This window comes from Scyliorhinus canicula, chromosome 12, assembly GCF_902713615.1.
Source record: "Scyliorhinus canicula chromosome 12, sScyCan1.1, whole genome shotgun sequence".
Lineage (NCBI taxonomy): Eukaryota > Metazoa > Chordata > Chondrichthyes > Carcharhiniformes > Scyliorhinidae > Scyliorhinus > Scyliorhinus canicula.
The window spans coordinates 10,042,349-10,308,577 of NC_052157.1; the positions used below are offsets into that span (position 1 = coordinate 10,042,349).

The 266,229-nt window shown below is 44.3% G+C and overlaps 2 protein-coding genes across 7 annotated transcripts; one reads left to right on the forward strand and one right to left on the reverse strand.

Moving 5' to 3' along the window:
* Nucleotides 1–6,548: 6,548 nt before the first annotated feature.
* On the forward strand, nucleotides 6,549–177,399 carry pias1b (protein inhibitor of activated STAT, 1b). Of its 6 annotated transcripts, none has more exons than XM_038814869.1 (15): nucleotides 6,590–6,628; nucleotides 95,625–95,654; nucleotides 107,392–107,842; nucleotides 128,410–128,494; nucleotides 130,209–130,256; nucleotides 132,426–132,516; nucleotides 132,601–132,735; nucleotides 140,831–140,936; nucleotides 146,895–146,968; nucleotides 150,623–150,783; nucleotides 163,554–163,684; nucleotides 167,824–167,986; nucleotides 169,436–169,575; nucleotides 173,176–173,213; nucleotides 174,321–177,399. In XM_038814869.1, exons 1-15 carry the CDS (start codon nucleotides 6,605–6,607, stop codon nucleotides 174,627–174,629), a joined length of 1,986 nt encoding a protein of 661 aa, XP_038670797.1. In that variant the 5' UTR covers nucleotides 6,590–6,604; the 3' UTR covers nucleotides 174,630–177,399. The 6 variants fall into 6 exon arrangements, with proteins under 6 accessions (XP_038670799.1, XP_038670797.1, XP_038670801.1 ...); XM_038814868.1 differs by lacking the exon at nucleotides 6,590–6,628 and adding an exon at nucleotides 93,219–93,257; XM_038814871.1 differs by lacking the exon at nucleotides 95,625–95,654 and having other exon boundaries at nucleotides 6,549–6,628.
* Nucleotides 177,400–235,899: 58,500 nt separating this feature from the next.
* On the reverse strand, nucleotides 235,900–248,881 carry LOC119975231 (calmodulin-like protein 4). Its single transcript, XM_038814889.1, has 5 exons — nucleotides 248,767–248,881; nucleotides 248,647–248,677; nucleotides 242,744–242,884; nucleotides 238,301–238,489; nucleotides 235,900–237,103 (listed from the first exon to the last, which is right to left on the reverse strand). Exons 1-5 carry the CDS (start codon nucleotides 248,767–248,769, stop codon nucleotides 236,973–236,975), a joined length of 495 nt encoding a protein of 164 aa, XP_038670817.1. The 5' UTR covers nucleotides 248,770–248,881; the 3' UTR covers nucleotides 235,900–236,972.
* Between the last annotated feature and the right edge of the window lie 17,348 nt (nucleotides 248,882–266,229).

Consider the following 266,229-nt stretch of genomic DNA (forward strand, 5'->3'; position numbering starts at 1 on the left):
GAACGTGCAGACTCCGCACAGACAGTGACCTGAGTCCTTCTTCCTCCGGTGTGGAGTATCTATTCGGTAAGTCACCTTACTCACTCTCCTAACTACCTGATTGGAGTAATTGAATATTGCTTTCAGAGGTTCGACCGGCAAAGACAACAATACCAATATGTCATCCCTAGCTTGGACTGTTCTGGACCTGGCATGTTTGTTTACCTGCATTTCCATTGTTGCTCCCGAAACCTTTAACGGCTCTTGGGCTACCTGGCAAGCTCCTGTGTGTCATTCCGGATATGTGGACCCGTGATCCAACATTGAGGATTCATCTTTTTGTTTTAGAAACTTCTCTTTCATAACATTAATGGACCCCGTACATCATGGCCAGAGACCAATTCAAATGGGCAAAACCCAGTAAATTCGTTCAGGGAGAAATCCTGGCGGCAAATAGTAAAAAGTCCAACCCCTTGTCCCAATCACTCGGACGTTCATGGCAATAGGCCCTAATCATGGTTTGAGAGTCTGATGATATCTCTCCAAAGTTCTCTGAGTTTATGAATGATAGGCGGTCGACTTTAGTTGCTTGATACCTAAACTACTAATTACGTCCTGGAAAATTTTAGACATAAAGTTAGAACCTTGGTCAGATTGTACGCCTTTTTTTTCTATAAATTTAGAGTACCCAATTCATTTTTTCCAATTAAGAGCAGTTTAGCGTGGCCAATCCACCTACTCTGCACATCTTTGGGTTGTGGGGGCGAAACCCACGCAAACACGGGGAGAATGTGCAAACTCCACACAGACAGTGTTCCAGAGTCGGAATCGAACCTGGGACCTTGGCGCCGTGAGACTACAGGGCTAACCCACTGCGCCACCGTGCTGCCCCAGATTGTACTCCTAAGAGTAGGCAATAGTGGGGGCAGAACCGTGTCAACTTTTCCACTGCTACCATAGCTGTAAATAAAGGTAAAGTCCCAGAAGACCATAGGCTGCTTTCCCCTTGGAGGGGAGAGTTGACCGATGGTGATTTAACATGAGGATCACCGCACCTCAGGCGAGGGGTAAGGTTGAGAAGGCGGGCCTTCATGAATAACCTCAGCTGGTATGGGAATTGAACCCGGGCCTTGTTCTGAATCACAAGCCAAGTGAACTAAACTGGCCTCCGAGCTGTACTTGTACTTGTCATTAGTTGTACTTGTTAGCTGTCCTTGGCATTAAAGCTATAGTTTCTGGAAATCGGGTGGTCATATCCATGACTGTAGGAATGTACTGATGCCCTGTCTTCGTTTTAGGTATTGGTCCTGCACAATCTGCCAATACCCAACTAAATGGTTCTTCAAATACGGGTATGGGTAGCAAAGGTGCTGATTTAATCCCATGCTGAGGTTTACCTATTACCTGACAGGTATGACAGGGTCCACAGAATTACACTGCATCCTTGTGCAGTCCTGGCCTGGCCAGGAAAAATGCCTGTTGACTGACGCCTGACTTTTGTGGATTCCCAAATGCCCTGCAATTGGTATCTCATGTGCTACCCACAGTATTTCCCTATGATATTTGGGCGGTTCCACTATCTAATGAACAATCATCCACTCCTCGTCCTGCAAGTCTGTGAGGATGTCTCCACTTCACCATCAGTACCCTGTTCTTAATGTAACAGCACTCTGGAACCCCGCAGCTGTCAACTTCTGTGAGAGCTGACTGTGCTAATCTATGTAGCTCTGCCTCTGCCTCCATGGACTCAATTAATTAACTCCTACCCAACACTTCTTCGGAATTATTCTCGTCCTCAAGGATCATTTTGAGTACTCTACCATCCAATGCTGGTGCTGGTGTGACTTTAATCTTGAGTTGTGGACTTTGTTTAGCCATTGCCTTATTCACCACATGTTACGGAAAAATATTTGGCAAATGTTCCTGTATCTGTTCTGTCTGCTTATCTTACCTCGGACTCTCTGAAAACATGGGTGAAGCAACAATCTTCACTCCTGCCAAACCATTCCCCAAAAGTAAGTCTACATTGTCTACTGGTAAACGTTATAACAACAACTAGACCTGATCATAAATCAAACTCCAATTGCACTTTATACAATGGAACTGGGATATAATCTCCACTTATCCCATTCACTAACACCTTAGCTTTCACTGAACTCTTTGGAGGGAAAGCCAAATCACTCTCCAATAAGAGGGTTTGAGTAGCATCTGTGTCCCTTAAAATAGTTATGGGATTGGCCACATTATTGGATAATAGACAAAACCCCACGCATATCTCTCATCTACCTCATTCGCCACACAGCATTGTTTAGCTGAGGTCTCCTAGTTCCAGCTAGAGCTACAGTCTGCCCTGTAGCATTCTCCACTTTTGTTCCCTTTTCAGACTCCTCCTTACGAACCCCAACAAGTCCCATGCGCTTTCCTCACAGCTTCCAACATGCTGAATGAAGGTGTCCCGCTTTATTGCAATGGTAACACCTAGGCATTCGAGTCACACCTCCACCCTCAGTACCATCCTTCCTGGTCTGAGCAGGAGATCTCCGAGCATTCCCAGCTATCCATTCCTTACCTTGGCTGCCTGCCTTCCTTTCACTCTCCCACTTTCTATCTTTATCAAAATTATGGGGGTGACGGAACAAAGGTTTAAATTTATACATCAGCTCATAATCATCAGCCATTATTGCTGCTTGTCTGGTGGTTATAACCCTTTGGTCTTCAACATGGGTTCATATCACAGAAGGTAGCAAATTCTTAAATTCTGCCAAGAGAATGATTTCTCTTAGAACCTCATAGGTAGTTTCAACTCCCAATGCTCGCATTCGCCTATTAAAATTGTTCTGCTTAACCCTTTCAATTTCAATATATGTCTCGTCTGGAACTAATTTGCCTCTGGGACTAATTCATATGCACCCAGAATAGTCTTCTACCTCGTTGTCATCCTTGGACATCCCCTCTGACATGGAAACATAAACTTCCTGTGCCCGCCCAGTCAGTTTACTTTGCATGGGTAATGTCTGTTTTTCCTCCATTTGGGTTGCTATTTTCTCAAATGCCATGAAGTATTCCTCTACATCCTTTCCCTCAAAATTTTGGTGGGGCCTGTACATATCTAAACATATCCCCATGAGGATATGGACTTGGAAGGGTCACTCCTCCCATTTGACTTTCCTTAACTTCTGTCTTTAACTCCAACCTTTTAAGTTGATATTCTGATATTCTCATGTTAATCTTTCCATTTCCACATCAAATTTCCTCATTCAAAAGCTCTTTCCTTATTGGTTTTCCCACATCTCTAACTCTCTTTCTAGCATGTCCATTTTTAAAAATTCACTCTTAGCTTGAACTGCAACCAAATTCTCTCCAGATCGGTTTCCCCTCCTGAAAGTGCTTCTGATGCTATACCATCTGTTTACTTGCTCATGTGCTCTCCTGTGTTTCTAGCAGACCCAAGCACTCAATTAATACATCAAGGGGGCATTCTCCCTCACTCGCTGCAGGTACCGGAGTTCCCGGTGCAGCAGAGAATCTTGTGTCGGGCAAAAAAAGGCGCCGATCCTGTTGCAATGCTCCTGTCCTGTGCCAGTGGACGGACGCAAATGGGTAATTTGAACCCGTTTGCATCCTATTAATGGGCTGGACGCCAGATTATCCACGCCTCTATGATGCTCTGGCCCTCTGGGCAGGATTCACGTGGGCGTGGATTGGTACAAGTCTTTGCCAGTGTTGTCCTAACGTGGTGGACCTTGAAGTGGGCCAAGGGGGTAAGTATTTTACCAGGTGCTACCAAAGTCCATCGGAGGGCCCCCATCCCCCCACAATTTAAGGAAACGGCCAGACGAGACATATATTGAATTTGAAAGGGATAAGCAGAACAATTTTAATAGGCAAATGCGAGCATTGGGAGTTGAAACTACCTATGAGGTTCTGAGAGAAATCATTCTCTTGGAAGAATTTAAGAATTTGCTACCTTCTGTGATATGAACCCATTGTTGAAGACCAAAGGGTTATAACCACTTGACAAGCAAATCCTGCCCACCCTAACCCCCACCCTCCATCAGACCCCTTCATCAAACCCCTCCATCAGAGACCCCATCAGACCCCCCTATTGGAACCCCGATCAGAGGCACCTATCAGTCCCCCCTGAACCAGAGACCCCCATCAGTCCCCCCCACCAGAGACCCGCACCAGACAGCCCCATTAAACCCCCATAGCAGATGACCCCCATATTAGAGACTTCCACCCCCATCAGTCACCCCTGCATGGAATGTATTTGATACTGTACTTGGATTTTGAAAGCATTTGATAAGTTGTTACATCAAGGTATATTGCAAATGAAAGCTCATGGTGTAGGGGGTAACATATTAGTCTGGACTGAAGATTGGTTGCTTGTCAGAAAACAGAGTATGTGTAAATGGGTCTTTTTCTGATTAGCAGCATGTGATGAGTGGAGTCAACTTTTTACAATTTACATCAATTACTTCGATGAGGGGAGCGAAAGAATGGTAACCACGGATGGAGTTTAAGACTAGGGAGGTTATGCTGCAATTGTATAAGGTGTTAGTGAGGCTACACCTGGAGTATTGTGTTCAGTTTTGGTCTTCTTACCTGAGAAAGGACGTACTGGCGCTGGAGGGTGTGGAGAGGAGATTCACTAGGTTAATCCCAGAGTTGAAGGGGTTGGATTACGAGGAGAGGTTGAGTAGATTGGGACTGTACTCGTTGGAATTTAGAAGGATGAGGGGGGATCATATAGAAACATATAAAATTATAAAGGGAATAGATAGGATAGATGTGGGCAGGTTGTTTCCACTGGCGGGTGAAAGCAGAACTAGGGGCATAGCCTCAAAATAAGGGGAAGTAGATTTAGAACTGAGTTTAGGAGGAACTTCTACACCCAAAGGGTTGTGAATCTACGGAATTCCTTGCCCAGGGAAGCAGTAGAGGCTCCTTCATTAAATGTTTTTAAGATAGAGATAGATAGTTTTTTTGAAGAATAAAGGGATATGGTGTTTGGGCCGGAAAGTGGAGCTGAGTCCACAAAAGATCAGCAATGATCTAATTGAATGGTGGAGCAGGCTCGAGGGGCCAGATGGCCTACTCCTGCTCCTAGTTCTTATGTTCTTATGTTTACCGATGACTCAAAGGTAGGTAGGAAAGTATGTTGTGAAGAAGACATACTGAATTTGCAGGTGGGTAAAGATAGGTTGAGTGAGTCAGTAACAATCCAGCAACTGGATCATAATGTGGGACAGTGCGAAGTTCACTTTGGCAGGAAGAATAAAAAGCAGAGCATTATTTAAATGTAGGACGGCTGTAGAAGGCTGAGATTCAGAGGGATTTAGGGTGTACTCTTGCAAGAGATGCAAAGCGTTACTGTGCAGGCACAGCATGTAATCATTGTAAATGCATTGGAGGAGGTTTTCTAGATTGATACCTGGAATGAGCTTATGTCTTATGAGGACAGGTTGGAAAGGCTGGGCTCATTTCCACTGGAGTCTAAAAGAGTGAGGGGTGACTTGATTGAAGATAATAAGATCTTGAACATCCTTGACAAGGTGGAGGTTGAAAGGATGTTTCCTCTTGTGGGTGAGTCCAGAAATAGGGGGCACTGTTTTAGAATTTGGGGACACCCATTTAGGACCTAGATGAGGAGAATATTTTTCCCCTCTGAGGGTTGGGTGGCATTGGAAGCGGTGGGGGTGGGGGGGTCACTGGATATGGAAGAGGAGGGGAGGCAGTGGTGTAATGGCACTGTCACTGGACTATTAACCAGAGACCCAGAGTAATGCTCTGGGGACCCAGGTTCAAACCCCGTCACTGCAGATGGTGAAATTTGAATTCAATAAAAACCAGGAATTAAGAGTCTAATGATGACCATGAAACTATTGCCGATTGTCGTTAAAACACACCTGGTTCACTAATTTCCTTTCGGGAAGGAAATCTGCCATCCTTACCTGGTCTGGCCTACATGTGATTCCAGACCCACAACAATGTGGTTGACTCTTAATTACTCCTCAAGGGTAATTAATATTGGGCAATAAATGCTGGCACAGCCGCTGGTACCCACATTGCATAAACGAATAATAAACAAAAGTGGAATGATTCTTGTTGGAGAAGGGGATCTCGGGGAAATAAATGCAAACAGATTAGCTATGATCTTGTCCAATGGGGGGGGGAAGCAGGCTCGAGGGGCCGAACGGTCTACTATTGTTGGCAACCTGGAGGGGGCGGGGCAGAGGAGGGGGCGGGGTTAAGGTGGGGGAGGTTTTGAGGAGGGGGTGGAGTTGAGATGGGGGTGGGGCTGCGGAGGGGGTGGGTCTTAGGAGGGGCCGAGTTGAGATGGGGGCAGGGTGGTGGAGGAGGGGGCGGGGCTTAGTAGGGGCCGAGTTTACACGGGGGGGCGGGGCGGTGGAGGAGGAGGAGCGGTGGTGGAGGAGGAGGAGGCGGGGCTTTGGAGGGGGTGGTGCTGAGGAGGGGGCGGTGCTGAGGAGGGGGCGGGGCCGCAGGGAGTAAAATAAGCGGGAAGATTCAAACGTCGGATGACGTTTTGGTGCCGCCTCCCGCCCCCCCTCGGCCGCACCACGTGACCGTCCGGGGCCGCGCCTGCGCGGAGAAGCGCGAGAAGATGGCGGACAGTGCGGAACTGAAGGTAATTTCGCAGACAGATTGCGGCTGGAGAGCGGGTCGCCCGCCCGCCGGCTGTGCCCCTCGCTGCGGGGAAAGAGAGAGCGCGAGAGAGAAAGAGTGTGTGAGGGAGAGGTAGACACACACACAAACACACACAGAGAGAGAGAGTGTGAGTGAGAGTGAGTGAGTGAGGAGGCGGGGGCCGCTGAGGGGAGGCGAGAGTTAGGCCGCGCTTCACCATCACCCAGAAACAAGGGAGAATGAACCCCAGGCACCGGCCGGCTCCCCGGGCGCAGCGGGGGAGAGGCGCCCAACTTGGCTTCCCAGCCCGCCCGACCGCCGGCTGTTGACAACTTGTGGTTCTCCCCCCCCCCCCCCCCCCCGCCGCCCGATATTTGAAGTTAAAACAACAAACAGCGGCCGGGGGCCGGAGCGTTTCCCGGGGGTGGGCGGTGATGGTCAGCCAGCTTCACCTTCTGCCACCCACCCCCATTTACCCCACACGTGTGACCCACAGCGACCCGCAGTTCTCGGGCTGGCGGCCGGTCTGCCTGAGGCTCAGCGGCGATTCCCCCTCCGCTATCCCAGAGGCTGTGACCCCGGGCGGCAGTCCAGCGCACCAGGATGATGGCGATTTGTGCGCTTTGCTTTTGTATCCCGCCTTTGTTTCTCTTTAACTTCCAGCCACTTTTATTGCATCTACCCCCCCCCCCCCCCCCCCCGCCATGTCTCAAAACCCACACACCCGTTAAGGTGGTTAAAAGTGCACCCTTCACTCTTGTTGTAGCTGCAGGTTTTAAATTTATTTTCAAAAGCTGCCCAATTCTCCTTTCTTACCCCCCCCCCCCCCCTCCCTTGTTTAGCGGCCAACGTATTGGGGTCTCTTACTGCGTTCCTGCCGGTGGCAGTCTTCCTGCTCTTGTTTTTTAAATTTATATTTATGAATAAACGACGTTGCTCCTCTGGAAAAGGCGCGTTTTAGTTTACTCTCCGGCTCGCATTTCGTTCGTGCTCCTTTTTCCACCGATCTTTGCTTCTCTGATCAGCAGTTTAGCTCCCGAGTGTTTTTAATGTGCTGCGAGCTGTTAAGACTGAGCAGCGTCAACGTGTCTAATGGGGATGTTCTGTATTGAGTAAAGCGGGTCCGGGTATTGGTGTGTTTTGTGTTGGAAGCATTAATGTGATCTGCCAAATTGCACTTTGGAGATTTAAGATCCTTCAGTGCCCTGTCAGTTTATAAATTGAGAGTGCGTTACATGACCCCGTTATTTATGTCGCTGGTCCTTGGGAAGAAAATGCGGCTTGATGTTAGATACAAACCGGAATCAATGCATTACATCAAATCACCATTTTGACGAGTTGCACCAAAATGCAATATGTGTATATCAGATATTCCATTAGTTGACTTCTCATTTATTTTTTGAGCCTCAGTAGATTGAATTTATTCTATAGCGAATGAATCGTGATAATGCTTGTGGGGTCAATTAATTTGGTATATGTGACTGTAGTTGCACGTTCTCCTCGTGTCTGCATGGGTTTCCTCCGAATCGCTCCGGTTTCCTTCTACAGTCCAAAGATGTGCAGGTTCAGTGGATTGGTCATGCCAAGTTGTTTCTTAGTACCCAAAGGTTAGGTGGAGTTACAGGGATAGGGCGGGGGAGTGGGCCCAAGTTATGGTAGTCTTTTGGAGGGTCGGTGCAGACTTGATGGGCCACATGGCCTCCTTCTGCACTAGAGGGATTCTGTGATTCTATGTACAAGTAAATGGGTCATGTCCTATTTTGGGCTATCTGTCTAGATTTTCAGTGAGGATGATGGAAAGTGAGCAAAGATTGGGGTCAAGAATCTCATTTGAGAGATTCTGATTGTATCTGCAGGGACAGGAGGCAAAAGAAGAATCATTGGGTTTTGTGGAGCAGTGGATTTATCCCTGGTGTGGGGTTGTAAATTCATATTGAAGCAACCACTGAAACTCACCTGTAAGCAACAAGTGCAAAGTTAATTTGGACAGTCTTTGCTATTATTGGACAGAGGATATATGCATTGCATAACATAAATGTAACTTGGTGCAAAAGTTGTTCTTCTGAAACTGGGCTTAATGAGGTAAAGAAGGGTGTGTGTTGGAGAAGGACCACAACTCTGTGTCTGATCCTTCTGTTTAACCTGGAACTGTTCGCAGATTAGCAAAAAATGGAAAACAAAACCATTTCATTCAATACTGATTTCTTCCTGTTGCTTGTCAAAAATGAAATAAATGCAAGTATTAAATAATTTGTATTTCTAGTCGTATGCCTACACATTAGCTTCTGTTTTTAAGTCAAAATTGTGCTCATCCTTGTAAACATGCAACATGGTTCTTTTGATTTTTTTATGCACTTAAAGAAATTGTCAACATTTTTATTCATTTTGTGACTTCTAATTCCTTCAGTAGCAAAAAAAAGAAAAAAAATCTAGAAATATAGATGGAAAAAGATAGGTTAACATTTTTGTGTAAATCTTTAATTGTACTTTTCATAGCAATGGACACTGCATTAAAGTAGTAGCATTACAAAAGGGAATGTCTGCTGACAAGATACAATCCTGTTGTGAAATGCTTGTTGTAGTTCAGCTCCTGAAGAGAATAAGATTTTGCAGCAGAGGTAAGTTTTTGGGATGTTCTCTTTGTGTATGATATCTGTACAGCAGAATTCGTAGGAACAGCAGATTTAGCTGCAGTAAAACAATCCATACATAAACTGCATTGTCCTGATATTGGTCTTCACTCTGAAAACTGTCACGGCTTCATTGTGGAAAAATGTTTTCTTGGGTGCGGATGTCTGGATTTACAAAAACCTCTTGAAATTATAGTTATTGAATATATCTACTAATGGTTTTTTTTGTTTGTCAGAATAATGTAATCTGTGCAAATTCAAATCAATAGGTCTATGTTTATTCTGAAGCTGGCAGTAGAGGCAGTGCAGAACCTACCTGTTGTACGGTGATTGAAAGAATACCCTGCTGTAACATCCTGTTGGGAGCCAGGCAGATTACTTGTTTCCACAAAATATCTGCCCAGTTACTTAACATAAAACATATATCCTCAAAGGCAGTTGACTAGGTCAACAGCAATTCTACTGCTTTTATAATATAATAGAATAATCGCTTATTGTCACAAGTAGGCTTCAATGAAGTTACTGTGAAAAGCCCCTAGTCGCCACATTCCGGTGTCTGTTCGGGGAAGCCGGTACGGGAATTGAACCCTGTGTTCTGCATTACAAGCCGGCGATTTAGCCCACTGTGCTAAACCAGACCCTTGTGGTTAACAGACGCCAAATTCTCTTAAAAGTGCCCCTTTGCCTCCCATTTACCGCAGTTAGTGACGCTTGACTACGCAAATAGTTCCCAGCTCTTTGCGGAGTTTCTGGCGGATTTTCAAATGTTTTAAATTATATTTATGTAGTTATACTTTAGGTAATTTTGATGGGAGCTGCTTGAAAAAGCAAGTAATAGTTAAAAATATTATGCATGTGCTCTTTTGCTTTTTTTTTCTTGCCACATTTGCTCAATTTAACTTTGATTTTTCTTAAAATAAATTTTGAAAACCCAATTCACTTTTTCCAATTAAAGGGCAATTTAGTGTGGCCAATCCACCTATCGTACATATCTTTGGGTTGTGGGGGTGAAACCCACGCAGACATGGGGAGAATGTACAAACTCCACATGGAGAGTGACCCAGGGCAGAGATTGAAACTGGGACCTCAGGGCCCTGAGGCAGCAGTGCTAACCACTGTGCCACCGTGCTGCCCATCTTTTGTTGCGACTGCATGGAGGGTTGGTAGCTAAAAATGCTTAGTTTTTCTCTGAAAAATGGTGTTGAGAAAATTGATATAAATAATATTCAGTTTTTCGAATGAGGTTCACAGTGTGGTTCTAGTCATAGTCATGTTGACAGCTAAGGATTTCGTAACAAACCACAAAAAGCTGGCAAGCACATGCCAGTCGCCATCTGTGGACCATAAGACCGGAGCAGAATTAGGCCATTCGGCCCAAACTGTCTGCTCTGCCATTCAATCATGGCGGATATGTTTCTCATCCCTTCTCCCCTTCTCATCTCCTGCCTTCTCCCCATAACCCCTGGAGAGAGTAGGTAGTTGACATTTTTATCCGTGCTGTTCAGCATTGGAAAAATAAGCACCAACATATTAATATTCAGAAAAATCAGGGGCCGAGAGTGAGGAAACATAATCATAGAGAAAGCACCACAGAATTTACAGCACAGAAACAGGCCATTTAGCCCATCTGACCATGTCTGTGTTTATGCTCCGAGATCTGCCTCCATCTTTATTCATTCTGTCCGCCTATCCTTCTAGTCCTTTCTCCATTTGTTTATCCAGCCTCCCGTTAATTGTATCTGTTCCTCAACAACTCTTTGTGGCAGCGTGTTCACAATTTCTTAATTATGAGTAAAGAAGTTACCCCTGAAACCCTCGTTGGATTAATTGGTGACCACCTCTTATTTTTGGCCTACTCGCATAAGTGGATACATGTTTCTATGACTACCCCGTTAAACCTCTTTTTTAATTTTTAAAATCTCCACTGCTCAAGGCTTCTCTTCTATAGAAAGGACCTCAAAAAATGTGTTGGCATGTGTGTAGGAAAGGGAGTTGTGGAAAAAATGACCAAAGAACATCATTGTACATAGAACATACATTGCAGTAGGAGGCCATTCAGCCCATCTCATCTGCACTGACCCACTTAAGCTCTTATTTCCACCCTATCCCAGTAACCTCATCTAATCTTTTTGGTCACTACGGGCAATTTATCATAGCCAATACACCTAACCTGCATGTCTTTGGACAGTGGGAGGAAACCGGAGCACCCGGAGGAAACCCATGCAGACCCAGGGAAAACTCCGCACAGACAGTGACCCAGGGAATTGAACCTGGGACCCTACGCTGTGAAGCCACAGTTCTATCCACTTGTGCTACCATGCTGCCCACAAGTGTACTGATGTACTAATTATTGGATTCCTAGAAGGAATCCAAAAGTAGTGGGTATTTAACACATCAAAGACACCTGAATAACTAAAGCTTTAGGAAAAGACAAACAGTTGGAAAAGTAGATAACTTGGAGTAAAAAAAACAGAAAATGTTAGAAAAACTCAGGTATGGCAGCATCTGTCTGAGTGAAACACAGTTAATTATTCAGGTTAACAAAAGTTGCCATAGTTCCCAAGGCAGCCCACGCTTTTGAGAGAGAGCTGACTGGTGGCGATTTAACCTGAGGGTCACCACACCTCAGGTGAGGTTGAGAAGGCAGGGCCTCAGCTGGTACGGGGTTTGAACCCCCAGTGTTGAAGTCGCTCCGCATCAGAAACTAGCTGCCAGCGAACTGAGCTAACTGACCCCCAAGTTAATAACCCTCCATCAAGTCACTGAAGTGAAATGGTAACTCTTGTTTCTTTCTCACTGATGCTGCCACACCTTCTGAGCATCCCAGCATTTTCTGTTTGAATTCAGATTTCCCGCATCCATTGTAGTTTACTCTTTTTTTGATAATTTAGGAATTGGGTTTCAAATTAAAGCTAAACATGTGGCAATCGAGTTGCTGGATAGCTTGTAATTTTCCACAAATGTGCAATGTCAAAAGTGACAGGATCAGAGCTTTCATGGTCTTAGTAACAAGAGGAGGACATTTAGCCCCTTGAACACATTGAGCCATTCGGTGAAATCATGGCTGACCTGCAACTTAACTCGATTTATCCGCTTTTCGTCCATATCTCTTAGATTGTTGTTACCCAAAGATATTATCAATGTCAGATTTCAAATTTACATATAATTTGCTCCCAATCTTAGTGTGATTTGGTTGGGGGAGAATGCTGCAAACAGCAGCCTCCTGCATCTTAATATAGGGAGATGGAAAATTATACATCTATACCAAATGTACAAAAAATATCCCAGCCTGTTTAAAAATGACAGGCTTTCCTTATTACAGAGAATTTACAGCTTTTAGTTGGGAGGAGTAAAACTGTGGTGCCTTACATTTAAGGATTGACTTTTTCTGTCTGTATCTGGTAGACAAAGCCAATAAATTGTTACTGAGATGTTCAAGCATTGTACCATAGGTACCCATTCTCAGGAATGCAGTTTACATGCTCAGACTGATGACCTCTGAAACAGTGTCTTATGGTTCAGTGACTGGCAGGAGCTTTCAGATGAAAAGTAGAGGTCTACTGAGTAAAGCAAACATTTGTTGTGGAAACTAACCACTGCTGCAAAAACTTTTTCATCACTTCAGCTTTAAAGATTCAGAAAAACACAACTTTTGGACTGAACGCTTTGCCTTCGAGTGGGCAGGATATTAATGCAAAGACAAATTAGTTCCGATTTCCAAATGCCAGTAGTCCTTCATTCCTTACCTAGTGGCTGTTCGTCACGCGAGTGTCTAACCGGAAAGCTATTTGAGTGTTGAAGTGTATCATAGCTGAACCTGATTGTGTTCTTTCACACTATTTTCTTCCCAGCTATGGTTCTAAGTATTGATTTGAAAGCACAGTGATTAGCACAGTTGCTTCACAGATCCAGGGTCCCAGGTTCGATTCCTGGCTTGGGTCACTGCGCATTCTCCCCGTGTCTGCGTGGATTTCCCCCAGGTGCTCCAGTTTCCTCCCACAGTCCAAAGAACTGCAGGTTAGGTGAATTGGGCATGATAAATTGCCCTTAGTTTACAAAATGGTTGGGTGGGGTTACAGGGATAGGGTGGAGTGCTCTTTCCAAGGGCCGGTGCAGACTCGAAGGGCCGATTTGCCTCTTTCTGAACTGTAAATTCTATGATTTCTATGAAATGGGATTCCTGCTTGACTATTCTCCATGCTGACGCCAGTTTTGCCCACAACTGCCTGAGTCAGATCAGCTAATCTCTCAGGCCCAGGACCTTCATGGCCTGGCTGGTCATGTTTGCCAATAATATTTCTTTCAAACGTCAGGGGAGTAGGGGAAAATAGCTTCTGTGGGACACAGTAGCTTTATCAGTTTTAATTGTGATGTGAATAACATAGTGGTCATGAGGCTCATTAAATACTGAATATTGAGCACACTATGCTATGTCAACATAGCACATGGCTTGCCAAGTTTTGATATTGTGTATTATGTTATTAGAACCATAAAGGGCAAAGGTTTGCTGACGTTAAATGTTTTAAAGTCTCACTCAACAATTTTTAAAACTAGATAATATTCAATATCCTTAAATTGGCATAGAAATGGTCCTGAAATGTTATCTATCCTACAGATGTAGAACATTTTGCTGCAAGACTGACTAATTCAAATTCTGCAACATTGACCCTAAACCAGTTTATAGTTTTAATGTGTGTGGAATGCTGCGTCATTCATGATGCATGCTGGCACTACATTTAAAGACACACTAAACACTTCCAGTTAAAAGAAAGAAAATGTGGGATGATTATTAAAGAAGAGAAGTGAAATTGAGAACAGTATTGGATGCCACTTTCAACACCAGAAAATGTGAAAGTAATTAATGTTAATGGCTTGCTAGTGCATGCACCCAGAAGCGTGGTAGCATTGTGGTTAGCACAGTTGCTTCACAGCTCCAGGGTCCCAAGGTTGATTCCCGGTTTGGGTCACTATCTGTGTGGAGTCTGCATGTTCTCCCTGTGTGTGCGTGGGTTTCCTCCAGGTGTTCCAGTTTCCTCCCACAGTCCAAAAATGTATGGGTTAGGTGGATTGGCCATTCTAAATTGCCCTTAGTGTCTAAAAATGTTAGGTGGGGGTCACAGGGATAAAGGGGATAGGGTGGAGGCGTTGGGCTTGAGTAGGGTGCTCTTTCCAAGGACCGGTGCAGACTCGATGGGCTGAATGGCCTCCTGCCCTTTAAATTCTATGAAACACAATGTAGTGTACCAAAATTGGGCTAAGACCGTGTAAAGCACTGATCAGGCTATACACAATACAATCTTCAAATTAGGTCAGCACACCACAAGCAGAAGATGAAAAAAAATGATACAGGAAATCGCAATAAGATTGATCCCAAGTGCCGAGGAGATGAGCTACAAATAAAGACTAGCGATGCTTAAGAAATCAGAAAGTAGGTCCATGCTTTTTTTCTCTTCTCGTCTATCATTGCAGGTTGAAAGAATTAGTTGCCTGCTAGTGAAGGTGGAGTTTCTTGTCCTCTTCAGCAGAAGTGAAATTGAGCAATGTAGGTAAGCGGTACAAGAAATCAGCTCACCACCACCTTCTCGCGGGCAATAAATGTGGGCTAGCCAGCGATGCCCACACCCATAAATGAATACAACATGAAAGTCTCTATTGAGGCAAAACTTATTAACTGAGAACCTGTAGCGAGAGCCGAAGGGGGATGTACAAGGGAAACAAAATTGGTATTTCACACAATACAAATCTAAAAGCAAGCTACAAAAATTATAAATCTGAGATGAAAAGTTATAATGTGTGAAGTTCACAGCATGTCAGCCAGCATCTGGAAACCAAACTAATGCAATGCCTGGGTGTAGGACACCTGAAGCTGTCTTGCATAATGTGAAGTTCCAGCATTATCTGTTTTTGAAGCATTTGAAATGGTCGGTGGCAATGCCGACTTGTTGTAGTTCATCAAAATTCCGTTGATGACCTGGAGTTGTTTGACTTTATGAAATGAAAAATGAGAATCGCTTATTGTCACAAGTAGGCTTCAAATGAACATTACTGTGAAAAGCCCCTTGCCCACATTCCGGCGCCTGTTCGGGGAGGCTGGTACGGGAATTGAACCGTGCTGCTGGCCTGCCTGGGTCGGCTTTAACAGCCAGCGATTTAGCCCTGTGCTAAACCAGCTCCTTTACATCACCTAAACCAAGCTTTGATATTTTGAGGATTTTTTATTGTACCAAAAAAAGTATTCGAATGGGTGGGTGGTTATGATACTGATCTATCTACTCTGGGTGTAGATGTTGCTGGAAGCTAACAATGTAGTCCTAGTAAGATAATCCCCATCAGTGGAGTAAGAAAATATTTTCGTCTTGAAGCTGCCTGTGGTTTTGAATTTCCCCTTGATCAATTCAGTTTTCCTCCAGGTGTATAGGTTTCTTCAATTGAAATCTGTGAGCTCCCCTTTTTATTTACAAGAATCTATACACTGCATTTGCTTAGGTGGGTTACATAACATACCCTGCTGTTCAGCTTGCAACTTTTTAACTTTTGAATCCCATGTTTACTGTAAATAGATTTTAGATTATTCAGTATTTTTCCACTTTGCTTGTATGCAAATTTATTTGAAGAACCATTTTTATTTCGAGTCTGCTTATTTTCTTCACCCTTTTGTGGAGTTATGGGTGCCAGTAAAGAATGTAATAATTAAATGCTTGTACTAATGCCCTTTTAGAACAGCTCCCACTTAAATTGTTTTGTGTTATGCTTGGGACACCAGGAGCGTGCAATCAACCTAATGTACATTTGATACAGAGTTATAATTACAATTTTAATTTCTTGGCTGGGAATCTTCCCTCCTGTCTGGATTAGGCCTGTATGGGCAGATTGCCTGCCTGTAGCCAGAAAATGCGCTGGCCACAATGGACCAATATTTATCTTTACCAGCTCTCTATCTTGGAGTCTGGGATGAACACCTACTGAGTTCATTGATTCTCTAGGTGCTTTGCTTAACTTACATTATATTTCTGCTAGAGAAGTTGGGGTTGCTATTAGTGACCGTGCTGTGATATAAATGGTCCACAAGCAAGCCTCACATGACAAGGTAAACATCACAAAACGCAGTTGTTTAATTTTGTCAGACTCCTAAATGTGGAAAATTCAATGTTCATTATATTAAGTAAGCTGTGCAGAGAACTTTAACTTTCAGTGTCTGTGATAAGTAATTTGAAAATATCGATCTTGATCCCTTTACAGGTATAAATGGATCTTGTAAACTCTATATTTTCAGATTCCAAAAATATTGTTCCAGTGGGCTAAAGTTTATCTTAACTTTAGTAGTTGCATTTGCACCTGGTAATGCATCCTGCCTTTCTGTTGCTTGGTAATACGAATCTTATACTATGGTGACTGTTCTCAATTTCAGTTTCCTTCATTGGTTTTACACACTGGATGCCTTAAATACCATTTTCTACTCTCAATATTCTGAATGGGAACTGAACTTGTCCGTAATCCTTTTTAAATAACTGTCTCTTTTTCAGCACACTTCCCACCCAACTTGGTGGAATCAACAAGCATACAAATTATATTTAACCATCTTGTATAGTCCAGTTTTATTAATTTCCTTACCTGTGGAAGTTCAATGTGCAATCCCAGGGAGCTCCCAGTAGCTTCTGGTTTGCTGTAATAATGGCAACTTGTAATTGCATTCCCACTTCTTAACACATTTCAGTTTGTACCAACTTTCAGTTTCACGGTTCAGATTTTGTTGCTGTCATGTGTGTGGTATTTGATCAGATTCCTTTTTAGAATGTGAAACTATGTTTGATCCATTACTGCCATTACTATATTTAAGTATGCTGTCAGTCACAAATGTGTACTTGCACTTTCGTTAAAAGTACAGGCACACTTGTCCTTTTTTTTCCCTCCTCTCTTCTGTAGGTGGCTTCTCTTGTGATTGTCTGATTCTGCAGGTAGTGGCCACCCGATGGTACTTTGCTATTCTTGATGTGTAGCTTGGTGAATGTTGCTGGGTTCTTTGACCATTAGACAAACAACTGAGCTCAATCCTGTCACTTTGCCTGTGCATGTGTGACTCGGCAGTATTCCAGCTGACTTTATTGTAACTAGAGGGGCCCACGTTGTTTGTAGTATGACAGTTTTTGCTGTCGCTGACATCAGCCCGCACCGTTAGGTATTGGTCCAAGGAATGTCTGGCCTATTGGTGATTTTACATTGACATTTTAATTTGGGTTAGATTGTTGCTGGGACTTGTAGCTCCTCCTAGCAGGAGATCTGTTCTCATGGTATGTCATGCTTGTCTGTCTTGTGCCATCCTCACAATTTCAGGCACCTCTATAATGCTCTTATGGTCTGCACCTGGAATTTTTAGTATTCAGATTGCTTTTGTGTCTCAGTTCATCATATTTACCCTGTTAAAAGAATTTCCATTAGTCTTATCAGAATTGTAAAATCAGCGTTTCATGGATGTGCTATTGTATCACCAGTGTCAGGAGGCAGTATTTAGCAGTGTTAATTGTGTGGTGCTGGTGCATGGATGGCCTATGCAATAAGCATTTGGTGGGAGGCTGTGGGAAGCTTATGCAAGTGAAAGCTTTTGGGTGGCCAGAAGTAGATTCCAAATGCTTACCCATTATGATCTTATCTGTGTGCCTTTTTATTCTCTCTTCTCCCTGTCTCTGTCTCGCGCGCGCGCGCCCCCCCCCCCGGGCATTGTTTCAACCTGATCCTGATTTCAGGGACTGTGTATGGAAAAGTTTACTGCTCATTCACAGCTCATTGACATGCATAATTAGGAAACAATTAACTTTTTGACCATCTTCATGAGCAACATTTTAATTAACAGTGTGGGTGCAACTTGCACTGATTGAAGAGCGCTGACATGACTTTAGCTGATCAAAAAAAAGCTAAAAATAAATCAACCCAAAAATTGTTCCTGAGCCTTAAATATTGATTTGATTTGTGGACATTAAAATGTTTCCGTTTTCAGTTTCTGGAGTTCAAGTTAGAAATGGATCCCTTTCGTCTGTGATTTGTTAAATTATGCACTTCAGCTAATTTTCACTGTTACAAAACCGAGCAGAGGTTTGTCAGTTGTGTTTTGGTGTTTCCCCTCTCCCCATTACCTGGTGACATCTGTAGCTTATGTTAATGGAGGCCATGATGTGGAGATGCCGGCGTTGGACTGGGGTGAGCACAGTAAGAAGTCTTACAACACCAGGTTAAAGTCCAACAGGTTTGTTTCAAACACGAGCTTTCGGAGCACGGCTCCTTCTTCACCTGAAGAAGGAGCCGTGCTCCGAAAGCTCGTGTTTGAAACAAACCTGTTGGACTTTAACCTGGTGTTGTAAGACTTCTTACTATGTTAATGGAAGCAGCTTTTAACATTCATTCAGACTGCAACTATTGCAATGGAACAATGGAGTACTTTAGTGTGCAGTGGAGAGAGTAAAGCCAGGTCTTTGCTTAAGCTGCAGACGTAACCAGCCACTGCTGCATTGATTAATGGCTTTGATCTTTTGAAGGTGAGGTGTATGTGAACAACAGCTTTTGTATTGAAGGTAATATGACTAAAATGGAATGTATTATCGGATTGGAATATGTATTTATTCCTATTAGAACCAGAGTTGTTTCTTTTTTTCAGAGACATAATTGGGCATCAGTCGTCATTTAGTGAAAGCAAAATGGAAGATTACTAGTTTAAATCTCTAGGTGCTTGAAATTGCTTTGAAGTGGTATCTTGATCAATCTTGAATCTCAGCTAGTCTAGTCCCAGCTAGTATTGTCTGAATGTTTGTTAGCCAATGATTATTATAAGTGTGTTTATGTGTGAATAAAAATACAAGCGCGAGTAATGTGCAACACGTATACTCTTGTGGTTTTGTTGGAATCCGGGAAATCGTGATTACCCAATTTATTGAAGAAGTAACGTGCTGTGGATAAAGGGGAACCGGTGCAAGTGCTCTGCTTAGATTTTCAGAAGACGTTTGATAAATCCTGCATCAAAGGTTATTTTGGGAAATAAAAGCTCATAGTGTAGGGGATAACATTGGCATGGGTAGAAACTTGACTAGTTAACAGGAAACAGGCCTAAATGGGTCATTTTGTGGTTGGCATGATAGGTAGGAAAGTAAGTTGTGAAGAGAACATACGGAGGCCACAAGGGACATGGAGTTAAGTGAGTCGACAAAGATCTGACCAATGCGGGGCAGCACGGTGGTGCATTGGTTGGGACCCTGCACATCTTTGGGTTGTGGGCAACATCTTTTTCTCTTCACATAACTGTAGAATTTACACAACTGTAGAAGTTTTTACAGTCAGTTTTTATGTTTCCTGCAAGCTTACTCACGTACTCTATTATCCCTTTCATCCCTTTGACCTCCTTTATTGAATTCTAAACTAACCCCAGGTCTGCTGGCTTCTCGCTGCACTTTTGGCACTGTTTTCATTTTTCTCTTGCACTCTCCTCTAGGTTCTGTTGACTGACGACCTGATGTCCTCCTCTTGCATTCTTCCCCAGGTGCTCTGCTTAAGCTCAATCATATATTTTAACCAAAAGATTAAAAACCAGCTGTGTAATAATTTTGCACTTTTTTTTTTGCAGTAGAATTTCAAACTATTTTGGCTGGTTATTTTCTCTTTCAGGGAGGTAGGTAACACCTAATGAGGCGGCAGTTGCTTTATTTTGTTTATACTTATATGTTTAGCGGCAAACATGTTCCATTTGCGCTCTCATCTGAGTCAGCAGGTCGTAGGTTCAAGTCCAGTTCTAGGACTTGAGTGCAAAAATCTAGGCTGACAATCCAATGCAGTACTGATGGATTTCATGACACTGTTGGAGGTGCTGCTTTGGGATGAAAAATGAAACTGAGGCATCATCCTTGCTCAGATGGACGTTAACAATCAAGTGCCACTATTTTGAAGAACCGGGGAGTTATTCCCTATGTCCTGGCCAATATTTGTTCCAGAATTAACGTCAAAAAAAGAGATTATTTGGTCATTATCACATTGTTGGTTATGGAATATTGCTCTGCAGTTGGCTACATTTGCTGGTTGTGAAAGGCACTACGTAACTCTACATTTAGAGGGAGACAGTGGTGCAGTTGCAATCATAGAATTTACAGTGCAGAAGGAGGCCATTCGACCCATTGAGTCTGCACCGGCCCTTGGAAAGATCACTCTACCTAAGACCACACCGTCACCCTATCCCGTAACCCAGTGACCCCACCTGACCTTTTTGGACACAAAGGGCAATTTAACATTCTCAATCCACCTAACCTGCACATCTTTGGACTGTGAGGAAACTGGAGCACCCGGAGGAAACCGACGCAGACACTGGGAGAAAGTACAGACTCCGCACAGACAGTGACGCAAGCCGGGAATCGAACCTGGGAGCCTGGGAGTGTGAAGCAACTGTGCTACTGTGCCGCCCTACAATACCACTGGGCTAGTAATCCAGAGGCCCCGGTTAGTGCTTGGGGGACATGGGTTCAAATAATGGTGGCTATGATAACTATCATTGCTTGTAAAAATCCATCTGGTTCCATTTAGGGAGAGAACTCTGACACCCATACCCAACCTGGCCTACTTGTGACTCTAGACTCACACCAATGTTGTTGACTTTGTTTTTTTTTATAAATTTAGAGTACCCAATTCATTTTTTCGAATTAAGGGACAATTTAGCATGGTCAATCCACCTAGCTTGCACATTTTTGGGTTGTGGGGGTGAAATCCACGCAAACACGGGGAGAACATGCAAACTCCACACGGACAGTGACCCAGAGCCGGGATCGAACCTGGGACCTCAGCGCCGTGAGGCTGCAGTGCTAACCCACTGCGCCACCGTGCTGCCCATGTTGTTGACTCTTAACTGTCCTCCGAAATGGCTTAGCAAGCCATTCAATTCAAGGGCAATTGGGGGTGGGCAATAAATGCTGGGCCAGCCAGCAATGCCCACATTCCATGACAGAAGAAACCAAGTGTTTTGTTAAACATTTGCATAAAAACCTACTTTCTTCAGGCTAAAACACTTCTGCTAGTTTCATAAATAATTTGAAAACCAATTGGAGAGTATTTGGGGGGAATATTTTGAACCTCAAATGCTTTTTGTCGCATGAGAGGCAGGTAACCACAGAACCTGTCCTCTACTCTGGTTATACTGAGAATTGAAGCACATTGCTCACATTTGTGCAGATACTGTGAATAAGGGAAACTATTTTTGGGAACTAAATAACAAAAAATTAAATTTTGTGTTATGTTCTGAGGGGGGAATGGCTGCATAACTCTTATAAACGGCTTTGCAAGTAATTTAGCTTGAGCTTTTCTTTCTTAAAACAATGAAATCTAAGCTGCCTTCCATGGAGTTTTCACTCAATTCGGTTTCTTTCATTAACCCTTGGGCGTCTTCAACCCAGCACCAACATCCCATCTGATCTATACAGTCTTTATTGTGTATCTTGGAAATTGACAAAGATGAAAAAAATGCAGAAAAGAACGACCCTGCTAATTTAGTATTAATAAAAAAGGACCGTTCTGTAAACTGAAAATTCAGTCTTGTCTATTAAGTTGCCCTCTGAACCCTAATTTGTTTTATGGCATAATGCTTAAAAGAATGTTTACTTGGGCTCAACGAGGTCTGATGCTGAATAATCATTAGATAGCTAGGCTGATTTCCTGTTTGTCATGTTACATACCTTGTCACGCTTCTGTCATGTTTAACTCTGGGTGCATTTCGTACACCTGTTTGGCGTACATGCAACTTTCATTCCAGATGGCTATCTTCATAGATGAATTACATCTTATACAGAATGGTATCACAATTGAATGTTGAAAGCGCTCATGGAAACACATACTTATCGATAAGACTGACATAAATTAGTGAAAACTAAACTAATGTTTAATCTTAATTATTACTAAAACTTAATCCCTTTGAAAAGGTTTTTTCCCGTCAGTGTTATTCATAGCCTTTCAACTTGAGCATTAACTCATGCTATGATGTCTATAGGGACCGATCTCTTTTAAAGAGAGATTCAAACTTGCAATTATTAACTGAAAGAATAACACAAGATTTCACATTAAAAATTTTTTACTGTACTAAATGCCGAAAAGAAACTTTGACTAACTCTATTTTCCCTTTGTGTCTAGGTTGTTCTTTAAATTACAGAAAGTGATGTTCCTTTTGTATGTTTTATCTCCCATCGCACTCCCCATGTAATTATTGTGTTTTTAGCACGCAGTCTACAGTTGCTTCCGAACGGTTCCAACATGCACTCTTGCTGAGTTATGATTTTGAGAGACTGTTGCCATGTGCCTTCCTTACTTTTCAGAGAGTTTCTTAAATCCACCATCAGCGGTAAAGCCTGTTCTGATTATCCCCCTTCCCACCCCCGGCCATACCAGAACAAATTTCCTGGAATCTGTGGAAGGCGGCAAGATGCGTCTCTTTGGTTACAAACTGTTTCCCTCCTGCATCTGACTGTGGTAGCTTGCAAATCAAGTAGCCTTTTCCTTTTTTGACTACGAGGAACCAACGTCCGCCTGTGATATTCATTGATTTCTAGGGGATCTCAAAAAATGTCTTCTGCCCTCTTCCCTAGTACAGCATGAAATACATTAACCTTGTAACTAGGTAGAAATACTAATTAGCTGATTGAGACCCAACTGTCTTTCATCTTAGAAGTAATGGACAAGTTTACAGCACAGCTGTTTGCAATGCAATTCTTTCAACACTTTTCTGGGACTTTGGTAAACCACTGCATTGTCTTTAAGTGTAAATATCTTGCACCTCCTTCCCAGTAAAACAATCTGAACCTTTGTTTGACCTCTCACAATTAAACTACCTCGGCTTGCTGTCAGGTAGACTCCAGAGCAGGTCATATAGCTCCCTTAAAGTTACTGTCCCAGAACATAACCATCTTATAAACCTCATAATTTGAACAATAATGGCTACCTGCTTGAACTGTAGTCTAGAAGTCATGATTCTTTTCCTAAATTTGGTTCCTTCATCTGCCTGATCTTTTATATAATTTTCCTAATTTGATTATCTTTGTACTGAGCTGTTGCTATTTTGCCACAGTCTAAGAACTAAAAATGTAGACAATGCAAAAGAATGGTAGAAGTGCAAGGGAGAGAAACAGTAGAAGATTAAAGTTCTAATGAAGTATGAAACCCAATTGTAAAATAAGGTGCAAAATGCAAATAACTAAAAGCATCATGTGACTACCTACCTTCCTAAACAGATATGTCCATTATAGCAGAATAAATCTGTATAAATTTACTATACAGACACTCTTGTCTTTATAACAATTTAGAAATCGTGTCAAGGCACCAGAGAGGGAGTTGACTAAAATGTTGCAAGAGAATGCAGTTAGGGGAGAGATTTGAGAAGCTGGGATCCTTCTCCTTTCATCAGAGAAGGTTAAGGGAAGATTTAATAGATGTTTTCAAAACCATGGTGAGTTTTGATAAAGTAAGGAGAAATTGTTCCCGCCGGCAATACATTTGGAAACCAGAGGACAGGTTTACGGTAATTGGCAAAAGAGCCAAAGGTAAGGTGAGAACTTTATGCAGTGAGTTATGATCTGCAGTGGGTGACCTGAAAGGGTAGTGGAAACAGATGCAGTAATAACTTTCAAAAGGGAATTGGATGTTTGCTTGAAGGAAAGAAAATTGCAGTGCTGTGAGGAAAGAATGGGGGTTTGGAACTAATTGGATAGCTCTCTCAGAGCCAGCATGAGTAAAATGGGTTGACTAGTAGCCTCCAATGTTGTAAAAGTCTATGACTCCATGATTATCTTCGTGCCGTGGGAGCCCCTGAATGTTTAGTCTGCCATTGTTTGTACTGCATCTGGTGGTTTAATAATACAAAATTCAAGATGAAGAGCAGCAAATCACAAGTGAACAACTAGGTATATAATTGGCAATTAGGAATGAAAACCTCTGACAATCATAGAACATAGAACAGCACAGAACAGGCCCTTCGGCCCTCAATGTTGTGCCGAGCCATGATCACCCTACTCAAACCCACGTATCCACCCTATACCCGTAACCCAACAACCTCCCCCTTAACCTTACTTTTATTAGGACACTACGGGCAATTTAGCATGGCCAATCCACCTAACCCGCACATCTTTGGACTGTGGGAGGAAACCGGAGCACCCGGAGGAAACCCACGCACACAGGGGGAGGACGTGCAGACTCCACACAGACAGTGACCCAGCCGGGAATCGAACCTGGGACCCTGGAGCTGTGAAGCATTTATGCTAACCACCATGCTACCCTGCCACCCTGCTGCCTTTCAGCTACCATCTTGGCCTACCAGTTGAAAAAGCTATTCCTGGAAATAAGGGTTAAAATAGCATTCCAACTTTACAAGAAAATGATTAAACTTGCCTACCACTAAATATTTTCCGCATTTGGGATGAGAAGCCCAGAGTTCCTGCACTTCTATGAACCATCTTCGTTGGGACAAAAGCTGCAGCTCTATGTACCTGTGATCATAGCTTCTGGAATTTATGATGGACAGAAAGACTGGCTGTTGGCAAGCACTAGCACACAGGTGGCACAGTGTAGAAAATAGAATAAATACAGAATTCCAGTGCTATACCCTGTATTGCACTAATAGCTCCCACAACTTCACCAAAAACATAGGAATTGAGAGGTGATAAGAGATCCATCTGGTGCGGCTTCTTTTAATCCTGGTAGTTACATGAAACAATGATTTTTTTGGGGATTTTTATTTATTTATTTATTTATTTTTTAATTTATTTTTAAATTTAGAGTACCCAATTCATTTTTTCCAATTAAGGGGCAATTTAGCGTGGCCAATCCACCTACCCTGCACATCTTTGGGTTGTGGGGGCGAAACCCATGCAAACACGGGGAGAATGTGCAAACTCCACACGGACAGTGACCCAGGGCCGGGATCGAACCTGGGACCTCGGCGCCGTGAGGCTGCAGTGCTAACCCCACATGAAACAATGATAATGGAGTTTTTGAGTCATAGCAGTCAATTTCTAGCAACTAGTTTAGATAGATCCAGACGTGGGGCAAGGAGAGCCTCCGTGGTGTTGAGCTTGATGAACCAAAGGTCCAAAGCTATCCCCCTCCCCAGAATGTTCAATTTACCATGTGCCAAGTCTCAAGATGCTGATGTATCCCAAAATATTACACTCTGAATAAAATCTGTATAATTTGTACGAAGCAACACACTCCAGGGAAATTCATAGATTGACCTACTTGTTCACTTAAATATATTGAAGTGCCTAATATGTAAATAGACAGGGCGGCACACAGCGCAGTGGTTAGCACTGGGACCAAGGCGTGAGGACCCAGGTTCGAATCCCGGGCCTGGGTCACTGTCCGTGTTGAGTATGCACATTCTCCCTGTGTTTGCGGGGGTTTCACCCCCACAACCCAAAGATATGCAGGGTAACTAGATTGGCCATGCTAAATTGCCCCTTAATTGGAAAAAATGAATTGGGTATTCTTAATTTATTTTTTTAAAAGTGCCTTTGTAAGGAGTTTACCTTTTAAAATAGTCCTGTTTTTGGGTTGAAGATGGCACGGACAAAAATAAAAGCTTAACTTGACAGCTCCTGAATTTCACCTTTTCTAAAATTCAACATTTTAAATGAATATTTGAACAAGCCTCTAGGGTTAAATAGTAAAACCCAAGAAGTCAAAAGGTTGGAAATTTGATTTCCGATTCCTGGCAAATTGGATAAGCTCAATAAGATGACAGGGGCTACCACACTGGGCCTCTGTGCCGTTAGGCCAGGAAGTGGGAAAACAAACATGGTTCCTACTATTAATCACTATTCTTTGCCGGAAGATGAGCATCTGGACAAAACCAGGCTTGGCTGTGTTGCACACGGTTTAATAGTCTAGTATTCTGGTCTATCCATTGTCCTGATTTGAGTTCATATCAAGAGGATTTGAATGTAACGGCTGGGCTAAACATCTTTTTGGATTTGGTAAAAAGGCATTTGCGTAGTACTATAATAAATGTGCCTGCATAACTAAGTTTGACTAGGTCATACTTTTAGTGGTGTCCAGTAGAATGTTTAGTTGTACATTTCTCATAGGATCCTGTGCGTAAGCCAAACACCTCGCTGCAATTGGCACTTGTTAAAAAATTTGAAGTGTCGAATCCTTTCTCCTCCCCCCCCCCCCCCCCCCCCCCCCCCCCCAACAATTAAGGGGCAATTTTAGTGTGGCCAATCCACCTACCCTGCACATTTTTGGGGGTGAGACCCACGCAGACACTGGGAGAATGTGCAAACTCCACATGGACAGTGACACGTGGCTGGGATCGAACCTGGGTCCTCAGTGCTGTGAGGCAGCAGTGCTAACCACTGTGCCACCGTGCTGCCCCAGTTTGGAGATTTAACCATTGGATCAGTTGCGCATTTGGGGGTAAAAAGTGCAAGAGGTGGCAGAATAAATCTTCCAAATCTGGTGGTAAGAAAGGCGGTCCAACAGCAGTGTCCTCTCCCGAGTCAACATTCCCGTCAACATTCTCAGCATCGAGGCGCTAATCAATCAAAATCAACTTCGTTCAGCAAAGTCAAGTCAGGCATATAAACCAGAATTTTGAAACTTGGTTGCAGCGGGGGACTCCCAGGTGGACAGCAGAAAGACTTTAGGTGTGTCCACAAAGCATCCATGAAGTGGTCAGACATCCCCACCAACTCGTGCGAGTCCCTGGCTTGTGACTGAACAAAATGACGAGTGTTCATTTGGGAAGGCAACGAACACATCAAGATATGGGAAGACGCAGATCGGAAGGTACGGCATCGAAGAGAGTGCACAAATATCCAAACAACTCCTCTACCTGACCCTTCTGAGTACCATCTGCCCTGCATGTGGTAGAGACTGCTGATCAGACATTGGGTTCTGAGCGAACTGGCAAACTATCATTGTCTATCCCGAGGGATGACCTCAGAAGGAGATGGCAGTTGTTGAATAGTCCACTACTCTCTGTATGGGAATTGGTAGCCCTGCCTTGTGTTCTAGGTATGGATTGCCATTATAAATGCAGCGGTGTTGTTTATAGCCGTTAACAATTAAAAACAAAACTGAAATTTGTTTTTAATCAGCTGACATGAATGAGACTTGAGGATTAAATTAACTCTTGATGATGCTGGCTTTTAAATTGGGCCAAGCCAATTACTTTGCATGCATGGCTCATTACACAGATTGAGGATAGTATTGCTTTATTTTCTTTCCCAGAGAAGGGGGTGGAAAGAAATTAGGATTCTCTAAAGAAGGGAGTCAACAGATGATGAGAGAAATACATATTGAATGATTAAAATAAAACAGAAAATGTTGGAAATGCAAAGGTTTAGCAGCATCTGGTAAGAGAGAAAGAGTTAACGTTCCACGCCAATAACCTTTTGTCAGTCATTAAACTGAAATGTCAACTGTTTCTCCTCTTCGTGGATACTGCCTGACATAAGAATTTCTAGCATTTTCTGTTTCCTTTTCAGATTTCCAGCATCTGCAGGATTTTGCTTTTGTTCAAGAATAATATGTGGATCTGAATGGAGTGGATCAGTGGTCTGAATTAAGGCTCTTTTACTCTTTGATGCACACACCGAAGAGGGAAAATTACACATTGAGCCAATATAACCAAAATATGTTCATTTTTGTTGCTCACACCTTTAGCTGGTTCTTCCCCTGCTGTTACACAGACATCTAAAATCGTACAAGGTGTCTCTTTTCTCGGTTGTCGTAGAAAGAATTCTCACAACTATTCTGTTTTGCTGAAATCTGTGAGAGAATACTTATGGTTTATCGAGTGAACTGACTGGCTGGTAGGTCATTTTTCCCTTTATGGATTTATTGAAACTTGAAGTACAGTGAGAGAACTCTTTTTAAAAAAAAAAAAATTTAAGGTAAACAACTGCTGTTCGGATTGTGCTTTTTATTTTATTAATTATGTTTGACTGGAAATTTGTGACTGGAAACTATTGAACTATATTATCCATTAGTTGAGTGCTTTGATTGGCTGAGATGCTGCATGTTAATGTGTGGTAAAAGCCTTCATTTTGGAAACGGCTATAGGTATCGCTTTGACTGTGACATCCCACGCTTCTTTGGATCTTATTTGCAGAAAGTATTCTAACTCTATGCAGTTGGCGGTGTGGGCAGGCAAAATTTAAATAGAATTTATTTTAGATGCCAATGAAAATAGTGTTTCTGGATGGTACTAAATGTATCGGGTTTATTAAACCATGAGGCACAGAAATATTTTAATCGATTTATTGTGCAATTCTAGTATAAAAATACTGAAAGATTACCTTGTTAATGTTATAATTAGGATCAGATTATTAGGATCTAATTATAACATTATTATTGTTATAAGAACCTGGGGTATCCTGTAATGATCATTAAATGGCTCCTGTGCTTAACATTAAGATCTCCCAGTCTGTGTTGAATGAGTTAGAAGCCTTCAAGCACTGTGGCCCAGGGAGACAAGTGACTGGCCCTGATCCTAATTATGTTTACAACTGTTAGAAAATATGCGTGTAGATGTTGGGTGAGCATAACTGGCTTGGCTGTACTATCTCTGGTTATATTGACCTGCGGAGTTTTATTTGTGTGATAATCTATACAGCATTACTATTTCAGTGAATTTGCATGCCATAAATATTCTAGTGACCGCACCAGGACATCAGTATGTGTAAGAGAGTAGCCGATTAGTTTCCTACCCATGGAAACTCTGCGGATTTGTCTCCCCGGCTCTAGAAGATTGTGCAAATGAGAATGTCCTCTATCTGAAAGCCTTGAAGATGGTTCAGCTCCATGTGTGTGGAATGAGTAGAGCATCTCAAGACACCCATTGCATCAGGATTTGTATCCAGCCTTTCTAGACTTGTCTTGCCATTTTACCAAGATGGGTCTGGAAGTGAGACTGAGGCTGACCAATGCACAACTATCTCACTATAATCCAATACATGTGCCAGTCACAAGAACGGAAGTCTGTTCGTCTTTGTAATAATCCTTGCATTTCCACTCACTAAGTTTTAACTGCTTGCATTTCCAGATGGTCTGTTCAGTTTTCATACGATTTATGCTGCCCTCCATAATTTTTTCCTTCAAAGTATTCTGAAATTGGAGTTGAAGTCCACATGTCCTCACAATATAGGTGGAAATTATTTGGGTTCATGATTTAAAGTTGCATTACAGCATATTTGCTCAAATGAGCGTTTTCAACTTGTAATTGTTCAATTGGATTTTTTTTTCCCTGCAAGAAAATAATTAAATAGGATTTTGAAACCGCTCAGTTTATTGTCACCAGTGAGTGCAGTTGAACAGCTTCTAAATTTGGAGAGTTGAAGGTTGGCCCATTAACTTTAGCTGTGGTATATTTGGATCATAGCCTTTCCTCACAATTGAATTTGACTTCTAGGTTTCAGCTTGATTGATTTAGATTTATTGTTACATGCACCGAGGTACAGTGTAAAGTATTGTTCTGCGTACAGTCCAGACTGATCGCTCCATACATGAAAACATAGAGCATATGATAAATACGATGAAAAGGGTACTTTGTGTGCTGGCAGAGATGAATTTTCCAGGGGGAAAAACATGCAAATTTGAAATACAGGATGTTAGTCAACATCTGTGAATGACCAATAAGCGATTTTCAATAGTTTCAGTTTGTGCAACTCTTTGGAACAGGAAAAAAACGATCCACAATTATAATCAAAAAGAGGGAAAGGCAAAATCCTCATCCAAAGACAGCTTTTCTATAGTTTCCAACATGGCCATTCTTCATCTATAAATCTACACTATTGTTAGGCTGTTGAACCATTGTGAATGTTACAGCTGAGCCCCTCATTAATGGCCTGGCAATACGTTGTCTCTGATGTGAGCATCATGTAGCGCCAGGATCCTTGGTTGACTTGCTTTCCTGTTGAGAGACTGCAACATTTCTGCTGCACTGACTGAGTTGTGCTTAAAAGCTGCAGCTTGTACCTGAATCTTTTATCTGAATTTCAATGGTTTACTGCATATGGTGCATTGAATCACACAAATTAGAACACCTGAGCTAGATGGCATTAGGATTTTTGGATGATTTAGATAAGTCAGTCTTTAAGGTCATGTTTTTTTCCAAATATGTTTAATTTTCATTTAATTTTTGATCCCTCACCTCAGTCAGTTTTTCGAAATTGTAGTGGTATTTTGGTTTTGAGATTGTTACTGGACTAGTAATCAAGAGGGCTGGATAACAATCTCGTGAACATGTGTTCAAAATCCACCATGGCTGTGAGAATTTAAATTCATTTTTTAATATCTGGAAATAAATGATTCATAGAAGATTCATAGATTTTACTGTGTAGAAGGAGGCCATTTGGTCCATCAAGTCTGCACCGGCTCTTGGAAAGAGCACCCAACCCAACCGCACACCTCCACCCTATCCCAGTAACCCCACCCAATACTAAGGGCAATTTATCATGGCCAATCCACCTAACCTGCACATCTTTGGACTGTGGGAGGAAACTGGAGCACCCGGAGGAAACCCACGCACACACTGGGAGAACGTGCAGACTCCACACAGACATTGACCCAAGCTGAGAATCGAACCTGGGACCCTGGAGCTGTGAAGCAATTGTGCTAACCACTATGCTACCGATTAGCTGCAATTGGTGGAGATGATCAATGCTGTTGAATTATCATTTAAAAGAGAAACCACTCAACGGTTCATAGAAGATGGCCCAGCAGCACATGCATAGTGCAGTTACTGTGAGCAATAAATGTTGGATTTTGCCAATGGTTTCACATCCTGAGAATGATACTAAAACATATTACACAGATATTCAATTTAGAATCCATTGTGACGGTCCTTGGATATGATATTGAACTTTATGCAAAATTAGACAATGCACTAACTCTCCAAGTTAAATGTTATGACAACCATATAGTCATGGTTTTATGGTCGGTGAAGTGTGGATAAGGAGAGATGAAACTGGATTGCATTTCAAAAAGGTTGCATTTATCTAACAATATGAAAGAGCGCGATCCTGGTAGCTATTCAAGCTGAGTTGGTGAATAGTTACAAGTTATTTTACCGAGGAAGAACACTTCTGCCACCTAACATAGCCAATGCCAGTGGATCTGTTCCCTACCAAGAGCCTGGTAGGTGAGTTCAGGAATGGAGGAAATGGTGTGGTAAGATTTTCTCTGCTTCCTGGTTTACGCTGTGTTGTATTCCCCTAGCTGGTCCCATCTGGTGCTCTGTCTTTAGTGGCATGGTTTGTTTTTCAGATGTCTGCACTATTATTACCTATGGCAGTAAATGGGAACAAAATAGAATTGTAGTTATTATGTGACGGCTCCACAAAATTATGGACCAATATTACGACATAGAAATACAGGATGTGGAAGCTTTAGAGAGGGTGCAGAAGAGATTTACCAGGATCTTGCCTGGTATGGAGGGCCTTAGCTACGAGAAGAGGTTGAATAAACTTGGTTTGATCTTGTTGGAACAAAGGAGATTGAGGGGCGACCTGATAGAGGTCTACAAAATTATGAGGGGCATAGACAGAGTGGATAGTCAGAGACTTTTTCCCAGGGTAGAGGGGCCAATTACTAGAGCGCATAGGTTTAAGGTGATGGGGGCAAGGTTTAGAGGAGATGTACGAGGCAAGTCTTTTTACACCGAGGGTACTGGGTGCCTGGAACTCGCTGCCGGAGGAGGTGGTGGAAGCAGGGATGATAGTGATGTTTATGGAGCATCTTGACAAATACATGAATAGGATGGGAATAGAGGGATGCGGACCCCGGAACTGTAGAAGATTTTAGTTTCGATGGGCGGCATGGTTGGTGCAGCCTTGGAGGGCTGAAGGGCCCGTTCCTGTGCTGCACTTTTATTTGTTCTTTGTACAGTATATTTAACTAATTATATCAGCTTGGTAAAATAGTGTACTGCATTGGAGTACCATTGGAGTGTGAAGAAGCGTTTTCATTTCCCTCACTCCATTGAGTTCCTGATCTGGCTTGTGCTGTCCAGAGAAGTGTTGATCAGAGGGAGGCTACTGCTTTTGTGTAGCAAGAAAGATATATTGATGGGGAAATCTCTTTTCAGCAGCAAAGAAATAGACTGGGAAGAGCAGGCATTTTTTGTAGGGGAGCCTTGAGGACCTGCTCTTCTCAAGAAGATTCAAATGATGAAGCCACTCAGTTTTTGGCATACCTCCATCATGCTGGGTTTTGACTCAGTGTTATTATAATTCCGCAGCTCTTGCTAGAGCCATTTTCCTGACTGGTTGGTGGTTGTAATTACAAAGCTGGAAAAAAAAAAATGACATCTCACTGTGGAGGCTGCAGGTCAATCCTCATCCAACAATCTGCACTTCTTGACAGTTATCTAATTCCACCATAGCAGCTGAGGTGATCCACAGCATTCTAAAACAATCAACAGCAAATATTCTTAATAAAATAATCTGCAACACTATTTTAAAAAAAAGCTCAATTTGCCCAATCTCCAGGATCCAGAATCTGTATCTTTGTCAAAGAACAATCATTCTTTTCATGGGTGATGCCCAATCTATGCATCATGTTTTGTTGAAATCTGTCAGGTAGATTTTGAGATGTATTGCTTACAGACAAACAGACTAAAAAATGGGAAGAAAACATTACTTCATGCACCTTCAGTGGCGAAGTCAGGTGTTCTAATAAGCCTACAGTTCAATTTTGTAAATTGGACTTTTTGTACAGAATGACACCTGCCACGTTAACTTGTATTAGCTTTGTGCTGTCAGAATTGAATGGGTAGGAATTGCTAGACGAAAAATACCACAGTACATATAATCTGTTGCTGTCTACCATTCTGCTAGTTGCATAGAACCCATAATCATTGTTAACAAATCGTGGCAATCACAATCCATTTGTTTATAACAGACCCAGACATGAGACGAGGAAAGCCCCAGTGGTGTAAAGCTGTGGAAATCCAAAATCACCTGTTCCTTCCAAGCATGCCAAACCTGCTACATGTCATGCTTCAATTTAAATGCTGTTTCCCAAAATCTTTTCCGAAAGGAATCTTGCCAGATTTGCATTTGAAAGAATCAACGTTGCCATCTCCCTCTGCATCTATTCCATAGATTTTCCAGTGGAGATGTTTTGTAATATGGATTAAAGTTTATCCACTAAAATGAGTTATTTTAAATCAACAAATTGTAAAGTAGAAATGATTCTACTGGATTTGCAGTGGTGAGCACATACATGACGACTTGTACCTTACTGCTTCAATTATCTCCTTGGATACAAATGACGTGCTTTCCTTTCTTTTCAATTCAGTTTCTGTTTGTTTATCATTATTGGTGCATGGAAATTTACAACATCTTTTATTAAGTGTTGAAATGTTCCAAGACAAACAACTTGCGACTCATATGCTTCAGAGCTTTGTTTAAATGGAAGGATGATATGATTGACATCCAGGTGGGAAACCTAATTCAGATATTTGGTTTTTAGGCTTCTGAATTGACATTTTGATTGTGCTATGAAGAGTATTTGGAATAAAGGTTAGGTTTTTTAAGGTGTAATAACCTGAGACGACAAACGCATTGCTATGAGCATTATAAGAACGTCACAGTGCAGATGAAGCTACATGGTCGATTTGTGTAACGTTTGTGGAATGGTTGAACAGCACCCAGACAATTAACTTTGTGCATGTTTCAGTGGCAAGTTACAGAAATATAAGCAACATTTTAAAAGAAAATGAACATACATAGCTCCACTTTAATTTTGATCATGAATAGAGCTGTGGCAGATGGTGGCAAAGTTGCCAGACTAGTAATCCAGCGCCCCGGGTTTAAATCCCATCATGGCACCATTGAATTTAAATTCAATAAAACACCTGGAATTTGAAGTCTAATGATGACCATGAAACCATTATTGATTGTTGTTAAAATTGAGGGCAGCACGGTGGCGCAGCGGGTTAGCCCTGCTGCCTCACTGTGCCGAGGTCCCAGGTTCGATCCGGCTCTGGGTCACTGTCCGTGTTGAGTTTTCACATTCTCCCTGTGTCTGCGTGGGTTTCGCTCTCTCAACCCAAAGATGTGCAGGATTGACCACACTAAATTGCCCCTTAATTGGTAAAAATGAATTGGGTACTTTAAATTTATTTTAAAAAGGGAGAGCTGTCTCTCCGACCAATCAAGCAACAGCCTGACATAGTGATACTCGGGGAATCATATCTTACAGATAATGGGCGCAATTCACCCAGAAAATCGCCCAAGTTCGGTTTCGGGTGGGTTTGGCAGGGTGTTTCTCAGTGGTGGTGTTTTTTGGTCATCGGGTGTTTCTCCCTGTCGAGGCCACACATAGAAAGATTTCCTGCACCGGGGAGCTGAATTTGCCGGCAGAACTGGCTCCTCATTGATCGGGAGGCTATTTTGAATGACTGCCCCAATTTATCCCTTCTCTCCTTCCCCCCCCCCCCCCCCCCCCCCCCCCGAATTCTCCCTCCATGTACACGAACAGGTGCCAGAGTGTGGCAACTAGGGGATTTTCACAGTAACTTCATTACACTGGTAATTTAAATCTCCTTGTGACAATAAAGATTATTATTATTATAAAGATGAACTCCAGAGATTATTTAGATTTATTGTCACATGTACCAAGGTGCAGTGAAAAGTATTGTTCTGTGTACAGTCCTGGCAGATCGTTCCATACATGAAAAAAAAGGACCTACCAATGATAAATACATAATGTAAATACATAGACATGGGGTAAATACATAGACATGGGGTGAAGCTTACGGAGTACAGTGCTACAACAGTAGAAAAGATGCGGAGAGAGATCAGTCCAGTCACGAAGAGTCTGATAACAGTGAGTGAGGCGCTGTTTTTGAATTAGTGTGTATTCTCAGACTTCTGTATCTTCTGCCCAGTGGAAGAGAGAATAACCCAGGTGGGAGTGTCTTTGATTATGCTGCCCGTTTTCCCAAGGCAGTGGTGTAGACAATCAATGGATTAGAGGCGGGTGAGATTAAGTGAGAGTGCTTGTCCTTGACATCAACATAGTAATGATTATGTATGGCATCAAGGAGCCCCAGCAAAATTGAAGTCGATGGGAATCTGGGACTACTCTCCACTGGTTGGAATCATACCTGGCACAAAGGAAGATGGTTGTGGCCTTCCTTCCATCATAAGGTCATCAGTGGGGATGATCGCTGATGGCTGCGCAATGGTTCAGCACCATTCGTGACTGTTCGGTTACTGAAGCAGTCCATACCAAAATGCAGCAAGACCTGTACAATGTTCAGGCCTCGACTGACGAGTGGTAAGTAACATTGGCACAGGGGCAGCACGGGGGTGCAGTGGCTAGTGTTGCTGCCTCATGCGCCGAGGACTCAGGTTTGATCCTGGCCCTGGGTCACTTTCCCTGTGGAGTTTGCACATTCTCCCTCTGTGTGGGTTTCGCCCCCACAACCCAAAGATGTGCAGGGTAGATAGATTGGCCATGCTAAATTGCCCCTTAATTGGAAAAAATAATTGGGTACTCTAAATTTTTTTAAAAAGTAACATTGGCACCACACAAGTGCCAGGCAGTGACCATATCCAACAAAAGAGTATCTAATTATCACCTCATGACATTCCAGGACAGTACCATTGTTGAATCTCCCAGTGTCAACATCCTGGGGGTTACCATTAACCAGAAACTGAAGTGGACTAACCATAAAAATAACTAGCTACAAGAGCAGGTCAGATGCTAGGAATCCTGTGACAAGTAATTCACCTCCTGACTACCCAAAGCCTGTCCATTATCTACAAGACACAAGTTGGATACACTCCACTTATCTGGATGAATGCAGCTTTAACAACACTCAAAGCCCAGCATTATCGACAACAAAGCATCCTGCTTGATCGCTACCCCTTCCAGAAACATCATTCCCTCGATTGTCCAACAATAGTATCTGTGTGCACCATCTGTATGATGCACTGCAGGAACTCACCATAACTTGTTCAACAGCACTTTGCAAACCCATGGTTGCTGCCATCTAGAAGGACAAGAGCAACAGATTCCTGGGAACATCACCACCTGGAGATTCCCCTCCAAGTTACTCACTATCTTATTGTGGAAATATATCACCGTTCCTTCTCTATTGCTGGGTCAAAATCCTGGGGCTCCCTCCCTTAAGGTGTGCCTAAACCTCAAGGACTGTAGCGGTTCAAGAAGGCAGCTCACCACCACTGTCTTAAGGACAACTGGGGATGGGCAATAAATGCTGGCCTAGCCAGCATTTTTAAAAGGGTTTTTGTGACCCTTTGTGTGACCCTTTGTGTGACTCTGCCTTTTTGCACCGGGTGATTTTTACAAAACTTTAGCAGGATGTAGAATGAGAATCTTGCGAAGATCCTAGTACATTGAAATTACATCAACAGTCAGCTGGGATTGGGCTGATATGTAGAATTGATTTTAAGGAGTCACAGTATGGGTGTGGTACAGAGCTGTAAACGACCCTAATTTGTTCACACTGTGCGGTTGTACAGATATTAACATTGTTTACTGTATTGTCCTTTTCATGTTGACATCGCATTCAGTATATGTTATTGTATACGTAGTTGATTCTGGTTGCCCGAGGATTTTAAGGGGCTGGAATTGTACGTGTCCGTACATGCTGATTCCAGGAATGGCTATTGTGTAAGTGTATGTACTGTTCTTGCTGTTTTGATGCATGGTAATTTTCACTTGTGGCACTGATGGTCTGGCAGTTAACCCTGATGAAGTGAGGTAATGCATGCTCCAGTGGTGTGCTAGTATTGGAGTCTGCTTTATTAGCTGGATACTTTGCATTGTTATCTGCCAAGTTTATTCAATCCCTGGTTTTTGTAAACTGATCTTAATGAGGGCAGCCATAAGGGGAGGGTGGGTGGCGGAGTAGAAGAGAGAAACAGCAAAAGTGTTATTATTGACCCAGAGTGATGTATACTTTTCAGCAGATCCATTGATTAGCCGGTTCTGGCATTGGGCCTTACACAAGTCTTGTTACATCAGATTTCAGGAGTCCCTGACTAGTGATCAAAAGTCATAACCCTGGTTGATATTTCCCATTCCCTTCCCTTCCTTGACTTAGACTGGTAGCAGCCACCTGGTTGCTGTATTAGAATCACAGAATCACTGCAGTCCAGAAACAGGCTATTATTATTATTTGAGATCAGTTAACTCCACACAGAGTGGGATTGAACTTTCTGCTTTGTATGTCTCAGTTACACATCACTTGGTGCAGTTACCCACTAGTCCCCCAAAATGTTATTGTGTGGGAACTTGCTGATCTGTTGACCTGTCATGCCACAGTTAAACAATATGCTGGAGAGTCCCAGTGTTGCCCTCCACCCGGGTTGATTTTTTTTTTTCCTACTGGAACCAATTCAACAGCAATTTCAACTTTAAGGTGTAGATAATTCCAAAGATATTTCCAACTCTTTGCCAGGAAATGTACTTGGAACAAATTTTCCATACATTCTACAAGAAGTAGCCCTTTCTAAATGTTTCTACCACAGCTCATTTTATTCATTCAGAAATTCAATCTGAACAGAAATGGAAAACTGCTGACTATCATTTTTACACATGTGAATGTAGCTGAAATTCACACTTGACTATTTGTGCGATGAACATAAACAAGTGGATAATTGAAATGTTTTTGCTTGGATCAGAGATTTTGCACAATGGAGGGAATGAGAATCGGTTTGCTTTAGAGTACAAAAGAGTACTGGGCTGTGAATAGTTAATTCAATTTAGCTAGGGTGGTGATGTCTGGCTTTGGGATAGGAAGGAAACAAAAAATTGGAGGCGACTGATCCTAAGTGCTATTTGGTAACTCCTGTTAGAAGAGTTACTTGTTGGGGGCGGCATGTGGAGCAGCGGGTAGCACTGGGACTGCGGCGCTGAGGACCTGGGTTTGAATCCCGGCTCTGGGTCACTGTCTGTGTGGAGTTGCACATTCTCCCCATGTCTGTGTGGGTTTCACCCCAGCAACCCAAAGATGTGCTGGTTAGATGGATTGGCCATGCTAAATTGCACCTTAATTTGAAAAGAAAAATAATTGGCTACTCTAAATTTATTTTAAAAATAAGAGTTACTTGTTGAGTTAACCGTGCTTTCCACTATTGAGCAAAATCCATTGGTTACAGCTCACTATCAGTCAGTACACTTAAAAATCTTTCACATTGTCCCGGGAAGTCACCTATTTCACTGTAAAATCACCAGTGTCCCAGATGACCATTGGCTGCTTCCTCCTCTGAGGAGGACAGCTGACTAGTGGTGATTTAACCTGAGGATCACCACACCTCCGGCAAGGGGCAAGGTTGAGAGGACGGGGTCTTCATGAATAACCATCGTTGGTACGGAAATTGAACCCGCACTGTTGGCCTCACTGCATTACGAGTCAGCTGTCTAGACAGCTGTCTGAGCTAAACTGGGCCCCCTACTTCGCTATTTCATAACACCTTTTGTTACTAACAGAATTGGCTTGATATTGGCATCCAAGTAGGGTGGCACGGGAGCACAGTGGTTACCATTGTTGCTTCACAGCGCCAGGTCCCAGGTTTGATTCCTGGGTCGGGTCCCTGTCTGTGCGGAGTCTGCACGTTCTCCCAGTGTCTGCATGTCTTTCCTCCAGGTGCTCCGGTTTCCTCCCACAAGTCCCGAAAGACGTGCGATTTGGTAATTTGGACATCCTAAATTCTCCCTCTGTGTACCCGAACAGGCGCTGGAATGTGGCAACTAGGGGATTTTCACAGTAGCTTCATTGTAGTGTTAATGTAAGCCTACTTGTGACAATAATAAAGATTATTATTATCTATATAATTGTTCATGTAGAATTGCCTTTTTGGCACTTTTGACTGAAGACACTTGAAAAAACTTGCCTCTTTTGCCTACATGAGCTGGGCTTCACCGTGGCAGAGGTTGGGGATATCCTTAAAGTTTCCTCATTGTCCACCAACATACCTGACTGGATGTGATGGTATGTTGGGTACTCTGAGGAGGAGGTGGCTCCATGAATATCCCCATCCTACTTCTTGAATTGCTGTCAGTCACTCTTAAAATGTTTGCTTCTAGCCTCAGTTATTTTTTGTCATTTCTTTATTTTCACCCTTTTCTTTGCTGTTATATAAGGCTCCTTCATAATCCATCTCTTCCATAGGAACGTGGGAATTGGGAGCAGAAATAGGCAATGCAACCCTTCAAGCCTGTGCCGCCATTCAATCAGATCATGGTCGATCGATTCCTGGTCTGAAGTCCACCTCCCTGCCTGTTCCCCATATCCCTTTAACCAGTTTTAAAATCCAAAATATATCTATCTCCTTCTTGAAATCATTTAATGATTCAGACGCCACTACACTTATGGGGCAGCAAGTCCATCCTCTGCGAGAAGTAGTTCGTCCCCATCTGAGTTTTAAATCTACTGCCTCTTAACCTGTATGTGTGACCCCTTGATCCAGATTGCCCCACAAGTTGGGGGGGGGGAGGGAAAGAGAGAGAGAGAAGCGACACGGTACCACTGTGGTTAGCACTGTTGCTTCACAGCGCTAGGGACCCGGGTTCGATTCCCAACTTGGGTCATTGTCTGTGTGGATTCTGCACATTCTCTCCATGTCTGCGTGAGTTTCCTCTGGTCGCTCCGGTTTCTTCCCACAAGTAGTGATTTGGACATTCTGAATTCTCCCTCCATGTATCCGAACAGATGCCGGAGTGTGGCCACTAGGGTTTTTTCACAATAACTTCATTGCATTGCTAATGTAAGCCTACTTGTGACACTAATAAAGATTATTGTTACATTTGGTCCACTTTTACTTTAGCAATCCCTACGTTTACTTTATCAACCCCTCTTTGTATTTTATATACCTTGATCAGATCCCCTCTCATTCTTCTGAACTCCAGCGAGTAGAAGTCCAAACTGTTTAATCTCTCCTCGTACGTCAACCCTTTCATCCCCAGACTCCATCTGATGAACCTCCTCTGAATTGCCTCGTAATGCCACCATGTCCACTATCAGCTTTGTTGCATAGCTTATTACACCACCCCCAATAGTTCATTAGAGTCTTGGCTTTTGCATTGGGGTTCTGTTGCATATTGTAGAGATTTCTTATCATGTATAAGTACAAATATTTGGTATGATGGAAGCGGTGAGGATAGGATGTAATCTGAAGCAGGTAGTATTGTTCTCTACGTATTGGAAGGTGTAAGGAGAAACCTAGAACTTTATTTGAACAATTTTATATTTCTTGATCTATATAAATAATAATAAATGTAGTGTACATTTGCTATAAATCTGATTTCACTCCGTTGTCATGGAGATGGCATCTGTAAAACAGGGCATGCACTCTGGGTTTTATGGTAGCTTAAAATAGACCTTTGAATAACTAGTGACAGTACCGTAGGCTGGGAAATTGCTGGTTCCCAGCTTCTCATGAATATCAGAACTGTATTACATTTTTGCACTGCTCTCTTTGCCCATTAGTAAATTGTCAATTGATTTTTAAACTAATTAATATTTGACGGTTAATTTTGCCATATTTTTATAAGTGCTTTCAGTCAGTAAAAAATAATTTTGAAACCGACCTAGCAAATGTTTGTATTCGTCCTGGTACATAACGAGTGTTCAGTCTCTTGCTGAAGAGACCTGCTTCCTTCTGAATTTCCAGCTTTGTGTTATTTTAAAGTATAGCAGAGGAAGGTTGTTCTGATGGTTGAGGCAGTGCCTCTGTTTCTAAGCATGGAAATTGCTTGTGTGTGGATGTCAAATGAGGACAGCATTGGGCTTACCTATGAAATAGGTCTTGAATAGTCTGGAAAAACCCACCCACTAGGTTTGCACATGAAGAATGATCTCTTGGGAAGGTACTGGAGGTTGGTTGATGTATTTTAAAATAAATAAATAACCAGCATGTACTGCTGCCTTCGAGAGAGGAAGGAACCTTCTGAGGGGAGCAGGCACTGCTCAAAAATATTGAATCAGAAGTTTATCTGGAGATTCGTTTTCCTCGGACGGTTGTCATTTTGGATAAGCACAGCAGGCATCTGAAGTCAGCTCCCAAACAGGAATACACGCTAAAAGATAACTCAGAATGAAGTAAATGAATCTCATTGCTAGCAAGTCTCAATAATTACAACATTGCACCTGGGGCAGCAGGGTAGCATAGTGGTTAGCACAATGAGCCCCAAGGTCCCAGGTTCGATTCCGGCTTGGGTCACTGTCTGTGCCGAGTCTCTACATTCTCCCCGTTTCTGCGTGGGTTTCCTCCCGGTGCTCTGGTTTCCTCCCACAGTCCAAAGATGTGTAGGGGTAGGTGGATTGGCTATGCTAAGTTGCCCTTAGTGTCCAAATAAGGTAAGGTGGGGTTACGGGGATAGGGTATAGGGTGGAGGTGTGGGGTTAGGTAGGGTGCTCTTTCCAAGGGCCAGTGTACTCGATGGGCCGAATGGCCTCCTTCTGCACTATAAATTCTGTGTAATGCATGACATGCTGCAGCTGAGGTGGAGCAGGTCACAGCGTCACTTCAAAACTCCAAGTCCTAGCCAAGACCATTCTGAGATCAGTTTGAGGCTAGCTTATCTAATAAATTCTGAGGTCAATTAAAGACCATGAAAAATGAATAGAAGCTAAACTTGTTAAAGAATACTTTATTCAAAAAATGACAGGTTAGCACATGGTTAGCTAATCTCAACTTTTATTTGGATATAATTTTATGTAAATAACTTTTTCAGCAGAGTTGGAAGGAAAAATGTGGCACTTTGGACATGACAAAGCTGCATGGAGTATTGTATCACTATTAAATATGATTGGACCTGCACAGGTTGTCATTTCAGCTGTAAATTCTGAATATTCATAACAGTTCTATTTTGTAACCAATTGCTTGTTTCACAATTTTAATTCATATGAAAGATTTTTAAAAAAAAATCTTGTTTATTATTTTCCCTATTTTTTTTTGTAGGCTTGCAACAAAATTCTATCCCTAGTTGTGATTTTTTAAGAAGTCATTTGGATGCAGTCCAGGAAAATAAAATAGTTTCTTTTTCCTTTTACCAGCATGAATAAATCCGTTGCCATTAGTCTGCAGCAGTGGGCACAGATAAACAAATGTAATCTGCCCCCTTCAGAGAAAATTGTAAGGAACATGGGGATTCTCGTAGACTGAATAACTTGGCTAATGTGAGCCACATTCCTGAAGAGATTAAACCTTTGTTGCAAAAGTTTTTCTTTTGGAGGCACTTCAAAAATTTCTTCTCTGTTTACCACCTCTTTCGCCATCCTTATTTCATTGCTGACCCCCTCCCACCCCCAAGAAACCTCTAAGTGAAGTTTTGGTCCTACCTAACAGACTTTTGCGAATCATAATTCGTAATTCAGAGAAGACGTCAGTTTAACATGGCTTTGTTTCATGAAGTCTCGTGCTTTCATCGTGTTCTCAGGTTAGGTATAGCAGAGTCGGATGTATTTACTCATTTCCAATGGAGGAATTTATAACTAGTGAGGGAAAGAAGAAACATGGATCAAAACTGCAGTTTTCTTCTTTATTAATTTGTGTTGTGGGCATTGCTAGCTAGGCTAGCATTTATTCCCACCCCTAATTTCCCTGGAAAGGTGCTTGTGTGCCGCTTCTTAAAACACTGTAGTCCATGTGTTGGTACACCTACTGCTTTTAAGGAGGGAGTTCCAGGATTTTTACCCAGTATAAACCTTGTATTTAAGCTATTGTAGACTGTTGTAGTTATCGCTAGTTAAAAGATTTGTGTTTGGGAAAAACTGAATCAATGAAGTATACTCTAGAAATCCAAGGAAGATAACCAGCGCCATTCTTGACACCTCCATTAGTTATGTACAATTATAAATTAGTTTTTAATGTGTAGAAACAAAACTCAATCAAACCAACTTGTGTTGTTTTGCTGCAGCTCAAAACTCTTGCTGTGCCTTGGCCCTCCCTCCTTTCCTTCCTCAAGGCTTTTTAGGTTTCCTAGTCAGTTTTTCTTGAATAAATGATACTTTCCAGCTTTGTGTAATGTCTTGAATTAGAGGCTAAGGCCCTTCACCAGCTTTCCTGGAGCATTCATTTGGAATTAAAAGAAGTTTATAGTTTGGAAAGCAGGACTGTACTACTTTGAATTTTTTTTTGTGATTACAGAGCTTCAAACTAATATAATAATTTGTTCCAGACTGCATTCTCCCAGTAATGCCAGTTATGGGAATTGGGGACCTGGTACAAGTCTGAGATCTTGACGGTAACATATCCACAGTAACCCAAGACATTGATTTAAGTGATGTGGAGAGAACTTAACTAATATGATTTCTAAAATACTTGTCACTTCAGAGGTTTCAGTGGTGAGTTACTTGTGAATCTGTCAAAAAACAAAACAAACGTATAATGGCAGATTGTAAGTTACGCAACTGTTACTAGGATTTTAGCTGGGCATTTTTTGTGTGCTGACAGCGCAGAACTGTAAAGTACTCTCCTGAATAAATAATGGTATTGGCTCAACTTGTTCTTTCATCTGTAAAGCCTTCTACAGCAAATGTCAGTTTGAATGCAAACATTGCTCCTTTGCTGACTCAATTGGTGAAGACTCTGTGAATGTGCTATAAAGACAACGATCTTCAATTTGGTTCCTGGTCTGTGCCATTAACTGATCTCTGCTGGGAAAGCTCTGACAGAGCTTCAATTGACTTCTAATCAATTGAAGGAAATTGGGAAGGAAAAAAAATCAACTACCTATTTGGCGGGAATATGTCGATCCTGGGCAAGGATAGGTTTAGATTTGGGCATGGATGTGATCTCATTGTCGAATAGCTTGCGAATGTTCATTGCCTTGGATTGCTCATGAAGGTTAGCCTCTGGGATGGGGTATCGAGGCGTAGCTGGCATCTATGAATCAGCGCTTCGACAAGTCAATATCTTTATGGAAAGGATGTAAAATTCAAGTAAATGAAGCTGGTGAGGAAAATTATTGACTTCAGTGCAAAATCATGGTAGTAGTGCTAAATCGTGAGCTGATCATTTGAACCCGCCGGCAGGGCCATGTGAGAATTCTGCTCTATGATTGGAGGAGCAGCAAAAGCTGGATGGAAGAAATTTCCATTGATTGAAGTCGAGGTGCAGTTATGCTGGCCACGAGTCCAACCCATGCAACATCCTCTGGAACCTGAGGCCCAGGGCAGAAGAGAAGAAGCGGAAAAAGTATAAAGAGAAGAGTGGAGGCAGTCGGAGACCCAGTGACTAGGCTAGGAGCAGGGCCAGGGAACTGCCTGTACTGAAAATGTCATTGGGGGTAGCAAGAAATGGAGTGAAGGTCCGTCCCATTTTAATTTCCTTATATTCCTGTGGGGATAATAGTGATTGGGGAAGTAATATTATTTTATTATTGTAAATTGCGAATTATATTTGGGTGCTGAACAGAGACTTTTCAGACAGCAGGCAACCGTAGCTCATGGATGATGACAAGTTCAGCACTGGTGGGGCCATTTTACACCGCTGGTTTGTGGAATAGATGGATCCTAAGGTCAACCTAGATTCTTATAGTTGCTTTCCAATGTGCCTGATGTTTGACTCATGGTTGCCAGACATTTTGATGTATTTTCTAAGTTGTTCCCTGTGAGCTGGGTCAAGGAATGGCAGTTCTTTTAGGTGGCAGTCGACACCCTTGATATGTTTGATCCACTTCTATGCTGATATTGTCATCAGTTTTTTTTTCTCGATCATAACGTCTTGCCCGATTTCACCTCCGACCCTCAAATGTAAAAAGGATAATCAAAAGATAGTCTCCCAAAGATCAAAAAGATATCCCTTGATCAAATTATGCGAGGCAGTAGTTCATTTTCTCAAAGAGCCCTCAAAAAATATTTCGACCGTGGTGTCTATGCACAAGCTAACTGCTAAAAACAACTCCTTTTTGTGGGGAGATGCATTTATACCATTCATAATTCAGTCCCAAGACATTGAAAACTGCCCTTAATCTGGATATTGGAATCTTTAACAGCAGCTTTGCGGTCTCATTTCAAGGCTTGAAACAATCTAAAGTATATTCTACTAACTAGACGCTCTAAGTACGTGTGTAATATCTGATTATTTAGCTTTCATTTGTGGGAGTTGCACCCAATTCTAGGTGCGCTTTTCTTGAAAATAGAAAACAGTTTTCAAAACGTCTCGCTGTCTTGTCTGAAGACGAACCTCATCATTTACTGTTTGAAAGAGATGAGTTAGTTGAATGTAAAAAGTACACCTGATAAAGGAGAATTAAATGAAGGATTGGATACAGGATTGATGTGCAGCAAGCTCTCTTAGTCTTCCATATTAGTGAGTCGCTTTGTGCAACTTAGAAAAATCTACAAGAGCCCTAATTAGTATGTTGAATTATACACCTTTGGTTTAGAGTATATGAAGATTTCTCTTGGTAAAAAAGAGCTGAGATTTTCCAGCATTTTCTGTCTAAGATCTCTCTTGGTTTTTGCTTTCTTTAAATTTCGAGGAATATAGGAGCAAGAGCAGGCCATTCAGCCCTTCAAGCCTGTTCTGCCATTTGATAAGAGCATGGCTGAACTGCATGTGTAATTAGAATTTGTTTTTTGTGGCATTCAGTGTGACTGGAGGCAAAATGTCAAATGGCAGTTATTTAAGACCCACGTAACTAACAGTTAATCTGGACCACATTTCTCAGTAACTATTTATGTAATGGAAAATGGCTCAGTTCCATGTAATCTTCCTCTTATGCTTGTGGTATGCTGGTGCTGTGCTAAGTGATGGGGGAGAATGTTAAAATTAAGGGGTTGGAGTTTTTAAAGTAGTTTTCATTCTGTTTAGTTCCTGTTTTAAAAATGTATTATTGTATCTTTGCAGCTTTCCCTGGTTGATGACAAAGATGAAACCAGGAGCGCTGCTTTGGAACTGTTGCTTTTTTAAAAAAGTGTAAGAAAAGCCTCGGGGTATCAAATTTCCTATGGGAGACGTGCTCGCCCACCACTGGGTAATCCCCACTGTGATTGCAAATGATGTGTGAGATTCTGTAGGCATAAATTTGTTTCGTACCCATCGGTGTGTCATGCTGGCCTTAAGTTCATTTACTTCAGTGGTTGATTATGTTCAACTGGGGCCAGTTGTTTTGTTTTACTTCTTAAAAATATGATGGTTCTTAAACTGAGAGGTTCGGTCGTTTATTTTTAAATCCTAAATTCCCTGTTTTCTGATTGGTTGAGCATTTTATGTTGGAATTATTTTTTACGCTGGGCCTTTCTCCACCTCCAAAAATGTGAACAGTTCTGCAATTTCACTGCAAGATTCGTTCAGTAGGGCATGGAGCCAGCATCTTTATTTTAATCTTGGGCAATATCCAAATTCTTTAAATGGCGGGAGTGGAGAAGGCTGTTGGGTAGTCAGGCTGGTGTTGTAGCCTTACTGAAGCCTCTACATTTTGATAACTGTACGTACTTCAGGGCAATATTTTTAAACCAGTGGCATTTGCCAGTCTGTGTGACATTCTGCATCTACCCAAATTCAAAGGAGGTAATTTATGCAGTTTGGTTAACCCAAGAGGCTATTCATCTCTTGGCTCATTACCTGTAAAATAACAAATTAAAGATTTTCCTTCAGCCTTTTTCATCACCAGAGTTGATTTGCATAATTTTTACTTATGGACTCGATGCGAGCTCAGTAATATAGAACAATACTTGAAATGCAAGAATGAAACTCATTTTATGAAAAAAAATAAATGCTCCACTGTATTGGAGGTGAATTAAGCGTGGGCGATTAGAGAGAATAGAAGGATTAGGATTACCCAAAAGGTCAAAGTTAAGGTATTTGTATGTGGACAATGACATTGAGCCAATTATAGATTTGTGTGCTTGACTCATAGGGTCCACCCAAGTTCTGATCACATACTAAAGAGATTAGTTTGTGGTGGCTTATCTTCATGGTATGTGGGGTGTTGGAAACGGTTTCTGTGTTGTAAATTGCTATGTCATTGTAGTTTATGGCAACGCCTTGCCTTTGCAATAGATTTTCTAATTTGCTCGTTGAAATTTCTTTTAAATTCTTTTGTAGCTTATCTTGTGATATTTATTTGCTCAGAAAACTGAAATTAAAAGAGTTGACTGGAGAAAAGGTAGACATTTGGGCGGAATTCTTCGAAGTCCCTGCAGGTTCGATGACGGTCGTGTGGGGGGGGGGGGGGGGGGGGGGGGGGGGGGGGGGGGGGGGGGGGGGGGATGGAGAGAAAGAGAATATGGCAGGAGGTTCAAACATCTGTTTTTCGACGGTTTGAATGGACAGCGGGATGTTCTGCTGGTGCTATAGTGTGAAACTAATTTGCAGGTGAAGGTTGAACTCCCCACGGCGTGATGCTGGCAGGAAAACACGCTGACACGAGGCATGTTTGGAACGGAACAGTGTGGCGTGCAGATGTCAGGACACAGCGGAACAATGCCTGGGGTTGTCTCCAGAGTTCGGGGTGGAGGCTTGACCCACTTGGACCCTGGAACACCACAAGTGGGTCAGGGGGAGCATCTGCAGGTGAACTTTCCAGGTTCGGAGGGGTTCCACTGGGTCAGTGGTGCTGGGCACCTCTTAAATATGGTGCCTGAACTAGACAACGGACTATGTGCTGACGACAGGCCTGCCATGCCACAGAATATGGCGCAAAATACCTGGATAACTGATTAGGTTGGCGCCGGAAGATTTGGCGTGTCTTCTGGCCTCCGCAGCAGGAAATTCCTCCCCCCCCCCCCCCCCCCCCCCCCCCCCCCCCCCCCCCCCCCGCCGCCGCCGCCTCAGGGCTTGGCCCCAAATTGGGAGGATACTGCCCATCATCTTCGAAAGATTTAAAGAAAGGTATTCCATATAAATTTTCCTCCTTTGTGTTTGTAATGGGATGCCTTTTCTCTCCTTTGCTCTGGAGCGTGACCCTAAAGTGTGGTTGGCTACGCTGAGAATGAAATCCTGACCTGTGAAATTGAGTCTAATCTTCAGTTATAAGACATAGGAGCAGAATTAGGCCATATGGCCCATCGAGTCTGCTCCGCCGTTCAATGATGGCTGATATTTTTCTCATCCCCATTCTCCTGCCTTCTCCCCATAACCCCTGATCCCCTTATTAATCAAGAACCTATCTATCTCTGCCTTAAAGACACTCAGTGAATTGGCCTCCACAGCCTCCTGCGGCAAAGAGTTCCACAGATTCACCACCCTCTGGCTGAAAAAAATCCTCCTCATCTCTGTTTTAAAGGATCGTCCCTTTAATCTGAGATGGTGTCTCTGGTTCTGGTTTTTCCTATAAGTGGAAGCATCTTCTCCACGTCTACTCTATCGTGTACGTTTCAATAAGATCCCCTCTCATCCTTCTAAACTCCAACGAGTACAGACCCAGAGTTCTCAAACGTTCCTCATACGACAAGTTCTTCATTCCAGGGATCATTCTTGTGAACCTCCTCTGGACCCTTTCCAAGGCCAGCACAACCTTCCTTGGATATGGGGCCCAAAACTGCTCACAATATTCCAAATGGGGTCTGACCAGAGCCTTGTACAGCCTCAGAAGTACATCCCTGGTCTTGTATTCTACCCCTCTTGACATGAATGTAACATTGCATTTGCCTTCTTAACTGCCGACTGAACCTGCACATTAACCTTAAGAGAATCGTGCTTCTGTGCTTCTGCTTTCCGAAGCATTTCCCCATTTAGAAAATAGTTTATGCCTAGATTCCTCCTTCCAAAGTGCATAACTCATACTTTTCCACATTGTATTTCATATGCCACTTCATTGCCCACTCTCCTAGCTTGTCCAAGTCCTTCTGCAGCCCCCTTGCTTCCTCAATACTATCTGTCCCTCTACAGAACTTTGTATAATCTGCAAACTTTGCAACAGTGCCTTCAGTTCCTTCTTCCAGATCATTCATGTATATTGTGAAAAGTTGTGGCCCCAGCACAGACCCCTGAGGCACACCACTAGTCACCGGCTGCCATCCTGAAAAAGACCCCTTTATCCCCACTCTCTGCCTTCTGCCAGTCAGCCAATCCTCTATCCATGCCAGGACCTTACCCTTAACACTATGGGCTTTTAACTTATTTTACAGTCTCCTATGCGGCACCATGCCAAAGGCCTTCTGGAAATCTAAATAAATCTCGTCCACTGATTCTCCTTTGTCTAACTTGCTTGTTACCTCCTCAAAGAACTCTAACAGATTTGTCAGGCACGACCTCCCTTTGACAAAGCCGTGCTGACTCAGTCCTATTTTACCACGCACTTCCAAGTGCTTCGCGATCTCATCTTTAATAATATTAGACTCTAAAATCTTACCAATGACCGAAGTCAGGCTAACCGGCCTATAATTTCCCATCTTCTGCCTTCACCCTTCTTAAACAGTGGTGTTACATTCGCCACCTTCCAGCCCTCTGGGACCCTTCCTGCCTCCAGTGATTCCTGAAACATCATCACTAATGCCTCCACAATTTCCTCAGCTATCTCTTTTAGGACCCTGGGGTGTAGTCCATCTGGTCCAGGTGACTTATCCACCTTCAGACCTTTGGGTTTCCCCAGAACCTTCTCCTTAGTAATGGTCATTGCACTCACCTCTGCCCCTCTGGCATTTCACTGGTGTCTTCCACTGTGAAGACCGATGCAAAGTAACTATTCAGTTCGTCTGCCTTTCTTTGTTTCCTATTATTATTTCTCCAGCCACGTTTTCTAGTGGTCCAATGTCTATTTTTTGCCCCTCTCTTACCTTTTTATATATTGAAAAAAATCTATCTTCCTTTATATTACTAGCTAGCTAGCTTGCACTCGTACTTCATCTTCTCTCCTTTTTTCTTCTCTCCTTTTTTCTCCTCTCTCTCTCTCTCTCTCTCTCTCTCTCTCTCTCTCTCTCTCTCTCTCTCTCTCTCTCTCTCTCTCTCTCTCTCTCTCTCTCTCTCTCTCTCCCTCTCTCTCTTCTCCCTCTCTCCCCCCCCCCCCCCCCCCCCCCATTGCTTTTTTAGTTGTTCTCTGCTCGCTTTTCAAGCAGGCCAGCAGCACGGTTCGATTCCCGTACCAGCCTCCCCGGACAGGCACCGGAATGTGGCGACTAGGAGCTTTTCACAGTAGCTTCATTGAAGCCTACTTGTGACAATAAGCGATTTTCATTTCATACTGTTACATCTGATTGCAGCTTCTCCTTCTGAAAGTGCAGGGTAACTTCTGAAACTGCAGGGTAAATTCTATTCACTGGCATTGGAACCGGTTCTGGGGTAGGTGGGACCAGTACAAACGGACTGCACCTGGGCAGGACTGGAACAATGTCTTTGGGGGTGCGGGGGGGGGGGGGGGGTTGTTTGCAAGAACTAATGTGGCAGGGGGATGCGATCCAATGTAGGAAGTCAGAAACGGGGCCAGAAACACATATTGTGTTCACTGCTCCCTAAGGGTTCCTTCACCTTAAGTTCCCTAATCAGGTCTGCCTCATTACACATCACCAAATCCAGAATTGCCTGTTCCAAAAAAGCTGCTCCAAAAAAACATCTCTTAGACATTCTACAAATTCTATTTCTTGGGATCCAAAACCTTATTTTCCCAGTCCATCTGCTTATTGAAGTTCCCCATGATTGTTGTAATATTGCCTTTTTTACATGCCTTTTCTACCTCCTGATTTATTTTCTGCCCACATCCTGACTACTGCTAGGGAGCCTGTACATAGCTCCCATCAGGGTCTTTTTACCATTTGCGATTCCTCAACTCTACCCACAGAGATTCTATGCCTTCTGATCCTATATTGTTCCTTGCTATCGACTTAACTTCATTCCTTACTAACAATGCAACCCTGCCCCCGTTGCCCATCTGCCTGTCCTTTCGGTAGGACGTATATCAGGGGTGGGCAAACTGCGGCCCGCCAAAGGTCTTTATGCGGCCCACCAGGTCATAAAAATTTTTTTTTTTTTTTTAAATTGTTTAAAAATTTTTTTTAAGGTGGGTGGGGGGGGAGGTGCTGTTGGGTTACTTACTGGTATAGGGTGGATACGCTGACTTGAGTAGGGTGATCATTGCTCGGCACAACATCGAGGGCCAAAGGGCCTGTTCTGTGTTGTACTGTTCTATGTTCTATATGAGGCGCCCAGAATCATAACCGGGTGAAGTAATTATTTTACTTAATATACTATGCGGCCCTTTAAAATTGTGAATTTCTGAATGTGGCCCTTGCACGGAAAAGTTTGCCCACCCCTGACGTATATCCTTGGATATTTAGATCCCAGCCCTGATCCCCTTGTAGCCACGCCTCTGTGATGCCCACAACATCGTACCGATCAATTTCAATGTGTGCAACAAGCTCATTTACCTTACACTTTCTCCCTTACTGCTTTTTGTTTCTGGCCCCGTTTCTGACTTCCTACATTGGATCGCATCCCCCTGCCACATTAGTTCTGGCAAACAACCCCCCCCCCCCCCGCACCCCCAAAGACATTGTTCCAGTCCTGCCCAGGTGCAGTCCGTTTGTACTGGTCCCACCTACCCCAGAACCGGTTCCAATGCCCCATGAATTAGAATCCCTCCCTCTTGCACCATCTCTTGAGCCATGCAATCCTATCTATCCTGACAATCCTACTCTGACTAGCTCGTGACGCTGGTAGCAATCCTGAGATTACTATCTTTGAGGTCCTTCTTTTTAGTTCAACTCCTAACTCCTTAAATTCAGCTTGTAGGACCTCATCCCATTTTTTTTTACCTATATTGTTGGTGCCTATGTGCACCATGACAGCTGGCTGCGCACCCACCCCAAAATGTTCTGCAGCCGCTCCGAGGCATCCTTGACCCTTGCGCCAGGGAGGCAACATGCCATCCAGGAGTCCCGATTGCGTCCGCAGAGCCGCCTGTCTATTCCCCTTACGATTGAGTCCCCTATCACTATAGCCCTGTCATTCTTCTTCCTGCCCTGCTGCGCAGCAGAGGCAGCCATGGTGCCATGAACCTGTCTGCTGCTGCCTTGCCCTGGTGAGCCATCTTCCTCAACAATATCCAAAGCTGCATATCTGTTTTGCAGGGGGATGACCACAGGGGACGCCTGCACTGCCTTCCTACTCTTGTTGTGTCTTTTGGTCAGCCATTTTCTATCTCCCTCAGTAACTTTCACCTGTGGTGTGACCAACTCGCTAAACGTGCTATCCACGACGTCCTCGGCATGCTCCAAAGTGAGCCCATCCGGAGTTCCAGAGCCGTCAGGCGGTCTAACAGGAGCTGCAACTGGACACATTTCTTGCACGTGAAGGAGCCAGGGGCAGTGGATGTGTCCCGGAGCTCCCACATAGCACAGTTATGACACTTGCTGGTGTCACAGTGCATTATATAAGGTTCAGAAAGTAATATTACAGCTTGTACATTTTTCTAAATTAATGGAATGTAGCTGCTCCCACTTTGTTCTGTTTGAATATTTCATTTGGTTTTACACATTTAATTTATATAAATTAATTTATCACCATATGAATCTGTCCTTGTTTAAAATAATTTTGTTGCACATAATTTTGGCAAAATCTGAGGTGGAGCAGTTAGCAAATTATGTTACAATAATCAAATGTTGAACTGATTTGGTGTGGAATGATCTCAATTTTCCATCTGTTAAGTGTCCTGTATTCAGGTGACTGAGATTTTGATCTTTAAGTTTGTGTATTCAAAAGAAACTTTCCTCTTGAGCAGCTAATAGAATTTTGAGTACAATGCACAGTTATAAAGCAATAAGCACAAACAAAATGTTTCCTGCTGGTATGTTGCCTAACTTATTGAAATTTACTTTGTTCCAATAAAACTCATGCAAACATCTTGCATCTGTGCTCACTTTTCCCTCTGTCTCCTTTTTTTCCATTGCCCTGCTGATTTTGCACATTTCATTTCCTCTCCTGTTTGCTGTGCAAGTGACAGATTGGCGTTGTGCATGGGCATGGCTCAGGGATGCTCCAGGAAAAAAGCTATGTAACATTTTAAAGCCATTTCACTTCAACTGAGCTGATTGGCATGTCCTGCCTCCATATGTTAACTATTTGTTGCTGGAGATCATAGAATTTACAGTGCAGAAGGAGGCCATTCGGCCCATCAAATCTGCACCGACCCCTGGAAAGAGCATCCTACTTGAGCCCATGCCTCCACCCCCCTATTCCAGTAACCCCACCTAAACGTTTTGGACACTTAAGGGCAATTTAGCACGGCCAATCCACCTAACTCGCACATCTTTGGACTGTGGGAGGAAACCGGAGCACCCGGAGGAAACACACGCAGACACAAGGAGAAGTGCAAATTCCACACTGTCCCCCGAGGCCAGAATTGAACCTGGGTCCCTGGAGCTGTGAGGCGGCAGTGTTAATCACTATGTCACCGTGGTCAGCACACCAATTCAGAAACGGCAGTGTTCTTCAAACTTCTTTTCCGGGGAACCATTTTTAACAACTGGCCGACCTTTCAACCCACGCCGGCTGACCTGCGCGACCCACCATTTTCTCTTGCCTTGTTTGCTGCTGACAGAAATGGAGGAAATGGTTTTGCGTCCCTTTGGCCCTCGTACATGCTCCTCCAATGGAACCTGTTGGATGAAGGTGAAGCCTTCTGGTGTCGGAAAGTATGGAGTCTCCATCTGTCCAAAGTTCTGAAAATTGTACCGTAAAAAAAATTATCAAATAACCCCCCCCCCCCCCCCCCCCCCCCCCCGAACTTGTTGAAGGAAATAAAAAATAAAATGAATAAAATAAAGGAATAAAAACCACTACAGAACTTGTAAAATAAAAAGCTGCAACTGTTTTTTTGAAAAATAGCAGGCGTACTGCGCATGCGCGTCCCACGATCGGCTCTCATGAGCAATGCGGCTGAATATTTTTTCCCCCACATGTTCGTGGCTGCTTGCAGCCGGCGTTATGAAAAGCCGGCTGCTGCACGGCGATTTGCGCGATAGGGAGCGCCGCGGACAACGGCTCCGCAACCATCCCGACACCCACCCGCGGGTCGTGCCCCCGACTTTGAAGAATACTGAGATAAGTGATACAAGTTGGGAAAAACGGCAGAATATGATTTTACTTTGTTTTCATGAAATGGAAAGCTTGATTGAATTCAAGGAGCATGAACATAAGAACTAGGAGCAGGAGTAGGCCATCTGGCCCCTTGAGCCTGCTCCGCCATTTAATGAGATCATGGCTGATCTTTTGTGGACTCAGCTCCACTTTCCAGCCCGAACACCATAACCCTTAATCCCTTTATTCTTCAAAAAACTATCTATCTTTATCTTAAAAACATTTAATGAAGGAGCCTCTACTGCTTCACTGGGCAAGGAATTCCATAGATTCACAACCCTTTGGGTGAAGAAGTTTCTCCTAAACTCAGTCCTAAATCTACTTCCCCTTATTTTGAGGCTATGTCCCCTAGTTCTGCTTTCACCCGCCAGTGGAAACAACCTGCCCGCATCTATCCTATCTATTCCCTTCATAATTTTAAATGTTTCTATAAGATCCCCCCTCATCCTTCTAAATTCCAACGAGTACAGTCCCAGTCTACTCAACCTCTCCTCATAATCCAACCCCTTCAGCTCTGGGATTAACCTAGTGAATCTCCTCTGCACACCCTCCAGTGCCAGTATGTCCTTTCTCAAGTAAGGAGACCAAAACTGAACACAATACTCCAGGTGTGGCCTCACTAACACCTTATACAATTGCAGCATAACCTCCCTAGTCTTAAACTCCATCCCTCTAGCAATGAAGGACAAAATTCCATTTGCCTTCTTAATCACCTGTTGCACCTATAAACCAACTTTCTGTGACTCATGCACTAGCACACCCAGGTCTCTCTGCACAGCGGCATGCTTTAATATTTTATCGTTTAAATAATAATCCTGTTTGCTGTTATTCCTACCAAAATGGATAACCTCACATTTGTCAACATTGTATTCCATCTGCCAGACCCTAGCCCATTCACCAGACCCTAGCCCATTCACTTAACCTATCCAAATTCCTCTGCAGACTTCCAGTATCCTCTGCACTTTTCGCTTTACCACTCAACTGAGATTGAGAAGTGCAGGAGGAGGTCTGGTTAAAGACTTGCATTAAGCAAGATGCACTCTGGTAGTAGTGACTTTTGAAATCTCTCCTTAGTATTGAAAAGTTGCAAATCATTGTCGCTAAAACATTCTCTAGCCTGTGTTATCATTTACAGTGCAGAAGGAGGCCATTTGGCCCATCAAGTCTGCACTGGCCCTTGAAAGAGCACCCTACCTAATCCCATACCTCTGCCCCATCCCCGTCACCCCACATAACCTTTTTTGGACACTAGGGACAATTTTAGTTTAGTCAATCCACCTAACCTGCACATCTTTGGACTGGGAGGAAACCCACGCAGACACGGGGAGAACGTGCAGACTCTGCACAGTTAGTCACCCAAGCCGGGAATCGAACCTGCGACCCTGGAACTGTGAAGCAACTGTGATAACCACTGTGCCCATAAATAGGTATTTTTATTTTGTCATTCGAGTAAAGTATGGTGTTTTGTGACACCTGTAGTTGTAAAAATATCTCGTTTTCTGCTGCTGCACTTGACAGCACAGAATTTTTCTCTCTAAGTGAATGGGAGGAAAATTATGGTGACAAGCATACAAGATGAAGACTCTAGTCCCTGGAGCCAAAACACAATTATCCCAATTCAGTTGACTTCCTTTTCGGTGATGCTCTGTATTGTGAAAACAATTTATGAATGTAGACAGACAAGTTTGCATATTGGGGTACATAGGGTGGTAAATTGCCAATGAATTTATCGGAATATTTGAAGAGGAAGCTGACAAATATTTCATGATTGACCTATTTTTGAATTAGAGGTTGTTAATATAGCTTTGTATAAATATTAATTCAGTGGAAACTATCTAATTTACTTTGGCCCAATTTCTGGAGATTATACTTTGACTTCATGGGCAATTTTCCAATCATCTCCTTCCCAGACTCTTGCAGATTATTTAAATATATCTATATCAGTTTTAACCTGAAGGAAACATTCCCAATATGTATTTTTTTTATTGCGTTTTATGAATATAACTGCAACCTGTGTGGTATCTGGTGTGTTCTGCTGCAATCGAAAGGCATCTATGATCTGTGGTATGTTATCTCCTTCATGACCTGCCTAAAGAAAAAGGGTTTGGTTCATAGGAGGTGGGTTTTCTTGTAGAAACCACCATTCATCTGGGAGTACATAAGCTTGGAAAGAAGCATGAATCAAAAATGCCTCTTTTTAATTTTAGAAACGAGCCCAAAACAAGCTATTTCCTTTGTTTTTCTTTTATCTTATAGCTTGGTCTTATCCCATTTAAGTGCAGTTATAATTGTATAAACTGCTTCTGAGAGATTGGCAGCCTTCTACCACAGGTGCAATACATGTGCAAACTGGAGGCAAATAGGACTGCAGTTGAGACAGATTTTTAATTGGTAATGTGTTAAGGGCTATGGAGAATGGGAAGGACAGTGCTGTTAAGGCCAGGCTGAAAACAGCCATGATCATATTAAATGGTGGAGTGGGCTCGAGAGGCTAAATTGTCTATTCTTGCTCCTTGTTCATGTGTTCTTTTTTGTAAACTTTTAAAAAATAAATTTAGAGTACCCAATTAATTTTTTCCAATTAAGGGGCAATTTAGTGTGGCCAATCCCCTACCCTGCACACCTTTGGGTTGTGAAGGCGGAACCCACGCAAATATGGGGAGAATGTGCAAACTCCACACGGACAGTGACGCAGAGCCGGGATCGAACCTGGGACCTCGGCACCGTGAGGCAGCAGGGCTAACCCACTGCGCCACCGTGCTTCCCATTGTTCATGTGTTCTAAGAAAGAACTACTCTGGCCGATGTCACTTTGCAGCTCTTGGTCTGTCGCACTGTAGGTAACAGCACCCAAGCACAAATATGGTGGTCATGATCAATAAGGTGAATACTGATTAATGTGAAGATTAAGAGAAGGCAGGCGAATGGGGATGAGAAACATAGCCATGATCGAATGGTGATCCTGGCCCCAGGTCGCTGTCCGTGTGAAGCTTGCTCATTCTCCCCGTCTCTGCGTGGGTCTCAACCCAAAGATGTGCAGAGTAGGTGGATTGGCCACGCTAAATTGCCCCTTAATTGGGGAAAAAAAGGATTTGGATACTTTAAATTTTTTAAAAAATGATCAAATGGCGGAGCAGACCCGATGGGCCAAATGGCCTAATTCTGCTCCCAACATCACGGTAGCATGGTGGTTAGCATCAATGCTTCACAGCTCCAGGGTCCCAGGTTCGATTCCCGGCTGGGTCACTGTCTGTGTGGAGTCTGCACGTCCTCCCCGTGTGTGCGTGGGTTTCCTCCGGGTGCTCCGGTTTCCTCCCACAGTCCAAAGATGTGCGGGTTAGGTGGATTGGCCATGCTAAATTGCCCGTAGTGTAAGGTTAATGGGGGGATTGTTGGGTTGCGGGTTACGTGGGTTTAAGTGGGGTGATCATGGCTCGGCACAACATTGAGGGCCGAAGGGCCTGTTCTGTGCTGTACTGTTCTATGTTCTATCTTAACTTGTAACTTATGTACACTATGTCACATGGTCTGGGCACGAGGAGATTCCTCCATTTTGTAGATGCTAGCAATGCTGGTGTGAGCTCCAGGGCCTCTGGTGAATAACCCATTAAGAAGTTGAAATCGGGAACAAAGCAGTATAAAGACATTTTTCTTGATGGGTTTATTATTTGTGCCGGTGCTGCATAACATACATTAGCTTTGCATAGTGCTGGCAAATGAAAGATTAAAACCCTCAAAACTTCAAAGATGCTTGATGATTAAGCATGGCAAGTTCGAGAACAAACTCTCTTACTTTTCTTTCAACGGATGTAGTGAGTACTTGTATTAGCTGAAGCCCTTAGCAGAAATGTAGCATTGCGGGTGGTACGGTGGCGCAGTGGTTAGCACTGCTCCCTCACATCGCCAAGGACACGGGTTCAATCCTGGCCCTGGGACACTGTCCATGTGGAGTTTACATGGTCCTCTCCATGTTTGCATGGATCTCACCCCCACAACCCAAAGATGTGCAGGGTAGTGGATTGGCCACGCTAAATTGCCTCTTAATTGGGGGGGGGGGAAAAATGTAATATTGAACGACAAAGCAAGTGCAACCTCAGCTGACACATTAAAGGTATGTGATAATGTTGGGTCGAAAAAGCCGGCCGACGTGGTTCGCGAAAAACGGCAGGTTGGTAAAAATGGGTCCCGGGCAAAAACCTTTCAAAAACGCTGTGCTAGTGCCAAGTGGTGTGACATCAGATCTTTGCCCCTTTCTACTGCCAAAGTCCACTGCTTTCACTTTCAGGTTAACTGGAAATATCTACATTAGAATATTTACCATATCAGTTGATGAACCAGGTGCGAAATAACGTGTATATATGTAGGTGTTGGAGATGGCTAAAAAAACATTCACAAAGATAGTACCATAACTTATACCTATGAAGAAAGATTGAACAGGTGGCACTTTTTTCTCCAAAAAAGTGAAGGTTGCTAAGAGGATTTTGAGATTATGGAAGGGTTAGATAGAGTAGATGCAGAGAAGGCATTTTCACTTGTGCATTAGTACAAAACTAGGGGACATAAATGTAAGATAGCTGCTGATAAATCTAATGGGGAATTCAGGAGCAGCTTCTTTACTTGTCCAAGTGCGTCTGTAGTTAGAATATGGAACAAGGAATTGTAGAAGTGAATAGCAATAGGTATGTATAGAGAAGATAAAAGGAATTGAAGGTTATGCTTGTAGGGTCAGGTGAAAAGGGGTGGGAAGAGCTGTGTGGCATATGCATGCCACTGTAAACTCAACAGAGAATCATAGAATCCCTACAACGCAGAGGGAAGTCATTTAGCCCATCAAATCTGCACCGGCCCCCTGAAAAAGCACTTTACCCAAGTTCACTCCCTTGCCCTATCCCTGTAGCCCCATCTAATCTGCATATCCCTGGTCACGGCAATTTTGCATGGCTAATCCACCTAACATGCACATCTTTGGACTGTGGAGGAAACTGGAGCACCTAGAGGAAACCCACGCAGACACTAGGACAGGGGTGGGCAAACTACGGCCAAAGGTATTTCTGCGGCCCACCAAGTCATTAAAAAAAAAAAAAAAATTTTTTTTTTTTTTAAATTTTTTTTTTTTTTTTTTTAATTTTTTTTTTAAAGGTTAATGGGTGGGGGGGGCTGTTGGGTTACTTACTGGTATAGGGTGGATACGTTGACTTGAGTAGGGTGATCATTGCTTGGCACAACGTCGAGGGCCGAAGGGCCTGTTCTGTGCTGTACTGTTCTATGTTCTATATGAGGCGCCCAGAATCATAACCGGGTGAAGTAATTGTTTTACTTAATATACTATGCGGCCCTTTGTGAATTGTGAATTTCTGAATGTGGCCCTTGCACGGAAAAGTTTGCCCACCCCTGCACTAGGAGAAGGTGCAAACTCCACACAGTCACTCAAGGTTGGAATCGAAAGCGGGTCCCTGGTGCTGTAGCCATAAGACATAGGAGTGGAAGTAAGGCCATTCGGCCCATCGAGTCCACTCCGCCATTCAATCATGGCTGGTGGGCATTTCAACTCCACCTACCAGCATTCTCCCCGTAGCCCTTAATTCCTCGCGACATCAAGAATTTATCTATAAGACCATAAGGCAGTTGTGCTAACCACTGTGCCACCGTGCCACCCCTGTGTATAAATGCTTTGTATAAATACTGTTGTCCATTGTTTGAATTGACTCTTGGGCATGCTGTGTTCATTGCCTTTGTCTTTTTCCATTTTATTTCACGTGTGCACCACCTGTTAGATGGAGTGTAGAAAGGTGCACTCATGTTTCCTACCATGCCAAGCTCTGGACACTGGGCCCGAGTGTGCCTCTTCTGAATTAGTGTGCAGTTGATGAAGCAATATGTTACCACATGCCTGCTATTAGCTGCACCACATCAATATAAAAATGCCAAATATTGTTTGGCATTGGCATTTGAGACCTTCACTTATTGTTCACCTCATGAAACATTTTTTGAAAATTAGTTGAAATCAAGAGAACATGTTTTGCATATGATTTTTTACAGTGAAAAAATAAAAACATTCTGTAACATTGTTTTATTTTCTGACGGCAATCTTCCTAGCTCCAGATGCATTTTCTCACCTTGATTCAAATTTTAAAAATTTGTCTTACTAGAGCATTTTATTTTAAATTCTCGTCCCATGTGTATTACTGACGAATGCTAATATTTATTGCTCATCCTTCGGAAAAATGAAGGGTATTTGAGCTATCAAGAAGCTCCATTTATTTCCCATACTACTCCCTCAATTGCACAATTCAATTGTTTATTATTCCAGGACTTTTTGGCTGTATTATTTTATCCAGGAGTCTTTTGTGAAGAACAAATTCTTGATTTCATCATGAATTTGCCTTTTGCTTGTTTGAACCTCTGTCTCCTTGTCCACCAACTCTAAATTTGCTTCAAGGCAATATTCTCAATTTAATATTTCCATTTACTTGTATGTCTACAGCCACCTCCACTGCCTCCTTTTGTAAGCTGGAAAATCCAGTTTTCTCCACTCTTTCCTCAGGATTCAGACCTATAACAATAAGAGCTCATGCCCTTTCGCTGCACTGCCATTACCATCTGAATGTCTTCCTGTGTATTGTAGTCTGCCCAGAACATTATACAGCTTGATCAGCATTTCCTCTTTTTTTTTTGACCACGCAGTTCCAACAGTTAATTAGCTTTGTTGATCCCGTTTGAAATGTTTAATATTGAGTCGAGCAAGATTCCATGGCTACTTCAAGTTTTGTCTTTAGTCATTTCAGCACAGTTCATGGAGTGCGTTTGTTGCTTTTGTTTCCCTGTGTGGGCGTTATGCATGATTTGTTGAGTGCTGATGAGTTGGTATAGCTACTGAAAGCTGAACTGTATTTGAATTTTTACCAGAGTACACTGTACAGATGACTAATAAGCACAGTTGACTAGATAGAAGTAAGGTTAATATAAAAATGCAGTAGAAAGGAGATGGAGCGCAGGGTAAAAACCTAGGTTTCTAAAATTTCTATATTAATTATAATATTGCATATTTTTTATGCAAGACTGCTACATTATCTACTAGCCCATGACCTGCTTGTGGCATTTGTAGGACTCCAATGAAAATGGGAAGCCATTTCCGGAAGCTGGGACCACCGGAAAGCCAGGACCACACTCCGGGGGAGTAAGGGAAGGGGAAACAGAAACGGCTGTGTATAGAGCCGAATGCTGCCAGAGCAAAGCAAAGTGAGAAGGGAGAGTCTGGGTTAAACACTAGGGAAAGCAACGGAAATTACAGCTGTCTGATAAAGTTCTTCCTGTTTCTTTTTAATAAAGGCTTTAAAACATGCATTTTAAGGCAATCATTTTAATCTGCCCACAGTAAAGATTCTAAGTCTTCCTTTGTAGCTGTAACAAAACATGTGTAAAAGTGAAGTCCTCTACAGTGGGAATACAGTTTGCCATGTTTCCTCCAGATGATGTAGCATTTGGGTTTGGGACCTTGTTGCAAGCAAATTTTGGTACCATTGTAGATTTATTTCTGTTTTGCTTGAGGGCATGTCATTGTAACAAGCATTCAGTGGGTGGGGTGTGGAATTAATGAAAGTTTACTGACCAGTAATTAGGGTTTGTTGTGTTGCACTCCCAGTGAAGAAGGGTTTTAATCACTGACAGTTAGGATCAAAAATGAAGAGTTGACCTTTTGGCTGAAGATTGTCTCATGGAATGTGCAAAATGATGCAATTACGAAAAGGTAAAATAGAAAAGAACGTTGGCCAAAAAAGTGTTAAATATTTTACACGTAGCACAAGATTGGTGTGAAGTAAGAAATTCTGGCTCTACTTTATGAAGGATTGCACAACTGCTGGATTCAAAATGCACATGCCTTAAGTTGAAGCAATTGATTAACTGTCTATTGCAGTACTGCTTTTCAGAATCTTAGAATAACTACAGTGCAGTGCCATTTGGCTCATCGAGTTTGCACTGACCCTCTGAAAGAGCACACTACCTAGGCCCACTCCCCCACCCTATCCTCGTTACCCGATAGCCCCACCTAACCTTTTGGACACTAAGGGGCAATTTGGTATGGCCAATCCGCCTAATCTGCACATCTTTGGACTGTGGGAGGAAACCTGAGTACCCGGAGGAAACCCACGAAGACACGGGGAGAAAGTGCAAACTTCACACAGACACTCGAGGCTGGAATCAAACCTGGGTCCCTGGTACTATGAGGCAGCAGTGCTAACCACTGTGCCACCCATGTTTCAGCCAGTTTAACATCTGTTGACCCAAATTGAGGTGATGAGAAATTGGTTCTTAACTAAGTGAATTTTCATGCCTGAATTATGTGGACATTCTTTCAGCAGGTGCACAACCATTAGATCACACTAAATTCCTGACATCTGTTTTATTTTTTAAGGGTTGATAATTTCACCCACCAATATATCTTATAAAATATGACTGATTTTAGTGATTTTTGTGTTGTGGAAGATTGCACTTTTGACTAATTCAGTCATAGCCCCAAATTGCTTTGTGTTATAGTGGTAATGTCACTGGACTGGTAATGCAGAGGCCCAGGCTAATGCCCTGGGGACACTAGTTCAAATCCCACCATGGTAACTAGTGGAATTTAAATTCACTTAATTGAAAAAAATCTTATCGATTATTGTAAAAATCCATCTGGTTCACTTATGAAGGAAATCTGCCATCCTTGCCTCGTCTGGCCTGCCTGTGAATTTAGGCCCACAGACTGTTAACTGCTCTCTGAAATGGCCTAATCAGCTCAAGGGTAATCGGGGATAGGCAAGAAATGCTGACCTTGCAGTGATGCCCACGTCCCATGATCTGAAAGGATAAAAAAAGTTATCAACTTTCTTCAATACTCATTGCTAATTTTCTTCCCTTTTGTCCTGAAGATGTTGACTCTTTGCTAGAGAGTACATTCTCAATCTCTGCTTTCTCTCCTTTATCTTGTGCAAGTTGGTATTGTTTACGTGAAGGTAGGGGAGTGTGTCAGAAAATGTTCCGGAGTGCTCCTCCTGATTTACTCTGAAATAACTTGTAAAGGCATGGACCAGACAGAAGCCAGCAAAACAAAAATTAAATAATGCTAATGTTTAACATTAATCAAAATTTATTCACCTCCCAGTGTATGTCTTTTCAATGCAAATGTTTCTTAACCATAAAAGACTTTGAATGAAAAGGTATGGTTCCCGTGTCCTGTAAGGTCCTCTTAAATAGCGCTGCACGTGCACACACGTGCGTAGTTGTTTCTGCTAAGTGGTGGATATTCTATCTCCAATTGCTACTTGGTTATTCTTACTGGGAGCTGTGCACTGATTTCATGTTCACACCTTCAATTTTTTAAAATATTTATGTAGAATGGAAAATTGGGAAATTGCTATTCGTATCTTGTTGAAGCATAGTCATCTAAATACGTTCCGAAGTTACTTTTTAAGGATATTGTGATCCTGATTTTCGAAAGAATAATTAGATGTGTAAATCTTAAATTTGAACCCCTCTTGTAGTCCAATATTATGAGGCTGCTAAATGTATTATTCAATGAGGTGTCCTATAGATAGCCCATGTGTAAATTTATACACTGCAATCTGTTTTCATGTTGGTTGTTGACTACTGTCTTGGAATTGAACCAAAATGCATAACATGGCAGTTTGACAGTATTGGTAAATCTCATCAGGGATTAACCTTGTGAATGTAAATGAGGCCCAAGAGATTAATCTAACATCATTAATATAGTTGTTTGCTTCCAGAGATGAATTCTTTATTATTGCATTTTGAAAATTGAGTTGTTTTCCAATATTTAACACTTTATCAGTTACATTCAAGCATACCCTTTTTAGGAATAAAATATTTATAATGAAGTAATAAGCATGAAGATATTTTGTTGAAACGGAGATTTTTTTACTGTTTAACTGAAAGATTGCAATGGACAGTGCCTTATTAACTGGATGTGCTGTACTCCTCAGCATCATTTACCAGTTTTATTTTACTTGCGCTTCCAAACAAAAGGAAAAACCTTTCTGCGGTTTGTTTAGTGTAGCTCTGTGAATGAGCCAATTTTAAATACATTCATGCATGTGTTTTCTCGGGGATTTGACCATAGTACAGGGGACAGGCAGTTGTGGGGGATGGTACCAAGTAATCTTCGAAATGTGTCTCCTGTAATTTAACTTTTTTGTTTTGGTCCTCTTGTCCTTTTTTCTTTTTCTAATATAAATTTAGAGTACCCAATTTTTTTCCAATTAAGGGGCAATTTAGCATGACCAATCCACCTACCCTGCACATCTTTTTGGGTTGTGGGGGGTGCGACCCATGCAGACTCTGGTCCTGTAGTTTAACTCGTTATGATCATGCTGGTTTTCCTTATTTCTAATTTGATGTCTCCCTCTGAAAGGGAACTTGGGTGATAGGCAACTTAGGCTAGGCCCTTCTTCATCTCCCTTGGCCGCAAGATTTAAATCGAACACATATGCTAACCATGACCCCATGAATAAGATTGAATACTGTAAGACGTAGGAGCAGAAATAGGTCACTCGGTCCATTGAATTTGGCCCGCAATTCAATGAGATCGTGACTGATATGATTTTCCTCTGCTGCATTTTCCTGCCGTATCCCCATAACTCTTTATTCTGATTAATAATCCGGGGCAGCAAGGTGGCACAGTGGTTAGCACTGCTGCCTCATGGCACCGAGGACCCAGATTCGATTCCGGCCCTGGGTCATTGTCTGTGTGGTGTTTGCACATTCTCCCCGTGTCTGCAGGGGTCTCATCCCCACAAATCCAAAGATATGCAACGTAGGTAGATTGGCCACACTAAATTGCCCCTTAATTGGAGGGGGGAAAATGAATTGGGTACTCAAAAATTTTTTTTAATTCTACAGGAACATAGGAATTAGGAGCAGAAATAGACAATTCAGCCCTTCGAGCCTGTTCCGCCATTCAATTAGATCATGGCTGATCGCTTCCTGGTCTCAAATCCACCTTGCTACCTGTTCCCCATATCTTTTTAACCTTCAGAAATATATCTATCTCCTCCTTGAAACCATTTAATGACTCCGATTCCACCGCACTGTGGGGCAGCGAGTTCCACAGACTCATTACCCTCTGCGAGAAGTAGCTCCTCCTCATCTCCGTATTGGATCTATCGCCTCTCAATCTATATCTGTGACCTCGTGTTCAAGATTACCCACAAGGGGGACCATTTCATCCACGTTTGCTTTCTCAATCCCTTTCAGTATTTTGTATATTTCGATCAGATCTCCTCTCATCCGGCTAAACCCCAGCGAGTATAAGCCCAAATGGTTTAATCTCTCCTCGCAAATCAATCCTTTCAACCTTGGATTCAACCTGGTGAATCTCCTCTAAACTGCCTCCAATGCCACCGCATCCTTCCTCAAATAAAGAGACCAGAACTGGGCACAATACTCCTGTATTAAATAGTAATGGAACTGCCAGTGATGTCAAATAGCAAAAACAAAACAGTCATATACAATCTTAATTGACGTAGAGGGAGGCTTTCACAGTCAATGTTGTGTGCAGTCTGCACGCACCTCACTTCATGTATCCTTGTTTTACCGCTTTATCACTTTAGTTATACTGTTTAAAAAAAGACTATGCAAGTGGAAACCCGCAAAATATGGTTATGCTCCGCATCAGAAATAGTCAACAAAATGTCTCGCGCAGAACCCTGATGGGCTGTATGTGGCCCAGAGGCTGCAGTTTGCCCACCACTGATGTAGACATTGATTCTGTCCTTGCCAGCTGCACTCTGATGTCTGATCCAAATAACTAGCAGCATTTGACTTTCCGGTCCTGACCATCTCTACTGATTTGTTTCGCATCGCTAGCTTTCGGAGCACTGCTCCTTCCTCGGGTGAATTCTCCGAAAGCTAGTGATTTGAAACAAACCTGTTGGACTTTTAAGTTGGTGCTGTAAGACTTCTTACTGTGCTCACCCCCAGTTCAACAGTCTGGCATCTCCACATCATCTCTACTGAGTTAGGTCAACACAAGGTGATGTGCAGAGAGGTCCATGACAGTATCAGTAGGGGTGACCACCGCACAGTCCTTGTGGAGACAAAGTCCCGTCTTCACATTGAGGATACCCTCCATCCTGTTGTGCGGCACTGTTAGACTGTGCTAAATGGGATAGATTTGAACAGATCTAGCAACTCGACTGGGCATCCATGAGGTGCTGTGGGCCATCAGCGTCAGCAGAATTGTATTCAACAACAATCTGCAACCTCATGGCCTGGTATATTCCCCACTCTACCATTACCACTAAGCCAGGGGATCAATCCTGGTTCAATGAAGAGTGCAGGAGAGTGCAAGAATAACAGGAATGCGGAATATTTGGCTAATGGTAAAATTCTTGGTAGTGTGGATGAGCAGAGGGATCTCGGTGTCCATGTACATAGATCCCTGAAAGTTGCCACCCAGGTTGATAGGGTTGTGAAGAAGGCCTATGGTGTGTTGGCCTTTATTGGTAGAGGGATTGAGTTCCGGAGCCATGAGGTCATGATGCAGCTGTACCAAACTCTGGTACGGCCGCATTTGGAGTATTGCGTACAGTTCTGGTCGCCTCATTATAGGAAGGACGTGGAAGCTTTGGAACGGGTGCAGAGGAGATTTACCAGGATGTTGCCTGGTATGGAGGGAAAATCTTATGAGGAAAGGCTGATGGACTTGAGGTTGTTTTCGTTAGAGAGAAGAAGGTTAAGAGGTGACTTAATAGAGGCATACAAAATGATCAGAGGGTTAGATAGGGTGGACAGCGAGAGCCTTCTCCCGCGGATGGAGGTGGCTAGCACGAGGGGACATAGCCTTAAATTGAGGGGTAATAGATATAGGACAGAGGTCAGAGGTGGGTTTTTTACGCAAAGAGTGGTGAGGCCGTGGAATGCCCTACCTGCAACAGTAGTGAACTCGCCAACATTGAGGGCATTTAAAAATTTATTGGATAAGCATATGGATGATAAGGGCATAGTGTAGGTTAGATGGCCTTTAGTTTTTTTTTCCATGTCGGTGCAACATCGAGGGCCGAAGGGCCTGTACTGCGCTGTATCGTTCTATGTTCTATGTTCTATGTTCTATGAGAGCATGCCAGGAGCAACATCAGGCATACCAAAAAATGTGGTGTCGGCCTGGTGAAACTGCAACACAAAATTACTTGTGTACCAAGCAGCAAAGCAGAGCTAAACGATTCCACAACGAACGCATCAGATCTAAGCTCTTGTCCTGCACATCCAGCCGTGAATGTGCTGGACAATTAAACAACTCGGTGGAGGAGCAGGCTCCACAAATATCCCCATCCCAATGATGGAGGAGCCCAGCACATATGTGCAAAAGACAAGGCTGAGGCATTTGTGACAATCTTCATGCGCTATCAAGAAACTGGAGACACTGGATACGGCAAAGGCTATGGGTCCTGACAATATCCCGGCAATAGTACTGAAGACTTGTGCTCCAGAACTTGCCGCACCCCTAGCCAAGCTGTTCCAGTACAGCTACAACACTGGCATCTACCCGGCAATGTGGAAAATTGCCCAGGTATGTTCTGTACACAGGAAACAGGACTAATCTAACCCAGGCAATTACCACCCTATCAGTCTACTCTCTATCATCAGCGAAGTGATGGAAGAAGTCATCAACAGTGCTATCAGGCGGTCCTTGCTCAGCAATAACCTGCTCACGACAGCTCAGTTTGGGTTCCGCCAGGGTCACTCAGCTCCTGATCTCATTGTAGCCTTGGGTCAAACATACACAAAAGAGCTGAATGCCAGAGGTGAGACAAGAGGGACTGCCCTTGACATCAATACAGCATTTGACCAAGTATGGCATCAAGGAGCCCGAGCCGAACTGGAGTCAATGGGAATCCGGAGGAAAACTTTCCGCTGGTTGAAGTCGTACTGGCACAAAGGAAGGTGGTTGTGGTGATTTGGAGGTCAAACATCTCGGCTCCAGGTTATCACTGCAGGAGGTCCTCGAGGTAGTGTCCAAGGCCCAACCATCTTCGGCTGCTTCATCAGTGACCTTCCTTCCATCATAAGGTCAGTGGTGGGGATGTTTGCGGATGACTGCACAATGTTCAGCATCATTTGTAAGTTCTCCGATAATGAAGCAGTCCATGTCCAAATGCAGCAAGACATGCACAATATCCAAGTTACATTCGTGCCAGGCAATGACCATCTCCTACAAGAGAAGATCTAACCACCGCCCATGACATTCAATGGCTCACAATCAATATCCCGGGGGTTACCATTGATCAGAAACTGAACTGGACTAGCCATATTAATACTGTGGCTACCAGGGCAGGTCAAAGACTAGGAATCCTATGGCGAGTAACTCCCCTCCTGACGCCCTAAAGCCTATCCAGTTTCTACAAGGCACAAATTAGGAGTATAATGGAATACTCTCCACTTGCCTGGATGAGTGCAGCTCCAACAACAATCAAGAAGCTCAACACCATCCAGGACAAAGCAGCCCTGCTTGATTGCTCCCCCTTCCGCAAACATTCCCCCTTCCGCAAACATTCCCCCTTCCACCATGGACAAACAGTGGCAGCAATGTGTATAATCTAAAAGATGCACTGCAGTAACTCACCAAGGTTCCTTAGACAACACCTTCCAAACCTATGACCACTACCATCTTGAAAGACAAGAGCAGATACCTGGGAACCGCACCACCTGAAAGTTTGCCTCCAAGTCACTCACCACCCTGTCTTAGAAATATATTACCGCTCGTTCACTGTTGCTGAGGCAACATCCTGGAACTTCCTCCCTAACAGCACAGTGGGTGTACCTACACCACAAGGACTGCAGCGGTTCAAGAAGACAATTCACCACCACCTTCTGAAGGGCAACTAGGGATGGGCAATGCTGGTCTAACCAGCAACGACCATGTCCCGTAAATGAATTTTCCAACACTAGTACCTGGATAGCTAGAGGGGCAGAACCATTGGTAATTTGTTTCTCTCAGCCCTGCATAATCCCCATCACTGATTCCTTATTATTTATTTCTGCTGTTTCTTTGCTTGTTTTAGAAATAAATAGCCTTTTCTTGTATTAAAAACAGTGCTGCACAGAACAGTTCTAATTTTGGCCTGATGATGCCATAGTAAAATTGTATTGATCTAAAAGAATTCTCTTTCTCTCTCTCTCCTCCCCCCCCCCCCCCCCAAATCTCTGTGAAACTGGCGACCTTTCTCTTTGATGATGTTTGGTAATTGGCTGTGATGATGAAAAGATGGCGAGAGTAAGTTAGACTGGTGGGTGCTGCATAACGTTACTTTTGTTCTCCATGATGTTGCAATAACCTTAGTGAGTTTCTGCACTGGATTTGGAGACTTTATATAGAATGCACTGCCTGGAAATGTGATGGCAGGTTCAATTGAGGTATTCGAGAAGACATTAGATGCAATGTGCAAGGGTATTTATAAAGGCAGGAAAATGGCATTGAAGTCATGATGCTCATTTGGAGAACTGGTGCAGACACACAGAGTTGAATAGCCTCCTTTTGTGTCATCATAACTCTGTGATTATACTCAGCCAGAGTCTCGTGGAAGATGTGGATGTTGAGTTCAATGGCAATCAAGTGAATTGCTTTCTCCTGGGTGATACCGAGTAACCACCTCTTACTGCTAACAATTTGTACTGGGAATTGAATCTGGAATTCTCTGATCTCTATGGCTGACCTGCATGCACAACTGAGACATCCTCTCTTTATTGTTGTTAATCCATTGTCAGCCTTTCTTGGTACCCTTGTCCAATGTTTTTCAAATGTTTTTGCTCGGGGCCCACTTTTGCCGACCGTCGCGACCCAAGCCGCCCGAACTTCGTAACTCACTGTTTTCACTTGCCTTTAATGTGACAGGTCAGCCTGCTTGGTCCTCACGATCTCACATGCTTTGTTATTAAATGTAATTTCTGATAATGACTTCAACAGATGATTTAAGATCTCACTGCCTCCGTTGAGAAAAAACACAAGAGGTTTGTCCTCGGACTCGGCTGGCAAACTCGTCTTCAAATGTTTTGAGGGTTTTAAACATTCATTTGCCAGTACTTCCCCACATGAAGTTGAAATCCTGATTTGCAGTGCCACACTTAATACACCCATATCTCAAGCAAGCAGGGTTATGCTGTTTTGTGCCTGTTTTCAGCTTGTTCTTCTTGGGTTGTTCACCAGAGGCCCTGAAATTCACACCAGCACTGCTGGCAGCTGCAAAATGGTGTAATCTCTCTTACGCCCAGAACAAGTGATGTCAGCGTATGGGGCGTGTGACCTGCTCTCTGCCGCTGCTCCAGGCAGAGAGACTCTAACGATTTAACAAAAAAAATCTCCTCAGTCAGCGCACTGACGTCAAGAGGAGGCCCATTAGGCTCCGGGCCTGCATGCTGCTGAGGGGGCATGCATGTGTGGAACTGCTGGCATTCTGAAAGCTGGTCGTGCCGTTGGGCACTACTTCCCGCGATCGGAAAATGCGCAACACATGACCCTGCGATTCGGAACGCTGCAACGCATGGCCCCGCAGCCCTCCTGACACCCTCCCACGACCCGCTCGCGGGATGCGACCCTGCGTTTGAAAATGACTACACTTGCCCATTACCCATGGATGAAATGGAGGTAAGCAGCAGCTGGATGAGGTTAGATAGCAGTTGCATACTGATGAAGTGGAGTAGGAAGCATGGGAATGATCTGATCTTTGAGGATAAAGATGCATAGGGAATGCCAAATAATATTGGGCTGTGGCAGATGGTTCAAAAGATGGCTATTGAAAGTTGAGAATGTAACAGGGGAACAGACGAGTGATTTGAAACCCATCCAATGCATGGCAACCTTGCATCCAGGACATGAGAACATTTATCTTGAGCACTGTAGTGTGTAGTGCCATTTCATTTCTCTCTGAGAAAAGAGGAAGTATTTGTTCATGGAACATGTTGAAATGGTCAGAAGCTTTTGTGCCTTTCCACTGGAAGTGGCTATTTCACTTCCTTTTTTTGTTCTCTTGGATTCAGGACTCAAACTGAATTATTTAAATCTGAGAGGCACAGCATTGCTGTTGTGTTAGATCCAAGTAGTACAGTTGCTGCCAGTTTCAAATGCCTTGATGCTTGACTTGTTTCTTCGAGAGGCAGATGACTTGACCAGCACTTTAGTTTTGTGCAGAAACAGCTAGTGCTGGCTAGCAGGCCAATACTAACCAGTATGCTTTTGCAGAAGCACTGCATGTGTCTACATGTGTCTATATACACACATCTGTATCGACAGACGACAACAGATTTTTAGAAAATGGTCATTGACTTGGCCTATTTTGCTGTCAATTGGCACTAAAAGGGTTTAAGTCAACAGATTTTTTTCAGAATACAAATGCCCACATTTAAAATAAATCCTCCTGCATACAGCATACCTTTTGCTTTGTTCCGATTTATCGAGCTTCTACCTGTTGCAGTAATTGCAAGAATAGTCAGGAAGGTAATGCAGAGGGGGATTGGTAAATGCACAGTGCTTTCAAAATGTGGCTTCTGTCTTGGCATTGAAATTTGCCAAGACAGATGGGATGAAGTATTCTTATCGGCTGTAGAATGAATGTAGGCAGACTCATTTTTGATCAGTTGGTTGGCCTTTAGCACAAAGCTAATGTCAAAATTGGCACAAAAACGATTCCCAACTAATTCCATTGTCTTGGCAGCTTCTCTGATCAATTCCCAGTGAAAAAAGCTATAATATTAATGCACGTCTATTTTCATACTCTAAATTATGTATGAAAAATCCTTTTTAAAAACGATCCCGCCTTTCATATGTAACATAAAAATTGCAGATGGTCTCTTTCTAGTTGGTTGAAATTAGCATAATTGTTTCTGGTGAATGTGATCTTAAATCCTGAGAATTGCCTCATTTTCAGGAGGCAAGGTGACAAACATGCAGAACAAAATGAGCAGTGTACAATCTTTTAATACAAAAGAAGGCTTGTTCTCAACATCTAAAGTGGCTTGTGAAAAGCCTGTAGAGCAATGAACAAATATTTCATTCTGAATACATTTACTAAATCATAAAGGCAGTTGCTGGCCTTAGTCTTGCAGAGCAAACTATGAGCTCAGGGTGTAAAATGGAAACTGTATTGGGCGGGTGGGGGATAGGGACGAGCCCTTGAAATCATTTTTTAAAATTAAGTCAATGTTGTTTAGGTATCCTGACTATAGTTTTCTTTTCAAATGAAGTTACATTCAAACAAATCATATATTTTGCATTTCGCTCTCCTCCTCCCCCCCCCCCCCCCCCTTGTAAACTTGGGTTGGCCGGGGGGGGGATTTGGAAATTGGTGATCAAGTAGTGCACTCGTTTTCATTGAAAGCTGCAGTGTATTGTCCTAAGGAAAGTTTGGTTGCCTGTACCTCATTGATGTGCCCATAAAAGAGTGATAAAATGTGACTTCGATCATAGTCAAGCTTAACGCGACCCATTCGTATATATTCATCAAAGGTGACTGGATAGGCCAGTTGTCTCTTGACTTGGCGTCAGAAACTCTGGTGGCAGGCTGGTGTCTGTGCTGGACAAAGTTAATGGGGGGGGGGGGGCGGGGGGGTTTGAAGCATTTTATAACCGGCATTTGTCTAATAGCGTGTGCCGATTGCTAAAGGTGGTGCTTTCTCCTGAGTGGTCGGATCCCGAGGTAATTGTCGCGTTAAATGCCGAGAAGCCATTTAATAGGGTAGAATGGGGGTATCTTTTTGTGGTCTTGGCGAAGTTTGGGTTGGGGTCCAAGCTTGCGTCTTGGATACAACTGTTGTACAAAGCCCAACAGCTCGAGTCTGCACCAATAACATGAGCTCGAGGTATTTCCAATTAAATAGGGGAATGAGGCAGGGGTGCTCTTTGTGTGCTCTCTCTCTCTCTCTCTCTCTCTCTCTTCTCCCCACCCCCATTTGCGTTGGTGATAGAACCTTGAGGGCTTTAGATAAGTGGAGGGAGTGAGGGGAGGGGTGGAGGTTAGGGTGTCTCTGTATGTTGATCTCTTAGTTTATGTGACCGACCCGATCCACACCATGGACGATATAATGGAGCTGCTGAGGCGCTTTGGATCTTTTTTGGGGTACAAGGTGAACTTGGAAAAAAGTGTGTTTTTCAGTTAACCCCAGGGGGCAGGGAGTTAATCTGGGGGTGTCACCTTTTCATATGGCTGGCTCCAGCTTTAGGTATCGGGAATGGGGTTCAAATAGTCCAGGATGGGCTCACTCCACAAACTGAAATGAGTTTGGTAGGCTGGGATAGAACTGATCTGCAAAGGTGGGATCATCTTTCATGGGGCAGCACGGTAGCATTGTGGTTAGCACAATTGTTTCACTGCTCCAGGGTCCCAGGTTCGACTCCGGCTTGGATCACTGTCTGTGTGGAGTCTGCACATCCTCCCCGTGTGTGCGTGAGTTTCCTCTGGGTGCTCCGGTTTCCTCCCACAGTCCAAAGATGTGCAGGTTAGGTAGATTGGCCATGACAAATTTCCCTTGGTGTCCAAAATTGTCCTTGGTGTTGGGTGGGGTTATGGGGATAGGGTGGAGGTGTTGACCTTGGGTAGGGTGCTCTTTCCAAGAGCCGGTGCAGACTCGATGGGCCGAATGGCCTCCTTCTGCACTGTAAATTCTATGATAATCTACCATAATCTTCCCTGTCCCTGGCAGGCAGGGTTCAGTCAATCGAGTTGAATATTTTGCCAAGATTTCTGTTTTTCGATCCACTGTTTGCCGGTCTTTCTCCCTAACCCTTTTTTTTTTTGAAGAGTCAAAAAGTTGATTACATCTTTTATATGGGCAGGCAAGACCACGGGAATTTGAAGGGATAGAACGTGATAGAACTGGGCAGCGAATGTGGCAAAGGTGTTGGATTGGTGTAGTGATCCGGGAGCTATGTGGGCGCAAATGGAATCAAAGTCATGTAAAGTTTCTGGCTTTCGCCTCAGATTGCCCGGTGGTGGATGGAGGTCTGCTTCCCTGCCCACTGCCTCACTGTGGCTGGGAGATCTGATGGAATTCCTGTACCTCGAAAGTCAAGTACACAGTGAGGGTTTAAAAGGTGACTATAGGCATCAACAATGGGTATCCGACCTATTTGGTTGTTTTAGTCCCCATGCTGCATCATTGGATCATACTGATCTTTGATGTGGCAGAAATGATCTCATGTCGTGGAGGTTGGACACTGAAGCTGGGATCTTTCCTTGCAACAGTTGGGTAGAAGTAGCAATGAACTGTTGCCACTTGTCTTCAAGATATTTGAATATTTTTCTATGAGAAATGCAATACATTAATGTGTATTAGTTTTTAGCTTCATTTATAAGAAAAGAGTGGAATTGTACACTAGATAATGCTACTTAATATGCCTGGAGTTAAATATAAAATCTAATCAAAAATGATGTTGGAACAGTTTGTTCTCTGCCATGTATGGGGGCCATAAATGTATTTTTAGTTATTATATAGCTTAACAGGATGCAGCTGTAGCCTTCCTCAGGACAGATGGCTTTTAAGTTTGACCATTGTGGTACTGGGAATGCAAAAGAGAAATTGTGTTGGAGCACCATGAAGAAAAGTCGCAGATGTAGCTCAAAGTGTGCAACAGCAAACCTGGATGCTTAATTCTGGATTTGAATTTCATACATGGAGCTTTCGGAGGATTTTTGTGAAATACTTCCATGAGCAGAGGCAGCAGCATATATTAAGCTTTGTCACCACTGTTGAGTGGACATTTGCATTGATACAGATTGAATTAAAATTGAAACTGTGCTCAGTCAGAATGTTACAGCGGCCTCTGTGCCGAAGTGCCTGGTGTGTATAGGAGGCTCCTAGGGATGCTGCTGCCGCCGTCCTTTATTGTAGGGAAAATGGATACTCCTGGATGTCTGTGTTGTGAGAGAGATTGTGGTAAACAAATCCCCTCTGGCGATGTCATGTTCAGCCATTCTGCCCAAGAGATCTGCATGTTAAATCCTGACAAAAAGCACTGATAATTTTATACTTGAATCAGGAAGAGAATGGTACTTGGCTCAAGTATGCGTTTTGATATAGACTTCAACTGTATGGTGATTGTTCCCTGAGGTAGTGCTATAATCAGGTCATGGAGGCCCCGGAACACATGTAACTATAGCAACTTCATATTTTAGCCACTCAATCAAAAGTCAATACTGTGATAAGACTTGTAATGTGTGCGAGCAATATTTATGCCTTGATGGGATAGGGGAATGAATAGAACAGGACCTTAACTACAACATAATCTTTGATACTACGTGTGAAGCAGTAACATTTGACAAATCTAAAAGCATATTTGAATAACTTCTTTCCTTTGCTTTTGTCTAGTCACTATTTAAGGAATAGATATTATCAAATTGAGACATTTTTAAAAAAATGTTACCCAAGTGCGGGATCTGTTGTGTGCAGCTGAGTTAGTCGCAAAGATGTTGCTGGGATCTTAATGACATTGTGGACCTTTATTTGCATGGATTAATGAGACTATCTCATTTGAGTCTGCCACCTTTGTAAAGTCAGCACAAATGGAATGGAGAGGTTTTTGGAGGGAATTTTAGCTGCATGGTTGCCCAGTTTCGGCTGTGGGTGAGTTACGATTGTGTCCATTGTGGCTGCAGTTGCATTGTGCAATAATTGTACATTTCACTGGTGGATTGATGAAAGATGGAAGCTTGGTGAGGACTTTATTTGTAACCAAAATTGGGTAAAAACATTAAACTTAATCATTTAGAGGCTGGTTTAGCACAGGCTAATCGCTGGCTTTGAAAGCAGACCAAGGCAGGCCAGCAGCACGGTTCAGTTCCCGTACCAGCCTCCCCGAACAGGCACTGGAATGTGACCACTAGGGGCTTTTCACAATAACTTCATTTGAAGCCTACTTGCGACAATAAGCAATTTTCATTTCATTTCTCTCGCGCATTTATTCTGGCCCTGGATTGTGTGTTTTACATGTATCTTCCTCTGCCTTCCAAAGAGGAGAAATTTCTTCACCCAGAGATTGGTGAGCCTGTAGAATTCGCTACCACGGAAAGCAGTTGAGGCCAAAACGTTTTGTTTTGAAGAAGCAGTTAGACATAGCACTTGGGGCTAAAGGGATCAGGGTAGAGAGAGTTCTAAGTTGTTGTGAAAGCACAGTGCAAGTCTTCATGGCAGCTATGTTCTGTTAAAAAAGTTGGTCTCCAAAGGTGTGTGGTTTTCCTTACCCGATGCAGCCTCAGGCCAAGGTGACATTTTGTGGATTATAATTTTCTCTTCGTGATCTGTTGCACAACATAAGGCTTGTTATATTAAATGGCTATTAATAAAGGGAAGATTAAGATAATCCCTTTTCAATAACTTGTACAATCTGCAGGCGTATAAATTTAGGATTCTCCCAATATGTCGTCTTTACAAATTTTACTTTGGTGCCTTACAGTGCTGTTTTAGGGATAAATTAAATATGTTTAGTGCCATCAAGTGAGCAGTAATTTCACTTTGCAGATAGTCACTTTGTAAGCAATTGAATCATGTCACTTCATTCTGCACAAACAATATGACTAAATGAAATCTTGTTTTAAAATAACAATTATACTTGTGCGGTAACTTAATTCAGATTTTTCTTTTTCACTTGGACATGTGTGAAGGCTAAATTTATGTCCAACCTGCTTTGAGACCTATGCCGGTGCGATTGTGAATTACCTGCTTACTCCAAAACGTAGATTTTACATTCTAATACCAGGTATTTCTTTCAAACATAGAAAATAGGACAAGTCAGCCACTTGGCCCTTGGGGCTTGCTCCACCATTCAGTATGACCATGGCTGATCATCTAACTCCGTAACCTGCTCCCAGTTTCCTCCCATCCCTTAACCGTTGATCCCTTTCCATCTTTCTTCAATCCACCAGTGACACTTCCAGTATCTGGTAGGATGGCTGCTCCCCTGATATTCTACTTTGGCAGCTAACTACATGTGGTGCCCCTCCACAGAATTTCAGTTGAGTTTGGATATTGGGGTTAAACTCTTGACCAACTTGCAGTGTTAGTTTCATTATAATGGTTTTAACAGAATAACTGCCATAATTATTTTTGCTGGAAATAATAAATCACCGTTTACCATTACCGAAAAGACTGGGTGATTTTCTAGTAGCAATTGTTTCACTTTGCTATCATAGAATCATAAAATCATAGAATATACAGTGCAGAAGGAGGCCATTCAGCCCATCGAGTCTGCACCGACTCTTGGAAAGAGCACCCTACCCAAGCCCACACCTCTACCCCATCCCGTAACCCCACCTAACACTAAGGGCAATTTTGGACACTTAAGGGGAATTTAGCATGGCTAATCCACCTAACCTGCACATCTTTGGACTGTGGGAGGAAACCGGAGCACCAGGAGGAAACTCGCGCGCGTGCGCACACTGGGAGAACGTGCAGACGCCCGCACAGACGGTGACCCAAGCCGGGAATCGAACCTGGGACCCTGGAGCTGTGAAGCAATTGTGCTAACCACAATGCTATCGTGCTGCCCATCCTTTTGCAATTGAATCAAATGAACAGAAAGTTGTGAAAAACCCCACCCCAGTACAATAAATGGCAAAACCCTTAGGAGCATTGACAAACTGATCTGGGTGTTCAGGTCCATAGTTCCATGAAAGTGGCAATGCAGGTGGATAAGGTGGTCAAGAAGGCATACGGCATCCCTGCTTTCGGGGCATTGAGTACAAGAGTTGACAGGTCATGTTACAGTTGTATAAATGTGGCCTTTAGTTAGGCCACATTTGGAATATTGCGTGCAGTTCTAGTCACCACACTACCAGAAGGACATTGGATGCTTTGGAGAGTGTGCAAAGAAGGTTTACCAGGATGTTACCTGGCCTGGAGGGTGTTGGCTATGAGGAGAGTTTGAATAAACTTGGATTGTTTTCGTCAGAAAGACAGAGGCTGAGGGGAGACCTGATTGAGGTGTACAAAATTGAGAGGTATCGACAGGGTGAGTAGTCACAAGCATTTTCCCAGGGGGGAAGACTCAATTACAAGGGGGTGCAGGTTCAAGGTGAGAGGGAGGAATGTTTATTTTTTTTTTTTTTATAAATTTAGATTACCCAATTATTTTTTCCAATTAAGGGGCAATTTAGCATGGTCAATCCACCTAGCCTGCACATTTTTGGGTTGTGGGGGCGAAACCCACGCAGACACGGGGAGAATGTGCAAACTCCACACGGACAGTGACCCAGAGCCGGGATCGAACCTGGGACCTCAGCGCCGTGAGGCGGTTGTGCTAACCACTAGGCCACCGTGCTGCCCCTGGGAGGAATGTTTAGGGGAGATGTGTGGGGAAGGTTTTTCACGCAGAGGGTGGTGGGTGCCTGAAACGCGTTGCCAGCGGAGGTGGTGGAGGCAGGCACAATAGCAACATTTAAGATATTGATAGACACATTGAATTGACAAGTAATGGAGGGATACAGATTGTTGGGCAATAAGTAGTAGGTCTAAATAAGGAATCTGGTGCAGGCTTTGTGGGCCGAAGGGCCTGTTCCTGTGATGTAATATTCTTTGTAGCCAGCATGGATCCCTAGACAAGAGCCGGTGAACAATATGTTGCCAATCAAATCTCTGGATTTTAGTTTTGGAGCCTTGCCATAAAACATGAACATTGCATAAATTATATGTATATTGCAAAGCACATCTTGCAGTATGCTATAAGGCATCAACACGTTTGATAAGTTGATATGTAAACTGTGTGCGCAAAGCTTGACGGACACTTCAGAATGTGGTGCTCTTAAATGGATGTTGCATTGGATTATTTAGCTCTTCAGTACATTGTTTGCTGGATATGCTGGATAAAGAAGATAAGGCAGTGTAAAGTAAGTACGGTCGTAATAGTCCCAGGTGGCCAGAGGGGGAGAGCTGACTGACTATTTGACCTGAGGATCTCGCACCTTTATATTTAGATTTGATTTGGATTTATTGTCACGTGTACTGAGGCACAGTGAAAAGTATTACTCTGCGTACAGTCCAGGCAGATCGCTCCATACATGAAAACCTAGAACATGCGGCAAATACATAAACATAGACATTGGGGGCTGCATATAGAATATAGTGCTACAACTGTAGAGAAGATGTGTAGAAAGGTCAGTTCAGTCCGTAAGAGGGCCATTCAGGGTCTGGTAACAACGGGGAAGAGGGGCAAGGTTGAGGTGGTGGGGCCTTCATGAATAACCTCAGCTGGTACGGGAATTGAACTTGCTGCATCACAAACCAGCTGTCCAGCAGGACACTAGGGAAGTGTATCCTTGGCTACTCGACATAGGCAGGCAGTGGCATAGTGGTATTGTCGCTGAACTAGTAAACCAAAGACCAGGGTAAATATCCTGGGGATCCGGCATTTGGATCCCACTATGGCAAATGGTGTAATTTGAATTCCGTATGAATCTGGAATTAAAAAGTCTATTCATGACCATGAAACCATTGTTAACTATTGTAAAAATCTATCTGGTTCACTAATGTCCTTTAGGGAAAGAAATCTGCTGCCCACGTGAGTCCAGACCAAGAGCAATGTGGTTTACTCTTAACTGCCCGTTGAAATGGCCTGGCAAGTCACTCTGTTCAAGGGCACTTAGGATTGGACAATAAATGCTGGTCCAGACAGCATGCCCACATCCCATGAGCTAATTTTTAAAAAGTAATTCAGTGATTTGATTGATCCAGATAATGTGTTAATAGTGAACCCAATGGGCTCACATTGTTTATTAATGTCCTTTCGGGAAGGAAGCGCGTCCAGCTCTTACTTAGTCTGATCTGTACGAAATTCCAGTCCTACACCAATGTGGTTGACTCTTAATTGCACTCTGAAATGGCATGGCGAACACTCAGTCATATCGAATGGTTCAGGGCAACCAGGGGAATGAGCAATAATAAGGCTTTGCCAGTAGTATCCACATTCACAGAAAATAACTTATAATGTTGCTCTCTGAATTTATTTAACACAATTTGTAAAGATGTCATCTTTCACGGATATGGCTAGGCCTGAATTTATTGCCAATTCCTAACCGCCGCTGAGAAGATGGTGGAGAGCTGAAACCTTGAACAACTGCAGCCCCCGTGATGCATCCACAGTGCTGTTGGGGCGTTCCAGGAATTTAGCCCAGTGACGTTGGAGGAATGGCAATATAGTTCCAAGTCAGAGTGGTGCAGAGCTTGGAGGTGAACTTGTGGTGGTGTTTCCATGCATGTGCTGTTTGGGTTCAATTGCATTCGCCCCTCCAGCTTGCTCTGCCATTCAGTAAGATTGTGCTGATCCGATTTTGGCCTCAATGTCTCCCGTCTCCTTTTCTCTCCTCCCCCCCCCCCCCCCCCCCCCCAGAAAAAAAACTTCCTAATATTCAGTGACCCAGCTTTACCACTCACTAGTAGAGAGTTGCACAGCTCGTGACCCTCTGAAAGAAAAACGATTTCTCTTCATCTCCGTCTTAAATGATTTAGGGGCTGGTTTAGCACAGCGGGCTAAATAGCTGGCTTGCTATGCCAGCAGTGCGGTTCAATTCCTGTACTGGCCTCACCGAACAGGTGCCGGAATGTGGCAACTAGGGGCTTTTCACAGTAACTTCATTGAAGTCTACTTGTGACAATAAGTTTATTATTATTATTATTATTACATGGGGCTCCCTTATTTATAAATTGTGTTCCTAGTTCTGTGGGTCTCACAAGGGGAAATATCCTTTCAATACCCACTCTGTCAAGTTCCCACGGGATCCTTTCTGTTTCAATAAGATCACCTTTCAATCTTCTAAACTGCAGTGGATACAGATCCAAATTGTCCAACCTTTCCTCTTAAGGGGCTGGTTTAGCTCACCAGGCTAAATCACTGGCTTTTAAAGCAGACCAAGCAGGCCAGCAGCACGGTTCGATTCCCGTACCAGCCTCCCCGGACAGGCGCCGGAATGTGGCGACTAGGGGCTTTTCACAGTAACTTCATTGAAGTCTACTCGTGACAATAAGCGATTTTCATTTCATTTTAAGATAACCTCCTCATCCCAGGAAGAAGTGGAGTGAATTTTCTCTGAACTGCTAATGAAATTATATTATATTCTTAAATAAGGAGATGAAAGCTCTACGCAGTACTCTAGATGTGGTCTCACTAATGCTTTGTACAACTGACCAAAGCATCCCTAATTTATATTTAATTTGCCTTGCAATAAACAGCATTCCATTTGCCTTCCTAATCACTTGCTGTATTTGCATGCTAACTCTTTGATTCATGTGATTTTTACAACTAAAGTAACAATGACAATTGAATCAGTCATTCACGACTGTTTCCTTAAAAGATAATGAACCATAAAGCTATTTTACTGGACATCTGGGAGATGCTGTGGTTTCTGAGATTCAAAAAATTAGTTGTGAAATACACCAATGGGGATGATGAAATGTTAAAATAATTTGTGCTGTATTCTAAATGCTACCCTCTTGTTACCATGTTCATAAGGCTGTTGTAACATCATTGTTTTTTTGTGTGCAAGTCCATGTTCCATCTTGCCTGGGCTTTGTACTGAGAGCAACCAATTGCCAGCTAAAAGGAAGCATCAATATTTTTCATGCCGTTACTTTTCTTTGCTTGCTGAGGGCAGCACAGTGGCCCAGTGGTTAGCACTGATGCCTCAACGCCGAGGACCAGGGTTTGATCCCGTCCCTGGGTCACTGTCCGTGTGGAGTTTGCACATTCTCCCCGTGTCTGTGTGGGTTTCACCCCCACAACCCGAAAGATGCGCAGATTAGTTGGATTGGCCACGCTAAATTACCCCTTAATTGGAAAAAAAATAATAATTGGGGACTCTAAATTTAAGAAAAAGAGCACTTTTCTTTGCTTGCTATTCATGTTGTTGCAGCTTGTCATTACCCCATTTGCTAGCTCATGTAAGCATTAGGTGCATTTTATTTTATTTTGGGAAATTTATAGTAGGGTGGCACAGTGGTTAGCACTGCTGCATCACAGCTCCAGGATCCCGGGTTCAATTCCAGCCTTGGGTGACTGTGTGGAGTTTGTACTTTCTCCCTGCATCTGCGCAGGTTTCCTCTGGGTGCTCCGGTTTCCTCCCACAGTCCAGAGATGTGCAAGTTAGGTGGATTGCCCATGCTAAATTGCCCCTTATTGTCAAAAAAGATAAGGTCGGGTTATAGAGTAGAGATGTGGGCTTAAGTAGGGTGCTCTTTCCAAGAGCCAATGCAGACACGATGGGCCAAAAGGCCTCCTTCTGCACTGTAAATTCTATGATAACTGGTACCTAGTAAATTCCCAAAGCTTGACTCGGGCGTTCTTGTGAGAAACAGGCATGAGTGAATCAGAAAATACACTAGTTACATTCTCCACATTCTCCTATTTCTTCTGGGACCAAGTATGATTCAATCATGACAGTTTCGGATGTTTCAGCAAAGGCAGCATTTGGAAAAGAGTAAGGATGGTCCTTTCATGGATACAGTGAAGATAGTATGGGAAGGAAAAATAACATGTTGATGGCTGCATTCTAATAGGAGTGAAACCATGGGAATGCAGTTAAGCTAGATAGAATAGGTGATGAAGGGAATCATATTATCATTTACATCACATACTGTAGAGGTTGAGTGCAATAAGGTGGGGTTGCTACATCACAGTTGCAAAAAAATTTCATTCACTATATCAGTGTTTTTCAAACATTTTTGCCCGGGAACCATTTTTACTAGCCAGCCACCTTCGCGGCCCACACTGGCAGACTTACGCAGGCCACCATTTTCACTTGGCTTTAATGTGACATGTGAGCCTGCTTGGTCCTCAGATCTCACTTAGAACATAAGAACATAAGAACTAGGAGCAGGAGTAGGCCATCTGGTCCCTCGAGCCTGCTCCGCCATTCAATTCGATCATGGCTGATCTTTTGTGGACTCAGCTCCACTTTCCGGCCCGAACACCATAACCCTTAATCCCTTTATTCTTCAAAAAACTATCTATCTTTACCTTAAAAAACATGTAATGAAGGAGCCTCAACTGCTTCACTGGGCAAGGAATTCCATAGATTCACAACCCTTTGGGTGAAGAAGTTCCTCCTAAACTCAGTCCTAAATCTACTTCCCCTTATTTTGAGGCTATGTCCCCTAGTTCTGCTTTCACCCGCCAGTGGAAACAACCTGCCCGCATCTATCCTATCTATTCCCTTCATAATTTTAAATGTTTCTATAAGATCCCCCCCTCATCCTTCTAAATTCCAACGAGTACAGTCCCAGTCTACTCAACCTCTCCTCATAATCCAACCCCTTCAGCTCTGGGATTAACCTAGTGAATCTCCTCTGCACACCCTCCAGCGCCAGTACGTCCTTTCTCAAGTAAGGAGACCAAAACTGAACACAATACTCCAGGTGTGGCCGCACTAACACCTTATACAATTGCAACATAACCTCCCTAGTCTTAAACTCCATCCCTCCAGCAAGGAAGGACAAAATTCCATTTGCCTTCTTAATCACCTGTTGCACTTGTAAACCAACCTTCTGTGACTCATGCACTAGCACACCCAAGTCTCTCTGAACAGCGGCATGCTTTAATATTTTATCGTTTAAATAATAATCCCGTTTGCTGTTATTCCTACCAAAATGGATAACCTCACATTTGTCAACATTGTATTCCATCTGCCAGACCCTAGCCCATTCACTTAACCTATCCAAATCCCTCTGCAGACTTCCAGTATCCTCTGCACTTTTCGCTTTACCACTCATCTTAGTGTCATCCGCAAACTTGGACACATTGCCCTTGGTCCCCAACTCCAATTCATCTATGTAAATTGTGAACAATTGTGGGCCCAACACGGATCCCTGAGGGATACCACTAGCTACTGATTGCCAACCAGAGAAACACACATTTATCCCAACTCTTTGCTTTCTATTAATTAACCAATCCTCTATCCATGCTACTACTTTACCCTTAACGCCATGCATCTTTATCTTACGCAGCAACCTTTTGTGTGGCACCTTGTCAAAGGCTTTCTAGAAATCCAGATATACCACATCCATTGGCTCCCCGTTATCTACTGCACTGGTAATGTCCTCAAAAAATTCCACTAAATTAGTTAGGCATGACCTGCCCTTTACGAACCCATGCTGCGTCTGCCCAATGGGACAATTTCTATCCAGATGCCTCGCAATTTCTTCCTTGATGATAGATTCCAGCATCTTCCCTACTACCGAAGTTAAGCTCACTGGCCTATAATTTCCTGCTTTCTGCCTACCTCCTTTTTTAAACAGTGGCGTCACGTTTGCTAATTTCCAATCCACCGGGACCACCCCAGAGTCTAGTGAATTTCGGTAAATTATCACTAGTGCATCTGCAATTTCCCTAGCCATCTCTTTTAGCACTCTGGGATGCATTCCATCAGGGCCAGGAGACTTGTCTACCTTTAGCCCCATTAGCTTGCCCATCACTCCCTCCTTAGTGATAACAATCCTCTCAAGGTCCTCACCTGTCATAGCCTCATTTCTATCAGTCGCTGGCATGTTATTTGTGTCTTCCACTGTGAAGACCGACCCAAAAAACCTGTTCAGTTCCTTAGCCATTTCCTCATTTCCCATTATTAAAACTCCCTTCTCATCCTCTAAAGGACCAATATTTACCTTAGCCACTCTTTTTTGTCTTTTATATTTGTAAAAACTTTTACTGTCTGTTTTTATATTCTGAGCAAGTTTACTCTCATACTCTATCTACTCCTCTTTATAGCTTTTTTAGTAGCTTTCTGTTGCCCCCTAAAGATTTCCCAGTCCTCTAATCTCCCAGCAATCTTTGCCACTTTATATGCTTTTTCCTTCAATTTGATACTCTCCCTTATTTCCTTAGATATCCACGGTCGATTTTCCCTGTTTCTTCCGTCCTTCCTTTTTGTTGGTATAAACCTTTGCTGAGCACTGTGAAAAATCGCTTGGAAGGTTCTCCTTTGTTTAAACACAAAACACTAGTATTTGATTTTACTTTCTCACCCTCCATCTGTATTTTAAATTCCACCATATTGTGATCGCTCCTTCCGAGAGGATCCCTAACTGAGATCATGAATCAATCCTGTCTCATTACACAGGACAAGATCTAGGACCGCTTGTTCCCTCGTAGGTTCCATTACATACTGTTCTAGGAAACTATCGTGGATACATTCTATAAACTCCTCCTCAAGGTTGCCTTGACCGACCTGGTTAAACCAATCGACATGTAGATTAAAATCCCCCATGATAACTGCTGTACCAATTCTACATGCATCAGATATTTCTTTGTTTACTGCCTGCCCCACCATATCGTTACTATTTGGTGGCCGATAGACTACTCCTATCAGTGACTTTTTCGCCTTACTATTCCTGATTTCCACCCAAATGGATTCAACCTTATCCTCCATAGCACCGATGTCATCCCTTACTATTGCCCGGATGTCACCCTTAAATAACACAGCAACACCACCTCCCTTACCATCCGCTCTGTCCTTCCGAATAGTTTGATACCCTCGGATATTTAACTCCCAATCGTGACCATCCTTTAACCATGTTTCAGTAATGGCCACTAAATCATAGTCATTTACGATGATTTGTGCCATCAACTCATTTACTTTATTCCGAATACTACGAGCATTCAGGTAAAGTACCCTTATGTTGGTTTTTTTTACCTCTGTTTTGAATCTTAACATCTCCAGTTTTATTCCTTTTGTTATTACTGGGCCTATTCACTGAGCTCCCCTCAGTCACTGTACCTTGTACTGTCGCCCTTTTAGATTTTTTGACTATGTCTTCTCTGCCTTGCACTTTTTCCCCTCACTTCCTTTTTGCTTCTGTCCCTGTTTTACTACCTTCCAACTTCCTGCATCGGTTCCCATCCCCCTTGCTTTGTTATTCAATGTAACATTTCTTATAATGACTTCAACAGCTGATCTAAAATCTCACTGCATCCGTTGAAAGTGGTTGTCTTCAAACCCATCATGCTTTGAAGTTTTGAGGGTTTTAAACTTTCATTTATCAGTGCTTCCTTGCAGATAACACACATGAACTTTGAATCCTGATTTGCAGTGGCACAATTAATAAACCCACACCTCGGGTAATCATCTTTATGCTGCTTTGTTCCTATTTTCATTTGCTTCATGGGTTGTTCACCAGGGGCCCTGGAGTTCACACCAGCACTGCTGGCAGCTGCAAAATGGAGGAAGCTCTCTCGTGCCCAGAACACACAATGTCAGTGTACGGAGCGCGTGACCTGCTGCTCTCTGCCGCTGCTCCAGACAAGAAGACTGCAACGATTAAAAAAAAACAAACTCCTGGGTCAGCATGCTGACATCAGGAGGAGGCGTTCTGCCCAGCTGGACTCTGGGCCTGTGCACTGCTGAGGGGGCACGCAGGTGCGGAACAGCTGGCATTTTGAAAGCCAATCCACGGCTGGCATTTTTAAAAGCTGGTCGTGCTGTTAGCCCCTACTTCCTACGATCGGGAACGCAGTGACGTATGGCCCCGTGATCGGGAACACCGTGACGCATGGCACCGCAACCCTCCTGATACCCACCCGTGGGTTGCGGGCCTGGGTTTGAAAATATCTGCATTACATGGGACCATTTTATCATTTGGATTGGGAGAGTTGGTAGTTAACAATACATTCAAAGGCCTTAGATGAGGAATAGGATATTCAAAGATGTGACGTTTGGGACATGGATGGATTTTTTTGGAGCAAAGATTTGACACTGATTTTGAAGTAGAGCTTAAAAAAAAAGAAAGCATGTTTACGTTTGGTCTGGGAATTGTTGCAGTTACCTCTTCCTATACTGCAGTATGGATAGTGCCTTTAACATAGTCAGATGCTCCAAGACAAGTCCCGGCAATGTTACAAAGCAAAATTTTACACTCAGCCACATAACAATACTAGACTAGATAGTCAGAAGTAGGTGTTAAGGTACAAAGAGAGGCGAAGAGTTGGCAGAAGGTTTAGGAGGGGATTCCAGAGCTTTCCAGCTGAAGACACCAATCTTATAGTGGGAACTATATTTTCCCATCATATGCAGTTTTAAGTGCACATATAGATTTCATAGAATTTACAGTGCAGAAGGAGGCCATTCGGCCCATCGAGTCTGCATATACTTGAAACCCATTGGAATTGGTCGATCACCCAGAGTACTGTGGGTAGGTTGAAGATCACTTAAAGTAAATTGTGATTTGTGTCTTTGTCTCTTGCATGTCATCTGTTGGGTCTCAACCCTCAACCAGTGGAGATATGTAGGACATAGGAACAGGTGTAGGCCTGTTGAGCTTGCTCCACCATTCAAACAGATCATGGCTGATCATCTACCTCTTGGACCATTTTCCCACTGCCTCCTTATCATTTGATGTCACGAGTATCCAAAAATCTTTTCGCTTTCTACCTTGAACATACTCAAGGATTGAGCTTCCACAGTCCTCTGAGTAGCGTTACAACAAGTCACCACCCTTTGACTGAAGAAATTCCCTCTCATCTCAGTCTTCCGAGTGATCCCTGGTTCTACAGTCACCAGCTGGGGAATCGTCCTATTCTGGAGGAATTCTGCAAGTTTCAATGAGAACACCGCTCATTCTTTGAAACTGTTAAGAATATAGGTCCAGATTCCTCAATCTCTTTCATAAAGCGATTCCGTCATCCTAGGGATTAGTCTGGTGAACCTTGTTGCGCTCCCTCTGGCAAATATGTCCTTCTTTAGCTAAAGAGACCAAGACTCTACACTATTCCAGATGCAGTCTCACAAATGCTCTATATAGTTGCAGCAAGATATCTTTACTCCACTTTTCAAATCTCCTTCCGATGAATGCCAACATACCATTTGCCTTCCTAATTGCTTGCTGCACTTGAATGCTACCTTTTAGTGACTCCTGAGCAAGGACACTGGTCCCTTTGACATTAACACTTCCCAACCTCTCTCTATTTAAGAAATACTCTGCCTTTCTGGTTTTTCTTTTACTGAAGTGGATAACATAAGAACATCTGCCATGTTCTTGCTCACTCAGCCTGTCCAAATCCCCTTGAAACCTCCTTGCAACTTCCTGCCAACTCACATCTCCGTCTAGTTTTGTCATCAGATTTGTAAATAATACATTTGGCCCCACATCCAAATCATTTAGATAGATTGTGAACAGTTCTGGTGTAAGTACTGATCATTGTGGTACCCCATTATTAATGGGAGATTCATCAAATGTACACGCACGTTTGGTCATTCATATTCCTCAAGGTGAAAAACTAGATCTCCTGTGCATGCAAGTTCCCAATTATGTTGATTACAGGTTTGACTGACTGTCTCCAAAAATAGCAGCTCTGTGCCTTCCAAGCTCTGCCAAAAAACATCTTGAAATTTTAAGCAATATTTGGAGTTGCAAAAAGAGTGAATTTTCTGGAAAAAGTTTTGTTACAAGCAAATGTTTACTTGTAATGCAATAGTCAGTAAAAATGAATCGAGTTGACTGAAATTACCTCTTGCAGTGAATTTCAGTTGACACCCAGTCACAACAGGGATGTTGCCATAAGGCTTTTGACAGACAAATTACAGTTTCATCCATTGGTAAATATGTTCTGTTCCTCTGTGTAAGCTAAGAATTTTGCTGCCCATCATTCAAATGGGATTGGTTCTATTAAAATAATTTCTCTGTGGATTTAAATGTCCTATTAGAGTTGAATGACGCTGACAGCCTTCTCTAGAGATCCTTCCTTGTTAGCTCTAGCTAAAGTGTAGATAGATTAGAGCATTTTCCCATCTCTCAATTTTACCAAGTCAAGTTACGGGGAATTATTTCATGCAACGACAGGAAGCTTCAATTTTTGTAACCCCTCTTGTTTCTCACCATCTTCACAGGGCAGGTTTCAAGTAACATGCAGAGTATTAGTGCAATGCTGCCCCCACAAGGGTGACCTTCTGACCCCCAAGGCAAGAATGCTACCCACTGAGCCCTAGTTGATGCTTTTTTTTTCCTGCCTGCAAACGCAAGTGTTATCATGAACCTTTAATGTTTGAAGGGATAGAAGAAGGAATGAGCATGTTTAAAAGATGTGCATTTTCCCATTTCAGCTCAACTTTCCCCTCATGATTGAAACTTGAATGCTAAGAACCTGCCATTTATTCCTGAACCATCACATCAAAAGCTATATTAGATTCTCCAAACTGCAAGGCATTTTTCAAATTTCCTGTTTGGTGTTTCAAATGACTGTTGGATTCAGTCAAATTAGTATGCTGTGTGTAAGCTCACGATTGTCGAACATTGACAAATTCAAAATCATGGTGGGGAGGCTCTTCTGCTGTACCCTTTAAAGCCATTGTTGCTGTAAACTAAGGAGTTGCCAGATTTTTACAAAAGAATAAAGCACAGTGTGACGCAGAAGTATGATGTTTTCAATAGGAAATACAGGAGGGATTTGTGTCTGGTATCAGTGGTCCTTGTGAATCCCTCGTTGATTGAAAATAGTTGAGCACTGAATTGAAATTGATATCACCGTTGTTAAAATTCTCATTGTGTCGAACTAGTGTGAAATAACGACAAGGGGAACAATTTAAGCGCATCCTTTTGGGCAGAATGAGTGTGTGCTCGCTCTCTTATCAAATGCTTTTGTATTATCCAGTTGTTTTCCTCCTTTCCCATGATTCATGCATCAGCTTTCCTCTTTACTTTTAAGGTCAGGTGTTAGGCTAAAGTGGAAAAATAAACATCGGATGTTGGTAGAACTGAACAGGATTGGTTTACCTGCCTTTCACTTCCTTAATCCAATATATTCATGGATCTGCATTTTGGGGAGGCATAGCAATACCATTTGCCATCTGGGTCTGAAGTGATTGAACTGCCGAGTGCAGATGATGGTGGGACATTCCCACGTTTTCCGTCAGTTCCTCAAGGTGTGATAAATGGAGCATTTGGGGAATATTGGCTTCTAAGTATTCGGGCAATTTAAGGGTTAAACGCCTGGGTTAATATTGTGTTTGACTGCAGTGGTCATGTTTTTAAAAAGTATTTTGTTTTTGAAAAGGCGTGGTGGACCTTCGAGGAAACAGCAGCGGAATGTGGCTTGACTGGGGCGTTAATGTGATTTTGCAGCCTGCAGAGATCATTTGTTTTTCAGCTTGGGAGATGAAGTCATTGATGGGTGGAGCTCAGGGATGCAGAGACGCAGTTAAGTTTTGAGAAACTTTGGGAGAGCGAAGAGGTGAATTCTGATGCGCCTGAAACTGAGTCCACAATTCTCTCACAGTAGGATAGTTAAAAAAGAGTAATAATCTGTAAAATGAATGAAATGAACATCGCTTATTGTCACAAGGAGGCTTCAAACAAAGTTACTGTGAAAAGAATCTAGTCGCCACATTCCGGCGCCTGTTCGGGGAGGCTGGTAGGGGAATTGAACTGTGCTGCTGGCTCGCCTTGGTCTGCTTTCAAAGCCAGCGATTTAGCCCTGTGCTAAATCAGCCCCCGTCTAAAACAGAGCAGTCTTGTTTGGGGACAGGGAAGAAGCTGAAACATGCCAAATGAACCAACTTTTTGAAGACATTTCAGCCAGAGTCTGAAGGGATTTGAAAAGCAGCCAAATCTGTTCTAAAAAGCAAGTATTACACTCTGCCGTGCTGATTTTTAAATGTCTTTATTTTTCCAATAAAGTGGCAATTTATCATGGTCAATCCACCTACCCTGCACATCTTTGGGTTGTGGGGTGCGGTCCATGCAAACATGTGGAGAATGTGCAAATTTCATGCGGTCAGTGACCCGGGGTCAGGATCGAACCCGGGTCCCTGCTAACTGCTGCGTCACTGCCATGCTGATTTTAAGATGGACTGAGGGCTGTATATTTATTTTCTTCTTGTTTAATGGTGAATTGAGTAGTAATGTTTATGGGGTAATTTTAAGCTATTCCTTTTGGGTGTTAAGTTAAACAGCTTAATGTTTGTATTCCTAATAAAGTTTTTAGTTTTAAAAATGCCAAATCCCTATTTCTTTATGCCATCACTCCTGGAGCGAATCATTCTTTTTGCACAGTCTTAGAAATAAATGAAAATATTGGGGTTTCAGCCCAGTATCCTAGCCACAGTTGAGTTCTGGTCTGGGATCATATTAGTGTCTATTAGTCAGGAATCTTGCTTCTCCGCATGTTTGCATTGGGGGAGTTGAGATGTTTGTGTTTGACTTCACTTTGTGGTTAATATGCGGTGGAAATTCCGTCATGAGCCGATTTTCTGAACTAGATGTTGGGATAATTGCATTTGTGAAAAATAGAAATGTCAGAACTGGCTTTATAAGACTTAAAACTACAGAATATTTGTGACAGATCATGGATAATCTAGTTTGCCCTCGTACGTTTCTAGCAAGTGGTAGTGTGAAAGTCAGAACGTATGGTAGTTGTTTCCTACTGTCAAATGTTTCCTTCGTTAGCCCTCCTATAAAACCTGTTCTTCATTATGCTTGAGAATACCATGACTGCAGTAAGAAAATGCAAATTATCTTACACATTTTCAGTTGCTGGTCAAAGGAAATGCCGTTCAGATGGAAGGTTTCTCATTTGTTCCTAAGCCCTTAATCAGAGTGATCATTTATTTAAAATATTCCTGTTATTCCCTTTTTCCTCACCTGAACTTGTGCTGACTGCTCATTTGCTAAATGCATTTCCTCTAATAAATAGACTGAAAAGGTCCCACATTCGAGCTGTTTCATGCCAAGTTAGCTGATCTTGGTCAGGCTGATAGGAGTGCTATGATTAGCTTATACCACTGGGAAATCAGGCAGCATTCCCACTCCTGGAAAGTGATGTATGTGGATGATGGACAAGGAGAGTATGTATTTAACTGTGATGGTACCACAGGTCAAATAACCCGGACGTTCAAACAATCTCATGCCTGAAGAGTGCTTTGAAAAAGCTGTAAGGAAGAAGGAACTTGTACCCTCTTGTGAATCAACATTTTCAAATTAGGAGGGCAAATTGGGAGGAACGAGTACTTGTCATATCCCTGATATAATTGTGTGAATTACCTAATTAATGGCTTATGGTTGTCTAATAAATGAAGCTATCAGCTGTGTAAGTAGCATGTTCTATTTATAATCCAGTTTCTAAAGTGTATTTTTCATAATCCTGATGTGTTATGTACTCTGGGATAACACAGGCTGCAACTGGTTGCAGCTTTAACCAAAAGATACTCCAGACCTTGAAGTTAGTTCAATCTGACTTATTGGACCAGTAGCACAGTTAGCACAGTTCTGAGTAACCCAAGTGTGGTTATTCTGTCTGATTGAACCAGATTGGCTCTTAGCCACGTGCTGGAGGGGCGATACTGTACGTACACCCTGATTTACTCTGTAGATGTGCATCAGTGGAAGGAGGTGGAGTGTGAGTGCCTCGTGCATTTTATAGTGAGATACCACCCCAGGACACAGATGTCCTGTTCTCTGGGCTCATTAGCTACCTGTCTGTGCCTGTCTGTATATCATGACAAACCCAAATAAATTTATCGCAACTGCTTTGATTAAATTTTCTCTGGCATTCTCATGATTTATTATAAATTTAATAAGCTGGCATAGCAGTGGCAGAAAGGGACATATCTTGTCGTTGCTAAGCAGGTATCTGAAAGGGCAGTTCATAATTGTTTAACAATATATGGCCTAAGATTTCAAAATATGCTGAAACCCACACCTAACTAATGAACAGAAAATGCTGTAAATACTTAGTAAGTCGGGCAGCATTTGTGGAGAGAGGAATATTTTGAGACTGTGACCCTTGATCAGTACCGGAAAACGTTACAGATGCGGGACGGAGAATTAAAATGGCAAATGACTGGATGGTCCGGGTCGTGCTTCCCACCTGTTCCAAATGCAAGCAGCAGACTCTCATTGTGAGGAAGTTACCATGCTACACATGAGCCATTATGATGTCATGGTTCCAACACCGGCCACTTCTTTAAAGAACAGTGCAGTAGGGCTCAGTCAGGAATGCACTTCCTATCCAATGACTCATGGAAGGCACAGTGACAGAGAAGGTACATTTTCTGTGTATGTCTATGCCTGAAAGACATTTTCAGCTGCCTTTACCTTTAGCCCTTGCACTGATCCTTTAGGAATCTGGGTAGTCTGCTTGTGAGGTTTCAACAATTTCTCTGTCATCCAGGAAGCCTGGTTGGGGACAAGTTTTTTTTTCTGAAGTGAAAAAGTCAGTGGACTTTGATGGGCGATCCTTGCAATGCAAGTGAGCCACGCTATTTACAGGTTTTAAGTATAGCTTTTTAAAATATATATTGGTTGGAGTTGGCATACCAACCTAAATGTGCTTGAAGAATGCAGTTTCCAGTATGTCTGTGAATATGTGGTTGGTGACATCTTTTCTACTTCTTTACCTTTATTGTCACAAGTAGGCTTACATTAACACCGCAATGAAGGCTTTTCACAGTCACTTCATTGTAGTGTTAATGTAAGTCTCCTTGTGACAAAGATTATTATTATCTTCCTGCCCTTCAGGAGCCCAAGTTTGACTGCTGTGATCCAAACAGGATTTAGTTTAATTAAACCCTTTAAGGATTTTGCAATATCATTTTTAAACTGACTATTGAACTCGAGGGTACTTTAAAACGTTTGAAATTTACGTTGCTGTAACAAGCCAGACTCCTGCTGGATGGTGCATGTATTTGGCTATGGGGTGAAGTTAGAATTGTTGTCCGATGTGTTGCCATTATTATTGGTTTAGGAGAGGACAAAAATTAGAGTTGATGGATAATATTTGCTGATCTTGCTTCCCTCTGAGAAAGATTGAACTCGATCAGACTGCAGAAGAGCTAGAGAAAATGCTAGTGCATACTCACACCTGAAACTTTCTTGGCTTGAAATTATTTTTTAATTATGACCAGTATGATTCTGACAGTTCTCCTCATCACTGAGTTTATTAACTCGCAAAATACTTTTGAATTCATGTCCTTTTAATCTATCAGTTTAGCCATTGTGCACAGTCAAACCACTTTGTTTTTTTCTCCCCTGGTTTACTACCGACTTCCCTGAATTGTAACTGAGGCTCATCCAGTTCCACAGGTGTCCACAGCTTTGAAGGAGGCATTCAACTGAGACAGTTAACTTTGATGATGTGAATCAACTGTGGACAATGTGGTCACTGAGACAAATTTTGTCCTCTATCTTCAACACTTTGCACATTCCACCAGCAGTCAATGGATTGCACTTGCCTGAGCTGCTCCCCCTGCCAGCCCCAAACTAAGATCTACAACACAGGCCACCTACTGTACCTGCATTTTTTGGCCTCAATATTGATTTTACACACGAACGGTAATTTATTGTGCAGCTGCAACACTGAAAACACAGCATTACCATTCAACTACCCTCAGCAATTCTGTCGGCGGAACTCTGGTTACAGTCCTTGGAGCTCAATATAACTGGCGTGCCAGCCATCCTTTAGACATGATCAATCCAAATTGCTGTTCAGGATTGAAAGCTGCTCATCTTATCTTTTTCGGCATATTTAAAATTTCTTGATTTATATATCCATTTAACTTAATTTAGCAAGTAAAATGGCACAAGGCCAGTTTGTCCCAAACAAATAGATTTGTCCAGTGTAATACTGATTTCCTGCTTTGTAGATTTTAGATTGCTGGATCTCCTGCAACATGGAAAGTTAGACTTTTTTAGGGTTGGGGGTGGCACAGTGGTTAGCACTGCTGCCTCACAACGCCAAGGACCTGGGTTCAATTCCAACCTTGGGTGACTGTGTGAAATTTACACATTCTCCCTGTGTCTGTGTGACTGTCCTCCAGGCGCTCTGGTTTCCCCCCTCAGCTCAAAGATGTGCTGGTTAGGTGGATTGTCCTTTAGGGTCCAAAGGGTAGGTGGTGTTACAGGGATAGGGGAGTGGGCCTAGGTAGCATGCTCTTTCAGAGGGTCGGTGTAGATTGTGATAGTGTCTGGTAAAGGTGAAGTCAGAACTGTAGCTTTTTAAAATGTGCATTACCGGCAGGGCAGCTCTGAGGTTAGACAGGAAATGTGCACCAGTAGAAGTACTGTTGCTGATGACATTATCCTTTTCAGTTGGCTATCATATGTATTGTATTGCTTGTTTTGATTTGAAAACTTGATTGGAACGAAACTGGCTCCTGTGAATTTTACAAAGATAATGTACAATTATTTTGTGGAGTAATTTGCGGTTTTTTTCATCCTAATAATCACTAAAATATATGAAAGAGAGCATTATAAAGGGTAATACTATTTTCTGTTTGAGAAATGTCAAAGTTTTGCAGAGATATATATTTTGAAACAGCGAAGATGTGCAAAAAGAATTGCCATTTTTGCAATAGCAGTGTAAATACACCTGGTTAAGTGTGTAATTTGATTTCTTCACATTTATTTTTCAGTGCGAGTATGCAACATTGCCTACCATACAAGTAATGTACACTTTATATCAACTCTAATACTATTATCTTTTCAAGGTAGTTTGTTTTGGAGAGTTCCTTGCTACATTCATGCTCTGACCTAAATTTGTTGGTACAACTAACAGTGGAAAGGAATAGATTGTAAATGCTAATTGGCTTTCGAGCAGATGCTCGGAAACCATTTTACTGATTTTTCGAGCTAATAAAACATCTGCTTTATTTTTAATTATTTCATTTCCTGCTGAAGATGATTATTGCTGAGTTAGGTGTGTATGAGTACCAAGTGGTCAATTATCTCATGTGACTGTAGAGAGTAAATGTTGGCATATTAAGTGTGGAAAAGTGCACAGCTGAGCCAGGTCTTGTCCTTGCAATCATTCATGCCATCCCAGCAGAGGCCAAAGAATAGGACCAGAACGCGCAACTGATTAGTCTCCACAAAATCCAGCGTTACTAAGGATAGTTCTGATGACTGTAATGTTGAATTTATTGTGATTGGGTAACACAGCAAAGAACAATGATTGAAACCGGGCTCTGAACTATGCTGCCTTTATCAACAAAGCCATTGCAGAAACCTAGGATCTCTTGTTTCAGGTGTTAGACATGGTGCCTTCAATTCTGTAAATGCAGTGTTGGTGATGGTTTGAACTAAAATACCACCCAGATCCCTCCTATATTGTTCTTTCTTTGACAGAAATCTGTATTGCCTCAAAAATTCTGGTCAACATTCTGAGAGGATCTCAACAATTTCAGTCCTTGGGGTATTTTTTTAGCATGTTTATTTTGCAATATTTGCCTTCAAATGTTTTCCCCCATTTCAAAATACCCATTCCTCTTCTGGGTAGTCAAAAGATTTTTCCCAGGGTGCAAGAGGCAATTACCAGGGGGCTTGGGTTTAAGGTGCGAGGGGCAAGGTTTAAAGGAGATGTACGAGGCATGTTTTTTTACAGAGTGGTGGAAGCCTGGAACTTGCTGCTGGGGGAGGTAGTGGAAGCCGATACGATAGTGACTTTTAAGGGATGTCTTGACAATTGCATGAACAGGATGGAAATGGAGGGATATGGTCCCCGGAAGGGTTGGGGGGGGGGGGGGGGGGAAAGAGGGGTGTTTAGTTCAGATGGGCAGCATAATTGGTGCAGGCTTGGAGGGCTGAAGGGCCTGTTCCTGTGCTGTAATTTTCTTTGTTCTTTGTACATGTTGACCTGCCAAGACAATGTTAACAGGCTATTCTATGCATGGTCCTGTCTGAGCTCTTTATCAGGTGCATACACTTTCAGGCAGATATTGGATCACTGTGCTCCTTTGCTGGTCCCTCAAAAAGGCAGGTTAGTGGCTACTGAATTGGTTTAAATAATGAACAACATAATTCAGAAAGCTAACTTGGACTGTTCTGTGATTAAACTAGGTGGAATAATTTGACCTTTATTGCATACCTCATAAAATCAAAGGCTCTAATGTGTATTGCAAATCATTGTGTTTGCACAGCTACAGCACCCTATCTGGAATAACGGGGCAAAAGGTGCTTCCACCATCCACTTGTAAAGGAATTTTTCCTGTTGTGGACAGATAACCAGTAAATGATTCCAAAAATTGAGGTGGACACCTAGACAATCTGTTTAATATCAGATATATTCTGATCATTTACTTATGCTAGGTGATTTTCTCTTAAAAACCCTTCATGCTGCTTCACTTAACTGTGCCAGCAGTGAAAAATATCTGAGTAGGAGTTAATTGGATATTAATAATAGCCCTGTTATCTACCCTCGGAAAACCCTGTGTCTCCGAAATATTCTAATTTTGTGCAATGATGAGAACTGCTTACTGGGGTAATGGAATTAATATGTAGAATTAGTGTTAGTAAATGTGTATTACACAGTTCACCAAAGTTGTTAATATGCTTCAAATGCTTACAGATGCAAAACTTTGAGTTCTATATCTGATGTAATGTACAGAATTTTAAAAATATATATATTTGGGGCAGGGTGGTAGCAATGTGTTATACACGAGCATTGAATGTCCTGTCTTCTCATGTCTCAATTTTAGATGTCTCCTTATTTTCAAATCCATTTGTGTCTTGACCCACCCTGTCTCTTTCTTACTCTCGCCCGACAGCCCTCCAATGTCTCCATTCCTCACTGGCCCCGAGGCAATCCGATTCAAATCCCTCCACCATGGCAACCATTTATTTTTGTTGTCAAGCGCTTTTGAGATGTTTTATTACCTTAAAGGCACTTTTTAAATATAAGTTGTAGTTGTATGGTCCACATGCTCTGCTTCATAATGCGAATGAAAAATGAAACATTGAGAAGGGAAGAAAGAAAAGGTTCTCCCAGGAATAGGAAGGTGTTTAGGAAATGGAAACCGATCGTGTCCTTATTTAGTAACTCTTGAACTTCCATAACTTTGTTGCATTGTGTTGTCAACTAAATTGTGTTTTGCAAAATTACTGTTTACCAGTTAATTACTAGGAATTTTGTTGCTTTCATGTTGAGCTGGCTCAACGGCTCAACCTTCTAGGGAGTATTGAACGGAGCATTTTCGGACATTTTCAGACATTTTGATACTGAATGAGGCTGGATAATTTTTCAGCTTCTGCTTTAGTTGTGTCGGCATCACAGACTGGTAGCCACATTTCGCCAATTACACCAGACATGACTGACTGATGTAGCCCTGGTGATGAAAATTTTTAAATGGAAATAATTCAGAAATGGATCTTGAAGATTTCAAATGATGATGCTGTGACTGATTCCCTTGGCAGCTTGTTCCACTGTGGGATTATCCTTGGGAAGAAAGATTGTTGGCTTGGAAACAAAATAGTGTTTGTCGTTTGTGTGGATGGCTATCTTGTGCCCTGTCATTGCCAGAGGGCACCAGGCACTTGTTTCTGTCAATTCCCACCAGTCCATTCCATAGTCTATAGGACACGGACAGTCTATTTTTCTCCTTCCTTTGCTGTAGTGATTCCCATTTCAAATCTTTGATCAAGGATGTGACACTGGTGTTTGCTGATTTCTGCAGCATGTCTTTGAATCACTTCAATCTTATTTATATCTCTTGTCATATAAGGATACACAACTTGTATGCTCCAGGATTGGATGAGTACATGTTTGGTAAGCTTTATTACAAATAATATTACAAAAATAAAGATTTATCCTTAGTCCTGGAATCCCATTGTTCACCATTTGTAAACTGGAATGAAACACTGTTTGCTAATTAATGTTGCTTTGTTGGGAATTTATAATGAGTAAATCCTGATGCCCATTTATATACCTGTCAGTTTCTCTTCCCTCACACCTTGTATATGGGAATTGTTGGAACTCTTATTTTACCTTCTAATATGAATCAGTAGTTTGGTGGGTGGGATGTGTCAAAAATGTTATTGTTCATTATTCACTGGTATATACTTGAATATGAACTGAATAAAAACTTAGAAACAAAATATCAAACAATACATAAAAAAGTCAAGCACATGGCAAAAGCATTAAGCACAAAATAAATCACTATACACAACAAGCAGATAGATGATACAAGAATTTGGGAACAAAGATCGAGGTTCTATTTTTCAGGGAATTCTTATCTCTGGTTTAACCCCTCATTTTACACTCATTGGCTTCTAAGTTTCAGCTGAGACCTGTTTTGTTCAAATAAATGTCTGTTACTTAGAGGATAACTTGTTAATCAAACATTGGACATTACTTAAGATTCATTGGTGCCTATCAAAACTAGCTTAGCGTCTGCGTGTGCAGTCTTAGGAAAAGTACTGGATATGTTTTCTCACACCTGACATGTTTCATAGCTTGGCAGAGACCTAGCTAAAATTGATTAGTTGATTAGACAGCGAACAATCCATTCTCAGTACTGAATACAATGGTTAATTCATTATATGAGAAAATGACTGGGTTCCCACAGTCAAGACACTTCTAATATTTTAGCTATATGCATTCAACTAGCCCCAAGTGAATAAAACTATACTCTTATGGGTTTTGGTGAGTGCCAATCGAATGTACTGTTTTCCTGAGATTCTACATCTTACTCTGTCAGTGGCTATTTGAGTTTTATCTGTTTACTCTCCTCTCCTATTCACTTGAATTGGTTAGAACTTCTATTTTTAGGAGAGCTTTAGGCTTTAAAAGCAAACAAACCACAGTGTAGTGGAAAAACTAAATGTCACACTGCATGATTCCCTTTTGGCACATTAACTGAAAAGATTTGGTGGGTTTTACATTTTACACGAGGCTTTGAAAAATGAGTTGTATAAATATGGTTTTTGAGCTCTATTACAATGATCTGCACACAAAAAACTAGCTTCAGTGTGATGGATTTCTCACAGAAATGAATTTGATGGAGAGAAAGAAGCATTTGTATATTTCTAGCTTTAATAAAATGCAATTGCAGGATAACATTGACACATAAGAACTAGGAGCAGGAGTAGGCCATCTGGCCCCTCGAGCCTGCTCCGCCATTCAATGAGATCATGGCTGATCTTTTGTGGACTCAGCTCCACTTTCCAGCCCGAACACCATAACCCTTAATCCCTTTATTCTTCAAAAAACTATCTTTATCTTAAAAACATTTAATGAAGGAGCCTCTACTGCTTCACTGGGCAAGGAATTCCATAGATTCACAACCCTTTGGGTGAAGAAGTTCCTCCTAAACTCAGTCCTAAATCTACTTCCCCTTATTTTGAGGCTACGCCCCCTAGTTCTGCTTTCACCGACCAGTGGAAACAACCTGCCCGCATCTATCCTATCTATTCCCTTCATAATTTTATATGTTTCTATAAGATCCCCCCTCATCCTTCTAAATTCCAACGAGTACAGTCCCAGTCTACTCGACCTCTCCTCGTAATCCAACCCCTTCAGCTCTGGGATTAACCTAGTGAATCTCCTCTCCACACCCTCCAGCGCCAGTACGTCCTTTCTCAGGTAAGGAGACCAAAACTGAACACAATACTCTAGGTATGGCCTCACTAACACCTTATACAATTGCAGCATAACCTCCCTCGTCTTAAACTCCATCCCTTTAGCAATGAAGGAGACAATTCCATTTGCCTTAATCACCTGTTGCACCTGTAAACCAACTTTTTGCGACTCATGCACTAGCACATCCAGGTCTCTCTGCACAGCAGCATGTTTTAATATTATATCATTTATATAATAATCCCTTTTGCTGTTATTCCTACCAAAATGGATAACCTCACATTTGTCAACATTGTATTCCACCTGCCAGACCCTAGCCTATTCACTTAACCTATCCAAATCCCTCTGCAGACTTCAGGTATCCTCTGCACTATTTGCTTTACCACGCATCTTAGTGTCATCTGCAAACTTGGACACATTACACTTGGTCCCCAACTCCAAGTCATCTATGTAAATTGTGAACCATTGTGGGTCCAGCACTAATCCCTGAGGGACACCACTAGCTACTGATTGCCAACCAGAGAACCACCCATTAATCCCCACTCTTTGCTTTCTATTAATTAACCAATCCTCTATCCATGCTACGACTTTACCCTTAATGCCATGCATCTTTATCTTATGCAGCAATCTTTTGTGTGGCACCTTGTCAAAGGCTTTCTAGAAATCCAGATATACCACATCCATTGGCTCCCCATTATCTACCGCACTGGTAATGTCCTCAAAAAATTCCACAAAATTAGTTGGGCACGACCTGCCCTTTATGAACCCATGCTGCGTCTGCCCAATGGGACAATTTCCATCCAGATGCCTCGCTATTTCTTCCTTGATGATAGATTCCAGCATCTTCCCTACTACCGAAGTTAAGCTCACTGGCCTATAATTACCCGCTTTCTGTCTACCTCCTTTTTTAAACAGTGGTGTCACGTTTGCTAATTTCCAATCTGCCGGGACTACCCCAGAGTCTATTGAATTTTGGTAAATTATCGCTAGTGCATTTGCAATTTCTCTAGCCATCTCTTTTAGCACTCTGGGATGCCTTCCATCAGGGCCAGGAGACATGTCTACCTTTAGCCCCATTAGCTTTCCCATCACTACCTCCTTAGTGGTTGCAATCATCTCAAGGTCCTCACCTGTCATAGACCCAAAAAACCTGTTCAGTTCCTCAGCCATTTCCTCATCCCCCATTATTAAATATCACTTCTCATCCTCTAAAGGACCAATATTTACCTTAGCCACTCTTTTTTGTTCTATATATTTGTCAAAACTTTTAGTATCTGTTTTTATATTCTGAGCAAGTTCACACTCATAATCTATCTTGCTCTTCTTTATATCTTTTTTAGTAGCTTTCTGTTGCCCCCTAAAGATTTCCCAGTCCTCTAGTCTCCCACTAACCTTTGCCACTTTGTATGCTTTTTCCTTCAATTTGATACTCTCCCTTATTTCTTTAGATATCCATGGTCGATTTTCCCTCTTTCTACCGCCCTTCCTTTTTGTTGGTATAAACCTTTGCTGAGCACTGTGAAAAATCGCTTGGAAGGTTCTCCACTGTTCCTCAACTGTTTCACCATAAAGTCTTTGCTCCCAGTCTACCTTAGCTAGCTCTTTTCTCATCCCATTGTAATCTCCTTTGTTTAAGCACAAAACAGTAGTGTTTGATTTTACATTCTCACCCTTCATCTGTATTTTAAATTACACCACATTGTGATTGCTCCTTCCGAGAGGATCCCTAACTATGAGATCATTAATCAATCCTGTCTCATTACACAGGACCAGATCTAGGACCGTTTGTTCCCTCGTAATTTCCATTACATACTGTTCTAGGAAACTATCGCAGATACATTCTATAAACTCCTCCTCAAGGCTGCCTTGACCGACCTGGTTAAACCAATCGACATGTAGATTAAAATCCCCCATGATAACTGCTGTACCATTTCTACATGCATCAGTTATTTCTTTTTTTTATTGCCTACCCCACCATAATGTTACAATTTGGTGGCCTGTAGACTACTCCTATCAGTGACTTTTTCGCCTTACTGTTCCTGATTTCCACCCAAATGGATTCAACCGTATCCTCCATAGCACTGATGTCATTCCTCACTACTGCCCGGATGTGATCCTTAAATAACAGAGCTACACCACCTCGCTTACCATCTACTCTGTCCTTCCGAATAGTTTGACACACTGAGCTGTCCATCTCTGGACCGTAGGACAGATTGATGGGTTTCAGGCCTTCTCTACTGCTTGACAGTAAAGGTTTTAGATTGAATGAGATTGGGAACTCTCCATCCAGTTCCTGGTTGTCTTGTGGCCCGTAATTTGTACTAATTTGAAACGGTCGTAGGATTGCTGATGTGAGCTGCGCAGGTTGGAGGATATCACATTGGTGCAATAAGAAAAGGCTTTTCTGAGTTCTGGTTGAAGCACATTGCTCAACTAAGTAAAATACTATATTCTCTGCTCCTGGTTGTGCTGTTCCTGACTTGGGGATGCTTGAACTGGGGTACACAATGGGGAAGGTAATAAATTCCCCAATACCCTCCAACCTGAGCGCAAAAATGTTAAACTGCAGTATCTTTCAGTATTGTGTACTTCCATCACTGCATGTGAACCCAGCTATTCTTGGAAGCTGCCAAAGATTATTCAACAAAACCTAGTACCATTTTACATATGTCTTGATCAATCTGTAAGTATGCTGATTCTGGGGAATGCTCAGTGCTGCTTTATTTCGTTCCAGTACTGAAACAATTCATTCCTTTTAACTACCCTGAGACATCAGAATAAGCATACTGCTTTGTTTTTATATTTTGAATTCTGTAAATGTAGAAATCTTCCCACACCTATGTCTCTCTCAGGCCCAATCAGTTTTGTAAATGGTGAAGTATTACTGCCAACTTTTATTTCCTGTTCTGATCACGTTTTCAGTGGTTGCAAAGATATGCAAGTGCAATGTTCTCCTCTTCCCATTGTGTACTTAAAACAAAGCAAGTTCTTTTATTTAAAATAAAGAAGGCACTTTTTCATCTATCTTTTCTCTTGAGATGTTTTTTGGAATATGAAGAGGGACTATTTAAACAGATTTCATTATCGTTGAAGACAGAGTTGGGCTGGAAATGTCTGTTTCTCACCCTCCTGTTGGTAAAAGAGACCAATAGTGTAAAGTTTCCACCTCCCTCTGAGGGTCTCCGTTTAAACTGGTTGTTCACTCTAATGTTAGAATGCAGTTTTACACTGTTAATGACTCTGGAATAGAATTTAAAATTATAATTGAGAAATGCAGGGTTCCAGCTGTGACCATACACACAAACAAAATGGCAATAATGCATTTAAGGAGAAGCTAGACCAGTGTTCTTCAAACTTTCTTTCTGGGGACCCATTTTTACCAACTGGCCAACCTTCGCGACCCACGCCGGCCGACCAGCGCGACCAACGCCGACTGACCGGCGCGGCCCACCATTTTCTCTTGCCTTGTTTGCTGCTGACAAAAATGGAGGAAATGGTTTTGGGTTCCTTTGGCCCTTATACACGCTCCTCCAATGGAACCTGTAGGATGAAGGTGAAGCCTTCCGGTGTCGGAAAGTATGGGGTCTCCACCTGCATTTTTTTCCTGTAAAATTTTAAACAAATAAAACCCCCTCTGAACTTGTAAAAAATAATAAAAATAAAATGAATAAAATAAATGAAAAAATAAAAATTAAAAGAAGAAAATAAATGAATAAACCCTCCCGAACTTGTAAAACAAAAGGCTCCGACCGGTTAAAAAAAAACCGGCCGCACTGCGCATGCATGCCCGATCATCGGCGCACATGAGCATAGTTTTACGCATGCGCTCCGATGATCTGGCACGCATGTGCAGTGCGGGTGCATTTTTAAAACATGTTCACGGCCATTTTGAAGGCCGCTTGCAGCCGGTGTTATTAACAGCCCGCTGCAGCGGCTGTTGCGCGCAGATTTGCGTGATCAGGAGCGCCGTGACGGACGGCTCAGCGACCCACCTGCGGGTCACGCCCCCGAGTTTGACCATGCCTGAGCTGGACAACACGAGGGTGAACGGAATAGAAAGATGTTGATGGGGTTAAAGCAGGGTCGGAGGAATGGAGTGTTGTGGAGCATTAAAACCACCATGGACCAGTTTGGCTTAATGGCAACTTCAGGACATTGTGAAACGCTTCACAACCAACCGTGTACATTTGAAGGGCAGTTAATAACAATTGTCATGTAGGAAATGGGAGACGCAGCAAAGTCGACAAACAGCAATGTGATAATGACGTTCCTAAATAAAAAACAGAGTAAGGGATAACTATTGGCTAAAACATTGATGAGAACCTCCTTGCTTTTTTCTTTGAAATATGCCAAGGGAATCTTTACATCCATCTGAGAGAGAGTGCAGACAGAGCGTGGTCTTTTGTAATATGAAAGGGGGCACCTCCAACCGTGCAACGCCCTCTGTGCAATGGAATGATCAGACTAGGTTTTAGTCCTTAAATTGAAGTGGTACTTGAACCTAGAACTTTCTGACCCCGCGATGAACCACAGCTGACACCTTTGGAGGAACGGATGACTGAATTCTGCAACAAAAATTTGTGTTTAGAAGTAATTGACTATACTTGGGAAGCTTGTCTGGGAGGGGAGGATAAATACTTACTTTTCCACTCTTCTCAGTACAGTTAAGCAAATGACTTTTGTATTGTCCATTTATATCTGGAGGAAACTGAAAACCTGGCCATGAACCAGAGTTGTGGCTTTGGCGTTCCTTTTTCAGTTAACTGCCAGGATCTTGATGCAGAAGCTGTGTTATAATTTATATGGAAAATGTAGGTGTTAACTCAATTGCTAACTGAAAAGGTAATAGTATCTTTAGACCTTTTGACCTTCAGTAAATCATTGAAACCGGAACGAGTGCCTCTCTTGTGCCATGGCTGAGATGGGCTGCGCTCCCTCATGGCCTTTCTGTCTCTAAGCTGTAACTGTGTTCAAATTTGCTGCATGCTGTGTCACTATCTTTCTGCAGAGACTGACGTAGACAGAAATGTTTAAAAATAATCATTGTTTTGTTGCATCAGTGGTGTCACAGCAAGACACATCATGTTGTCGCAACATCAGTTTCCCTAGTAACACACACCGGCATTCTGGCCCGCAACTAGGGATTGCAGATTTTCCAAAATCAAACATTATTCATTATAACTTTGAGTCTTGACAGGTTTACCTTGGGATTTATGAATGTTTGCACAAGTTGGTGCAGCAGAAATGCAAACTTGGTGAATGCCTGCCTCACCCAAAATCCATCTAGACTGTCAGTTGGTGCAAAATCTTGACAATTAGGAACGACGATAAATTGTTTATGGATTTCAAGAAAGCAACAACAGTGGATAATCTGGCCAAAAATGGTGCCATGTTTTTAACATGCATGTATACATTATCATGGGATTTAGTTAGCTCATTTGACTAGATGGCTAGCATATGGTGCAGAATGAGACCAACAGTGTGGGTTCAATCCCCGTTTCGGCTGTGGTAGTTCATGGAAGCCTGCCGTGCCTCCTTGTCACACGTTTCCAGAATAGTGTCCCACAAGCTGTATGTAACTAATTGGCCAATGGTCCTTTGTGATCTATGACCAATTATTGTACATTATAGTTTTACAGTAATGAGGAAATCCATATTTTTATGCATATCTTTAATCTGAATACTGTAAAGTGCTAAACATCATTCAGAAAATTGAATTTGTTTTGACAACCAAAATCAATGCACACAATCCATAATGGAGTTTGTAGCTGGTTATTAGCAACACAGGAGACAAATGGCAGTGTTGAGTAAAATTTTGTTTTGCGTTTTCCGTAACTGATTGTCGCAAGCCACGTACAATTCTGTTAGCATGAAAGTTTTTCCCCATGATCTGTGATGGTTGCAGATCTGCTGAACATATAGATGCTGCTGACTTATTATTTATCTTAAGTAGTTCACCATTGTACTGTGCCTTCCTGTTGCATGTCACTTTGCCTGTGAAAATAAATACCAGAATTAGTGTTGTGACAGCCCTAACAGTTCCATTTGGTATTTCATATCTTCAATTATATGGCCGCTTGTGCACGATATGTTTAGATACGGCACACCTGGAAACCTGCAAGGGCACACTTTGTTACAGTAACAAAGCACAGTTTTAAAAAAAAAGTTTTCAGAAAGGGAATAGTTTGCAAAAGTAGTAAATACTTGAATCTTACTCTACTGTATAACCTATTATTTTCCAGATCTTAGGAGAAAAATATGGTGAATTGCACATCCAAAACTGTATCCTATAGCAGGCTAATCTGGTAGACTTGTAAAATTTGGTCATGTAGTTGAGCAATTTCTACATTGTCATCCAATTATAAATAAGCAAGATCCCAATATTAGTATTTGAATTGGAGCAAAGAGACTATCAGATTGTGTTAATGCAAGCCAAATGAAGTGATGGGTTGTTCTGGAAAAGCGAGTTCAGATTAGTCAACAACCTTCATTACATCTGTAAGTGTCTTATGAAGTGAATTTGATATACTAAAATCAAGAAAGAGTAAACTTTTTTGAATTCAATTAAAAGCAAATTACCTAAGTGAGGTTGTTTGCTGTTTCCAGGTTAGGTCTGTTTTAGTATTTTGAAAGCTGGTAAATTCATCACCACTTGCTTGGACAGGGTCCCAATTTGAACAGGTTGTGATTTATAATGGAATGCATGAGGCGTAACATTTTTGTGGTACAAAGCCCATGGATTTAAAAACGTTGCAATAATCCATCATAAGACACCATTTTCCGATTAATGATTTTCTTTCTCTCCTTTTCTCCCCATCCCTTCTTTAAAGCAAATGGTTATGAGCCTTAGAGTGTCGGAGCTCCAAGTGTTATTGGGCTATGCTGGACGGAACAAACACGGTCGTAAACACGAACTCCTGACAAAGGCACTGCATTTGTTGAAAGCTGGCTGCAGCCCAGCTGTTCAGATGAAAATTAAGGAACTATATAGGCGGAGATTCCCACAGAAGATTGTGACCCCTGCTGACCTGACCCTTTCTTCTGTCCATACAACTTCAACTTCCATGACTACGCCACTGTCGCCAGCTGCTATCCCACAGCTCTCCTATGATGGGCACGCAACCACATCTCCACTTCTTGCTGTTTCTCTGTTGGGACCTAAACATGAACTAGACCTGCCACACCTAACATCGTCGCTCCATCCTGTCCACCCGGATGTAAAACTGCAGAAACTGCCCTTTTATGACATTCTTGATGAACTGATCAAACCAACTAGTCTCGGTAAGAAACAAACACCCAAGATAGTCTTGTTCTGTTGCCATTGATGTAGCACTTGAGCTGAAAAAAGAAACCCAATTTAGTAAACCAATTTTATCTTATTTGAAAGTATTTTTAAAATTGACTTAAATTGCGGTTATATCTATTATGACTTATTTTACGAACAGTTGAAATGAACTTTCTTAATCATGAATGTTCAATTATTTTAAGATATGAGTGACGGGTCATCAGCCTTTCCTGTTTTTACTTGGTCACCACAATGCAACATAAACTGTATTAAATGAAATGACATTTAATTCTACATCTACACTTGTATGTTCACCTAAGAACAGTGACCAATTTTGAGACCTATTTTATTAATTTCTCTCATGCTAATTATATTTTTGAATTGAATTCATCTTGCTGCTTGAGGAAGAAGTGTGACCTGCTTTTGGAACATGGGAGATCAGTCTGCAACTACTTTTTTCTTTGGACTCTCTTTGCATTGTATTTTGAAGAGTGCACTGACCTTGTAGAAAGAATGGAACAGTGTTTTGCGGGACAGTATCTGAAGCTATGGCTTTTGTCCATATTTTTTTGGGTGGGTAGATAAAGGAGAAGGATTTGCAATACATCAGGCAATCAGACACAGTAAGCTTATCGCGATCATTTTACGCCCTCATCCCTGCACCCCTCTCAATCCAAGCTCATCAGTTTGTCCTTCAGCTCAAAGGGATTCAACAGTTGCAAACATCCGAAATTTCAGGAACTAATGTTAGTTTATTATTTATTCCCAGATCTCATCTGACCTTCAGTTGGCGAGTTGACGTCTCCATATTTTATGAATAGCTTTTCAATGCCATTGCAGCTGTGCAATATTTCCCTTTCACAATTTGGTGCATTATGCAAGTTGCTAATGCAGTACTTTGTCAAACTTGGAAAATTAGTGGTGTTTACATAAACCTGCTTCTGGGTAGGTGTGCGGTAGTGTTTTTTTATAAAGCTATATTAAGTGGCTTATCCAATCCAAACTGATTAACTTATTGGCCTCTGGCTATCCTAACATTTAGTAGCCACACAAAGTCCTTTACTCTACCAGGTTCCATATCTAGTTTTCACTCCTATTTCTGACGATCGAGCATCTACCTGAAAGCATGTGTTGAACACCCTATGGTCATCAAGAACTTTTGTTTATGATTTGCACTCGGCTGGTTTTAATTTGCTACTTAAAGCATATTTTTCCTGTTCGTTTCCTGGGTATGTCCAAAATAGAAAATACTCGATTAGTGCCTGTCAGAAGTATTGATAGTATGCATTGAAATATATTTACCTGTTCAAAGCCAGCGCACCACAATGGGTTTATATTCAATTCTATTAGTTTGTACCTCAAAGACGAAGTGAGGGTCCTGCTAATTACTTAAGTTAATATTTATGCTCTTAACCAGTGCTCAGCTGGTTTGCATAGTTCATGCTTTTTTAACTGTATTCCACCTGATGAAAATGAGTGCTTTGGGGGCACTGTTACCTTAATGAATCTGTCGACAGAATTACATAGAATTACACAGAATTACATAGAATCAGAATTACGACAGAATTCCCGTACCAGCCTCCCCGGACAGGCGCAGGAATGAGGCGACTAGGGGCTTTTTACAGTAACTTCATTTGAAGCCTACTTGTGACAATAAGCGATTTTCATTTCATTTTTCATTTCACATAAGAGTATACAGCACAGAAACTGGCCATCTGGCCCAATCAGTCCATGCTGACATTCATTCTCAACTCGAGCCTTATCCCATCATTCTTCATCTGTCAATCAGCGTAACCCTCTATTCCCTTTTCCGTCATGCTTATTCCAGCTTAAAATGCATCCTTACTATTCACCTCCACTATTCACTTTCTAGGTAAATAAGTTTCTTCCAAATTCCCTATTTTAATTTCTTGGTTTCTCACCAGATTGATGACCTCTAGTTAGGTTTGGCTTTTCTCAAATGGGTGTTGTATATACTTTTATCGAAACCTTTATAATTTTAAATATCTGTTAAATTAGTTCGCAGCGCAGCTTCTCATAAGAGAGAGACTCAGCCAGTTCATCCTTTTCTGAGGGGTATTTTTTAAATATAAATTTAGAGTACCCAATTAATTTTTTCCAATTAAGGGACAATTTAGCATGTTCGATCCACATCTTTTGGGCTGTGGGGGCGAAACCCACGCAAACACGGGGAGAATGTGCAAACTCCACATGGACAGTGACCCAGATCCGGGATCGAACCTGGGACCTCGATGTCGTGACTGTGGGACTGTGCTGCCCTTGATGGGTATTATTTTGCATTTCTGATATCCTTGTAAATTTATTTTCTCACCTTCTGTAGTGCCTATATAATTTTTGGTAATGTGTTCATTAGAACACTCAAATGTAGTTTAACCAAGGCTTAATGCATTTAAAAAAATATATCTTTACTTTTCATTGTATCTTTCTATAAACTCTAGTACTTACATGCTTTCATTATGGCTGTATTGCAACTTTTAGTGATTTGCATATATGTACCTTTCCACCTAGCAATGATGGAAAATATGTACTCATTGAACATATGCTCTTTGCCACAAATCCATTTTGAATATCTCTCTAATCTAGTTTCCACCTATCCCTTTCGCGCTTTACCCCATTGAGATATTTTCCATTATTACTGGCGAAACATGCTATCAAAGGTTTTTGTCTCATTCGTCAGGGCAGACACATGTCCAATTTCAAAGTGAACAACAATTTATACTGCACGAGAAAGGATTGGTTGGCAAGTGGACTCTGGTTGAGTCGTTGTCCTGGAGAATGTACCAGGAAACTATTGACCCCGCATATTTGTTTAATTCAAAAAAGGGACAATGCTGGACATGTTCAGAAAGGTGCATCTTCGACAAACGGGCAGCACTTGCTGGACAATCCTGAGTGTGCTGTGTATTACACTAGCCAATTTAAAATGATTAATTGGGCTCTGTGTGGCTCACTTGCATATTCATATGCACGTATGTGTCCTCTAGGCAAACGGATCATGCCCAGGCATTGTGCCTTTGAATTAAACAAAAGAGTGGGAGATAATAATTCCCTGGTGCATTTTCAAGTCATTGAACGTGTACTCTTTCCCACAAATCCATTTTAAATACCTCTCTAATCTAGTTTCTGGCCCTTTCATGTTTCCTTTACTGTTTCAACCCTTCCTCTGATTGTTTGCAGGGAAAACTGCAACAAATTTCATGTTCTTTCCACCTTGTTGGTCACTATGTCACTTGCTCAGGCTATGTTGGACTGTTCACCCTCTCAATGTCCTATTTCAACCCAAACTGTACTTGCGACCCCATTTTGGCTGTATCATAAAACGGGTACTTCCATTGATGTACCATGTATGCCTGTATATGTTCCTACTAGAGCCCTCGACTAATCCCTTTTCAAACTCAACTATAGCAACTAGCCATTAACTAACAGAGCTACGCAGCAAGATTTCACGTTTTTAAACAAAAATAAGCATTATTGTACACAAATTTTTTTTTTTAAAAGCAGGGCACTACCACCTGGGTTTATAACATAGCTCTCCATAGCTTATGAAAAGCTATGCTATAAACCCAGTACTACTTTCTATTTCCCACAAGAGTTTCTGTATCTTAAGGTCCATTCACTTTTCCTGGGACCTAGAGGTATATCACTGGTGCCCAAAATGTATTTATCTTCTCCCTAATATTTCAGCTATTTGTCAGGATACAAGATTTCATGGGGATCCTTCCATCAGCTTTTGGCTAAGCAACCCCCCCAGGGATAACACAGTGGTTAGCACTATTGCATCACAGTGCCAGGGTCCCAGGTTCGATTCCTGGCTTGGGTCACTGTCTGTACAAAGTCTGCATGTTCTCCCCGGGTCAGTGTGGGTTCCCTCCAGGTGCTGCTGTTTCCTCCCACAAATCCCGAAAGATGGGGGAACTGCAGCAACTGTTCATTCCTGTCTGGCACAAAAACAAAATGGGTAAGAGGGTCAATTCATGCCTTACAAAGGAAATTAGAAACAGTATCTGATCCAAGGAAAAGCATACAGATTGGCCAAGAAGAATAATAGGTCTGATGATTGGGAGCACTTTAGAATTCAGCAAAGAAGGAAGTAGGGATTGATTAAGAAGGGGAAAATACAGTATGAAATTAAGCTTGCAGGGAACATAAAGACTGACACTAAGATTTTCTCGAGATAGGTGAAGAGAAGATTGGTAAAGAGAAACGTAGGCCCCCCACTGACAAACAGGGGAATGCATAATAAGGGACAAAGTAATGGCTGAGCAATTGAATACGGTTCTGTCTTCACAAAAGAGGGCACAAATCAGATACCAGAAATGTAGGAGAATGGAAGATTTAATGAGAGGGGAAAAACTGCAGGAGATCAATATTAGTAGAGAAATGGTGCTGGGAAAATTGTTGGGATTGAATGTGGATAAATCCCCAGGGCTTGATAATCTGCAGCCCAGAGTGTTTAATGAGGTGGCGCTGGAAATAATGGATGCATTGGTGGTCATCGTCCGGGATTCTATAGACTCTGGAACAGTCCCTGCAGATTAGAGGGTAGCTCACGTCACTCCGATAGTCAAAATGGGAGGTAGAGAGAAAGCGGGAAATTATAGACCAGTAAGCCTAACATCGGTAGTGGGGAAATCCATTATCAAGGACTTTATAGCGGAACATTGAGAAAGCAGTGGCAGGATCAGTCAGAGTCAGCATGGATTTATGAAGGGAAAATCATGATTGACAAATCTGTTGGCATTCTTTGAAGAAGTAACCAGTACAGTTGACAAGGGGGAGCCAGCCGATGTGGTATACTTGGACTTTCAGAAAGCGTTTGACAAAGTCCCACATAAGAGATTATTGTGCAAAATTAAAGCGTATGGTATTGGGGGAAGTGTATTTAGGTAGATAGAAAACTGGTTGGCAGAGAGGAAACAAAGAGTAGGAAATAATGGGCCCTTTTCAAATTGGCAGGCAGTAACTAGTGGGGTGCCACAGGAATTGGTGCTGGGACCCCAGCTATTCACAATATATATTAATGATTTGGATGAGGGAACAAAATGTAACATCACAAAGTTTGCAGATGATACCAAATTGGGTGGGAGGGTGAACTGTGACGAGGATGCAGGGATCCTACAGAATGATCTGGACTGGTTGGGCGAGTGGGCAAATCAATGACAGAAGCAGTATAATTTGGATAAGTGTGACGTTATCCACTTTGGAAGCAAAAAAAGGAAGGCGGATTACTACCTGAATGGTTGTAAATTGGGAGAGGGGAGTGTGCAACGGGACCTGGGTGTCACTGAAGGTAAGCATGCAGGTACAGCAGGCGGTAAAGAAGGCTAATGATATGTTGGCCTTGATTGCGAGAGGTTTCGAGTACAGGAGTAGTGACGTGTTGCTGTAATTATACAGGGCCTTGGTGAGGCCACACTTGGAGTATTGTGTGCAGTTTTGTTCTCCTTTTCTGAGGAAGGATGTTCTTGTTCTCGAGGGAGTGCAGTGAAGGGTTTCCAGACTGATTCCAGGGATTGCGTGACTGTCATATGAGGAGAGATTGACTAGGTTGGGATTGTTCTCGCTGGAGTTCAGAAGAATGAGGGGGGATCTCATAGAGACTTAATTCTAACAGGACTAGACCGGGTAGATGCAGGGAAGATGTTCCCGATGGTGGGTGTGTCCAGAACCAGGGATCACAGTCTGAGGATTCAGGGTAAACCATTTTGGATAGAGATGAGGAGAAATTTCTTCACCCAAAAAGTGATGAGCCAGTGAAATTCATTACCACAGGAAGTAGTTGATGCTAAAATGAGCCGGCTAGATATCGCACTTGGGTTGAATGGGATCAAAGGCTATGGGGAGAAAACAGGATTAGGCTATTGAGTTGGATGATCAGCCATGAAGGTGATGAATGGAGGAGCAGGCTCGAAGGACAAAAGGTCTCCTCCTGCTCCTATCTTCTATGTATCTATGTATGTGCTGTTAGAGTTGGACACTCTGAATTCTCCCTCAGTGTACCCGATCAGGCGCCAGAGTGTGTCGACTAGGGGATTTTACAGTAACTTCATTGCAGTGTTAATGTAAAAAAAAAAATCAGTCGATTGTCGCTTTAAAAAATCCAGCTGGTTCACTAGTGTCCTTTAGGGAAGGGAATCTGCTGACCTTACCTGGTCTGGTCTACATGTGATTCCGGATCCTCAACACTTTGGTTGACCCTTAAATGCCCTCCTGACCTAGCAACTTACTCAGTCATATAAAAACTGCGATAAAATCAAGAATAAGGAACGAAACCGGAGGAACCACCGAGCATCGGCCTAGGCACTGATAACAACAACAAACCCAGCCTTTGACCCTGCAAAGTCCTCCATATCATCTAGGGGATTGTGCCAAAATTGTGTGAACTTTCTCGCAAACTAGCCCAGCAACAGCCTGACATAGTCATACTTACGGAATCATACCTTCCAGATAACATCCCAGACACACCCATCACCATTCCTGGGTATGTCCTGTCCCACTGTCAGGACAGACCCTGAAGAGGTAGAGGCACAGTGGTAAATGGTCGGGATAGAGTTTCCTTGGGAGTCCTCAAAATTTACTTTGGACCTCATGAAGCCTCATGGCTTAGGGTCAAACATGGGTAAGGAAACCTCCTGCTGATTACCATGTACCATCTGCTGTCAGCTGATGAATTAGTACTCCTCCATGTTGAACACCACTTGGAGGAAGAAGCAGGGAGGGTGGCAGGGCACAAAGGCAGGACAAATCCAACTGGGCCAATTACCACCCTATCAGTCTACTCTTAATCTTCAGTGAACGACGGAAGGGGTCATCAGCAGCGCAATCAAGTGGCAGTTACCTAGCAATGACCTCACTGGCGCTCAGTTTGGGTTCCAGCAGGGTCATGCCGCTCCTGACCTTTGTTCAAGCGTAAACAAAAGATCTGAACTCAAGAGATGGACTGCCTTTGACATCAAGGCACCATTTGATCGAGTGTGGCATAAAGGAGCCTTAGAAAATATGGAGTCAATGGGGATCAGGGGGGACACTGTGCACTGTTTGGAGTCATACCTAGTACAAAGGAAGATGGTTGTATTGTTTGGAGATCAATCATCTCAGTGCTGAGACATTACTGCAGCATTTACTCAGGCTACTGTCCGAGGCCCAACCATCATCTGCTTCATCAATGTCCTTCTTGCTAACATAAGGTCAGATGTGGGGATGTTTGCTGATGGTTGCACAATGTTCAGCACCATTCACAATGACTTGGACACTGCAGCAAGATCTGAACATAGAACATACAGTGCAGAAGGAGGCCATGCAGCGCATCGAGTCTGCCCCAAGCCACTATTGCCCACTAATCTGGGCTTGGGCCACACAAGTGCCAGGCAATGACAATCTCCAATAAGAGAATCAAACCATTGCCCTATGACATGCAATGGTGTTGCCATCGCTGAATCCTCCCGCATGGGGTTACCATTGACCAGAACTGAACTGGACTCGCCATATAAAAACAGTGGCTACAAGAGCAGATGAGAGGCTAGGAATCCTGTGGCGAGTAACTCTCCTCCTGACGCGCCCCCCCCCCCCCCCCCCCCAAAAGCCTGTCCACCATCTACAAGACACAAGTCAGGAGTGTGATGGAATACTCTCCACTTGCCTGGATGAGTGCAGCTCCAACAACACTCCAGAAGCTTGAGACCATCCAGGACAAATCGGTGTGCTTGACTGGCACCCCTTACACACAAACATTCAATTTACTCCTTCCACCACTGACTCACAGTAGCAGCAGTGTATACCATTTACCAGATTTACTGCAGGAACTCACCAAGGTTCCTTAGGCAGCACATTCCAAACCCATGACCACTACGATCTAGAAGGACAAGGGCAGCAGTCATATGGGAACAGCACCACCTGGAGCTTCCCCGCCAAGTCACTCACATCCTCACTTGGAAATACATTGCGGCTCCTTCACTGTTGCTGGGTCGAAATCCTGGATCTCCCTCCCTAATAGTACAGGAGAGTACCGACACCACATGGACTGCAGAGGGTCCAGAAGGCAGCTCACCACCACCTTCTCGGGGGCAATTTGAGATTGGCAACAAATGCTGACCTAGCCAGCGAAGCCCACATCCCGTAAAAATTGAATTTTAAAAATATATAATTAAGTCATCCGTTTAAGACTAAAGTGAAGAGAAATTTTTTCGGAGGGTTTTGAATCTTTGGAATACACTACCCTAAGGATACTAGACAACGGTCGATACATTTTTGAATGCTAAGTGAATAAAGTGAGAGTGAAGGTACATGGAGTTAATGTAGCAGTTCTACATTGATATTATTAAACTGTGGAGTGAGCAAGCCTGACTGGCCAAATGGCCTGTTCCTGCTACTGTTGTGTTTTATGAAAAAAGCTGCTATTTAAAAAAAAAATAAAAAAATTTTTTAAAAAAAATCTGTAGCCTTGTGGAATGCCAAAATGTGAAAAGTCGGTGTAAACTGGGAAGTTGGAAAGTCAGTGGATCTAATCAATAGATCATTCAACTATCACAACTAGGGCCACTGAGATATTGTCCTCGCCAACTGCTGGTCACTCCCATTCAGTTATTGTGTAAAGTTCCAATAAGCTTCAATATGTTCCGAGCTTTCATGGGTTGAAATTTATCATGGGCCATTAATGCCTTGTACATTTCACTCTACCCTCCACCTTGTATGCTACTCAGTTATTGGCTATTCTGTCTTTTTAATTGCCCAACAATACACCATTGCAAAATCATGCTGTGTCCCTCTGTGCATTTATCAGGATACCTGGATGATTATTGTACATTATTTTTCACATATGTGCAATTAATGGAGTCATGATCATCACTCATGTTTAATTCGCTGTAAATTTAGAAAATATGCAACCAAATGTTGGCATTTTTTGATACATTTTCCCCACTTCTATACTTCATTTCTGCTTCCTGCCCAGCCACAAATCCTCTTCCCAAACCAGCTTGCTGAGAATTCAAGTTCATGGTTTTTCACATTGATTCTGCCTTGTTTTCTGCATTTCACGATCAGCAGTGTTGTTTAACATTGCTACCTCTGGCTATGGAGGAGTGCATGTTAATCAAGTTGCTTCATTTAGTCATTTGTTACTTTCCACTGTAATTTAGGAATTCTGCTCCCTTGTCTTGAGGGTGCTATCTATGTTGAACTGTAATGTTGATGGTACTTTAAAATGGACTAGAAACTAGGGTGGTTGATGTGTTTATATTTTTTTGACCTACATAAACATTTGCATCAGACCAAACCAATTGGAACGTTCTGACTGCAGTTAGAAAATCTTGTATCAAACTAATTGTCCTGTAGTGCAGCACTTGTAATCTGGGCCGTGCCAATTGTGTACTTTGTATTTTCTTTGGACAGCAGGCACTTGCATTTTGAGTTGAAAGTGTTTTTCCCATTACAGGTAGTTTGTATGTTTTTGAAATTTTTATTTTTATAATCTATCGAGGCACTTGCCTCCGTTCCTGAGTGTAGCTAAACGCCTCCTTGTTGTGTTTTATTAATTTGTAGTCGCATTTTGAGAGAGTACGGAAGTCACAATTGTACAGATAGTCACAAGTGAACTTCAAGGACTTTGGTCCCTGGGAACATGGCACTCCTGATAGCGATGGGGCTTAAGAGTTAAGATACTAAAGACCTGAGTTATTTATAGTGGATGGGTAGATTACAAAGTGTGTTGCTATCAGTAGTAACTTGAAACCCTGTCTCCATGTTTCTGCATGGAATCCTGCCAGCATGTTTACTGGAAAAGATACCACTTGAAGAAGTCACTTTAATACTTGCAGGAAGACCTTCCTCCCCTCCCTTGCTAATCTTTTCCAAAGATGCTGACATAATGGGGATAGGGTAAGTGGACACTGGCTGGTGTGTGTGTGAGAGAGAATGAGGAGCCAGAGGGCTGCTGGTCTCTATGGAGATGTAATGCAATTTCAGTGTCTTCAGAAAAGCTGGGGGGGAAGGGAGAGGGAGGAGATGTAAAGAGTTAAATGGGGGAAATCAAATTGTTCATTCACATTTGATGTTTTATACTGATGCTAAATCTGTTCACAGAACCTGTTATTTAATCCTCCTCATTTATGACCTACAGATGGTTTCCCAGCAGAAATGTATTTTGATACATGTAACTTGTCTAAGATGGACGGTAATAAGTTTGTCTCCACTATGGTTTTAAAGATTTACTAGTGTCTTGGAAACGGTTTAGTTACAGTGTGCTCCACCCTGTAACGGAAACACTTGGTACTTTGCCCTAAATTTCTTTTGAAAAAGACCACAAACTCAATTTAGGTGCTCTTGCTTTCGTAAGAAATTTTATAAATGAGATACAATGTTGAAGTTGTGCTAATTTTTCTTAAGAAATTCCCCTCTTGGGTGGCACGGTGGCCGGGTGGTTAGCACTGCTGCCTACGGCGCTGAGGACACAGGTTCGATCCCAGCCCCAGGTCACTGTCTGTGTGGAGTTTGCACATTCTCTCCATGTCTGCGTGGATTTCACCCCCACAACCCAAAGATGTGCAGGTTAGGTGGATTGGCCACGTTAAATTGCCCCTTAATTGGAATCAAATAATTGGATACTCTAAGTTTAAAAAAAAAGAAAATCCCCTCTTGCTAGCTATCTGCTCATCAATGTGGAGAGTACAAATGATTTTACTTGAATTCTCAAACGTGCTGACAATATATTTATAGAGTGATTGTATAGTTTGATTGATGCTTGTATGAGGAGTGCATTGATAGATCCACAATTCTTGGCATGACTGTTTGTTTGACTTGGGACCAATATGGATCAGGGGTTGAGATAACTGGTGTGGTCTTGGTTTCTTCAGATGAGGAGAGACAAAGTCCAGCATGTTCGTTGACACTGTTACCGGGTTATTTTAAGTATCATGGGTGGGAGTGATTTCTCCTCGGACAGTTGCTTAGATTAAGTTGAGGTTATGTCAAAGGTTAAAAAGTATGGAATTAAGTCAGATGGAATTATTTTTACACCAAGGATAAACAGAATTGTAAAATACATTACCAGGAACTCCTTTGAAATGATGAAAAAATTGTTTCACAATTTAATATATTTCTGCAGAGAACTAAGATTGAAGATAGATCATTGAGGTGGATGAAAAACCTGATGGTCTTTTCCTGTGTCTCTGTTTTTTAAAAATAAATTTAGAGTACCCAATTCATTTTTTCCAATTAGGGGACAATTTAGCATGGCCAATCCATCTACCCTTCACATACATAGACCTACATAGAACACAGTGCAGAGGAAGGCCATTCGGCCCATCGAGTCTGCACTGACCCATTTAAGCCCTCACTTCCACCCTATCCCTGTAACCCAATAACCCCTCCTAACTTTTTTGGTCACTAAGGGCAATTTATCATAGCCCATCCACCTAACCTGCACGCCTTTGGACTGTGGGAGGAAACCGGAGGACCTGGAGGAAACCCACTCGGACATGGGGAGAACGTGCAGACTCCGCAGTGACCCAGCGGGGAATTGAACCTGGGACCCTGGCGCTGTGAAGCCACAGTGCTATCCACTTGTGCTACCGTGCTGCCCGACATCTTTTGAGTTGTGGGGACAAAGCCCATGCAAACATGTGGAGAATATGCAAACTCTACATGGACAGTGATCCAGGGCCGGGATCGAATCTGGGACCTCGGCGCCGTGAGGCAGCAATGCTAACCACTACACCGACGTGCTGCCCTCTGTCTCTATTTTAACCACAAAAAAATACACCTGGCACAGAAATTGCTGTAAAGGCATAATTTTCTTGAGTAGAAAGGGACAGTATTGGAAATTAGTTTTGATTGTCTTTACTTTCTATCTTGAGTATGTTGTTTTATATCCCTGAATCATAATGCCAAATGTGTGATGGTGGGGATGGCATTAACTTTATATTAGCTTTATTGACTGAATATGTATTTGGGCAATCTAACATCGATGGTTAATAGATCATAGAATTTATAGTAGAAGGCCATTTGGCCCATCAAGTCTGCACCAGCCCTTGGAAAGAGCACCTGACGTAAGCCCAGGCCTCCACCCTATCCCCACAACCCAGCAACTCCATCTAACCTTTTTGGACACCAAGGGCAATTTATCATGGCCAACCCACCTAACCTGCACATCTTTGGACTGTGGGAGGAAACCAGAGCACCCGGAGGAAACTCGCGCAGATATGGGGAGAATGCAAAATCCACACACACAGTTGCCCGAGGCCAGAATGGAACCTGGAATAGAATGTAAAACTTTAAATAAAAAAATAAAAAATTCCAATTAAGGGGTAATTTGGCGTGGCCAATCACCTACCCTGCACACTTTTGGGTTGTGGGGGTGAGACCCACGCAGACACGGAGAGAATGTGCAAACTTCACACAGACAGTGACCCGGGGCCGGGATGGAATCCAGGTCCTCGGCGCTGTGAGGCAGCAGTGCTAACCACCTTGCTGCCCTTAATAGAATGTAAAGCACGCAGTTTCTCTGTTGGGGGGGGGGAATACATCTGCCAGGTATGATTTTCTATGAAGCACCGTGACACGATTTTTTAACATTTTGCCACTGGTGCCCCTTTGGGCAGCAACGTGAGTCGAAGTTCACATTTACGGTCACCCTTCAGCAATGTCTAAAAATTTAAATATGGATATTGGGTGAGGGCAGGATCATGCCAAACTGTGATACTTCCTTAGTCAAGTAACCTAATGTTCACTGTCTTGGATTCGATCATGAAGAATGTCTGTTTGTCCAAGATGCAAGAGAGCTGTTTCTGGAATGCCATCCAGGAAAGTGATGGTGCCTTTACATTCTTCCTGTGTTAGCGTGGTCTCGCCCCCACAACCCAAAATGATGTGCAGGGCAGATGAATTGGCCATGCTAAAATTGTCCCTTAATTGGGAAACACAGAACTGGGTACTCTAAATTTATTTTTAAAAAGTAAGCCTGGGCTTACGTCAGGTGCTCTTTCCAAGGGCTGGTGCAGACTTGATGGGCCAAATGGCCTTCTACTAAAAAAGAGGAGTGGCACAAATTATCTATGGCAATTATAAAGCAGAGGCTTCTTAAGCAATGGAAATGTAGGAGAATTGAGTATGCAATAGCTTTTTCTTGACTGTGCTATGGTGGTAGATTGAGTTTTACTGGCGGTGGTAAACAGTCTTTCTGTACCCTTGAACTCTCCAATTTTCCATGGGATTTTGCACTGGAACTTGCTGCAAATTGGAGAGTTAAAGAGTGCAACCCCTCCACAGAGCATCGAGGAGTTGCGTGAACAACTGTGCATCTCCTAAACCAGCTAGGCTGTATAATCATTAATGAGTAATGCAATATTTGAACCAGTAAGTGTCAATATTAAATTTAATGTCGATACAGGTATAGAAAGCAAAATAAAGCGAGGGAAAGAAAGACTGGATTCGGGGAAAAAAAGGAAGAAACACAAAAAAAATTTTGAAAACTATTTTAGCTCTTTTAAATCTTCAATAATTTAAATCTGAAGGGACAAGAATCCAAACTTTCCAAATGTAATTTTCAGTACCAGACAGGTTGTTTGTCAGTAATTTAAGATTTCCCATGCTGCTAAAGGGTGATTACACTGGCATGGACAAGCTCTAACTAATTCTGGAGCGTTTAGCTCCTATCTCTCGTGTAAGTAGAGGCTTGCTGTTAGAGCAGCGAGTCAGATGACTAGATACAGTTTACAGTGGAGTGTTTTAAGGAGCAGGGTGTATTGAACAACTAATTCTGAATTTGTGTATTAACTGTGCACATTCAGTCACTGTAGGTTGCTCTCCAAATTCCCCACAAATAACACTTTATTTCTACCACAAAGTCCAGCCCAATATCGGTATTTAGTTCTGCAAGATTTAATCAATTGCATTTTCACAGAACTCTGAAAATACCATTTTTTTTGTTATCACTACCTACAAGAGTATCAAGTGCTCAACGAAGAAAGTAGATTAAATTAAGAAAAAAAAGGTGAACGTGGGTATCTCCGTTTGACTTGTGGTTAATCACCTGTGTGAGGTTCCTGCTTGGGAATGGAATGCTTTCCCGATTTTGACATTAAAAACCAGTATCAAGTTAATTTTAGAATGAACTGAATTAGCTGTGAAGAGGAGTCCTGGGATTTGAAACATTAATTCTGTTTCTTGCTCCACAGATGTTTCCAGACCTGCTGAGCTTTTCCAGCATTTTCAGTTTTTATTTCAGATTACCAGTACCCACAATATTTTACTTTTATTTTAGTTTTAGAATAGCTATGTGTAGAGCGAAACATCCCAAGAATCATAATGCAAAAGGAGGCTGTTTGGCCCATCTAGTCTGCGCTGACCCTTGGAAAGAGCACCCTACTTAGGCTCACACCTGCACTCTATTCCATAACCCAGTAACCCCACCTAACCTTTTGGACACTTGGGGCAATTTAGCGTGACCAATCCACCTACCTGCACATCTTTGAACTGTGGGGGGGGAAACCGGAGCAGCCGGAGGAAACCCACGAAGACATGGGGGAGAAAGTGCAAACTCCACACAGTTACCAGAGGCCGGAATTGAAACCAGGACCCTCCTTGAAGAACAACTATTGTTCCATCACTGCATTTTTCCACTTCTGATGCCAGGCATCCAGTAGCTGCTCTGAAACTGTCTGTTGTTGAGGTGCATGGACCATTGGCTACGAGCAACTGGGTGAACGACCCAATATTTCTTGTAGCATTCTTACAAGAATTAAAGAACTGTCTCAAACATGATGGGGAAAGTGTGTTATACAGTATGGGCCACTCTTTCCAAAATATGTAAAAGTACATTGTTTTTATTCCTAATTTCTATCCATTAATGTTCCATCTGGGACTTTTCCTAATATGTTTTATAGTATAGATCCCTCTGGGAACCCTAAGCTGTATAATGTTCTTTGTGTAATGCCATTCATGTAAAACATTAAAGTTGCTTCTCAAGATGCTTATTTTCTTTAGCAAAGCACTAGAAGTCTGGGTTACACAGTAAAGACATAAACAAGCTTAGAAATTAAAGTGCTAGTTGAGTTTACTTGTCTTTGTATATTGCAATAAATTTCAAGACTTGCAGGAGGGTTTCCTGACACACTATGTTGACAGGCCAACAAGAGGCGAGGCCACATTGGATTTGGTTTTGGGTAATGAACCAGGCCAGGTGTTAGATCTGGAGGTAGGTGAGCACTTTGGAAACAGTGACCACAATTCGGTGACCTTTACGTTAGTGATGGAAAGGGATAAGTATACCCCGCAGGGCAAGAGTTATAGCTGGGGGAAGGGCAATTATGATGCCATTAGACATGACTTAGGATGTGTAGGTTGGAGATGTAGGCTGCAAGGGTTGGGCTCACTGGATATGTGGAGCTTGTTCAAGGAACAGCTATTGCATGTTCTTGATAAGTACGTACCAGTCAGGCAGGGAGGAAGGGGTCGAACGAGGGAACCGTGGTTTACCAAAGAAGTGGAATCTCTTGTTAAGAGGAAGAAGGAGGCTTATGTGAAGATGAGGCGTGAAGTTTCAGTTGGGGCGCTTGATAGTTACAAGGAAGCGAGGAAGGATCTAAAGAGAGAGCTGAGACGAGCAAGGAGGGGACATGAGAAGTCTTTGGCAGGTAGGATCAAGGAAAACCCAAAAGCTTTCTATAGGTATGTCAGGAATAAAAGAATGACTAGGGTAAGAGTAGGGCCAGTCAAGGACAGTGGTGGGAAGTTGTGTGTGGAGGCTGAGGAGATAAGCGAGATACTAAATGAATACTTTTCGTCAGTATTCACTCAAGAAAAAGATAATATTGTGGAGGAGAATGCTGAGATCCAGGCTATTAGAATAGATGGCATTGAGGTGCGTAGGGAAGAAGTGTTGGCAATTCTGGACAAGGTGAAAATAGATAAGTCCCCGGGGCCGGATGGGATTTATCCTAGGATTCTCTGGGAAGCCAGGGAAGAGATTGCTGAGCCTTTGGCTTTGATTTTTAGGTCATCATTGGCTACAGGAATAGTGCCAGAGGACTGGAGGATAGCAAATGTGGTCCCTTTGTTCAAGAAGGGGAGTAGAGATAACCCCGGTAACTATAGGCCGGTGAGCCTAACGTCTGTGGTGGGTAAGGTCTTCGGGAGGATTATAAAAGATACGATTTATAATCATCTAGATAGGAATAATATGATTAGGGATAGTCAGCATGGTTTTGTGAAGGGTAGGTCATGCCTCACAAACCTTATCGAGTTCTTTGAGAAGGTGACTGAACAGGTAGACGAGGGTAGAGCAGTTGATGTGGTGTATATGGATTTCAGTAAAGCGTTTGATAAGGTTCCCCACGGTCGGCTATTGCAGAAAATACGGAGGCTGGGGATTGAGGGTGATTTAGAGATGTGGATCAGAAATTGGCTAGTTGAAAGAAGACAGAGAGTGGTAGTTGATGGGAAATGTTCAGAATGGAGTTCAGTTACGAGTGGCGTACCACAAGGATCTGTTCTGGGGCCGTTGCTGTTTGTCATTTTTATAAATGACTTAGAGGAGGGCGCAGAAGGATGGGTGAGTAAATTTGCAGATGACACTAAAGTCGGTGGAGTTGTAGACAGTGCGGAAGGATGTTGCAGGTTACAGAGGGACATAGATAAGCTGCAGAGCTGGGCTGAGAGGTGGCAAATGGAGTTTAATGTGGAGAAGTGTGAGGTGATTCACTTTGGAAAGAATAACAGGAATGCAGAATATTTGGCTAATGGTAAAATTCTTGGTAGTGTGGATGAGCAGAGGGATCTCGGTGTCCATGTACATAGATCCCTGAAAGTTGCCACCCAGGTTGATAGGGTTGTGAAGAAGGCCTATGGTGTGTTGGCCTTTATTGGTAGAGGGATTGAGTTCCGGAGCCATGAGGTCATGTTGCAGTTGTACAAAACTCTGGTACGGCCGCATTTGGAGTATTGCGTACAGTTCTGGTCGCCTCATTATAGGAAGGACGTGGAAGCTTTGGAACGGGTGCAGAGGAGATTTACCAGGATGTTGCCTGGTATGGAGGGAAAATCTTATGAGGAAAGGCTGATGGACTTGAGGTTGTTTTCGTTAGAGAGAAGAAGGTTAAGAGGTGACTTAATAGAGGCATACAAAATGATCAGAGGGTTAGATAGGGTGGACAGCGAGAGCCTACTCCCGCGGATGGAGGTGGCTAGCACGAGGGGACATAGCCTTAAATTGAGGGGTAATAGATATAGGACAGAGGTCAGAGGTGGGTTTTTTACGCAAAGAGTGGTGAGGCCGTGGAATGCCCTACCTGCAACAGTAGTGAACACGCCAACATTGAGGGCATTTAAAATTTTATTGGATAAGCATATGGATGATAAGGGCATAGTGTAGGTTAGATGGCCTTTAGATTTTTTCCATGTCGGTGCAACATCGAGGGCCGAAGGGCCTGTACTGCGCTGTATAGTTCTATGTTCTATGTTCTATGTTCTAAGTACAGAAATGCAAAAAATGCTGGAAATATACAGCCAGCATTACAAAGATAATGCAAATTACTTTTTGGGACCCTTCAACAGAAGTCTCAGAAAATTATTTTGTTTTCATTCCCTTTCATTGATTTTTCACCTTACTCATACTGTTATATCCAAAAGGTAATGCATTCATTCTATTGTATATTTGCTAAAAGCATGTTACAACTTAATGAACACAAACTCAGTTTGCAACTTGAGTAGGAAGTGCTAGGAGATATTGATTTTAGTATAGTTGACCAGTATAGTTTTGAATTGCAGAGCACAATTCAGCACCATATGCCTGCAATGCTGCTAATTCAGGAGATGTCTACACTAATTCCATTTCTCTGCCATTTCCCCATGCTATTAATTTCCAAATACTTATCCAATTTAAATGATGTGTTTTTTTTCTGCAATATCCTCTTGTGGGAAAGGATCCCATGCTCTAAATGCATTCTCTGCAAATGCCCTCCAAGTTGCCCCTTCATTCTTTCACTGGGCATCTTGGTTTTACCAGTTTACCTTTTACAATTTATTCTTTCAAAACCTTGCAGGATTGAGAAGGCCTTCTGGCTGGTTATCCCTAGTGTCCTCATGTGATTTTCCTTGACTTAAATAATGTTTGCTGGACTGTGACATAGCCTTTAACCTGCCAAACAAATTAATTGAGCACTGGAAGAAATAAGTAAATGCCGGCAGAATTATTAAGCTTGACTGTTTACTTGAGAAACTAGAAGATAATAAATAGTCATAGCTACTACACTAAATTAAAATGTAATTTTTGCTTAGCAGTTTTTTATGCCCCACACCTGAAGCAGTCTGGCCTATCCATCTCTCAAAGGCAGGCTGATAAAGTACTTTCAAAAAGCCATTGGGGCTGAACAAATTTAAGTAACTTAAATTGAAATGTTGTATTTGAATCGAATGGTCTCGTTCTTCCATCAGTGTGTCGGAGCTAAATCTGCTACGATCTGTAACATTTGTATTAAATAAATTGGAACCTAGTTTTCTGTGAGGGGAGCTGCTTTTAATCCGTATGTGCCATGCCAGACAATACTGTGCCAAAGATAGTCTTCAACTTCCTAGAGGACAACAAAACCTTGGCATTAAATTGCCGAAATCGTGACAGTCTCAGGTTACCCAGATGGCTGATGAGGAATGATCACTTCTGGATTTGGGCAATAAATAAAATGATCTTGACCCTTAACTTGTGCCATGCCCGTATTCGTACTTAAAGCTGACAAAACAAACCCTATGGCATCTTGTTGCTCGTCATTGATTTTTTAAAAAATAATCTTTATTGTCACAAGTAGGCTTGCATTAACACTGCCATAAGTTGCTGTGAAAAGCCCCTGGTCGCCACATTCCAGCGCCTGTTCGGGTAAACGGAGGGAGAATTCAGAATGTCCAAATTACCTAACAGCACGTCTTTCGGGACTTGTGGGAGGAAACCAGACGGAGCACCCAGAGGAAACCCACACAGACACAGTGAGAACGTGAAGTCTCTGCACAGGCAGTGACCCAAGCTGGGAATCGAACCTGGGACCCTGGCGCTGTGAAGCAACAGTGCTAACCACTGTGCTACCGTGCTTGCCCATTTCTCCTTCCCCTTTGGAAGCACCCTACAAAAACATTATTTGCAAGACACTAAGTTAATTGAAGGATTCTGGTGATATCAACAGTAATAATTGTATAAAAACCCTGGGTAGTGCATGGTACAACAGTACAGTGGTTAGCACAGTTGCTTCACAGCTCCAGGGTTCCAGGTTCTATTCCCGGATTGGGTCACTTTGTGTGGAGTCTGCACGTTCTCCTCGTGTCTGCGTGGATTTCCTTCAGCTGCTCCGGTTTCCTCCCACTGTCCAAAGATGTGCGGGTTAGGCGGATTGGCCATGCTAAATTGCCCTTGGTGTCCAAAAAAGGTTGGGTGGGGTTACTGGATTACTGGGATAGGGTGAAGGTGTGGCCTCTTTCTGCACTGTAAATTCTATGAATTCTATGATTTCAGCATTGAAATTGTTGTACTATGCTAGTTAATAATACATTCCATGTGCTTCAATTTTGTAAGGATCATTTTGGGTTTTTGCCCTCTTTTGTGCTTCTTGTGACTATCTATGTAACTGGCAAGTCCACCGCTCATTTATGTGATGTTGCAGTCCCTGATCCTTTAATGGAAACTGCTATTCTAAAAACATTATAGGAATATGATCTGACATTAATTATGGTTTGGTACTGGAATTTCAACAACAAGAAGTGCTTGAAAAAATGTTCCCACTTTTTTATTAGAAATGTGGAACATCCAGTAGTATATAAAATGCTGTAATTCTAAAGTCAGATTATTAGCCGAGAGACCTTGAATTGTGCAATACATGGATATAGCATAAATTCTACCACTCATGGGTTTGGACGCAAGTTGAATCGGTCATTTATTTTTCTTTTCTTTTTTTTTGTTCTTTTAATAAAAGTAATAAAAAAAAGTATCCATTTTTTTTCCAATTAAGGGGCAATTTAGCATGGCCAATCCACCTAACCTGCACATCTTTGGCTTGTGGAGGTGAAACCCATGCAGAAACGGGGAGAATGTGCAAGCTTGACACGGGACAGTGACCCAGGGCCGGGATCGAACTGGGTCCTCAGCGCCGTAGGCAGCAATGCTAACCACTGCGCCACCGTGCTGCCCTTGTTGAAGCATTCATTGAAGAGAATACCAAAAGAAATATGCAGTACAGTATTGCATTTTTGCTATAGTATTATGGCGCCAATGTTTTAAACCCGTTTATCACATGGGAGGTGCAGAGGGGAAGCAGATGAAGATGAATTGTCTAATCTAAGAGGAAAGGTAATTGCAAATGCAAATAATAATGAACATGTAGCCAATAAATTGATGTGCCATTTGTTATTACTCATTATTCTACTGGTTAGATATTATTCCACTGAGATTAGAGCAGTTCATTGAACTAACTAATTTCATCATATGTTTAATTTGTTTCAATCACACTCCCAAACTATATCCAGATTTAAGAAGTGTAAGTTGTAAACTCAAGATTTATTTTTCTCCCTAAAGCTTCAGATAATGGTCAGCGGTTTCAGGAGACTTGCTTCGCATTCGCATTGACACCTCAGCAAGTTCAACAGATTAGCAACTCGATGTAAGTAGTTGGCTATCTTTCTGCTTTGCGTAGATTGGTTTTAACTGATTTATGTGGCTCAAGCAAGGATGTTATAGTTTTATGTATGCAGTTCAAAACTCAAATATCTGATTTGCCCAATAACTGCTCAGTACTGATAATTCCTTACATAAACAGAAAATACGGGACAATCTCAGCAGGTTTTACAGCATCTCTGGAGACAGAAGGGGGCTAACGTTTCGTCCGGATGATGCTTTGTCAGACAGTCATCAAAACATCAGCCACCTTCTCTCTCCATAGAGAGAGAACTCCATAGATGCTGTCAGGCCTGCTTAGATTGTCTAATATTTTCTGTTTCAGATTCCAGCACCTGCAGTAATTTGCTTTATACTAATCTCTTGTTCTGGGTCTACGTTTGGCCTCTGTACTCTAGGAAAGAGGAGAGAAATCATTATTACTCGAAATTCAATTGACAAAAGATTTAAGTAAAATACTTAGTAATTTGATTTAAATTGTTTCAATGCATTTGCATTAGTTGACCTATTTGAGAATTAGAATATAATTGATGAAATGTTATGCCATGGTACAATCCGCTGATAAAAACCACCACAACAGCACTTCCCAACATGCACGACCGCAATGAACACCTAAAAACAAAATGCCATTGCGCCAATTAATCTGCTCTGTGATTTTTGTCAGCCATGGCACCTCCTTTTAATCCCAATTTCCTGTCATCCTCCTGTATCCCTTAATACCAATTTATATCTCCCCTTTGAATGCCTGTTGATTTTTGCATCCATAAGTCTCTAGGACAGTGACTCCATGTTTTTGCAGCCTTTTGCGTGAATATAGTTTTTTCTGGATTTGCTTTGAACCAGTTTACCTTGGTTTCTATTCTTGTGCTTCTTTGTTCTAGACAGGATGATTCACTCTCTGTCTTGTTATTTTAAACACTCCAATGTTTCAAGCTTATAATCTCCAGGCAATTTAACCACAGTTTATCCACACGCTGCTCTACACTTTATCCAGGTATTAACCCGGTGAATCATCACTGGTCTTTCTCCAAGACCTTTATGTTCTTCAATGATGGGTTATCTAGAGCAGTTGAGCCTGGACCATCACCGTATAACAGCAGTAGTACATCCTTACTTTATATTTAAGATAAAGGGCAAAGCTGTCTCTACATATTACAAAAATGCTGGTCAGTTGAGCATGATTTCAAGATGTAATTTCATCTTGGGGTTTACAGTATTTTCTGAACTGCTCCGGTGTTGCCTTGAATTCTGCTTTCCCACTCCCAGGCATTTCCAACTCTCTGTAACACTGCCAGCCAGCTGTCCCTTATCGCAAATTTTGAGCACCAGTAAGTAATTATTAGCTATTCATATCATCAATTTTCCACCTCCTCGGCTGATGATTATAGTTTCAGGGATCCAAGGAAAGCTGTTGATTGAAATTTTCTGATACTGAATTAGAGATGAATGCTGTTCTTCAATTTGTATGTTACTACTCATTTCAATCCCAGTATAAATTTAATAAAAGAGATGGGAGTTATTTCTGGTTGTATTGCCATCGTTTTAATAGCTCTGTAAAAATTGGTTTGGATTACAATTTTTGGACCATTGAGAAGCAAATTGTATGAATTACTCTATTTCACCCATGCAGGATATTTTTAACTGTACGGTACAATTTCCTCTACAAATATAAATGTGAAAAATGTTTCCATTTTATTTAGGGACATATCTGGGACCAAATGTGACTTCACAGTTCAGGTTCAGTTAAGGTAAATTCATATGGTTTTGGTTTGTCTTCATTTGCTGTTCTGTTCACTGCTCCTCCACCCTCTTCCTTTCTCTCTCTGAGGCAATTTTTGTTTAGGGAGGTGCACAGTATCAACAACGTGCAGAAATATGATTTTATTAGGTGAAGCTGGTGCGTTAATTCTGCAATAACCTTACTTTTTGAGAAAAGTGTAAGATAGCGATGCCTGAAAAATATCTTTTTGAACCTGGTTTTTATTCTTTGATTTTTAAGTAAGAAAGAAATTAGTATTCTAAAACATTTGATTGCATGAATGTCGGCACCCATTGCTACGGTCAGTTAGTGTTAGCAGTGTGCAAGAAATTACCTGCGTAGTTTTGTTCGTGACTTAGGCTGAAGTGGTATGGGGCTCGATCCTTTGCATATGTGACTTGTGAACTAGTTCAATCAGCCCAGTGCAGAAATGCTCTGCTGCTTCTAAAAGAAACTGAATGCAAGCTGGGATCTCTTGCCAGTGGGAAGCCCATTTATTAGCAGTTGCTTTGGTAGTGCTGTGGGAAGATTTAATGATGGTCACGTTGCTATCCCCAGACTTGTAATACATTACGTGGAAGGTATCCTCTTGTAAGTCACACCTTTTTGAAACTCTGTTTCTCCTTGAAATCTTTTCATCTGTGTATACCGCACTTCTATTGTAAATGTGGTGAGACCGTAGGCTCCTGGACAACCTAATAATTAAAAACACTACCCGATGTCACATTAGAACCATACAAACTGTATGGTTCCCGTTCCAATTCCCAGTCTGTACTGAGTTTGTCATAGTGATTCTCAACTGGGAAGCTACAGTTGCGATAGCTTCTGGGTTACGAAGGGAATTAACACACCTGATTCTGATCCAGTCTTTATAATAAGAGATATCAGGTTACGAAACACTATGTCCAGTTGCGACCTTGGTGTGAATGACCTGTTGTCACTAGGTTTACACATCAAGAATGAATTCTTGTGCTGCTTGTACCTCATAATTCAAGCCACAGCCTTTGGAAGATGGTGAGGAAGTGCAAAGAGAATAACAGTGAGAATAGAAACATTTTCTACATATCTTTATTGCATCAGCCTAGTCCTGGAATATGGATTGTATTACAGTATGTTACATATGTTTTCAAAGCTATTTGGTACACTTCGCTCACACGCTGGTATAAAAGTTGCAAAGTTTATCGCTCTTTGCTGTAGAATGAGTGAGTGACATGTATTAGAAACTTTAATGGATTAAGAGAGCTAATCATATTAAGAAGCTGTACATATTGAGGTGCTGAGTGTTGGGACTCGACCTCCTACTCAAACAATCATAGAATTCTCAGTATAGTCAGACAAGTATTTGTAACAATTGGAGGTCAACTTTTTAAAAATGTGTTCATGTGATGTGGGCATCGTTGGTTAGGCCAGCGTTTATTGCCCATCCCTAGTTGCTTGCCCTTCAAAAGGTGGTGGTGAGTTGCCTTCTTGAACTGCTGCAGTCCTTGAGGTATAGGTACACCCACTGCTGTTAAGGAGTTCCAGGATGTTGCCCCAGAGACAAGTGAAGGAACAGCGATATATTTCCAAGTCTGGGTGGTGAGTGACTTGAAGGGGAACTTCCAGGTGGTGGGGTTCGCAGGTATCTGCTGCTTTTGTCCTTCTAAATGGTGGTGGTCTTGGGTTTGGAAGGTGTTGCCTCGGCACCTTGGTGAATTACTGCAGTGCATCTTGTAGATGGTACACACGGCTGCCACTGTTCGTCGGTGATGGTGGTTTGAATGTTTGTGGAAGGAGGGGCAATCCAGCGGGCTACTTTGTCCTGGATGGTGTCGAGCTTCTTGAGTTGTTGAAGCTGCACTCATCTAGGCAAGTGGAGAGTATTCCATTACACTCCTGATTTGTGCCTTATAGATGGTGGACAGGCTTTTGGGGGGGGGGGGGTCGGGTCGGGTCAAGAGGTGAGTTACTCGCCGTAGGATCCTAGCTTTTGACCTGCCCTGTTAGCTCCAGACTTACTGGAGATCGTTTGAGGTTTGTGCTGGATCGTTTGAAGTTTGTGCTGGATCCGTCCGACGTATGGAGCGGGTCATTGTAATGGGTCATTTGACGTTTGGAGTGGGGCTTTGTAATGGGTCATTTGATGATTGTAATGGATCATTTTTTTTTCATTTTCAAGGTTTTGTTTATCAGAAACGAGTTGTCCACAGGAAGATCATTTCCCCCCAAATCTGTGTGTGAAAGTAAATGGAAAAACTTGTAACCTTCCAGTAAGTACTAAAGTAATTGATCTTCCAGAATTTTTTTAGTTCATTCTTTAAGGAAAATTAAGTAACTTTTTGATTTTATCCTAGGGCTATCTACCACCAACCAAAAATGGTGTTGAACCAAAGCGACCTAGCCGACCAATCAATATTACCTCACTAGTCAGATTGTCCACGACGGTGCCAAACACTATTGTGGTTTCATGGTCGGCAGAAATCGGAAGAGTAAGCTTTTCTTCATCTTCAAGTAATGAATTGAAACAGCACAACACATTACCGCTCAGGCATCTGGTTTTTGAAATTTAGTTCTGTTTAACTAAAATGAACCTGGTGCTCAGTCTTTTTCCAACATGCCCATTTGTATTAAAACTTACAGCTTACATTATTGTTCAAAGATTTCCAGAAGGCATCCGATAAAGTGCCACATCAAGTTTATTATGTAAAATGAAAGCTCATGTTGTGGGAATAACGTATTGCGTGATTAAGATTGATCGGCTAACAGGAAGCAGAGAGTAGGTGTAAATGGGTATTTGTTTAGGTTGGCAAGTGGTTTGCCGCAGGGGTCGTGCTGTGACCTCAGCTGTTTACATTTCATATAATGTTTCGGATAAAGTGTTGGATGGAGTGGTTGCCAACTTTGCTGATAGATAGTAAAGTAAGTTGTGAAGAGGATATGAGACTTCAAAAAGGTATAGGTAAGTGATGGGCAAGGATGTGGCAAATTGATGAAAATGTGAGAAGAATAACAAAAGAAACATCATGGTGACAGATTGCAGAGCAGTGCAGTGGGATCTGGGTGTCTTAGTGCATGTATCACAAAAGGTTAGTATGCAGATACAGCAAGCAATTAGGAATGCTAATAGAATGTTATTTATTGCAAGGGGAATTGAATACGAAAGTAGGGAAGTTATGCTTCAGTTATTTGGAGCACTAGTGAGACCACATCTGGAGTACTGTGCATCGTGTTGGTCACGTTGGGCAGCACGGTAGCACAATGGTTAGCACTGTCGCTTCACCGCTCCAGAGTCCCAGGTTCGATTCCCGGCTTGGGTCACTGTCTGTGCGGAGTCTGCATGTTCTCCCCATGTCTGCGTGGGTTTCCACCGGGTGCTCTGGTTTTCCTCCCACAGTCCAAAGACGTGCAGGTTAGATGGATTGGCCATGCTAAATTGCCCTTAATGCTCAAAGGGGTTGGTGGGGTTGCTAGGTTATGGTATGTGGTGGAGGTGTGGGCTTGAGTGGGGTGCCCTTTCCAAGGACCGATGCAGACTTGATGGGCGAATGGCCTCCTGCACTGTAAATTCTGTGCCTATGTCTATTTAAGGTAAGATGTAAATGCTTTGGACCCATTTCAGAGAAGGTTTACCAGACTAAGATCTGGAATGGGTGGGTTGCCTTTTGAGGAAATGTTGGAAAGGTTCCATTTGCTGCAGTTTAGAAGAATAAAACGTGACTTGCCTGAAGCATACAAGATCCTGAGGGGTCTTGACAGGGTGGTTGTGGAGAGAACATTTCCTCTTGTGGGAGAATCTAGAACTGGAGTCACTGTTTAAAAATAAGCGGGTGCCCAGTTAGAATGCAGATGAGGAGCAATCTTTACTCTGAGGGTCGTGAGTCTTTGGAACTTTGAGAAGCTGGTGGAAGCGGAATCTTTGAACATTTTTAAGGCAGAGGTGGATAAATTCTTGATAAGCAAGGTGGTGGTAGGTTATCGGGGGTAGGTGGGATGGAGATTTGAGGTTGCTATCAGATCAACCATGGTATTATTACATGGCAGATTCTTGTTCCTTGTCTGTATGTATGTATGTAAAATATCAACAAAGCTCAATGAATAAATTTTCCGTACTATTTCCACCGGATAATACCAAAAACATGTAGTAATGGAATTTAACAATTTTACTTGCATTTTGATCTTTATAACTAGTGGTTGTTTATTTGCCACTTCTTATGGCAGGAATTTGAGATGTTAATGGAGAGCACCACAAAATAAGTGTTACTGGCTGAAGTATGACTTATGTTCCTACACACTAGTGAAAAATACTGTCCAAAATGTTTATCTAAGTTTCAGGGCACCAGGTATCCTTGCTGTAGAGAGAAAACTGGCCCAAAATGCAGGAAAAACATGACCCAATAGGCACACAGGTGCTATTTCATAATATTGGTTTGTTCAAGGGGAAGCAGGATGTGAAAGCTCTCCAAAGATTGTGAGCTCCCCATTAGCCCATTTTGTAATTACATTGTCCAGTATGGAAATAAACCAGGAAAACCGTGGATGGGGCTCCAACTTCGATTGCCAGTATGTGCTGAGTATGCTTCTTTCAGCCAGAGCAGCAGTTGGGCATTAGGTTTGACCTGGGGCCAAGGAACAAAAGAATCCATCTGAGATATCATTCCTAATTGCTATCCAGTGTCGTATTAAAAATGTGGGAGCAACAAGTGAATATCAGAACTGTATCAAGGTGCAAGCATGGAGTATTTAATTGAGGCACCAGAGGAACCTTGCTTGAGCCAGGACCTACGGAAAGGTGGGAGAGGAATGTTCCTTCAGTAAAAGGATAATTATTGCTTGTTGATTACAGTTATCTGCAGGGGGATATAGATGGTTTCGAGTGGGCAAGGGTCTGGCAGATGAAGTACAATGTTGGTAAATGTGAGGTCATTCTTTTTGGTAGATATAACAGCAAAATGGACTATTATCTAAATGGTAAAAAATTGCAGCATGTTGTTGTGCAGAGGGACCTGGGTGTCCTTGTACATGAATAACAAAAAGTTGGTTTGCAGGTGTGGCAGGTAATTAAGAAGGCAAATAGAATTTTGTCCTTCATTGCTAGAGGGATGGAGTTTTTAAAAACTGGAAGATTATGTTGCATCTGTATAGGGTGCTGGTGAGGCCACACCTGGAATGCTGTGTACCTTTTTGGTCTCCTTACTTGAGAAAGGATGTACTGGCATTGGAGGGGGTGCACTAGGATGATTCCGGAATTGAGGATTGGCTTATGAGGAGAGACTGAGTAGACTGGCATAATACTCATTGGAATTTAGAAGAATGAGGGAGGATCTTCTAAAAACATAAAATTATGAAGGGAATAGATAAGATAGAAGCAGGGAGGTTGTTTCCACTGGTGGGTGAAACGAGAACTAGGGGGAATAGCTCAAATTAAGGGGAGTAGAATTGGAACGGAGTTGAGGAGGAACTTCTGCACCCAAAGGGTTGTGAATCTGTGGAATTCCCTGCCCAGTGAAGCAGTTGGGGATACCTCATTGAATGTTTTTAAGGCAACGATAGATTTTTGAACAGTAAAGGAATTAAAGGTTACAGTGCGCGAGCGGGTAAGTGGAGCTGAGTTCACAAAAAGACCAGCCATGGTCTTATCGAATGGCGGAGCAGGCTTCGAGGGGCCAAATGGCCTACTCCTGCTCCATGTTCTTATGTATATAAACATCTGTGATAGTAAACATGGTACCCTAAAGATGGAGTTTGAACTCCTTGCAAAAATTGCAAGTTGAACCCAATCTAACTGGTGACGTGGAAATGCTAAGTGGAGGTCAGGCGTTATTCCTGAAGTAACGACTAACCAAGTTTTTGGTGCTGTTCCTTATCCCTGAGAGCCATGTGGCAAATGACTGCAGCCCTAGGTCTCGTGCATTTGTTGTTAAAGGGAAAGGTGCACAAACTTTTTTAAAAAGAGTATAGGTGGAAATGAAGTGGAGGGAAAATAATTACAATGTGAGCAAAACGTTCTGTAGCACAAAATGAATACAATTACTGAATGGAATCCCAAAGGAAAGTCTTTTGGCAAATGCCATTCTATGCTCTGTATTCACCTCCCTGGGTTGACATATTTCTTGAAATCCTGTGCTTATTCTGTTGAGGCCTCTAGCCTGATATGTGTCTGAAGCTAGGCATGAAGTATGCCCTGAACACTGTGTGCCTTGGAAATGGAAAATATAGCATTTCAGTTTCAAATTGAAGGGACGTGGTTGCAGAGAACTTTGGTGATAATGTGGTGTAGCACATTTACTCAGCAGTGAAAGCCATGAGCGGATTGATTTGTTTAATCTTTTTGTTCATGGTTTGATGTAAGAACGCAAGTCTGATACTTTGCAACTCAGCGCCGGCTTGTTATTCTCGGATAGTAGCATTGTTGACAGATATGGTGGTAAGAGTTTATGGCATGGCTTCAACTGGTTTGAATTTGTGACAGAAAATGAACTTTGATTGCTTAACTGTAGCTTTTATCATAACTATGTGCGGCAAATTTCAGTCAAGTAAGATCAAAAGTTGTCTTTGATCATCCCTGCTATGGTGTTTTGACTAAGCCTTGTACTGCAGGTATTAGTATGTTTTGCTAAATGCAATATAAACTAGTTCTTGGAGAAAACTGATGTAATCTGAGAATCGACAATTTGGACACTGCTTGTGCATGTGAGATTCAGATAAAATAATTTCAAAGTTGATTGGTTAAGTAATGGGACAACAAACTGCCCTTAATCAATTGCGCCATATCTCACTTGGTATATGTTTAGGATCTTCGGGAAGGCAAAAGTCCTCATCCCCTTTATTACATATTAGATTCAAAACATTTTTTTGTTAAATACCTAATCAGTAAGTGCATATTTTGGTCATGGGCCTGTAGTTTCCTGCCTTGTCTCTACAGCCTTTCTTAAATAGTGGGACCACATTCAACAACGAAGTACTGCATTTCTGTTTGAATAAGTTCATGTGATTTGATGTAAACGTTTGAGGCACCGTACAGCAATTATGCCGATAATACAATTATCTGGCCTGAGATATGTATATCCCGTTTGCATCTAACTGTACTTTGCCATTGAAACAATTTGGTCATGCAGAATTCTTTGTATTTGCAAGCAAATGCCCTTTATGGAGTGTAGACACAATTTATTTTGGAAGTATGCTTATTTCTACTTCAAATCTTGGATTTACAAGCTGCAATCCATACATGCTACGAGACCTTGGAGGGGTGTGGGGGGGTGGAGTGGAGAGGGGATATGCAATATAATTTCCTGTCGCTCTGAAGCTCGGCATACGTCTCCAGAATTTCTTGCATTCTGTAATTACTGCCAGATCTGCATCCCCAACATTTTGCCTTTTGGTAGTTTAGAAGTCTGGGTAATGGGCCTATCAGTATGTCACTATTTGAAAGGCACCCCCCCCCCCCAAACCACCACCACACACTGGGAAAGTATGGGGCCACTGCTGCAGTTCAGAAATGTCTTAACCAAAAGCTAATCAGTACATTTGAACTGCATTTAATATCATTTGAAGTAGGCTTGTAATGATGTTTCAAGTTGGTTTTGACTATTCAGAGCTAAAGAGAGAGCGAGATATGTTGGATTATGTACTGTATTAAAGGGAGTGGAACAGAGTAGTAGGTTAGTGATTAGTGGGAGCGAGGAGAGATTGGACAAAGATATAGAAAAAACTTAAGAACGGGTGTGACAGATGGACTGATGGGGAGGAGAGTTTTGCATTGGGACAAAAAAATGTTTGGGATATATATTAAAAAAGGTTAATATGGAGGAGAAAGGTTACAGTCTGAAGATGTTGGCAATGTTGTTGAGTCCTGGGCCTGTAATGTGGCTAATCGGAAGATGATATGCTGCTCCTTCCTTTTTGCGTTGGGCTTCACTGGAGCATTGCAGCAGGCTAAGGACAGACATGTGGACGCGAGAGCAAGCTGCTGGGTTGAAATGGCAGCGACCGGAACATTAGTCATGCTTACGGGCCCGACGAAGGTGTTCCGCAAAGCTGGATGCCTAGTCTGCGTTTCGTCTCCCCAATGTAGAGGAGAATCGAGAGCATTAGAAGCAGTGAATACAGTAGACCAAATTGAAGAGGTGCAAGTGAAATGTTGCTTCACTTGAAAGACAAAATTGCAAAAAGAGGTCTTGGATTGGGGGAGAGCAGACGTTAGTAAAATAACGGCAGAATCTGGCCAGGTAGATTGGAACAAGTTACTGGTGAGGAGATCTACAGAGAACGGGGGGTGGGGGGGGGTGGTGTGTGTTCAAAGAGGAAATGGGGATGGTACAGCCCCAACATGTTCCTTCCAGGTAAGAAGAAGGAGTAACAAGCTCGAGATCCCTGTTTGACCAGAGATACTCAGGACACAATGAGAAGGAAGAGAGAGGCTTTTAATAAGTACAAGGGAGCAAATCAAGTTAGCGGAGTAAAGAAAGTGGAGGTTGGAGCTTAAGAAATCAATTAGGAGAGCAAAGAGGGGCTATGAGAAATCTCTAACTGATAGGGAAAAAACCCCCAAGATATTATATAAGTATATTAACTGGGTGGAGCCAGAGGGCATTGGTATCGTGTAAATTAATATTTCGCATCTGTCCTTCACCCAAGAGACTGAGGAGGCAGATATGGAACTCTAGGAGAGAGACTGAGGTTATTGAGCAAATTTTCAGAGGGGAGGGACAAAGTATTGGGGTGTGTTGGCAGGCTTAAAAGTGGAGAAATCTTGTCCCAGGTTGCTGTGGGAGACGAGAGACGAGTTGCGGGGCCTTGATCCAAATTATTAATTCTTCTCTGGCCACGGGAGAGGTGCCAGAGGACTGGGAATCACTACAGGCCAGTGAGTCTCAACGTCAATGAAATGGGGGGAAACTAATGGAGAAAATCTCGAAAGAGAGAATCTATCTCCACTTGGAGAGGCACCGTTCGATCCGGAATAGTCAGCCTGGCTTGTCAGAGGGAGTCATACCTAACAAATTTGATTGACTTTTATGAGCACGTGAATAAGTGTGTAGATGAGGGTAGTGCGGTTGATGTAGTTTACAGGATTTCAGCAAAGCCTTTGACAAGGTTCCACATGGGAGACTTTGAAAGAAGCAAATGCACAGGGGATACAGGGGAACCTGATAGGGTGGATTCAAAGCTGGCTGAGCTGTCGGAAATGGGGTGATGACAGACTGCTGCTTTAGTGACTGGAAGCCAGTGTCCAGTGCGCACACAGGGATCTGTGCTGCGCATCCTATTGTCATTTATATAAATGACTTAGATGAATATGTGGGAGGTACAGTAAGTTTGCGGGTGACACTAACGATTGGCCGGCTTGTTAACAGCGAGGCTGAGAGTCTTGGGTTACAGGAAGATATAGATGGGTTGGTCAAATAGGCAAAAATTGGCAAATAGTATTTAATCCTGAAAAGTTTGACGTGTTACACTTTGGAAGGGGCAATTTGACAAGGAAATATTCAATCAATGGCACCACACTGGGAGTCCTGAGGAACAAGAGACCATGGCGTGTTTGTAAAATCTATCTCTGAAGGCAGAAGGGCAGGTTAATCAGGTGGTAGGGTGGTGTAAAAAGCATATGGTACATCAATCGTGGCATAGATTACAAAAGCAAGAAGTCATGTTAATAATAATCTTATTGTTGGAGTTATATTAGAACATTAAGGCCACAGCGGGAGTACTGTGCGCAGTTCTGGGTCGCCACATTATAGGAAGGATATCGCACTGGAGCGGGTGCAGAGGCGTTTCACAAGGATGTTGCCTGGGATGGAACATTTTTAGTTATGAAGAGAGCTGGATAGGCTTCGGTTTGTTTCTGCTGGAGCAGAGAAGACCGAGGAGCTACCTGATCGAGTGTACAAGATTGAGGGGCATGGGCAGAGTGAAGGCGGAAACAGCTGTTCCCCTTCGTTGAAGTCGGTTACGAGTGGACAAAAGTTAAAGGTGAGGGTGGGAGGTTCAGGAGAGATTTGAGGAAAAGCTTTTCTTACCCAGAGGGTGGTGACGGTCTGGAACGCACTGCCTTGGGAGGGTGGTAGAGGCGGGGTTGCCTCACATCCTTTAAAAAGTACCTGGATGAGCAATTGGTACGTCTTAACATTTGAGGCAATGGGCCAAGTGCTGGCAAATGGGATTAGGATTGGCAGGTCAGGTGCCTTTCATGCTGCAGTGCAGACGCAATGGGCCTTTTCTGCACTTTATTTTTCTGTGATTCTGTGATATTGTCAGCTGGATACAGTAGGAATCAAAATTGCAACCGCGTCTCTATGATGTAACACTACATGGGACAATGACATTTCCATCATTGGATATAGATAACTAAAACCATTGGGTATATTTAATCTGTGAAGCCAGCTTGTCGTCTTTTCATGACAGTTTTAAAATGTTAATGTACAGAAAAAAAAGGTAAATTCCAAATTTGTTGTTTAATGGGAAGATATGATTATTTAGATTTGATGAGACCAAATGGTTTAACTGCAATGTTTGGAGATGATGTGTTTGAACATTGATGCAGTTAACTGGTTATCATAGTTGACGTGCATGCACATTTTTTTTCAGAACTATTCCATGGCAGTTTACCTTGTAAAACAGCTGTCTTCTGCAGTGTTGCTTCAAAGACTGCGGGCAAAAGGAATAAGGAACCCGGACCATTCCAGAGCATTAAGTATGTACAATTTGTGGGCAGGTAGATGTTTGCATAGGCAAATTTGGCAATTTCTTTGTGTGTTAGAAACCCACAATGCAGTTCATGACATTCTTTCCTTTCTGTTCAGTATTGGTTTCAACCACTATATTAAATAATTTTTTCTGAATAATTAAAAATGCTGAATTGGTCAATCGCGTTTATTATTGTCACACGTTTTGGACTCTAGGGGAATTGAAGAATATTGGGATCAGGCGAGAAAGTGGAATTGAGGGCAAAGATCAACCACAATCTCATTTACTGGTGGAGCAAGCTTGAGGGTCACCTGACCTACACTTTGTCCTATTTCTTAGGTTCTCATCAAAGTATAAATTTGTTTCTCCCAGGTCACTTTGCCCTGTATCTCTAATTATTTGTACCCTCGTCTTCCCTACTGGGTACACAGAATGATAGAATTTACAGTGCAGAAGGAGGCCATTCAGCCCATCGGGTCTGCATGGCCCTTGGAAAGAGCGCCCCTCGTAAGCCCACACCTCCACCCTATCCCAGTAACGCCACCAAGCGTTTTTTTGACACTAAGGGCAATTTAGCATGACCAATCCACCTGATCTGCACATCTTTGGACTGCGGGAGGAAATCGGAGCACCCGGAGGAAACCCACGCAGGCACGGGGAGAACGTGCAGACTCCGCACAGACAGTGACCCAAGCTGGGAATCAAACCAGGAACCCTGGAGCTGTGAAGCAACACTGCTAACCACTGTGCTACCGTGCTGCCCTTTTCATTCCAGTTCTGAAAGTCTGATGGTGGGAAAGGGGGATGGGTCTCTGGGTGACAGCAACCCTGCAGAACCTTCCCCATGTGTCTTTAATTTTTCTCGTGAGGTTAAATTGTGAGGCAATTTGACTAACGAGTGACTGTCATAGCCAAGTCTGATTCTGTTAGCGTTGTTTGCCTAAAGACTCCATTCCTAGCTTGGCTAATTTACAAGTGACCATTGGTAGAATCCTGGTTTGGGTCCCTCCCCCCCCCCCCCCCCCCCCCCCCCCCCCCCCCCCCCCCGGCACCAAGCTACTCAGACTGATTATAAAACCTCGGGACCCATTACAGCCGAATTTGGTGTCTGATTGAGGACTGACCAGCGATCCAAACGCTATTCCTTCACTGGCTATTTGGTGCTTTATCGTACTATCTACATTATGTCATGGGGAACGATTTCTGGAAACTAACCTCATAGAACCTGTTGTTTACAGTTGAACAGAAGTCAATTATTTGAATTGACACAATTCTCTCACACCCATAAGCAAATGAGTTGGGTGTGAGCCAAAAGAGATGGGGATTAATGGAACGCTACCTTTTTTTTTTATTGTTTTCAATTTTTACTTTTTCCAAGTTTTTCTTCCTTTCTTCAGCGTGAGGTGTGATTCCACAGGTGCCTGGTTATGCAGCACCCTGTCCTTGCTGAGCCAAAGAGGAAATGTAGTGTTCGAGTTGAGGTTAGGTACAGAATCTGAGACCGTTACGCTCTGTATTCTGTCCTAACTTGCTGACCCATTGGAAGATTTCCCTGGATGTTTTTGTCTCCTTGTTGGGGTACTCCAGGAATTCAAGCTGTAAATTGCTGGTTACGTTTTCTAGAATTAGGCCAATTTGAAGACCTCACTCATTGAACATTTTCCAAATTGAGAAGCTTTTTGAAATGTTTGTGTTAGGGTATACCAAAATTGTATTTGCTCTTACGCATATGATTATTCTGCTGACTCTACCCTATTGATGTCGCAGTCGAATCCAACTATTGCTATTTTGGCCAATTGCCCAATCACCAATTGATTGATCAGGCGAATTGATTTCTGTTTACAATACAGCTCTGCTATTGAAGAGCTCAACAACTTGCTGGATTGGGCTGAAATTGAGGAACTAAAAGTAGGAGTAAGTACAACATTTAAGAGTGCCACCATAGTGGGAGCACATTGATGGGGGAGGTTGAGCATCTAGTTAATCACTGTTAAGCTGTTAAAACTATAAATCACTGCTGCTCAATGGAAATGAAGGTTCCAGCTCAAAAAAGATCAGATAGAAAACCTGCAATTAATAAACCGATATTTAGCAGTTTTATTTGCGTTGCTGTTTCCCCGTGACCACGAAGCGGATTCCACTGCTCTGTTTTACTTTGATCTAGATGCACCCGAAATCAAGTTACACAGAGCTGTTGCATCGTTGATTAATTTGCTTAAAACTTGTTCATCCCACTTTACTACTTTTTAGTGCATGAGTTGATTCACTCATTGCAATCATCTCTGTAGTTTGAATTTACAACAAACTCCACATGTCGACGCTCAACTTGCCTTAAAAAGTCAAACTCTTGTCACGTACTTGGTTTTTACAAAACCATCCAAAACCAAGGGCAGCACGGTAGCATGGTGGTTAGCATAAATGCTTCACAGCTCCAGGGTCCCAGGTTCGATTCCCGGCTGGGTCACTGTCTGTGTGGAGTCTGCACGTTCTCCCCGTGTGTGCGTGGGTTTCCTCCGGGTGCTCCGGTTTCCTCCCACAGTCCAAAGATGTGCGGGCAAGGTGGATTAGCCATGCTAAATTGCCCGTAGTGTCCTAAAAAGTAAGGTTCAGGGGGGGTTGTTGGGTTACGAGTATAGGGTGGATACGTGGGTTTGAGTAGGGTGATCATTGCTCGGCCAACATCGAGGGCCGAAGGGCTGTTCTGTGCTGTACTGTTCTATGTTCTATCACCTTTCTTAATATGATTTTAACAATTCTGGATGCAAGAAGTGTTAACTCAATACACCCTACCTCTGCTTCTCCTGCGTGGTAGGCCAGTCAGAGACGTAGCAATTTGTGAAATCAAAGAGTACATAGTGTGCTGCTTCCCGTTTTAAAAGTTTCCTCCTGAAGGTGCTGGGCCACAGTTGCACAAATGCAATCTATCAAATGAATCTGGTACCTTGCCCAAAGGGGCAGATTTTAACATTTGAGCCTCAACAGTGAGTTAAATAAATAAATAAATCTTTATTATTCGCCCAAGTAGGCTTACATTAACACTGCAATGAAGTTACTGTGAAAATCCCCTAGTCTCCACACTCCGGTGCCTGTTTGGGCACACTGAGGGAAAATTCAGAATGTCCAATTTACCTAACAGCACATCTTTCAGGACTTGTGGGAGGAAACCGGTGGACCCGGAGGAAACCCACGCAGACACAGGGAGAATGTGCAGGCTCTGCACAGACAGTGACCCAAGCTGGGAATCGAACCCGGCACCGTGGCGCTATGAAGCAACAGTGCTAACCACTGTGCTACAGTGCCACCCTAGAGAATTGCTCCTAGAGCTTCAGGACAGAATGGTGATGCGAGTTTGGTAAATTGAAACCTCAACCTAGATTTCTTGTTATAATAAAATCAGAAAATGCTGGAAACAGTCAGCACGATTGGCAGCATCGGTGGAGAGTGTTAAAGCTTCAGATTTATCCGTCTGTCAACTGCATCACACCTGAGCTTGAGCCTGTTTTCCTCCAGTATCCATACATGCAGTTTCCAGCAGGGGTTAGTTCTCCTCTCTTCCTGAATCCTCTTTTGTATTGGGGCCAAATCTGGTTGTGGTGTACCAACTGCTGTCCTAGCTGAATCCAAAAACCTCAATAGAAAATTCATCCAAACACTCGAGCTATCTCATATGCATGGATCATTGATTTCTTTTTCCCATTCGATGTTTGGGGGAAAGAGTTAATTAAAAATGTAGCTTTCAGCTTCAAACATGGAATTAAGTCCTTTTGACCTGTGCTTTGTTTTGCTGCTGCTTTTCTCATGTTCATTCTGCGTCTCTTTTCTCTCATTCTATCTCTGAACTCTTCCGCCTCCCCTCCCCCTCTCAAGTGTGCTGTCCTAATATTTGTAAATTGTGTTAAGCCGTATGCTGTTGCTGCCAGCTGGCCATTGCTGGTATGTGGTCTGCAGAAACCTAAGAGTAAACATATCGGCCTTAGCAAATACTATTAAGTTACTTTACGTTTCTAGCTTTGGTGCCACTAGTGGGAGTCTTAGCATAGTACAACGGCAGCATAATGTACTTTGCCTGACATCAAATGAAACCTGCTCATTGAATGTAGTCGAGCAGTCTCTGTCTCTGGCTGTATTTCTAATCTTCCCATTTATTATAGTAAGTAAAAGCTGTGTTAAACCCATAATTTGTCTCCCATTTGGTTGCTATAAATGGTGATTTTTGCTTGATCCACCTTTTCGGACGACCTACACTTTTGAGTTGACCCGAGAGTGGGAGGTGCCATACTGTTGCCTTTATCTGGGGGCTGCCGCCCAATTGTCTGTGCACAATAATTTTGTAGCGGGGGAGGGTAGTGGGTAATGGTGCTGTAGCAGCTAGTCACTGCAAATCATGCCCAGCTAATGAAGTGTTTCTTCCCTTAGGCAGATTAGGATAAAGGTGAACTACTGATCTGTCTGCTTTCCTTCCCTGCCTCCATCCACCCTGCAGCCCTGCCGTCTCCCACCAGAGGGGAGGATCGGAATGTTGTTCAACTGCAATATGTTTGTCAAAAATTCATCATGCTTTTGGCAGCTAGGTCTGGAATGCGGAGTGCTGCTGGGTGTGAAAGCAATGAGACAATGGCTGTTCCTCATTAGCAGCCCTTTTACTTGGAGTGCTTTAATTTCCAGTCTCTTTTTTTTCTTTAAGAAGTGTAGTTGACTTTGTACGGGGCAAACTCTATTAATGTCTAGAAGGAGAAAAGAGGGTGGGCCAAGGGAACTGTTTGTTGCAGTAATCTGCAGCTGTAACCTACAATGTTTAGTTAGCAGGAGAATTGCCTGTCACTTGGGTTGCTTATGGACAGAAGCTTCCTATTTCCCGTATGCCCTACAGGCCTTATCCTATGTAGGCAGATCATGTGCAGCAGTTTTGTGCTGTCTTGACTAGCAGGAAAAGACAACATGGGGAATATTGGCTAGATTCAGACATATTGTTCACTCAGACTGTAGGAAAACAAAGTCCCACGTTCTCCCCCCCCCTCCCCCCCTCGGCCTCTACACAACGGTATAAATCTGACCCTATTTCCCATCCTCTCCAGCTTTGACAAAGAATCATCCAGACTCGAAACGTTAGCTCCCTTCTCTCTCCACAGATGCTGTCAGACCTGCTGAGATTGTCCAGTATTTTCTGCTTTTATTGCAGCAAAGTCACTGGTGTATCTGTCAAAACAGGCAAACCCCATTTACAGCTATACAATGGATCCTTCTGATTAGTTTAGAGGAATCAGGCTTTATCTGAATAGTGAGCTCCATGCATTAGGACACTAAACCATGCAGGCCAGCAGGTTCCAGATTTGATTCCTGGTTTCTGCTGAAGGGAATATAAACGAACATTCATACTTCTAATTTGAAATTTATTCACAGGGTGTGGCTGTCACTGGCAAGGCCAGCAATTATTGCCCATCCCTAATTGACCTTGACAACTGAGTGTCAAACAACAGCACAGGAGACTAGGTTTCCTCCCCTGAAGGACGTTAGCGAACCAGATGGGCTTTTACATCTTTTTATACCGGCCTTTTGTTCTAGATTTATTTATTTAACTGAATTTAAATTCTGCAGCTGCTGAAGAGGGATTTGAACTCGTGTCCAGTAGCATAACTACAATGTTACAATGTTACAACTACTGTGCAATAGCTCCTGCTAGAAAGTACACGTGTGGATGCCTCATGAGGGCAGAATGGAATTTGCTGGGATTGCCAGAGAGTTGCAAAAACCTACCTGCATTTCACTATCTCAACTTGCACACAAAGAATAACATTTGCGGGAAGTATAAAGGGTTATCAATTCTTGTCCAACTGTACCCCATCGAGAATCACTGTTTCTGCAGAGTGGGAAATCTGTAGATCAATGCAATGGCCGTTTTGTGTTAAAATACAACATAACCAGTTGTCTGAAGTAATTTTAAAAATATATTTGCTTCCTTGCCTAGTCAAAGAGAAGTTAACGGCTGATCCTGATAGCGAAATCGCCACCACCAGCTTGCGGGTGTCTCTGTTATGTCCTGTGAGTACAGCCATATCTGAATTATTGATGATTAAATTGCCTTGTCTTCCTCCTCGGAATCACTGTGCTTATTAACTGTCTGGGGCTGAAGAAATTATTTTTCCCAATCTGATTTATTGATAGTTGGCTGTGGGAAAACCTGTGAATTATAGATTTGATAATGTCACTGCTTAAAGTACAGCATATATTCTGATTTTGAGCTTGATGTTTTGAAAAGCTGTTGTGGATTTGCTGATGTAGAGGTACTAAACGTATGCAAATGTGTAATACAGAAAATTCACATTCCGGGTTGGAATGATGCTGTTATTCTACTATTAATTTCTTCTGTGAAATAAAAAATCCTCAATGTACTTAACATGCAAAGGTTAAAAAGTTCCACTCCATTAGTTGTGAAAAGAGTTTCTGACTTTGGTAACAATGTATTAATGCATAGCAATTTGTATTGGTGCAATTCTTTCTCTTCGTCTTGCCCCGTTACCTCAAATGAATTTCCCCCGTGCCCTTACATGACACCACCAGATATTGCTTTCTATAACTTTTCACTGCATCAGCAGCTCCCCATGTCCAGTCTTCACAGAAATAAAGTTACCAAGTTGTTCAAAATGAAAATTTGTTTCTTTCCCTCCCTGCTATTTTTACCCTCTCCAAAGCAGCTGGCTTACAAGACAATGCAATTCCCTGAATGCTAGGGGTGCAAATAGCTGCTCTTCCTGTGTGAGCCTGAATGGTGTATGCTAGTGGGTTTTCGAATTTCTGGAGGATATCACAGAGCTTGTACTATTCTGACCTTCCGTGCACACTTACCAGAAGGTATCGGTGGATTCTGATTGGCAACAGGAAGCCTCAGCTCAGTTTTCATTTCCTCAGCTCAGGAGCTGTGAGGCTAATAGTTGCGGTCCACCCAAGAAGTACAAACATTGCACAGACTGTGGGACTTCCTGGTCTGTCTAGCTTGGCACTTGTGTTACATTGTGTGGCACCATTACCCACCAGGAAGCCCAAAGTAAATAAAATTCAAGATGGCAGAGGATGCGCTAGGAAATTATGGAAAATGTAACACCCAAGCAACAGCTGTCATTGCCCCCATTTTTGTGCATACTCTACGTGTTGATGCCTGATGTTCCATTATAAACATCTGGACCCTATTCTATTTGCTCCAAGTAAGACAGTTTAGCATTAATGTGGAGGTCCATTCACTACTACACCTGACTATCTACATTACCCCTCAGGTTTATTCATCCATTGCCATGGGTTACCTTTTGTTTCAAGGAACATTGAGGTGCCCCCCTTCTCGCTCTTCCCCACCATGTGGCTGTGTTCAGAGGTTGTTGTAACAACCATAGATGGATTAGGTTTGTGTTTACAAAATGATTATAACCATGAGCAAATAGAAAAACATGTCAGCACCTGATAAATAGGCAATGTTGGGTGGGGTTTCCTTTGGGACATCATGCATCAGCATTGGAATTTACTGGGCAGCACCGTGGCGCAATGGGTTAGCACTGTGGCCTCACGGCGCCGAGGTCCCAGGTTTGATCCTGACTCTGGGTCACTGTGTATGGAGTTTGCACATTCTCCCCATGTTTGCTTGGGTTTCGCCCCACAACCCAAAAGATGTGCAGGCTAGGTAGATTGGCCATCCTAAATTGCCCCTTAATTGGAAAAAATGAATTGGGTACTCAGTTTAAAAAAAGTAGAATTTTTGTTTAAAAAAGCATTGGGATTTACAAATAACCGCCGCCTGTTACCTTCGATATATGATGACTTCTGTTGTGGTTTTCTTCTAATAGTGGTAGAGAAACAAAGGTAGTTTAAGGGATTTATATTTGTACTGGTAAACATCAGAAATAAGGTATAGTTTCAAGTTGGTTTAATTTAATGTTTCTGTGCCTGGAGAAAGGTGATGTATGTATGGGGGTTGGTTTTGTTTCAACGGTGTTTCTATTGTGCTTAGAGTGAGCTACGGTGTGAAAAATAAACAAAAGGAACATTCTCCCCGTGTCTGAGTGGGTTTCACCCCCACAACCCAAAGATGTGCAGGTTATGTGGGTTGGCCACTATTTTGAGGTCCACCAGCAAAACAGAAGAGAGGAAAGAACTGAGGGACAAAGCCAAAAAAAGGGCCGCTCCTGTTAGGGGCACTGCCCGAACATAACAAAAATCAACGGAAACTTAAAAACATCAGATAAGAGTGCAATTAAAGGGGTCATCGGTGGATTGGCCAAGCTAAATTGCCCCTTAATTGGCAAAAAAAAAATTGGGTCCTCTAAATTTATTTATTTTTAAAAAATAAACAAAAGGCCTAAGTATTTTGGTGTTGCTTAGCAACTAGGGTCTTGTAAGGTAGGGAAGCTTTAGGCTTTAGTTTTAGCTCAATTTGTGGGCAGTTGACACTTTGAGGCGTGCCGTGCCCCCCCTCCCCCCCCCCCCCCCCAAGAAACTGGACAGGACAAGGGAATTGCAATGATGCAAGCTTCCTAAGGAACAAGATATAATTCAAGATAACTGCGGAATTGGGATAGAAAGAAGCATTTAAGATACCTGAAGTTAATAAACCAGACAATGGTACAATGGCATTGTTCAGAAGAATTCAAGAGAAAGCAAAGTGTTTCGAGTTAAACAGACGATTGCGGTAGCTATTTAAAGTGGGACAGCAGACTTCAGAAGTAGATTAACATTTCATGTCATTGTAATGCAGTCTGGGAATCGAAAATTGAAGCATGTACGAGCAGTTTGCACAGCAGTCAAAACTAAGAAATCCTAAAGAGGTGGTGAAAAATTCTGGTCTGTGTTCGCTGATAATTGTAGAGCGGAGGCCTTTTCGTGTAATTTGGAAAACCTGGTCTGGACTTCAAAATGCAAACTGCTAAGAGAAAGCATGCTAATGAGAGAAGATTTTAAGTGTGTTCTTGAAAGTGGAGTTTGGAAACTCTCATGCTAATCATCGAGGGTGGGGGGGGGATAGTTTCTGAGGAGAAATTCAGACTTTAACTTGGTTTCAGAGTGGGCAGTATATTTGACCACAGTCGTCTTGTGTGCTTAAAAGGGACTGCGTTTCAATGAGACCATTGTAGCTTAAGATGTACTTTATAATTCATGTCAATTCTGTTTAGCACAGGGCTAAATCGCTGGCTTTGAAAGCAGACCAAGCAGGCCAGCAGCACGGTTCGATTCCCGTAACAGCCTCCCTGAAGAGGCGCCGGAATGTGGCGACTAGGGGCTTTTCACAGTAACTTCATTTGAAGCCTACTCGTGACAAGCGATTTTCATTTCATGGTGTATTGTAGTATCATCCAATTTCTTCACATTTCAAAGGTTTTTCCTTGTTGAAACTAATTTGCGATCCTGTGACTCTGTTTCTTCACGTTTTATGAAAAAAAAGTAAGTCTTTTGAGCCAGGGTTCCGTCCTGGGATTTTCTCATCCAGTTATAACATCTACTGAGATCCTAACAATAACTTAAAAGGACTCTTAATCTTTTAAACTAGCTGTCTCTTACTCCTTTCAGAAGCAGAAACAAAATAGCTAATATGTCCAATTCACAGCACGTCTTATGTGAGTGAAGTTGCAGTTCAGCATTTGTTTATTGAAAAGTGATGAATGTATTTATTTTCCAAATAATTTGACCAAGATTCCATGTGTTTTTTGTTTCCAGCTGGGCAAAATGCGGTTGACAATCCCGTGTCGTGCAGTAACCTGCTCACATCTCCAGTGTTTTGATGCAACGCTTTACATTCAGATGAATGAGAAAAAACCAACGTGGGTTTGTCCAGTCTGTGATAAGAAAGGTCCTTATGAGCACCTAATTATTGATGGGTAAGCAAACTATGTTAGAACTTCAATCTAAGGAAATACCAAGCTTTTCCTCTCGTTATTGTCACTTGGTTTGAAAGATATTTTGGATTGCAAAGTGAAATTATTGAGCTACTCTTGTTTTTGAACGTCGCCTCAAGTGAGAAGTGGTTTGTTGCCAGGTTGGATGTCCAAATTGAGGACTGTAGGGAGACACGGTATCCTTCGCTTGCATTTTAAAGAAAAGCTGTTAAATTTATTACTAGAATCGCGTAGGTATTTGTATTACCCAAACCAAAGCGATTTGTTCAGGCGCACCGACCAGTTAAATGGTGAAGTTTGAACATATTTTGCATTAAGTTGTTTCTCGAGCAGCAGAGTTCATCTTGTGTGCAACACCCAAAATCAAGAAGAACGTTGTTTTGCAGGCTGATTTGCAGCTTTAGCTTTCCTCTGGTGTTTCTACCCATTCTGTTACCTGTCCTGGTGGTTAATGTAATTAAATTAAACTGTATATATTCTCACATGACCTGAAACTGAAAATCAGTGCCTTTTTCCCCTCTAGCAAACAGCTTGCCTTTACAATAATAAAAACAAGAAATGCGGAGAAAAATCTTGACAGCATCTGTGGAGAGATATAGTTTAAAATTTCAAGTCCAATGACTTTTTTCCTCTGAACTGGAGAGGTAGAAATGTTGTGGAGCTTTAAGTTGTTTGGAAATGGGGAGAATGGATCAGGTGGAACAAAAGGTGGGTCAGGGATAAACTAGAGGGAGATTAAATATCAAAAACCGTACAGACGGCAAAGCTACTGGTAATGGTGGTAGTAAAGAAACTAAGCATAGGTGCAGAATAGGTGTTAATAGCAGGATAAATGTCAGCGCTCTGGCTGAAAGCAAAAACATGAAAATCAGATGCAAAATGACACTTGATGGAATGGGGAAATTAAAGATGGGGAAAGAGTTAATGTTCTGAAGTGGTTGAACTCGAAGTGGTGAGCCCAGAAAGTTGGAAAGTGCCTAATTGGAACATGAGGTGCCGCTGGATCTGCCAATTAAATACTTTACAGCCTTCTGGACTCAACATTGAGTTTAACAGCTTCAGACCATGAACTTTGTCCTCATTTTTGAAATTTATTGCCCCCAAGTATCAGGCTTGCATCATGTCTTTGCTTTCAGACAGAGCTGATCTTTAATCTGCTATTAACTTCTACCCTGGACTTATGCTTTGTTTCTTTACTGCTAAAACTGCTACTCCCTTCGCCTTTTGTTCCAAGGCATCTTTGGTATTTAATCATCCCCACCCTCTACTGAAGCCTTTTGCACTGGTTTAGCACAGGGCTAAAGAGCTGGCTTTTAAAACCGACCAAGGCAGGCCAGCAGCACGGTTCAATTCCCGTACCAGCCTTCCCGAACAGGCGCCGGAATGTGGCGACTAGGGGCTTTTCACAGTAACTTCATTTGAAGCCTACTCGTGACAATAAGCGATTTTCATTTCATTTTCATTTGCTCTTCGACCCATCGCGTCTATATCCAAGGATCAGTTTTTAAACGCTTTCAGGCTCAATGTCTTCTGGCTTAAATCCCAGGTAGCAGGTTGGTTTGTCCAGTGAGGAATTGTTTTACAAAATACTTGCCCACTGCACTTCCGACTGGAGGTGGGGGCGGGAAAATAATAATTTTTATGTTGGCTTTTAATTAGGAGCAGTTTCTCCCAAGCTTGTCAGTGGATTTTATTTTACTCAGCAGCATGTTTGAATTGTCAGTGCTCTGCTTTATCCAGTCATCTGGCTGTGGGGAAAGTCAAAAAATGGCATCTGCTTTTTCATACCTGCTATTGAGTGTCTGTGTAAGACTACCTGGTGGTAGCTCTTTTTAAGAAAAATATTATTTTCATTCATTTAATTTTGCCTTTCAGCTGTGCAAAAGTGACCACTTGGCTGACATTAAGAGATTCAGTGCCCCTAATGGGGAACTCTAGCCCAGCGTGAGTCCGCTCCTTCGGGAGAACTGAAAGTTGTAGAAAGGAGCAAAGACTATTTTAAGACTAACTACCTGTGGAAATATGCAAGCTGAAAAGCCAAAAAGAGTCAACAGTTCACATCAAAAGTAAAAGACAATGATGCACCATATTAGTGAATTACCATGTCAGTGAATTGGAAACATTCTTGTTTAAACTGAACCATTGGTTTCCCATGCCCTGCCAGACCTCTGGGAGAGAGGAATAAAGTGTCTCCCGGATCATCCCAGTTCAGCAAAGTACTGTTCCTGACTGGGAAGTGTAGAGTCACATAGCGCTTTTGGGGATATTCACTGGCATAAGAGTATTGGCTGACTCGCAGAAGGCAGAGTGGGGATAAAGAGACCTTTTTCAGGATGGTAGACGGTGACTAGTGGTGTTCCTCAGGGGTCATTGTTGGGACCACAACTGTTCACTTATATACATAAACGATCCGGAAAAAGTGCATTGTTGCTAGGTTTGGAGAAAATACAAAGATATGTAGAGGGACGGGTAGTGTTGAGGAAGTGGGAGGCTACAGAAGGACTTGGACAGGCTAGGAAAGTGGGCAAAGAATTGGCAGATGGAATACAATGTGGAAAAGTGTGAGGTTATGCAGTTTAGTAGGAAGAATAGAGGCACCAAACTATTTTCTGAATGGGGAAAGGCTTCAGAACTTTGAAGCACAAGGGAATTAGGAGTCCTAGTTCAGGATTTTCTTAAGGTTAACATGCAGGTTCAGTCAGCCGTTAGGAAGTCAAATGCAATGTTAGCATTCATTTTGAGAGAGCTAGCATGTAAGAGCAGGGATGTACTGCTAAGGCAGTATAAGGCTCTGGTCAGACCCCATTTGGAATAGTGTGAGCAGTTTTGGGCCCCGTATCCAAGGAACTACAGAATGCTGAGAGGCCTAGATAGAGTGAACGTGGAGAAGATCTTTCCACAAGTAGGAAACACTAGGACCCAAGGGCATAGCCTCAGACTGAAGGGACGATCCTTTAAAACTGAGATGCGAGGAATTTCTTCAGCCGGCGGATAATGAATCTGTGGAACTCCATTGCTGCAGAAGGCTGTGGAGGCCAAGTGGCTGAGTGTCTTTTATATAATCTTTATTGTCACAAGTAGGCTTACATTAACACTGCAATGAAGCTACTGTGAAAATCCCCTAGTTGCCACACTCCGGCATCTGTTTAGGTGCACTGATGGAGAATTCAGAATGTCCAATTCAGCTAACCACGTCTTTCGGGACTTATGGGAGGAAACCGGAGCACCCGGAGGAAACCCAGTCAGACGAGGGGAGAACGTGCAGACTCCGCATAGACAGTGACCCAAGCCGGGAGTCGACCCTGGGACCGTGGTGCCGTGAGGCAACTGTGCTAACCACTGTGCTACCGTGCTGACCAGAGATCGATAGATTCTTGATAAATAAAAGATCGAGTTACGGGGAGACGCCTGACGTCAGTAGTGAGGGAAATTCTAGAATGCATTATCAAATTTTGTAGCGGAGCACTTAGAAAACAGTGGCAGGATCGGACCCAGTCAGCATGGATTTAAGAAGGGGAAATCGTGCTTGACAAATGTAGAATTCTTCGAGAATGCAACTAGTAGAATTGATGAAGGGGAGCCAGTGGATGTGGTGTATTTGAACTTTCAGAAGGCTTTTGACAAAGTCTCACATAAAAGATTAGCGTGTAAAATTGAAGAGCGTGGGATGGGGGTAGTGTATTGAGATGGATAGAAAATTGGTTGGCAGACAGGAAACAAAGGAAGTAGCGGGTCTTTTTCAAATTGGAAGGCAGTGACTAGAGGGGTACCTTGGGGATCGGTGCTGGGACCCCAGCTTTTAACATATATTCATGATTTAGATGAGGGAACAAAATGTCATATCTCCAGATTTGCAGATGGCACCACGTTGGGTGGAAGCGTGAGCTGTGAGGATGATGCAGAGATGCTTCAGTGGGGTTTGGACAAGTTGAGTGAGTGGGTAAATGAATGGCAGATGCAGTCTAATTTGGATAATTGCGATGTTATCCACTTTGGTAACAAAAATAAGAAGGCAAACTATTATCCGAATGGCCATAAATTAAGAGAGCGGGACGTGCAATGAGACCTGGGGTCCTTGTACAATAGTCACTGAAGGTGCATGTAGGTGCAGCAGATGGTAAAGGCAAATGGTCTTCATAGCGAGAAGATTCAAGTACAGGATCAGGGATGGCTTGCTGCAGTTATACAGGGCCTCCTTGAGGCCACACCTGGAATATTGTGTGCAGTTTTGGTGACCTGATCTGAGGAAGGATTTTCAAGCTATAGAGTGCAGCAAATGTTTACCAGACTGATTTCTTGGCTGGCAGGACTGAAGTACGAGGGGAGATTGAATCGGTTACGATTGTATTCGCTGGAGTTCAGAATCATGGAATCATAAAATTTACAGTGTAGAAGGGGACCATTCGGCCCATCGAGTCTGAACTGGCCCTGACAAAGAGCACCCTACTCAAGCCCACATCTCTAACCCTATCCCCGTAACACAGTAGCACCCACTTAACCCTTTTTTTTGGACACTTAAGGGCAATTTAGCATGGCCAATCCAGCTAACCCGCACATCTTTGGACTGTGGGAGGAAACCGGAGCGTCCGGAGGAAACCCACGCAGACACGGGGAGAACGTGCAGACTATGCACGGACAGTGAACCAAGCCGGGAATCGAACCTGGGACCCTGGAGCTGTGAAGCAACTATGCTAACCACTATGCTACTGTGCTGCCTCAAGAAGAATGAGGGGGTATCTCATTACCTATAAAATTCTAACAGGGCTATACAGGGTAGATGCATTCCCGATGGTGGGTGTGTCCAGAACCAGGGGTCACAGTCTGAGGATACAGGGTTGACCATTTTAGGACAGAAAAAAGGAGAAATTTCTTCACCCAGAGAGAGAGTAGTGAGCCTGTGGAATTCGTTACCACAGGAAGTAGCTGAGTCCAAAACATTGTATGGTTTCAGGAAGCAGTTAGATATCGCACAAAGGGCGAAGGGGATCAATGGATATGGGGGAAACGGGATGAGGCTATTGAGTTGGATAATCAGCCATGATCATAATGAAGGGCGGAGCGGGCTTGAAGGGCCGGATGGCTGCCTCCTCCTATTTTTTTCTCTGTTTCTAGAAGGCAAGAGAATGGGGATGAGAAACATTTCTGCCATGATCAAATGGCAGAGCTGACCCGATGGGCCAAATGGCCCAATTCTGCTCCTATATCTGTGGCCTTAGGAAACAGGGATATGTACAGCAGATGATTTCTAATACTCCACTCTAGTAAAGTTATGATATAGTGAAACGTGCACACATTTTACAGATTTCAAGCAAGTGTTCAAAGGAGAGGGGTCATGAGTGCAGACTCAGTCCCAGACATTCCTCTCCCACATGCCTTCCCACTTTTGTAACAGGTTTCGATAGCACCAGAACCAGATGTACGATGAAGAATGATCACTTTATTAGAAAGGGAGTGGATGAAAGGGATGCAGACCTGAGACTGAGTACATTCTGGTCAAACCCAATTTTTTGCAAAAAAAAAGACTTACTGCTAATTGGTGTAAAAAGCTAAAATATTGGTTTCCAGTTTGATAATATGATTTGCATTATCTAAATTAACCGCCTTCAGCAAAAAGTACTATAGATTCTGAAAGATCAGTTGAATCCGTGCATTGTTTTTTCTTGTGTTGTGTATATTTTGGATGACCCTTGTCTGCTTTCAAATTGACAATTTTTTGCACAGCATAAACATAATGCAACAAAACACAATCAGAATGACGTAACTTGAAGCCATAATTTGGTGGTCGATATAAAATTCTGATACCTTTCAGCTCTGCATCTAAGCAGTTTCCCAAGTTGGATTTATAAACATTGCCTGTTTGAGGTTGCCTTCAGGTTATTATGTCCTCCACATGATGGATATAGAAATGGGCTCAGCAAGCCAGATGATGGCCTCCTGTTCTGTAAACATGCTCGGGTTTTTGTTTTGAATGAAGTAAGCCATTGCCATCTTGGCTTGTTGTCACTTTGACATTTTTTGTCTTGAAGGCCTACGAGGGGATTTTGGGTTAATTTTATATTATTGTGCTTTTAAATTGAATTCACCCCACTAGGGCATAATTCCTATTTGGATTTGAGTTTGATCCATTAGCTATGTGAACAAAATAGCCATCAGAGGTGTGTTTTTATTTTTTTTATTGCATTTTTCCAGGATGTGGGTGTCACTGGCTAGGCCAGCATTTGTTGTCCATCCCTAATAGCCCTCGAGACGGTGGTGGTGAGCTGCCTTCTTGAACTGCTGCAGTCCATGTCACATAGGTATATCTACTGTGCTGTTAGGAAGGGAGTTCCAGGATTTTGACCCAGCAACAGTGAAGAAACGGCGATAGATTTCCAAATCAGGATGCTGAGTGACTTGGAATGGAACTTCCAGGTGGTACTGTTCCCTTGTCCTTCGAGATGGTAGTGGTCATGGATTTGAAAGATGCTGCCGAAGGAGTCTTGTGAGTTCGTGCAGTGCATCTTGTAGATGGTACACAGTTCCGCTACTGTGCTATGGTGGTGGAAGGAATGAATGTTTATATAAGTGGTACAAAGGGCAGCACGGTGGCACAGTGGTTAGCATTGCTGCCTACGGCGCTGAGGACCTGGGTTCGAATCCCGGCTCTAGGTCACTGTCCGTGTGGAGTTGGCACGTTCTCCCCGTGTCTGCGTGGGTTCACCCCCACAACCCAAAGATGTGCAGGGTAGGCGGATCGGCCACCCTTAATTGGAAAAAATAATTGGGTACTCTAAATTTATTTTATTAAAAAAACATTTTTTTTAAATGTAAGGGGTACCAAACAAGCGGGGTGCTTGGTCCTGGATGGTGTTGAGCTTCTTGAATGTTGTTGGAGCTGCATTCATCCAGGCAAGTGGGGAGTATGCCATGACACTCTGTCTTGGAGGTGGTCAACAGGCTTTGGGGAGTCCGGAGGTGAGTTACTCACTGCAGGATTCCTAGCCTCTGACCTGCTCTTGTAGCCACAGTATCTATATGGCTAGTTCAGTTTGTGGTCAATGGTAAACCCCCTTGCTTTGATAGTGGGGATTCACTTGAGGGGGGATCTCATAGAAACTTATAAAATTCTAACAGGATTAAACAAAGTAGATTCAAAAATAATGTTCCTGATGGTGGGGGAGTCCAGAACTAGGGGTCATAGTTAGAGGATAAGGAGTAAACTTTTAAAGAATAATAATAATAATAGGCTGAGCTTCACCAAGAGAATGGTGGATATGTGGAATTCGCAACCACAGAAAGTAGTCAAGGCCAAAACATTGTGTAATTTCAAGAAGGAATTCGATATAGCTCTTGGGCTAAAGGGATATGGGGGGAAAGGCTGGATCAGGGTATTGAACTTGATGATCAGCCATGATCATAATGAATAGCAGAGCAGGCTCGAAGGGTCGAATAGCCTCCTCTTCTATTTTCTATGTATTCAGCAATAGTAATGCCATTGAATGTCAAGGGGTGATTGTTTGATTCTCTCATTGGTGATGGTCATTGCCTGGCACCTGTGTGGCGGGCATGTTACTTGCCACACAAGCCTGGATATTGCCCAGGTCTTGCTGCATTTGCACGTAGATTGTTTCAGTGTCTGAGGAGTCAGGAATGGAGCTGAACATGAATGGAGCAATCATCAGTGAACATCCCCATATCTAACCTTGTGATGGAAGGAAGGTCATTAATGAAGCAGCTGAAGATAGTTAGGCCTTTGACGCTACCCTGAGGAACACCTGCAGTGATGTCCCAGGACTGAGATGATTGATGTCCTACCACCACAACCATCTCCCTTTGTGCAAGGTATGACTCCAACCAGTGGACAGTTTTCCCTTGATTCCAGTTTTGCTAGGGCTCTTTGATGTCATACTCTATCACATGCTGCCTTGATGTCAAGGACAGTCACTCTCTCCTCACTTTGGAGTTCAGCTCTTTTGCCCATGTTTGAACCAAGGCTGGAATGAGATCAGGAGCTGAGTGACCCTGGCAGAACCCAAACAAGTGTCAGTGCACAGTATCACTTGGAGGCATCAACATGGCATATTTTAAGACATGATTTGATGTAATTTTATAATGGCCTCCATGTTTTGCACAAAGCAAGAATCTTGAGTGACCAGAAAATGCTTTACCATTACTAAGATGGTAGTTTTGAATGTCAACTTGAGCCAATTCTCAGGACAGAGCTCTTGAGAGAATTAGGGAGCATTGCTGAAAAGAGAGTCAAAGCTTTTAATTTGCATACATCAGGACAAGAACAAGAATGCCAAATTTTAAACCATCACAGCAATTTTCACTAAAGGAAAAAAGGATGCTGATTGGTTGACAAGTCGATACTGGTTAGCTGATGCATTGCCATGGAGAAAGCAACAGGGAACTAATGGCGCCCCAGTCAATCAAAGTCCACTCATTAACCGATCAGAATCCTTTAGTCCTGCGGTGTAAATTGTTGCAACTTTCTGAAATTTGGCATTCCTGCAATTATTTCGATGTGTGCAAGACAAAACCTTCAGAAATGTGACTCTCTCTTCAGCAATGTTCAAGTTCTGTGCTTCCAACCAAATGTTTGGAAAAGGAGTCTTAACCTTGCATTTGAAAATCAGAGCTAGCCAGTTCAAGAAATACTGACTTGTAAAAGTGTAGCTACGTTTGTATCAGGGCTGTTAAATTCTGCAAGAGATTGTAAATCTCTGGCAATGGATTAAATTTTGCAAGTTGTTCAGTTATCTATTGCACATGAAATAACCAAATTTCCTGCTTTGCCATTGGCTTGTCAATTGAATGCTTTCAGAAGATGGGTGGTCTGGTCATGTGACTGGACCAGTAACCCAGAGGCATGTGTTTGAATCCTACCATGGCAGGTGGTGGAATTTGAATTCTATTAATTAGAGAAGAAAACATGGAGCAGCACATGTGACAAAGTGCAGTGTCATGCAAAGCACGCAGGTTTTTGACACACATAGACGAGCCTAAACTATTCTGCCTTTTGGCCCTGTTCTGGCACACGGTTAGATTATTGGGTGATGTGATCAAAAGCTTTCAAGATATTAAGGGAATGGGGCAGGAGAAACTTTTTCTACCAGTTGGAGAGTCCTACAAGTAGGGGGCACAGTCAAAATATTAGAGCCAGACCTTTCAGGGGTGAAACTAGGAACTACTACTTCACACAAAGGATGGTAGAATTTTGGAAGAATATTCTGCGCTTAATTTAAAATTCTGTGATGTATTTTTGTTACCCTAAGGTATTAAGTGATATGGGGCAACAGTACGCAAATAGAATTAGGTTACTGAATAGCCATAACTCATTGAATTGCAGAACAGGCTCGAGAGACAGAATGTCCTACTCCTGTTCATAAATAGATCATGGATGATCTGCCCTCAGCTCCATTTACTTGTCTTTGTTTCATGCCCCTTGATATTTTTGCTGAACAAAAGTTAATTGTTCTCCATATTAAGAATTTCAGTTGACCCAGCATCCTCAGCCATTACGGAGAGTTGAGTTCCATATTCCCACCACCCCTTGTGTGGAGAAAGAAAATCTACACTGTACCCTTTCTAAAGCTAATATTCTTAGAGCTCAGGTTCATGCCATCATAAAAATGTATTTTGAGTGGTAGCGATATTCTTCAGATTATAGAGGACCCATAATCTGCTGTGGGAGCGACTAGTGATACAGAATTCAAGGATACCGAGCGCGGAGTTGAAAACAAAGATCAAAGAAAAGTACAGCGCAGGAACAGGCCCTTCGGCCCTCCATGCATACGCCGACCATGCTGCCCGTCTAAACTAAAATCTTCTACACTTCCTGCGTCCGTATCCCTCTATTCCCATCGTGTTCATGTATTTGTCAAGGTGCCCCTTGCAGCGAGTTCCAGGCACCCAGTGCCTCGCATATCTCCTCTTAACCTTGCCCCTTGCACCTTAAACCTATGCCCCCTAGTAATTGACCCCTCTACCGTGGGGAAAAAGTCTCTGACTATCCACTCTGTCTATGCCCCTCAAGTTTGTGGACTTCTATCAGGTCACCCCATAACCTCCTTTTACATCTCTCTCATTCAGACAGGCGTCATGTACCCAAATGACAGAATCCCACTACTTCTTAAATGATTTTGCCTCTACTATCCTACCTGGAAGACCCATGTATGAAATCAGTCCTGAGTTTTCTTAAATGATTGGCAGCAGCTGGACAATACTCACGACTGATGTTAAAAAGGAGCAAACAATTCACACCTTCTGATTTGATGCGAGATCCTGACAGCAAATGGCTGGAGGCCTGGGAAATCTGGGTCATTTCTTTTGATGTAAAAGGTATCTGAAGGGTAGGCATCTTTGCTTCAGCAGTACGTGTCCCCAGCTCCAGCACCAATTAAAATAATCTTTAATGCCGCACTCGCGGCAGCGTGATGTCAGATTGAGGTGATTTCCTCATCCTGCTCGAGGTAAAGTACCTTCCGTGAAATATAAATGGAAGACCATCAATCTCAAAGAATTGGGAGAAAGTGAGAGGGCTAGGTATACATGCCCAATAGTTAAGAGAAATTGCACCAGATGGTATGACCCAGCCAAGTCGGAGAGATACAGAGAAACCCATTACTAAGTTGGAGACTTCAAGTCAAATAACGGAGTAATCCACGTCAATGGAGCTTCCACTTCATTGTGGGTTGAGCGTATATGCCATGCAGGGTCCCGCCCGCCTGTCTTTGAACATGAAGAAATCAGCTTTTGCCAACTTGCTGCCAAGGATATTGCTGGAGTTCAGCAAACTACAACTGCATCCTACCAGCGCAGGCCACTGGAATGCTTTGTGCTGTGATCCAGCCCATCAGCTAACGATGCCTGGGATTCTTTCACACCCAGCTTCAAGTATCTCAACAAACCAATGCCCACATTCTTAGCTATGCGGCACATTCATGACCTATGCATGAGCAAGATTCACATGCTGATGGGATTCACATTTGCGGGTACCTACCCCATAAGACGAAGGGCCCTGTGGTGTGTTCGCACTGACACTCTTTATTAAATAAAAAAAATTTGAGATCACAAAAAAATATGCAATTTAATTTGAACCTGCAGTAAAATAGAATTGGATTACATTTTTAAAATGTTAATTGAAGGGATTGGCTATTTCAATGGCAGTTATAAATCAGCACACTTAACACAGTTGATAAGCAGCAGTAAAGAATTTTCTTCCTCCATTCCTTCCACCTCTACATTATGCTGTCCCCCAAAGCAAGGGCATCTGCATTAATTTCAAAGATCAGTTCAGTTGGGTATTGTCAGCAAAAATAAATTCACCAAATTATCATAACTTTGCTTTTGTAAAGGCAGGTTTAAACCCTGCTTAACTGCTTGTGACAATGGAAGGTATTTTACAGCAAGTTAGTACTCACACTGAAATGTGAGGAAATTAATTAGGTGAGGTGTCAATGCCCTCTTATTTTAACACCTGTTGGACTGTTCATTTGCCTCATTGTGTTTTCCATTTTCCCACTTTGAGCATCTTTTGTTGGCAGCTTGGATCAATGGAGTTGGCACTTAAATTATTGTACAGCTCTCAGCCCTTTTGGGAGCAGGAGACAAAACAGTCAGTCTCTGAATATTTTGAGATAAGAAAAGCTGGGATGCTGAACATTCTGAAATGAAAACAAAAATGCTACAGATGCAGCAGAGTCAGCATCTGGCGGAAGGTGGGCTAACATTTTGGGTGTAGAATCTGCTGTGAACACTGACCTGTGAGCTTCCAGCATTTTCTGTTTCCATTGCTTGTCTGTACTCAGTTGTGTTATGATGGGGCTGTTTTTCAACCTGTGGTTCCTGCTGCATTGCAGTTAAAAGTTTTGTTCTGGCCCATCACACCTGGACCCTGAAATGACAGTAGCCTGTTACAATGATCCAAGATGAATATCATTGGGATGCTCAATAGTGCAGAGCATGATGTGTGGCTTGATCCTTGTATAAAATATGTGCTTTCAATCAGAAAATAGGTCATTATTGCCCCCCTCCCTTGTACGTGGTGACCTGACCGAAATAAACTAACTTGTTAGAAATTAGGAATTTAATCTGAGATCTGTCTGGTTTCTGTAGCTTATTGATGTGCCAAGTGAAATATTTGCACTTCTCTGCCATTGGGGATTCTATATGTTTAAAATTTGAGGAGCTATGAGCTCAAGTACAGAAAGAACTTTATAAATTACAGTTGGCTGTAGTATGGATAATAAATGAACATGATGCTTGATGAAATTAAGCAAGTTTAAATAACTGAGATTTTTAAAGTAATTTAATTTTAATTGTGTAATTAACAGTAACAAGTAATTAAAAGTAACAAGTAATTGTCCAAGTCAGTATTAAATCATTAGTACATCTTGACTTACTGTTTGCAATTGAAAGGCTGTATTGTGTCTTGTATAGATTTCCATTTATTGAATCTTTAAAATACTTGTATGATCAAACCCTGGCTACACCATATGAATGCCTGGAGATTGAAGATATGAGAAGCGGAAAAGGCCCAAGTGGTCCTCTGAAATGGTCTCCATTCCGGCTTGGGCGTCTTGTTTGGAATATTTTTATTTTTGCATCTTGATAAATTCTTAGACTTTCAAAGTAATGTTTACACAGAAGTGACTTTTGCTCAGTTATCTTGTTCTGAAATATTTATTGGCAAATGTTTAATAACATTACTACCAATGATATTACCTGGTAATTAATTTATAGACTCTTGCTAATTGTTTTGAAAACAGATTATTTATGGAAATCCTCAATTGCTGTACGGACTGTGATGAAATTCAGTTTAAGGAAGATGGAGCCTGGTCACCGATGCGAATGAAGAAGGAGGTCCAGGAAGTAAATTCCACTTATAATGGAGTTGAAGGTACTCACTTTTGTAACACAGATATGGAGATTGAGCAGAAAGCTCACTTGATGAAAGCTCCCATGTGGCACAGTGGTCCAAATGGCTTCCTATATCAAAGTACCAGTGATTAGTTAAATCTGGATAATGGTGTGGTCGTGGAAATTCTTTTCACCTTTTGGCTCTAGTCCACAGTGCACTGATGAGATAACAGTTTGTTGACTTCACCAGAGTGCACTGATGAGATAAAAGGTTATTGACTACAGGACCGACGTGAAATGTGGCATAAGAGTGGCACAGTATTTCGCACTGCTGCCTCACAGCTCCAGGGCCCCAGGTTTCAATTCCAGCCTTGGGTGACTGTGTGGGGTATGCCCGTTCTCCCCGTGTCTGCGTGGGTTTCCTCCGGTGCTCCAGTTTCCTCCCACAGTCCAAATATGCAGGTTAGGTGGATTGGCCATGCTAAATTGCCCCTTAGTTTCCAAAAGGTTAGGTGGGGTTACGGGGGTAGGGTGCTCTTTCCAAAGGCCAGTGTGGACCTGATGGGCCGAATGGCCTCCTTCTGCACTGTAAACTCTGAAAGGGAATGCTATTACAAACCAGGCTTGCACTTGTTTCTATCCAGGAAGTGAATGAACACTAATTAAAATGCTGGTCCAGTAGTTTCCCACCCTCCTTAAGCAAGTAAGAAAATGATTGGATCCAAGACCTACAAATCCAGCATTGTGTGTTGTCGTATTCTTGACACTGACCCATGAGGCAGAAGCACGTGAACAAAACTGAAACACTGACAGGAACAGTAGACTTCTTCCAGTAAGATGGTCTAAAACCCTCTGGTGTGTGTGTGTGTGTGTGTGTGTGTGTGTGTGTTGGGGTTGGGGGGGGGGGGGGAAGAGGCGAAGGGGAGAAGCAACAAGGAATCACTACGATCAATTGAAACAAATTAATCTTGTTTGTGTTTTAACAGGCTGCTGTATTGCTTTTGCGGCTTAGTGCTTTTTTGTTCTAAATGTCTTCTGCAATCCGGTTTGGTGGTAGTTAGCATTATGCCAAGAAAATAGTTTTGACCACAAATTGTTACCTCCTGCTAAAATTGGATGGTAAAACAACACAATTTATATCTCGAAAATAAACTGTTACGATAGCCGTTATACCCAGTGTTCGATTTGCTTTTGCAGCTGTCTGAATCTCAAACTTTTTGAGGTGTAAGATTAGCAAAATCAGTGCACTATTCAAAAATGTGTGGAATCATGAAGTGGAAATGTAGTGAAGTTTCAGACAACAGGATTTTCGTTTAATTGAATGTACTAGGTAAAGGAGTAAGGAACTTTATATATGTCACCTCTGTGTTGAAAATAACCCAAAAACGTGTTCTTGGAAATAGTGATTGGTAACATTGTGATGAGGATTTAAAAGCCTATAGATTTGTTTATTTATTCATGATATATGGGTTTTGTCAATATTTATTATTCATTCCTAATTGGCCTTGAGAAGGTGGTGGTAAGCCATGGCCTTCAACTGTTGCAGACCATGTGGTGAAGATGGCCTAGCCATACAAAAACTGTGGCTAGAAGAGCAGGTCAGCGGGTAGGAATACTGAAGGGCTTTTCACAGTAACTTTATTGCAGTGTTAATGTAAGCCCACTTGTAACACTAATAAAGATTATTATGTTTAACTCATCACCAAAGTTTGTCTACAATCTGCAAGGCGCAACTCAGGAGTGTGATGGAATACTCTCCACTTGCATGGATGAGTGCAGCTCCAACAGTACTGAAGAAGTTTCACTATCCGCTGGGTCAAAATCCTAGAATCCCTTCCTAACAGCACAGTGGGTGTACCTACACCACATGGACCGCAGCAGTTCAAGAAGGCAACTCACCACCACCTCAAAGGCAATTTGAGATGGGCAATGAATGCGTGTCCAGCTGGTTATGGCCACATCCCTTGAATGAAAAAAAAAAGATAAACTCAGTTGGCTGGTTAGATGTGCCTTGGTTATATTTGTTACTGAGGTCAATGCCAGATAGTCTAACTGGCTTTATTCTTCAATCTTTTCATGCAACTGAGTGCTTTGTTAGGCCACTTCAGGAGAGTTAAGAGTCAGTCACATTGCTGTCAGTCTGCAGTTGCAATAGGCGCAGTTAGGTGGGTTATTAATGACAATCGGATAGTTACATGGTTACCATTAATGTAGTATCTTATTCCAGATTTATTTAATTAACTAAGTTTAAAATTTCCCAGATGCCATGGTGGGATTTGAACTCCTGTTTTTGGGTCAAGTGCAGACCTTCAGATTATTATTCTAGTACCAACCATTCTGTTACTTTACCTGATTTGGGGGGAGATGAGTTGCTTAGTTTTGGAAGAGATTGAATTATAATAGGGCTATGACATTAAGCCTCTTTCAATATAAGGGAAGGGTCTCTTATCTGAATTTTAGGGGATGATGTCAGGAACAAAATGCACCTTCCAAGATTGTAAAGATGTAGCACAGTCTTAATTAACCATTGCAGGTTCATTTAATAAAATACATCTTGTACTTCTAACAGACACAACTTGCTACACATAAACCAGCTGCAAATAAGTTTAAAGCAAATTACTGCGGATGCTGGAATCTGCAACAAAAGCAGAAAATACTGGACAATGGCAGCAGATCTGACAGCATCTGTGGAGAGAGAAGGGAGCTAATACATAGAACATACAGTGCAGAAGGAGGCCATTCAGCCCATCGAGTCTGTACCGACCCACTTTAACACTCACTTCCACCCTATCCCAATAACCCCTCCTAACCTTTTTGGACATTAAGGGCAATTTATCATGGCCAATCCACCTCACCTGATCGTCTTTGGACTGTGGGAGGAAACCAGAACACCCGGAGGAAAACCACACAGACACTGGGAGGACGTGCAGACTCCGCACAGACAGTGACCCAGTGGGCAATTGAACCTGGGACCCTGGCGTTGTGAAGCCACAATGCTAGCCACTTGTACTACCGTGCTGCCCTTAATGTTTCGAGTCTGGATGACTGTCAAAGCTTTGAGTGATCAAGCTCCCTTCTTTCTCCACAGATGCTGTGAGACTTGCTGCGATTGTCCAGTATTTTCTGTTTTTGTTGAGTACTAAATAAGTTAAATATCCAGCTTTATAATTGAATGTGATGAAGCACAAGCGGTATGAAACTAGAACAGATACAGCCAAACTGATCATTTTACACCCCCCCCCCCCCCCCAACCGATCTACTTGCATGCATTCGCGCTCTCACACGCACTCTCGTACACAGTACTTGCCTAATATTTAATGCATAGATCAAGGTCTTGAAAATTTGGCCTTCAGCTGAGAGCCATGTGGGCAGCACGGTAGCATTGTGGTTAGCACAATTGCTTCACAGCTCCAGGGTCCCAGGTTCGATTCCGGCTTGGGTCACTGTGCGGAGTCTGCACATCCTCCCCGTGTGTGCGTGGGTTTCCTCCGGGTGCTCCGGTTTCCTCCCACAGTCCAAAGATACGCAGGTTAGGTGGATTGGCCGTGACAAATTGCCCTTAGTGTCCAAAATTGCCCTTAGTGTTGGGTGGGGTTACTGGGTTATGGGGATAGGGTGGAGGTGTTGACCTTGGGTTGGGTACTCTATCCAGGAGCCGGTGCAGACTCGATGGGCTGAATGGCCTCCTTCTGCACTGTGAATTCTATGATAAATCTGGCTTAGCAATGGTGCCAGTACTGCAGAATGACCTTTTAGGCCCCTTTTTAAAACTCCCCAGTGCCAGACAAGTTGCATTGTTTCTGAACTCTCAATGGAAGTGAAATGTTAAAATAGGTTTGCCTCCGAATCTACAGTGCAGAAGGAGGCCATTCGGCCCATCGAGTCTGCACCGGTCCTTGGAAAGGCACCCTATCAAAGCCCACACCTCTACCCTAACCCCACAACCCAGTAATCCCACCTAACCTTTTGGGCATTGAGGGGCTGTTTTGTGTCAAGTTAAGATTAAATAATCCATCTTTTTTTTCGCAAATGCGTTTCACTTTTTTCAAAGGAAAGATTAACAGTTGCTGAAGGAGACGGAAAAAAAGAAACTCACAGAGATGAAAATGCCCCAGTTTCCGACATGCGTCTTTGTTTCTCTCTCAAAAATACCAACAATTGGTTTGCTTTGTTCACTAGGCGCTTGTAAAAGCTTGTCCGAGCACAGACATTCATCCCAAGATAATAGAAAAGTGGAAGTGATTGATCTGACGCTGGACAGTTCATCGGAAGAGGAAGAAGAGGAGCCACCTGCAAAGCGGTACCCTTCGATCTCTTCTCCATCACCGTCCATCAATAAGGGGTAAGCTTTGGATTGTGATCAGTCTGGTGAAGCTGTTTCTGTTTGCAATGGCCTTGAATGACGCACAAAAAAATCTATGATTTGATGGACTTTAAGCAATCTCCATTCATGGTCATTTGAAAACTGACAACATGCAGAACAAAATATATCTGCTTCTCCTTTCAGAACCATGATTTTTGGTGTATCCAGCAATCAGTATCTCCCTGCACTCTGGGATTCGCTTCCTATCTTTCTCTACCTTCTGAAGTCTTCACTCAATTTAAACTCTTGACTATAAAAAAGCAGAATACTGTACGGTGATGCTGGAATCTCAAACAAAAACAGAAAAATGATCTCATGCGGACTGGAAACGTTAACTATTTTTCTCTCCATGGATGCTGCTAGATCTGCTGATTTTATCCAGTACTTTTATGTTTTTTTAAACTTTTGTTTTCCTGTTTGACTAGTTTCTAATTGTAGAGCACTGTGGGACAATTCGTATGTGAAAGGCAGTATATACATGTCAGTTTGTGGTGTTTTATTTCAGCATTTGAAGACCAAGATTGCAAAATGATTGTTTGGATGCAATGATTGTTGACAGTAATGGTCACTTGTTTTCAACCTCCAAGACTGTTATATTCTGTAAAACACTCTTGCATTTATTTTCTTAATACCTTCCCTTGAATTTTCTCTGAGCTCTTGAGTGTGCTTATTCGTGTTAAGTAAAGCTGCATGTCTCCTGCCCAAATGGCTGCCCTTCATGGTAAATCTAGGCAGCGATTGCAAGACTAAAGCTTCTGGAAATACAATTTGTTTTTCATTTAACTGTAATGCAAGTCTCTTCTAATATGTGTATGTTGAAACTGCAATCTAAAATCAGAATATTTAAATTATCCAAATAACCAGCTGGCTTTTTAGCTATCTATTTTAAACTTTGCTATGTAAACTTAAAAAGGATCAACGCCTGTTCCCATGGGATGATTCTAATCACTTACATTGGCTACAAAACTGAATTTGGGCAATGAATCTGTAGGACCCGTGAAGTTGTACTTAAGTGTCCACTTCCAAGGCAGGAGCACACACTTAACAATCAGCTTGTTTCCTTGCTCACAACTTCCTGATCTTTCTGTCATTCCTCGGTTACCCTCCCACCTTTTTCTCTGCTCCTGAAAACACTGGCATACTCATAAGCTTCCACAAGCACCTGGCACCGTTTGTCCTTCGCCCAAGTGACCATGCTTTGTTTTACTGGATGCTTGAGTGTTCCGCTACATTCGACAGGATCAAGTCTGATCAGGTCCCAATCCAGCATCCACTAAGGACAGATTATTGGCAAGTGAGCAGGAATATCATCCTCAGTGGCACCAGTTAATTCATAAGTGATCAGAAATCAAACTTGCTTCTTTTTGATTTGTTACGATTTGTTAAAAATGAATTAGCTTGAACATCTAAAGTCTTTCCTGTATACAGGGTTTTAAACCTCCACCATCAAACGTCGCCGGTAACAAGAACTCCAAGCATACCGACCCTGGATACAAATTTTATCTCGGCTCCTTTTCAAGACTACCGTCATTCGTACCACTTGCCAACTCTGCCGTATGAACTGCAGGGTAAGCTACTTAATAGTGGTGTCTTCAACTGAGGCTTTGATGCTGAGAAATGAATTATTGACGCATTGGAGGTGTTGTAAGATAAGAGCAAAACAATACCAATTAACCAAAGTATCTGTAGAGCAATACAATTGTGAATCCAGAAAGTGCTTCAGTTGTGTTAACTTGTTTTTGTCACTCTAAATCCCCTCAATCTCGTGGAGTAAAATAAAAAAGTGGTCAACAAAAAACATGATTAGTTTGCGATTTGATTATCAAAAGCTGGTGTGATTCTTCGAAATGCATTGTTTGATCTTTAACACAGGTATCAGATATGTGGTATTCTCCAAATTTCTCCCTGCTCTTAAGCACGGACACTGGCTGCGGTCAGTATGAGCTCCCAGCAGTTGGCTTCCTCACTCAAGTTACCACTCTTCATGCGAGTCTAACTATTAGATTAATGGGCTAGCTCTTTGACTGTGCAGATCATCGCTGCAGGGTCCTGTTTGTGTTGCTGCACGGTTTCTGTTTTTGTTCTCATTGATTCCTGTTCTGGTCTCAATTCAGTCCCTGACCTATTTACCCAAAGGCATTGGTGGGAAGCTTTGTAATCTAACTTTACTGTTTCCCAAGCCTGGCAGTACCGAGGTTAGCCATATCGTACCCTAAATGCCACCTCCAACCAAAAGCTGAATCAAGAGACCAGGGATTCAAACCTGGGACCTTGCAGGTGTTGTGGGCTAATATAATCTCGTTTCCAACCCTCTATGTCAAGTTAGCCAGCAGGCGGGTTAGCCCTGCTGCCTCACGGCGCCGAGGTCCCAGGTTCGATCCCGACTCTAGGTCACCGTCCGTGTGGAGTTTTGCACATTCTCCCCGTGTTTGCATGGGTTTCACCCTCACAGCCCAAAGATCTGCAGGTTGGGTAGATTGGCCACACTAAATTGCCCCTTAATTGGAAAACTCTAAATTTATTTTTAAAAAGTTAGCCAGCAGGCATACAGAAAGAATTGCTTATTGTCACGAGTAGGCTTCAATGAAGTTACTGTGAAAAGCCCCGAGTCGCCACATTCCGGCGCCTGTTCGGGAAGGCTGTTACGGGAATTGAACCGTGCTGCTGGCCTGCCTTGGTCTGCTTTCAAAGCCAGCGATTTAGCCCAGTGTGCTAAACAGCCCCGCAGTATAAGCTGTTTGGTACTGTATTGGTCATTTAGAAAGCAGAGAAATTCTGTTTGTGTAAATGGTGTCATATTTTCCAATATGACCAATATTTCCAACGAGGGAACAAGCGGTCCTAGATCTTGTCCTGTGTAATGAGACAGGATTGATTGATGATCTCATAGTTAGGGATCCTCTCGGAAGGAGCGATCACAATATGGTGGAATTTAAAATACAGATGGAGGGTGAGAAAGTAAAATCAAGTACTAGTGTTTTGTGTTTAAACAAAGGAGATTACAAGTGGATGAGAAAAGAACTAGCTAAGGTAGACTGGGAGCTAAGACTTTATGGTGGAACAGTTGAGGAACAGTGGAGAACCTTCCAAGCGATTTTTCACAGTGCTCAGCAAAGGTTTATACCAACAAAAATGAAGGACGGTAGAAAGAGGGAAAATCGACCGTGGATATCTAAGGAAATAAGGGAGAGTATCAAATTGAAGGAAAAAGCATACAAAGTGGCAAAGATTGCTGGGAGATTAGAGGACTGGGAAATCTTTAGGGGGCAACAGAAAGCTACTAAAAAAGCTATAAAGAAGAGTAAGATAGAGTATGAGAGTAAACTTGCTCAGAATATAAACAGACAGTAAAAGTTTTTACATATATATAAAACAAAAAAGAGTGGCTAAGGTAAATATTGGTCCTTTAGAGGATGAGAAGGGAGTTTTAATAATGGGAAATGAGGAAATGGCTGAGGAACTGAACAGGTTTTTTGGGTCGGTCTTCACAGTGGAAGACACAAATAACATGCCAGCGACTGATAGAAATGAGGCTATGACAGGTGAGGACCTTGAGAGGATTGTTATCACTAAGGAGATAGTGATGGGCCAGCTAATGGGGCTAAAGGTAGACAAGTCTCCTGGCCCTGATGGAATGCATCCCAGAGTGCTAAAAGAGATGGCTAGGGAAATTGCAGATACACTAGTGATAATTTACTGAAATGCACTAGACTCTGGGGTGGTCCCAGTGGATTGGAAATTAGCAAACGTGACGCCACTGTTTAAAAAAAGGAGGTAGGCAGAAAGCAGGAAATTATAGGCCAGTGAGCTTAACTTCGATAGTAGGGAAGATGCTGGAATCTATCATCAAGGAAGAAATAGCGAGGCATCTGGATCAAAATTGTCCCATTGGGCAGATGCAGCATGGGTTCATAAAGGGCAGGTCATGCCTAACTAATTTAGTGGAATTTTTTGAGGACATTACCAGTGCAGTAGATAACGGGGAGCCGATGGATGTGGTATATCTGGATTTCCAGAAAGCTTTTGTCAAGGTGCCACACAAAAGGTTGCTGCATAAGATAAAGATGCATGGCATTAAGGGTAAAGTAGTAGCATGGATAGAGGATTGGTTAATTAATAGAAAGCAAAGAGTGGGGATTAATGGGTGTTTCTCTGGTTGGCAATCAGTAGCTAGTGGTGTCCCTCAGGGATCCGTGTTGGGCCCACAATTGTTCACAATTTACATAGATGATTTAGAGTTGGGGACCAAGGGCAATGTGTCCAAGTTTGCAGATGACACTAAGATGAGTGGTAAAGCGAAAAGTGCAGAGGATACTGGAAGTCTGCAGAGGGATTTGGATAGGTTAAGTGAATGGGCTAGGGTCTGGCAGATGGAATACAATGTTGACAAATGTGAGGTTATCCATTTTGGTAGGAATACAGCAAACGGGATTATTATTTAAACGATAAAATATTAAAGATGCCGCTGTGCAGAGAGACTTGGGTGTGCTAATGCATGAGTCACAGAAGGTTGGTTTACAGGTGCAATAGGTGATTAAGAAGGCAAATGGAATTTTGTCCTTCATTGCTAGAGGGATGGAGTTTAAGACTAGGGAGGTTATGTTGCAATTGTATAAGGTGTTAGTGAGGCCACACCTGGAGTATTGTGTTCAGTTTTGGTCTCCTTACTTGAGAAAGGACGTACTGGCACTGGAGGGTGTGCAGAGGAGATTCACTAGGTTAATCCCAGAGTTGAAGGGGTTGGATTATGAGGAGAGGTTGAGTAGACTGGGACTGTACTCGTTGGAATTTAGAAGGATGAGGGGGGATCTTACAGAAACATTTAAAATTATAATTCCGATTGTGAAAGACTGAATTTGTGAGCCAGTTCCACATGCACCATTGCCAAACCCACCTTTCTGCTCCCAATAGCACAGCCATAAACCGGGTATGAAATACTGTCAGGACAGGATGCTCTTACTAGTGTAAAGATGGGGAAGCTAACTTCCGGGCATTGGTGTATGGCGATCCAGGCTAAACAGATGTCAAAGCCTATAGTTACTTGACCTTATTCCCTGCTCAATAATGATGGAAATACGCTTGAAACCCAAAATCCAAAGTCTGATTGAAATAAGGTCTTTGTAGATAAAATTTGTTCTAATATTTTACCGTTTCCCTTGTTCAAACAGGCTTAGACCTATTTCCCTTCTTACAAGGGGACAATCAGGTATGTAACATGTCTGGACACTTTTACTATTGAAATCTTGAGGTTTTTTTTGTTACATCATGAATTTATCAGTGATTTGCATGTGTTTGTATTGGATTTTTCATGAGCATTGTGATGTGTCAGTGGAAATTGATTTGGTTCTGATGCTTGATGCTAAATTTTAGAAGTTGAACTTAAATAAGACTTTATGGAGAAAACGCTAGGGTGATCATTGCTCGGCACAACATCGAGGGCCGAAGGGCCTGTTCTGTGCTGTACTGTTCTATGTTTCTATGTAATGAGGACTAGGCGATGAGAGAGTAGGCTACATCAACGAAACGCTTTGTACAGGGGTTATGTCACATGATGAGTAATCCAGACACCTGGATTATGAGCTCATTATGGTATCATGAGCTCAAATCTCACCAAGGCAACTTGGGCAATAGAATTCAGTTAATTAAAGATGGAATAAAAGATAAGTTAAGGTCGACCATGTACCTACCAGTTATCATAAATAGTGATTTGGCTCACCAATGTCCTTTAGGGAAGAGAACTTTCTGTCCTTGCCCAGTATGGCCTGTGCGTGACTCCAGACACCCAGCAATTGTTAGCATTTTCCTCCCTCTGAAGTGGCTAAACAAGCCACTCTGTTGTCAAGAAGGCAGCTCACTGCCAGCAGTGAATGCTTGCTTTGCCACATCCCATGAACCTAATAGCCAGAGGTCACTTGTCCACTATCTTAGTGAGGAAGAAGATTGGGGAAGGATAGCACTGAAGGGCATCATGTGAGGAACAATCGTAAATCTAGGATAGAGTAAGTTTGAACATATAAAGTCAAGAAAATATTTGAGACTTGCTCTGTCTTGTGACAGATGCTAATTCTATTGCAAGTCGCATCAAGTAGCTAGTTTGTTAAATGGTTCAGGTGTGTTAAAGGTTGAATGTATTTAATTTTTTTCAAGGAAGGAAGCTGCTTTTTTGTGCAAACGTAAAGTATAATAAATGTCAATATTTGAATACTTGTGCATTGTAATTAGCCAGGGCGAGACTGAGATGAGTGGGAGAATTAATAAGCTTTCAAAGCCTCTCAATCTGTAATAATGTTCTGTGCTCTTGTTCTTACCACAGCATTACAACACCTCCCTCCTTGCCGCTGCAGCGGCTGCAGCCAGTGCTTCAGAGGATCAGGACCTCATTCACTCCTCGCTCAACCGATTCTTCCCATACGGCTCTTCGCAAATGTTCCTGGAGCAGCCGAGCTCGTCGCCCGCCAACGCGCTGGCGGTAACAAACGGCGGCAGCAGCAGCGGGAGCAACAGCAGCCTAGTCTCCTCCAGCAGCTTGCGGGAAAATCTCGGACATCCTGGGGCTAACCGCAGCAGCGTGGAAAGCGGCAACCTCTTTGGCGCAATGCCAGACGTTATTTCATTGGACTGAGATTTGAAATAATGGGCGATAAATGTGTCTTTTGTGTGGTTGGGCCAGGATAGTAAGAGAAAAAGAAAATCTGAGCTGTTTCATCTTTTAAAAACAAATTTAGAAGTGTAGAGACCCTTTTTTAAATAAACAGAAAAAAATGTATAAAAAAATACACCATGTACAGAGAACAAAATACTATATTTTCAGTTAACTTTTGTATATAAATTCGAACTGTCTGTCTTTTAAGGTTATTTCAGTTCACTTTGTGAAAGCAGAGTTTTTACGATGTATTTGTCTGTTCTGTGATATTACTTTTTGTATTTGTTGTTCAATGGCATTATTTCCTTCACAGTTGACATTATTTCAATTAGGAATCTTCCATTCTTGTACTTCACTGTAGAATATTCTTTCTTTCAGAAAGAACTGCGATGTCAATGGTTGACAACAATAGTAATTTTTTTTTGTGCAAAATAATTTTATTATACTTTTAAGTTATGTAAAGTATCTTGACTGTTTCCCATATCATTCCCTCTGCGTTTGCAGGAAGTAGCTTCGGAGAATGCACAGTATCGTACAATTTTTCCACAAAAAAAAGGCCATTTCCGGTAATTTTGTTTTTTTTGGGGGGGGGGTGTTTTTTCTAACCCCTCACAACTTCCACTTGAATTTAATTTTACAAAGTAGCATTTCTCAAGCATTAAGGAATTTAAGTTGCTAATGGCGAGGAGTCATGTTTTCTGTCGCACTTTTCATTGTGATTTCTATTTTGGAAAAATCAGTCATTTTATTTCTCAATATTCCCTGAAAAGCTCTACCTGCAGAATGCCTCCGCGGTGTGTGTATTTTAAAAAATATATATGTATATTTTAAAAATTCCCTTTGTACACGTGCACTGTCCCTTGAGCAGCTGTTGAATCTTTATAACCAGCCTCCCAGGAACACTACCAGATTGGGTGTGCAAAGCTCGCCCTGTATCTGATGCCGCATGTAGCAATCCATCAACGTCCACTTTGTGTTCTTCCCAGTTGCAATTGGACTGCCAGAATTTGGGTATTTTTGGTGTATTATTGACACCAATTAACCCTTTTCATGACCATTGATTTTTTAATTCATGTTCCAATAACTTGATTTTGCTTGTTCAGTGCACTTGGAACCCTTGCCAAGTATAATATCAACCCAACTAAAATGAATGTTTTCCAGGTAGATATTCCAGATTCTCCCCTCTTGATGTATTCAGATGGTAACGATTCTGTCTCACCATTGAATGTATTAGAGCAGGATTTGCAACCAAGTAGTTGGAAAGTAAACCGACTATTAAGCATACTAAAGAAGAAAATTAACATTTTTAAAAAAATCTTGATCTTTATCATACACCTCTTTTACTGTTGTGGATTAGTTCAATCAGTTTAGATTCAAGTGCACTGGAGAGATGACTTTTTAAAATGTGTTCTGTTTAGAATTGTTATGCTGAAGAGACGCCATCTGCATACAGGACCACCAAGCCATTCAGATCAAAGAAATTCCAAGTTAAATTTCATACCGGGTGTGCTGTTAGCAGATCTTGGCTTGATATGGTAGCGTACAATAATTGGTACCTAGTGGAGTTGAACAGACAGCCTGGGGGGATTGCACATTCCTGCTCGTGATGCAGTGGCCCTATTTAAAATACACATGTGGACGTGGCATCAGACCAGGATTCAATTTATCTACAATTTGTGTCCTATCCCCTACAGTTCAAGTAGCTTATGGACTCTCACCCTGGAGCCACTTGGGTACAGTATTGAGGGTGATCTGCCCCAGCGTATCACCCTCAAGAAGGGAATACCTTTGCGAGCCAGGGAGAAAATTGACAAATAACACATTAGAACCAAAAGATGCTCATGGGTAATAAAAGTATGGTTGGGCTGAGTTATAGAAAATGCAACTACTTGCATTTTTGGGGGGTGGGAGGAAGGGTAAGGTATTCTAGTTGAGCTGGGATGTTTTGTCACTTCAGATTATATGATCCAATCCATCTCACTGTCCAAAGAGTTAATTGTTCAGCAGCTCATTAAAAATTATGCACTGGTTTGTAGTAGACTGGCTGGATGTTCAACCAGTGGGAAGGTGCTTATGCTTTAATCAAGATTTTATTTCTAGTGTTCTACTTTCATGAATTCCAGTTGCAACCGGACTTGATACAAAGTGGGTTTGGTTAATCGGAAACCAATACTTTGATCCAGGTTGTGCTTTAATCTGATTATAGGTCCATCTGGAGTAAAATGCATCTTGCATGGCTGGATCTTTCAGGTATCGTGCTGCATTTCAACAAGTGAAGGGTATATTTTCCTTAAAGGAATAAGACAGCTTGTACACGGCATTATTTTACTTACCAGATATGTATTGTGGAGTTATCAAGCAGTGTGCTGTGTTGAATCTATTTACACGGGAAGTGTCGCTGTAAATTGGATTCTCGCAAGCTTGGAAACTCCACCTCTTCAAATTTGTAAATTCTGTGATCACTTCTCTCCAAAGGTGTCAAAGACAACTCTAATAATTTTACTGCCTTAAATCTTTCACAATGCTGGTTTCCGTGACCGCATGCCAAACCAGAGAAATGGCTTTTTTTTTATAATTGAGTATAGTAGACCAGTGTCGGTTTGTATAAAGTACCACGTGAAAATATTTATTTCATGCATTGAAAGAAATTGTTTACCTAATGAATGTTACCTGTTAATGTAGAGATCTTTTAGATGTAATAAAAAAGCAAAACGTTCCCAGCAGTAGAGTTGGGTCTTCTCCTTTCCAACTTCTGCTTGTGTTGTTTCCTTTATTAAGCTATTTGAAACTACTCCTATTCACAAAAATATTGAGATTGTGGCATTTGACCTCTCATACCCTTGGATAAGGGCAGCTTTGTAGCACAGGGGCAGCACGATAGCACAGTGGTTAGCACAGTTGCTTCACAGCACCAGGGTCCCGGGTTCAATTCCCGGCTTGGGTCACTGTGCGGAGTCTGTACATGCTCCCCATGTCTGCATGGGTTTCCTCCGGGTGCTCCGGTTTCCTCCCACAGTACAAATATGTGCAGGCTAGCTGGATTGGCCATGCTAAATTGCCCATAGTGTCCAAAAAAGGTTAGGTGGGGTTACTGGATTATGGGGATAGGGTGGGGATGTGGGCTTAGAACAAAGAATAAAGAAAATTACAGCACAGGAACAGGCCCTTCGGCCCTCCCAGCCTGCGCCGATCCAGATCCTTTATCTAAACCTGTCGCCTATTTTCCAAGGATCTACTTCCCTGTTCCTCACCCGTTCATATATCTGTCTAGATGCATCTTAAATGATGCTATCGTGCCCGCCTCTACCACCTCCACTGGCAAAATGTTCCAGGCACCCACCACCCTCTGCGTAAAAAAACTTTCCACGCAAGGGTTCTTTCCAAGGGCCAGTGCAGACTCGATGGGCCAAATGGCCTCCTGCACGGTAAATTCTATGATAAAGAGTACAAAAAGAAAAGGCCAAGAATCAACACTTTGTGTGTCATTGACCACATTAGTGATGTTAATGGGCTGGAAAGGCTGGTTGTGGTGGCACAGAACCTGAAAAGGAAGTTGAATCACCTTGGACTGGCATTGAGGTTTTGTTTTGCATGTCTTTGTATGTCTGAAGTAAGCTAGCAGTCAAAGGTTTAGTAGCTTTGGGGTTCAGTGACACTGCTTGGCGTGTGGAAATCAGTGCTCAAGATATTATCTTGTGTGGCTTATTAACTGACAGAACTGTTCTCCATCAGCACCAAACGTGACACTTCGGTCTTTGTTTTTGCCAAATCCTAGCCTGCAACACAGGTAATGTTCCTGTCTTTCCAGTCTTAATAGTGTATGTTATACTTGGCCACCTTGTTTTTCCAGTTGAGTAATGCTAAGTTCCCTGATAATTCTGTTGTAAAACCACAGCCTGGTTGGTTCATCAGAGGAAAGGTCATCTTGATTAGGGTTTTGGTGTAGTGTGTCTACTCATGATTTATTATATAGTTGCTAATCTGATACACGTGTAGAGATGAATTCAAGATTTTGCACATACTTAACAGATTTATTTTAATATCTTCAGTTTTGTCTCCCTCAACTGAAGGACTTAATATTTTGACTGGATAGCATGCGTTGGGCATTCAATCCTCTCCATAAATTTGAGTGTACACACTTTCCAGTGAGGAATTACTAGATAGTGATTGAACAGAAAGCATAGCTGCTTATTTTTGGTTTTCTTCCAGCATGAGCAGCGACCAGCTATTCCTGCATTAAGGGTTGAATGCGAGTCTTTCCTGTGTAGTAGGAATAGGAGTCGCTCATTTAGCCTTTTCCACCATTCAAAGAGATCATGACTGATCTGCGACCTAACTCCATCTTCCTGCTTTTTCTCCATACCCCTTGATGTCTTTGGATAACAAAAATCTCCAGGCCACACCTGGAGTATTGTGTTCAGTTTTGGTGGTCTTACCTGAGAAGGGACATACTGACACTGGAGGGTGTGCAGAGGAGATTCACTAGGTTAATCCCAGAATTGAGGGGTTGGATTACGAGGAGAGGTTGAGTAGACAGGGAGTGAACTCGTTGGAATTTAGAAGGATGCGGAGGGGATCTTATAGAAACATAAAATTACGAAGGGAATAGATAGGATAGATGTGGGCAGGTTTTTTCCACTGGCAGGTGAAAGCAGAACTAGGGGGCATAGCCTCAAAATAAGGGGAAGTAGATTTAGGACTGAGTTTAGGAGGAACTTCTTCACCCAAAGGGTTGTGAATCTGTGGAATTCCCTGCCCAGTGAAGCAGTTGAGGCACCTTCATTAAATGTTTTCAAGATAAAGATAGTTTTTTTGAAGAATAAAGGGTTATGGTGTTTGGGTGGGAAAGTGAAGTTGAATCAGCCATGATATCGTTGAATGGCGGAGCAGGCTCGAAGGGCCAGGTGGCCTACTCCTGCTCCTACTTCTTATGTTCTTAGAAAATCTGTTTAAATATCAACAATTGATTTAGTGTAAATTGTTGTTTGTGGGAAAGAATTCCAAACTAATTCTGCCCTTTTTGTTTAGAAGTCTATCTCAATTTCATTCCTGAAAGGTCTGGCTCTAATGTTTAGACTATTCCTCTGATTCCTAGACTCCCGAACCAACAGAAATAGTTTCTTTTGATCTGCCTTGTCTGTTCCCCTCAATATTTTGAAAAGGGTGATTAAATCACCCATTAACCTTCTAAATGCCAGGGGAATATAACCCAATTTATTTTACATATCTTTCCAAGCAATTTAATTCTTGGGGTCCAGATATCATTCTGGTAAATCTACACTGCACTCCCTCTGTTGGTTATTTAATTACATATTTGTTTTACCAACTGAAGCATCAGGGGAATTATTTTCAATTTTTAAAAAACATTCATAATTTTATAATTTACTCTAGGGTTAGGGTGACACTCAGCAGTAATTATTGCCCATCCCTGGATCCCTGAGGGTGTTAAGTTAACCACCTAAAAAGTGGTCAGTGTCACATGTAGCCAAGACTGGGTTAAGTATCGCAGATTCCTTTCCCTGGATGACCTTAGTGACCCAGTTGGATTATTTTTCTCCTTTTCCCCATTTCATCAGCTGCATTAAGGTCAGCTTTGCCATCACAGTGGGTTTTGAACTAGCAACTGCTTCAGTATCATAATTACTAAAATTTTGCACTCATTTCTGAACTATATATTTTAATGTGTGAGCCAGCAAAGGCACTGAAAGAGTTAAGTCTGTGTAACTGCCAGTCAAAGACTGCACTTGTGAATCCCCACTGGAGAATCTGATGCGATGTCCGCTATGTGCATTGTTAATTCCATTTGTGCCTGCAGGTACGAGCATTGTTAACTAGTGTGCATATAGACACTTTCTCGGCCTTATTTAGGTGGGCTTTAGTTGTTTCCTCCGGTGTTATTTAATTTAGAATAACATTTTTTGTTGCTGGATTTATTACTCGATGATGCCCGTTTAGTTTCTGGGTGGCCAATGTTTTACGGTGCTCTTTCACAGAGTGCATTTCTTTTTATGAAGAGTTGCCATGTGTACGGTTGTGTTTGTCATAATTTAAGGTCCTTTTCTTAGATTAAAAACTTAAATACAGTGAGGTTTCCGAATGGCAAATCCACCCCAATAAATATTCGAGCTCTGATTTAAAGGTCATCGACCTGAAACGTTAATTCTGTTTCTCTCTCTGCAGATGTTACCAGACCTGATGTTCAGACCAGGATGATCCTAGATCAAAATTACTGCGCTCAGCTGAGTTAATGGTAGGGTGCTAAAATTAGCCTTAAGCAATGCCTCAAATTAAAAATTCCTGTTCTTATTTTTAGACCCCTCCCAGGCATTGCTCCTCCCTATCTGCATTAACTCCTCCAACTGCACAATTCTCAGATCTCTGTGCTCTCCTAATTCTGGCTTGTTGTGCATCTCTTTCCCCCTCCCCCCACTCTATTTGCACCACTATTGGAGGATGTAACTTAAATCGTCAAGGCCCTCAGCCCCTGAATTGTCTCCCTAAACTGCACTACCTCTCGATCCAGTTTATCTCCTTATCGCGATCCCAGACCAGACCCCCAACCGTAGCTAGGATACGGGTCCGAAAGCCCAATTATTTTAAGACTGCGGAAAGAATGATTCGATCCAGGAGGGGTAATTGCATGAAAAACGGGACTTTGGTATTTTTAACGCACAATTTTATTATGAATACAATATTAAACTCTTTAACTTCACACCCCAAAATAATAACTTCCAATTACCCCTTGACACAACTATACAATTTCCCATTAAACACCAAGAAAAGAAACATACAGCTCTTAATCCATCTTAAAATTATCAGGACATAGAATAATACTTGCTTTATAAAACAGATTTGTCTTTGGTTGGAACTCCATCAGACTCTGACTGAATGTCTTCAAATAGCTACTTCAACTGGGTTCGTTCAGCCTCTTCCTTGTCTTCAGACTGCTCTGGTTTAAAACATTATTACTCAAAATTGTGGTCTCCAGGTCAGGCATTTCAAAATTGAGCTCCTTCTCCTCTCTTCCCCCTCTGCTTCTCCAAACTCACTCTGCCTTTCTGTGCTCAGCCCAGCAATGGCCTCATCTCCCCAAGCTGTAAACCAAATTATATTTGTAGGCTGAAAAAACACATCAACTCCCCAGGGACCACCCCAGTCAATCCACATTTTTCAGGTCAATTCAACTTGCTGTTTCCTAGAATCAAAACAAAATCCTTTTTTAAAAATGTTGGAGTGCCCAATTATTTTTTTCAAATTCAGGGGCAATTTAGCATAGCCAATCCACCTACCCTGCACATCTTGGGGTTGTGCGGGTGAGACCCACGCAGACACTGGAGAATATGCAAACTCCACACACACACTGACCCGGATCAAACCCGGGTCCTCAGCGCCGTGAGGCAGACAAAATTATTTTTAAAGGAGCCAAACACTATATCTCCAGGCGTTTAACTCTTAACTTGTCCCAATATTTAGAAGCCAATATCCTAAAATCCTCCATTCATCACCTTTAAGAAGTTCTTGAAAACCATGTTGACAGAGATTTTTGGTCATCTGTCCTTTATGTATCACTTTATGTAACTCGCTCCCAAATTTAACTTTATTGTGTCTGTCGGCATTGGCTGTCGAGGCTCTCAAATGAGGAATAATTTCATGGGATGCCAAGATCCATGGAACCAAAAGAGAAAAGTGAAAGTTGGAAGAGAATGAAAAGGTGCGATTGTCAGAATGTAATAGAGAGGTTGTCACATCCTAACAGATAAATGTGGCAACCAATTTTCACTCAATGTCCGTCAAGGGGCTGCACGGTGGTGCAGTGGGTTAGCCCTGTTGCCTCACGGCGCCGAGGTCCCAGGTTCGATCCTGGCTCTGGGTCACTGTCCGTGTGGAGTTTGCACATTCTCCCCGTGTTTGCGTGGGTTTCGCCCCACAACCCAAAGATGTGCAGGGTAGGTTGATTGAACACACTAAATTGCCCCATAATTGGAAAAAAATGAATTGGGTACACTAAATTTAAAAAAAAAAAACAATGTCCCTCAAGCTGCAATAAAATTCAAGTGTTTTGGGTCATAGTTTTCTCAGGGAGAAATGGTAGCTGGTGTAATCTGAAATTGCAGTTCCGATTAAGCAACTTTATACTTACAGTTTATCAACCGTGAAACCTTTTTAACTTGGAATACAAATGTGGTTCTTGCTATAATTTCACATTTGTGGCTCACGACTTGGAAAATTAGATTAAGGCTGCAAAAACTGTTATGTTATTGCGTCAGTCATTAGCTTAAGTGCAATGATGGGTTTCCTTAAACACATTCATTTAATTGCAGTAAACATCCAGCCTTGCTGATGAGTGTTAATCCCAAGACTGGCATAACAACTCTATAGGAACCGAAACCAATGGCAACCAATGATGACCTGCGAAGCTTAACTTTAAAGGTTTTCATTCTCTATCTTCCCTCCACCTTGCATGGCTCTGATTTTAATTTTGTCTCCCACAAACAATTTCTCCATTCAGCCATCTGCAGATTTTGCTGTACAATTCCACAGGCAGTGGGGCCCTTCCCTGAAAGATGGCAATCTATTTGATTCTAGGATTGCTACAGGCAAGTCCAACCTTGTTTCTCACCCTGTTTTCTTCTGTAAACTTATCAATAAGGAGCCACTGGATAGCCGCCAGGAATGGAAATCCAGGTGGATTTTCTTGTCTTTCGGCAAGGATTAGTGTTCAAGAACGATTTTCATTTCCATAGCATATTTCAGAATATCCCAACGTGCTTTACAATGCATACTGTACGTCTGACCTGCACTCGCCCAGTGCTGCGCTTGAGTATCAGCTAAGATTATGTACTTCAGATCAACTCACTCTGCACAGAGAGGGGGAATGATCCTATCGTCTATAGGATCTGTATGCCTCAGCCCTCTCCAGCACGCCTGCATATTTCCACGTCCATGCCTTTGCCACCTCCAGACGTGACTATTCAAACACATGTCTCATCGATCTTCTACATTGTACTCTGTAAACTACGTAACAAAAGTGTCCCAAGACACTCCGCAGAAGCATTATAAAATATGACCATGAGCACCACGTGATGACCAAATATTTGGCCAAAGAAATTAGTTTCGTGGAGTATTTTGGGGGAAAGTGGCCAATCGTTAAGTGTTTCTCACCACAGATGCTGCCTGACCTTGAGGTTTCCCGGCAATGTTCTTATCTCAATTTCCAGAATCCACCGCAGTTTGATGATCTTTATTGTCACAAGTAGGCATACATGAACACTGCAATGAAGTTACTGTGAAAAGTCCCTTTTTACAATTCTCATATGAAAGTAATCAAGACATCACTTGACTTGGGAGGTAATGTAGGCCAGCGAGCACAGGGATGAAAAGGGGTGGGGAGTTGTGCGAGTTTAGCCAAGAGTAGCAGAACTTTGGGTGATGAGAAAATGAAATGAAATGAAAATCGCTCATTGTCACAAGTAGGCTTCAAATTAAGTTACTGTGAAAAGCCCCTAGTCTCCACATTCCGACACCTGTTCGGGGAGGCTGGTATGGGAATTGAACTGTGCTGCTGGCTTGCCTTGGTCTGCTTTCAAAGCCAGCGATTTAGCCCAGTGTGCTAAACCAGCTATACCAATGTACAATTAAACCAGCTAAACCAATGTACATTAAATGTTATATTTAAATACAAGTTGTTGTTACGATCAAGATCAGTGTGTAGGTTTGCTAACTCTGCATGTAATAATCCCCCAGGCCACAGGAATCACTGGCATGCGAGTAGCAACGAAGGAAATGGAGGTAGGGCCCCAGACAGATCTATATAATAACACAGCTGGTGCATTTCACTGCAGTTTGTCGCTCAGAGGCCAGAAAGCTGTGTGTAGTTTGGTGCTTAAAATAGCCGCCTTTTGGTTGCTTGTGCTTCAGCTATTTTTAGGGAGAGGGAGACAGAGAAAGTCTCTTCCTTCGCTCCACCTGTTTCTTTTGCAGGATATTAAAGAAAAATGTAGGGCTGTTCCCTAATTGCCAATTCAAATCACAGGAGGTGAAGGTGGAAAAGAGAGCCGGGGCTTGCATTCTAATGATTTGGTACTGATACGAGGTGGAAAAGTTAGTTGTCATTGTATTAGTATGTTGAGGGTGGGTCTCTACTTTGTGCCTAGCTTATATATAAATTCCAGGCAGCTTCCTTGCATACCAGCCCAGGAAAATACGAAAAGGAGGCTGTAGGTTCACTACCAGCTCCATGGGTGGCAGTCTGCACTCTCGGAACACCAAACGTATAGGCTGTCCAACCCAAGCAGAGAGTTTAGTGACAAAAGAAAGAGGACTGACTTGTTTTATGCACTGCCTTTCATGAGCTTGCAATGCCACAAGGTACAATTGTAATGAATGGGGAGGCAGTAACATAATGGTATTGTCAGTAATCCAGAGACCAGGGGTAAAGCTCCAGGGTCCTAGCAGATGGTGAAATTTGAATCTAATAAAATTTGGAATTAAAAGTCTAAGGATGACCATGAAACTATTGTGAAAAAACCCACCTGGTTCTTCCTTTAGGGACGGAGATCTGCTGTCCCTGCATGGTCTGGTTTATGTGCGACTCCAGATCCTCTTCAATACCCTCTGAAATTGCAAGCCAGTTGAGGATGGGCAATAAATGGCGATGTCTGCGTCCCATGAATGAATAAAACTAAATGCAGCAGCTAATTTAGGTCACTGAAAGGGGCAACACAGGTGGAGACAGTAGTCAAGAAGGCATACGGCATGCTTGCCTTCATTGCCCGGGGCATTGAGTATAAGAATTGGCAAGTCATGTTACAGCTGTATAGAACCTTAGTTAGGCCACACTTGGTCTGGTCGCCACACTACCAGAAGGATGTGGACGCTTTAGAGAGGGTGCAGAAGAGATTTACCAGGATGTTGCCTGGTATGGAGGGCATTAGCTATGAGGAGCGGTTGAATAAACTCGGTATGTTCTCACTGGAACGGCAGAGGTTGAGGGGCGACCTTGTAGAGGTCTACAAAATTATGAGGGGCATAGACAGAGTGGGTAGTCAGAGGCTTTTCCCCAGGGTAGAGGGGTCAATTACTAGGGGGCATAGGTTTAAGGGGCAAGGTTTCGAGGAGATGTGTGAGGCAAGTTTTTTTTTTAAAAAGAGGGTAGTGGGTGCCTGGAACTCAATGCCAGAGGTGGTGTTGGAAGCAGGGACGATGGTGACATTTAAGGGGCATCTTGACAAATACATGAATAGGATGGGAATAGAGGGATACGGACCCAGGATGTGTAGAAGACTTTAGTTTAGATGGGCAGCATGGTCGGCACGGGCTTGGAGGGCCGAAGGGCCTGTTCCTGTGCTGTACCTTTCTTTGTTCTAATTTGTGCACAGCAAGATCCTGCAAAATATGACAATGACCAGATAATCTGGTTTCAGTGATGCTGATTAACAATGATGCTAGTCCCCTGCTTTTAGAAGTAGTGCCAGGGGGTCTCGTATCAACCAGAGAGGGCAGAAGGGACCTGTATTTCACATTCCAAGTCAAAGTCAGCATCTATGATTGTTCTGCGTTCCTTCAGTTGTGCCAGTCTGGATTATTAGCTTTAGTCTCCGAAGTGAGACTTGAACCTACAACTTTCTGACTGGGAGGCGTGAGTGCTAACCACTTGTGGTTTCCTTGCCTCCATTTCCATCTGGAAGCTGAAGCCAGATAAAATCAGTCCAACTACACTGCTCTTGCAACAGTTACTGTTGATGGAGAAGATGCAGGTGCAGGAAACTGTCTTGTGGGACTGTCTTGGCGAATGTGTCAAATTGCAACATTTAGCACTCTTGGGCCTTGAACAATAAAGATTATTATTATAACAAATTGCTTTACCTGCAGACTAACCTTTTAAGATTCATGCACTAGGGCACCTAGATCCCTCTGGTTTAGCACGGTGGGCTAAATAGCTGGCTTGTAAAGCATCCCAAGGCCAGCAGCGCGGGTTCAATTCCCGTACCAGCCTTCCCGAACAGGCGCCGGAATGTGGTGACTCGGGGCTTGTCACAGTAACTTCATTTGAAGCCTACTTGTGACAATAAGCAATTTTCATCTTAAAAGCTCTGAAATCTCTCACTGTTTAGATGTTTTTTTTTATTCTCCCTGCCAAAATGGACAATTTCACAATTTTCCACTTTGTTTGCCAGAATTTTGATTATTCACTTAACCTATCTACATCCCCATGTCCTCCCTTCACAACTCACTTTCCTACCTATCTTTGTATCCTCAACAAATATAGCTTACCATACCTTTCAACCATATTCATATCAATTGTGAAAGGTTGAGGCCCCAGTACTGGTCCCTATGGCATACCACTTGCTACATCCTGCCAGCCCCAAATGGCCCCGTTATGCTTCCTGTTAACAAGCCAATCTTCAATCCACGCTAGTATGTTACCCGTGCACAATGAGCTTTTATTTTCCACAATAACCTTTAATGGGGCACCTTCTCAAATGCCTTCTGGAAATCTAAGTACGGTACGTTGTTGGGATACTGAACCACACCCCAACGTTTGTTTGGATATCGGACAAGAACCCCAAACAAGAACCCTTAGTTGTGTAGCGACCTTTGGAGAGACCCTTTCGGGGGAAGAATCAGTGCATTTCTGCCCAACGACGGTAGCACTGTGGTTAGCACAGTTGCTTCACAGTTCCAGGGTTCCAGGTTCGATTCCCAGCTTGGGTCACTGTCTGTGCTGAGTCTACACGTTCTCCCCAAGTCTGCGTGGGTTTCCTTCCGGGTGCTCCAGTTTCCTCCCACACATGAATAACCCCTTTTGATTTTGAACTTCTCAATCAAATCTCAAATAATTTTTACTATGTCAAAGGAACTGTATAATTTGTCATAAGAGATGACAGCCAAATTATTTAATTTGGGGTGCTTTGCACAGATTGTTTCATTCAAACTGAAATTACCTTTTTTTTTAAGGACCCCTTTTGATCCTGAGCGCCAAATTTATCATGGAGGTATCGTGGATGAGGGAGTTGAAGGGTGGGTCAGGAATTTTGCAGACGATATAAAGATTGATGGAGTTGTGGATAGTGAGGAGGGCTATTGTCGGCTGCAAAGAAACATAGATAGGATGCAGAGCTGGGCTGAGAAGTGGCAGATGGAATCTAACCCTGACAAGTATGAGGTTGTCCATTTTGGAAAGACATATGAATGCGGAATACAGGGTTAACTGTAGGGTTCTTGGCAATGTGGAGCCGCAGAGAGATCTTGGAGTCTATGTTCATAGATCTTTGAAAGTTGCTACTCAAGTGGATAGAGCTGTGCAGAAGGCCTATGGTGTGCTTGAGTTCATTAGCAGAGGGATTGAATTTAAGAGCCGTGAGGTGATGATGCAGCTGTACAAAACCTTGGTCAGGCCACATTTGGAGTACTGTGTGCAGTTCTGGTCACCTCATTTTAGGAAGGCTGTGGAAGCTTTGGAAAAGCTGCAAAGGAGATTTACCAGGATGTTGCCTGGAATGGAGAGTAGGTCTTACGAGGAAAGGTTGAGGGTAATAGGCCTTTTCTCATTGGAACGGAGAAGGATGAGAGGCGACTTGTTAGAGGTTTCTAAGATGATCAGGGGAATAGATAGAGTAGACAGTCGGAGACTTTTTGCCCGGGTGGAACAAACTTTAAGGTGAATGGTGGAAGATATAGGGGGGATGTCAGAGGTAGGTTCTTTACCCAGAGAGTAGTGGGGGCATGGAATGCACTGCCTGTGGAAGTAGTTGAGTTGGAAACATTAGGGACCTTCAAGCGGCTATTGGATAGGTACATGGATTATGGTAGAATGATGGGGTGTAGATTAATTTGTTCTTAATCTAGGACAAAAATTCGGCACAACATCGTGGGCTGAAGGGCCTGTTCTGTGCTGTATTTTTCTATGTTATAAGTCCTGAATTACGTGATGTTAGGTGATTTGGACATTCTGAATTCTCCCTCTGTGTACCCGAACAGGTACTGGAATGTGGCGACTAGGGGATATTCACAGTAACTTCATTGCAGTGTTAATGTACGCCTACTTGTGACAATAAAGATTATTATATTATTAAACCGCTGTTCAACTTAAGATCCTTCTGTCTTGTTGGACTCGAACCCTGTGGCAAACTGCAACGCTAAAGACAAACCTGGCTCCTCCCTTTAATTAGATCATCTGTATCTCAGTCAGATGTCACTTTTTTAAAAAATAGCTTATTGTCACAAGTAGGCTTCAATGAAGTTACTGTGAAAAGCCCCTAGTCGCCACATTCCGGCACCTGTCCGGGGAGGCTGGTACGGGAATTGCGCCCGCGCTGCTGGCCTAGTTCTACATTACAAGCCAACTGTTTAGCCCACTGTACTAAACCAGCCCCTGCTTGGGGCTGCTTAGCTAGCCCTAAACATGGCCTGCTTAGCTAGAACTAAATATAGCTCCAAGTTATCTGCTCCAGAGAATCTCCAGCAGTCAGAACAATATTCCATTAGCCCTCTATATGTAAATAAGTAACTGGTTTGAATCAATCATGACCTCACTTTTTATGACTCGTAATTACAGCTTTAGCAGACAGAATCTGGATATTTTAACCTAGTTCTTTAATACTGCAACATATATAAAATATAATATATATATAAATTTCAACATTCATCACAACATCCACTGGTTCCCCTTTATCCACAGCAAATTTTACTTCAACGAACTTCAATATAATGGTTAAAAACATTATCTTCCTTTTAGAAAATCATGTTGACTGTCTTATTACCTTGAATTTATCAAGAGCCCTGCTACAACATCTTGTAATAGCGACTTCTAACATTTCCATGTGACCGATGTTAAGTTAACTGGCCTGTAATTTCCTACCCTCTGTCTCCCGTTTTGAATAAAGGAGTCACATATGCTGTTTTTCAATCTATTGGAATCTAGTGAATCTCACTAGCTACTTCTTTTAAGATCTTTGAATGAAGTTGAGCAGAACCCAGGGTCTTGTCAACCCACAGCTCCAACAAGTTGCTCAGTACTACTTCCCTGGTGATTGCAATTTTCTTGATTTCCTCCCTCTCTTCTGTTACCCGATTTAATAAAAAAAAACATACATTTAGAATACTCAATTTATTTTCCCCAATTCTGGGGCAATTTAGCATGGCCAATCCACCTACCCCGCACATCTTTTTGGGTTGTGGAGGTGAAACCCACGCAAACACAGGGAGAATGTGCAAACTCCACACAGACAGTGACCCAGAGCTGGGATCGAACCCGTGACCTCAGCTCCATGAGGCAGCTGTGCTAACCACTGTGTCACCGTCCTGCCCTCTGTTACCTGATTTTCAGTTATTTCTGGACTGTTACTTGTATCGTGAAAACTGATGCAAAATACCTGTTCAATTTATCTGTCATCCACTTATTTTCCACTGTTGATTTCCCAGACTCGCCTACGTAGGATCAATGCTCATTTTGTTAAAATACCTAATTGAGACTCTCACTATTTCTTTATATTTCGAGCTAGCTTCCCTCCTATTCTTAATTTTTCCCTCCTCATTTATCTATTAGTTATCCTTTGCTGTTTTTTATATTCCATGCATCTTCTGGCCTGCTACTCCTCTTTGTACAATTGTATGCTTTTACTTTACGTTTGACCGTATTTCTCATCTCTATCCAAAACACTTCGGCAGCTGGTTTCCTGAACTTGGACCATCCTCTCTATTCTGCTGATACAATCATCAATTAAGAGGGCCACCCCTCCACTTTTTTCTAGCTTTCTACCCTTCCTAAATGTCATTTATTCTTCAGTATTCAGGTTCCGATCTATGTCGCCCAGCAGCCGTATCTCTGTAATGAATATCAGATCGTGCTTATTTATTTTTGTTTGCGCTTTTAGTTTGCTTTGTTTCAAATGGTATGTGTACTCAGATACAGGTGCTTTACTTTTGCCATTTTATTGTTTTTGTAACCTCTAGCCTTGTCTGCTGATTTACTCTTGGATTTGTACTAGACACAACCATCTTCAGCTGCTGCTTCAATTACCTTCCTTCCATCATAATGGCAGAAGTGACTGTACAATGTTCAACAACATTCGTGACTCCTCAGATAATGAAGCAGTCCATGCCCAAATGCAGCAAGATCTGGACAATATCCAGGCGTGGGCTAACAAATGGCAAGTTAAATTTGTGTCACACTAGTGCCAGGCAATGACCATCTTCTACATGAGAGGATCTAACCATCACCCCTTAACATTCAATGGCGTTACCATCGCTGAATCATCCACAATCAACATGCTGGGGGTTACCATTGACCAGAAACTGTACTGGACTAGCCACATTAATATTGTGGCTACCAGGGCATGTCAAAGACTAGGAATCCTACATGAGTAACTCACCTCCTAACCCCCCAAAGCCTGTCCAACATCTGCACGGCACAAGTCAGGAATGTAATGGAATACTCTCCACTTGCCTGGATGAGTGCAGCTCCAACAACACACAAGAGACTCAACACCACCCAGGACAAAGCAGCCCGCTTCATTGCTCCCCTTTCCACAAACATACAAACCCTCCACCACCAACGAACAGCTGTACCGTCTACAAAATGCACTTCAGTAACTCACCAAGGTTCCTAAGCCAACATCTTCCAAACCCACAACCACTACTATCTAGAAGGCCAAAAGCAGCAGACATCTGGGAACAGTGTGCCCGGGGCAGAAGTGCCAGGGGATCTGGCTTATTGATTCTTTGCCAGCCCTTTGAAAGGGCATCCTACTTAACTACACGCCTCCACCCTATCCCAGTAACCCCACCTACCCTTTTAGACACTAAGGGGCAATTTATCATGGCCAATTCACCTAATATGCACATCTTTAGATTGTGGGAGGAAACCGGAGCACCCAGAGGAAACCCACGCAGACACAGGGAGAAAGTGCAAACTCCACACAGTCACCCGAGGCCGGAATTGAACCTGCGACCCTTGAGCTGTGAGGCAGCATTGCTAACCACTGTGCTGCCCATTGATGCGGATTACAAAGTACATCCTCTTGCCAGTTACACAAGCTCCAGCATAATAATCTTTATTGTTACAAGTAGACTTACATTAACACTAATGGTTACTGTGAAAAGCCCCTAGTTGCCACATTTCGGCGCCTGTTTGGGTACTCCGAGGGAGAATTCAGAATGTCCAAATTACCTAACGGCACATCTTTCAGAACTTGTGGTAGGAAACACATGACTCCGCACAGATGGTGATCCAAGCCGGGAATTGAACCTGGGACCCTGGCGCTGTGAAGCAACAGTGCTAATCACTGCTACCGTGCCACCACTAAACACCACTTCCCCCTGTCAGCATTTTGCAAGGAGCATTCCCTCTGGGGTACCACTCCTCCATTACCCCCAACACCTCACCTTCCCACAGCGCCTTCCCATGCAATCGCAGAAGGTGTAACACCCACCACTTTACCTTCTTCCTGATCATCATTCAAGGGCCTAAACACACTTTTCAGGTGAAGCAATGCTTGACGTGCACCTCCTTCAATCTGGTCTGTTGCATTTGTTGCTCCCAGTGCGGTCTACTCTACATTGGTGAGACTAAATGCAGGCTGTGTGACTTCTTTGCACACAGGCCTGAGACCTTCATGTCGCCATTTCAACTCGCCATGATGCCCATGTCCACACGTCTGTCCTTGGCCTGCTGCAATGTTCCAGTGAAGCTCAGCACAAACTGGAGGAACAGCATCTCAAGATTAGGCAGGTTACAGCCTTCCAGACTTCAGAATACCCAATTAATTTTTTTCCAATTAAGGGGCAATTCAGCCTGTCCAATCAACCTAGCCTGCACGTCTTTTGGGTTGTGGGGGTGAAACCCACGTAAACACAGGGAGAATGTGCAAACTCTACACGGACAGTGACCCAGAGCCGGGATCAAACCTGGGACATCGGTGCCGTGAGGCAGCAGTGCTAACCCACTGCGCCACTGTGCTGCCTGCCTTCCAGTCTAGCTCAACAACTTCAGACTGTGAATTCTCTCCTCCATTTCACCACTAAGGCCAGGTTGTCCTTTGACACACTGCTTACTCTGTTCTGCCATTAACACATTCTGATCTCTTAATGTGCCTCTATCAGCAATCTTCTTAGTCATTATCACCCCCCATTTACATTCCCTTTGTCTTTTTATCCACAACATCTTTCTCAATCTCTCCCTAGCCTCCATCTATCACTGGCCCTCTATCCAGTCCTTACACTCGAATTCCCTTCCTCCCCCCACAATAATATAAATCTCATCCTATTTCCAGTTCTCTCCAGCTTTGACGAAGAGTTGGCGAGACTCGAAACATTAGCTCTGTGTTCTCTCAACAAATTCTGTCAGATCTGCTGAGATTGTCCAGAATTTACTGTTTTTCTTGCATCTTAATCTACAATGGTCTCATTAACACACAGTCCCTTTTAAGCACACAAGGTGACTGTGGGGAAAATACATTCTCCACTCTGAACCCCAAGTGAATGTTTGTCACATGAGAGTTTCCAAATTCCACTCCCAAAAACACTCTTTAAAATCTTCTCCCATAATTATGTTTTCCCTTAGCGGTTTCCATTTGGAAATCCAGACCAGATTTTCCAAATTACACTTTGAAACAAATCTTCTGCTCCACTTTTAGCAGTGAATCCAGTCCAGGATTTTACATAAACTGCTTTCAGGAATTCTTTGTCTTGATGGCTGTGCAGGCAGTTCACATTTGCTTTAACACTCAATTCCCAGACTGTATTAAAATTATATCAAACGTTTGGAATGAACCTCCGAAGTCTGCTGTCCCACTTTAAATCTAGTTACTGTGATTGGCTCTTTAACTCTGAACACTTTGTTCATTCTTTCATCAATTCATTTGAACTATATGTTGATCTCTGTTTTCTTTAACTCCAGTTGTCTTAAGCACTCTGTCCCAATTCCTTGGTTATCTGCTGTAACTTAGGAAATCTGCCTCTTTGCAGCTCCTGTCTTGTGCAATCTGCCTCCTGGCAGAGTTGAGAGGTGTTCACTGTCGCCAACTGCCCACAAGCTCAGCTAAAACTAAAACTTAAAAGCTTCTCTACAAGGCCCAGTTGCTAAGCAACTGCTGGCCTATTTATTTACTCTTCACACCATCGCCCTCTCTGAGCACTATAAAAACGCATTTGGAACTTAACCAACCCCCACACATACAAACACCTTTGTCTATCATGACTCTAACAGGGGTTTACTGTTCCAGGCACAGAAACAATAAATGTAACCCACTTAAAAACTATACCTTATTTCAAATGTTTACCAATACAAATCTAATTCCCTTACAACAACCTTTGTTTTCCTAACACAAGACTGTCTGTTGTTTACCCCATTCCATGTGTGTCCAGTTTTAGGCAGGGAAGTACCAGCCTCCCCGGACAGGCGCCAGAATGTGGCGACTAGGGGCTTTTCACAGTAACTTCATTGAAGCCTTACTCGTGACAAGAAGCAATTTTCATTTTTCAAGAGAGATATCTCCTCAACCATCCCTTTTATGGACATATGACCCATTCCCCATGCTGCTTCAAATCCTGTCCTAGTCCTATATTTGCCCCACCTCCCCTATACACAGCCCCCAGCTCTCGAGATTCATGTAATCTCTGCGATGTGATATTCTTGCTATCAATAATAAATGAGAAGTGACAGGTTAGCAGTCCATCAGCATCGGCCGGGAGTACAATTGAATCAGGACGCCTCAGAAGATCAAATCCTGCGGCAGTGATGTGTGCCAGTGCCTGGAGCTGACCCAAACCTCCAGTAATGTTCCTCCTCCAGTCACCAATTGGAACAGCTGTCACTGAGAGTGGCAAGGAGGCAATTGGTTGCCTCTTCAACGTTTATTCTCCACAAAATCGACATTTTCAGCATCTCATTCGAATTCCCGCAAGAATGTAATTTTATTAAAATGCGTTCTTGCAGCGAAAAGAAAAGTAAATCTGTGTGTGCACAGGGGCCCTGGACAAAGCATCGAAGCTCGAGGACTGCCCTCTTGTGCTTGCTTGATGCAAGTTCAGGCAGAGTTGATGGCAGCTCTCTGCATTCTGCTCCCTGTGCTGGGATATATTTATGTTCCATCTGCCTTGTTTTAAGGCTGTGTTGCCTCACAGATCCATAAAGCCTTTCCACCTTTTTAATATTCTCGCAAGAGTCACCTCCAACCCCCTATCTCATCCATGAATATTCAGAACAGAAATTATGCTGAATGTGTGGGTGGTGTGTGTCAATAACGGGGGGGGGGGGGACCTGACAGATGTTTCTGTACGAGATTAATGAGGTTTCCAGTTAACAAATGACCGCTCTGTTTCCCTTTTTGGACTGTTCTAAGCACCCCTTGAGTTAAGAGCTCAGACAGTGGCGATATAGTAGGTATACAATACACTTGGCCATTACTGCGGAGTCTTATAGCATTCCTGCAGAACTGCAATCTGGTGGAAACCTATTCCTGTTACATATCGATTAAATCGCACAGCTGCCTCTCGTATGATGCCACTGTAACTGTTACTGATCCCTAAGGAGTTACTCGGAGTTTGATATCAATTTTCTAAAGTTTGGCTTCAATACTAATAAATAATAATCTTTATTGTCACAAGTAGGCTTACATTAACACTGTAATGAAGTTACTGTGAAAGCCCCTCGTCGCCACACTCCGGCCCCTGTTCGGGGACACAGAGGTAGAATTCAGAATGTCCAAACCACCTAACAGCACGTCTTTTGGGACTTCTGGGAGGAAACCGGAGCGCCTGGAGGAAACCCGCGCAGACAGGGACAGTGTGCAGACTCCACACGGACACTCAGAGAATGACCCAAGCCGGGAATCGAACCTGGGACCCAGGAGCTGTGAAGCAACAGTGCTAACCATCCCTGTCAACCCTGATATATTTCTTTTCATCAAGTAGCCTTTCTTATTGAGTTTGATCCTGCATGATGCAATATGAAAATGAAAAATAACCTCTGACCATGCTGCACCTTGACTCAGGGCTGGGGATGCAGCTCACGGTTTTATTTAAAAAGGTAAATTCAACCCCAAAATTATGCATCAGAGTAATGCAATTTTCAAATTTTCAAACACCATGTGCATCACAGAGAACCAGGGCTGTCCAGAGCTGCCTGCTCAATAGGGAGAACCTTGTGTCCGTGTTCAATGTAAAGAATTTATCTGAATTCAGAGGAATGGTGAAATGCCAAACTTTTAAAAATAGAAATCGAAATCAAACTCCGAGGAACTCCTTGGGGATCCGTAACAGTTACAGTAACATCACTTGAGAGGCAACTGTGATTTAATCAATGTGTAACAGGAAAAAGCTTTTTATAGGATTGCAATTCTGCAAGAGCATTCCAGAGTTCTGCAGTTTATTGTCACAAGTAGGTTTACATTAACACTGCAGTGAAGTTACTGTGAAAATCCCCTCGTCCCCACACTCCGGCGCCTGTTAGGGTACACTGAGGGAGAATTCAGAAAGTCCAATTCACCTAACAGCACGTCTTTCGGGACCTGTGGGAGGAAACCGGAGCACCCGGAGGAAACCCACGCAGACACGGGGAGAACGTGCAGACTCCGCACAGACAGTGACCCAAGCCGGGAATCGAACCTGCAACCCTGGAGCTGTAAAGCAGCAGTGCTAACCACTGTGCCACCATGCTGCCCCTATGGTTGCAAGGTCCCTGGGATACTGGGTAAGCCTGGATTGTAAACATCAGCTAGCTATTCAAATGTATAAGACAACACAGGCAGTAGAACCACTGCTACTGTGACACTGATAAAGATTATTATTATCAATGTTATCACTGCCTCACTCACTTATCTCTTTCCCCTCTCTCTATCTCCCTCCCTGTGTCTCACTCTCCTCTCCTCTACCTTTCTCTCCTTTAGCTCCCTGTCTGCCTCCCTCTTTCCACCCCTCCCTCTCACTTTTCACTTTGGCATCCTGTCCTCTGGGCCTTGTCCTTCACTCAGGTTTCTCAGTCAAGGCTTTTGTTGTAACACCATCTGACAGGAAGGGATGGGCTTACTGACAAGTTCCAGGCTCTCTTCCTGGCCTCTTCCAAAGCTCTTTTGGCTGGACTCCATTCTCTGAAAACTATAGCTCATTCAAAATTCTGCTGATTATATCCTACTTTGTAACTGCGGCTGCCTGCCAGTTAGGAGAACATAAAGTTTAGGAGCTGGAGGTGGCCATTTGGCCCCTCGTTCCTGCTGGGCCATCCACAAGATCTTCTACCTTCCTTCTATCTTCCTGCACTACTCCCATATCCCTTATTCCCTTCGTGACTGAAAATGGAACCGCCTCAGTCTTGAATCTACTCTCTAAGGTAATGAATTCCAAAGATTCGGCCTGAATCTGCTGCCCCAGCCCTCTCTCCTGAAAGCCTCAGATTTAAAGTTCACATGCTTGTATTTACAAGTCTCACTATGGCTTCACCCCTCCCTTTCACTGTCACCTTCCACTACCCCCCTCCCCACAAGCCTGACCTTTGAACTCCCTGAATCTCTAACCCCAGTTCTCATGCATATGCCCCACGCCCCCCTCCTGATCGCCATGGTCCCTGGCATTCCCTCCTCAAACCCTTGTGTCCCACCTACCTCCCCCTCCTCCTTCAAAGCCCTGCGAGAATCATTGAATAATTGCAACAGGAAAGGAGGCCATTTGGCCTATTGTGTCCATGTTGGCTTTCTGGAGAAGTAACTCAGCTAGTCCCACTCGCCTGTCTTTTTGCTGTGATGCTGGACCGCAGTGTCAGACAGTTCATTCCTGATCCTAACCACTCGCTGCATTAAAGAACTTTCATTGTGTTGCCTTGGGTTCTTTAGCCAATCTCTTTGAACCCATGTCTGCTGGATCTCAAACCTTTTCCCAGTGGGAACAGTTCCTTCTCTCCTCTACGCTGTCTAGACCGCTCCCGATTTTGAACATTTCTATCAAATTTGCTGTCAACCTTCTCTTCGCAAAGGGGAACAGTCCCAACTTCTCCAATCTTTCATTCTCGCTGGGCTCCGGGCCTGTGCACTGCTGGGCTCCGGGCCTGCGCACTGCTGGGCTCCGGGCCTGCGCACTTCTGGGCTCCTGGCCTGCGTACTGCTGGGCTCCGGGACTGCGCACTACTGGGCTCCGGGACTGCGCACTGCTGGGCTCCGGGCCTGCGCACTGCTGGGCTCCGGGCCTGCGCACTTCTGGGCTCCTGGCCTGCGTACTGCTGGGCTCCGGGACTGCGCACTACTGCGCTCCGGGACTGCGCACTGCTGGGCTCCGGGACTGCGCACTACTGGGCTCCGGGACTGCGCACTGCTGGGCTCCGGGACTGCGCACTGCTGGGCTCCGGGACTGCGCACTGCTGGGCTCCGGGTCTGCCTCACTTGGCTCCGGGCCTGTGCACTGCTGGACTCCGGGCCTGCGTACTGCTGGGCTCCTGGCCTGCGTACTGCTGGGCTCCGGGCCTGACGACTGCTGGGCTCCGGGCCTGCGCACTGCTGGGCTCCGGGGCTGCACACTGCTGGGCTCCGGACCTGCGCACGTCTGGGCTCCGGGCCTGCGCACTGCTGGGCTCCGGGCCTGCGCACTTCTGGGCTCCTGGCCTGCGCACTGCTGGGCTCCGGGCCTGCGTACTGCTGGGCTCCTGGCCTGCGTACTGCTGGGCTCCTGGCCTGCGTACTGCTGAGCTCCGGGCCTGAGGACTGCTGGGCTCCGGGCCTGCGCACTGCTGGGCTCCGGGCCTGCGCACTGCTGGGCTCCGGGCCTGCGCACTTCTGGGCTCCGGGACTGCGCACTGCTGGGCTCCGGGACTGCGCACTGCTGGGCTCCGGGACTGCGCACTGCTGGGCTCCGGGACTGCGCACTGCTGGGCTCCGGGACTGCGCACTGCTGGGCTCCGGGTCTGCCTCACTTGGCTCCGGGCCTGTGCACTGCTGGACTCCGGGCCTGCGTACTGCTGGGCTCCGGGCCTGACGACTGCTGGGCTCCGGGCCTGACGACTGCTGGGCTCCGGGGCTGCGCACTGCTGGGCTCCGGGCCTGCGCACTGCTGGGCTCCGGGCCTGCGCACTTCTGGGCTCCTGGCCTGAGGACTGCTGGGCTCCGGGCCTGAGCATTGCTGGGCTCTGGGCCTGCGCACTGCTGGGCTCCGGGCCTGCGCACTGCTGGGCTCCGGGTCTGCCTCAGTGGGCTCTGGGGCTGCGCACTGCTGGGCTCCGGGCCTGCGCACTGCTGGGCTCCGGGCCTGACGACTGCTGGGCTCCGGGCCTGCACACTGCTGGGCTCCGGGCCTGCGCACTGCTGGGCTCCGGGTCTGCGCACTGCTGGGCTCCGGGTCTGCGCACTGCTGGGCTCCGGGTCTGCGCACTGCTGGGCTCCGGGCCTGCGCACTGCTGGGCTCCGGGCCTGCGCACTGCTGGGCTCCGGGCCTGCGCACTGCTGGGCTCCGGGACTGAGCACTGCTGGGCTCCGGGCCTGCGCACTGCTGGGCTCCGGGCCTGCGCACTGCTGGGCTTCGGGCCTGCGCACTGCTGGGCTTCGGGCCTGCGCACTGCTGGGCTCCGGGCCTGAGCACTGCTGGGCTCCGGGCCTGCGCACTGCCGGGCTCCGGGCCTGAGCACTGCCGGGCTCCGGGCCTGCGCACTGCCGGGCTCCGGGCCTGCGCACTGCCGGGCTCCGGGCCTGAGGACTGCCGGGCTCCGGGCCTGAGCACTGCCGGGCTCCGGGCCTGAGCACTGCCGGGCTCCGGGCCTGCGCACTGCCGGGCTCCGGGCCTGCGTACTGCTGGGCTTCGGGCCTGCGCACTGCCGGGCTCTGGGCCTGCGCACTGCCGGGCTCCGGGCCTGTGCACTGCCGGGCTTCGGGCCTGCGCACTGCCGGGCTCCGGGCCTGCGCACTGCCGGGCTCCGGGCCTGCGCACTGCTGGGCTCCGGGCCTGACGACTGCCGGGCTCCGGGCCTGTGCACTGCTGGGCTTCGGGCCTGCGCACTGCTGGGCTCCGGGCCTGCGCACTGCCGGGCTCCGGGCCTGACGACTGCCGGGCTCCGGGCCTGTGCACTGCTGGGCTTCGGGCCTGCGCACTGCTGGGCTCCGGGCCTGCGCACTGCTGGGCTCCGGGCCTGCGCACTGCTGGGCTCTGGGGCTGCGCACTGCTGGGCTCCGGGCCTGCGCACTGCTGGGCTTCGGGCCTGCGCACTTCTGGGCTTCGGGCCTGCGCACTGCCGGGCTTCGGGCCTGTGCACTGCCGGGCTCCGGGGCTGCGCACTGCCGGGCTCCGGGCCTGCGCACTGCTGGGCTCCGGGCCTGCGCACTGCTGGGCTCCGGGCCTGCGCACTGCTGGGCTCCGGGCCTGCGCACTGCCGGGCTCCGGGCCTGCGCACTGCCGGGCTCCGGGCCTGCGTACTGCCGGGCTCCGGGGCTGCGCACTGCCGGGCTCCGGGCCTGCGCACTGCCGGGCTCCGGGCCTGAGCACTGCCGGGCTCCGGGCCTGAGGACTGCCGGGCTCCGGGCCTGCGCACTGCTGGGCTCCGGGCCTGCGCACTGCTGGGCTCCGGGCCTGCGCACTGCTGGGCTCCGGGCCTGCGCACTGCTGGGCTCCGGGCCTGCGCACTGCTGGGCTCCTGGCCTGAGGACTGCTGGGCTCCGGGCCTGCGCACTGCTGGGCTCCGGGCCTGCGCACTGCTGGGCTCCGGGACGGCGCACTGCTGGGCTCCGGGCCTGAGCACTGCTGGGCTCCGGGCCTGCGCACTGCCGGGCTCCGGGCCTGCGCACTGCCGGGCTCCGGGCCTGCGCACTGCCGGGCTCCGGGCCTGCGCACTGCCGGGCTCCGGGCCTGCGCACTGCCGGGCTCCGGGCCTGCGCACTGCCGGGCTCCGGGCCTGAGGACTGCTGGGCTCCGGGCCTGCGCACTGCTGGGCTCCGGGCCTGCGCACTGCTGGGCTCCGGGCCTGCGCACTGCTGGGCTCCTGGCCTGAGGACTGCTGGGCTCCGGGCCTGCGGACTGCTGGGCTCCGGGCCTGCGCACTGCTGGGCTCCGGGCCTGCGCACTGCTGGGCTCCGGGCCTGCGCACTGCTGGGCTCCGGGCCTGAGGACTGCTGGGCTCCGGGCCTGCGCACTGCTGGGCTCCGGGCCTGCGCACTGCTGGGCTCCGGGACGGCGCACTGCTGGGCTCCGGGCCTGCGTACTGCTGGGCTTCGGGCCTGCGCACTGCTGGGCTCCGGGCCTGCGCACTGCCGGGCTCCGGGCCTGAGGACTGCTGGGCTCCGGGCCTGCGCACTGCTGGGCTCCGGGCCTGCGCACTGCTGGGCTTCGGGCCTGCGCACTGCTGGGCTCCGGGCCTGAGCACTGCCGGGCTCCGGGCCTGACGACTGCCGGGCTCCGGGCCTGCGCACTGCTGGGCTCCGGGCCTGAGCACTGCCGGGCTCCGGGCCTGCGCACTGTTGGGCTCCGGGCCTGCGCACTGCTGGGCTCCGGGCCTGCGCACTGCTGGGCTCCGGGCCTGCGCACTGCTGGGCTCCGGGCCTGCGCACTGCTGGGCTCCGGGCCTGCGCACTGCTGGGCTCCGGGCCTGAGCACTGCTGGGCTTCGGGCCTGCGCACTGCTGGGCTCCGGACCTGCGCACTGCTGGGCTTCGGGCCTGCGCACTGCTGGACTCCGGGACGGCGCACTGCTGGGCTTCGGGCCTGCGCACTGCTGGGCTTCGGGCCTGCGCACTGCAGGGCTCCGGGCCTGCGCACTGCCGGGCTCCGGGCCTGCGCACTGCTGGGTTCCGGGCCTGCGGACTGCTGGGCTCCGGGGCTGCGCACTGCTGGGCCCCGGGGCTGCGCACTGCCGGGCTCCGGGCCTGCGCACTGCCGGGCTCCGGGCCTGCGGACTGCTGGGTTCCGAGGCTGCGCACTGCCGGGCCCCGGGGCTGCGCACTGCCGGGCTCCGGGCCTGCGCACTGCCGGGCTCCGGGCCTGCGGACTGCTGGGTTCCGGGGCTGCGCACTGTGAGGGGGGCACGCATGTGTGGGGTGACCGGCATTCTGAAAACGTTGCAACCGATGGCCCAGCGACCCTCCCAACACTCACCCGCTACCCAACCACGGGTCATGACCCTGAGTTTGAAAATGAGGGAGGTAGAGTCTGGCCTTCGCCGTGCTTTGCTATCGGAATGTGGAGCTTTTTGGGGTTCAGAAGCTGTCCATCTATAATAGGCTTACTTTAACACTGCAATGAAGTTACTGTGACAATCCCCTAGTCGCCACACTCCGGTGCCTGTTCGGGTACACGGAGGGAAAATTCAGAATATCCAATTCACCTAAACAAGTACGTCTTTTGGGGCTTGTGGGAGGAAACCGGAGCACCCAGAGGAAACCCACGCAGACATGGGGAGAACGTGCAGACTCCGCACAGACAGTGACCCAAGCCAGGAATCGAACCTGGGACCCTGGCGCTGTGAAGCAACAGTGCTAACCACTGTGTTACCGGGCAGCCCTGTCTCTGAAGGGAATTTGATCTGTGTTGACTGCACACATACATTACTCCCACATACCACATTTCAACGCCGTAATTTTATTGGTGAGTACTGGAGATTTGTTAAAAATCAAAACGGAAATAATAGATGTTTTGGATGCATTGGAAAGATCTCTTTCTTCGGTTGTAACTTTCTTTACCCGCCTCTGCTTTCCTGCCTTCCTCGTGGGGCTGCACACGGTTCCATTCTTCATCTCCCAGTTTAAACAGTGAATGTCAGCAGGTCATTCAACCTCAGGATCCTACTGTTCTCATAGAATCATCATGGAATCCGTACAGTGCAGAAGGAGGCCATTCGGCCCATCGAATCTGCACTGACCCTCCGAAAGAGCACTCCCCCTAGCACCAATCCCCGCCCCCTCCCCGTAACCTAACCTGCACATCTTTGGACACTAAGGGGCAATTTATCATGGCCAATCCATCTAACCTGCACCCCTTTGGACTGTGGGAGGAAACCGGAGAACCCGGAGGAAATCCACACACACACACACAGGGAGAACGTGCAGACTCCGCACAGACAGTGACCCAAGCCGGGAATCAAACCTGGGACCCTGGAGCTGTGAAGCAGCTGTGCTAACCACTGTGCTACCCACTCTCACCTGATGTCCACTCACACTCCAAGACACAGACACTCGCAGATAGAGATTCCGACTACTCCCATACATACTATCCTTGGAGCTTGCTCCACAAATATTCAGGCAAAAGTCCTGCAAAATCAGCCACAATGGACTAGATACTGTTTCCAGATGGCCAAAAAAAACAACCTTCCCCATCAGGCCCTGTTTTGTTTGACACGCAAATGGCCAAAGTTACAAAGGAGGACAAGAAAACGCTTCATACTCTGAAGCACTCCTTGAAAGGTGGCAGCATTGACATTAAACATCGGAGCAGTTCGCTACCAATCGGTCAGAATAGCGACAACTTGTGCATCAGGGCTGCATTGCGCTTTAAGTCTCAACATCTCAATGATGGTGGCACAGAAAGGATTTAAATCCTGCACTCTAGACCCCACTATCTAGTGGGATGTCCTGCTCCACGTTCCTGTTCAGCTCCATAAAGACCCATGGCACAATCTGCTGAGCTGTCATTCTTGAATCAGCGGCAGCCAATGATGACACTCTCACAGTAACAAAACACCCATACACTCACAGACACACATAACAAATTGCCACAAGCACACATGCTCACACAGACAAGATGTGGAGATGCCGGCGTTGGACTGGGGTGAGCACAGTAAGAAGTCTTACAACACCAGGTTAAAGTCCAACAGGTTTGTTTCAAACACGAGCTTTCGGAGCACGGCTCCTTCTTCAGGTGAATGGAAAGGCTTGTTCCAGAAATGTTTATATAGACACAGTCAGAGATGCCCCGGAATGCGAGCACCTGCAGGCAATCAAATCATCAAAGATGCAGAGAGAGAGGTAACTCCAGGTTAAAGAGGTGTGAATTGTCCCAAGCCAGTTCAGTCGGTAGGCCTCTGCAAGTCCAGGCTTGTTGGTGGGGGCCGAATGTAATGCGACATGAATCCCAGATCCCGGTTGAGTCCACATTCATGCGTGCGGAACTTAGCTATAAGTTTTTGCTCAGCAATTTTGCGTTGTCGCGTCTCCTGAAGGCCGGGTCAGCATTCTACAAGGAGGCCTTCAGGAGACGCGACAACGCAAAATTGCTGAGCAAAAACTTATAGCTAAGTTCCGCATGCATGAATGTGGACTCAACCGGGATCTGGGATTCATGTCGCATTACATTCGGCCCCCACCAACAAGCCTGGACTTGCAGAGGCCTACCGACTGAACTGGCTTGGGACAATTCACACCTCTTTAACCTGGAGTTACCTCTCTCTCTGCATCTTTGATGATTTGATTGCCTGCAGGTGCTCGCATTCCGGGGCATCTCTGACTGTGTCTATATAAACATTTCTGGAACAAGCCTTTCCATTCACCTGAAGAAGGAGCCGTGCTCCGAAAGCTCGTGTTTGAAACAAACCTGTTGGACTTTAACCTGGTGTTGTAAGACTTCTTACTGTGCACACAGACAATGACACTCGTAAATGCACGTTGACAGAGAATTGAATACAGCCAGAATTACACATACTCAGAGATACACAGACTCTGAGACATACACGCAGGCACAGACACACACAATCACACAGAAGTGCTTACACAGAAACTTACACAGTGGTTAGCACTGCTGCCTCACGACGCCGAGATCCCAGGTTCGATCCCGGCTCTGGGTCACTGTCCGTGTGGAGTTTGCACATTCTCCCCGTGCTTGCGTGGGTTTCACCCCCACAACCCAAAGATGTGCAGACTAGGTGGATTGTGCACGCTAAATTGCCCTATGGAAAAAAATTATTGGGTACTCTAAATTGATTAGAAAAAAAGAGACTTAGAAACATTCACCTGCAGAAACAGACACATTTAAATAGGGACCTTGGTTGATTTTGTCCCCCTCTAATCTAACTGCACTGAAACCATTTTGTGCACAGCTGTCTCCCTGCTCAAACGTACTAATTTGACGCACTCCGAGAATCACACACCTGGGGTCTGTGCAGCTCTGCACCGCACTGGGGGCTGAGTTTACCAATTGAGCCATTTAGGGAGCCACCACTGATGTCCTTGGAGAGGATTAACTCCTTGTCTATTGAAACCTGCCTCTAAATATCACTGAGCCCAATCTCCACAGTGATTACACTGGATCTGAGAATTTTACAACAACCTTTCTCCTTTCCTGGAGAATGAAAACAAAAGCCACGATAGAGAGGGAAGGAGCAACACTGAATGCTCCCACAGATGGTTTCAATCGGTCCAGCTTCATGTTTTCCATAATGCTGCCACCCAGTGGCGAGGTTCATTGAGTGCATCACCTGGAATCCGCTTTATCCAAGCTTTCAGTGGCCTATATATAATCATTCTTAATTTTGTAAATTATTTTGTGTGTGTGTCGGCCGCAGTCTACATGCACTTTGATGCTGTGCTTTTCCATTTCATTTATCATTCACATCACTGTTTAACAAGGATCTGACCAGTCAGGTCCATTGATATTTGGATATGGAGTCAAGCCCCGGTCCGCGTGCTGACCCGATGGGACTGACGCAAGAGATGTTTTCCACTGAAATTTATGTCTCCCAATTATGTGCCTGGACCTGTTGTAAATAAGTAAATATTACGGAAAGACGAGGACACTGAACACGATAACTACTGTCCAAGCTATTAAAACGCAAATTTAGTACTGATATCGGAAACATTACGAGCAGGTGCCCCTTCCAGCACTTATTACGATCCCGGATCAGACCCCAACAGTTGCTGGGATACTGAACAGAAACTCCAACATTTTATTTTATTTTTGTGTGGGAGGGATACCTCACTCCAGGAGCGATTTCACGCAAAATATGGATGTGATGTTGTTATGGGAGAGGTGTTTTCAGAACCCCAAAATGTATTGTGGAGTTCAACCAACCCCCACCTTTAATGGATTGTAGCTTTTGAAGCACACGGCTTGTTCCCCAGGTGTAGTATTACAATTATGGACACGTGGTTTTTAAAACAAAACAATGTTTATTCCATTAACTCAAATTAACCTTTTAGATAAACATTGGATCTCTTAACACCCCTTACTTCAAAGATAACCCTGAAAATAATACAACACTATCCAATCCTGCAAACTGTTCCTTTACACATCCAAAAGACTTAACAAATCCTTCAAACAGAAGCACATTAGATTTATATTCAATACTGAGACCTTTTTACAATTCTGATTTCACCAAAGGATTAAGAGATAGTCCTTCATGGCAGAGATTACCAGCAATGCAGCTCACAGATACGCCCAAGCTTTAGAACAATACAGCGCAGTACAGGCCCTTCGGCCCTCGATGTTGCACCGACATTCAAACTGAAACTAAAACTCCCAAAACTAACCTCAAAATGGCCGAACTGAGCTCAGCTCCACCCACTCTCTGACATCACTATTTTCTTAAAGGTACATTGCTTAAACATCTATTTCTTAAAGGTACTCTCACATGACAATGTCTTGAAACAAACTTTATTACGACCACAGTATTAAAATATCTTTAACATCACAAAAGAAAATAACATGATTACACCGCAAACAATGCTAATCAAGATGTGGAGATGCCGACGTTGGATTGGGGTGGGCACAGTAAGAAGTCTTACAACACCAGGTTAAAGTCCAACATGTTTGTTTCAAACACTAGCTTTCAGAGCACTGCTCCTTCCTCAGGTGAATGAAGAGGTATGTTCTAGAAACAAATATATAGACAAATTCAAAGATGTCAGACAATGCATAGAATGCGCGCATTTGCAGTTAATTGAATCTTTGCAGATGCAGGTTAAAGAGGTGTGAATTGTCTCAAGCCAGGACAGTTGGTTGGATTTCGCAAGCCCAGGCCAGATGGTGGGGGATGAATGTAATGCGACATGAATCCCTGGTCCCGGTTGATGCCATACTCATGTGTGTGGAACTTGGTAATAAGTTTTTGCTCGGCAATTCTGCGTTGTCGCGCGTCCTGAAGGCCGCCTTGGAGAACGTTTACCTGGAGATCAGAGGCTGAATGCCCTTGACTGCTGAAGTGTTCCCCGACTGGAAGGGAACATTCCTGCCTGGTGATTGTTGCGCGATGTCCGTTCATTCGTTGTCGCAGCATCTGCATGGTCTCGCCAATGTACCACGCTTCGGGACATCCTTTCCTGCAGCGTATGAGGTAGACAACGTTGACCGAGTCACACGAGTATGTACCGCGTACCTGGTGGGTTGTGTTCTCACGTGTAATGGTGGTATCCATGGCAGGGTTGTGTGGTGTCGTGGTCGCTGTTCTGAAGGCTGGGTAGTTTGCTGCAAACAATGGTTTGTTTGAGGTTGCGCGGTTGTTTGAAGGCAAGTAGTGGGGGTGTGGGGATGACCTTGGCAAGATGTTCATCTTCATAGATGACGTGTTGGAGGCTGCGAGGAAGATGTCATAGTTTCTCCGCTTCGGGAAAGTACTGGACGATGTACTGGACTCGACATGTATGCTCAAGCCGTCAGGAGTCGCGTCAATGCCAGATTCATCAGTCGCATTCACAAGGCAGCCCCGAACGTCACCCAGGCGCAACGCAACGCCATCCGCGCTCTCAAGACCAACCGCAACATCGTCATCAAACCAGCAGACAAAGGTGGGGCCACCGTCATACTGAACAGAATGGACTACTGCAAAGAAGTGCACCGACAACTCAACAACCAGGAACACTATAGACAATTACCCGCAGATCCGACCAAGGAACACATCCGCCAACTCAACAGACTGATCAAGACCTTGGATCCAGACCTTCAGAGCACCCTATGTGCTCTCATCCCACGTACTCCCCGCATTGGAGATCTCTACTGCCTCCCGAAAATACACAAGACCAACGCACCAGGCCGTCCTATCGTTTCAGGCAATGGAACCCTGTGTGAGAACCTCTCTGGCTACATCGAGGGCATCTTGAAACCCATCATACAAGGTACACCCAGCTTCTGTCGCGACACGACAGACTTCCTACAGAAACTCAGCACCCATGGACCAGTTGAACCAGGAACATTCCTCTTCACAATGGATGTCTCGGTACTCTACACCAGCATCCCCCATGACAACGGCATTGCTACAACAGCCTCAGGACTAAACACCAACAACTGCCAATCTCCAGACGCAATTCTGCAACTCATCTGCTTCATTCTGGATCACAACGTCTTCACCTTCGCCAACAGGTTCTGCATCCAGACACACGGAACAGCCATGGGAACCAAATTCGCACCTCAATATGTCAACATCTTCATGCACAAGTTTGAACAAGACCTCCTCACCACACAGGACCTTCAACCGATGTTATACATCAGATACATCGATGACATTTTTTTCTTTTGGACCCACGGCGAAGAATCACTAAAACGACTACACGATGATATCAGTAAGTTCCATCCCACCATTAGACTCATCATGGACCACTCTCCAAAATCAGTTGCATTCTTGGACACAAACATCTCCGTCAAGGACGGTCACCTCAGCACTTCGCTTTACCGCAAGTCCACGGATAACCTCACGATGCTCCACTTCTACAACTTCCACCCTAAACACATTAAAGAAGCCATCCCCTATCGGCAAGCCCTCCGTATACACAGGATGTGCTCAGACGAGGAGGAGTGTAACAGACATCTACAGACGCTGAAAGATGCCCTCGTATGAACGGGATATGGTGCTCGACTCATTGATCGACAGTTCCAACGCAACACAGCAAAAACCCGCACCGACCTCCTCAGAAGCCAAACACAGGACACAACCGACAGTGTACCCTTCGTCGTCCAGTACTTTCCCGGAGCGGAGAAACTATGACATCTTCTTCGCAGCCTCCAACACGGCATCGATGAAGATGAACATCTTGCCAAGGTCATCCCCACACCCCCTCTACTTGCCTTCAAACAACCGCGCAACCTCAAACAAACCATTGTTTGCAGCAAATTACCCAGCCTTCAGAACAGCGATCACGATGCCACACAACCCTGCCATGGTAATCTCTGCAAGACATGCCAGATCATCGGCATGGGTACCACCATTACACGTGAGAACACCACCCACCAGGTACGCGGTACATACTCGTGCGACTCGGTCAACGTTGTCTATTCCATACGCTGCAGGAAAGGATGTCCCGAAGTGTGGTACATTGGCGAGACCATGCAGACGCTGCGACAATGAATGAACAGACATCGCGCGACAATCACCAGGCAGGAATGTTCCCTTCCAGTCGGGGAACACTTCAGCAGTCAAGGGCATTCAGCCTCTGATCTCTGGGTAAGCGTTCTCCAAGGCAGCCTTCAGGACGCGCGACAACGCAGAATTGCTGAGCAGAAACTTATAGCCACGTTCCACACACATGAGTGCGGCCTCAACCGGGACCTGGGATTCATGTCGCATTACATTCATCCTCCACCATCTGGCCTGGGCTTGCAAAATCCAACCAACTGTCCTGGCTTGAGACAATTCACACCTCTTTAGCCTGGGGTTACCCCTATCTCTGGATCTGTAAAGATTTAATTACCTGCTAATGCTCACTTTCTAAGCATTGTCTGGCATCTTTGACATTGTCTATATATATGTTTCTGGAACATACCTCTTCATTCACCTGAGGAAGGAGCAGTGCTCCGAAAGCTAGTGTTTCAAACAAACCTGTTGGGCTGTAACCTGGTGTTGTAAGACTTCTTACAATGCTAATCAATGCAGTAACCCTTAACTGCTATCTTTATTCCCACTCAAACAACAAAACCATCTTGGGTCCAATCCACTTTTAAATACATAAGAACATAAGAACTAGGAGCAGGAGTAGGCCATCTGGCCCCTCGAGCCTGCTCCGCCATTCAATGAGATCATGGCTGATCTTTTATGGACTCAGCTCCACTTTCCGGCCTGAACACCATAACCCTTAATCCCTTTATTCTTCAAAAAACTATCTATCTTTATCTTAAAAACATTTAATGAAGGAGCCTCTACTGCTTCACTGGGCAAGGAATTCCATAGATTCACAAACATTTGGGTGAAGAAGTTCCTCCTAAACTCAGTCCTAAATCTACTTCCCCTTATTTTGAGGCTATGCCCCCTAGTTCTGCTTTCACCCGCCAGTGGAAACAACCTGCCCACATCTATCCAATCTATTCCCTTCATAATTTTATATGTTTCTATAAGATCCCCCCTTCATCCTTCTAAATTCCAACGAGTACAGTCCCAGTCTATTCAACCTCTCCTCGTAATCCAACCTCTTCAGATCTGGGATTAACCTAGTGAATCTCCTCTGCACACCCTCCAGTGCCAGTACATCCCTTCTCAAGTAAGGAGACCAAACTGAACACAATACTCCAGGTGTGGCCTCACTAACACCTTATACAATTGCAGCATAACCTCCCTAGTCTTAAACTCCATCCCTCTAGCAATGAAGGACAAAATTCCATTTGCCTTCTTAATCACCTGTTGCACCTGGAAACCAACTTTCTGTGACTCATGTACTAGCACACCCAGGTCTCTCGGCACAGCAGCATGTTTTAATATTTGATCATTTAAATAATAATCCCGTTTGCTGTTATTCCTACCAAAATGGATAACCTCACATTTGTCAACATTGTATTCCACCTGCCAGATCCTAGCCTATTCACTTAACCTATCCAAATCCCTCTGCAGACTTCAGGTATCCTCTGCACTTTTTGTTTTACCACTCATCTTAGTGTCGTCTGCAAACTTGGACACATTGCCCTTGGTCCCCAACTCCAAATCATCTATGTAATTTGTGAACAATTGTGGGCCCAACACTGATCCCTGAGGGACACCATTAGCTACTGACTGCCAACCAAAGAAACACCCATTAACCCCCACTCTTTGCTTTCTATAAATTAACCAATCCTCTATCAATGCTGCTACTTTACCCTTAAGGCCATGCATCTTTATCTTATGCAGCAACCTTTTGTGTGGCACCTTGTCAAAGCCTTTCTGGAAATCCAGATATACCATATCCATTGGTTCCCTGTTATCTACTGCACTGGTAATGTCCTCAGAAAATTCCACTAAATTAGTGAGGCACAACCTGCCCTTTATGAACCCATGCTGCGTCTGCCCAATGGGACAATTTCTATCCCGATGCCTCGCTATTTCTTCCTTGATTTTTTTTTTTTTTTTTATAAATTTAGATTAGCCAATTATTTTTTCCAATTAAGGGGCAATTTAGCGTGGCCAATCCACTTACTCTGCACATTTTTGGGTTGTGGGGGCGAAACCCACACAGACACGGGGAGAATGTGCAAACTCCACACGGACAGTGACCCAGAGCCGGGATCGAACCTGGGACCTCAGCGCCGTGAGGCGGTTGTGCTAACCACTAGGCCACCGTGCTGCCCTATTTCTTCCTTGATGATAGATTCCAGCATCTTCCCTACTACCGAAATTAAGCTCACTGACCTATAATCAGCCCCTTTTTGTCTACCTCCTTTTTTAAACTGTGGTGTCACGTTTGCTAATTTCCAATCCGCCGGGACCACCCGAGTCCAGTGAATTTCGGTAAATTATCACTAGTGCATTTGCAATTTCCCTAGCCATCTCTTTTAGCACTCTGGGATGCATTCCATCAGGGCCAGGAGACTTGTCTACCTTTAGCCCCATTAGCTTGCCCATCACTACCTCCTTAGTGATAACAATCCTCTCAAGGTCCTCACCTGTCATAGCATCATTTCTATCAGTCACTGGCATGTTATTTGTGTCTTCCACTGTGAAGACCGACCCAAAAAACCTGTTCAGTTCCTCAGCCATTTCCTCATCTCCCATTATTAAAACTCCCTTCTCATCTTCAAAAGGACCAATATTTACCTTAGCCACTCTTTTTTGTTTTATATATTTGTAGAAACGTTTACTATCTGTTTTTATATTCTGAGCAAGTTTACTCTCATACTCTATCTTACTCTTCTTTATAGCTTTTTTAGTAGCTTTCTGTTGCCCCCTAAAGATTTCCTTGTCCTCTAGTCTCCCACTAATATTTGCCACTTTATATGCTTTTTCCTTCAATTTGATACTCTCCCTTATTTCCTTAGATATCCATGGTCGATTTTCCCTCTTTCTACCGTCCTTCCTTTTTGATAGTATAAACTTTTGCTGAGCACTGTGAAAAATCGCTTGGAAGGTTCTCCACTGTTCCTCAACTGTTCCACCATAACGTCTTTGCTCCCAGTCTACCTTAGCTAGTTCTTCTCTCATCCCATTGTAATCTCCTTTGTTTAAGCACAAAACATGAGTATTTGATTTTACCTTATCACCCTCCATCTGTATTTTAAATTCCACCATATTGTGATCGCTCCTTCTGAGAGGATCCCTAACTATGAGATCATGAATAAATCCTGTCTCATTACACAGGACAAGATCTAGGACCGCTTGTTCCCTCGCAGGTTCCATTACATACTGTTCTAGGAAATTATCGTAGATACATTCTATAAACTCCTCCTCAAGGCTGCCTTGACCGACCTGGTTAAACCAATCGACATGTAGATTAAAATCCCCCATGATAACTGCTGTACCATTTCTACATGCATCAGTTATTTCTTTGCATATTGCCTGCCCCACCATAATGTTACTATTTGGTGGCCTATAGACTACTATCAGTGACTTTTTTCGCCTTACTATTCCTGATTTCCACCCAAATGTATTCAACCTTATCCTCCATAGCACCGATGTCATCCCTTACAGCCCTGGGATGACAGCCCAGATGTCATCCTTAAATAACAGCTGCACCATCTCCCTTACCATCCACTCTGTCCTTCCAAATAGTTTGATACCCTCGGATATTTAACTCCCAGTCGTGACCATCCTTTAACCATACGGTTAGCATTCAGGAATATTTGTTGTACAGAGATGCCTTGAACACTCCACTTTGAGAAAGAGAGAATTTTTGAGACTGCTTGAAAGAAAGTGACCTGAAATCCTGTCGAAATGTATCATGTCCAAACCCCTTGCATTGAGTCCCAGATGCACCGATGGGTAGATGTCGGCAATGTGCCACACAGGCCATCCATGGAGTCCTGGAATGACTCTAGCGTAGAAATGGAGCGCTGCTGTGACCTTTATGGCCACGGGGAGCAGGTGTCCTCTGCTGTCACACGATGCCAAGTTGGCAAGGTACCATCCAGTCTCCCTGGTGAGGCGGAGTCTCCTACGGCACATGTTGTCTGACAGCTCAATGAATTACACCCGAGTGCTGTATAGCTGTATCTCCTTCTGCGCCTCTTACCAGCTGCATGACTGATGCAACCTCCGGCCACTGAGCCTGCCGTGTGGCCCCCTGGTCTCCTGCTGCTGGGTCGTCCCTGGGTGTCACCGCACGTTGCTGCTGTAGTCTCTGTTCCTCCAGCGCTGTAACAAGTAGAATAGCTCATCTCCATATCGATATCTACCGGATTCCTGCGAGGACTGAGAGAACGAGTCAGGTAGGTGTCACAGCCGAATAACATCAGTCCCTCCCCTGACCCATTACCTCCCCTAACCCTGGAAGCAGCCAGTCCCACACCTTATCCGCTGGTGACCACTTACGCACGGCTCAGGTGACCTCCCATCTCCATTGTATGACCGGCCCTGCCCTTGCCCAATCAGGCACACCTCTGGGCCCTTGCCTGGATCTCCACCTGGCCTTGCCCCCCCCCCCCCCCCCCCCATTCCCGCCCCCAGGCTGGGCACCATATTGCCTTCGGTTTAGGGGCTTCATCGCAGGACCCATTAGGCCTGACTCCTTGCCTCTCATCTCAAACCCCCCCCTCCTCCACCCCATGCGGCCTGCAGCCGCCCCCACCCCATACCCCCAGACAGCCGACTTACACAGCCCTAAAGACACTGTGAAACAACAGACAGCAGACTTTCGGACCACCTCCACCAACCACAGCCTCCATCCCAGAAGCCCCCATCCCCCCAGCTCTCCGGAGCTGGCCAGGGGGCTCTGTCCCCTTGGACTCCCTGGTGCACAGTGGAGACAGTGGTGCTCATCCCCATCCTCCCTCTCAGAGGCCATGGCGTCCGGTTCCCATTTTAAAAAAGCAGTAGTGATTAGCGCCGGCGTGATGTCACGCCCTGGTTGGTGGGGAGATTCCATGGGGGTTGGCGATGCGACATTAACCACACTCAGTAGATTTTTTTTTTTTTTAAATAATTTTTATTGAAAGAGTTTTTCCATACAAACATTTACCCCTACTAATTTTTAAATTATTTACAACACAATCCCTCTAGGCAAATGTCCCTCCCACGCCCGCCCTCTCGCGCGCACCAGTCCTCCCCCCCCCCCCCCCCCAGGCAACCTTAACAAACAAGGCAGCCTACAGTTTCAGACATGAGCAGCGAGCAGACTTGCCCGCGTTACAGTCGTGCATGTCCCCCCACGACCCTTGCTGCCCCCCCTCCCCTCCTCTCCCCCCTCCCCCCCCCCCCCCCCCCCCCCCCCCCGGGTTGCTGCTGCCACGACCCCGAACGTCTATCTCTGATCTAACAAGTCAAGGAAAGGTTGCCACCAGCCGCCTGGCGAATCCCTGTACCGACCCTCTCAGGGCAGATTTGATCCTTTCTAGCTGAATATAGCTAGCCATATCGTTAATCCAAGTTTCAACGCTTGGAGGCCTCGCGTCCTTCCATTGAATTAATATCCTTCGTCGAGCCACTAGGGACGCAAAGGCCAGTATTCCGGCCTCCCTAGCCTCCTGTACCCCCGGTTCTACCCCGACCCCAAAGATCGCAAGCCCCCATCCTGGTTTGACCCTGGACCCCACCACCTTCGACACCGTCCTTGCCACCCCCTTCCAGAACCCTTCCAGCACCGGACATGCCCAGAACATATGCACATGGTTCGCTGGGCTTCCCAGACATCTGACACACCTGTCCTCACCCCCAAAGAACCGGCTCATCCTTGTCCCCGTCATGTGAGCTCTATGCAGCACCTTAAATTGAATGAGGCTCAGTCTCGCACACGAGGAGGAAGAGTTGACCTTCTCCAGTGCATCCGCCCACGTCCCGTCTTCTATCTGCTCTCCCAGCTCCCCTTCCCACTTGGCTTTCAGCTCCTCCCCTGTTGCTGCTTCCGCCTCCTGCATTATCTTGTAGATGTCTGATATCTTCCCCCCTCCGACCCAGACCCCCGAGAGCACCCTATCACTCGCCCCCTTACTGGGGAGCAGGGGAAACCCCTCCACCTGCCGCCTAGCAAATGCCTTCACTTGTAAATATCTGAACATGTTTCCCGGGGGGAGCTCAAACTTCTCCTCCAGCCCTCCCAGGCTCGCAAACCTCCCCTCTATAAACAGGTCCTTCAGCTGCCGTATGCCCACCCTGTACCAGCTCTGAAATCCCCCGTCGATGTTCCCCGGGATGAATCTATGGTTCCCTCTTATTGGCGCCGCCAACAGACCTCCCATTTCCCCCCTATGTCGCCTCCACTGCCCCCATATCTTGAGGGTGGCCGCCACCACCGGGCTCGTGGTGTACCTCGTGGGGGGGAGCGGCCATGGTGCCGTTACTAGGGCCCCCAGGCTTGTGTTGCCACAGGACGCCCTCTCCATTTGTTTCCAAGCTGCCCCCTCCCCTTCCATCATCCACTTGCGCACCATTGACACATTTGCCGCCCAGTAGTACCCCGAAAGATTGGGCAGTGCCAGCCCTCCACTGTCCCTACTCCGCTCCAAAAAGACCCTCCTCACCCTTGGGGTGCCATGCGCCCACACGTAGCTCATGATGCTACTCGTCACCTTTTTGAAGAAGGCCCTAGGGAGGAAGATGGGCAAGCACTGAAATAAAAACAAGAACCTTGGGAGGACCGTCATTTTGATTGACTGCACCCTCCCCGCCAGCGACAACGGTACCATGTCCCACCTCTTAAATTCCTCCTCCATCTGTTCCACCAGCCTGGAAAAGTTCAACTTGTGGAGGGTCCCCCAGTTCCTTGCCACCTGCACCCCTAAGTACCTAAAGCTCTTTCCTGCTCGCTTGAAGGGGAGTCTCCCAATACCCTCTCCCTGGTCCCCCGGGTGTATCACAAAAACCTCGCTTTTGCCCAAATTTAGTTTGTACCCCGAAAAGTCCCCAAACTCTGCTAATAGTTCCATTATCTCCGGCATTCCCCCTTCTGGGTCTGCCACGTACAGCAGTAGATCATCCGCATACAGCGATACTCGATGTTCCTCCCCTCCCCTAGTCAGTCCTCTCCACCCCCCTGAACCCCTCAGTGCCATCGCCAACGGTTCAATCGCCAGTGCGAAAAGTAGGGGGGATAGGGGACATCCCTGCCTGGTCCCTCGGTGGAGCCCGAAATACTCCGACCTCCTCCCGTTTGTCACTACACTCGCCGTCGGGGCCGAGTAGAGCAACTTCACCCACTTAATAAGGGTTAATAAACCCTTCCCCAAACCCAAACCGTTCCAACGTCTCCCACAGGTACTCCCACTCCACCCTATCGAATGCCTTCTCCGCGTCCAGCGCTACCACTATCTCAGCCTCCCCCTCCACTGCCGGCATCATAATTACATTCAGCAATCTCCGCACGTTCGTGTTGAGCTGCCGCCCCTTCACGAACCCCGTCTGGTCCTCATGGATTACCCCTGGCACACAATCCTCTATTCTAGCTGCCAGGATCTTTGCCAGCAACTTGGCATCCACGTTCAGAAGCGAGATAGGCCTGTAGGACCTAGTGGGGGAGCTATCCCGCTTCAATATCAGGGAGATCAGAGCCTGCGACATTGTCGGGGGCAGAACCCCCCCCTCTCGCGCCTCATTAAAGGCTCGTACCAGTACCGGTCCCACCAAGTCCACATTTTTCTTATAGAATTCCACCGGGAACCCATCTGGCCCCGGCGCCTTCCCTGCTTGCATCTGACCTATTCCCTTGACTAGCTCCTCTAGCCCTATTGGCGCCCCCAGCCCTTCTACCAGCCCCTCCTGGACCCTTGGGAACCTCAATTTGTTTAGGAAGTCCTCCATTCCCCCTCTCCTCGTCGGCGGCTCAGACCGATACAACTCCTTGTAAAAATCCCTGAAGACCCCGTTCACTTCTTGCCCCTTCTGCACTACCTTCCCGCCCCTCTCCTTCACTCCCCCAATCTCCCTAGCCGCATCTCGTTTGCGAAGCTGGTGTGCCAGCATCCTGCTCGCCTTTTCCCCGTACTCATAGACCGCGCCCTGTGCCCTTCTCCACTGCGTCTCTGCCTTCCTGGTGGTCAGCAGGTCGAACTTGACCTGCAGGCTGCGCCGTTCTCCCAGCAGCCCCTCCTCTGGTGCCTCCGCATATCTCCTATCCACTTCCAATAGCTCCCCCACCAGCCTCTCCCTCTCCTGCCTCTCCTTTCTTTCTCTGTGCGCCCTTATGGAGATCAGCTCTCCCCTGATCACTGCCTTCAGGGCCTCCCAGACCATCCCCACCTGCACCTCACCCGTGTCATTCAAGTCCAGATAGCTCTCAATGCTCTTCCGGACCCTTTTACACACCTCGTCGTCCGCTAACAGCCCCACATCCAGCCGCCACAGCGGGCGCTGGTCCCGCGCCTCCCCCATTTCCACATCCACCCAATGCGGTGCATGATCAGAGATCGCAATGGCCGAGTACTCAGCTTCCCGTACCCTCGGGATCAGCCCCCTGCTCAACACGAAGAAATCGATTCTGGAGTACACTCTATGGACGTGGGAGAAAAAGGAATACTCCCTCGCCCTCGGCCTACCAAACCTCCATGGGTCTACTCCTCCCATCTGCTCCATGTACCCCCTCAGCACTTCTGCCGCTGCCGGCCTCCTATTGGTCCTTGAGCTCGATCTGTCTAGCCCGGGGTCCAGCACTGTGTTAAAGTCCCCCCCCCATGATCAAGCCCCCTGCCTCCAGTCCCGGAATGAGGCCCAATAGGCGCCTCATAAAACCCGCGTCATCCCAGTTCGGGGCATATACGTTGACCATCACCACTTTCTCCCCCTGCAGCTTACCCTTCACCATCACATACCTACCCTCCTTATCCGCCACCACCACCTCCGCCACGAACGACACCCTCTTTCCCACCAGAATCGCCACCCCCCCGGTTCTTTGCGTCCAATCCAGAGTGGAACACCTGTCCCACCCACCCCCTTCTCAGGCGAACCTGGTCCACTACCTTCAAATGGGTCTCCTGTAACATTGCTACATCAGCCTTCAGTCCCTTCAGGTGTGAGAATACCCTTGATCTCTTGACCGGCCAATTCAACCCCCTCACGTTCCAAGTGATCAGCCGGGTCGCGGGACAACCCGCCCCCTTCCCCTGCCGATTAGCCATGTCCTGTTCCCTGCTCGCCCCGGGTCGACCCTCCCCTTCTGACCCGCTCCCCATGGCGATGTCCCCCTCCCCCCACCTCTCCAGTCCTCCACTTCCCGTTTCTGGTCTTTTCAGCAGCAACCCGGTGTCCCTCCCTAACCCCCCCCCCCCCCCCCCCCCCCCCCCCCCAGGCTAGGACCCCTCCTAGCCGCGATGTACCCTCCATCGTACTCCCGTAAGTCAGCTGGTTCACGCTGACCCGGCTGCTCCTGCCACACTCCGACTCCCCCCGGCTCGGGGGGGGGGGCCTCCCCCCCCTTGCCACTCCTCCCTGGCCCCGCTCCAGCGCGGGAAAGGTCGCCATTGCTAGCCACGCCCCGCACTCCTCCCCTCCCCCCTCCTCTGCCCCGCGCGCGGGAAAACAGAGGAAAGCCCGCGCTTTCGCCCTGCCACACCCCACCCCGCCATCTTCAGTTCCACCCCCGTCCCTGTCCATGCCTGTAAAAGAACCCCCCCTAGGAGCCCATATCCCCGATCTGCTCTCCCCCCCGTCCCACCCCCCCAACTTAACATTATAAATAACAGATAAATAACAAATAACAATGTACTTAACAGTCGCCCTCTACCAAACAGCATAAATAACCATAAATAACCATGAATAACCACAATAACAATAACTAAGGGAAGTTGGCAAAGGGGGAAAAAACATCAGAAGAAAAACCACAGCAAGAGTTCAAAATCCAAACAAAGAATTCAGCTGAAAGTACCCGAGCGGCTACGGCCGCCAAGTATCCCCTGGGTCTAATTCGAGTCCAGTTTCTCTTCCTGTACAAAGGCCCACGCCTCCTCTGGGGACTCAAAATAGTGGTGTTGGTTCCTGTAGGTGACCCACAAGCGCGCTGGCTGCAGCATTCCGAACCTGATCCGTTTTGCATGTAGCACCGCCTTCGTCCAGTTGTACCGGGCCCGCCGCTTTGCCACCTCCGCACTCCAGTCCTGGTAGACCCTCACCGTCGAATTCTCCCACTTGCTGCTCCTTTCCCTCTTGGCCCACTCCAGCACTCTCTCACGGTCGCTGAGTCGCTGGAACCGCACCAGCACCGCCCTCGGGGGCTCATTTGCTCTTGGCCTCCTAGCCATGACCCTGTAGGCCTCTTCCAGCTCCAGGGGCGAAGGGACGGCCCCTGCCCCCATCAGGGAGCTCAGCATTTCTGCTACATATCCCGGGAGGTCTGACCCCTCCAGGCCTTCTGCCAGGCCCAAGATCCTCAGGTTCTTCCGCCTCATTCGGGTATCCACCTCCTCAAAACGGCTCTGCCATTTCAGGTGGAGTGCCTCGTGCACCTCTACCTTTCCCACGAGGACCGTGGCCTCCTCCTCCCTCACAGTCATCTCCTGTTGCAGCTCCCGAATCGACGCCTCTTGGGTCGCCTGGGCTCCCATCAGCCTGGTGGTCGTCGCATTCATTGACTCCAAGAGCTCCATTTTCAGCTCCGTAAAGAAGCGCAGGAGAGCGGCCTGCTGCTCCTCCGCCCATTTCCTCCATTCCTCGGGTGCGCCACCGGCCGCCATTTTGGTCTTCTTCCCCCGCTTTTTTTTGGGAGCTGCTGTTGCTTTCTTTACCACCCCACTCCGGGTACCGACCATAAAGTTGGTCTGGTTCTCTTCAGGGAGCCTTCCCCCACCGGGATTTGTCCTTACAGCGCCGTTGGGGCCCTCCAATCGGCCCGAAAACACCTTTGTAGCAGGAGCAGCCAAACGTGCGACTTAGCTGGTCATAGCCGCAACCGGAAGAGCACTCAGTAGATGTTAATGGCAACAGGAAAATGTCCTCGCCCTGCCCTCATTGCGTCCATTGTTTCTGAACTGATTTGTTGTCAGCTCTCTTCACTGACCCTCTCCCGCAGCGTTGGACACTGAAGGCTGTGCCGATGCAGTAGGCTGCTGCTTGCTCTGGGACGGGGGGTGTTGGGGGGTCTTTCTGGGTGGATGGTCTGAAATGGGACAATCTGGTGAAATTGTGGGAGACATAACAACATGTAAGCCTCATGAAGCTATTGTCGATTGTCGTACAAACCCATCTGGTTCACTAATGTCCGTCAGGGAAGGAAATCTGCCGTCCTTACCCCGTCTGGCCTACAGGTGACTCCAGACCCACAGCAAATGTTGTTGACTCTTAACTGAAATGGGCCGAGCGAACCACTGAGTTCAAGGGCAATTAGGGATGGGTAATGAATGCTGAGACAGCCAGCAACACCACACCCCATGAATTCATTTTTAAAAAGGGTATTGTTGAAGTAAATCCACTGGCAGGAGGGTCAGTGACTGAAGGCCACAATCCCAGCAACTTGCAAAATAACCAGAGAAGGAGGTGAGGAGACATTGTTTTCACGCAGTGAGGTGTTAACGATCTGGAATGCACGGCTAGAAAGGGTTGTGAGGCAGATTCAATAGTAACATTCAGAAAGGAATTCAGTAAGTACCAGAGGGTTATAGTGCAGTGCAGGAGGGTATCCCTGGCATGACTAGCTCTTTCAAGGTGTTGGCACAGGGAAAATGGGCCGAACGGTCTCCTTGGAATATAGCAACAGGGTGGACAAGGAAGGAAGATGATGTAGAAGCAGTCGGAGAAAGGTCACCTTCTGAGCCAAACCGCTGAATCCTGGGATAGGCCCGAGGTTAAACCCAGGAAATGTAGACAACATTCCCGAGGGCTCTCGTGTGTGGGAGTCGAGCTGTACAGACAGTCAAGGCCATGGGACGAATGGCTGCCTCATCTGGATCACACCTCACAATAGCAGGTCTGAATTTAGATGTAAGGTAGAAGTTGTGGAATTATCCAAGTTCTGACGACTTTGCAAATTAATTGGAACTTGTCCATGCATTTTTTTTTGACACATTTCTGTCCAGGGTGATACCATCAGGTGCGAAGGGACGGTCTGACTCCGCTCTTTTTAACCTCTTCGGTTACACCATCCTTTTTTTTTATTTTAAAATTTTACTACACTAACACCTATCCACCTCCCACACTTTTTGGAATTCTGCTTCTGCTGACATTTTTTTGTTCCCAGAGAAAATCAACGAATGGCTGCCACCTCCGGGAGAACCCCGACATTGACCCTCTTAAGGCAAACTTTATCTTCTCAGGGCTGAGAAACCCAGCCACTAACCCAGGTCTCGACACTCGGGGGCTTCGAGTCCCTCCACATTGAAAGGATCCGTCTCCAGGCTACTAGGGAGGCAAAGGCCAGGACATCGGCCTCTTTCACTCCCTGAACTCCCGGATCTTCTGACACTCGCTATCTCTGGACTCGGCACCACCTGGGTTCCTAGCACCGTGGATATTGCCTTCGCAAACCCCTGCCAAAACCTCTAAGCTTCGGGCATGCCCAGAACATGTGGACATGGTTTGCTGGGCTTCCCGCGCACTTCACACATCTATCTTTGACCCCGATAAACTTGCTCATCCTCGTCGCCGTCATATTTGCCCGGTGGACCACCTTAAATTGTAACAGGCTAAGCCTGGCACATGAAGAGGAGGAATTGACCCTGCTTAAGGCATCCGCCCATAGACTTATCATTCACAATTTAGTGTCTTCACAATAAGCTTTTCAGCCAATGAAGTATTTCAGAGGTTCAGTCACTTTTGTTTTGTGGCTAACTTGCGCAACGTCATGGCCAGGTCACCTGTTTGAAGGAGGGATAAATATTCAGCCGGACACTTCATTCAAATGGTGCCTGGGATTTTCACACCCAGCTGAGGGGCAGACAGTGCCCTGATTTAAAGTCTCACCTGAAAGATGGCAGCTGTGACAGTGCAGGACTCCCTCCGTACCGCCTGCCTAGATATTGTGCTTGAGTATCTTGTGGGGAGGGGGGGGGGGGAGACCGTGCAGTCAAACAGGTTGAGTGTCAACCAGCAAATCCTTCCAAACACACCGATGGCTGGTGGTAAGAGCACGAGACACCCCTGGTCAAGTCGCGCTGGATGTGGACTGGCCCCCCTCAAACTATAAGTCCCCGGCAACAGAGCAGTAACCTCTTCCAGGGATTACTGGCTACAGAAACAGACGGAAGTTTGCCTTCGTGCACCACTAGCTGTGGAAGGGAGTTGGAATTGGAATTGTGTGTGTCCAGGGTTTGGAGACGCTAACGCAGTAGAGTATGCAGAGGCAGAAATAACAGAAGGCCACCCAAGAGAAAGGGAGAATAGGACAATACAGAGACCTTAACCATCAGACCTTCTGATGGTAACACAATTGCTCATGGAGGAAGCAGATTCAGGCTCTGTTACAGTTTAGAAGGGCAGGGTTAGACGAAGCTGGCAATTTAATACCAATATACGGTAATAGACTTTAAATAGACGCGGACATCTTGTTTATTCAAAGCTGTTAAAATGCGAGCTGATCTGAATTAGCCTTAACAAATATTAAGTTAGCTTCATTCTGTGTGAAGTGATGCCAATGTCAGATCCTCATTATAGTGTAATGTTAAAAACACGAGCCTGTAACAATAGTCAGTCAGCTGCTAAGCACTGCTGGATTTCAATTTTCAAATGGTCGTGAGGGATTTTGAACTCTCATTCCCTGGAATTAATGTTTAAAAACTCTGGGTTACAGATCCAGGGACATAACCACTACCGGTTATCCTACTGCCCTCTTGTGTCTGACACTCTCTTTGATGATGTTGACAGGAGCGAGGTACTTCAATGAATTACTGAGTTTGGAAATGCAACTGAGGCAATTGAATTGTGGCAATTCCTCTGATGCCACAGGAACTAGACGAAGAAATTTCAACCCTCAAGCATGCCTCACCATTCAACAATATGACATTTGATCTAGAATCTAACTCCACAAGTCACCTTTAGCCTTTGGTTCACATTCCTTGTATGGTTTATTAATCTAAAGGGCTGGGAAATTGGAACATTCAAGCACTTTAAAAATACCCATGTGTCTGTAACAGTCATGGTGATGGGCTTGTGACTCAGCGAGGAATTCAGGAGAAAAACTCTTGACCCCGTTAACAGAACGTTTTGAAATAATGTGAAGAAACTGAGGGATGTTGCCAACACCAGGAGCAAGATATCTATCTTCAGGGTGCTGAACTATCACCAGGGTATCTATCTTCAGGATACTGAACTATCACCAGGGTATCTATCTTCAGGATACTGAACTATCACCAGGGTATCTATCTTCAGGATACTGAACTATCTCCAGGATATGGCGAAGATGATTCTCGAAAAGAGCGAAAGTAACAGGGTAATTGTTATGGGAGACTTTAACTTTCCAAATATTGACTGGAAAATATATAGTTCGAGTACATTAGATGGGTCGTTCTTTGTACAATGTGTGCAGGAGGGTTTCCTGACACAATATGTTGACAGGCCAACAAGAGGCGAGGCCACATTGGATTTGGTTTTGGGTAATGAACCAGGCCAGGTGTTAGATCTGGAGGTAGGTGAGCACTTTGGAAACAGTGACCACAATTCGGTGACCTTTACGTTAGTGATGGAAAGGGATAAGTATACCCCACAGGGCAAGAGTTATAGCTGGGGGAAGGACAATTATGATGCCATTAGACATGACTTAGGATGTGTAGGTTGGAGATGTAGGCTGCAAGGGTTGGGCACACTGGATATGTGGATCTTGTTCAAGGAACAGCTATTGCATGTTCTTGATAAGTACGTACCAGTCAGGCAGGGAGGAAGGGGTCGAGCGAGGGAACCGTGGTTTACCAAAGAAGTGGAATCTCTTGTTAAGAGGAAGAAGGATGCCTATGTGAAGATGAGGCGTGAAGTTTCAGTTGGGGTGCTTGATAGTTACAGGGAAGCGAGGAAGGATCTAAAGAGAGAGCTAAGACGGGCAAGGAGGGGACATGAGAAGTCTTTGGCAGGTAGGAGCAAGGAAAACCCAAAAGCTTTCTATAGGTATGTCAGGAATAAAAGAATGACTAGGGTAAGAGTAGGGCCAGTCAAGGACAGTGGTGGGAAGTTGTGTGTGGAGGCTGAGGAGATAAGCGAGATACTAAATGAATACTTTTGTCCGTATTCACTCAGGAAAAATATAATGTTGTGGAGGAGAATGCTGAGACCCAGGCTATTAGAATAGATGGCATTGAGGTGCGTAGGGAAGACGTGTTGGCAATTCTGGACAAGGTGAAAATAGATAAGTCCCCGGGGCCTGATGGGATTTATCCTAGGATTCTCTGGAAAGCCAGGGAAGAGATTGCTGAGCCTTTGGCTTTGATTTTTATGTCATCATTGGCTACAGGAATAGTGCCAGAGGACTGGAGGATAGCAAATGTGGTCCCTTTGTTCAAGAAGGGGAGTAGAGATAACCCCGGTAACTATAGGCCGGTGAGCCTCACGTCTGTTGTGGGTAAAGTCTTGGAGAGGATTATAAGAGATACGATTTATAATCATCTAGATAGGAATAATATGATTAGGGATAGTCAGCATGGTTTTGTGAAGGGTAGGTCATGCCTCACAAACCTTATCGAGTTCTTTGAGAAGGTGACTGAACAGGTAGACGAGGGTAGAGCAGTTGATGTGGTGTATATGGATTTCAGTAAAGCGTTTGATAAGGTTCCCCACGGTCGTCTATTGCAGAAAATACGGAGGCTGGGGATTGAGGGTGATTTAGAGATGTGGATCAGAAATTGGCTAGTTGAAAGAAGACAGAGGGTGGTGGTTGATGGCAAATGTTCAGAATGGAGTTCAGTTACGAGTGGCGTACCACAAGGATCTGTTCTGGGGCCGTTGCTGTTTGTCATTTTTATAAATGACCTAGAGGAGGGCACAGAAGGTTGGGTGAGTAAATTTGCAGATGACACTAAAGTCGGTGGAGTTGTAGACAGTGTGGAAGGATGTTGCAGGTTACAGAGGGACATAGATAAGCTGCAGAGCTGGGCTGAGAGGTGGCAAATGGAGTTTAATGTAGAGAAGTGTGAGGTGATTCACTTTGGAAAGAATAACAGGAATGCGGAATATTTGGCTAATGGTAAGATTCTTGGTAGTGAGGATGAGCAGAGGGATCTCGGTGTCCATGTAAATAGATCCCTGAAAGTTGCCACCCAGGTTGATAGGGTTGTGAAGAAGGCCTATGGTGTGTTGGCCTTTATTGGTAGAGGGATTGAGTTCCGGAGCCATGAGGTCATGTTGCAGCTGTACAAAACTCTGGTACGGCCGCATTTGGAGTATTGCGTACAGTTCTGGTCGCCTCATTATAGGAAGGACGTGGAAGCTTTGGAACGGGTGCAGAGGAGATTTACCAGGATGTTGCCTGGTATGGAGGGAAAATCTTATGAGGAAAGGCTGATGGACTTGAGGTTGTTTTCGTTAGAGAGAAGAAGGTTAAGAGGTGACTTAATAGAGGCATACAAAATGATCAGAGGGTTAGATAGGGTGGACAGTGAGAGCCTTCTCCCACGGATGGAGGTGGCTAGCACGAGGGTACATAGCCTTAAATTGAGGGGTAATAGATATAGGACAGACGTCAGAGGTAGGTTTTTTACGCAAAGAGTGGTGAGGCCGTGGAATGCCCCACCTGCAACAGTAGTGAACTCGCCAACATTGAGGGCATTTAAAAGTTTATTGGATAAGCATATGGATGATAATGGCATAGTGTAGGTTAGATGGCCTTTAGTTTTTGACTTCCCATGTCGGTGCAACATCGTGGGCCGAAGGGCCTGTACTGCGCTGTATCGTTCTATGTTCTATGTTCTATATCTATCTTCAGGGTACTGAACTACCTCCAGATATCTATCTTCAGGCTATTGACCTATCTCCAGGATATCTATCTTCAGGTTACTGAACTATCTACAGGATATCTATCTTCAGGATACTGAACTATCTCCAGGGTATCTATCTTCAGGATACTGAACTATCTACAGATATATATCTTCAGGATACTTAACTATCTCCAGGATATCAATATTCAGGATATTGACCTATCTCCAGGATATCTGTCTTCATGGTATTGAACTATCTCCAGGATATCTATCTTCTGGATATTGAACTATCTCCAAGATATCTATCTTCTGGATATTGAACTATCACCAGGATATCTATCTTCAGGATACTGAACTCACTCCAAGATATCTATCTTCAGGATATTGACCTATCTCCAGGATATCTGTCTTCATGGTACTGAACTATCTCCAGGATATCTATCTTCTGGATATTGAACTATCTCCAGGATATCAATATTCAGGATACTGAACTATCTCCAGGATCTTCATGGTACGGAATTATCTCCAGGATATCTGTCTTCATGGTATTAAACCATCTCCAGGATATCTATCTTCTGGATATTGAACTATATCCAAGTTATGTATCTTCAGGATACTGAACTGTCTCCAGGGTATCTATCTTCAGGATACTGAACTATCTACAGATATCTATCTTCAGGGTGCTGAATTATCTCCAGGATATCTATCTTCAGGATACTGAACTATCTACAGATATCTATCTTCAGGGTGCTGAATTATCTCCAGGATATCTATCTTCAGGATATTGACCTATCTCCAGGATATCTGTCTTCATGGTATTGAACTATCTCCAGGATCTTCATGGTACGGAATTATCTCCAGGATATCTGTCTTCATGGTATTAAACCATCTCCAGGATATCTATCTTCTGGATATTGAACTATATCCAAGTTATGTATCTTCAGGATACTGAACTGTCTCCAGGGTATCTATCTTCAGGATACTGAACTATCTACAGATATCTATCTTCAGGGTGCTGAATTATCTCCAGGATATCTATCTTCAGGATACTGAACTATCTCCAGGGTATCTATCTTCAGGGTGCTGAACTATCTCCAGGATATCTATCTTCAGGATACTGGCGGGTGAAAGCAGAACTAGGGGGCATAGCCTCAAAATAAGGGGAAGTAGATTTAGGACTGAGTTTAGGAGGAACTTCTTCACCCAAAGGGTTGTGAATCTATGGAATTCCTTGCCCAGTGAAGCAGTTGAGGCTCCTTCATTACATGTTTTTAAGGTAAAGATAGATAGTTTTTTGAAGAATAAAGGGATTAAGGGTTATGGTGTTCGGGCCGGAAAGTGGAGCTGAGTCCACAAAAGATCAGCCATGATCTCATTGAATGGCGGAGCAGGCTCGAGGGGCCAGATGGCCTACTCCTGCTCCTAGTTCTTATGTTCTTATGTTCTGATCTCCAGGATATCTACCTTCAGGATACTGAACTATCTCCAGGATCTTCATGGTACGGAATTATCTCCAGGATATCTGTCTTCATGGTATTAAACCATCTCCAGGATATCTATCTTCTGGATATTGAACTATATCCAAGTTATGTATCTTCAGGATACTGAACTGTCTCCAGGTTATCTATCCTCAGGATACTGAACTATCTCCACAATGTCTATCTTCACTGTACTGAACTATCTCCGGATATCTATCTTCAGGGTGGTGAACTGTCTCCAGGGTATTTATCTTCAGGATACTGAACTATCTCCAGGTTATCTACCTTCAGGATACTGAACTATCTCCAAGATATCTATCTTCAGGATATTGACCTATCTCCAGGATATCTGTCTTCATGGTACTGAACTATCTCCAGGGTATCTATCTTCAGGATACTGAACGATCTCCAGGTTATCTATCTTCAGGATATTGACCTATCTCCAGGATATCTGTCTTCATGGTACTGAACTATCTCCAGGATATCTATCTTCTGAATATCGATATCAAAACGAGAAGAGTTAACCAGCGAGATGGGTCATGCCAAATTCTTTACGAAGCTGGACGTCTCCAAGGGGTTCTGGCAAATACAGTTTGACGCATCCAGTCGCAAGCTGTGCACATTCAACACCCCGTTCAGTTGCAACTGCTACAACTGGATGCCTTTTGGCATTATCTCTGCCTCAGAGGTATTTCACCGCATAATGGAACAAATGATGGAGGGTATCGAGGGGGTGCGCGTGTACGTAGACGATGTCATAATCTGGTCCACAACTCCTCAAGAACACATCGATCGCCTCAAGCAGGTATTCCACAGAATCTACAAGCATGGCCTCCGACTCAACAGGGCCAAGTGATCGTTCGGTCAATCAGAAATCAAATTCTTTGGTGACCACATCTCGTAGCAAGGCGTGCTGCCAAATGCTGACAAGGTTTCGGCGATCAACGCCAAGAAGCCCCAGAGGAAAAGAAGGCGGTCCTCCGCTTTCTAGGGATGGTCAACTTCCTCGGGAAGTTCATTCCCAACATGTTGTGACGGACCACAGGCCATTAGTCCACATCATCCAAAAGGATTTAAACGACATGACACCCCGGTTGCAACGAATCCTTCTCTAGCTACGCCGCTACGATTTTGAACTTGCCTACACGCCAGGCAAAGAACTCATTGCTGCAGATGCCCTTTCTAGGTCTATCACCTGACCGTGTGAGCAAACTGACTTCATCTGCCAAATCGATGCGCAGGTGCCTCCAACCTGCCGGCCTCTGATGAGAGGGTCGTTCAAATTTGTGAGGAGACGGCCAAGCATCCTCTGCTACAGCGGGTGATGCAGCACTTCACGAATGGATGGCAAAAGGGACAGTGTCCCCAGTTTTAAAACGTCAAGGACGATCTGACGGTGGTGGACGGCATCCTCATGAAGCTCGATAGAATCGAGATCCCGCAGAGCATGCGAGCTATGGTGCTCGGCCAAATCCACGAAGGTCATCTGGGGGTCGAGAAATGTCACTGCAGAGCTCAGGAGGCAGTCTACTGGCCGGGCATCAGCCAGGACGTTGCCAACATGGTCCTCAATTGCCCTACGTGTCAAAAATTTCAGCCGGCTCAACCTAAAGAAACTCTACAGCAACATGAGATAGTGACCTCCCCATGGTCCAAAGCCAGTGTTGACCTGTTCCATGCCAAGGGGCGTGACTATGTCCTCCTGGTCGACTACTTCTCCAATTACCCCGAAGTGGTGAAACTCTCCGCCCTCACGTCGAAGGCGGTGATTAAAGCATGCAAGGAAACATTTGCCAGACATGGGATACCGTTCACGGTGATGAGTGAGAACGGCCCCTGTTTTTACAGCCAGGAGTGGTCTAATTTTGCCTCATTATACAACTTTTGGCACGTCACATCCAGCCCCCACTACCCACCGTCAAATGGGAAGACCGGGAAAGGGGTCCATATCGTCAAGAGATTACTATGCAAGGCCGCTGACTCAGGCTCCGACTTCAGCCTGGCACTGTTGGCATACAGGGCAACCCCGCTGCCCACTGGGTTGTCTCCAGCGCAGATTCTCATGAATTGCACTCTGCGAACGATGGTTCCAGCCATCCATGTTCCAGACCTGGACAACCTCACGGTCAGACAGAAGATGCAGCAGTCCCGGGCCCAACAGAAATCAGCATACGATGCCCATGCCACAGATCTCCCCGAGCTGGTCCCAGCTGATCGTGTTCGTGTGTAGCTGCCTGACGGCGGCTGGTCCGCCACAGCTGTGGTTGTCAAGCAAGTGGCCCCGAGATTGTTCCTCGTCTGCATGGCTGATGGCTCCTTCCTACAACGCAACAGACGGGCGCTGCGCAGAATTCCACGCCCGCCACCCAACCGTGATGTCCCGCCTCCCACAATGCTTCCTCCAGACGCGCCCTGCCACGAGGCCACCCATCTACCAGCAATCCTGCCGACCCCTGCGACCACAGCATTAGCGGAGGTCCCACCCATCCAAGTGCAGGCGGCCCCTGATCCACCCTTGAGGCGGTCAACCAGAATTCGTCGCCCGTCACAGAGACTAAACTTATAGACTGAACTTTTGCACAATTTTGTGACCTCATCGTTTTGACATCTGTAAATATCGTTTCCAGCATTTCATCTGCCCTATTTCTGCACTAGCGACACCTTCCTATGTATATACGTTCATTTTAGCACATTCTGTATATAGTCACGCACATATACATGTACACACGCACATGCACCTTACTATTTATTACCTGAACACAAACTCTGTAAAAAAAAAAAGGGGGGGAAGATGTCACAATATACATCTATGTATATAATGGAGTGCAGACAGGCAGTGATTGACACACAGGATGACCAGTAAGCGCACAGAACAGAGCAGCCAATCACCAGACAGGACATGACCACTATAAAGCCAGAGGGCACCAGTTTTCCCGTTCTCTCTGGACCCAGCCACTGAGACAGTCAGAGCTCGTGAGCTAGCCAGTGCAAACACCATGTAGCAGTTAGTAAGTCTGGTCAAGCTAGTGTCAGGTCTCCATTCAAGTCAGCATAGTGTCAACCCACAGTTGAACATGTATAATAGTTTAGAGGTTAAATAAAATTGTGTTGCATCTCATCAAGTGTTGGAGGTCTATCTCTTGCTACACTGCATCAAGTGCAGTCCACATCGACCCAGCCTGCCCAACACATCAGTTGTTACATGAAAATATGGGTTCAACTACAAGGAAAATGAGGAGAAACGTTAAGAGGAAAAATAACTTAGGAGAGGTTACAGATCAAGGTGTTAAGATTCAAAACAGAGGTATAAAAGCCAACATAAGTGTACTTTACCTGAATGCTCGTAGTACTCGCAATAAAGTAAATGAGTTGATGGCGCAAATCATCGTGAATGACTATGATTTAGTGGCCATTACTGAAACATGGTTAAAGGATGGTCAAGACTGGGAGTTAAATATCCAAGGGTATCAAACTTTTTGGAAGGACAGAGTGGATCGTAAAGGAAGTGGTGTAGCTCTGTTATTTAAGGATGACATCTGGGCAATAGTAAGGGATGACATCGGTGCTATGGAGGATAAGGTTGAATCCGTTTGGGTGGAAATCAGGAATAGTAAGGCGAAAAAGTCACTGATAGGAGTAGTCTATCGGCCACCAAATAGTAAAGTTGTGGTGGGGCAGGCAATAAACAAAGAAATAACTGATGCATGTAGAAATGGTACAGCAGTTATCATGGGGGGTTTAATCTATATGCCAATTGGTTTAACCAGGTCAGTCAAGGCAGCCTTGAGGAGGAGTTTATAGAATGTATCTGCGATAGTTTCCTAGAACAGTATGTAATGGAACCTCTGAGGGAACAAACGGTCCTAGATCTGGTCCTGTGTAATGAGACAGGATTGATTAATGATCTCATAGTTAGGGATCCTCTCGGAAGGAGTGATCATAATATGGTGGAATTTAAAATAGAGATGGAGGGTGAGAAGGTAAAGTCAAACACTAGTGTTTTGGGAGATTACAATGGGATGAGAGAAGAGCTAGCTAAGGTAGACTGGGAACAAAGACTTTATGACGAAACAGTTGAGGAACAGTGGAGAACCTTCCAAGCGATTTTTTACAGTGCTCAGCAAAGGTTTATGCCAACAAAAAAGGAAGGACGGTAGAAAGAGGGAAAATCGACCGTGGATATCTAAGGAAATAAGGGAGAATATCAAATTGAAGGAAATAGCATACAAAGTGGCAAAGATTAGTGGGAGACGAGAGGACTGGGGAATCTTTAGGATGCAACAGAAAGCTACTAAAAAAGCTACAAAGAAGAGTAAGATAGATTATGAAAGTAAACATGCTCAGAATATAAAAACAGATAGGCCAGTTAGCTTAACTTCGGTCGTAGGGAAGATGCTGGAATCTATCATCAAGGAAGAAATAGCGAGGCATCTGGATGGAAATTGTCCCATTGGGCAGACACAGCATGGGTTCATAAAAGGCAGGTTGTGCCTAACTAATTAAGTGGAATTTTTTGTGGACATTACCAGTGTGGTAGATAACGGGGAGCCAATGGATGTGGTATATCTGGATTTCCAGAAAGCCTTTGACAAGGTGCCACACAAAAGGTTGCTGCATCAGATAAAGATGCATGGCATTAAGGGTAAAGTAGCAGCATTGATAGAGGATTGGTTAATTAATAGAAAGCAAAGAGTGGGGATTGATGGGTGTTTCTCTGGTTGACAATCAGTAGCTAGTGGTGTCCCTCAGGGATCAGTGTTGTGCCAACAATTGTTCATAATTTACATAGATGATTTGGAGTTGGGGACCAAGTGCAATGTGTCCAAATTTGCACACGACACTAAGACGAGTGGTAAAGCAAAAAATGCAGAGGATACCGGAAGTCTGCAGAGGGATTTGGATAGGTTAAGTGTTTGGGCTAGGGTCTGGCAGATGGAATACAATGTTGACAAATGTGAGGTTATCCATTTTGGTAGGAATAATAGCAAAAGGGATTATTATTTAATTGATAAAGTATTAAAACATGCCACTGTGCAGAGAGACCTGGGTGTGCTAGTGCATGGGTAGCAAAAATTTGATTTTTCGGGTGATGCAGAAGGCAAATGGAATTTTGTCCTTCATTGCTAGAGGGATGGAGTTTAAGACTAGGGAGGTTATGCTGCAATTGTATAACGTGTTACTGAGGCCACACCTGGAGTATTGTGTTCAGTTTTGGTCTCCTTACCTGAAAAAGGACGTACTGGCGCTGCAGGGTGTGCAAAGGAGATTCACTAGGTTAATCCCAGAGATGAAGGGGTTGGATTACGAGGAGAGGTTGAGTAGACTGGGATGGTACTCGTTGGAATTTAGAAGGATGCGTTGGGGATCTTCTGGAAACATATAAAATTATGAAGGGAATAGATAGGATAGATGCGGGCAGGTTGTTTCCACTGGCGGGTGAAAGCAGAACGAGGGGGCATAGCAACAAAATAAGGGGAAGTAGATTTAGGACTGAGTTTAGGAGGAACTTCTTCACCCAAAGGGTTGTGAATCTATGGAATTCCTTGCCCAGTGAAGCAGTTGAGGCTCCTTCATTAAATGTTTTTAAGATAAAGATAGATAGTTTTTTGAAGACTAAAGGGATTAAGGGTTATGGTGTTCAGGCTGGAAAGTGGAGCTGAGTCCACAAAAGATCAGCTATGATATAATTGAATGGCGGAGCATGCTCGAGGGGCCAGATGGCCTACTCCTGCTCCTAGTTCTTATGTTCTTATGTTCATGGTACTGAACTATCTCCAGACATCTGTCTTCAACATGCAAAACTATCTCCAGGATATCTATCTTCAGGGTACTGATCTGTCTCCAGGGTATCTATCTTCAGGATACTGAACTATCTACAGAGTATCTATTTGCATGGTACTGAACTATCTCCAGATACCTGTCTTCACAGTACAAAACCCTCTCCAGAGTATCTATTTTCATGGTACTTGATGGAAATCTACTTTTCTTATCGGTAATAAAAGATTAACGGAAGAAATGGTTTAGTGACTGTATACTATTAAAAATCATATATTAGCCATGACAGCAGAGAATGCTGAGAGCATGGGAAAAGATCAGATAATGAAGTCAGTTTGAAAACTGACTATAGACTCATTACTGGGCAAAGATCCCACTTCTGGAAAACATGGTGGGAAACAGGTGGTTTGATCACACCATATTATGGAAACATGCAGAAATTCTCTCTTTAAACTTGATCGAAAGACATTTTGGTTGAAATAGATGGATTATAATTATTTTAACCCAATCACAGTCAGAAAGAGGACAAAACCTTAAAAGATTATGATTTCCTTAAGAGACGGGGAGAGAACCTTTTTTGCTCTCTCTAAATTCATCTTTAACCTAACCTTTGAAACCTATTCTCACTTTGCTTTGCAAACTGCTATTTCCTTACGTTTCATTTTTGTGTTGTGCATTTTGATCTGAAGAAATTGCCACAAACTGAATTGTATATTGAAATCCACTCAACCATCTTCATTTGCGTTGGACACACGAGCTTTCTAGATTCTGTACTCGCATAAAAATTGACTTGATCAGTAGACTTTAAAACTGACACAAATAAAGCGATACTTTACTTCACCCAAGGAAGTCTCAAGTTCTGTCGATTAATATACGCAGCTGGAGTGGCTGGATTGACACATAAATATATTAACAAGGTACAGATCCATCAGTACTGAACCATCTCCCACCTCTTCGCCAAGCTATTGCTCCTTTTAGCAATGGCAGGGAGTGAAAGCTTTGACAACCTGTCCTGGAATGAACAGAAATATGGCCGCCAGGATGCAAGGTTAATAATGTCCACACTTCACACAAAGCGCCTTTATTTAATGGATTTAAAATTTTTAAAACATACTTTTGGTTGCAGTGACGCACAATACAGAGTGAGCCCGTTTATAATGTTTTGAACGTGAAGGAAGATGGTGAGACCAGTACAGGCAGCGCTATAGACAGTACTGTCGTTGAGGGCTGGAATGTTCTGTATGTGATCACAGAATAGAATTTACAGTGCAGAAGGAGGCCATTCGGCCCATCGAGTCTGCACCGGCTCCTGGAAAGAGCACCCAAGGTCAACACGTCCACCCTACCCCCATAACCCAGTAACCCCACCCAACACTAAGGGCAATTTTGGACACTAAGGGAAATTTATCATGGCCAATCCACCTAACCTGCACATCTTTGGACTGTGGGAGGACACCGGAGCACCCGGAGGAAACCCACGCACACACGGGGAGAATGTGCAGACTCCGCACAGACAGTGACCCAAGCTGGAATCGAACCTGGGACCCTGGAGCTGTGAAGCATTTGTGCTATCCACAATGCTACCGTGCTGCCCGGGGCTGGTTTAGCTCACAAGGCTAAATCACTGGCTTTTAAAGCAGACCAAGCAAGCCAGCAGCACGGTTCGATTCCCGTACCAGCCTCTCCGAACAGGCGCCGGAATGTGGCGACTAGGGGCTTTTCACAGTAACTTCATTGAAGCCTACTCGTGACAATAAGCGATTTTCATTTCATTTCATTTGTGATGTGAACGTATCCATGGGACCTCATATTTACCAAGTCTCTGGGTTTATCTGGTCCTTTACATTGTGAATTCCTGAGTATCCCTGATTGTTTTCTCAATGTGTTTGACTCCATCTCTGGAAAAACTCCACCAGCTCACCATCAATCCTCAGGCTCCAGGAATCCACTCCCGCTGCACAGATCACTTCCATGTGGGTTGATAAGCTGAGGGGTTTCTGAGGGAATGACAACAGTTGCCAGACCGGTTAATGTGGTGGCAGTAAATACTAACAATGCACCATAAGGAAGTCAAGAAGTAGAATGTGGGGAGGCCATGGATCAATGAGACTGAAATTTGGGCCAGTATCGAGTAGTTGGGCTCAATGGTTTGTTTTTGGGCAGTAAATTATATGGAGCAGTCATGTCTTCAGCTGCCAAGTCCCTAATTTCTGGAATTCCCTCCTTCAGCTTCTCCACCTCCCCACTTCTCTGCCTCCTCATCTTTCTGCCTCTCCATCTCTCTACTCTCCACCCATCCACCTCCCGACCTCTCTGTGGTGATATGCATAAAGCAATTCTGTATATAATATTATATAAGCCCTCCGACCAGAATGTGGTAGTGTAAGTCTACCATGCAGCTCTGTGCCTCTAAGCAGTTGGGAGTAAGTCATGTTGGTGGATAAATGTATTTTGCAGTAGCTCTATAATGGTTCGTTAGTACATAGAACATACAGTGCAGAAGGAGGCCATTCAGCCCATCGAGTCTGCACTGACCCACTTAAGCCCTCACTTCCACCCTATCCCCATAACCCAATAATCCCTCCTATCCTTTTTTTTGGTCACTAACGGCAATTTATCATGTCCAATTCATTTAACCTGAACATCTCTGGACTGTGGGAGGAAACCGAATCACCCGGAAGATACCCACGCAGACAAGGGGAGAACGTGCAGACTCCATGCAGGCAGTGACCCAGCAGGGAATTGAACCTGGGACCCTGGCGCTGTGAAGCCACAGTGCTAATCACTTGTGCTACCGTGCTGCCCACTAAATTTAGAGTATCCAATTCATTTTTTCCAATTAAGGGGCAATTTAACGTGGCCAATCCACCTACCTGCACATCTTTGGGTTGTGGGGGCGAAACCCATGCAAACACGGGGAGAATGTGCAAACTCCACACGGACAGTGACCCAGGGCCGGGATCGAACCTGGGACCTCGGTGCCGTGGTGCCCCAAAGTGTTTGTAGTTTGTTATTTATTTATTCCAGTTATCTTTACCACCCAGTTGTTTGAACTAGATGTTCTGTAGTGCATCATTCATATCGGCCAGTCTATAGAACATGATACTCTCTGCCTCCCTTCTTCTCTACCTCTCCACGCCTCCACCTCTTTAACTTTCTACCTCCCCACCTCACCAACCTTCCACCTTTCCTCCTCCCTCCCTTCAATCACTTCCTGAAAATGTACCTCTTTGACCAAGTTTTTGGTCATCTGCTCTAATGTCGCTGAGGTGGCTCGGAGTCAACTTTATTTTGATTATCGTCCTGTGCAGCGCCTTAGGGAGTTTTACTATATTAAAGCTGCTCCATAAATGCAAGTTGCTGCTGTTCTAGTTATTGTAAAAGGCCAATAATTTCTGTCTCGATAAAAGGTGAGGATAGGGACTCTTCAGCGGATTCGAAGATATTGAATATTATTGGAAAGTCAAGATGTGAGAAGGTCACTTCATGGTTAACTGTGTTAGGAGGATAAGGCTTGCACAGATACCAACTGGTGAAAGGCAAATTTAGGAATAGCGTCAGGAAGTTCACCATGGTGAACATGTGACTCCTGGATTCTCATCCGTAATCCATCCACATGTGACTCCTGATCCGCAGCAATGTGGTTGACTCTTAACTACCCCCTGAAGTGGCCCAGCGAGTTACCCAGTTGTCGAGAGTGAATTCACTACCACCTTTTCAAGGGCAGTTAGGGGCGGGCAATAAACAGTGACGACAAACGCTGGGAACGAGCGAAAGAACTCGGTTCGGCTTCACACTGAATTTGCTCAACACTGGGAATGGGATTTGGGCAGAGAAGCGAAGAGGAAGAGCCTGGGAGTTATTTAAGCGAGAGTTAGACACACTGCCAGGCAGCCAAAGCTCTTTCAAGGAGGACCAAATCAATTGCTTCATTTGTATTTATCTTGATGTTTGTGGTGACGACTGTCTGATCTTCAATCAGGGTGCAGCTGAATCAACGAGTGAATAATTTAGATGGCTTAACATCGGGATACTGAGTTGTGGTATTAGGATTTCCCAGTATATTGTTTGGAGGAAGCTCGGTATTCTGCTGGTGGTAGAGTGATTTTCCGAATGAAGTCTTCATATTTCACAATGCCATTGGGAGGAATGTTTGCTTCCCGCAAGAGGTCATCAACTGTAAGATTGATTTGCACAATTTAGTTCAACATTTATGTTTTGTCATTTTAACCTCTGTATGTATCATAATTGCAAACTACGTACAATCTCATTCATTGCAAAACCTTTGTTGATTTATTGAGACCAACTAATAATTCCCCCAATCCCCCCTCTGCTCCCGTTCCTCCGCTGATTCCCCCTCTTTTCCCAAAGGCACTGACTCTTGTGGAACATGAGAACACCACCTCAGCCTTACATATACTGAACGATAGAGCAACAACACAACCCTCTAGGAAAGCGAATTCCAAAGATTTTCAATCCTCTGAGTGAAGACATTTCTCTTGGTCCTCAGTGACCAATTAGTCTGTGCCTCACGTTTTAGATTCCCCAGCCGGGGGAAGCAATGTCTTCGTGGCTACCCTGTGAAGCTCTTCCTGAACGGCTTTGTATCGATTAGATCACCTTTCATTCTTCGAAACTCCAGAGAATATTCCCCCAATTTACTCCACCTCTCATCAGAGGACAAGCCTCTCCTCCCAGCGTTCAACCTAGTGAACCTGAATGTAGCCTAAAGGTCACTGACCGGTCCTCTGTTTGCCCACCCAAGTGGCTATTGTTTCAGGAGTGTGGTTGAAGGAGTAGGGACAGGGTAGCAGAAGACTGCTCTTCTCAGTGGAATCAGCAACTGGATAGGTGAAGTGAAGCGAATAGGTCAGCTTTTGGTAGTATTCGAACAATTGGGACAGGATATCATGGGTCCAATTCCCACTCTAGAGACCTGAGCACAGAATCCAGGCTGACATTAATTTGCAGGACTGAAGGAATGCTACACTGTTGGCAGTGCCATGTCTTGGTGGTGGTCGGAGCGGAGGAGAGGGGGGTGGGCGGGGGCGGCGGGATGACATTAAATAAGGCCCCATCTCCCCTCTTGGGTAAATGTATAAGATCCCACAATTGGATGAAGAGCTGGGGAGTTCGCCCCAGAGTTCTGGTCAATACCCATCCCTCAACTGACATCACTAAACCTTCATTGAATGGTTTGGTTGTGGGATCCTGCTGTGCACACCATGGCTGCTCCATTTCCTACAACAGCGAATGCACTTCAATCAGCATCTCATTGGCTGTAAAATGTGTTTGAAAGATGCTATTTAAATGTAACTTCCTGGAGGAGTTTGTATTGTAAACAAAAGTGTTATTTGTTGTGGTGGTTCCTCACCTTCCTCGTTGGTAAGTTTCTCTCCAAGTTGCGTCAGTTTGGTCCTCAACTCAGTCGCTGTTATGAAGCCTCTTTTCTGTTTGTCCGTCATCAACATGGCTTCCAGAATCTCTTTCTGTGGATCCTCTTGCTGCCTTTGTTGGTGGATGATGGCAAGGAATTTTGAAAAATCCAATTCGCCATTTCTTTCTGGTTACAAAAAGGCACCAGGTCAAAGGTCAGTAGCTTCCTTTCTCCCAAGCGCTAAGTGCATCCAGTCACTCAAGTGTGTGATTTCACTGCACTTACCTCTCTTTGATGTGGTCAATGTTTACAAACATTGGGGTTTCACCACTTAGGCCGCTGAATCATGAAAGGATATGAATGGATCAAAGCTGCTGACGGTTTTTTCTGAGCTGTCAATCACTCACCACTACTCCAAGCTATGAATGGCTTGCAGATAATGGATCAGTGGGAGCCAGGCTGGTCACAGCTGTTCGCCTTTCAGCAATGGACAGCTGGAGCTGCAAGGTAAGTATTACAGCTATATCTACATACAGTTGAGATCCTAGGACAGTATCACTGCCCCTGTCCGGACTTCTGTCTAGCTTTCATACAGGAGTCCCATTTCTGAGGGGGCGGGGTGTCTGTGTGTGTGTGTGGGGGGGGGGGTGGGTCAATGGTGGAGGTCACTTTAGTCAGGGGGCCCCTGTGTGGGGTCTTCCTAATACAGCTGTCCCTGTGGGGGGCGGCCTGCCGATTACCGGGATCCGTATGGGGCCCCCCTATTATAATGGTCCCGGGGGTCCCCTTATTACAAGGGTCCCTGGGGATGTTCCCCTATTACAGGGGTCCCTGTGGGGGCTCTCCCATTATAAGGGTCCCTGGGGCCCCGCTATTGCAGGAGTCTCTGGGAAGGTCCCCCTATTAAGGAACATAGGAATTAGGAGCAGAAATAGGCAATTTGGTCCTTGGAGCCTACTCTGCCATTCAATCAGATCATGGCTGATCGCTTCCTCGTCTGAAATCCACCTCCCTACCTGCTCCCCATATCCCTTTAACCCATTTAAAAAAATAAGAAACGTATCTATCTCCTTCTTGAAACCATTTAATGACTCAGTTTCCGCCACACTATGGGGCAGAGACTTCCACAGACTCACCACCCTCTGCGAGAAGTATTTCCTCCTCATCTCAGTTTTAAATTACCACCTCTCAACCTATATCTGTGGCCTCTTCTTCTACATTGCCCCACAAGGGGGAATATTTGGTTTACATTTATTTTATCAATTCCTTTTAGTAACATATATACCTTGATCAGAACCCGTCTCATCCTTCTAAACTGCAGCGAGAATAAGGCCAAACTGTTTAATCTCTCCTCACACGTCAACCCTTTCGTCCCCGGAATCAATCTGGTGAACCTCCGCTGAACTGGGGCTGGTTTAGCACACTGGGCTAATGAGCTGGCTTTTAAAGCAGACCAAGGCAGGCCAGCAGCGCGGTTCAATTCCCGTACCAGCCGCCCCGAACAGGTGCCAGAATGTGGTGACTAGGGGCTTTTCACAGTAACTTCATTTGAAGCCTACTCGTGACAATAAGTGATTTTCATTTCATTTTTTTCCAACTGCCTCCAATACGACCACATCCTTCCTCAAATAAGGGGACCAAAACTGGACACAATACTCCAAATGTAATCTCACAAACACCCTAAACAATTGCAACAGCACTTCTCTACTTTTATACTCCAGTCCTTTTGCAATAAATGCAAATTTCCATTTGCCTTTCTTACTACATTCTGTCCCTGCATACCGACTTTCTGCGATTCATGAACAAAGACACCCAGATCCCTCCGCATAGATGCATCTTGAATCTGCTTTCCATTTGGATAATAAATTTTCCTGTCTATGTTTTCAGCCAAAATGAATAACCGCAGGCTTTTCCACATTAAACTCCATCTGACAAATTTTGGCCCATTCTTCTAGTCTATCTATATCCGTCTGTAAACCCTTTATCTCCTCTTCACTGCCTGCTTTCCTGCATTAGTATAATCTGCAGATGTTGCTGTGTTACCCTCTGTCCCTGCTTGCAGATCATTTATATAGATTGCAAACAGTTGAGATCCCAGAACGGACCCCAGCGGCACCCCGCTAGTTAAAGTTTGCCAGCTAGGGGTCTCTGTGGAGGGGGTCCCCCTATTACAGCGATGCCTGGTGGGGGGCCCATATTACAGAGGTCTCTGTGGGGGGTCCCCCATGACATAGGTCCCTGGGGAGTCCCGCACATTACAGAGTGCCTTGTGGGGCTATTACAGGGGCCAGGCCGCATCACCCCCTTACTTGGAGGTGGGGGTCACCCAGGAAATCTGGGGGGTGGGGGGATGCTGAGCAGTTGGGGGGTGACCGGCCACAGGATCTCGCTACCAGGCCGTCCGCTCAGGATGCCAGCCTGAGGGGAGGATTCCCTCAGGAATCCCTCGTGTTCCGCGCCATGCATGAAGTTGCACGGCAAGGAATACAAAATTGCTTCTGGTTTACGCTCCCAGGGAGATCGTAGACAGCGTGTAATTCATCTTCTGCAGGAGAACGTGGACCGTGATTCTCTCAGCCCAACGCCAGGCCGGAGAGTCCCCGTGACCGGGCCACGCCACCCCGACGCCGGCACGTGATTCTCTGCAGAGCGAAGAATCGGCGCCATTGGCACCGGCGTGTTTGGCGCGGCGCTGGTCACTGGCCACTCTACGCGGCCGTCCCACCGATTCCCGGGCCGGGATGGGCCGAGCGGCCGTCAAGGAAACGCTGAGTCACGCCGGCGCCGTTCTAACCTGCTCTCAGCTGGCGGGACCTCAGCTTAGAAGGTTTGGGTGGTGGCCTGTGAGGGGGGGGGAGGGGGCGCCGACCCGGGGGGGGGGGGAGGCCTCCAATGCGGCCTGCAACGGCGTTTACGACGGCGTGGACACTCTGCCTCGGGATGAGAAAATCCCGCCCATATTCTCCCGAATGAAGAATCCAGCCGCAGGTCTCTACACATCAGCTCCTTCATCCACACTGCCCCGATTCCTGTTCCCAGGGCCCCACGCAAACACCCCATTGGCCAGGGTTCCCACATTCAAGGGCGATTGGTCGCGAGCCGGTGATGTGGTCCGTGGAACCCCCCCACTACCACACCTGGTCTCCCTCATAACACCCCAGACATTGTCACGGTCCGGGTCATTGGGAACCTTCCAATCAGACCCTACGTAGTAAGCACAGGTTGTTCCCACAACATTCAGACGTCTGTGTTAGGACCAAACGGGGGTCCCGTATCTGCAGTGCCGTCAGCTAGAGTAGGGGGGAGCTACTTTCTCAGTGATGGTCTTCGAACTCAGCACCTGGGCACCCCCTGAGAGAGGTGGGCACTGCTGAGGCCGGAAGTGAAAATGAAGGTGCACTCGGAGGGGCCAATCAGTTCTGGTCTCCATATTACAAAAAAGGGGACACTCCTGAAGGTACATGAAGGAGAAAGGACTAAAAATGTTGACAAATGTGAGGTTATCCATTTTGGTAGGAATAACAGCAAACGGGATTATTATTTAAACGATAAAATATTAAAGCATGCCGCTGTTCAGAGAGACCTGGGTGTGCTAGTGCATGAGTCACAGAAGGTTGGTTTACAAGTGCAACAGGTGATTAAGAAGGCAAATGGAATTTTGTCCTTCATTGCTAGAGGGATGGAGTTTAAGACTAGGGAGGTTATGTTGCAATTGTATAAGGTGTTAGTGCGGCCACACCTGGAGTATTGTGTTCAGTTTTGGTCTCCTTACTTGAGAAAGGACGTACTGGCGCTGGAGGGTGTGCAGAGGAGATTCACTAGGTTAATCCCAGAGCTGAAGGGGTTGGATTATGAGGAGAGGTTGAGTAGACTGGGACTGTACTAGTTGGAATTTAGAAGGATGAGGGGGGATCTTATAGAAACATTTAAAATTATGAAGGGAATAGATAGGATAGATGCGGGCAGGTTGTTTCCACTGGCGGGTGACAGCAGAACTAGGGGGCATAGCCTCAAAATAAGGGGAAGTAGATTTAGAACTGAGTTTAGGAGGAACTTCTTCACCCAAAGGGTTGTGAATCTATGGAATTCCTTGCCCAGTGAAGCAGTTGAGGCTCCTTCATTAAATGTTTTTAAGGTAAAGATAGATAGTTTTTTGAAGAATAAAGGGATTAAGGGTTATGGTGTTCGGGCCGGAAAGTGGAGCTGAGTCCACAAAAGATCAGCCATGATCTAATTGAATGGCGGAGCAGGCTCGAGGGGCCAGATGGCCTACTCCTGCTCCTAGTTCTTATGTTCTTATGTTCTTATGTTCTTATGTAAAAGGTTATGCTGATGGGGTTAGGCGAAGAGGGGTGGCAGGAGGCTCGGAGGGAGCACAGAGCAGTGGGGCCGAATGGTCTGTTTCTGAGCTGTAAAATTCGATGTAACCGTTGCTTTTACCTATTTTGTGATGCAGCAGGTGTCTCTCCACCTCTCCCGGTGTGGGATTGGTGCCCAGGCATCGCATCACCGTGATCAGGTCTCCAGCGGAAATCTTGCCTTTGCGAGTCTTGTCATACAGCGAGAAGCACTCTTTGAATTCTGAAGGAAGAAGATTAGACAATGCCACACCACACTCTGTCGCATCAGTGTCAATAACTTGGGAATGTTTTCCCGTACGCCAGAATCACTGTCATCATCATAGCGGAGCATTTTACAAAATGCTGCGTATTATCCTGCTGTCGAGGTGAGTTGTGTTTCACGGAGCTGCCTTTTTAAATATCAATGTCAGAGTTCCATAAATCCCGGGGTCATTTAGAGCTTAATTGCTGCAGGTGAGCGAATATTTGCAGATTTACAATTGCAACTTAGGTGAAACCAACATGAAATTACTGACTTTCTTTTGCATTTAAAAAAAATTGGGGGGGTGGGTAATTTGCAATGTGGCTGATGTAAAATGTGTATTCTGATGAATTGAGGGGTTATAAAGATACGCTTTGACGCCAGGTTAAATCCTTACCTGTGTGGATATCCCCTCTGGTTTGTTCCCCTCCTCTCCTAAATTGTTGTGTCCTGCTAAGCTATGATTCTGTACACCCTTATAGATCCAAACCAATTCCCACAGCTCCCCCCTGACTGCAATCAGCCACTCTGTAAAGACCAGGATCGGATTGGGCCCCTCCCTGCATTCATTTTGAATCCTCTTGTGTCTCTGAGTGATGAGAGGCCTTTTTCTGAATGTGAAAGATGCAGTTCTTCCGTCAACCCTAACCTCCATCGATTTCCCAATTCAGACTTGCAGCTGCCAGGGTGGATCAAGTGTAATGTGTTAAATAATAAATGACCTCTTGACGGTTATCAAAGACTGTGGAACAAAGCATAGCCCGGAACACCTGATATGGGATTGAGCGACAAAGCTACCCTATGCTCAAACTGATTAAGTGTGTCTGGAATTAATAGTTTACATTACTCTGAGGGTGCGTCTCTAAGAAATATGATCAATGTATTATGTTTGATCCTTTTATTGTGTGTGTTCGTCCCTTTTTTTCCCCATCAGCGTTTGTCCTGAAACTTCTGGATATTACTGGGGATTTTCGTTCTAAAGAGCCTGTGGTACTTTTGCAAAGTTACCAATTTTCATGTGGATTAAGGCTTTTGTTGAGGCGGCGTTGATCGCAGAACATGTCTGCTACACAAGTCTTTGTAGTCATTAGGGGAGCACCCTTATAGGACACAGATGGAAAGATTTCTTTTCTCTTTGAGAACTTTCTCTTTGAGAACTTTGAGAACTTTCTGCCTCCGAAGGCAGTGTAATTTAAAAAAAAATACATTTATAGTACCTGATTAATTTTTTCCAATTACGGGGCAATTTTTAGCAAGGCCAATCTACCTACCCTGCACATCTTTGGGTTGTGGGGGTGAAACCCACGCAGACACGGGGAGAATGTGCAAACTCCACACGGACAGTGACCCAGAGCCAGGATCGAACCTGGGACCTCGGCGCCGTGAGGCAGCACTGCTAACCACTGTGCCACTGTGCTGCCCTTAATATTAAATAATCTTTGTTGTCAAAAGTAGGTTTACATTAAAACTGCAATGAAGTCACTGTGAAAATCCCCTAGTCGCCACATTCCGGTGCCTGTTTGGGTTCACGGAGGGAGAATTCAGACTGTCCAATTCACCTAACAGCACGTCTTTCGGGACTTGTGGGAGGAAACCGGAGCACCCGGAGGAAACCCACGCAGACACGAGGAAAATTTGCAGGCTCCGCACAGACAGTGACCCAAGCTGGGAATCGAACCCGGGACCCTGCTGCTGTGAAGCAACAGTGCTAACCACTGTGTCCCCATGCCGCATCAAGTGTACATGATGCTGATGTAATAGTGATGTCGGATCACATGGCTGAGTAGCGAGACCTTGAAGAGAGCAAAAGCTCTCACCTTGTGCAGAGGTCCAAATGTACCTGCTGTATAAAGGCTGACTGGGACAATCCCCAAACTCAGTTTAAATACCTACCACACAACAAAACAGCCACGGCATTCCCTTCGCACATTTACAATAACACTGAATCCCAGGAGTGTGGGAACATTGATACAAATCATGCAAAACAAAAAGTAGCAGCCAGGATTGGGATCGTAAATTCCCGCCAAAATTCAATGGGCGTTTTGCTGGGTCGCCTTCAATGAGGGGGTGGGGGGAGGGAGGGGGCTGGAAGATTCCGGCCCCTGTTTGTCACTGAATGTAGGGGTTGAGCACAGGGCTTTGAAAGCAGACCAAGGCAGGCCAGCAGCGCGGTTTAATTCCCGTACCAGCCTCCCCAAACAGGCGCCGGAATGTGGCGACTAGGGGCTTTTCACAGTAACTTCATTTGAAGCCTACTTGCGACAATAAGCGATTTTCATTTCATTTCATTTTCTTTTTTTTATAATAAATAATTTTTATTGAAATTTTTGAAAAATGTATAACAACAAAACAATAATAATAACAATAATAAACACCCCCCTGGACACGTAACAGCGCATATAACGAGCCACCCCACCCCCCCCCAACCCGATGAACAACAAAATAAATTAAAAATAAATTAAATTAACATAAACAATACCCCCCTAAACCCCCCCCCCCCCAGGTTGCTGCTGCTGCTGACCTAGTTCCCTATCGTTGAGCCAGAAAGTCGAGGAAAGGCTGCCACCTCCTAAAGAACCCTTGTACCGACCCCCTCAGGGCAAATTTGACCTTCTCCAGCTTAATGAATCCCGCCATGTCATTAATCCAGGTCTCCATTCTTGGGGGTCTCGCATCTTTCCATTGCAACAAGATCCTCCGCCGGGCTACTAGGGACGCAAAGGCCAAAACATCGGCCTCTTTCGCCTCCTGCACTCCCGGCTCCTCCCCAACCCCAAATAGCGCGAGTCCCCAGCCTGGCTTGACCCTGGACCCTACCACCCACGCCACCGTCCTCGCCACCCCCTGCCCATTTCATTTCATTTTCAACAACATCAATTTGCATTTCTCTAACAGCTTCAACACTGGAGATATTAAAATTGTTGACCAACAATAGAGGAACAAATGAGGGAGAGAGCTGGAGAGATGGAAAGGTTTAGGAAGGGAATTCCAAAGCTCAGGGCATTGTCAGCTGAAGCTACAGCCCCCAATGGTGGAGTGATTAAAATTCAGAATTCCGAGGCAGAGTTGCAGACTCCATTGACAAGGACAGTCTGGAGGAGGATCTGTAGCTGACAGAGGCAGCAATGCTGCTGTTAAATACCAAAGCTGCAGTTGAAGGGTCTGGCATATGCTGGGTTAAAGTGAGACTGAGTACAATACCACCCAGACAGTGATGGAAGGGGGCAAATGATCGGAGCCTAAACTTAGTGCGATGGTGGCCAAAGACTAATGAGTTTGTTGTGAATCAGTTCATTTCTTTCTTTTTATCTGTTAAATTTAGCCCTTTCAATTATTCAGTCCTGATAGATGCTGATAGAAGAGTTTTGTTTCATATTTCTAATATTTATAAATATATATTTTTAACTTTTCTAATTAAGGAGCAATTTAGCGTGGCCAATCCACCTCCCCTGCACATCTTTGGGTTGTAGGGGTGAGACCCATGCAGACACGGGGAGAATGTGCAAACTCCACACAGACACAGACCCGGATCCGAGATCGAACCCGGGTCCTTAGCGCCATGAGGCAGCAGTGCTAACCACTGCGCCACTGTGCCACCTTCTGATACAATAAAGGTTGCATGAATTCTTCAGACGAAGCTAAAGTCTCATCAACGCCATGTCTTACTATCACATTATCAGCAATAGTTCCTACAGCATAAAGTAGGGTGCTGACCCAGTCTTTCTGGCCTGTTTTGTGTAAACGCAAAGCAGTTCTGTACTTTGTGAACCATCTTCCCCAGTTGTGCCACTTCTGGTCTTGTTGATGGCCTTCTGGACTCTGAAATGGTTCTGGGAGTGGTAGGGCGGATTCCAAGCTCCTGCTGAGCTCTGGAATTATTCCTGAATTTGATCTTGTTTCTCCGCCGCTGCCTGTCATTTCAGGCCTGTGTTTGGTCTCCGGGTGCGTGACACAGCTTGCCTTTACTGCTTCCATGATATTCTGAGGTTTTGGTGGGTCTTGGAATTTTTCTTTTGTCCTTCCTTCTTTCCTCGCCTTCAGGATCTCTCTTATTACTCAGTCATGAGATCTGACATTATTGTTACATCAGCATCGTGTGTGCTTCTGATGTTAACCCTTTACTGCACCGTGGCGAGGCGGGCCAAACTGTTTTTATGCTCTCTCTCCTGCTTTCTACTGCACACAACAGCTCCTGGTCAGCATATCAGCAGAGCAGCCATGAGAAAGGTTGAGGGTTCCCAGGCCTGCGGAAGTGGATTTAGGGTGGGAGTCAGGAGCAAATGCAGAAAGTTAGCTGTCAACTCGGCTCACGGGAGGGCAGCACGGTGGGGGAGTGGGTTAGCCCTGCTGCCTCACAGCGCCAAGGTCCAGGTTCGATCCCGGCTCTGGGTCACTGTCCGTGTGGAGTTTGCACATTCTCCCCGTGTTTGCGTGCGTTTTGTCCCCACAACCCAAAGATATGCAGGGTAGGTGGATTGGCCACGCTAAACTGCCCCTTAATTGGAAAAATGAATTGGGTACTCTTAATTTATATTTAAAAAAACTCGGCTCACGGGAGCACCCACCCCATGCTTGTCAGAGGAGGGGGTCGAAGCAACATGGGAACGCATCAGACAGCCACGCGTAAATGGTCGAGGCATTAATTGAAGGGGTAAGAAAGGAAAGTGGAGTTCAGTCAAAAGATCGGCCATCATCTTGTGGATGGCCAAAGAAGCTTGAGCAGCCAAATCAGTGACTCTTGCTCCTCTGAAAGCTTTAAGTTCCTGGGGGTCACCATCACCAACAGTCTGTCCTGGTCCACTCACGTTGATGCAACAGTGAAGAAAGCCCAACAACTTCTCTACTTCCTACGGAAGCTAAAGAAATTCGGCATGTCTGCATAGACTCGCACAGACTTATACAGATGTGCGATAGAGAGCATCCTATCCGGCTGCATCACAGGTTGGTATGGCAACTGCTCGGCCCAAGATCGCAAGAAACTGCAGAGTATGGTGAACTCAGCCCAACGCATCACACAAGCTTGCCACCCCCACAATGATTCTGTCCACACCTCCCGCTGCCTCAGGAAGGCAGACAGCATTGTCAGAGACCCCTCCCACCCAGGCGTTGCCTTCTTCCAAACCCTTCCATCAGGCAGAAGGTACAGAAGTCTGAAGACCCGCACATCCAGACATAGGAACAGCTTTTCCCCACAGCTACTAGACTCCTCAATGACTCCCCCTCGGACTGATCTGTTCCCTGCAAGAACACTATTCACGACGCCCTATGCTGCTCTTGCTCATGTATTTGCTTTGTTTGGCCCCTTGTTCCGCACTGTAACCAATCACTGTTTGTCGATGCATTTTGTCGATTATTCTTTTTGTCTACTTTGTATGTTCCCTCGGCCTCAGAAAAATACTTTTCACTGTATTTCGGTGCATGTGGCAATCAATCAATCAATCCATTAACCCTACGCTCTGATCAAATCCCCCAGCTGCACACATTGGAGCAATTGACGTTGAGGAGGAAGTAGGGGAGAAATCAGGATTCGGGGCTGAAGGAAGCAAGTTGAATCGGTTTTGTAAAGGTAGGGTTATAAGATGGTGGAGGAGTTTGAAGAGAGTGTGTGAGGGCCATGGTGGCGGGAGGCTCTGTGGGAAAGGAGTAAAGAATGGCGGCCCGGTCACAACAGGAGAACAGTTTACATAGCACGGACTCCAATAACAAATAAGTAACCAAGCATATCTAAGGATTATACTCACCGTGGATTTCATCCTGTGTGAGATATTTCGCCTGTATTTGGAACAAGAGGAAATTACTGCATTGTAGTTTCCACAAATAATTATTTTGAAAGTACTGCGATGCTCCTGTTTTTTTTTTACCATGTTTTTCTGTTGCTATCTTCCTGTTTTCTTCTTTTTTAACAATGTGTTTGTCTCTCTCGTTGCAATCCAGAACTGCTTGACTTCCTCTCCATCTATCTGATTATAGTCTAAAGTCCACCAATCCACAATGAGTATTGCTCAATGGATGCAATAAATACCCCGGTCACTATGGTAACAGAATCAGACTTCCCACAGGGTCAGATTCCAGCTCGCAGCTGTTAATCCATCTGACCCCCCCCTCCCCCCCACCCACACACACACATAAACAGACACAAACACACGCACACAGACCAACACAGACACACCCAAAGACACACACAGATACACACCCACCCACCCACCCACCCCGACATACACAGACACAAACACACGCACATAGACCAACACAGCCACAGACCAACACAGACATACACGCAGACACATACACACACCCACAAACAAATACAGGCACAAAAACACACATACACACACACAGGCCAACACAGACACACTTGCAGACACACACACACAAACACAAACAAATACAGACACAAAAACACACATACACACACACAGGCCAACACAAACACACACATACAGACACACACACTCAGACCATTACAGACACACACGCAGACATACACACATGGACACACACACCACAGACATAAACAAACACACACAGACAGACACAAAAACATGCATACACACACAGACCAACACAGACGCACACACACAAACCAATACACAGACACACACCTCCACACACAGACACCCACACGCACGCAGACACTACAACCCTGGCATCTACCCAGCAATGTGCAAAATTGCCCAGGTGTGTCCTGTACACAAAAAAACAGGACAAATTCAACCCAGCCAATTAGTGTCCTATCAGTCAACTCTCCGTCATCAGCAAAGTGATGAAAGGAGTCATCAACGGTGCTATCAAGCGGCACTTACTCAGCAATATGCTCACAGGCGCGCAATTTGGATTCCACAAGGGCCACTCAGCTCCTGACCTTATTCCAGCCTTGCTTCAAACGTGGACAGAGAGCTGAATGCCAGGCGTGAGGTGAGAGTGACTGCCTTTGACATCAAGACGGCATTTGATCGAGTATGGCATGAAGGAGCCCTAGCTAAACTGGAGTCAATGGGAATCAGGGGGAAACTCTCTGCTGGTTGGAGTCATACCTGGCACAAAAGAAGATGGTTGTGGTGGTTGGAGGTCAATCATCTGGGTTCCAGAACATCACTGCAGGAGTTCGCCAGGGTAGTGTCCTAGGCCCAACCATCATCAGCTGCTTCATCAAAGACCTTCCTTCCATCATAAGGTCAGAAGCGGGGATGTTTGCGGATGACTGCATAATGTTCAGCATCATTCGCGACTCCTCAGATAATGAAGCAGTCCATGTCCAAATGCAGCAAACCCTGGACAATATCCAGGCTTGGGCTGATAAGTGGAAAGTTACATTCGCACCACACAAGTGCCAGGCAATGACCATCTTCTACAAGAGGGATCTCATCACCGCCACTTGACATTCAGTGGCATTACCATTGCTGAATCTCCACAATCAACATCCTGAGGGTTACCATTGATCAGAAGCTGTACTGGACCAGCCATATTAATACTGTGGGTACCAGGGCAAGACAAAGGCTAGGAATCCTACACTGCGTAACTCACCTCCTGCCCCCCCCCCCCCCCCCCCACAAAGCCTGTCCACCATCTACAAGGCACAAGTTAGGAGTGTAATGGAATACTCTCCACTTGCCTGGATGAGCGCAGCTCCAACAACACACAAGAGACTCAACACCATCCAGGACAAAGCAGCCCGCTTCATTGCTCCACTTTCCACAAACATACAAACCCTCCACCACCAACGAACAGTGGCAGCTGTACCATCTACAAAATGCACTTCAGTAACTCACCAAGGTTCCTTAGACAACACCTTCCAAACTCACAACCACTACCATCTAGAAGGACAAGAGCAGCAGATACCTGGGAACCCCACCACCTGGAGGTTCCCCTCCAAGTCACTCACCACCCTGACTGGGAAATATATCGGCCGTTGCTTCACTGTCGCTGGGGCAAAATCCTGGAACTCCCTCCCTAACAGCACAGTGGGTGTACCTACACCTCAAGGACTGCAGTGGTTCAAGAAGACAGTTCACCAACATCTTCTGAAGGGCAACTAGGGAAGGGCAACAAATACTGGCCTAACCAGCGACACCCACATCCCGTAAATGAATAAAACATAGACCCACACACACTGTCATGTGAGAGTACCTTTAAGAAATGGATATTTAAGCAATGTACCTTTAAGAAATGGAGCAGCTCATATTACTGATGTGATGTCAGAGGGTGGGGGAAGCTGAGCTGAGCTCACTTCTGTTTTTGGTTTCAGTTTTGAGGAAAAGAGCTTGGGTGTGTCTGTGTTTGCAGTGAGCTGGATCTGCTGTGATCTCTGCCATGAAAGACTATCTCTGAATCATTTGGGTGATTTAAACTCATAATAGTAATGTCTTTAACCTGATGTGTTTCTTTTTAAAGGTGTCAAGTCCCTTGGATATTTAAAGGAACAACGGAAGGATTATTTAGTGTTGTATTATTTTCGGGGTTATCTTTGAAGTCAGGGGTGTTGAGTGATCCAATGTTTATTTAAAAGGTTAAGTTGAGTTCATGGAATAAACATTGTTTTGTGTTTAAAAACCCACGTGTCCATAATTGTAATACCACACCTGGAGACCAAGCCGTGTGCTTCAAAAGCAACAATACATTAAAGGGGGAGGTTGGTTGAACTCCATGATACATTTTGGGGTTCTGGAAACACCGCTCCCATAACAACACATACACACACCTAGACACAGACACCCATACAGACACACACCCACACACAGACACTAACCCCCCACATATACACCCACACACACACACCGAAACCCACATGCATAAACACAAACACACCCACACACAGACATGGACACACACAGACAAGCACACAGACACACACATATCCGCATACACACACTCTCATTTTCAGGCACACAGACTCATTCATCCACAAGTGACGTAAACATGTGACGCACACGCGGACACCCACCTACAGCTGGACTGCGGCCGAGGTCAGAGCCACTCATCGTGTTCGCTAATGTTTCATCTGTTTCTCCAGTTTCTCTCCTCCTCTCCTGAACTCTGACCCTTGCTGCTCCAAGTTCACATAGGCCCCATCCAAACAGCTATTCCTCAAACTGTGACCCTGAATCCAGGAGTATCTGCTGGAACTGCCCCTTGGCTGAATGGAGTTTTGAGTAATAACAGCTGGAGATACCCATTAGTCCCTGACAACCATGTTGCTATGGGGGTCATTCAATTTGTAAAGGGTAAGAGAACGGATCATTTTTATCATAGGATGATTGATTGCATAGGCTTCAAAATAAAAACTTAAATTAAAATATATTTCTAACTTTGACTAACAAAGGGAAAATAAAAAAAGATCTGCATTTGTATATCACCTTTCACAATCTCAGGAAATCCCAATGTGCTTTACCGCCAATGATGTGCTTTGGAAGTTGTAGTCACTATTGTGATGTAGGAAATGTGACAGCTAATTTGTGCACAGCCAGATCCAGGAAGCAGCAAGGTATTGATGACCAGATAATTTCTTGTAGCCATGTCGATTGAGGTTAAATATTCTTCAGGACTGGTTTAGCATAGTGGGCTAAACAGCTGGCTCGTGATGCAGAGCAAGGCCAGCAGCGCGTGTTCAATTCCCTTACCGGCCTTCCCGAACAGGCGCCGAAATGTGGCGACTAGGGGCTTTTCACAGTAACTTCATTGAAGCCTACTTGTGACAATAATGATTATTATTATTATCATTAGGACACCAGGAGAGCTCTCCTACTCTTCTTTTAATATTGACCCGATCTTTCACGCCCACCAGATAGGACAGTCTTAATGTCTCATTGTTTTAATGTCTCAAACCAAAATCCAGCACCCCCCGCAATGCAGTGCTCTCTCAACACTGCACAGGGACTGTCAGCCCGGATCATCTGCTGAAGTCTTTGGAATTGAACACAAGACCTTCTGACGGACTTGAGTTTCATGGCCAAGCAGTGCTGAGGTCTGTTATGCCTGATGTGCGTCACCAATCCCCAACCCCTCCCAATTTCCCAGCAAAGACTGGGGAGCGAGCCATAAAAAGTGACCTGGTCCAAGGAAATTGGGTGGGGGCACAGGGTGGGGAGGGGGGGGAAGGAGGAATACAGCAGGAGGGACCAAGATTACACAGAATTCCAGCTGAAATCTTCAAATTTAAAAATATATTGGTGTTTACAGAAAAATTCGTAAAGCTGCAGTCCAACTAAGCAAAGGAAATTTTAAAGAACGAACAAATAAAAATACAAAATAAATTGGAAGGGAAAGACGTTAGATAGGGGGAATAGTTAAAGAAAATACGACAACTTAAGAGTTGTTATTTTTTGTTACTGGGACCAGACGCACAGGTGGAAGAAAGAGTAGGTTAATATCTTGTGCTAAGATATGAAATAGAATCATCCTAGAATCATAGAACTTACAGTGCAGAAGGAGGCCATTCAGCCCATTGAGTCTGCACCGGCCCTTGGAAAGAGCACTCTACTTAAGCCCATACCTCCACCCTATCCCCGTAACCCAGTAACCCCACCTAATCTTTTTGTGGACAATTTAGCGTGGCCAATCCACCTAACCTGCACATGTTTGGACTGCGGGAGAAAACCGGAGCACCCGGAGGAAACCCACGCAGACACGGGGAGAACGTCCAGACTCCACACAGACAGTACCCAAGCCGGGAATCGAACCTGGGACCCTGGAGCTGTGAAGCTACTGTGCTAACCACTGTGCTACCGTGCCAAATACTCCGCGCTAAATACTCCAACTCTACCACCACTTCACTCTTGGGATTGGCCAAAGCGACCATGGCCAAGAGTGCATGTCGATTTCGCGGGACCAATTGAAGGAAATGTGTTTCTTGTCCTGGCGGCCGCACATTCCAACTGGCCCGGAATCATGGCATTGAAGTCAGCGACTACGGAGAAGACTATCGAACGACTGGCAAAGTATTTGGCAAACCGGAACAACTAGTCAGCGATAACGGAACTCAGTTCACGTCAAAAGAATTAATGGAAAAATAGCATACAACATATACAAACAGCATCTCGTCATCCTCCCACAAGCAGATTGGCAGCGAGGTTGACACAGTCATTGTAAAATGCCATCAAAACCTCTAAGGATGAAGGGTCGTGAGAGTGAACAAGTTCCCCGTTTTGTACAGAAACGCTGCCTGTGTGACAACCCAAAACCCACCGGCAATATTGTCTCTAAAACTGAAGCCGAAAACAAAGTGTGATTTGCTCACCGCCTGACACATCTACCATGGTGGAGCGAGAATAACGAAACCAAATTACTCACCGTGAACATTCAGCAGAGCCAAGATGGTTTGAGTAAGGAGAAAGGGTTTTAATAAGAAACCACTCCCCAGGTGAGAAGCGGGTTCCTGCCACGCTGCTCACAAAGACCTATCTCTGATACGGTGCAAACTGATGGCGAGAAGGTTTGGAGGAGACACACCAATCAAACCCTCCCGTCAAATCGGGGATTTGCAGAGTCGGTAGCTGAAAGGCCAACATCGGACGTTCAAGGTTGGGAAATCGCTGGACCCACAACTACAACTGGGTCGAGGGCAGATTCTACCAGTCGAACCAACCGCACTGGCAAAAGCTGAAGGAGAAGCATCTTCATGAGATGGTGTGTCTGAGCCCAGTATGGAACAGGCTACGGAGAGTGTGAAAAGAAAGATTGCTGAATGACGGATTATACCGAAGCGGAATCCATCTAAGAGACTAGTATTAATAAGAACATAAGAACATAAGAACTAGGAGCTGGAGTAGGCCATCTGGCCCCTCGAGCCTGCTCCGCCATTCAATGAGATCATGGCTGATCTTTTGTGCACTCAGCTCCAATTTCCGGCTCGAACACCATAACCCTTAATCCCTTTATTCTTCAAAAAACTATCTATCTTTACCTTAAAAACATGTAATGAAGGAGCTTCAACTGCTTCACTGGGCAAGGAATTCCATAGATTCACAACCCTTTGGGTGAAGAAGTTCCTCCTAAACTCAGTCCTAAATCTACTTCCCCTTATTTTGAGGCTATGTCCCCTAGTTCTGCTTTCACCCGCCAGTGGAAACAACCTGCCCGCATCTATCCTATCTATTCCCTTCATAATTTTAAATGTTTCTATAAGATCCCCCCTCATCCTTCTAAATTCCAATGAGTACAGTCCCAGTCTACTCAACCTCTCCTCATAATCCAACCCCTTCAGTTTGGGATTAACCTAGTGAATCTCCTCTGCACACCCTCCAGCGCCAGTACGTCCTTTCTCAAGTAAGGAGACCAAAACTGAACACAATACTCCAGGTGTGGCCGCACTAACACCTTATACAATTGCAACATAACCTCCCTAGTCTTAAACTCCATCCCTCTAGCAATGAAGGACACAATTCCATTTGCCTTCTTAATCACCTGTTGCACCTGTAAACCAACTTTCTATGACTCATGCACTAGCACACCCAGGTCTCTCTGCACAGCGGCATGCTTTAATATTTTATCGTTTAAATAATAATCCCTTTTGCTGTTATTCCTACCAAAATGGATAACCTCACATTTGTCAACATTGTATTCCACCTGCCAGACCCTAGCCCATTCACTTAACCTAATCATCTCTGTTCATCATGAGTAAAGCTTTAAGATAATATTTGTTGTCGCACTCCAGGAACAAAAGGGGAGAGATGTTATATATTGTAACCAATGAAACCTGGTTATCCTTTATCGCTGCTGTGAAGTAGGGGTGGCACGGTGGCACAGTGGTTAGCATTGCTGCCTACGGCGCCGAGGACTCCGGTTCGATCCCGGGCACTGGTCACTGTCCATGTGGAGTTTGCACATTCTCCCCGTGTCTACGTGGGTCTTGATGTGTTAGGCAGGTTGGTTTGACGTTGACTCCAACTGGATGCAGGGAAGCTAGAAACAAAAGTCTAACACCGGAGATGATCCAACACGGTTTTATTTAAACTATGAACGGCTGTACATGTTCAGCTGTGGGTTGACACTCTACTAATCCTACTGACAACCTCTTACTGGCTTGACCAGACTTACTAGCTACCACATGGCAATAATGTCCATTGACTTGTGCACTCTGACTGTCTCAGTGTCTGGGTCCTGAAAAAGAGCGGGAGTCTTAATGCCCTGTGAGCTTTATAGTGGTGGTGTCTTGTCTGGTGATTGGTTGTTCTGTGTTGTGTGTTCATTGGTCATCCTATGTGTCAATCACTGCCTGTCTGCATCTCATTATATACATGAGTGGATATTATAACAGGTCTCACCCACACAACCCAAAGATGTGCAGGGTAGGTGGATTGGCTATGCTAAAATTGCCCCTTAATTGGAAAAAAATAATTGGGTACTCTAAACTTTTAAAAAAATCTCTACTGTGAAGCAAAAGCAAAACCCCCTTTAAACATAACAAGATCCCAACATGGCTTTGCTCCCCTTCCTATTTCTGTAACCTCCCACAATCCAGCAACTCTCTGAGATAGCTGCATTCCACCACTCTGGCCTCTTGTGTGCCCAGCGTTCCCGTTGCCCTACCACTGGTGGCCGAGGCTCCAAGAACAGGAATACCCAGGAATTCCCTCTCTACACCTCCCCACATTTCCTTTTATCTCTCCTCTTTTAAGATCCTCCTTCAAAACTGCCTATTTGATCAAGTGTTTGGTCAACTGCCCTAATGTTGGTGTCAATTTCTGCCTGATTAATCCACTGTGGTTCACTTTGAATAATTTTATTATATTTCAGGTGCTATATTAAAGCAAGTCGCTGTTGATTGTGTTGTAGTAGTCGCAATGGCAGCCGTTAGCCTATGTTAAGCAGGAGAGTATGATTCCATTTTAAGGTCATGACTACTAAACGTTTGAACTGGGAATGAGCTCACAGCCTGGGTAACAATCATCCACTTATCGAGGTTACATTATTAAAGTTTTGGTCTTGCTTACTGGCTCCTAAGTTTCAGGGAGGGGTTAATCGTAGAAGGATAGTTTTGCAAAACAAAAACATCTTTTTACTTGATGTGGAGATGCCAGTGTTGGACAGTAAGAAGTCTCACAACACCAGGTTAAAGTCCAACAGGTTTGTTTGGAATCACTAGCTTTCGGAACGCAGCTCCTTCATCAGGTGAGTGACGAGGTAGGTTACACAAACACAGAATATATAGACAAAGCCAATGATGCAAGAATCTGTAGAATGAGGGAATTAGCCACTGCATGGTACAGAATCAAAGACATACTTGTCAGAACAGAGTTCACTTGGAATAGCAATGGTATATGATAGTGGCTTGTTACAGTTCACTCAGGGAGTTCAGGTTGCTGTGGCAACATACACTGCTACATGCATGTAAGTAGCCTGCAACTATGGATAGTGAAGAGGGAGGCTTCAATTTTATTTCGCCATGAATCTCTGCCACTTTTACTGGCTGTCATTGGTGTGTGTTGAATTGCAGATTGGTGCTCAACCAATTAATCTGTGCTATGAACATCCCTTCAATGATCATCGATCCTTGGGAGGCAGGGATGCTATCCACAAGCCCTAACAATGATATATAAGATAACAAAGTAAGGGAATTATTCTGCTCTTGTTAACCCAGTAGAAAAAGAGCTTGTTCACTAAGAACCCTGTTTATTAACTGAAGTTATAGTCTCCATTCAATTAGATTCTCGTTATGTGAAGGTGTTACATGTTACTTAGAGCACAGAGCCAGTCCCGCGGCTCTGTGCTGGAGTTTATATTCTTCCTCCATCTCACCTCATCAACATTACTCTCCCAATGAGTTTATCCTGCCTTTTTGATAACTGATATAGCAGGTAGCTATATTTCAACTTTCCATATCGTCATATACCGCTGAAATGCTTGAATCGTCATGCATTTGGGTTGAGAGAGACGTGTAAAAGGTGGCTGTTAGTCACGTTAGTTGGCTTTATAAATGTTTGATCAGCCTGCAACACTGAGCTATAACCATAATCTGCTTGGGTTCCCAGCCGGCAAAAGTCAGTCCTTTGGCGATGTTTTCAGTCACCTTGTCCAAAGTCTCCTTCTTTGACTCGTCGTTTGTTTTTCTGACTCTTGAAAGCTGGTGTTTAATCAGATTTTAGGGAGGAGCTGGATAAACAGTACCAGAAATGTTCCTGCCTTTGTAGAGGTACAGGGACATGAGAAATAGGAGCAGGAAGAGACCATTCAACCCCTCAAGCCTGCTCCACCTTTCAATAAGATCATGGCTGATCAATTGTGCCTTTAACTCCACTTCCTTGCCTGGCCCCCCCCATACCCTTTGAATCCTTCCCAGATCAACATTATAATTTGGCCTTGAGTATATTCAATGAGTGGCACTGCTGCCTCCTGGTGCCGAGGTCCCAGGTTCGACCCGGCTCTGGGTCACTTTCCGTGTGGAGTTTGCACATTCTCCCCGTGTTTGCGCAGGACGGGAGCACAGCGGCTAGCACTGTTGCTTCACAGCTCCAGGGTCCAGGTTCGATTCCCTGCTGGGTCACTGTCTGTGCGGAGTCTGCACGTTGTCCCCGTGTCTGCGTGGGTTTCCTCCGGGTGCTCCGGTTTCCTCCCACATGTCCCGAAAGACGTGCTGTTAGGTGAATTGGACATTCTGAATTCTCCCTCAGTGTAGCCGAACAGGCGCCGGAGTGTGATGACTAGGGGATTTTCACAGTAACTTCATTGCAGCGTTGAAATGAATGAAATGAAATGAAAATTGCTTATTGTCACGAGTAGACTTCAATGAAGTTACTGTGAAAAGCCCCTAGTCGCCACATTCCGGCGCCTGTCCGGGGAGGCTGGTACGGGAATCGAACCGTGCTGCTGGCCTGCTTGGTCTGCTTTCAAAGCCAGTGATTTAGCTGAGTGAGCTAAACCAGCCTACTTGTGACACTAATAAAGGTTATTAATTATTAAAATGGGTATCACCTTATTTTGAAAGTGTTTGAAGATTCAGGCTCTTTCACTCAGGGAGTCCATTGGGGGCCAACGTCTATCTGAAACCTGTCAACACACATCCTGGGGCTGGTTTAGCACAGTGGGCTAAACAGCTGGCTTGTAATGCAGAACAAGGCAGCAGCACGGGTTCAATTCCCGTACCGGCCTCCCCGAACAGGCGCCGGAATGTGGCAACTAGGGGCTTTTCACAGTAACTTCATTGAAGCCTACGTGCGACAATAAACGATTATTTATTTATTATTTATTTATTTATGACATTCCTCTGCGCCTTCTCCATGATTGATAACATTCTGGGTCATAATTTCAAGGCACTTGAATTGAAACCTTACCAGCCCACGAGTCAGATTTATTTGCTGATTTGTGTCTGAGGTTAACAGAACGGGAAGGTTGCAGATGCTATCTCTGAACAATCCTGTTATAAATTGCAGATTAGTGAAAATAGGTCATGTTATGTTTTAATGCAGAAGGATGAAACCGGGGGCAAATCAATCATTATTTTTCTCTTCTCTATAATCTATTTAAGAGTTTATGCGATGAAAGAAAGAGAGCTTAACTCATCAAATGACTTGCCTGAATAAAGCTGTAAATAATTGTTTGAAACGTTTCTGATAGTAATCAAATGGGCTGAATTTTGTGATTTTGATTTAAGTCAAATCCCCCCCGTTTTAATCCTTGTCCCTAAGGGTTATAATCCCTCCATCATTCCAGGGACATCTTGTGTTTTTTTTTCCTTTACATATTTTTTATTCCCCAGCTTTCTCCCTCTTCCCCTGAGGGCAGTGACTTAAATTGGAACTCACGGCCCCAGACACAGTCCTGTAACCCCCCCCCCCCCAACACTATCCCCATATCTCACACCAACCCATGGGTCACTTTATGGGAGGATCTGCAATCTCGGGCAGGCGGACAAAGTTACAGCTGAACCCAATCCTTTCCTTGTCCAAAATGAAAAGACTTAATAATAATCTTTATTATTGTCACAAGTAGGCTTATGTTAACATTGCAATGAAGTTACTGTGAAAATCCCCTCGTCGCCACATTCCTGCGCCTGTTCTGGGGCACTGAGGGAGAATTCAGAATGTCCAATTCACCCAACAAGCACGTCTTTCGGGACTTGTGGGAGGAAACCCACCCAGATACAGGGAGAACGTGGAGACTCCGCACCACGTGCATTTATATAGCATTTTTCTTGACCATTGGAAGTCTCCAAGGACTTTACGCCAAAGCCACTTCTGAAATGTGGTCACTGTTGTAATGGAGGAAATGCAAGAACTGATTTGGGTTGAGAGTAAGTTGCCACAGACATCAATGTGATAATCATCAGATATCGGTTCTTGCGGCGTTGAATGAGGGATAACTGTTGTTCCTCTTGCAGGTGTTGCAATGGGATCTTTACGTTCACCCACGAGGTTTTTCAGGACCTTTATACCCATCTCAAAGACATCGCACCCTGAGTGATACCGAAGTATCAACCTGGATTTTTGTGGCTCAAGCGCTGGAGCAGGATTTGAACCCAAAACCTGTGACTCAGGGGTGAGACTGCTGCCACAGGTGACGGTCTGCACCTTGCAGAGTTTCCAGTTGGGTGAATGCAGGGGTGGAAGCTAATTTTTATCACCATGGACACAGAATCCCAATTGTGATACCCAACTGATTCCTTCGCCCAAGGCCAATGCAGTGGCGGAGTGGCCTTGTCCCTGAGCTAGTAATCCAGACACCCAGGGAAATTCTCTGGAAACCAGGGTTCGAATCTAACCATGGCAGATGGTGAAATTTGAATTTAATAAAAATCGGGAAATAAAAGTCTAATGATGACCGTGAAACCATTATCGATTGTTGTAAAAGCCCACCTGGTTCACTAATCTGCTGTTCTTACCTAGTCTGGCCTCCATGTGATTCCAGACCCAGAGAAAGGTGGTTGACTCTTAATTTCCCTCAGGGCTGAAATTAGTTAAGCTCATTGTCGTCTTCCTCTTTCTTATCTGCATGCTACTCCTTGGTGACATCATCTGAAGACTTGCTGGCTTATGTTCCACGTGTTCACTGACCACACTGAACTCTACCCTCCACCACCACTCTTGCCTCCATGATGCCATGTTCTCTGAGCAGTCCACAAACCTTCAATCCCTCCACCAACGGTGAACGGTGGCAGCTCTACAAGATGCACTGCAGTAACTCACCAAGGCTCCTTAGACAACACCTTCCAAACCCACGATCACCACCATCTAGAAGGACAAGGGCAGCAGATACCTGGGAACCCCACCTCCTGGAGGTTCCCCTCCAAGTCACTCACCACCCTGACTCGGAAATATATCGGCCGTTCCTTCACTGTCGCTGGGGCGAAATCCTGGAACTCCCTCCCTAACAGCACAGTGGGTGTACCTACACCTCAAGGACTGCAGCGGTTCAATAAGACAACTCATTACCACCTTCTGAAGGGCACCTAGGGATGGGCAATAAATGCTGACCTAACCAGCGAAGCCCACATCCCGTAAATTAATTTTTAAAAAGTCAGACTGATTTTGTGATACCCAGTACTGGATGGTTGCAGTTTTCCTCAGTTAAGCATTAAGAAGATTGAAACCATAATCTTCAGCCTCCAGCACAAATTCTGGACCCTCAACAGCATTTCCAACCCCCCTCCTAGTCACCGCCTCAGGTTAAATCAACCTGCTTGCATCATTGGCAACATTTCTGACTACTCAGCTGCCAACCTTTCAAAAATAATTATTTCATGGGACATGGCCACCGTTGGCAAGGCCAGCATTAGTTGCCCATCCCTAATTGCCCTTGAACTGGCTTGCGAGACCATTTCAGAGGGCAGTTAAGAGTCAATAACATTGCTGGGTGTCTGGAGTCATATGCAAGCCATGATCCCTTCTGGAAAGTGTGGTGATATGCATCACTGTAAATACACAAGGGGTTAATGTAAATACACGTAGACTAGCTAGACACTAGAGGGAGCACCAGAGACATGACACACAGACATTCAACCAATAGGCCAGTAAGATAGGACATGACCAATGGGCATTCAGGATACACACAGAGGTGACACTACCACAAGAGGGCATTACACCAACCCATATAAAAGGACACAGCACACCTGATCTTCCTCTTTCCAGTGGAGACACTCAGTGTGTACACAGGGTTGATTTGAAACACATCACACCCACCACGTGGATTGTAGCAGACTGGTTCGTCAGTCTGAGTAGCTGTAGCAGGATTAACAGGAGAGTCGAATCCAAGTAGGAGAATTGTTAACAGTTTAATAAATGTGTTTAAGCTATCTCCAAGTCTGAACCTTCCTTTGTCAGAGTGCACATCAAGGAAGCAGCTTATGCTCCGTCAAGAGCATAACAAAACAGAAAGGACATTAGTGAACCAGATGGGGCGGCAGGGTGGCACAGTGGTTAGCACTGCGGCCTCACAGCACCAGGGACCCGAGTTCAATTCAGGCCTTGGGCGACTGTCTGCGTGGAGTTTGCATGTTCTCATGTCCACGTGGGTTTCCTCCGGGTGTTCCGGTTACTTCTACAGTCCAATCATGTGCAGGTTTGGTTGATTGGCTCTGCTAAATTGCTCCTTTGTGTCCAAAGATGTGTAGGTCAGATGGGGTTGCGGGGATAGCATGGGGGAGTGGACCTAAGTAGGGTGCTCTTTTGGGGGGGGTCAGTGCAGACTAGATGGGCTGAATGGCCTCCTTCTGCTCTGCAGGGATTCTACGAAATCTATGAAAGATGTTTTTTTTATGATAGCTGAATTCTAGATTTGTTAATTGAATTCAAATTCCACCAGCTGCCACTCTGGGATTTGAACCCATGTTCCCCATAGCATCAGCCTGCTTCTCTGGGTTACTGGGTGACATTAGCACTGGACCACCATCTACCCCGCTCCCCCCCCCCCTCCACCCTGTTTCCCTTCCATCACAAAGTCTGTCTACTTCCACCTGTGTAATATTGCTTGTCTCCAATACTAGCTCAGACCCTTCATTGGCACAGATCCTTACCTCTGCCTTTGCCACATCCAACCGTGGGTATTTGAATGATCTCCTGGCAAGCCTCCCACACTCTTCCTTGCATAAACCCCAGCTCATCCAAAACTCTCCTCCCTGTAACCTACCCTGTCCCGTTCACCCATCACTGCTATCCTCGGTGACTAACGCAGACTCCCAAACCCCTGGAGACCTCAAATTTAATATTCACACCCTAGCCTTACATCCACCCCCAACCCCATCTGTGTGACCTCCTTCGTCTCTACAATTCCCCTGGTTCCCCGCATTTCTCATTTGGGCTTTTTGTGACTCCGAATCCCGTTGCCCCCACCATTGGCATTGATGCCCTCAGCCAGCTAGGCCCTGTGCTCCTTTGTGGGACTAAAACACAGATGTTTGACCCAATGGTGCAAGAGGTGCTGACTAAATTAATCTGACAACAATAGCTATCAGGAAAAGCACAGCACGCTTGCAACTCGGTGCCGTTTGAGCCAGAAGCAGTACAACATCAGTTAAAATAGAAATAGAAATAGAAATAGAACAGTACAGCACAGAACAGGCCCTTCGGCCCTCGATGTTGTGCCGAGCAATGATCACCCTACTTAAACCCACGTAACCCGTATACCCGTAACCCAACAATCCCCCCATTAACCTTACACTACGGGCAATTTAGCATGGCCAATCCACCTAACCCGCACATCTTTGGACTGTGGGAGGAAACCGGAGCACCCGGAGGAAACCCACGCACACACAGGGAGGACGTGCAGACTCCACACAGACAGTGACCCAGCCGGGAATCGAACCTGGGACCCTGGAGCTGTGAAGCATTGATGCTAACCACCATGCTACCGTGAGGCCCCATTAAGTGACAAAAAGGTATCACCAGTCGCGTGACATCATCATCGAGCGAAAAAGTGCGACTGACCACATTCCCCGCAGTGATCAATGGCTGCTGCCAGTAGCACATCCTTGGTGGGATAGGCTTGTTCAATACAATGGAATGAGAAGAATGAATTGCCGATTGGGAAACTGAATGCCAGAGGATTGTTCTGGGGATTAAATAGAAACTGTCTGTCATGCCTGGCAGGAGTTTCTCGACTATGTGGACAGCTTTGACTATTAAGAGGTAACCTTGCCCCAAGAGCGGTCTAATGCTGCAGTCCTATTGAAGACATTCAGAGAGAGTTTTGAACAGGGCGGAGAGATATTTAGTGTTTGTGAAACTCAAGGAATTCAGCGGTAAAATTGGGGGGGAATCTGGTCGAGTGCGAGCCTGAGAATATTTTAATAATGCAAAGAAAAAACGAACTTACATTTCTATAGCGTCTATCATGACCTCAGGATGAGCCAAAGTACTTTTCAGCCAACGAAGTACTTTTTTGAAGTGTAGACATGGTTATAATATAGGAAAGGTGGAAGCTGATTTGCACGCAGCAAAAACAGCAATGCGATAATGATTGTTCTTTTAGTAATGCTGATTAAGGGGTAAATATTGGCGAAGATGATGGGGAGAGCTTTTGCAGGAGATGCTGATGCAGTGATAATGTCACAAGCAATCCAAAGGCCTGGGGGCATTGATGCGACCATCAATTCACTCAGAGACACGAGTTGGAGTAAACTGTGGCTTTAATCGGCTTACAACTGAGCCTGCCTGCGACTGTGCTGAACTGAGGGCGGACTCGCCGGACCGCAGCACTTATACTTCCTGATGGGGGCGGAGCCAAGGGCGGAGCCCTGTACATGCTCCTCATCCCCCTCCCCCTGTGGGCACAGCCGCGCAACGGCACACAGATGGAGCCCACAGGGACACAGTAATGTACAGTGTGAATTATAGTGGTTACACATTCAACACAGACATGGGTTCCAACAACACTACAGCAGCAGGAGAAGTTTGAATTTGGAATAATAAAACTGGAATTATGAAACTCATCTCAGTAACGGTGACCGTGAATTGTCGATTGTTATAAAACAACCATCTGGTTCACTCATGTCCTTTAGGGAAGGAAATCTATCGTCCTTACCTGGCCCAGTCTACATGTGACTCCAGACCCACAGCAGTGTGATTAACTCTTACCAGCCCTCTTAAATGGTTTGACAGAGCACTCAGTTCAAGGGCAATTAGGGATGGGCAAAAAATGCTGGCCTCGGGCCTCTGCCCAATTATATGGATTGTCTGTGCCAATGGAGGGGGTGGCACAGTGGTTAGCACTTCTGTCTCTCAGCGCCAGGACCCGGGTTCATCTCCAGCCATGGGTAACTGTCTGTGTGGAATTTACATGTTCTCCCCGTGTCTGGGTGGGTTTCCTCAGGGTGCTCCGATTTCCTCCCACAAAGATGTGCATGCTGGGTGGACTGGCCAGTCTAAATTGCCCCTTAGTATCCAGGATTATAGAATTTACAGTGCAGGAGGAGTCTATTCGGCCCATCGTATCTGCACCGGCCCTTACAAAGAGCACCCTGTTGAAGCCCACGTATCTACCCTGTCCCCGTAACCCAGTAACCCCACTTAACATTTTTTGGACACTAAGGGCACTTTATCATGGCCAATCCACCTACCCGCACATCTTTGGACTGTGGGAGGAAACCGGAGCACCAGCAGGAAACCCACGCAGACACGGGGAGAACGTGCAAACGCCACACAGACAGTGACCCAGCCGGGAATCGAACCTAGGACCCTGGAGCTGTGAAGTAACAGTGCTAGCCACTATGTTACCGTGCTGTCCGGGTTAGGTGGGTTTGCGTGGATAGGGCAGGGGAATGGGCCTAGGTAGGATGCTCTGTCGGAGGGTCAGGGCAAACTCAATGGGCCAAATGGCCTGCTTCTGCACTGTAGAGATTCCATTTTATTTGAATGCAAATAAACACTTCAGGTGCTAAGCATCAGATCAGTCCTGTATTATTTCATGCTCTCCTCACGCAAACATCCTAAAATTTTGACTTATAATTTTCCCCCCCTTCCCCATTATCCAACTTGTCCCCTTCTGTCCCGAAGTTGTTGACTCTTTCTGCCACCTCTTATGGTACCACCACACTCCTTTGAATAGTCTAGGAGCGGGTAACTGCTTGGGGTATTATCCCGTGAGAAAAAGTGAAGGATTCAACAGAGGAGTGTTGCATGTATCAGAAATAGAAAAAGTGATGAGACTGAAGAACTGGAACAATGTGCGGATCCTTTTAATTCAATTAACATGAATAACCTTTCGACAAAACACCATCACGTCAAACACCTGTAACATTGACTTGTGAAGGCTGTTTGCTCAAGGTGGCCTCTTTTGGTATTTATAGGACATTGTCACCGCACGTATCACATTCCATGACAGCATTAGCGCATTCAATCAAAAACTCCCCCAAATAATCTCAAAAGCACTGAAAAATAATTGAAAGAACAAACGTGCCT

What these genes read in the sequence shown, in the direction of transcription:
- LOC119975231 (XM_038814889.1), bottom strand. An exon ending in CACACAGGATGAAATCCACG is followed by an intron (nt 242,885 to 248,646) that starts GTGAGTATAATC and finishes TTCTTCCTTCAG; the next exon opens with AATTCAAAGAGTGCTTCTCG. An exon ending in CCTGCTGCATCACAAAATAG is followed by an intron (nt 238,490 to 242,743) that starts GTAAAAGCAACG and finishes TTTTGTAACCAG; the next exon opens with AAAGAAATGGCGAATTGGAT.
- pias1b (XM_038814869.1), top strand. Translation starts at nt 6,605, where the DNA reads ATGGCGGACAGTGCGGAACTGAAG. An exon ending in CACTTATAATGGAGTTGAAG is followed by an intron (nt 163,685 to 167,823) that starts GTACTCACTTTT and finishes TTTGTTCACTAG; the next exon opens with GCGCTTGTAAAAGCTTGTCC. An exon ending in TCTGCCGTATGAACTGCAGG is followed by an intron (nt 169,576 to 173,175) that starts GTAAGCTACTTA and finishes TTGTTCAAACAG; the next exon opens with GCTTAGACCTATTTCCCTTC.